Source organism: Fusarium keratoplasticum, chromosome 2, assembly GCF_025433545.1.
Source record: "Fusarium keratoplasticum isolate Fu6.1 chromosome 2, whole genome shotgun sequence".
Taxonomy (NCBI): Eukaryota; Fungi; Ascomycota; class Sordariomycetes; order Hypocreales; family Nectriaceae; genus Fusarium; species Fusarium keratoplasticum.
The window spans coordinates 3,396,945-3,631,445 of NC_070530.1; the positions used below are offsets into that span (position 1 = coordinate 3,396,945).

Below are 234,501 nucleotides of genomic sequence, written 5' to 3' on the forward strand. Positions count from 1 at the left end.
AAACGTTGAGAAATATTGGCGGGTGAGGTCGGCGCAGGACAGCCAAAGAAGAAAGGTGAATGCATGTGAGATGTCACTGTTGGTTGCGACCACAAGCCGTAGTGGGTAAGAGATGATGATCAATTTCATCCCTTAGCATGTGTTTGAGCAACATTCTGTCAAGAGACGAGATGAAAAAGAGTCCGTCGAGATGTTGTCGTGATCTGCGCAATATATCCCCAACGCAGATTCCCTTACAGCTTCGGAAACACCTCAACCTTGTAGTTGCAGGAGACTGAGAGACATTGGGCAAGATGCTTCTGGTGGCAGGCAGGGTTACATTGGAAGCCTGCAGGTGCATGAGCGAAGGAAAAAAAACCTGTCAGCGGGATATTGTCAAGAGGACTGTTTTGTGATGTGTCGGATCCATGTGCACAAAGGGGGGAGAGTCAGAATAATGAGCCCAGTTACGGTACGGATAATTACCTGAAACCACGACAGCTGGATACAACTGACCTTTCAAGCCACTCTCTCAAACACAGGCGATCAAGGGTCCTGCGGTGACGTCGTTGGGGGCCTCCAGGGGCGTGTGCTTGTGCTGTTTGCTGTGTGCTTCTTCGGAGTCCGGGGCCGCGGAGGCTCCTTGCTTTTTCCTAGACAATTGCAACCGCCGCCCATGGAGGCTGAAGTCTAACGATTGCCGACAGGCACTCAAGACACTCACGGGAGGCGGAAGACGGGTTGTGACACCGGGCTCGTTAATTTCGTTGGCTGTCGACCATCGTACGAGACGTCGAGTAGAGGGTATTGACTGTGCCCGTTGGTTCAATAGTCTGGCCTTGCATGAATCGCTAGCAGCAAGGGCCACCGCAAGTGCCTACAAGGCTGGATGGGACCGTTGTCTTTTGAATCAGATCACGTCAGGCGAGAGACCCAGACATTGATTGACAGGCACGGCACGGGGTCAGCATGGCAAGGCGAGGCATGGCAGCCATGGCTGTTTGCGTTTGCGTCTTTGAAGCGAACGGAACGAAGCACGAGGAGCCCAGGATTATTACCCCTGGCCTGGCAGGCGTCATGACGGACGGTGGATATGTAGGGAGGACATGGGGCGAAAACTACGGATACACAACTCACTCGACGGACAAATCCCAGGCCGAAGGATTACCCAGAGCTGCGGGTAGAGGCAGTTCGTGGTGATGATGATATACGAGGGACCGTCTTCACCGCAGATGAAATCTCCGCGATGAGGCCGGGGGGGGGCGAAAGCACTTGAAGAGACGAGTCATGCGCACTCTGGGCAGGGGCACTTTGGGAGCGAAGTTGACGACCATGATGGATGAATTGAACAGACGACGGAACCGAGTTCGCGGGTTCTACCAAGAGCCCGCCGTCTTATTCTAGTCTATTAGCGCTGGCGCTGGTGATAGCGTCGCCGCGTGGCTCTAAGCGGGGATGAACACGAAGCCAAGGAAGGGCGAAGATCGTACTAAAGTCAATGGACAACGTGGGCAGCATGGGATTTGACATGAGGCAAATGAGGATGTGCTGTATTGGATTGGATTGGATGTTGGGTTTATGACTTGCAGAGGGGATCCGATGAGCTTCGGATGATTGCCGCCAAGGATGAGAGTCCAGCAGTTGGGTTGGTGATAGACAGTTGCTCTGCATCTCCGCATCCGCATCCGGGGGGAGCCAACAGAGATGGACCGTGAGGTGGCATCGTGGGAGATCTACAAAAGTTAACAAACACAAACGACTACCTTTTCGGATAGATTGAAAGAGATTGATTATTGATTATCACTCTTTCAAGGTCTACCTGCAATCTTGCAGCGTCTTCAAAACACCCGGCGTGAAAAAGTGAGGCTCTCCGTCCCGTGCCGCGCCATCCAAACGCACGGCGCGCACCCTCGGCCGAGCCCAGCGCTCGCTCGTTGGATGGATGGATCAGGCGAGAGGCGAAGCTGTCCTGTCCTTCTGGAATGGAAACCCATGCGGCCTGTGGAAACGGGTTGGAACATGCAGCTGAAACCAACACAATCGAAGCGTGCACGTGGAGGAAGGGGTTCCCATCTTCCATGTCTTGTCTCGCCCATATCGCCATCAGTTATCACGAATCAATCTGCGGCTGTTCCGCCAGAGCAGGGAAGAGACAAGACTCAACTGACAGCTTGTCATGTCAATCATTCCCCCCTGATGCCCATGCCATGCCATGCCCCCTCGGTAGGGACCCGACCTCGTGCTCTCTTGACATGGAGATCCGGGGGATATGCCATATTGCACCGTGACATCGCCAGTAGCCGAAATGTCCACCAGAGAGGGACTCTCTCTGGCTAGTAGGGCCGGACTAGCCAAGCGCGAAGAGTCCGTCATCTGCATACCATCCGTACCATCCATCTTTGGTGCCATGGGATGGGGAATCTTACTCAGCGCCCCGTGGCCGACGCTCGCTTCTCGTCCTTCCACCGACCGACCGCCTCTCCGTTGTGCTTCAGGTCAAGCACAGGGGGGCAAGCTGGTCGTCTGGGCGTCTGCCTTTCCCACCACGCTGGAATTGGCGTCGAGCCGGTCGAGAGCCAAGCTGGCCACAGAAGCAATTCCATTTCCACCCCCCTGGTTTGTCATTGGCGATCTAGCTGGGATCATGGCGGAGGTGGCAGACCTCTGAGAGGATGCGAGAAGAACAGCGTGACGAAGGAGAGATCGTCGCCAGATCTGAGCAAGAAGCAACGACTGACCGCCACGATCCCTGAATGTCGGTGATTTTGAGTTGCCGAGCAATCTTGTTCCTGGACCTTTCCCCCTGGACACATGGCATCACAGGTCGCCGCCTCGTCCACACGCTCGGACAAGGCGGCAGCTGAATCATTTCCATGCTGTTGCGTGCGCACAACACAGACCTCTTGAGCATCCAAGACCTTCTTCAGTGGGCAAGCCTCGCAGAAGTCTTCAGCAGTCTTCAGCGCCCTGCGTCCAGGGGGCGGGGAGCAGATCCTCTACTGCAGGGGTCCTCCTCTCGGGGCACCCACCAGACCCGCACTGGACTCACCCCGTGTCGTGTCGCCCGCCCATCGTCCATGCCTTGTCGCCGTCTCCGGGCCCCTGGACTGGACATCCATGGCTCACCACCGTCACCATCAACACAATCTAGCCTAAACCGCATCCCTGCTGCGCTGAAGAGAAAGATTGAGGGAGAAGGGGAGAGCATGTTAGGAATGAAGCGAGGGAGCGTGACAGCTGAATTGACACTGATTAAACTCGTATGCGAGAGATCAAGTTCAAGACTCGTCAGATTTGGATTTGGCCGTGATGCGACCCCCGGAGAGATGGAACAGTAATGGAAGGCTTCTCTGCAAGGTACGATACCACGCAAATCCCACGAATGGTTAGACCTCCTGGCACCGCCGTACGACGAAGCAAATTACACCGACCTGCCAGCCCAGGCCTAGACAGGTAACCTGACCTCTGCTTGGACACGCCCCTTGGCAAGCCATGACTCTTTTTGACTTTGGCTTGGCCCCGGACCAGACTCACTGCCATGGAAATGATGGCGGGGGGGGGGACAGCAAGTGGTTTAGCTCTCGACTACCGTGCGCGTGGTGTTCATGCTGCTCATCTTTTGATGTGCGTGTGTGTGTGTGTGATTTGCTCCAATGAATGCCGTGGATGATCCAGCTCCGTCTACCGCCACCACCAAAAGCCATCAAATCGTCTGGACCCGACAAATAGAAGTTACTTTTTCTTTGTTTTTTCTTTTTCTTCTGACATTTTCGCTTCTTTTTCCTGAAGGAAAATCGTCAGGCTGCCGGGACGTTTCTCACTTGCGTCTGCTTGCTTTCTTTCCTGCTTGCTTCCTGCAGAACAACGCTGCTGCAGCTCGCCGTCGACGCATTCCTCAGTCGATGGATGCCTCTGCCAGCCCGTTCAAGTTCGGCTAGATCTCATTTGCCCTCTCTCGCGTGCAGGTGGAGAGGAGCTCTTTTGCTTAGCCTGATCGCTCGGGCGGGATTGGCAGATTGCGGCCGGGATTGATTTGGATGAGGAAAAAACCCATCCATCCATAACAGAGGGAGAGGACGTATCCATCCTTGTCTGTGCCTGCCCGCACCTGCACGCCCTCCGTACCTTCCTTGTCCTCCTAGTGTCTATGCAGCTCACACCCCAGCCCATGCCCATGTCCCTCCCCCAAGCAGAGCAAGCCCACTTCACTTCCATCCTATCCACCTTGCTTGGCTTGGACAATCGTCCCTTTTTATCTCGACGTGCTCGTTCGTCTTGTTCCCCAAGTTCCCCCTCCAATCCTTTGCCCGATCCCGCGGTCCTGGTCGTCGTCGATCGCTCTTGCTGAGGAACAGAGGAGTGTTGGATGAGGCGTGAGGGTACTCTGCTGCATATCAGACACCCGTCCTCGACTTGAACTTGCCCAGGTTATATCGAAATGCCACGCCCATGAGCCGACATTTGAAGGACAAAGACGAACCGACAGTATACGACCGATAATTGCAGCATCTGAGACGAATACCGAATCGATCACTTGGCCACCTAGTCAAGACCTCCGCTTCAGCAACTTCACCATCAACATCGACACCGCTCCTCCGCACATGTTGCTCTCCGTGCCGTCGACTTAGCGCTGACAGTAGAATCCCCGGGGGGAACCTGACGATCCAACCTGGGGACGGAAAAATAAGAGGGCACCCGTGAGAAATCATGGCCAAGTTTACTTTTCACGGCCGCAAGAAGCAGCCGCCAAAGGTGACTGTCACCGCCCCGCCTATGAGCAAGGCCCAAAAGATCCTCGGTGCGACCGCTCTCAATATCGATGCTCCTCACCAGTGGGAAGACTTTTCTGGCTCCAAGGTCAGCGTCGCTGCCACTGATACTTCTGATGCTCCGACATATGCATCGTCGGCGAGGCATCAGCGCGGTGGTGGTCGCGAATGGGGAGATGAGTCGGAGATTGTGCCTCGGCAGTTCAGGAATAACGGAGCGCCCACCGACGATTACGACGATGACGGAGTCTCGGACATGACGAGTATCCTCAGGAAACGGCAGTCGTCTTCCACCCTTCACTCGTGGTACGACAAGTCCAAGCAGCCTTTGTCCATCTCCCAGCAGACGTCGAATTCAGCCATGGCCAAGGGTCTCCCCCCCAAGGCGCAGAGGATGCTGGATATGGACCATGCGCTAGAGAATTCAAAGTCCAGAAGGAAGAAGCCCGCTAAGCTAGACCTGTCTCACCTTATGGGTCGGTCTCGGAACAAGAAGAATGAGAACCAGCCTTGGGAGGGCCCTATTCTTGGACCAGACCAAGTCGTTAGGTCGCCTTCCGTGCTGTCGCCGTTGAGCACGCCCTCATTAAGAGGGAAATTGTCGAAGCGGCCCACAAAGGAGAGTCTGAGGTCATTGCATTCGGAGACGAATCGACCTGAGACAAACCGACCTACGATAAACCGACCTGCGACGGGTGACAGCAACCGCCGAGGACATGGTCATCTAAACGGACTGCCTAATCTGTATGAGCATTATGAGCAAATGTCGTTCCGCCAGGTTATGGATGAAGAGTTGCATGAGATGGAGGAACCCCCGGAGAAGCCGAAGCAGACGGAACCTCAACCCAAGCCGACAACTACCCACACCAAGCAAGGGCATCACCCTGCACCGCCGGCACACCATGATGAGCAAATCGTCTCACAATATGCCAAGCGTCATTTGCCCCAGACGCCCCAGGCCATCCTGGCGAGCAAGCCTGGCCAATCTTCACCAACCGATTGCGCTGCCAGCGTGTCCAGCAGGCACACGCGCACATCAAAGGCATCGAAACGCACCGATAGGAGTTTCCAGGAGTCGGATCTTCAGGAGAAGAGCGTGCTTTCACTTTCATCAGACTCTGAGGAGGACGAGTATATGGACTCATCGAGCAAGGGCGCTGCCTCCGTGCCCGAGTATGCGCACTCTGACGCAGGATCATCTATTGACTATAGGCCAGCTACATCTCGGACATCCGAGAGTGCCGACAACAGCTCAAGACGATTGAGCAGGTCGAGCAGGTCAAGCAAGCGAACCAGCTTTGCGGCCACAAACAACTACTTGACCATCCCGAATGGACACCACCGGCCTCCCGCTGTCAGCCCTCGGTCAAGCTCATTATCAGGAAGCTCTACAAACACCATCCAAGAGGGAACCGCTGGTCAATCACCCTCGCGTGTGTCAAGCATGCAATCCAACTCGTCGGCAAACACGACCATGACATGGCAGAGCAAGCCTGGTTACGGCCTGCAACAGGCCAAGGCTGTCACCATGCACCCTGCCCACGGGCCTTCGGAAAATACAACAGACTCGGAGCCAGAGAAGGAGGTGGAATCTTCAGAAACCGAGCCAGAGGCTGAGGTTGACATTCTCCCTGCGCGGAAGTATGTCCCTCGCGACTCAACAACAACCAACCCCGACCAACCGACGCCTCCTTTGAGCCCCAGCTCAGTCGACTTTTATATCCGCTCTGCTCACTCTTCTATCGATGGTCACGGAAGCCATAACCGTTTCATGGCCGTCACCCGCCAGGAGGAGATGCTTCTGGCTGCTCTCCGTCACAAGAGGCAAATCATGCGTGAGACGTTCCTCAATGAGATGGACGAAGGCGCCCGGAACGAGAAGCTCGCGCCCAAGGGTCACCAGTCAAAGCCTTCCGAGGCCACCATCACTGAGTCTTCTTTTGACTTTGACTTCCCTGCTCCTCCTACTTGTAAGGACAAGACAACCGTTGCTGCAGATGGCACCACCGTCCTCGATCTGAGCCATAGTGCCAACCAGACTCAGCCCACGGCCAAGTCGACAAGCGTAAAAGAGACCCGAGTCCCTCCTGCGGCTCCTCAACTATCCATGAAAAAGTCTACACCTAAGCTTCATAAGGACCACCACCAGCACGAGCGCATTCTCCTCTACCTCGATTCCCCCCTTGCCGCGGAGCACGCGATCGATGAAGCTGAGCCGAGTCCCGACCTGAGCGACTTTTATGAGTATGGGAACGAGTCCGAGGGCTCAGAGATTGTGTCTGAGGTCATTCTGTACGCCAAGCAGCGTCGTCACAGTGACCGAAAGAACAGTCGACCCAGCACCAAGCGCCGACCCAGCCGGACCCAGGAAAGCCCCAACCGACAGGCCGATACTCTCGAGGTCGGCGTGCCTCGCCCCGATAGCCCCATCTCCCCTGATGCTCTCTCGGCTGTTCCCCGTCGGCCAACAGTCAACAAGAAGACGGCTCGGTTGAGCGCAGTTGGCCCTGCGCGATGGGGTTACGAGGACTAATTTCACACGTCCCCAGCGGACGACGATACGTTCTACAACACTTTCCTTTCTTTTCTTGATTCAACGCATTCTAGAAACCGGAGCATTCCTGGATACCTCGATCACAGCCATGATCGCACGCACATACATACAACCTTTCCTTTGTCGGCGATGATTTCTTTAAGATTTGTTTCTTTCAGGATACCTCAACTGGGTTCTTTCCGGAGCAGTAGGCGAACCAACATTGTGGACTGCTCCTTGCTATGGGAGCATCTGGTGGAGGGAGTTTCTCTTGACGACTATGCCCGACTGCGACGAACTATCCCCTGGATACTGAACTGTTCTATTCTAAACCACCTCTACAAAATGCCGACTGCTTCGAGTCGCCTGAAACAACGAGTTCATTGGACGTGGGATTAGTCCTTAAGGACGGAGCGGAGCGGTAGCAATTTCTTTTGACGAACGTGACGAAAAGCGAAACAAGACGGATAGGTACGGGACTGTAATATGACTGAAAGGGGGGCATTCTGGGTGGAAGTTTGTGTATCATATTGTAATTCGCGATAGCCGCATAACGTTCTCGAATACCGCAGAATAGCGAGGAGAGGGGCAGCTGGCTCCTTGTTCTCCAAATGGATAAGATTTATCTTGAAATTTCGACACCTTTGTTACGTGGTGAATGGTTTACGAGTAGGTAGAGCCCTCGGGAGGCTGGGGGATCTTCTTGTTGTGGGAAGAGGCCATGTATCTGGTTCATGTCAGTTATGACTCCCTGGCGCCATGTCTGATCTTCCGTACCGTCGCAGCTCAATGAGGATCGTCTCCATAGTGTTCTCCCGCTTCCACTGGGCAAGGCAGGGCAGCTGGCTAGGATCGACGACACCGTTGGTTGGGTTGACGCAGGGCAGGTTGACCTGGCTGACGAACTGGATCGTGGGGGGGAGGTCAGGGTACTCAGGGCCGCAGTGCATCTTGACGCTGTAGATGCGGTTCTCGTGGACGGACTGCCAGCATATTAGCTGAGCTGCCTCATTATCTGTAAGCGACACGGCGGCCTGTAATAGGGACCTACATGAGGGGGACCGAGGATGGTGCCGTTCCAGTTGCTCATGAGAAGATCCTCGGGATCCTCAAGACCGTAACTGCAGGCCTCGGCGCCGAGACCCTTCTCACCCTTCTCCAGCTCCTCCAGCAGGCGGAAGTTGCGAGGAACCTTGGCGGCCATTGTGACGTATCTCTCTCCTCCGTACACAAACTAACCCTTTTAACAAACCAAAAAGAAAAGGAGGTGGAAGGGGGAGATCGCTTCGTGGGGGTGACGTTGTTGTAGTGGCGGTTGATATTGGGCTATGAACTTTCGGTCCAAGACATGGGAACGCGGGGCAGGGAGCAACAGACAGCGGCGGTGGGTGGTAAAGGGAGGGAATCTCCCCGATAAGAGTGACAAGCCCCGCCATTTGCACAGCCACACATGCCACCTTTCACGCCACGGGAAAGAGCACACGCACCCGGAGCTCCTACCTTGCCTTGCGGAATAACGTCGGAGCTTCCGGAGCGGAGCTAAGAGCTTTTGCTGGAGCTGGGATTTTGGTTTTTCCACTGACCCGACTCGTGGAAGAGGGACGTCATTTCTTTGCCTGGCATCGTTGACTTCTGGGTTGCGATCCTCCCCTCTCCAGCCATTTCTTCCTCCCCAACCGCAATCATGGCCATGTCCGTAACGCGGGCGGTCCTCCGGGCGCCGCAGCCGCGTCTCCTCTTAACAGCAACCGCCGCCGCCGTCACGGCCCGGTCCCTCTCGGCGCGCCGCCGGCCCTTGAGCACCACCTCCCGCGCCCTCCTCCCCGCCGGCTTCGGCTCCCCCGTCCTGCCGTCCTACTTCTCCAAGCCCCGGCTGCCGGCCAACACGATTGTGCGGTTCGTCCCCCAGCAGACGGCGTGGATCGTCGAGCGCATGGGCAAGTTCAACCGAATCCTCGACCCCGGTCTGGCCATCCTCGTGCCCTTTATCGACCGCATCGCCTACGTCAAGAGCCTCAAGGAAGTTGCCATTGAGATTCCTAGCCAGAGTGCCATCACCGCAGACAACGTTACTCTGGAGCTGGATGGTGTTTTGTTTACTCGTGTCTTTGATGCGTATAAGGCGAGGTGAGTTGGTTCTCTTGAGCTCGACGGCTGTCGACTATGACAGCCATTGAGGACGAATTGTACCATGAGAGGCAATAAGCTGACATTCTTTGCCCCTCTGCAGCTACGGTGTCGAAGATGCCGAGTACGCCATCTCTCAGCTCGCCCAGACGACCATGCGATCCGAGATTGGTCAACTGACCCTCGACCACGTCCTCAAGGAGCGAGCTGCCCTCAACACCAACATCACAGCCGCCATCAACGACGCCGCCGAAGCCTGGGGCGTGACCTGTCTGCGTTACGAGATCCGGGACATCCACGCCCCCGCCGCCGTCGTCGAGGCCATGCACCGACAGGTCACCGCCGAGCGTTCCAAGCGCGCCGAGATTCTCGACTCCGAGGGTCAGCGCCAGAGTGCCATCAACATTGCCGAGGGTAAGAAGCAGAGCGTAATTCTGGCGTCCGAGGCTTTGCGGGCGGAGCGCATCAACGAGGCAGATGGTGAGGCCGAGGCTATCCGTCTCAAGGCACATGCCACTGCTCAGGGTATCGACGCTGTCGCGAAGAGCATCCTCAAGGGTGAGGCTGGTGCCCAGGCTGCAGTCAGCCTGAGCGTTGCTGAGAAGTACGTCGACGCCTTTGGCAAGCTTGCTCGCGAGAGCACTGCTGTTGTTGTTCCCGGCAACGTCGGCGATATCGGTGGCATGATCGCCACGGGTCTCAGCGTTTACGGCAAGGTGGGCGATGCTCAGGCACGCTCCATGGCCAAGTCTCTCGTCGGACCCAAGCAGGAGTCCTCAGAGGCGGACGAGTCCGAGACCTCTCACGACGAGAAGCCCGATATCAAGGAGACAGTCCTCGAGGGCTTCAACCAGGCGGCTGGCAAGAAATAAGGCAGCCAGACACCCCAAATCTATCACCACATTCACGGAGGAACCGCATGAAATCACACCCACTCAACTATCAGACACAAACACAACCCACAACAACCATGAATAGCGGCGTTTAGCGGATGTACTTATAGGGATCTCGTGAGGGGGTCTATCATTACTCTAGAGCCAGGGGGGGAAGGGGAAGCGCGCCAACGTGTACTATATGGTTTATTTTTCTTTTTCACTCAAAGCGTATGGCAAAAAAGGAGGGAGTAGGCTCGATAGTAGGCCTGATCCCGGCTGTATCTCACCTGTTGTTGAAACAGGGAGGTCAACAATGAATTGAAATATTCACGACTCACCAATATCTTGGCTCAGAAGTCCATCCGAGTATGATGCGTGGTATCCCGTTGACATGTTCACAGATGCGTGTGAAAGTAGGCTCTAGGGGACTCGACTATGGGGGGTTGGCAACAGCTTCAACTGAGACATGAAGCAATAGATGGTCTCGTAAGGTGTTGATACTGGAGACTTGGCTCCTCACGACAGGTCACATCTTTGAATCCCATGCACACGAGGGGTCGGGTTCGTTGACAAATGGGGTCAAGGTGGCTGAGATACATGTTCGATAGCGCAAGCCAAGGTGCATCACTCGCAGCTTGACGCAGGAACCAAGCCACGAGATAGCCTACATCAAGTCGACCTTCAGCCTCATGTACCTATCCAACTTGTCACGCAGGTAGTTCACTTATACAAGGTTCAGGTGCTCGCTCAAGGGTATTTACTATTCAAAAGACACTGTGATATGTTAAAACACATCGATACTGGCTGGGCTAATACCACGATCCCACGTTATATCGCTTCATTATTTCCATCCATGTTTCTCCCTAGGATATTCCGTCGAGGCCGTTTCATGTTTCCGATAATAATGGCACAAGCCCCCTCAACGCGCCGACTCCGTATTGTATATGTCGTTTACAGCAAAAGGGGAACCAAAGCAACGAGGCCAACGAGGAAGCTGGGCACATTGATGACACCAGCGTTAGCGCCTCCGCCGCTGCTGTTGCTGCTGCTGCTGCCACTATCACCATCATCGTCATCGTCGGGGCCACCAGACATTGGTCCAGTAGGGAGGGGACGAGAGGAAATCGTGGGCTCTTCCCCGATCGTGGGGACGGGGTCCAAAGAGGGCTCGGTGAAGGAGGGAGAAGAAAAGGTAGGCTCGGTCAGAGAAGGTTGGGTGATAGTAGCGTCGTCATCGTCATCGTCACTGCTGCTACCGCTTCCGCTGCCGCTGCCGCTGTTATCGTCATCGTCGTCGTCGGAGCCTCCGCTGCTACCACCGCTGCTACCACCGCTGCTTCCACCACCGCTACCGCCGGAGCTCGAGCCGTATCTGCAAGTACCGTCGCTTAGACAGGTCTCTCCGGAGAAGCAGTACTTTCCACCGCCGCAGCAGACGCTTCCCTTGGGCATGCAGCCATCGTCACACTCCTCCTGGAAGCTGTAGCAGTTGGGGCCGCTAGAGCCACCAGAAGAGCCACCTCCAGAACCTCCAGAGCTCCCACCGGAGCTTCCAGAGCCAGTAGTACACTCTCCTAGGCTGCAGGTCTGGCCTTCGTTACAGTAGCCGGTGCCACAGCAGACCTTTCCTTCGGGCATACAATATTGGCCGCAAAGCTCCTTGCCCTTTGCGCAGCCGCTCGGTGTTCCCGAGCAGATCTCTCCATCAGGACAGCAACCGCTGGCAGTACAGTAGGTCCCGTCTTCACAGTAGGTGCCGAGGCTGGGGCTGCAACACTGGCCCCCCGATTCGATGCAGGCGTCTCCGCATGATTTCTGGCTACCAGTGCAAGTTCCAGTAAGACTGAAAGTGAGCGCTTGGGAACCAGCACCAGGGATGAGAAGGCCCTTTTGGTGGGCTTGGTGAGTGTTGAAGTTGTAGTTGCTGGCTGCAGCTGCGAGGCCAGAAAGGGAGACGAGGAGAGTTGATCGCAACATGGTGAATACAAGAGACAACAGAACCTTGGTGGCGTTCAGAGAAAGGAGCTTAGAGGTTTCTTTGAGCGTAAAGGCCAAGTACCAGCTCAAGTTCGTGGGACAAGTTCACCTCTTATAAGATCCGGGAGCAGGACCCCATGCTAACTCTGCACCTAAACAACTGGGCTTGATGTGCCGTGTCGTGGGCACGACCCGAAAAGCCTTCCGTCGAGTCAGAGGCCGGTTGGCTTCAGCCTAGCCCGGGGTGCTCATGCATCTTGTGGCGCCATGCAATATCTCAAGGGTCAAGGTAGGAGTTGGCTTCGTGATGGCTTCTTGCGGGTACAGTTCCCGCGCTAAGGCAGTAGATCGCCCACCAATTCAAGCTGCATCTTCTCCCATGATTGCCTATTAGGCTGCTATGGTTTCGTTTGCCACGCGAGCTGGCGGGTTCTCCCTAAGCAATTCGTTAGGGCCACAACTTCAAAACAAAAACTTGTTGAACAACAGATGACCAGGATGTGCTGTTCCTGGGTCAAATTGGGCCCCAGATCAAATGTCAGACGGCTTAACCTCACCCCGCTCAAAATAAAACAAGCTCCGGGTCATCGTGCCCCAGCGCTGACGTACGAAACGTCGTTTTGCTCGGGTTGGTCGACTGGGGTTCAGCTGTAGGAATCCCTGCATTGATCTGATATCTCTAGCCTGGGCTATCGACGAGAGAGGAAGGACGAGGATGATCTTCGCGCGTTGGCTCTTGTTGTCGGTCACACGGCACAAGACCCCAGGTCTAGCAGTCTAGAGCCGTCCATCCACAGGTTTGTACCTCGTAGGTGTAGGATTCTCGAGCATTTCGCCACTTGGTGATTGGGCCTCGGTGCAACCATGATGCAGCAAGGCTGGCTTGTTTGCTCAAGAGGCATTTGCGACTTGTTGACCGGGGTATAAGTGCATGAAAAGGCTGAGTGTGAAACCGCCGCCAACAACGTTGAGATTAAACTTCTTAGTGGCAAGGGTCGGGGTTCCAAATTTGGATCTGACCACCAACGACGATGAGAGCTTGAGTGCTTGTCTCCACCAGCCCACCCTTATTCTCTGCCCTACAGCGACGGGCTGATTGTCTGAGCACACCTGAGATTGGATCAAGTGCCCTCTCAGGCTGGGTGCTATCCCAGACTGGAAAGAAGCTCGCGCAGGGCAGAACGGGCTTCATTGGGCCTCGCTGACCAGCCGTCTTCCAATGAGGTTCTGCGTGATATATCGCTAGACAACAGTCTGCAAGGTGCCGGGGTTTTGTTCTGCAGCTAAGTCGGCCGACCTGGCCCAGATGCTCAAGAGTCAAGCGGTCGGGAAACTGTGCTGTGCAGAGGCGATCCCTGGGGCCTCGAGTAGGCTGCCTTGTTGTTAGTTAATCAGTGATGCAGGTGCCTCGACTTGCCTCTCTCGCATTGACGATCCAAATCTGCCTTGCCAAACGTAACGCCGGAGCAGTCTGTATTGTCTTGATGTGGACAATTGTTAATGTTGGACCTGATGTATTAGTGCCTCACTCAGCAATGGCCTTGTGAGAGCTCTCGAGAATGCCGGACTAGATAACAAAGAAAGCAACCTCATGAGAATCCGTTTGCCGTCAACATGTCCTGACATGTTACCATCCATAGATTACTCACTCACACCGCAACATTCATCTGTATCATGGTCCCGACAATCTCCTCACATGCCAACACAATCTTGAGTTCTTCGCCCTTCTCCGCGGCCAGCCCGATAATCATTTCCTTACTCTCCACAAGCCGTTTTGCACTGCCTCGCCAGAACCAGACAAGTCGTCCATCTTTCCCCTCAACGGCTAGCGATAACCATGGTATGCGGCTGTTCCAGATTGGTGTCTCCTTGTTTGTGAAGCCAAGGATGGCTCGAGCAATCCAAAGTGGTTTGTCAGTTTGTTGCTCAGCACAGCCTTGACCAGACTCGCCCGATGATTTTGCTGAAGGGTTGTATTGGCTGACAATTTCAAAGTCCAGCGTAAGGACAGGAAACCCCGCCAGTTGGTGCAGCATTGTGTGGCCAAAGGGCGGATTCCGGCTGAGAAGGCGCTCAATGTGGTAAAACTCGAGCTTGGCCAGCTTTCTGATGGTTTTGATACCAGCCTTCACAAGTCGTTCTTTTTTCACGGCACCAATGCCCTCAACCTGCAACAGCTCGTTGTCGCTCCCTTCCCAGACGTTGGCCTTGACACTCCTCAACACGTCGAGAGCTGTTCGTACCCCCTTTCCGTCGCCACGTTCTCCCAGTATATCCACAAAGCATCTCAGCACGTTGTCAAGAGCTGAGTACATACGGCGAAGTTCCTGGTTGAGCTCTTTCCGAGCTGGTCCAGAGAGCTTGTTGGGCCAGGGTGCTCTTGACATATTCAATTGAACGAGAAGGAAAACTTTGTGCCATGGCTGAGAGATGTTCTCGGAGATCGGGTAGGGAATACCGGTGGTGTCGTTGATGGCTCTACAAAAAGCAGTCTCGCCTCTTTTGATCGGAAACGAACGAAATTCGGTCGCAAAGCAAGCCTTCTTGAGAATGTCTGAGCGAGTGGGGTGGCTCTGGATGGTACAGAGCGTCTTGAATGTCAAGGGTGCCAACTTGTAGCGCAGCTGGATCTCGTGTGACCCTTGCGATGCTGTTGGTTGAAGTTGTTGAGCCTCGGCTGAGGAGGACGGTGTGAGGTTTGGTTGGGCTTGACTCGCCATCGTGAGCCTTGAATGGTGATGGCGATGACGGTGGAAAGTGATGCAGCTTGCAGGAGTCGATGACGCGGATGATGTCCATCTTAATGGTATATGCCTGCCTTGCTCGCTTGGATTGGAGGGAGGGAGATTGTACCTTCCTCCAGATGTGGTAATGAGCAAAAGGTGGGAGATCTGGGCAGGAGCTTCCCATCAACATCAACACCTATCATCGCCAGCTTTTGCCATCATTCGACAGAACAAAGCCTTCATACAGAGGTTCATTGGGGTATTTGATGATTCATTTTCATCATACGCTACGGCTCTGGTCAGGAGCTGCATCACCTTGGGTTGGTCGTTTCCCCTGAATTCCTGTGGTGGTGGGAGTTCGCAGCATGCAAAAGGGCCCCAAGGGCTCCTTCTTTGACGCAACGTGAAAATCAAGGCAGCAGAACGCAAGAGGCTGGTGAGCTTCTGTGGAAGCACGCAACGTTCGAGAAGCGAATGATACACGTAGTGCTAAGATGGTCAGTATCACCACCCGATCATCATAGATCTCGACTCGGACTTCACATCTCGGAGTAAGCGATGCAATCCGTCTTGAAACCCGTTCCAAGGTTCAGCAGAACCAACTGTAACACTGACAAGAGACAAGGCGCTGCTCTTCCCTTGTGACCATGTCTTTCCTCGCCTCGCCATCAACGTCAGGGCCTTCCTCCTCCTTGATACCTTCCCAAGTTGCCTCGATGTTGTCTGAGTGGAAGCGATTAAAAGGATCTCCTAACTCTCTAGACTGATATCTTCTTCTTTATACTCCTCTCCATCTACTTCATTGTTGGATTCTCAGCATCGTCCCTATCTGCATCATTACTACCCCTGGAGATACTAGTTCACTTGCATTATTCTATTCAACTACCGTTTCGCGTCAATCAACTTCACCATGCCTTGCCGTTGCTACATCGTCCCCCCTCATCTTTTGCGTGGCATTGCCGACAGCCAAAGCAACCCAGAACACATTCGCAAAGCGGCTCAGGCCTCGCTCGCAGCTCATGACAGAATCACTAGTCTGCGAAAGGAGCGTCTCGCCGCCTTGACGACTCCTCGTGGCTATCAAAACAGCCGCCCTGTCAACTTTCAGCCTCAGCACATCATCCCTGACGCCTTGCTTCGCCATATTTCCGAGTCAGATCAGGTTGATGAAAGCACTCGCACCCGTGCCAGGCGAGATCTGAACCACCTCCAGCAGATCCTCGGAAGAGTCCAGGCCTCCCAGCAAGGTGATTCAACTCATGATTTTCCATACTTCTTTATTTAACTTCTTGCAGGTGAATCGTCGAATCAGTCTCTCGGTGCTGCAGCAGACGCAGACAAGGACAAGGACAAGGACAAGGACTCTCCCAAAGACGCCCCATACCGCGCCATTCATGACGCCCAGAACAGCAACGACGAGAGTGATCTTCCAGGGAAGCTTGTTCGCTCTGAAGGGCAGGCAAAGACCAAGGATAAGGCTGTCAACGAGGCGTACGACAATGTGGGTATCGTCTTGGAGTTCTACAAGAAGTATTTCAAGTGGCTTTCCATCGACAACAAGAACATGGATATCATCAGCACTGTTCACTTTGGAAAACGCTACGAAAACGCCTGTAAGTGAGATCCACAACTACCCGTTTCCTTGCTAACAGTGCAGTCTGGGATCCCGAGAAGCTGCAGATGGTCTTTGGGGATGGTGACGAATTTCTCAACAACTTCACCGGGTGCATCGATGTCATCGGACACGAGCTGACCCACGCAGTCACGGAACACACCAGTCCTCTTGACTACTACGGTCAGTCTGGTGCTCTGAATGAGCACATTTCTGATGTCTTTGGCATCATGGTCAAGCAAAAGGTTCAAGACGAAAAGTCAGATGCGGCGGACTGGCTCGTTGGTGAAGATTGCATTCTTCCCGGCGTCAAAGGCACAGCCTTGAGGAGCATGAAGGCGCCCGGAACCGCCTACGATGATCCACGTTTTGTAAGTTTACAGACAGCTCCTCCAACCACAGCTAACAGTATGCAGGGCAAAGATCCACAGGTTGCTCACATGAAGCACTTCAAGACCATGTTTGAGGACAATGGTGGAGTCCACATTTTCTCTGGGATTCCCAACAAAGCCTTCCACCTTGCCTCGGTCGCATTTGGCGGATACTCTTGGGAGAAGGCAGGCAAGATCTGGTGGGAGGCGATGAAGTCTGGCAAGGTCCCTTCCAAGTGCACGTTCAAGCAGTTTGCCGATGTTACAGTCGACTGTGCCAAGGATCTTTACGGAGAGTCTGCTGCAAAGAAGGTCAAGAAGGCATGGAATGATGTCGGCGTCACTGGAAAGGACTCAGAGCCAGTGCCAGACAATTGGTGCAACATCGCCTGAAGAGACAATGAACGAGTGGTGGAATAACCAGAGTTGATTAAAGACGGAATTTGATACCATCCCTAGATAGACAGCCTTATCCTACATGCATACAATACATCACGATAACGGAACCATGTTCGGCCAATGCTTTCTATTATGGACAAGTTCAACCAATAAGTTGAGCTATCAAGTAAATATGTACACTACAAAGTGAGACAGGCCTCATCGAAACTATAGCCATTCCATCGGCATGGGCTAATGGTTGGTCGCTTAGAGCTTGAGGGTCTGGCCAGCAGTGCCGTAGACGGCGCTCTTGGCCTTGCCGCTGCCGACAAGAGTGTACTTGTAGGGGATGTCCTTGCTGGACATGGAACCAGCGGGAGCGTTGGAAGCAGCACCACCCAGGGAGACGTCCTTGGCGGTGATCTTGCCAGTGGTCTTGGAGTCGACGGAGGTGAGGGCAGTCTTGGCGTTCTCGAAGGTGGTGGACTCAACAAGGACGTTGGCACCCATGCGAGAGTTGACACCAGTGGCACCAATGTCAAGGTAGTAGTTGTTGAAGATGTGGACGGTGCCGAATCGGACAGAGGGGGCACGCGAGTTGACGTTGTACCAGTAGTTGTTGGCGTAGGTGACGTGGAGCTTGCCAGTGTCCTCCTTGGAGTTGCTGTCAGAGTGGCCGACAAGCGAGGCCTTGTAGTGGTCGTGGAGGAAGGTGTTGGAGACGGTGATGAAGTCGGAGGCGTGGGTGATGTCGAGGAGACCATCGTAGTAGTCCTTGCCGTTGTTCTTGTTGGAGGAGAGATCGCAGTGGTCGACCCAGACGTTCTTGGAGGCCTGGATGCCGATGGCGTCACCGCTGCTGGCCTTGACGTTCTTGATGGCAAGGTTGCGGACAATGACGTTGGACTGCTTGTTGATGTACAGACCGACACCGTCGAGGGTGGCACCGGCAGCACCGACAATGGTCTTGTCAGACTTGACGCGGATCTTGGCAGCGCCAGAGATGGTGCCCTTGACGTAGATGACCTTCTTGCCAGTGGACTCAGCGGCAGCGCTGAACTGGGCAAGGGAGGAGACGGTGGTCACAGAGCCGCCGTTTCCACCAGTGGTGCCGCCGTTCTGAGTGGCGTAACCGATGTTGCAGCTCTCAGTGATGGAGGCACGCTTGGCGAGGACGTTGCCGGCCTCATCCTTGATGGTGGGGGTGGGAACGGCGCTGACGAGCGCGACGAGGTTGAGGAGACCGAGGAACTTCATCTTGACGGTTTATATATACTTGAAATTGGTTGAAAGGTGACGTGTGTTTTTTGGTAGTTTTCAAAGAGTGGAAGTCGGAACCAGTCCAGACAGTAACGAACGAATAACAAACGAGAGAATGAGGTAGAAGAAGCTTGGAATGAGGAACAAAGACAAAAGAAGCTGTTTGTAGATGCAATCCGGTCTTCTTTTATACTTGAAGCCATCACAGGTCTTGGGCCAGATGCCGTTATTGCCGTAAAGACTCCACCTCTAATGAACAAGGACGCCAAGTCGCATGGCAAACAAGGAACAGAAACAAAGTCGCACGAATGGGAGAATTCCCCGATGACGATGGGGAACTGATGTCTGTGTGGAAGCCGGGGGGACATGAAACGGAGGCGCCCCGAGGAAAAGTGGAGTGTCCGGAGCTCCCTTCGGAGGTGTTCTGTCCTAATCGGGGTGCAGGGCCCGGGGACTGACCAGATGTAGGCCTTGCGGTTTCGCCGACGGAAGAGTGGGAGATCTACGGTAGTAGTCGGAAATGGGTGATCGGATCGACAGTTTTTGTTGATTCTGTCGACCACGACGCCTACGATACAGTCTGTCTACAGCCACAAGAGCTAGAATATGAAGGTGTAAGTGAAACGTCAGCTTATCACATCTTACTTGCGAACACTGAAGCCATCATCACGCAACATGTGCCTTCCCTTTAATCTGCCCTATCACGGTCCAGACGGCTCCATCCGGCTTGGCGGACAAGGATGACATGTAGGTACGGTGAGGCGACGGTGAGGCACGATGCCCCTTTTGTGCTGAAATGACAGACACTCGAGCAGTGATTGAGTAGTCGAGCAGGAATCGCCTCGAGATAGAGTAATAAGCTCAAAGATAGAAATGAGCGCCTAGAGAAAAGGTTAAAAGCGTAATGCAGAGAAGCTTAAAGCGGTAGCTGGCCTATCGTGATTGAGGTGTATGATGGCTAGTGAAGTGGTTTGGCTAGCTCACATACTAGTCAGGTCATGACGATAAACATACTTTCTCCTGTGGACTAGAGACCAGTATGGACAATCCTAGGTAGGTCTGTCAAGGAAACTTTAGGCCGATGCAGGCCTCACTCATTGCTCTCTTTTCCGTCTACTCAATTCCAATTGACAGTTACGTGTACTTCAAACCAAGCTATAGAACCCATTCCGAGAGTCCCCCAGTTCCCGTCGTGCGCAGGGATACCACCCGCCATGCCGGGACTGTCAACAACTTCCCCCCTGTCGTAGGTATACCCTGTCATCTGACAAACGCGCAAGCAGTCTCCATTAAAACATGGCACAGCCGCCTTCGAGGCAACGTCAAGACGGCTAAGTCGGATGTCAATTTGAGGGTGCCAAGTAAGTTTGGCTCTTGCCAAGTAAGTTCGACCTCTGCCAAGTGAGGAGGATCATGGTTTCTGGGAGGGTCGGTGTTGACTTGTAAGCGGGTTGACTCTTCCTTTCGGAAATTTGGTTATTGCCTTGGCTTCCATTTGCTGGGTGAACCTCGTATTTCTGTATATTCCAGTGTAATTGATGTTTGGAATACAAAGATTTCATGTTGGGATGGTAGATTACCTTGTATTTGCAATGGGAGATTTGGGTGTCATGCGGTTTGAAGGCTATTGGGAGATACTAGGAGGAAGTAACTGCGTATTTTCTACAGCTACGCAATCAACACTGTTGCTCAAAGCTAGTGGTGACTACAATACAAGCAACACGTGCCTCTAATTCGTTGAATATCTGAAGATTTCTTAACCGCCTTGGTGGCTGTGCCAGGAACGAGTCCATTCCCTACCTAGCCCCTAGACAGCTTCAACGACATCTCAAAGTTGACCCTGACTCAACATGCCGCATGCCAAGGTGATACATGACAAACGCACATGGAGAATTCTCACGTTTCTCCTCCAATCCAACATTCCAGGCCGACAGATCTTTCCATCATTGGATATTATTCAGGGGGTTGTGGATGAAGACGCGCTCACTCTGGATCCTCATGACAAGTCAACATGATATCAAGTGCCGGCCAAGATACACAGCCTCAAACTCAGGTCTTGGAAGTACTACGCCAAGTGTCATGGAGTCCCTGACACCGCTTGTTCAATCCACTCCAGGATCCCTTCCCTTCGTAGTTTCTCCGGAGCCTTCAACAACGTGTCCCTCATCACCTTTGCAGATGAGCCCTCACCGACCTTGGCTACCCTCTCGAATGCAACTCCGAGCTCGTGTTCTCCAGGGCCAAGAACTATATGAAGTCTAATTCCCGCCACCGCCGCTGCAATCCAGAGAACCGCCAGCTTTACCCCTGGGTCGCCTCCGAACGCGCCACAGCCCCAGAGTCCGGTGAAGACAGCATCTCCTTGGTAGGATTCGAAGCCTGTGGTTGCCTTTTTGATCTCTCGGTCGACGTTCTCTGGGTGCAGATCAGGTAAAAATCCTTTAGATGGTGATTCAAGCATGTCCATCTCCAACGCATCCATGAAGACGAGTCGACCGCCCGGCCGCTCGACACCCTCGGCCAGGGACGGCACACCAATACAACTCCATTCAATCTGCCTCTGATGACCCTGGGCACTTAACATGGCTCTTGCACCTGACACAATAATGACGGTGTCATCTGCGAGGTGTGGTGTGACCAGGACGACAGGATAACTCTCCGGGGCGATGCCGACAAATATCTCTTCCTGTGTCGCCGACTGACCGAACCCGATGACCTTGTTTGCAGAGACGACAGCAGCACCTCCTTTCCCCTGGAATTCGGAGTTGTGTATATCGGTTGTGTGGGTGTCAAGATAGCTGACATGAACTGGTGCCAACTTTGCCGCCTCCAAAGCCACTTCGCCCTCTTTCCGATACAGCTCGTATATGACGCAGGTTTCGGTGCTACCCGTAAAACTATCGTGATCCTGAAGCAGATCGGAAGCTTCGGGTAGACGCTCAAAGTAGGTGAAGAGTGCTTCGAGGTACATCTCTACCGCTGCAGGATGTCGTTGCTCAGACGAATACCAGATGCCCAAGTCCTGGTAGCCTTCATCATCTCTCTGAGAGACAGCAGAGCAAAGAAACTGATGTGTGACTAAACAAGCGACCTGGCCACGGCTAAGACGTAGAGGAAGCCCTGGTTGAAGAAGCTCAAGCTGTCCGCTGGGAAAGTATGTCGGAAGGTTGAGGGCGATGTCGCGTAGTTTCGGCCATGTCGTGCTGAATAATTTGGTCTCGCCCCTAGTACTCAAAAATCCTTTCAGTGTTTGAAAATCATTGTCTTGACATGTGCCTGCGTTGGCGGCAATGGTCTGCATCCGGTCTATGAGCTGTGGGACTGATGACACAGGGAGGCGAAGGAGATGCTGCAGCAGAGGCCAGAAGGGGATACAGCCAGATTCATCCTCGTCAACTTCAACATCGTCAGGTAAATCGCTGAACCGATCAAGAACGCGACAGGATGGAGAGTTGGGGAGAAGAAAGCTGGGCGGTCGCGGCGACATAGCTGATGCTTGGAGTTGAAGGGTCGGCGACAGACTCGATAGAACTTCAAATGGCCATATGGATATAATGTTGACCTGATACAATATCTTAACCCTATAACTGTTTAGTTGTCGCCAAATGTGATGGTGTTAATGAGTGTCAAGGATGAGTCTTCACCGAAGGCAGCAAGCCTCTCAAGCCAGCCACTAACCAGTCACGAAGCCATGCCCACATAGGCTGGATTGGATCCATCATCAGAAGTACAAGACGAAACTACCACCAGCGCTCTTAAGCCTCCAAGCAGGTCACGGTGAGGGATCCAGACCAATCAAAGCTCTCGTTCATCACGATGCCTTCAGTTCTACTAGATGCTGCCCAAGGACGAAGTTTACAGATGATAAGGTCTTATCAGCCATGCTCCCCTAAGTCTGCGCTAGCTGTTAATGACACAACACTGGGGCGTGGTACGGCTTGGAGGTCAATGGGCACTTGGGCGGATATATCCCGTGAGTGCCCAAGGACCTCCAAGGAAGTACCAGATGAGCCATAGACCGATCAAAGCTCTCAAAAGGAGAGATACATCATTGTCACCTCACTTCCGCCCTAGGAGCAGGCAGTGCAATCATAAGGCCTTAGCAATAAGACTCCCTATGCCACCTACCAACTGCCAGAGAGACAACACTAGGGCGAGGTCTGCCTTGAAGGTCCTTGGGCACTCTTGGGATCGAAATAGTAGCACCAATTGCGAAAGACAATCACCCCAAGACTTTGACGCTGCTCGGCCAAGGTAACTGACTTGAGGATTGGTTTGCCCTTGAATGAAAACAAGGGCTCTCTCGGTTTATTGACAAAAGTAGACTATGTGTGAGAAGATTGAATATTCATACCAGATACAGTAGCATCATGAGCCTCAAGCCACAAGGGGGTTGATCCCTTGAATGTCAACCCTTGCGATACCACAAAGAAAGATTGAAAATTAAACCCCTTCTCGTCCACGAGTCGAGGCATGCAAGGAGGATCATCCTTAGCGCTGTAAATCGCGTTGCATTGGCAGGCTGACACGCCGCTAGCTGACCTGCGATGATAACGAACAAAGGAGTAATATTGCAACTGATAAGCCAAACATTCACTACGAGGGCACAGCTGTGATAGTGTTCAAGGGCTGTCTCAGAAATTCCTCCCCCGCAGTATCGGATCTCTCCTTCGCCTGTCACGTCATTCAACAGAGAGGGATCCAAGTGACATTCGCGATCCCAAATGCCTGACGATAAGTCGATGCGGTTTCATATGTCAATCATAATCAACCAGGTTGTTGTCTACCCCAGTTAGAGAGACAAGGATGTCAAGACGTGGGGGAGCAAAAAACCACGAGGTCAGTCTTGAAGCATCGTCATTTCCCTCAAGGACCGCTACAGATGAGGCCAAGGCTCGAATACGAACGGCAGATTGATTAGTTTAGCCTTGGGCCAACAGGTGTTGTTGGTGTTGGGCAGGGCCTGCGTACAGACTATGGGCGATTATTGATGTACGGCCAACTCAGTATTATCTCCGGAGTCCGGATACGTAGCAGCGAATTATTGACTCTTGTTCCCCTTCAATAAAGCTCCCCTCACGGCAAAAACGGCCCTTGTATCCCTCAAAGCTCGGTTCCCGGCATCTTCTAGCTCTTCTCTAGCGCCGCCTCATCGCCCAGACTGACGGGCCTTGGCCAGAATGGGAGGGAAATGAGGACCCTCTCTGTGCCTCTATCCGGCCTGCAGAGACGTGGCTCTCGTGGAGTCTGGATGAAATGAGCAGCGCAGGGACTTGGCAGGGACTCGACAGGGTTTGACCAGGGACTCCGGATAAAGGCAATCGCTGTCATGTGTAATTCTATCAAAAGGTATCGTGCGAAAAAAGCATCCGCGATGCATCATTGTGTAAAATCCGACAATTCTAACCCAAATCAAACAACTCAAAAATCAATCGTCCGCATCCGAGATGCCAAATGTATGTAATCATCCAATCCGTGCTCAATCATATCCTCAAACCACCGTGCCAAACATCGTAATCCCCCATGCCTAGCGCCTCGGCACCCCAAAGGCGAGATAAGGCCAAGATTCTTGTCTCTTTGGGATACGACCACTAGGGAGCAGGCCCATTAAAACGCAGCATCTTTGAAAGGTGTTGTGCCTGCCAAGTGCCCTCTTTGAATTGTGTGCGTGCGTGTTGCGCCTCTTTCCATTCCACAACTCTTCGAGCGATAAGGGGGCGTTGCCTTGGCGAGCGTAAGGATCGACTCGAATAAGTTAATTAGAATGGTCTGCTCTCTGCGTGTAGTCTGCAAGCTCTACATGCTTTGCGACCCCAGAACAAGATAGTGTACATCCAGAAGTGAAGGGTTTTAGATGAGGATCTGGGCCATGAAGAGACCAGCAGCAGCGAGAACGCTGCCGGCCAATCGGGCACCAGAGTTGACGGGAACGGTGCTGACCGAGGGAGCAGCGTCGTCTCCAGTCTCGGTAGCAGAGCCGGTCTCCTGGGCACCGCTAGAGCCAGATCCGGCCTCGGTGGTAGTGGCGCCGGCGTCCTTGGAGGTAGCAGCAGCAGTGGTGAAGGTGGTGGCGACCTCAGAGGTCTTGGTCTCCTGCTCAGTGGTTGTCTCCTCCTCCTTGGTCGAGGTCTCCTCCTTGGTGGAAGTCTTGGTCTCCTTCTTGGTCTCGCTGGAGGTGGTCTTGGTCTCCTCCTCGGTGGAAGTGGTCTCGGCGGTCTTGGTCTTGGTGGGCTCGGCAGTGGTGCTAGTCTTGGTGACCTTGGTGGTGGTCTTCTCATCGTCGTCGTCGGTGGAGCTGGTCTTCTTCACCTTGATGCTGGTCCAGTCACCAGAGTTGTCACCATAGACGTACTCCTTGGCACCAGCGTTCTGGCCAGGGGCGTCCTTTCCAGCGTAGTCGACAATGGTGACGCTCTTGTAGTAGGCGTTGAAGGGGGCATCGTCGAAGTCGGTCTACACTTGTTAGCATATTTCGATATCAGGGAAGGATCATGACATACGTAACCGCCAGCCCACTCTCGGGTTCCGGCGTTGCTGTTCTTGCCTCCAGCAACCCAGGTTCCGAGCTTAATCTGCATGGGGGTCTGGGGGAAGGCAGATCCGCCCTTGGCGTCGGCAGCGTTCAGAGTACGGACAACGGCATCGTCAATGAGCCAGTCAATCTTGGTCGAGGTCCACTCAACAGAGTACTTGTGAGTCGAAGTGAGAGGAGCAGAAACGGGGTGGTAGACGGCGCGGTCGTATGTGGTGGTATCACCCTTGCTGAAGTAGTTGGACTGGACCTGGGCGTTGTCACCACCAACCCACTCCCAATCGATCTCGTCGAGGTCGTCGGACTGAAGGACGGCACTGGTGACAACTCCCTGGCCCTGAGCGGCCTGGACAACGACGTCGACTCGGCCAAAGAAGATGTAGTTGTCTGTTCGGATGGTAGGAGCATCGCTCTCCTTGTTGATAACGAACCAAGCACCCTTGCCGTCGTACTTGAGGCTGGTTCCAATCATGCCGTGGAAGGCATCGCATTCACCCTTTGTGAAGTCACAGTCGACCTTGTTGTCGCCAAAGGCAGGGTTGGCAGGGCAGGCTAGGCGCGAGTTAGCAATGATGCGGGTTGAAACACAGATATCCCATAAGAGTCGCAAACATACTCTTCTTGAGGGGGTTGCAGTCGGTATAAGTCTGGGCAGAGACCAGGCCAGCGGCAGCGAGGACCACCGCGGCGGTAGAAAGAGCCTTGGAGAACATTGCGTCGTGCAAAAGCTGTGTCAGGTTTTCAAAGGTAAGGCTGTTTGTTGTCTGTGGTGTATGAAATCAAGGTGCTTTTTCTCAAGGGCTTCGAGAGAGTGTCGCCGCTTGTAGGAGTTGTATATAAGTGATATAGCGAGAGACGAGGAGAATGGGCTCCGTGAGAAACGGGAAGCAGGTTGATTAGTAGGGAATAATATATGGCCACGGCAAATAAGAAAAGAGAGGCAGTCCGAAGAGGAGCTGGAGATGGTGGTGTTTTATTGCAGCAGACGAAGACGGGACAGGGCCCATCTGCTATCGGCGCCTCCAGGACCAGCTTGGGCAGGCGCTTCGGGTCCGGTGGGTCAAGATTGCCCACGGTGGATTCCTTCCATTGTGAGGCAACCCCTGATGGAGCATGGAGCCGTCCGGTCAAGGGCAAGAGCGACCGGGGCGACGCCAAGATGGTCTAGGGGTCTCACCCTGGCGCAGGCTAAGAAAGAGCCCCCTACCGCGGACGAGAGCGGGCAGGAAAGACGGTTCCAGCGGCCTCTCAGTGGACGCTACCACTGAGACGTGTTCCAGCCATGGTCCAGAAGCAGATGATGCTGCAGACAGAGACATCCATTGTATGACGCGGCCACCAGAAGGGGAAAGCCCAGCCACAGTGGCTCGCGCAGAATTGACCTGAACAGGCACATTCAATAGTCACCAATTCAATTGTCTCTGATATCCAATGAATGAATTATCGTATCCTTCAACCAGTCACCATCGTTACACCCAGAGGCGACTGCCACAAAGGTGCTCAAAGGTGCTCGGCACCCGGAACTTTACGAATCCGCACGTGCGCGATAGGCTGATAGCCCGACCGTGATCTGATCTCCCCATGACACTGGTGGGGAGAGGATGCCCATGACGTTCGTACAGGCGACAGGGCTGCTGCACTGCTACCGTACTGTGCTGCCACTGTCCAGCATCTGTCTCTGTAAGCGGCCCTCTCCTGATGACGAAGCTCCTTCGCAGCTCCCTACCTTATCTGTGCTGACGGCGCGTGGTTACAGTACAGTCCCTGAAGATCCACGATATCATCCCGCACGGCCTGTCTACCCAAGAACCACGCCGGAAAAAGTCGTCGTAGAGGCTAGCAGTGCCGAGGCCAATACGAGATGATCAACGACAAAAGGTTCGGGCGTCGTAGCAACCGTGACTGAAAACGAAGCCTTTCGGCCGCCGTTTAGTCTACGAGTCCACATTCGCACGCGCTTTACTGGAAATGGGACCAGGCTGCTTTCGGCAAAGGTCAACATGTGCCAGACGAGAGGCGCAGACAAGGTCCAGCAGACCCCTGAAGGCTCCCCCCTCTGTCAGAGGCTGCCACAAGCTCACACGGCGCCCGTTCATGCAGCACTGTCCTCTCAGGTCCCAGGGGTCTGGTTGGGGGGGGGGGGGCCGGCCGAACCTCGCCGACTCGCTGAAGGATGGAGTCGCTCCGGCAAGGAATCCCGGGTGATCAGATCGTCTGTCACTGAATCTCGTGCCTTTGCTCGTATCGCATCTCTGGCAGCGCAGCAACGTTGGTCGGCAGAGTCACCCATTTCGGTGGAGAAGCATCTGCAAACCCAAGTCACTTGCCCAGAGCAAACACGAGATAAGCAGTCGGTAGCAAGCTTGGCGCATGTCACTAGCAGCTTGGTCATTCAACTGAGATGTCGGTCATTGATTACGGTAGCTCTTCTTTTACGGTGCTTGGCTTGGCTACTGCAAACAAGACTGCCACCGCCATGCGACCTCTCGGCTGACTGCTGTGCAACCAACCAGCCAATACGCAGTGCTCCGTACACAGCATCCAGAGGGAGCACTTGATCTGATGCATGCCCTGCATCATGGAGCGGGCCTGTCATTATGCGGGAGAGGAGACTACAATCCCTGGCCCGGTCAGTGCCGAGTTCAACAATTGACTTGCAAGCAATCGAGTCTCGTCCGTCTTCCCCATCTCTCAGCCGGTTCTCCTCCTTTGTCCTTCTCCATCCTTCCCGCTTCGTCCAAGCGTCCTTGTTGATCCATCGTGTTAACCCATGGCCTTCTTTCACTGTGGTCTCCACAGAACAGAGCCGACGTCACCCTGATCTGACATTCCTGCAGGTTCTCCACGAGGCCATTTCTGTCGGAGGCGAGAAGAGATTCGGAGGCGAGAAAAAAAAGACTATCTGAGGATCTAGAGGGAGAAGCAAACACGAGCCTCTATCACGAGGCATCGCATTCCAGTCATGGACCGGCCGAGCCCACCCGCCACACCCAAGACTTCTTTGTGTGTTTTTTCTAATTTTACTTGTAGTCTTGGCCAAGCTTGGTTAGGTACTTGGCAATGCCGCCGTCTGGCCTGGCGCCTTTCGGGGAAATGCGTGTCAGGGTCTGTGTGAGGGTGTGTCATGGGCATCTCTGAGTCGCTAGGTGAGTCTGGCCTTTCAGGCTGTGGCCAAGGCGCCAGGGCTCTCGAATCAAGAGCCCTCCCGTCCCTCACTCATGCGAGGGGCCGTGGAGAGGCTTGATGGTCCCTGAGCTGAGGCCCTGGCACTTGCGCAAACTCTCCGTCCGGCTATTTCAGGTCTTTGCTGACTGATAGGGACCTAATTATTATTTCTGCTTGGCTATCCCGTATTTCGGCCTCACCTGCTTTCGCTACACTCCGAGTCTGTTGTTACGAGAATCTCTTTCACCGCTTCGCACTATGAGTCTCATGAACCAATCCTGCGTTTCACTCTGTCACACTCAGTCTGAGCCTGGATGTGCATGACGTGATGATATGCTGGAGCTCGTTTGTTTGTTTTGTCGAGATCTTCACAACCTCTCCACCATTCTCTTCTCCGCCAACAACATGACTGCAATCTGCAAATCGCCATGTCAACTCTGCCCTTGGCGCTCAACAGTACATTCAACAGTGACAGACAATGTCTATCGTGCGAGTCTTGGTCGGCCACTGTCTCTCTTCTCGCCCTAGTGTGCGCCGACCCGCCATGGGCCCCTGATCTAAAACCAACCCCGAGTTTCAGAATCCAACAAGGTGGTCGAACCATGGACTCTGAATAGACAGAGTCGAGTCCGCCAAGCAAAAGATCCTACCGCGCGATTTATCTCGAGAAATTAGAGTTGCCTGATTGACACCGCCGAGAAGCCCAAGAGAAGCATCAGTCTCGTCAAACCTCCACAGACACGAGGTGATCGACCGTCTATCTCCTTGCCCTGCTCATCACTGAGCACAATAGTACGTCAACGGTCCACCGGTTTGGTCCACCACAATGTCTGTCAAGTCATGGATCCCCGCGGTTGCTGTCTATCCTACTCGGCCGATTACTACCTCGTTGAGCCGGATGGCGGATAATCGTGATTAGACATGAAGCATGCCCGCACGTCTCGGTTACTCATCAACCCTAGATGCCGATCAAAACACACAATTGTGAGCCCTAACCATGATCGAAAAGAGTTTTCTCAAACAAGGCGTCTGAATCCTTCCACTCTGTCTGTGGCCTGTTGCTCTCCATCACCTAGCAGGATCAAGATCCTGTGCTACAGGCACAATGCTATGGCTTCCAAGACTCTCGCAACTCTATTCTTCGTACTGGCCCCTGACGAAACGGTTTCACTATGCTTTAAAGTTTCGTTTCCGCTAGACGACTATATGGGATGATAATCCGACCAACCAACTGCTGTTGGACAACCCCCCACGGAAGGATGCCCATGTATCTGAAACCGTCATTTAATTATGCGGCACGGTCATTGCAGGAACATCGGCCCTCTTGCTCGGAAATCTCCCCAACACGGGTCGTCGCCCTATAGTTTAGATTATCCAGTTTCATCGAGAGGAGCGCATGAGTCTTGATGTTTCGATCGGGCTCCCTCCAGGCAGACGACGTCTGTCTCACTTTGACGTGATTCACGACGCCTTCAGGATCATGAATCCTTCTTCTTCTTCTTGATCGCATGTGGGCCTGTCCATTCCAGCAGACCGGATGCATCTGTGGGGTAACGCTGTAGTTCAACGCTATGATGTCTCAGTTGTCAGTCGTTGGGCGAGCCTGTGTGATGATGTTCTGAAGCTGAGTTGGCAGAGTCTCCAACCAGACCCAGGCTCGGAAAGGCCGAATATTACAGTAGAAGCTTGTGTTTGACTATATCGGTCTTGCCGTTCTCTCCATGGGTCTGTCCGATCAAGGCGACCGATATGGTTCAACCACCATACCTGCAGACACTCATGAAATGAGTGCCTCACACCAAACAAATGACCCTACAATACAGTTAAGGTTATCAGGTGAGGTAGTGGCATGACTCTTGTGCGTAGCATTGGTGAGAGATAGCCGAGTCATTGTTCTTGGGTGATGTGATTGTCACAAACCCTCACAGGGAATAAAGAGGTTTACCGAGGCAAACCTCTCCAACTGCCCAGCCTTCCTCACTTTAACTAGACAGCAATACCGCCGTGAATCATTCCGTTCATACAGGAATTGACAGCTCGAGCCAATTACATAAATCATTGGTTTCAGCTGCCATCTTTGCTGCTTCTTGTTTGTAGGTGTCGGTGGTGGTCTAGGGTGGGAGAAGGAGGAATCGCTCAAGGAGAAGACCGAATTCGATGCCAGCCATGTCAGGGGCTATTTAAACGGAATGAATGAGATATGAACTACCTACCCAAATCTATATTCTACCCAATTTCCGGCTCCAGTGTCGTGGTACTGTCAATGTTCATACAAGCCTCATTGGCATCATCTTGCTGTATCACTCCATGAATGAAACCACAGCCCCTACTGAATGGACACACACACAGGCCAGTTCACTATCATGAAATCGTAACCAAACTGCATCAAATAATCAACTGGCTTCGTCCTAGATGCCTGGGCTCTGACCGATCAACTTCTTGGCGCCTGATCTAACAATCACATCTTGGCTCTCGATGATGACTTCAGTGGAAACTGACTTCCGACAAATTCATGCTCCGTGAATACCCCAATAGGACATCAGCCCGCAAGAAACACCAAAGGCTCTGTTGTCATTGCCTCGGATGCTCAAGATCCCGCAAGTCTGAGCGAGCGACGTCTCCCATGACTCCGGAGCCCCCGGTCCATCACGACGAGCCACAACAGACTACATGCCCCTGCTGACAGCTGTCTGAATCGTGCAAGGTCCGATCCCCCATCGGAGCTGACAGTGACGTGCATGCGTAGTCCCGATCTCGTCTCGATGCGGGCGACGAAAAGGGTCAGCAGCACACCACGAACTGACAAATTTTCTCAGATGGGGGCATCATGCGATCTGAAGAATAGACGCCCAGTGGAGGCATACTCCAGATAAAGGGAGGGAAACTGCCTTGTTCTGGAACCTTGTGGCGAGCAGCTTTTCCTCCGCCTCGACAAAGAAAGACGGGCTCTCCCTGGTGAAGCACCTCACACCGTAACTTGGAAAAGAAAGAGCCTTATTCCCACGTGGACCCAAGGCTACAGCCCAGGGGGATCGCCCTCAATCGGGTTCGAATCGCTGGCGACGGTTGAGGTTGTTGACGCCATTGTGGACGATTGGTGGCGTCTAGCGATGGCTTCTAGCGTCAGGGGTGGGAAGCCGTTGGGTCCTCCAACGTCAAGCCTCCAACATCCATGGCCGTTAAAGGCCGGATTTGGTCAAGAGTGAAAAAAACGGTGGATATCTTGTTCTAGAAGGTGTTGTAAACGAGCTTGAAGAGATGGTATAAGTACAATAGAAAGTAGACAGAGAGTAGTCAATTGATTCAACTGCATCTTCACCTTCATTCCTTTTTTTTCTGTGCAGGTTCACATTCATTCATTCAAAATGGCCTGGAACAAGTCATTCATTCTTCTTCTCGCTGCTGCTGCAGTATCTGGTGTTAGCGGAGGACCTTGTCGTCCCAGATCACCAACCTATGTTCCGACTTACAGTGTGCCAACTTACATTGCGCCAACTTATACGATCCCTTCCAGATCAAGCACGTCTTCTCTCTCTTCTTCCCATTCTTCGAAAGATTTATCTTCCACTTCTATCTTGGTTTCAGACACCACTACAACATCCAAGTCCATGACTTCAACCAGCACTGAGCAGAGATCAACTTTTATTTCCCAAGAGACCTCAGCCAGCACTGGATCTACCATTTCTTCTTCTTTTACTTCTACTTCCGAGGCTACTCAGCCTACTACTATGAAAACCATTACTTCCAAGACGAGTGAAGCTTCAACAGTTACCAGCGAGACTTCCATCACTACCTATACTGTCGCTTCCGAGACGACTGAGGGTACATCTACTTCAGTCACTCAGACCACAAACTCAGATACTACTGAGACTTTCACCTTCACTACTGAAACGAGCTCTATCAACACATATACTTCAACACTCCCAACGGATACCACAAGCACCTCTATCGCAGAGACTTCAACACTCACTACTGAAAATACATCTTCCAACACGGAAACATCAGAGTCAACGATTTACACCATCACTCACTCTACCCCTGAGGATACATCGGCTACAACTGTTGATGTTACTTCGTCCAAGACAATTGAGTCGAGCTTTACGGCTGAAACTACCACTGCTACTACGACGGGAACCACTAGTGAGACCTCGAGTACTGCCACAAAGTCTGAGACAACTGAGTTGTCGAGCGGCACGAGTGAAACAGCCTCATCAACAGCCACCGCGGAAACCTCAGTTTCAGGTGAGACCACTAAGGAGATTACGACAGCCACTACAACCACTGGAACCACCGAATCTCCTAGTGCCACTTCCGAAACTCACTCTACTACTGAGACAACTTTCACCTCGGAGCACACTACTAGCACCATCGCCGAGGGTTCATCGACAGAGATTTCTACTACCACGGGTGAGACGTCAAGCACGGGTATCTCATCCGTAACTAGTGGAACTGGTACTTCCACCAACATAGAGACGACCTCTACAACAGGAGCCAGTTCTACAAGTTCGTGCGAGACTAGCACTTCTGCTACAACCGAAGACACATCTGCTACGGTGTCTACCACGACCACAGAGGCATCAGCCACTTCAACTGAGGCTACTACATCTACTACGGAAGTCTCTCGCACATCATCCGAGGCACCGACCACCACAGCCGAGCCTTCAACCACCAGTACTACCACTTCGACTTCCACTGCCGAATCCTCAACCTTGACCTCTTTTACAAGTACTACTTCCTCCACTAGCACTAGGACCTCCACTACTTCTGAAGCCGCCACCACCTCGCCATCCTGCTACCGCTACACCCTCTATGACAATCCCCCTGAGGGAGCCGACTGCGGCCACGAAGGTCACCGCAACGGAAAGAAAGCCAAGGTGCTCGGCTATGGAGACAGCGACAGCGTCGAGTCCTGTGGGCAGAGCTGCGCCGAGACAGAAGGCTGTAAGGCGGTCGTGTTTGGATACTGGGACGATGATATAAACAACCCCTTCTGCGAGTTGTTGGATGCTCCTCAGGCTAGGGCGGATAACGATGAGACGTCTTGGTTGTGGTATGATCTCAAGTGCTTCAACCCGGATTGTGTGAGTCCGCCTGGAAATGAGTGTGATTACTAGAGGAGGGGATTGTTCAAGTTGATTTATTGCAGGGGTTTGGCATGGCGTTTAGACTTATACCACTTGAATTATTATATTCGTTTTGACAACGACGGGCAACGTTTCTTTAGTTATATCATGTCTTCCATCTTCAGATAGTTTGGGTTCCAGCCCTTTAGCATTATTACTACATAGTCGCGAACATCAAGCCTAGATTTACGACTTAAAGCTCAAGATAAATGGCTCCCTCGTAAAAAGTTCGCACCATCACGTTTATCTATACATGTCTAGATCATCAATGGAACTCTCCGATTCGAGGACCAAAATACTCCCCCGGTAACAACGACTTTAGCACACACGAACTGGTGCCATCACAGCCCTGGAATGGAACCCTGTTCCCCCACCAGTCAAGGTTGATGTCGTTATACTGAAGAGCAAAGAAGGTGAGGAGGGCCGAGAGGGCAATGCCAACAGAAAAGGCGGCTGCAAGAATGTAGTTGTACTGCCAGAGTTAGATTGACGGTGTGGGAAAGACAGAAGAATACATACCTTGGCCCATAGACCGAGATACCGCTTCTTGATGTACATCCAGGACAACCAGGCGATAGGTACAGCAGGCAAGAGGTAGCCGATGTTGTACGGCGCCCAGACATGCCCACCCTTGAGGAGAACGACTGGGTGTGTGCTCCGGATGATCCTGTTCTTGGGATACTTCTTTCCAAGCCACCAGAAAATCACCACCACGAGCACACCCACCGGGAAGCCCACCAGAGTCTCGACGTACTGTCCTCCAGGCCCAAACAGCTTTCTGGGTCCAATGGTTCCCCAGAGAACGGCGCTCGTGAAGAAGCTGTTGAGACTAGGACAAGTGAAGCGGTATGGCGCATTCGGCGTGCAGATGTTCTCTAGGTGCATCTGATACTGAAGAATACCGACATATACAAAGGTCGAGACAAGAGTTGGGACCATCTGCGCCCAGAATGTAAACCGCGGTGGGAGCTTGAGGTAGTGAGCCATCTTCATGTCAACGCTAAAGTGAATCGCATGAGTACAGGTGGTGTAGCCAAACGCCTTGAAGAGACTTAGCGAGAGAGCGTTTCCCTCAACAAAGGAGCCACCGAGGAACTCGGAGAGGACATTCAGGGGCACCTCGATTCCGGTTGTGGCACTTATAATGCCAATGGGCACGATAAATATGAGAGTAAGGATCACACCGAAGGGTACCACTGCTGGCGAGGTATGGGTAGGCCACTGAGTGATAGCAACTATACCGACGATGAAAGCAAACGCGAGGCAGATCAAGAACCACCACTCTGGGACCTCGCGGTAAGACTTCATGAGGCGGTTATGCACGTCGAGCACCTGGTCAGCCTCGACTTCTTGCTTCTTGGACGGACGAAAGCTATTGATCAGATCTCGGAAGCCCATAGCGATATGCCGATGATGATACAGAATACCGTATGTAATGGCGGCCGCGTAAACTGCAAAAAAGAACAGGTACATGATGTAGTTGCCGGCAGAGAGAAAGGCGGGAGAGTACGCCTCGTACTTTTCGGCGTCGAATAGTCCACGGTGGTCGAGGATGAACGAGACATTGTACAACCCGCCAAAGTGGTCAAAGACGCGGTTCGAGTTGACGGGGAGATAGGCCATGGAGTAGGCATTCCCATAGTACATGCCAACAAGAACGCAGAAGCTTAGCAAGGCTCCGGCAAGGACGTTCATGGTTGTGTGGATAGGAATAACGAGAGGGTTGACCATGGTGGTGGCCACGTTCCAGTCCAAGGTCGAGAACGGATTCAACCCGAGACCTGTGTATCCGCCCGTGATGATGGCCAGGTCGCGGTTGTTGGGGGCAATCCACGTCATCCAGCTGAACCAGGTCAAACCGGCAAAGACGTAGTTGGGAAGCCAAAAGTAGCAGAACATGGCGGCGGAGGCGATGCTGAAGAATTTGAGGCGAGACATGTGCCAGATGCGCTTAAACGGTCCTAGAACGGGGGCGTTGGTCTCGCCGTGGAAGGCAGTGTTCAAGGCGACGATGGCGAGACTTGATGGCCATACACAATATGATGGGTAGACCAGGAAGCGTCTGCAGAGGCCGGCGAGACCATAACCGATAAAGTTGGCAGACAAGCCAAGGAGGATTTGATATCCGATGCTGTTGGCCCAGGGCTGGTTGAAGAAGAAGGGGAGATACTGTATCCAGGCGATGTAATTCGTGTACGGCGCCCCAACAGAGATGCTCGCCATGATGGTTATCAGCATATGCTCCTTTCTATTAAACGGTCCAGGATTAAGGCTATGCCTCACGCCAAAGGCAATAAAGCCAACGTCAGGCAGCGTCTTTTCCAGAAACTTTCCAAACGGGTAAGCAAGTAGCTGTGGTACCATGGCAGACACGCCAATAGGCGGCTGACGCATCTCGAAGAAGCCATTCACGAAAGCGATGGCGGCTGAGAAGATGAGGCCCATGAACCAGGCGCGGATGGTGGAGCATGGCATGGACGGGTCGTCGCGGTTGTCGACGACGGCGCGGACTTCGGCGTAGGGGGAGTTGTTTGTGATGAGGGCCGCCTGGATCTTTATTTCCTGGATTGTTTTTTGGTGTTTTTCTGGGTTGTTGAAGATGTCTTCATTACCTGCTAGGTATGAGTATAGGTTTATGGATGAGAAGGGATGAACGTGCATATGAAGGCTTCAATCTTTTCAATGACGGCCAAGGGGAAGTTTGGATCTCGGCCGTAAATTTTGTAAACTTGATTCATCATCTGAGTTGTGAGCACAATTGACCAGCCAAAACAGAATGAGATGGCCTCACTTTGCGGACGTCTTGGAGAGATAACGTGGCCGCTACCTCTTTGGCTTCGAGCAGGTCATCCTCGGTGACGTTGAGATCTCTCTCAAACACATCCTCAACGTCGCTTGACGTATGAGAGGCAGACAGTAAGCCCTCGCGAGTCTGTAATCGTTAAGAGGTTGATAAGACAATTGGCACGAAACACTAACCTCTTCTCTGAATTCCACGTCTCCAGAGACGGGAGACTCTGCCTTTCGCAACTCTTTCGCCATTGCGAGGACCGATGTGTAGATACAGGAAACGACAGAAACACAAAAGACAAGAGTTATCCTTTTAACTTCCGCGGACCGTCAGGGATATGTGTCGATCGCAGTGTCCACGAAATCTCTCGTCATCCAACAAACCTGAGCTCCCGTAGGGCTAGGAAAGGAATAAGTTTAGAACAAAATCCGAAAGCACATGCAAAGAGAAAGTGACGTTTCAAGAGTTGACCCAACCAGAGAAACAAGAGCATGGACGATCCCTCTTGGCCATGGATCGAGCTGAAAAGATGACCGCATGTGCTGTGCCACCAATGACACCAGCACAGCCCATGCCTTCTGCACATCTCCAAAGCATCATGATGAAACGCGCATATCTCTCAGGACCAGCCCTACGCGGCACAGACCAGGACGGCCCTCGACAGCACATTGAGGCGGTCCACATGGAGCACGAATGCCTTGATTCAAAACTGGCTAGCATGTGGGGATCTACAACTTGAATGACGGCATGAGCCAATGCCATCCCTCGTAGAGTTCAACTCGCCTAACTTGCCTAGTTTGGTCGAGTATCAAAGTCTCTTCCCAGAGAGAACCTTGCAGCGATTAAGGATCTGACAAGGGGGTAAACCGTCAGCTTAGTGCAAGTAAACGTCCAATCAACGGGCTCTATTAAACACAGCCTTAAACAAATTCGTCTGGGCACGATAGTAGCGTTTAATTGGTGCGAGAGCGATGCCGCAGTCGGCCGTAACCTAACTTACGACCGCCGACGCCAAGCCCCCCCAACGCTCTGATATTCGGTCCAACTCAACACATCACACCATTCTCACTCAAATATCACGAAACTTTGGGAACCAAGAAGTATCTTCAGAACTTGATATTGATCGAACTAGAAACTGATTGTAACTGGGATGTGAACCGAATAATAATACCCATTAAAACATAACAAAACAACGGTCCCAGTATCATTGGCAAAGGAGAGAAATTCCACTTTTCAACTATTGCGCACCAGACGCAAGCGCGAGCGACTTCCAGTGGTCACGCTCTGCTTCCAGCCTCGCAATCTTGGCCTCAAGATCCTCCAGTCGCTGAGCCTTGCGCTCACGAGACTTTCGCGCCGCCAGGGTGTTGCGGGCACGCTTCATGGCAACGACATCGTTGGGATCATCCACAACAATGGGAGGAAGGGGCTTGTCACGCTTGCGAGCGTTCACTCCCGCCACCGAAGAGTGGCGAGTCGAGGGAGAAGTACCCGACTTCCGGCGGTCGGAAGACGAGGAACGACCAACCGACTCCAGATCATCCGACTTGGTCGCTGGTGAGTTTTCCACACTGGCCTTCTCAAGAGCAGACACATCTTGAGGGAACAGGGGGTACCAGGGGTCACCAGAGGTGTCAAAGTCGGCGTTGCCAAAGTTGGGAGACACATCATATCCGTCGGTGAAGTCAGGAGACTCGTTGTGGATGGACGGCGAAGTCAGCGCCGTGAGAGCCGACGAGTTAGGCGCGGACATGAATGGCTCTTGGAAGAGCAGATCGTGGGGCGACACAGTCGCCAGGTTGGAGATGGAGCTGGAAGCACTGCCACCCAGGTCAAAGACGCTGGGAACGGCAGGCGAAGAGAAGGCCGTGTTGGCCCCGCCCTCAAAGGCAGTGAACTCTTCGAGTTCGACGTCTAAAGATGGTGAGCTAGAGCAATCAGATGAACAGCTGGGAGACAAACCTGCGGCGTTCATCATCTTGGCGGTTTGTTGGATACTTCCGGTACTCTGGGAAAAAAGAGGAACAGGAGGCCTGGCAGATGTGTTCTGCTGTAGCAAGGTGGTGGACGACGAAGGGGCCGAAGAAGCGTAAAACTGATTCGCGGGGCGGTTGACAGGAGACGAGGTGTTACCGATAGCCTTGAGCAACTGGGCTACTCGTTGATTCTGGACAGCGGAGGAAGCGGGCTGTTGACGACGTTTGTGCAGATAAGACGAGTGACGACGCTGGTTTGACAGCGATGTAGTTGACCGATTAGGGGGCTGATCGAACAAGACAAAGTCCTGATGCTGTGTTTCGGGACTCTGGAACTGGTGCGCGGATAGTGCCGGCAGGCTGGGTTGCGTGGAGGGAAGCCATGATGACTGGGAATCCGTGGTTGAGACTAAAAAGTCTTGGCCTGAAATGTTGGCGGTGTTGAGGGAACTCGAGCTGATGCTATTCAAAGCGGTGCTGAAGTTCAGATCGACCAAAAGGTGAGCTGAACGGGGTGGTTGAGTGGGGATGGATGCGTTTAAGTCCGGGGACGGAATCTTGACGGTTGGACTGGGGACACTGGGGGAAAGGGGTTGTTTAGAACATCTTGACGACCGCCTGAGGCGCTGAGCTGTACTTGGATATGTGTGTGTAGAAATTTTGGGGGTGGAGAGAAGAGGAAAAGAGAGGAAGAAAGTTGCGGACTGGAAAACGGGGAGAATTTGTATTTCTCAGGCAGCAACGCAAAGCGAGGAAAGGAATTGTGCGCCGCCAGAGAGGGTACTTGCAGCACAGGAACGGAGCCAGACCGGACACAGGCAAATAGAGTGCGTTTCCTCCAGCCGAGGATTCGCCGCCCAGGTACCGCCGCGGAGGGCGCCCTTTCGGAGAGACATGGGGCCGGGCAATGACTCACACTTTTTTGGGGCTTAGCCAAAAGAGGACTGGCCGGTCTCGCCGGTGCAACCAAGCCCTGAGACGGCCCCCAACAGGACAAGCAAAGCCTCCACCGGCAAAACACTGAAGGCCAGCCTGTGGTTCAAAGGGCGCACACACGACAACACGACGCACAGGCGCGCCCTCCTGCGTGGGCTTTTTTCGAGGCTGTCAAGACAGCGCCCTGCTTGATGCTGCTGCTTCGCCTGTAAAAGGGTTAGCGAGCGCAGGTGAGGGCCGTAAGCAACTCGGACGGACCCTGCGCCCTCAGCGCCAATTGGCCGAATCTATCTCCCCCAGTCTTTCATCCTGATTGGGGATCACCGTTTGGAGCAGACGAGCCAATGCCGTGCTTACCAATTGCCCTCGGACTCCCATCCCATCGTCGATAGCCAGTCTCATTTCCCGGATTGCTGCGGCTGACGAAGACGCTGATGAAGGAGACGCGAGTCCTGCTCCCACCAAGGAGTGCCTCTTTTGGGACATCGGTCTGCCTGGCAGTCTGCCTCCGGCCCGTCCATCCAACCCCCCGGTAGCGATCGGTCAATACGGTGGAGGCTTTTCCCTCAAGCGTCTGCGATTCCTAAATGCCCACAGTAGACGGGTCGAAAATCCCATTATTTTTCAACTCTGGCGCACTGTGCCTGGAAAACGCTCCCCCTTCCCATGTAAGCCACCACAAGGGCGGCCGACAAGCCTTGCATCTCGCAGGGAGGCAGCCTGGAACAAACCTCGAGCCAACGAATACTCCGAACATGGGCCGTGAGCGCGGCATCGGCCTTTTCGCAGTTGATGCCTTTTCTGGCTGAATTTACCGAATTTATGGCTTCATGATTCTCTCAATGCCTGTCGAGATAAAGCAAAAAAAAAAAAAAAAAAAAAAGTCTATCAGCACAGTTTTCCGAGCCACTCCGAAACGAGTCGTGATGGAGCAACTACCTCGCACTAACTGAGGCGGTTCCCCAGAGCCAAAAGGAAGATGGTGTGGATTGCGATAACGTCCCGCTGCTTGCCGGAAAAGAGAGTCTCGCGGCCAGGAATGCAACAGGCCGAGCGTGCCGTTGTTGCAACGCACTTGAATGTGTACAGATTATCATTATGGTACATCCTGTCTTTGTACAGGCACTTCCGCCTCGCGTTAATTCGTATGCGCGAGACGCAGCCAGATGGAGCTTCGCTGGCTCGGAGCCTCGGAGCCGCCAAACTGGGTTATCGCTTCGTCTAACCCAACGCCAACTTCCAACAGAACATCTTTATTCCGTCGGACGGAATTCTGCTTCTCATGCTCCCAGTTTGTCCAGGAACGAATCAGCCTGCTTCTTGGCTCTCCGCGCCGCCATGTCCTCCCTGCGCTTCTCAATCTCCCTTCTCCTGGCCTCTTTCTGATCCTCGCGGGTCCGGCGTTGCTCCTCCGTCTTGCGCCGTTCTTCCGCGAGCCCCTCCATCTCGGCCGTCCGTGTCTCCTCGTCCTTGCTGAACTTGTAGAATCCCGTGCCCTTTGTCCGAATCTCCCAGTCGGCGTCGTAGTGCTGGTCCGGCGGCGGTGTTGCGCTGCGGTCCCTCTTCCGCGCCAGCTCTTCCATCTTCTCTGGATCCTCTGGGTTGAATGCCATCGACTGCACTGCGTCGCCGTAGATGAGGTTGCTTGGTGCGCTAGGGCGTGCCGACATGCGCTCTAGCTCTTCGGCGCCCAGTAGACCTCGACGTGCTCTTCGCTCCAACCTGTCCCTTTCTGCCTTGGTGACTTGCCGCACGCGACCAAATTCATCCTCATACTCGACCATCTCGCCGCTGTCGTCAGCATCGTCGTCGCTGCTTGTTGCGTAATCCTCCTTTCGTTCTTCCTCTCCCTCGGCCCATTTTCGATCAAAGTCCACCAGTGGAGCAGCCTCGTTTTCCTTGGGGACGTAATCGCCACGCTTCATGGCTGCGTAGAGTCGTGCTTTTTCCTCCATCCTTCGCCTGGCCCTCGCCAACTCCTTCGTCTCCTCCTCGGTCCCTGCCACCTCTTTCAGCTGTAACTTCTTTGACCCATCTGACTCCTTGCTCCGTTTTGAGTTGCTGCCCTTGAATATGTCTTCTTTGCGTTCCTTGGAGGGGCGTGACCGGCCTGACGATGTTGGGCCTGACGCGTTTGACATCAACGATGTCAGTTGAGCCGTGAAATCAAGCGAACTGGACAACGTTGCATCTCGCTTCTGCTTCTTGGGCGCCCTTTGGCCATAGAGATTTGGGTCTTGCGGCATGATGCGTGCTGGGTAACGGTAGGTTTGCGAGTGGTTCTTATGTACTGTAGTTTGCGAGTTGATCGTGGTGAAGGGAAGTTTATGTCATGGAATGGTTACAGAGAGAGCTCAGCCTGAGGCAATCAGAGCACAAACAGCAACACCAGCTCGGCATAGAAAAGCCCGAAGATCCCAACTTGTCAACTCTGTCAAAACACCAACACTTGGATCTATCTCAATTATTTTCAAAATGTTGCATGTCGTCGCACGTGGTGGGCGAGCTCTATTGCTTGCCCAATTGGTCGTCCATCCTCCGGTCGCGTAGGGTAACCCACCGCGGGGTTGGTCTGTCGTGCTCAAATGGCTTTCCTGATGCCCCGCCATCGGACCCCGAGTTTGTTCTTCACAAGCTTCTCGACAGTTAAAGCACAGTAACAGTCATGGCCGCCCCCAAGCAAGTTTACATTGCCATCATTGGTAACTCAATCTTTATCTACATGCACAACCACTAAAGCTAATCAACAACAGGCGCCGGTGGTGTTGGCAAGGTCTTCATTGACCAGCTCCAGACCCTCGCTGCTCGGAGGCCTTCCCCGAAGCTGAGTCTCGCCTACATTGCCACGAGCCGCAAGGCCCTCTACAACGACGACTACTCTGCTATCAACCTCGAAAATGTCATCGATACCCTCGGAGCCTCCTCCAAGGCCCCCCTCGCTCTTCCCCAGGTCGTTGAGTACCTTTCCAAGGCCCCCGCCAAGACCGTCCTCGTCGACAACACAAGCTCCCAAGACGTTGCCGAGCTGTACCCCCTCGCCCTGAGCCAAGGCATCAGCATCGTCACCCCCAACAAGAAGGCTTTCTCTGGCTCCTATAAGCTGTGGCAGGATATCTTCTCGGCCGCCGAGGCTTCTGGAGCTCGTGTCTACCATGAGTCATCTGTTGGTGCTGGCCTTCCCGTCATTTCCACCCTGAAGGATCTAATTGAGACTGGCGACAAGGTCACCAAGATTGAGGGTGTCTTCAGCGGCACCATGTCTTTCCTCTTCAACTCCTTTGCTCCCACCGAGGGCCAGGGCGGCAAGTGGTCGGACGAGGTCAAGAACGCCAAGTCTCTTGGCTACACTGAGCCTGACCCCCGAGACGATCTCAACGGTCTCGACGTTGCTCGCAAGCTGACTATCCTGGCCCGCCTGGCTGGTCTCCCTGTTGAGTCTCCCACCTCCTTCCCCGTGCAGAGCCTCATCCCCAAGGAGCTCGAGTCCTGCACCAGCGGTGACGAGTTCCTCGAGAAGCTCCCTGCCTTTGACCAGCAGATGGAGGAGACTAAGGCCGCTGCCGAGAAGGCCGGCAAGGTTGTCCGATTCGTTGGAAGCATCGACACTGCTTCCCAGCAGGTCAAGGTTGGACTCGAGCAGTTTGACCGCTCTCACCCCATTGCCGCTCTCAAGGGCAGCGATAACATCATCAGCTTCTACACTGAGAGGTATGGAAGCAACCCTCTGATTGTCCAGGGTGCCGGTGCTGGTGGTGCTGTGACTGCCATGGGTGTGACTGCCGACCTGATCAAGGTTCTGTCGCAGATTGCTTAAAATCGAAAGTGCTAGCAAAATAAAAGCGTGCCCAAGAATATAAGTCTATTATCGTATTCTGACCGATCGAGGGTTCGTGACTAGCAGCGTAGTGTCGCTTTGTCTATGCCTGTCGCTATTGCCGTAGTATTTGTGTTCGAAGCGACAGCGGTGGGCTTTGAATCGCGAGGCGAAGCGGGGGAGCTGTTGCTGGCAGTTCTCCATGCCCAAACAACGAGGTCGAAAATGATGAGGAGAACGATCGGGACGAACAAGACCAAACCAACCCCGAACTATCCGCGCGTCAGTCTCCCATCAAGGGGGATGGGCCGAGCTGAGCTGCACTTACACAGACAAGGGAGATCCAGTGGACAACCGAGGAGTACTCAGTCAGCAGAGAACCGAATAGATTCCATGGCGCATCAGGAGAAGACTCAGACATTGTGGTATACGGCACAAACAGCTTGGAAGCAAAAAAGCTCATGACTATTAAGGGGGTGATGTGGTTGTAGGTGGTAGAATCATGGGTTCCGAGGCCACCCAGAGGAGGCCGCAGCTCATCTCCAGCTGACAGGGTACACCTCCCTCCAATTAATTCGCATGTGAGGTGGGCAGATTCTGCCTCACCGCCTTCCCGACTCGGCCGCCCGCCAAGCACGCCCTCACATTTGGATCTGCCTCTGAATTTATCTCCAAATTGCAGGGTATCAAATATCGACATCACAACAAAAACATGACGACAGAGCTTCCAAATAAACAAAAAGGCCGCGAGCTGAGTCGAGCAGCAAGGACCAAGGATGGGGTCACTCAGTTGCCGCGCAAAAAGTTTTACCGCCAGCGGGCGCATGCGAATCCCTTCTCCGACCACATGTTAGAGTAGTATGTACTTGATCTCATGGATAGCGAATTGTTCTGACATGTGAATAGCCCTACATCCCCAGATGACATGGATTGGTCGGTTTATTTTCCGCATTATGTTCAAGATGAGGCCCCGGAGGATGTCACTAAGCCTCGTCCTCTCCGCAAAGACGTAGAGATTGTCGATATTGGCTGTGGATTTGGTGGTCTCTTGGTTGCTTTGGCACCAAAGTTGCCAGACACCCTAGTTCTCGGTAAGTGAGAAAGGTATGCTCTGTGAATTCATACTAACAAGCTTAGGCCTGGAGATCCGTACCCAGGTTGCAGAGTATGTCCAAGAGCGGATAAAGGCACTGCGGTCACAAAACTCGGACAACATGTATCAAAACGTGGGATGTATCCGGGCGAACACGATGAAGTTTCTCCCAAACTTCTTCAAGAAGAGCCAATTGTCCAAAATCTTCATCTGTTTCCCCGACCCTCACTTCAAGGCTAGAAAACACAAGGCGAGAATTGTGTCGACAACACTCAACTCGGAATACGCCTATGCTCTCCGACCCGGAGGCATCGTGTACACCATCACAGACGTCGAAGACTTGCATATGTGGATGGTTCAGCACCTCGATGCTCATCCTGCTTTCGAGAGGATTCCGAAGGAGGAAGAGGAAGCGGATGAGTGTGTGCAGGTCATGTTGACCGAGACGGAAGAGGGCAAGAAAGTAGCCAGGAATAAGGGTCAAAAGTTTGTGGCCTTGTTCCGGAGGCTTGAGGATCCTCCGTGGTAGTTAGGAGTCAGGTTGTGAAACTGAAGATGAACTTTATGAAACTGATATAAATGGAGTCATATTTTGTCTCACGGATTCCATGATGAATGGATTTGGCCTGTAGTGCTACATGCGAGCTATGAGCACTTGGATGGATGCAACTGCTGCGTTAAGAGGTAGAACTGGAGGTGATAATGCGGAATTCCCAGGACTGAATAATTAAGCGATAATCCTCTGTCCAGGACAACCATTCAACGGTTTACATGCTCATGTGTCGCTTTGAGAATCTATTAAGTGTCGTATTAAGGTCCAATGTGGGGGTTCGGCCGTGTACTTCTCTTAGCTGTCCTGCTGTAAGAGCTTCTTGAGTCAGGATACAAGGAGCCACAACCAGGCCATGCCTCATAAAATGAGGCTCCTCCAAAACAATGCATCATGTCATCGAGCTGTTTCATTTAATATAGTTCCGTACCTGCAGTTGCAGTGGCTTCTGTAGGCTCTGTCATGGGTTTCCATGTCCCGCAGGCGTACCGACAGGGGTGGATGCATCAAATTACAGCATCCACCGTAATCGATAATGGAACCTAACCGGCTGATAGCACCACCCGCCCATTTGGAGCCACGACGACACTCCATCTCCAGACAAGAATGTCTTGTTTGAGGTCAACATCCTGGCGATGGCCCTCAAGCGCAGAGATGCTGCCCTCGCAGGACTCGCAGCCTTCATAGCCTGGGGCGTCGTCGCGAGCTGGCTCCCCGTCCTCCGCTGGGCGGGCCAAGCCTTTGTAGCTGGCTCCTTCGTCACCCTCGTCGTCCTCTTGGCTGCTCTTGTCCTCGTCTCGAGACGACCCAGCGACCGCATTTCACGACCGCACGCCGCCGCCTTTCTGGGACCCAAAGCATGGCGATCCGAGGTGCAGGCGCTGCGCCAGCGACAATCCTATACCCCGACCCCCATAGCTCCCGAGTCACCCCGCGTCTCCGAGGCTGTCGATGTCCTACTTGGCATGATAGGCCGCGACTTTGTGAGCAGCTGGTATTCCAACATTAGCCGCAATCCTACCTTCTCGAACCAAGTCGACAAAGCTATACGCCAGGCGCTGCTGAGTCTATGCGATTCCCTTCGTGACAAGGACCTGGCCGAGATCGTCACCAGCCGCCTCGTCCCCATCCTCACCGCCCACTTTCGAGACTTTTACGAGGCGGAGAAATCAGTGCGTGGGAAGAAGCTCAACCGATCTGTCACCGAATCCGAAGAACTCGACTTGGCTATTGCATCCAAATTCCGAGATGGCCGCTTACACCCCGCTGCGTCGTTGTCGTTCCCCGACACCAAGATGGTTCAGCAGGACTACCTTCGGACCCTCGTCTCAAAGGTTGTGCCTCAGATCCTCCCCGAGACCATGCTTTCCAGTCGAGCCGTTTCTATCATTATCCGCGAGATTGTCAGCTGTGCTGTCCTATTCCCAGTGGTCCAACTGCTGTCCGAACCAGACACCTGGAACCAACTCATGGAGAACCTTGGTCGTTCAATGCTTCAGGATAGATCGACGGTGCGCAAGCTTCGAGCAGCCTTGGACCAGCACGCCTCCCCTACTCCAAAGTCCAGCAAGCTAGCTTCTATGCCTCGAGTCGCCCCAGGAGATAGTGAGCGCAAGTTCGAAAAGTTCATTCGCGCCATCCGCAAGGTCAATAACCTATCAGATGCCCGTCGTTTCCGCAGCGAAGTCGCCAGCCAGCTCAAGCGGGATTCCCTCCAGGAAAATCAAGACCCAGTTTACCTTCGACGATTGGAGATGGGGAAGCGACTTCTTGACCAGAGAGTCAACCATCTAGCAGCTGGCGGAGACCGTCATGCCCCTGCACCTGCTCCAGTACCGACTACTTCTTCACATTCGAGATTGGAAAACGCATCCCTGGTTGAGCTCTTGCGAGACTCTGCAGGGCTTTCTTACTTCATGGAATATATGGACCGCCAGCATCTCATGCCTCTGGTGCAATTCTGGCTGGTGGTGGACGGCTTCAGGAACCCTCTGGAGGATGATGGCCAAGACGATGAGCAGTTGCCGTCGACACTGCCCATGTGGACAGACTCGGACCGTCAAGATCTTCAGCAGATTGAACAGGCATATCTGTCAAAGGCCGAGTTGAAGGTCCCGGACTCTTCGAAAAAAGAGGTGAGAGAGTTTATCAAAGCAGGAAAGTCAGCCACACCGGCTCAATATTACAAAGCCCGTCGGGCCATTCTAAGGGCACAGAGTGCCGTTCTCGAAGAGATGCAGTCCCGCTTCTTCCAGAGTTTCAAGAAATCCGACCTATTCTACAAATGTATTGCAGCCCAAGAAGCAGCCAGTGCCAATTCAGTTCGGCCAGTCCATCAGCCAGACCCCCAGTCATCTACGAATACTCGATCCAGCAAGACCTTACCAGCCAAACCGAGGCCGGTGTCACGCCTCGCCCCTCCGCTATCCGGTTCAGGGAAGCGTACAGGCTCTGCGTCAGACCTGAGAGCGCTGACCACTAACGGCAATGGGTCAGATCCTCTGACGAAAGCTAGACGCTCTCTTGATGAGAGTTCTACCAACCCCTTATTTGACGACGATGACATTGAAAACGATGGATTGGTGGATTCTGTACAAAGCCTGGATCAAGACACGAGCAGTCAGCAATTACCGGACACGCAAGTTGTTCAGGCCGTGGAGCAGGCTCTCACCAATATCATGGAAGATAACCGGCCTCAGACTGCCGAGGACCTCCGTGCGTCTCTTTTTGGCGGTGGTGGAAGTATTCTCGGAGGCAGTATTGATGACAATGCCTCGAGCCTTTTCTCGGGAAATGATAACGACTCCCACCGTGGCTCCATGGATATCGGGGTTAAACCCACTGTCTCGAACAAGGAGGGCGAGAAGCCAAGTCTATCATCTCTTGGCCTTGTTAGTGCTGCTTCAAGAATTGGCGTTTTTGTGGACGATGACCTATTTGGTGATGAAGACAAGGTTCCTGACGACGGGGATGCTGATGATGGCCCACCGCCTGATGATGAGGATGAAGTCCATGAAGCAGCCCCGGGAGATCTTGGATTGGCAGAAGCTATCACGGCACTTTCCAACGACATTGATCGTTTAGTGGCTCAGGAGGCGGTTGTGGAATCGCTGACGCGAAAAGCAGAGTTGACCAACAACACTGCTGAGCTGCGCATTCTGAGAAAGTCCAAGGCTAGTCTCCAGAGGGAGATTCGACGAAAAGAGCTTCAGCGGCAGCAATATGTTGTTCAGGAGAGTGACAACAGTCTCTACGGCCGCTCAACGATCAAGATCAAGTCCATCCAAGTGGGCAAGGAGGAGGACGGCAGAGAATTTGCTCTGTACGTCATCGAGGTTCAGAGAAATGCTGGAGAGCAGATGCCCGCAGCATCATGGGTGATTTCGCGGCGATACAGCGAGTTCCACGAACTTCACCAAAAGCTACGGTCCCGATATCCGTCGGTGCGAGATCTCGACTTTCCGCGGCGGCGCATGGTGATGAAGTTTCAGAGCGAGTTCCTACGAAAACGGCGGGCTGCCCTGGAGAAGTACATGCGAGAGCTGCTTCTGCTACCCGAGGTCTGCCGGAGTCGAGATCTCCGGGCTTTCCTCTCGCAGAGCGTAATTGCGCAAGGCCAGGACATCCTAGACCGCGAGGATAAGAAGGATATGATGACGCGTCTATACGACTCAGTGGCGGACGGGATGGATGACATTCTGGGGAATATCCCTGTCTTGGATCAGATCTCAGTTGCTGGCCAGAATCTGATTGCTGCAGCTACGAACCAGCTCAATACTGTGCCGCTCAACGTCAACGAAGATACGTTCCCGGCTGCCGAGGCCGAGGCCGAGCTGAACGCCTTTGAGAATAAAGAGCTCGAGCCGTTCATCAAACCAATCTGCGACATTTTCCTCGAAGTCTTTGAGCTCAACAAGGGGAACAATTGGCTCCGCGGTAGAGCTGTAGTAGTCGTTCTTCAACAACTCCTAGGCGGCACGATTGAGAGAAAGGTGCGAGACAATGTCAAGATGCTCGTGCAAGAAGACTCTCTGCTGCGCTACATTGGCCTGGTACAAGACAGTCTCTGGCCTGGGGGTCAGCTGCAGCGAGACCGCAAGCCGCGCACGTCGATTGAGAAGAAAAAGACACGCACGGAAGCGAGTCTGATGCTGGCCACGCTCGTACCAGATCTTGCCGGAAGCGTTGTAGGAAGAGTCAATGCGCAAGCGGCAAGTCGGCGCATTTTTGCGACATTGAACAACTCGAGGTTAAAGTAGGTTTGCACATCACTTCTGTTTCGAGGCTAGCTAACGAACACAGCGCACACCTGGTATTTACAATGATTGATGAAATTGTTTCAGTCATCTTTGAAGAGCTCTGAAGCATAACAAGGGCCTCTCACCTACAAGGCATCCATGGACATGATACGAGACACACGGCGAAGGCGTTGGGCGTCATTGACAGGGGATTGAGTTGGGCTGGACCAGGCTGTGGTGATTGACGACATGATTTGGCGGTTCAAAATACGACTCCAAGGCCCTGGATGGCTGCCTACGAAGGAAGGTAGAGAGAGCTCCGTTTATCAGGTCCAGTCCATTGACAGATGGCCTGAAATAATATTAATGACACGATTCTCGCGATACTCGGACGATTTGATGTTACCTAGGTCTAAGAGAGCCCTGGAGGTTTGTGGGGTTTCTCCCGCCCTGCCCTGTCGGTATGATGACCTCAATGCAAGCGAGGGTGTTCGCACATGTGACGCTAGTCTAGCCTACAGTAGCTGGAGCTGGGCTGCCCACTAACAACCAGGGCGCCTCGACGCTGGAGCCCGAGATGTTGGTTACCGGGGCTATTTCCCGATCTGGCTTTTTGCCACTGTTCCCCGCCCGGTCACCAGCCCTTCAGTCGAGTCGCAAGAGATAGCACGCGCCCGCGCTGCCCTCTTCTCCTCTCCACCATCCAATCTCATCATCGCCATCAGCGTCGCCATCCCATCGCCATCATTACTGGCAGAGATCCCTCGCCAGCCCTTTCTTGGTCCATCGCGCGACTGGCCCCGGATATCTGGAAACCCCGCATTTGGCTCGAATAACAAACAGTTTGCTCTCCCTGGATTGATTGCTTGCCCTTGACTTGATTCGACCCGACCCTCCTCCCACCGGCAACATGACGACGGAGGTGTCCTCCACCCGGCTTTACTTGGGAAACCTCCCTCGAAATGGTCCAGACTCATCGCCCTGACGCTCCTAGCCATGCCACTGACACGCTGCCGAACAGCTACCAAGTCCGATGTTGAGGCTCACTTTGCGACTCATGGAACCGGAGAAATCACCGAGGTCAAGCTGATGAACGGCTTCGGTTTCATCGAGTACAAGGATCCCATGGACGCTCAAGATGTCGTCCCGGGTTAGTCGACCCCTCTTCCGTCTCTGCGCTGACTGCTGACCGTCATCCTACAGCCTTTCGTACGTCACCACTCCAGCCCTCGTCTCCATCTGCGCCCTCTGGCTAACACACCACCCTCCAAGACGGATCGAACTTTATGGGAGAACGACTCACTGTCCAGTTTGCTCATGGCCCCCGGCACCGAGAGGGTGGCTTCGGCAACCACGAGCGCGCCGCTCCGCGGCCTCGCCGTACCCCTCATCGAATGCAGATCACGGGACTCCCGAACGATACCAGTTGGCAGGTCTGTTCACACTCCCCGTTCCTTGTCGCTGCTGGATTCCATGGACCTTCTTCCCCTTGTGCCTTGCGCGGAGCTCTGGCTTTTCTGGCTTCGACCCATCGGGACTGCGCCGGGACTAGGTTTAGGGGACGACAACCACGGACCCCCTCCGCCCGTTTTGCTTCCTGGTACTTGACTTGACGGACTGCATTCGCGTTTTGTGGATTACATGGACTTCCGGCGTTTTTCCTGCTCCTGGACAACGACTTACGTGGATTCTGGAAATAGGATCTCAAAGACTTTGCGCGTCAGTCCAGCTTGGACGTGGTCTACTCTGAGACTGGACGCGACTCGAACGGCCGAGGGTGAGTTGATTGATAGTTTTTGTTTCGTGACTATGGCTGACACGAGGTAGATTCGTCGAATTCGAGACTGCTGCGGACCTGAGGACCGCTGTAGAGAAGCTCGACGGTCGCGAATTCAAGGGACAGCGCGTCCAATGTGTGGCTGACGTAGAGTATCCCCCGCCCGCCTGCTGAAGCATATACTGACTCGGCCCAGACTCAGCCTGACGTTCCCGCCCGCGACCGCGGTCGATCCCGCTCTCCGGGACGACGCCCGTACCCACCTCCCGTGGATGACTACGACCGCCGTGGTCCTCCTCGCGGCTATAGTCCTCGCCGCGATGGATACGGCTACCGAGACCGAAGCCCACGACGAGACTACTATGATGACCGAGCCCGCTATCGATCACCACCTCGCCGACCAATGGAGGACTATCCTCCTCCCCCTCCTCGCGGTCGCTACGATGACCCGTACCGACGCGACTACCCTCCTCCCCCGGACCCTTATGCCAATGGTCGACCGCCGTACGACCGGCCTCCTCGAGACTTCCCTCCGCGAGAGGGTGGATACCCCAGGGAGGGATATCCCCGTGATTACGATCGTGGTGGACGCTACTGGTAAATCCATCTCCTACAACCGCTTGAGCCGCTTCGTTGGCGGGACTGTCCTTGACCGGCGGTACTAGATTCAACCCTGACCAAAAGCGCCAAGTCTGCGCCACGCAGTCCGGACTGCGAATAGGTAGGGAAGGGCAAGTTTGATACAACCGGCGATAGGCAGGCAGGCAGGCGCAGCGATAATTGACGGACGACCAACGAGTCACTCTTCATGACGGCCAAACAAAAAGGAATGAGGAGGAACACTGGACGGCGCAGGGGACAGGGGGACAGGCTTGATGAAGGACATGACGAGAGTGGACGAAAACTGGGAAAATGCTGCAATGCAATCGCTCGCACACGACTTGAGATTTTTGGTGATTGACTCGGTAGGATCAAAGTGTATGACTAGGCAGGCACCAGGGTGGCTTACTATAGGACTTTGAGGATGTGCGTTTGGTTCAGTTTGTGTTATTCTCTTTGGGGGGATCTTTCTATGTTAGGTTGGGACCTTTTATTTCAATCCAGTATCCAATGTTTCTTTAGTAAGTCCAGAATTGATTCAACGTTGTCGTGTGCCTCTATATTGGTATCGAGAAGGTTTTGTGTAACATGTGTTCCTCTACAAGGCGCGTCTATACATAGACCCCAATCCAACGTCTTTTGAAGCATATCCGAACCAACTCCTCGTCGTCGAGAACAAACCATCTAATCTAATTGACGGACGCCTTTACATGATGGGAATGCCCTCATACTCGGCGTAGCCAAGCGCAAGGTTCATGTTTTCTGGTGAAGCTTGTCAGTAACCCTATGATTATCGTTCTTGGGAGAAAGGTAACTTACGCAAGCACTGAGTGCTAGCTCCCTTGTTCAGGTTATCTATCGTGGCGCAACTTTGCATAGTTAGCATGATTTGGTCTCTTCAGCCAGATGATCCATGACTTACACAATCACGCGCTTGCCGGTCTTGTCAACGGCGAAGCCTCCAATCTCAACTCCATGCTTCTTGGAGATATCCTTCACAAGAGGCGCCTCGCCCACAACCTTGATGAGCTTCTCACCGGCGTAGCGGTCCTGGTAGAGCTGTCGGATGTCGCGTGAAGTCATGGTCTTGTTGAGGGGGATGTTGACGGTGAGATGGATGCCCTGGAACCAAGAGACGACGTGCGGGATAAAGGCAACGGGGGTGCCAAGATGACGGCTGATCTCGCCTTCGTGAATGTGGCCCGTCAGGCTGTAAGGGATGAGGTTGTCTTTGAGGAGGTTGACGTCGTTCTTGGGAGATGGCTTGGTTCCTGCGCCAGAGTAGCCCGACACACCAAAGACGACAGGCTGGCCTTCAATGTGCTCGAGTAGAGGGGCAATGGCAAGCTGAGAGCCGGTAGCAAAACAGCCAGGATTTGAGATTCTGGTAGACTGAGTAATGTTGGACCGCTTTGTGAGCTCAGGCTGGCCATAGGCCCAGGTATCGTCAAAGCGGTAATCGGCCGAGAGATCGACAATGACGCTCTTGCTATCGCCGAGGGCTTCCACGTAGGGCTTGCACACAGAGTTGGGAAGAGCCATGATCCAGCAGTCGACGTCCTTGTCCAGCCGGGCGACATCCTCGGGGGATAGGTTCTCGTAGATGATCTTGCGCTTGGTATATCCCTCAAGCTCCTTGCCATTGAGCTCTCGCGAAGACACATGTCGAAGGTCCATGTAAGGATGGTTGTTGAGCAGATCGATCAGGGCTTGACCAGTGTATCCTCGGGCGCCAATAAGACCGATACGAGAAGGGACGTCGTTGGAGGCATTCTTCTTGCCCAGAGGCGGGTTGGGGTTTGTCGTGGTGGCGTAGCCCCGTAGCTGCTTGCTCGCCACGGCTTGGAAGACTCCTCGGGCGGAGGTGACACGATCACGAGCGGGCGAAGCCACCAGGCTCCTCGAAGACGAGAGGTTTCGAGCGCTGTTGAGGAGGGGAGCAGACGAGCGAACGACTCGGCGGGCGCCGGCGCGCATGGCCACGGAGGTGGCAGAGAGCATGATTTCGGATGCTTCTCAGCGCAATTGACTTTGTGGCGAAGAGGTTAGGGTGGACGTTGTGGTGATGTCGAGAGCGAAAGTGCGCTGTGACTCCATCTTGTGGTGGGTTTTATCCCCTGCATCGGCTTCATGTACTACCTACGGTATTTACTTTAGTGCCTTGGTGGGGAGGGAGGCGCCGAAATCGCTCGAACCAGTCGCGGCACATCCTTGACTTGCCTTTACCTAATTAGTATTCACAAAGTGGCAGGCCAAGGTTCATCACTTGGAAAGAATGGAGCAAGAACCTCTTGTTTGTGAATTTCTTTCGATCCATATCAATCAGTTGATGCTGCATGTTGATAAGCAAAGCAGGATCTATCCGTCCGATGAAGGTACCCCGCGGCCCCGCTGATGCTCCACATGAAAAAAAATCACCCACCCCTGCTTCATCATGACTCTTTGAAAGGAGGCAGTCGGCATTGTTTACTGATCTTTTCATGAGTGTCTTTACTATTACAAAACTGAGCCATTTCAGGTCCGACTGGAGACTGGTCATCGAAGTTATTACAGAGCCAGAATATCTTGATCACTGTATTTCTAAGCTTTGGAATAGAGTCTCGTTTTGAGGAGCATCCCCCCACGGTGTTCGTTGAAGACTGGGGTCTCTAATTTGGATACCTTCTCTTGGGGCGGGATATAGGGCGGGATATAGTGCTTACAACGTGGGGGGCTTTGGTCTAAATAGAATTGGCGTTTTGGGAGCATTGGATGCGTTCTTGTGCAGAGCCGTGGGAAATAGCAAAGAAACAGGTGCTTTGTGGTGGGGGTCAAGTAGAGGGTGCTGGTGAGACTATTAATACCCGTCCCCAAACCGTTTGTTACCGAGATGAACATAGAGTGAGCATACGACTTGGTTTTTGGTACTTTGGTAATGAGCAAACTTGATGTTGTGACCGATGTGGGTAGAGAAGCCTAGTCTTCGTTATCATCCGAGGAAAACAACTGTATCCTGCAGCGGTAAAAGTTGGTATACAAGCTGCTCATGAGTACCGGCTTGCTATCCATTTTTGGTGTCTGATGCTTGAAACGGAGAGAAAGAATGTAATGACAATGCTAGCTGCACTTACACCCTAGGTTGAGTGATACTCTTTCTATACCTCGTCTGCCTCATTGATGTTATTGCCGCTTGGAATCGATTTGCTATTTAAGACGGGACTAACATTACGGATATACCTACTCGGGGTCTTCATCATGGCTTGGCTACCGACCTTTGGATAGGGCATGCAATGAAGGGTGCCCGCAAGGATCAAAGAGAGCGAGTTTTGACTCGCGCGGCTAGAAAGTCGCCCAGAAAGAAAGTAGCACAGAGTGCGTCAACCTCATGTACGGATAGCCCGGATTCAAGGCGCAATGCCGTTCCGGATTTGGCGGCAAGGGACAAGCTCATCGTGAGTCAAAGGAAGCAGTAGCCGGACATAGAATTCACGCCCTCGCCCAAGGAGGAGGCGGACCTCGGCTGATTCAAAGTAAATGAACAAGACCAAACAAGTTTGATTTTATGTTTCCAAAAAGGACCTGGATCTATCGCACAAAGTAGAAAGGATGCTCGAGCTTGGCGCCATCAGTTGCTCCCGTGGTGCCCTTCCCATAGTATACAATTAAAGAAAGAAACTCTGAACTCCCACAATAGGATGGCGATGGCGTGATTCGCGAATTGGTAGTGGCTGATAAGGGGATGGCGGGTGCGGGTATGTGGGTGTATATGGCGATAGCCAATATGGAGGTTGATTAAGGACGGATATGGACGGTAAATTAAGCCGCCGTCTTCTTCCACTGGCCGTAAACACCGATAAGACTGCTAAGGGTACCGGTCAGACCGACGATGCCGTCGTCCAGGAAGCCGACCCAGCCGAGACCGGAGACGGGAACGCAGATATCGCAAAGGTCGCAGAAGAGCTGCTTCTTGGCGGCGGCGCGCTCACTGGCATGTGTCAGTACATGTATCATGATGATGAGGTAACAAGCGCGCATGACCAGATAGGCGAGCGCAAGGGAGTGGATGTCAACTTACATGGAGATGGTCTTGCTCTCGACAACACCCTCGCCCTCCTTCAGATCCACCTTGGATGCTCGCACGCTCAGCTGGCGCAGAGTATACAGCTGACCAACGATGCTGAACATGATACCGATTGCCCAGAATCGGTAGGCCTCCTTCTGGAAGCGCTTGGCGTGATCCCACTTGCGGAAGCCGACAGCGTCAGGAATAGTGGCGGCATCGCAAGTCAGGTAACCGGCATAGCCCAGCTGGCGACCGACCGAGGTGTAGCGCAGGACGGGGTCCATGGACTTGGCGTCGCTTGCGGTGGCAGCGGCCTTGAAGTGCTCAACAAACTTGCCAGCGCGGAAGACCTTGCGCATGAGGCCGAACTGCTTCTTGAGGGTGTTCCAGGGGGCGATCTTGTCCGGGGTGCCGTTGGTGCGGAGGAGGTACCAGGCGTAGAAGCGGGCAAAGTACTGCAGGACGCGCATGAGCTTGTCGCGACCGAGGGTTGTGGCCATGTAGCGCAGGTAGTGCGCGACCGTCGGGTGGTAGATGAGGGCGTCGGCGACCATGGTTGCGGTGATGGAGGATCGATGAGAGTTACAGCAGCACGTGTCGTATCAAGAGTTGATGGTGATGCGAGATGGCGAAAGCTCGGAGGTTATACAGCAGCAGCAGCAATTAATATTCGGCGATGACCAAAGCCGGAGTAAGTACGGGATTCGCTCTTCACCAGTGAGGAGCTAACAATTAGCGATGAAACGGGGCGAGATGGAGATGGATTGGCCGATGGAGAATGGAGATGATGACAGTTCCAAGTCGATGGTATTAAAAAAAAGCTGGGGAAATGGGAATGGATTCAATAAGACGTGCGCGGAGCAAAATCGGAGACTTGACCGAGCCCGGAAAACGGGTTCACATGCCGAGGTCCGCCCCCGTGAGGCTTGAGGGGCAGGAGCGAGCAACACAAGCACAAGCTTGACTCGGCTCTCTCCAACGGCTCCCATCTGTGCTGTGGTGCCAGAATAGGTACTTAATCCAGCTAAGCCCAGGTTCAGCTTTGGTAGCAGAAAAAGGGGGCAGACGACAAAGCTCCTATCGTCATCTTGGTTTCCATTTTCCGTCCCCGCAAAAAAAATCCATAACAGGTCGTTTCGGTCTGGGGAAAAGAGATTGATCGCTACGGCAAGTGCCCGAGGCTCGGTCTGGTTCCTGTTTGAGAAGTAGCATCGATCCAGTGAGAGGAGAGCACAGGATGGGGCCTGGTGCGCTTTTGGCGCCTTGCTCGTGCTCTTCGGACTCTGTCCGTTCCTTGCATTCTGACTGTCGCAAGAACCCCGGCCGTCCGGATAACCTTTAACCCGGTGCCGGTGCCCCGTGAAGGATTTCCCAATTGGGATGAGGAGCGAAGGAAGAAGAAGGGAAGGCTACTGCGGGGGTTGCACGTGATATAAGGAGCTAGGTTAAAGCCTCAGGCAGCAAGTGCTCAATGGCCAGGCATCTACCCCCAAACCTACCTTTGATCTCCACTTCCTGCACCTCGGGATCTTCACCCCGCTCAATCTCGAAATCTGAGCGTGCCACCCCCACCGGGAGGGGAGCAGAAATCATGATGGCGGGAATTGGCCGGATGCTGTGGCGGTGACTTGATCAAAAGTCCTCAGTCACTGGTCAAGACTCAATGCCATGATCACCCTTAGAGACCGAGACCTGAGCAAGCAGCCGAATGCCCCTCCTCTCCACCGACGCGCAGAGGAGGCAGGTATGCCAATTACTCAAGATGTGGGGAGAAACCGGGACCGACGCCAACCTGGAGCGGCTCCCGTAGCGTGCCTTTACGTCTCGAATACTCTCTGATGGAGGGGCATTGGAGGCTGGAGGTTGGAGTGCCCCGGGAAATCCTCTTGCGCCGCTTCCCCTCGGCCGGCAATGACCCAATCGTACCCCAATCGACCCGCGTCTCGGGACTTGGACCTCGCTGACATTCGCCGAGGCCTCGCTGAGAACGCTGAAACTCGCTGGGTGCCACCCGCAGCCGTAGCCCGCAACACTTTGTCCGGGTCACGCAGGGCTGTGAACCCGATACGACGCCCCCATGGAGCCGCGAGAGCTCTGTTTGCTGCCCTGCGGTTGGTGCAATTCCCCACGAGACCTCGTCGCCGCTCGCCGTTGTCAGGGTAGAGCGCCCGTCGATGGCCGGCGTATCATCGTCATCCCGTCGTGAAGTCGCGGACGGACGCGGTTGTTTGCTCATTCTCTTGCTCGGTCTTCGGTTCCGGACTTCCCTCGTCCGACTTGCTTCTTCTACCTCCTCCCTCCGCTTGATCTTCTCCTGATCTTCTTCTTTCATCTCCCTTTTCCGCTTCGCGATACCCTCAGACGACCCTCATAAGCCATTGTCTCTGCTGTTGCTTGACGGCTTAAACCTTGTGTGCTCGGCTTAAGCTCTTGTCTCTTCTTTACTCCAGCTTCCCCTCTCCTTCATTCCACATCCTACACCCCCGAAATCAGACACAATGGCTTCCAACGGTAACAAGATGCACGAGTCCGAGAAGGTCAACACCAACATTGTGACCCTCACTCGCTTCCTCACTGAGGAGCAGGCCAAGCACCCTGAGGCTACTGGTGACTTTACGTATGATGCTGCTTACCTCGGCTTTCATGATACCAAACTGACAACCGCCTGTTCAGCCTGCTTTGCCACGCTCTCCAGTTCTCTTTCAAGTCCATCGCCTACTACATCCGACGCGCCACCCTCGTCAACCTAACTGGTCTGGCTGGTTCCTCCAACATCACCGGCGACGACCAGAAGAAGCTCGACGTCATCTCCAATGACCTCTTCATTGAGGCCATGCGCTCCTCGGGCAAGTGTTCGCTGCTCGTCTCTGAGGAGGAGGACGAGATCATCTACTTCCGCGACGCCAAGGACGCTCACTATGCCGTCGCCTGCGACCCCATTGACGGTTCTTCCAACCTGGACGCTGGTGTCTCTGTCGGCACCATCTTTGGTATTCACAAGCTTCCTCCCGGTTCCAAGGGCTGCAAGGAGGATATCCTGAAGCCCGGAACTGAGCTGCTGGCTGCCGGTTTCACCATGTACGGTGCCTCGGCCCAGCTCGTCATCACCATGCGCGGCGGCACCGTCAACGGTTTCACCCTTGACAACGGTATCGGCGAGTTCATTCTGTCGCACCCCGACATGCGCCTCCCCAAGTCGCGTGCCATCTACTCTGTCAACGAGGGTAACTCCTTGTACTGGGAGGACAAGACGATTGGCTACTTCAACTCGCTCAAGCTGGCCCAGGAGAACGGCAAGCCCTACAGCTCGCGTTACATTGGTTCCATGGTTGCCGACGCTTACCGAACCCTGCTTTACGGAGGTATCTTTGCTTACCCCGCCGACAAGAAGAGCCCCAAGGGCAAGCTCCGTATCCTGTACGAGTGCGCGCCCATGGCTCTTGTGTTTGAGAATGGTTAGTGTCAATTGAATTTGTATGGTTCTGTATGCTAACTTGACTATAGCTGGTGGCCAGGCTGTCGACAGCAACATGAAGCGAATGCTCGAGGTGGTACCCGAGCACATCCACGACCGAGCCGGTATCTTCATGGGCAGCTACGACGAGGTTGAGCGGGTCAAGGCTTTCCACAAGTAAGGTGTGATTTGCTATGCGATGCTATGTAACAAATTGTTTTGTCGGGGGGATCATGGAAGCAGTAAAATACCAAAAGGCGAACATCATGAATGAAATGAGCATTTAATGACCAAGTCATGACACCATTCTTGCCGTGCCATGATACATGATGAATCTCATGATGCATTACCAGAACCGAGGGATGAGCTTGGGCGTGTTTTTCTTCCACTCCTGATAGTCCTTGCGATGACCATATCGCTTGTCGTACTTTTCTTCGCTCAATGGGATGCCGGATACCTTTGTCAACAGCAGCGCTGCAAAGGCAGGGCTCACATATGACAGAGCTGTCGTAGTCAGTATGCTGCCCGCACTGCCAGAGAGGCCGAGAGCCAGCTGAACAGGCTGTCTCGCCAGGATACCAGCGGCGACGGTGGCGATGCCTGTCCAGAGGGTGATTTCACCAAAGTAGTTGGGGAATTGGCTGCGCGTGTTAGTCAATTGCCTACCCAAAGTCACCTGTCAGCATTTCATACCTTCTAGAGAACAACCCTCGAGTCATGAAATCCTCATCATGAAGCTTCTCCTTCTTCTCCTTCATCCAGGCGCTCTTTTGTCTATCAGCGATAACCTCGCACGCAAAGCCGCACGCCCAGATGGTCAGCCCGAGGACGTCTGTAAGTAGGAGCTTAGGCACCGCGGCAGAGAGGACGGCTGGGGGCACCGCGTTGAGAAGGATGACGGGTGAGAGGCAGAGCGAGACCCAGAGGGCCTGGCCGAAGAAGGCGCCGGCGAATTTAGGCGCCGACGTCTTGATTTCGTCGAAGCGTGAGTCGTGGCCGTTTTGGAGGACTCGAGCAAAGAGGTATGATCCCACTACCATGTGTCAGATGTCATCTCAAGTAGTGTCAAGTGGCTTACATCGCGTCGCCCAAATCGCTACGGCACCTGTAAGCACCAGCTGTCTCCAGTCTGCGTGCCTCAGAACCGTCGGTCCTTGGCCGCGCAGGACGGAGATGACGCCGGGGATGACGGGTCCGACGAGGCGGGGCATGTACAGGCTTAAAGCACCGACGGCGAGGAACGTGAGGGAACCGCTGAGGTCGTAGATGCGATCGGATTTGGCGGCGATGGAGGGGAGACCGGCTGCGGCTTGGAGGGCGAGGGCGGTCGTTACCGGGGGGAGGAGGGCACGGAGGAGGGACGGCATTTTGACGATGTTGCAAGGAGATGAAGGAACTCAGCAAAACAGCACGATGCCATACACACTCGTGCCGGGCATGATTCCCTTTATAAGACTTGGGTCGGGTAGTTCTCTTTGTCTTACAAAGTACCTTTGCAAAAAGTCGTGACGCAATAGAGTCGAACCGGACGCTCGATGCCGGCCCGCCCCTCCGATCCCCGCGCCGAACGGACGAGCTCCGGGTCAGGGCGCGCGGAAGGGCCGGGGGCACTAAACGGCCGAATTGAGAAAATGTACAACGTCGACGACTTGAAGATGGCAATCAACTTTTGTTGTTTTTGGAGCAGCTGCTTGGTTTGACCGCTAGAAATATATCTGTTTTTCTGGGACAATGTCTACAACAGCCCGCAGAACAGCAGCTTCCACCAAGGACGCGCCTCCGTCTCATCCCGCTTCGCTGGCTTTCTCAAATCCTCGTCGTCACTCTCATCCCCGTCACAGGTCTTGTTGATAGCCGCGATCGAGTTGACGACGAGCTTGAAATCGCCATCCTGCTGGTCAAAGAAGCTATACCATATCAACACAAGAGCTCGAAGTAACACCCGAGGAAGAAAAACTCACCTTCGCATCATGAGCGAAATCCTCTTGATATCCCCCAAGTCCAAGGGCTTCGGATCATCAAGGTCCCTGCCTCGATACGTAGCCCTAAACTCATCCCACTTCTTGACAATGATTCCTCCCTCAGCAGGCGGCTCAAAGTCCACCTCCCAGCTGACACCGGCCTCATCACGTCCATCCTCCCTCCTCTCAGGAATCGTATCCTTGACGGTGAAAGTGAACGTCTGCTCCGAGTTGCCCGCGCCTAGGTCCAGCTGCAGACCCTCCGTCTGGGAGAGGTCGAGGGAAAGGTCGCCCTTTGTGCGCTGAGAGGCGAAGCCAGCGCCGCCGAGCGTCTTAGTGTCGAGGGTCCCGTAGAAGATGGCCTGCGAAGGGGGTTCGCAGATTGTTAGGTTGGAGATGCTGGAGCCGCCTCGGACACGGTCGTCAGAAGCAGTCCAGAGGTCCTGAGACCAAGGGCTGTAAACTGCATCAGTATATGCTTTTTTCCACGATAGATTCAGTGAGATACTTGCCGGTCACCGCCAAAGAGATATGTCAACTGGTCCGCCATCTCTTCCTACCGTCAATTGAGTCAATTGATGCGTTATGTTTGTTTGTTTACCGGTTGTCGAGAGGAGATGAGAAAAGTTAAAATTCCCCAGACTGTTTAATAACCCTTGTCGATCTAGACTCGTTTTCATGAGATGCCGAGACCCAATGACATAATTGACTCTCAACTCCCGATGCCAAGACGGGAAAGAGAAGAAGGGAAGAAGCTCGGTTTGAGCATAATATCCACTATGTGCATAGTCACTGACGGTCCGTAGTCTAAAGCTCATCAACACATGATATACAAGTTTTGAATTGTGCATTTTGATCAATCTTGATTTCATTTCATCTTGCTTGTGTGCGTTGGGTGGTGTCAACTATAAAATCAAGGTTCACACCTAAGCAGTCTACTACTACGACAATGCAGCATGGATGATAACGACACTCACTCATTCTAGACCCGATCCCTGGACGAGGCAAGCCAATCGACACGTCCTCATGAAAGGCAGCCCCCTTTTACACGACTAAACCGACTAACTACTGCAAGGACAAGGACAGCATGTGTTTCCTCTGCTACAGTACAGTACAGTACCTTTCATTACCCCCCTTTTGTAAGTATCTTTCACAGCCTGATCTTCTCCTCATGACCCCTGTCTCATTGCTCATACGGACGGCGGCCGTCAATTCAACCTCCGCGTCCGCGTCCACATCCGAGCATGCCGGACTACACTACACGTACTGTAGTCGCAATCTCTATTATCCCGAATCCCTTCGGGTCTCTGAACTGCCGAGCCCGATCTCCCATGCAGCTTGTGAAATGGTACCGTCCATAGTACACGTCCACGTCCACTAGAGAAAAAAACAACGACGCCCGTTTATGCCGTAGCCTACTTTCACCCTCCCAAACGCCAGCATCTGGAACCCAACCCCCAGCACGTGGGCCAAGCCCCTGCAAGGAAGAAGAACAGGATGGCGGGCTTTTAGAATTTACCGCCCCAAAAACGATGCCAAACCGTACAACTCGGTTATACGTACACGCAATACGCACGCCAGCAGACTTTCATCCCCCCCCAGCTGAGGACCCGGGACCGAGGAGGAGGGGGGCGGGCGTGTTCTAGACAGTCCTTGTGCATTTGCACATAGCGCAGCCGCCTCAGCCTGGTTTCTGCAAGCCCCCTCTTCCTCTCTCCCACGCCTTGGGCTTTTTTCTCAAGCCATGGGCGGCTCTGCAGAGCGCTATCTGTTTTGAGCTTTTCAGCTGCTTCCAAGGCTCTCAGCTGCTTCTTGGCTCCGTCAAGACAAGGAGATTTGTGTCTTTCATCAGGCCAGGCCAGGCTCGGTCAAGGTCCCTGTCGCACACATAGGACTTGTCTGCCTCATAGGATCAAATCTCCTATGCTAGGTAGGATCGAGGCCCATGACACAAAGGCCCATGGTCATGGCCCACGTTCCAAGTCCTAGATCCTTCAACCGACTCATCCATCCATCCATCAGACAGTCACATTGACACCACTGCTCAGGCCAGGATCTGATTCGTACGTTGTTGCACATTTCTCCTTTCATCTAATTTGTTTGTTTCGATGGCTCGCGGATATCTACTCAACAAAAAGGGACCGGGGTCTCCCGACCCTGCAGCCGCCATCGTCGCCTCCATCCCTCGCTCCCAGCCTGCCTGCCTGCCTAATCCCACCCATTGCGTCCATTCGTAATCCAAAATGTACAATTCATACATTGATTGATTTCCATAAACGCCGCATGTATCTTCTTTTCCATCGCCATCCCAGATAAGTAATCAATAACGTTCGTCCATCTTTGCAGCCGTCACAAGCCAACCAAGTCGAGCCCTTCGATGGTTGGTGCGTAAAAACGAGGGCAGACGATGTGAATCGCCTGAATGATGCCACTGGCTCAGAGCCAAGGCACCCACGGGGAGAAGAAGAAGAGTGTGGAGAGTGAAAGAATCCAAAAATATCAAAACCCGCCATGCTGTAATGCCTTGTGAGGCTCATCCCAACGCCTGAGTAAAGTGCAAATTCATTCGCTTTTGGCTCCCGGTTGATCCGGGTCGCCAGGCCAGTCCCATGACTCCGTCTTTACACTCATTGAGGGTGCATCATACCGGGCGAGCCGGGCATGGACAGAGGAGTGGTGGGATAGTCGAATCCGGCCTCTGAACAGTTGGCCGAATGGTCGAACGTGTGCGAGAGCGGAGGAGTCTGGAACCCCATCAGCAACGTGGATCTCGAGCAGCCCCGCGGGGCATTTGACTGGCGTAACTCACATGAGGGTTGGACTGATCGTAGGGGCTTGGGGCGTTGAAGTCCATGGGAGGCATGTAGCTGTAAGCCATGTAAGGCGCGAGGCCGTCGTCGCTGGAGTACGACTCCCGCTTGATGGCGTCGCTAAAGTGCGTCATCGAGGGGAGCGTCATGGGCACGGTGGAAGCCGTCAGGTAGTTGGGGTAGGCGTCGGCCGTGGTCATGGCAGGGTAGGACTGGGCCGAGCCGTAGGGAGCGAGGAGGATCTCATCGGGAGCTGGGTAGGTCGAGTAGGTGAACTGAGGAGGGCTGTTGGAGCGGGCCCGGTCGTCGTAGGTGCCGGGGAAGAAGAGATCGTCAGTTGGCTCCATGGGAGGAGTGAACTGGCCCTGAGCAACCACGGGCTTGGCCTGGGCGGGCTGCGACTTTTGAGACTTGGAGGGCGATCGCTTCGACTTTGTCGTCTTCTGGGGCTGCTTGTCCGAGTCGGCATCGTCAGAAGAACCGGCGCGGCGCTCGAGGTCTTCGAGACGGCGCTTGAGCTTCTTGCCTGCAGGGTGTTAGTTGAAGCTGTGAGAGCTGTAGACTCGAGACATACGGTAGTTGCGCTGAGCAATGCGGTTCTGAATGCGGCGGCGCTCAGCAAGGTCAGAGATCTTGGTCCAGTCCTCATCGGGGTTGGCAGAGGCGCTGAAGGCACTGCTGGTTCCCGAGTACTGTCTGGGAGGTGGAGGAGCTGCCGCGTAGGCGTAGGCGGGTTGTGACATGAAGACGGACATTGTGTGTGTTGGAGTTGAAGACTGAGGGTTGAAGTAGAGAGACGTCGTGGAGGTGTTGGTCGTCGCTGTGTTCAACGACGAAGCTTTAGACAGTTCCCGAAGCACAATTGGGACGAGCTGTGTAGTTGATGTGTCTGTTCTGTCTGCCGAAGCCTGCTGTCTGCCCTTTCTGTCCGTCCTTGTATGCGAATTGAGTAAGGCTGGGAGGTGGATGGGTATATATAAGAGATGAGTGATGATTGAGTGAGCAAGAGCGAGCAAGAGCAAGCAAGCAACCTTGAAGCTGGTGATGAACTTGGAGATCGATGGAGAATGGGTAGACTGGTGAGGGGAAGAGGCTGTAGATTAAATATACAGGATCCAAGGCCAAGCTGAGAGTGACGAAGGAGCTGCTGGGGCGTGGACGATTGAGGGGGACATGTAGCGCTGGATGGCCCATGTTCCTGTGTACTGCCTGGGTAGAGCAACGCAACTGCACTGCAGCATGGAGGCGTGTGGTCGCAATCCCTGGAGGTGCACGCCCTCACCATTGGAAGCACACCCCCCAGCACGGCCACAGACCAAAAAAGGTCCTGGATGGGAGGGGAGGGGGTGTGTGCGAGTGCGAGAGTGTGTGTGGTGTCTTGGGTGGTGGCCGCCTTTTGGGAGGTGGAGGAGGCAAAGAGAGACCAGACATGGATCCTCTGGCAGGGTAAATGGCCCTGGGCCCTGGGCCTGGCGCTGCCTGCCCCTCTGGCCTCACAGGGCTGCTGCTGTTACTGCTGGGAAGGTGCTACGCATGTGGGTACAGAGTGTACCTTCCCTGCCCATCCCATCACAACCTGGCTGAGCCCCAATGCAGAACAGGGTACGTACCTCCGCCTTTTCCATCCTTCGCATTCGTCTCGCATTTGGGGTCTTTTGGCAGCCCATTGGCCCCTTCGCATCGGATTCCCGAGTACAGTACTGGAGAGGAGAGGCATTGAGCTTCATTTTGCCGTATCCGTCTGCTCCCAAGAGCACTGACAATTACTACGAGCCCTATAATACCACATGAAACTGCCGCTCATTTGCCCTCCCGGCCCGTGCAAAAGACTTGGAGCGGATGGACCTGCACCAACTCCGTGTCCGTGTCCGTTTGCCCACCAAGAAACAAGACCAATCTCGCAAATCAGATATAGCTGTGTCAAAAGGATTCACTATGGAAAAGGCGGTTCAACTAACAATTTGACCCGTCTCAATCTGTGCGACGGGAGGGGAGTGTCGCGGCAGTGGTGTCTGCACAAAAGAGCGGGATTCGAGCTCTCGAGGCAGAGAGTCAAATGCAACTTCGGGATCCATGGGATGGGAAGGGCATACCACCTCGACCGTCATGACTGGAATCCGTTGCTGCACTGCGGTGCACATTGGCTGGAGGTGTACGTACCGGTGCGTATACTTTTGGGCATCACGTTCTCTCATCCTGCTATGCTATGCTCTGGTAGGTATGGATTGCGTATCCGTCTGCCGTCATTCCCGTGAGTCGTTCGTCACGTAACATCAACGGTGGAGAGAGTGTGAACGCCCAGGCGCAGCCGCCGGCAGCAGCGAAAAAGGCGGAAGCAAAATAGAAGCATCAAGTCGAGGCAAGCCTTCAAGCCACCAGCAATGCCATGTCGCCGTTGAAACCTACAGCGTGCTGTGCTGCGCTGTGCTGTGCTGTGCTGTGCTCCAGCAGTAGCAGAAGACCCTTTGAACGGCGACCACTAGGCTCATACTAACTCACGCCCTGTCGGCGAGCCAGGTTCCGGGGTGATCCATTGGACGGGAGCTCCAAGGCAGAATCCAGAGGCGGGCTAATTATGCCATGCCCACAATAGCTCAAGCTCGAGTCGATTGCCGCGTCCGTCTCTAGCGGCAGCGAGCATCGCCTCGCCTTGTTGCTCTCCACTCCCGAGCCTCCCCGGCCCCGACCAACTGAGATGCTCTGAAGGACACAGATAATTCCAAAAAAGGTTTCGCAAAGCCATGGTTGCTTTAGTCACTCACCACCACCTACATCATTTGCGACGTGACGGGCAATTAGTAACAGCCAACCAGAGCATCTCCATCCCAGGCTTCCATCTCGCCTCTAGGACCGCCTTCCCGGTCGAGCAGTAGGAAAGACTTGGCTTAGATATCGAGTTCGACCCAAAGGGACCTTTGGCCGGGCCGATCAGTAGCTCGTCTCGTTCGTAGGGCTGTGTGACGACACCATTCCCTAGCTGCCCTTCAGGCCTGACCAAGAGCCCTGCTGGGCCACGGCGACAGCGAACACAGAGTCATCGGCGACTATCCACACCGTTGGGGTTTAGCTGCCCCCAGACGGATGAACAACAGCAATCCATCACCATCATGCCATGATGCCCCAGTCTGAGTCCCCATTGCCGTCGCGCCTAATCCACCAAGTGTCCCCCCCAATCCTTCCGTCTGGCACCCTCCACACCCAACAGCATGGGACACGACCATGATTCACCCAACCGGCCCCAGTGCCATCCGCGTGGCTCATCTCTGTCGAGACTTGGCTCTCTCCCGTGGCAGCTTACATGCAGCATCCATCCCCAAGGGGGGGAGGGTAGGGGACCCTTTGGAACGACAATGTCACTTGTCATCAACAAGCGTGGCGCCTCTTTCGAAGAAGCGTTGCACTCCAGAACTGGAATTTCGGCCGCTTTCACCACCAAGCTTTTTAACAAGCGCGCCCGCGCGAAGTTGAACGCGACGACAGCGAGGGACCACTGGACTCGAGACGCCGCTTAGCCCTGGCGGCCGACCCCTGCCCCTCCCCCAACTACGACGACCGTTCAGAAACCTTCAGTGGCGACGCGTCGCTCCGTTTGACTCGATCCGCCGGGGACGGGACACGCCAAGGGGAGAAAGAGGGGTTTGCCCGCCGGCCAAACGGTTTAGTTACAATGTGTGCTGTCTCTTGCTGCGGCGGTTGACGGATTGACGTCTCGCCTGCTGTCCATCCATGTGCTGTGCTGTGCTGTGCTGCACCAAAACTACGTAGTAGAAATCCCACCGTTAATCGTGGACCGCGTAATTAACCCTCGAACCGACATGCTCCATTCTTGGCCTCTGCTTGGACGCTTCGCCTAATATCCCCAAGGGCCCTGCTCCCACGGGGCACAGGGCAGGCCAACGGCTTCAGTACCCGTGGACGGAGAAAATACCCTTGCTCCTGTGTTTTTCCTTAATCGGTCTGTTATGAGGTTGCGTTGCGTTGCGTCGTTGAGGAGACATCCATCCATGGGCATGGGGTACGGTACACGCAAGGTGCCCGAGCGACCCGGGGTGTTTGATGACAATTGAAGTGATGGATTCCTCATCGCCCGCTACCAAGCGAGCGGGTGACATTGGCAGCGTCGATCAACCGGCTATTGCGAGGGCTTTGCCTTGCAAATCCAAATCCTTCCCTTCCCTTGACCTTGCCCGAGAGACCCGGTCTTGACAAGACGGAGCTCCACGGAGTTCCAGCGAGCCGTGTGGCTCAACAACCTACCCAACATGCCGCAGCGCGGTAGAGAGAGTAAGCGCTGATTATTTTTTATTTTGGGGTATCGGTTACACTTGGAAGGGCTGCATTGACGCGCTGTTCTTGGTCAGCAGTCTAAAGTCTCTTTTCTCTGTCATTGTGTAAGTCGAGGGAATCACGGATGGAAGCCGTGGAAAAGCCATTGTCCAGCCGGCTCCGTAGACTGGGAGATTCCGGCTCCGCGTTACGGAGGAGGCCAGAGTCGGCCGCCGCCCACTAAACTCCACGGTGGCGTCGCCGGCAACTCCGCAAGAACTTGCTCATTAAGATGAATGACATGCAGTTTATGAGCCATAACGGAACGACATTTTGAGCCCTATGCTAACATGCTGGGGGGCGGCGTCGGTGGACTAAACACCATGATCAAACAGTCCAAACTGCGGACCGTGGGGAGGGTTGCGCCCGTGGCACCTGCGCCTGACGGAGGGAGGAGCGCTTTGTCCTTGGCCTATTCCAAATTGCGACAAATAATCGAACAAGGAGGGGGCGGCTTTTGTCCAAAGTCCGCAGAGAGAGAGGTCGGAGAATGGAACATCAAGATAATGCTCAAGACAAGAACCAGATCCTTGTCAGCTTTGAACTTGACCGATCGCTTCGGGGAACGGTAGGCGGGACGAAACAAGCGCCCAACAATTGTGACAAAACAAACGACACTAGAAGGCCGTTGCGAAGCCTTGTTACAGAGTGCGAGCGAGTCCAGTAACGAGACCATGTCGCGAGGATCCCCCAGTCAATCCCTGGCGCGCCATGTTGCTTTGTAAGGCTTGGTTATTTTTGGATCCACGGGCTCAGGCTCGCATCGGCGATCTCTGATTGGCCATGTCTCCCGCGAACGGTCAAACTCAAGAGTAAAAAGGGGACGACTCGGGTCTCCAATTCGACCGCCAGCCGCACGTCGCAACGTTTCAAGCAACCCTTTCCACCTTTTGTGTTTTTCCTCTTTGGGAGGCTCGGTCTCTAAGTGGCTGGAGCTTTACGGGTGGGGCGTCTGCGGGCGAGGCTTGGGCTTGGCTTGGGGCAGGACGGGAATTGGTGCTTTTTTTGGGTTAAATCTCCGGGGCTAGACAGGGATTGAGATGGAATCTCTTGTGTGAGTGAGTGTGTTGAGAGTGAACCTCTGGTGATGTACAGAAGCATCATGAGTTTGGAGGTCGGGTATAGCCTCATTATGCTGCAGTGACACTTGCCTTGCTGCATTGACATTGACCGTGACAAAGTGCCGATGCAAGAGAATAGGCAACAACCAAAGTTCCCCTCTTTAAGCATTTGCCACAATCTCGTCGTCTTTCGATTTGTCACATAGGACTTCTGGCCAGCCAGCACATGGCATCACAGCGCGGCATAGCACGCAAAACACAGCATCTCGGAACCTTCTCCCGCCGATGCATACCTAATTAAACAAAGTCCGAATAAGGCGATATTCATCGAGTTTTTGTTACTAGTCAGAGTGCACGCCCTGCCACGACCTCGATCCTCCCGCCGTCCGTCTGAACCCATGTCCAAAGCGTTGAAACAAGACAGCCATCAAAAAGAAGAGAGAAAAAACAAGTCAAAAAAAATTGTCTACAGAGTAAAAAAGCCTAGAGGCTTCTAGCACGATCCCTATTCATTTCCCGCAAGCCAATCCCGCCTGCATCCCCCACAATGTGAATGTGGGAAATCAGTCGACATTTGGGTCTCGGTACACGTCGACCTGTGTGCACAGGCCCAAGAGTGCTGCTTGACCCAATTCCATCGGGGATCTAAACTTGCCCTGCTTGTTTGGGTCATATTTTTGCGATTGCTTCGGGCCTGGCGTCTACGCCCTGCGCTACGAGCAGGAAGAAAAAAACCCGCCGCCCGTTGAGCGGGAACTTTTTGTTAGCACGGCATGGGGATGGTATCTTTACTGCTAGCTAGGGGATGCTGGTCAAATGCCGCTGTAGATTATCGCCAGTCGTGGTCGAGACTACGTACAGTACGTGCTTGGGCCATGCGATCTGCGTCGAGCATTACATGGCGTCGTGCAAGATTTATTAGCCAGCAGTAGCTGTAGCAGCAAGCATCAAGCAAGCAAGCAAGCAAGGCTGAGCCCATCTGCTGGTTCCACCATGCGCAGAATGCTTCCCTAAATGTATCCATCTTCACCTCTGCCTCAGCCTTACAGCCGGGACCACCGAGCGTCCCCGGTCGCTGCACGCATATCTCGGTCGTTCTTTGTTCCTATCGTGGTATTCTGTCCGAACAAAATCGCCCTACATCGTTGGTATGCCCTTGAAAAGCACAAGCACAAGCATAGACCCCTCCTCTTCATCTTGTCCAGATTCGTGCCTCAAGTTGCGCTCCTCGCATCCCCAAATCCATCACTTCTCCTATTCATCGCATGTTTCCAAACAACCACCTACATACATTGCGCACAAAGGGTCCCCCCTCGTCGCAGATTGGGACTTTGGTCCTGCCGCTGCCGCGCGACACACGCCTTTCCCCAATGCGGTCATATCTGTCGAGGACTCCTGGGGGCCCGAACCACCGGGTCCAGCTCCGCGCCCTCTGCTTCGCCTTGTCAAACCCTGCGTCTGTCCAATGGGCCGCCGCAATTGCCAGGCTGCTTTCGACGACTTTCGACCCCCTGGGCCTAGCCCGTCAAACTGCATGGGGGGGCCTGGAGCCTGGGCCTGTACGTGGCACCGTCCGTTATCCTTCACTGCTGCTGGCCTTGTCACAGTCTCAACCGGCCCCAGTTTAGCCCGATTCACTCTCGGCCTCTTGTTGTTGATCAACAATCACGGGGTTGCACGTTGGGTTGCATTCCCAAGCCCAGAATGTAACAGCCCTAGGGGGAATGTCCTGTATCCAATCTCTTGCGAATCCCGACATTTTGCGTGCTTATCAAGCGGCGGCCCCAAGGCAGAGGCAAAGGGCACTAGGCATGGATTCACACTGCCAGTCCCGCCCGTCCAGCCCTACGGGGTGAGGGGACCGTTGAGCCGTTGGGATTCGCTGCTTGTGTAAACCCCCCCTTTTGCCCGCCTGTCGTCCTCGTCCTGTTGCGAGGCCACCTGGGCGAATCACACCCGTGCTGGTCCGAACAAAGGATCTTTGGGGGCTGAAAGGGGGTGAGAGAGGGCGGCCGCCGCGCCCTGAGCCAGATCACTGGGACTTGTGTGTGGGCGAGTACCGTACCCGAACCCGTGCCTTTGGGCTGGGCTGGGCTGGGCTGGGCTGGGCTGGGCTGGTTTTGGAGTATTCCAGTTCCAGGGGGAGGGGGAAGAGAGCTAAAATTGGGGTCCAAAAGAATCTGAACAGCCCACCCTACAGGATTAGAATTCTTTCACAGCGTCAACTTCACATACATATATTTCCATAAAATAAATATTTAAAAATATGATTTATATATCAAAATGAACCCCTGATTTTCCTCTTCAATGTTTGGTATACCATCCTTGCGCCCGGATACATGCATCAAGTCGGCGAGGGAGTGAGTCAATCAGTGCATTAATCTGGTCAATAGTAATTGCTGCCCACGCCAACTTGATGCATTTAATCAACTTTGCCGTATCGACTTCGTTATTTTTCAGGAGGTCTAAATGAGGGAACATCTTCCTGATGTTAAGTTTTAATTGCTTCCAGATATGCTCAATTGGATTGAGATCTGGGGAATGTGCCGGCCAGTCAATCCACTCAATTGAGTGGGAAAGTAACCAGTCGGTCGATGACTGAGATGTATGAATTCTCGCATTATCTTGCTGGAATCTTCTTGTGCCGTTATATATAGGAAGTAAACCTTTGGATAAAGCTTCTTGATAACTTAAAGAAGTATATCCTTTCCTCTTTGCGGTTTGATCGCGGATCATAACGATGATATCAGATTTCCCTCCTCTCCAAATTGCTCCCCAAACCATGATCGATAACTTGGACTTCCCATGAACTGTGATATTGACGAATTCTTTCATGAACTTCTCATGAGGCTTCCGGAAGATCCATCCATGTTTATAATTCGGTTGGGATTGAACTGTCGATTCATCAGAGAAAATGGTCTAAAGATGGTATTAGTTAAGTGAAAGCTTCCCGAGTAAATTTGATACCTAGTTTCTAAACCGCCGTACCTCAATCAATTCTTCGATATCTTCCTTCCAAGCTTGACACCATGATAGTCGCTGACGAGCTGTTTCTTTTGATAATGGTATCCTCTGTATTGCTCTCCATTTGCGACCGTAGTGGTAGCGGATAACTCGGCGTATCGTTATCCGAGAGATGTTACCACCTAGATAATTGACAAGCGATTCATATGTGATCCTGCGGTCGCGTTTAAGTGAAACTAATACGTACCGAATCTGCTGAACCGTGAGTTTCTTAGGACGCCCAGATTTTGGCTTTTTATCCAGAGTTCGTTGAGTTTTCCAGCGTTGATAAATGCTGAAGATGGTGGCTGGTGAACACTTTGCCTCGGCGGCGACATCACGGTAGGTCCTTCCTGTCTCTACCTCGCGAACGATAAGGGCTCGGGCCACCTCATTGAAATCCTGATTTGGCGCGCGATTTGCGCAAATAATTGAGAAAATTCCATCGTTATTGGACATCATTTGCTGTTGTTATGGATGGTCAAAGATGGAGAGGGTGTCGAGGGATAATGTGGTGGATTACACGTTGGCGGGGCAGCGTTCAGATTCTTTTGGACCCCAATTTTAGCAGAGCTTCGCCCTACGGCATGTCGATCAATGATGGAGCTTCACTCTGACTGACTCTGATCTTAATCTTTACTCTCTATTCTGTATGAGGCCCGTCTCGGCTACGGATTTTGCGGAGTTTCGAATGCCGTTTGTTCCGGTAACGATCTCTTACTGCTGCAACCCTCCCCGACGCCCGTCTAATTCCCTGGGAGGGATGGTGACACAGGGACAATCATAGTTATCAAACGACGTCAGTTTGGTAAGCAATCGTCAGAGGTCATGGACGGGTGAAGCAACATCATTCATCATGGTCACGTATGTACGGGGATCTGCACGTCAAAAGGACAAGACAGCAAGATGCCTTCGGCGAGCCCGTGGATGCCCCCCCAGCCCATGCAGCACGAGGCAGAACCAACGACCCAACGGCAGCAAAAAGCAAACATCCATCACAGCCCCTCCCCGCCCCCCCAAAGATGCTTCTGACAGGCGGCCGGTGTCTGCAGGTACTTGCTTGGCAACGGCTGCCGGACGGAGGAGAAAAAGAGGACTGACGTGAGAAAGGACCCGGCACACGGAGAAAGAGCTATCGTCGGGGACCATAGCTCCGATGACACTCTTCGGGATTGGGGACAGCTATACTATGCTATCCTTAGCTTGCGGCAAAAGCGGCGAGCGGGATTGCGGCTCAGCCCAATATCCGCTGCCGTGGAGTGGGTGGACCGGGTATGTAGGAAGCGCAGGATAAACCAACGATCAGTACCAGGCAAGGGATTAACCGACCGCAGTGCTCCGTACATTTGGGTTAATTCTTTTGCGAGATTTGGGAAGCCGCGCGCCCACATCCCGGGCGACGGGCGAAGACGCGGAAACAAACAGCAGAGACCCGGAGGCTGGGACATGGCCTCGAGCAAGAAATAGTTGAAGCAGTAGGTAGGTATCCTTGGCCGCAGTGCAGCTCCCGGTCCCCCATCCATCCATCGAGGCTCCTCGACGAGGGTGGGTTTAAGGTTCTCACTCTTCTCCAAGCCACTGGGCGGGCGTCTTTCCTTGGCTGTAGCAGGGTGTATCATCAGTCACTCACTGCCGCCAGCCCAGCCCAGCAGCAAGGGGAAGAGCAAGAAAAGGAGCGGAGACTTCTCTTGGGGACTCGTGTAGACGTAAACCCTCCGGTGGGGGAGATTGGGCCAAAGTCCCCGAAGCGACACAACCTAGGAGGGTCCCCTCCCCATCCACCGTCTTTCTGGCGGGCGTTGGATATCATTGATTCCATCCAAGATGCAGTCGTTGCAGACCACGTTTTTCCCTTCTCATCACTCCCCCTGAACTTTCCCGGCTGGTTGGGCCGTGGGCCACGACAACCGCCCTACGCATCAATGTGGAGTTGTTGCGAAGAAGAGGCGCCTGCGGGTTTCCTTTCACTTCGAGAATTGGCTACCAATTGAGCACTAACGTGTGCTGTAGAAATCACATTAAACCCCTTCTCAATGCCGCTTAATTATTGCAAACAACGGTGTCTGCAACATCGGATGGTTTTTTTCTAATCGTCTATTGCTTAGAAATTAAGCAAGCAAAAGAAAGTGTCCGGGCTTAAGCTCCAAGCTTCTTCTTGGGGATCCGAACCCTGGAGACATCACCTTTTCCCTCTTTCAGAAGGGATCGCTACCTGCTGCCAGAAAGTGAAGGGGACGGGAGGATTCGAAGGGGGGGGTGTACTCAGGGTGAATGTGGTTGCACAGGGGGGGGGCTTGAATTTGGGGTCCAGAATGTGGAGACTCAGATACAACGGTGTAAGTCTAACAAATCTGTACTAAATTCACTGGAAAGGGAACCTTTTTAGCTTCTCCTCATTGCTTCTTGTCTTAACCCCGATCACGTGTGGATTTAACAAACATTCCAAATGTTGATAACTCCGAAACCAATCCAAAGCCGGAAAGGGACATTGTTTCGAGGGATGGGGATGAGAGCTGCTGCATCATCAACATCGTCATTATCAGGAGCGAGCAAAAGGAAAAACAGAGGCGAAGCCCAAAAAGACTGAGCAAGAGAAAGTGTGGTAGTAGGTGTGTGCCAGGGGATGGGACAATCGCCTGCATTGGCTTGATCCACAGCATCGGAGCTGGAATGAGGAAAGAAAAAAAGGTCCCCCTCTAAAAAGCAATATGTGAACCCGACGCAAGGTTGATTCGGGTGGTAATTTGACAGCTGCCCTTTTTTTTCACGCTCAAAACAAACTGCCTTTCTGCTTCTTTTCTGCATATCTTCGGTCCGCCATTTCCAGATCGGTACATCTCCTCCGTGGGCTGAAGATGCATCTCGGACGGTGGATTGGACGCGGCATGCCGTGGGCGCTTGATGCGGGGAGGGCCCCCGGGTGGGAATGGGCTTGTCCGCTGTTTGGTACGGCAGTTTTGCTGGCAAGGAGATAGAATGACGATGATTGATTTGATCATGGTTACCTGCCCGTAGGGCTGCAGCAGATGAGTCCCCCCTCCTCAGATATGATGGGCTGTTGTTGTTCTATCCTGGCGGTGTGCCTAGCAGAGATGTCCATTTCGGCGTGCCCGGGCCAGCGACGCGGTGCATCCATACAGATTGCGAGTTGCAGGTCCCCGATGGGGGTTGCATGCATTGCCTTGCCTTGTACAAGTCGTTGATACCCATGATAATACAAGGTCCCCCTAGAAGCTGTCGTATTCTTGTTGTTGTATTTTATCAGTTGTCGAGTCCGAGGTGGACAGGCCGAAGCTCATCGGCGTGGATCCAATTGAGGGTATTCGAGATGTCAAGTTTCAAGAACCCCAGCCCTGCCATGCCTTGCCTTGCTTGGCGCCTAAAGAGCAGAATTGTCACAGTGGAAGCGGGCGCCAGACGTCCATGCTAGCAAGGGGACGTTGTTCTGGATGGTACTCCGTAGGGCTGAACGGAGAATAGTGGGACCACGCTCTGATTGGTCGAGATTCCGAAGCACCATTTCAAGAGCTCATCCCCGGCCGTTGTTCACTCGACCCAGCCTTTTTCCGCTCGCTCCCCCTGGCTTCCCCCCGTTTTATCTCGCAGAAAGTTGCCTTGGACTGGGGGCTTCGGAACAGCAAATGTTAAGGATACGGATCCATCCCGGTGAAGGTCACGTTGTCCAGGACGAGGATTCTGGGTACCGTAACCAGCTGCGCCGCAGAGCAAGAGAAAAGACCCTAATCTTGATTAATAACAAAGAACAAGTTGGGAATCGAAACGGGCAATCAATGGATGTCTACTGTAGCGCAGGGTGTCACCTGTTAAGGTCTAGCGTCTGCTCGACACTTGGCTGTGACGACACCGGGTGATCTTCAACTGATGAGCAGCAGCAAGGCACAGCCCGCAGCAGAGCTTGTTTGGCGACCAATCCAATGGCGGATTGTTGAGAATCGCATCACAGGTTTCACATGTATGCGACAAGAGAAACAGAAAGCAGCATTTCATGGCTTCGGAGCTGGACTTCTTCTCTGGGGATGTGGCCCCCGATAAGGCAGCCACTTAGTGGGTGGGCTCTGCGGGCGGGAATGGGAATGGGGGATTTTCAAACGGGGGGACGGGAGGAACTCTGATTTCCGGACTGAGACAGCGGGGGAGAGCAGCAGCAGCAGCAAGGCAGCGATGATAGAGATCAGTACAGTACTGTACAGTTGTAGAGTGAAAGGCGTGTGCATCGATATCGTTATGCAGCTCCGCCACGTTTTTCCCGGCCGAGCCACTGGGGATCGTTGCGATTGGAAGAGAGTCACCCCGACTTTCTGGGCTCCCAGCGCTGGATTTCACCCTGTTGCAGCATGTCTCAGTCGCCTGGCACGCTCGCTCGCGCACAACAACAACAAAAGCCAAGACCTCGCACTCCAGCCTCATGCCCCTGCCTCTCTCTCTGCGCCCACCCACACACACACACACCACGACACACACCCTTGTCCAAACGATCATCCCCGCCCGCCGCCGCCCCTCTTCTTGTGGAGCCCCCAGAAGAGAGCCGGGGTCCCGACGTCCGCCAGTTCTTGGTGGGAGAAGGTGGTTTACAGTGGTGAAAAGGCGGAGGACCCAAGAGCTTCTCTCTGGCGGGCGTGCCAAGCGCAGGTGGGGACTGGGGGGCCTTGTTCAGTTGCTTGCCCAATCTGCCATCCACCCAAAAAAACGCGATGCGACGTTGGAGAATTTGGCAGCGAAGCAGAGAAGTAGCAGCAGCCGCATGGGGAATCTCGCCGAGTCGTAGCCGACAGGCTGGTCGACACCCCTTGCTTGTTGGTTGGACTTGTTGGTGTTGCTTGTATAGCATCAAGACACTGTCAACGTCGTGCATCGGAGATGGGCGCTGTGCGTATTCAGGTCGGGCTCAATGACTGTTTTCAACCCTCGGTCAATGGATCCTGTCAAGGAAAGACCTTGCGAGAGGAAGAATGAGCGTGTGATTTTTGTCTCTTGTTGCACTTTTGCTCCTCTCTTCTCTCGCATCCATTCGGCATCAAAACAATATGCCGTGAACAAACGTTCCCCCGTGTCGTCGTATACACTCGCAACACCTCTACATTGCCGAGCCCGTACTTTGCCTGCTTGCGTTTCTCCCGCATTCGCTTCGCATGGATAGCTGGATGGTTGGATTCTGCCTTGTGCCGTGTTGTTGCTGCCCGTCTTCGGGGTTGCCGACGAGGCATCTCGAGACCACATCACGATGTCCCCCGTGCGGTATTCAGCCAGCCGCGAGGCTATCGACGCCTCACATGTGGTGCCGCCGTCCCGTGTCTTGCGGGGAGATGGGCAAGCTGGCTTGACTGACTCAACGCGGTTTCTATCTTTGTCTTTCATCGTCATTGTGGCATCCATCCATCCCTCATATTTTGCTACAGGGTAACTGACTAAAACTGACTGACTGCGCAAAATGACCCCAAGGTTTTAACAGACAGACGCCTTGTCGTCGTCAGTGACTCTCCAGGCTAAGCAAGAGACAGAAAGGGCTGTCCCGATTACCAATCCTCCCGCCTCGAGCAATCCCATCCCCCCTTCGTACGATCCAACGAATCGAATGTCTACAATCTCGAGCCTTTCCTCCCCTCCATTATCCCAAAGATAGCACAACTCTTGGTGCGCAGGCTCGCTCGCCCCCGACGGCGCGGTAGCCTCTGGCTTCGGCCGGAAGGCTAAAGAGGCTCGAACGAGATCTGGTCCCTTCGTCAAAGATGCAAAGCCAAGGGCGCAACGCCGTCGGAGGGGACCGAGCTAGAGGCCGTCGCACCCGCGCCCAGCGCCTCCGCGGACGGATGGTTGCCGACCCTGGAGGGGACTTGTACCTAGGGGACATGTGAAGATCTCTCTCTCGGCCTCCATCAGCGGCGCGAAGAGCTTCTCCTGGGGCTAAATTACGACGACGCGATACGATACGATACGATACGGAATACGGTCCCCCAGGCCCCCAGGTGGGGAAGACAGAGAGAGATGGAGTTTAGATTGGGGCCGGGCGATGGAGTTAACGGCTCTGCGGCAGGAGACGTCACTCCCTCAACTCCGAACCCTGTCGGTTTCTGCTTCTGATCCTCTGTTTAATCTCGTTCCTTGTTTTTTTGCTTTGTCTCTTGTCCCTTTGATCCTCTTCTCGGCCCCCAAAAGGCGTATGCGAATCGAACCGTTTCCTCTTGACGTAGATGTCCTTTGCAACTTGAACGATGATGACGACGACGATGATGCGGGGGAAAGATACACACACTGGCTAAGACGGCAACTCGATCAAGTAGACAAACCTGGCTTGGTTCAAGGGGAGGCGGGCGCTCCGCAGCCGAGTCAGAACCCAATCGCTTGCGAAAGCTGGCACCCCATGCGCCCAGGTCTTTGCCCTCATGATAGTGACGTAGTTCTCTAGGGTAATTGATGGTCGAGACCGGGCTATTTGTGATGCAACATTGCAACTGAGGCGTTTTCTCTTTGTCGTTGAAGAAGTCGTAACCACAGTTTGTATTAGGTCAAAGGGTGAGGCTATCACACGTTGAATCTGTTTCTCTGTAGGCAGTCGTCGTTTAGATTAACTGTTATGGCATGGTCGTTGACGATCATCTTGTCTGCATTGGATGTCCCCTCTCCACAACCAAGTAAACATTAAACCAGACGATCACCGCCAGGGTCACGGAAAATCTTTTTACGCATTGATTATAGGTGCGTGACTCGACTAGACGAATCCTTCGTGCCATGGATATAACATGCACCGCCTCCTTTCATCCCAATCGCTCCATTTATCTGTTTTGAACTGTAGTTACCATACCCTTGCCCACTGAGCCTCAATATACTCATCCAAGGAATGTTAAGCAGTTTCCTTCAAGGAGTGTCCTTAACGATTCATCAAAGGAATCAACCCTCGAATAATAAACATGAAACTCTCGAGGGGGAAATCTCCCGTTCCCGCGTGTTAGTTCCCATCCATCGGATCTAGCCCTGACCCAGTGTTTCAATCATTCCCCTTGCGCCCGCTGGGCTAGTCTGCGTCTGTGATTCTCTATCACATTGATTACCTCATCCAGTTTTCTCCGCGCCCAAAATCTGGCTGAGTAATGGGCAATTTGGAATAACTTCGCTGTACCTATTCCACCGAACCGCGCGCATATTTGGTAATTCAACTTGATCGAAAAAGCCGAAGTATCGGACTTGATTTGTTATACTGCCTGCATCTTATCTGCTCTGTAAGCGTGTTTTTGGAACACAATGGCTTCTTCTATACATCGATACTTGATGAATGCAAACTCTGCAAGTAGGTTTCCAAGTAAATATAAAGCAAACGCCACCAAAGACGTCACTCTCTAATGTCCATCTCCTCTCTCTACCCATCTCTAGCATCAAAGCTTCCACTCAGACACCTCGGAGTTAAACCCTTCATCCTCCGTAGCTACTCTACCATGTCTCGTCCCACTGGCCTCATCGCCTCCAAGGGCATAGAGCTCCTCACTTGGGGCACCCCCAACGGCGTCAAAGCCACCGTCCTCCTTGAGGAGCTGCGGGACGCCTATGGCAAGGACTACACCATGCAGGCCGTCAACATCAGCCAGAACATCCAGAAGGAGCCGTGGTTCACTGCCCTCAACCCCAACGGCCGCATCCCGGTCCTGGTCGACCACGACAACAGCGACCTCGCCGTGTTCGAGGGCAATGCTATTTTGAGCTACCTGACCAGGAAGTACGATCCTGAGCACAAGTTCTCCTTCAAGATTGACGACGATGACTACACCCGTGCCGAGTCGTGGATTGGATGGCAGCATGGCGGACTCGGACCCATGTAAGTCACTTCACTGCCACACGCCAAAAGCATTATATATAGAGTAACCTGCTGACACTGCACCAACAGGATGGGCCAAGCAGGTCACTTCCTCAACGCAAAGGAAGTCATCCCCTACGGAATCCAGCGCTACGTAGGTGAGACGGAGCGCCTCATCGGGATCCTCAACGACCGCCTCTCCTCGCGTGACTACGTCGTAGGACCGGACCGGGGCCGTTACTCCATCGCCGACATTGCCATGGTCGGCTGGGTCAACGGCCTCCCTCGGTCCACCATCTCGTGGGAGCAGTTCCCCCACGTCAGGGAGTGGCTGGCCCGTCTGCTCGAGAGGCCGGCTGTGCGTCGGGGTCTTGCACTGCCGAGCGGGGAGAAGAAGCCCACCGGCTTGGATCCTGTAAGCGACAAGGTACAGAAGGAGAGGGATGAGTTGAAGAAGGTGGTCGACAAGGCCAAGGAGCAGTACGGATACAAGTACTCCTCGCCCTGAGTCAGCAAGACTGAAGTCAGCAAGCCTGAGATGAGAACCATGTAGCAACTTGATATTATTGTACCAAATTATACGTCTTACATGACTACCATAAACCAACATACAACGCTCTTGAGTGATATGAATTGGACGTGACAACTGTCAGCCGTTAGAGGGTTTCAGAATAGCCATGGTATAACTCAAGCCACCACTTTGGCACTCCAGTCTCACACTACACACTACACATTATACACACAATTCATTCATCTTAAATGTCAATTCCATACTATAAGCACTCCTATACCTAACAAACACCGTGACTCTGATGCATGACATGACATCCCATCCAACGCCTAAAACACCCCAAAACCAGGAATGTCAGGACCTCCCATATGCCCCCAACTATCTATCCGTTGCCCCCTTCATAGCCCACTGCCAGCTGACTGACCTGTGCTTCTTTCCAAGGCCACCTCCGCCTCACCTCTCGAGCGAGACCTTCCTTGGTGCCTCCGGGTCAGACCTATCTACTAAGTGTCCACAGATGATACAAACTTGGCCCTCGGCGACCAAGACAACCCGACTAACGAAATAAAAAAGGTAATGCACATGTCCCTGTCGCTATGCAACAGGATAATATAAGGCCCTAGGACCCAGTTCCGAGGTATGTGAAACAGAATGCAAGTCCCGTAACCGTCCGCGGCCACTTGAAAGAGAGTACCAGCTCGGGGGCTATGCTGGTATGCTGGTTCTCTGGCGCATCGAGCTGGAGGGGTTGCGGGTATCAGATGCTTTTGATCCGTCCCCTTTGCTTTTCCTAGAATGTCATGATAAAAACAATCCCATCCGTCCTCCCTATATCGCCGTATCAATGCACAATGGGTATTTCACAGTTGGGAGGCTCTCCCAGGTTTGGCGACTTGGCTTCTGCCTCACATGTTGTTAACGCCACCTGGGCCAGGGTCAACCACGTTGTCCGAGAGGTTGATGAGGAGCTGAGCGAGGCATCTCTTGGTTGCAGCATCGTCACGGAGAACCGACGAGAAGGTCGCATCCCGAAGGGGCTCGGGGAGACACTGGCGAAGAGCTTCACGTGCTCGGGCATTATCGCTGAGTCTGAACGAGGCATCATTAGTAACCACGTACACATCATACAATAACTATCCAACTCACCGCAGGAAGCATCTAACAACGTGCTTCAGCAGTCGCGCCGTCTGTGACTCGACGAGCTGAGCAACCATATTGCTCAACACAGTGCCGACCGCGTAGAATCGTTCATACGTCGCGCAAATGTAGTTGAGACCGTTGTCGTCGAGAAGGATCTTCTGGACGATGAAGATGGCCACGGTCTTGCTAAGCTCCGAGCCTGTCTCCATGATGCGCAGGCACAGAGGAATGATCTCTGTTGTGAGGAGAAAGTTAATCACCTCGGAAGAGTCATTCTTGACCAGCGCACCAATCACGCCGAGACTGGTCAATCGAAGGTATTCGAAGGGGCGTGATTTGGAGGTCGTGTTGAGGAAGGGGTAGAGGAAGAGAGGAATGTGAGCTGCAACGTGTGAGCCAAGACAACAGTATCGAGCTAAATATCGACGCACCATTCAGGAACAGAGTCCTGGTATCGTTGTGCGATGCAACGCACTGGAGAAGGGCGAGCGCGTTGCATACGCGGTTCGACGCAGCTGCGGTGAGCTGGGAGGGGTTGAGGAGGGTGTATACTGAGATGATTTCCTGCAGAAGCGAGGTCATAACACCTGGGACAATCGAAGTTAGCCATCTGTCTGGTATCGAGTCCTCGTGGGAGTTGGATACGAACCGAAGGAGTGCCACAGAATGAGGGCGAGCTCAGGAACCTGCTCACGCTTCTTGCTCAACTCCAGCAGGGCAGCCTCGCGGGTGTTCTCGTTGAGCAAGTCGGCAATAAACCCCATGGTGCGGCGGTTATCCTCTGAGATATTGTCGTGACCACCATCCTGACCGTGGCCGGGCAGCTGACCCGCGCCAGCCAGACGGCTAAAGTGCTGCTGTTGCTGAACAGCGGCGGCGGCGGCAGCGGCAACCTGCTGCTGCTGTTGCTGGGCATGAGGATGATGCGCGCCGGGTTGCTGGTGCATCCAGGACGACTCGGCGCCCTGGGGATTGAACTGGTGATGTCCGTAGACGTGCGCCGCGGGCATCATGTTGGGCGGGACTTTTCTCGCTCAGAGGATTGAAAGGGAAGAGTTGAGTATACGTGGTTGGAGGTGTACGGGCTTCTATGTGCAGCGGGTGTATACGCCTGGTCGGTGCTCGATCGATCGATGGGCGCAGAGAGGAATGGGACACTTCGCGGATAGTCGGTCGAGGGCGCAATGTGCGGGCAGAAGAGGCGTCGTGGAGAGCCGACGGATCGAGTACTCGAGAAAAGCGAGGTAAAGAGGGAATCCAGGAGAAAGGAACGTCGTGTAGAAAGCCTTTGTCGAGGGTTGAGGGGCGTGATATAGATGATGGGAGATGCTGGAGGTTGAAGGCGACTGAGGGGAGGATTATCGTCGAAGGATAAAGCCCAAGGTCGTTGGCGGGTTGGTTTGTGGTGGTGGGTGGTGGTTGCGACTGGGGCAGGAGCGATTGGGAATCGGCACAATGATTGGTTCATTGAGACGCCTGTGGGGCTCAGATTCTGGAAAGAAGAACCGGGACAGCTTGCCTCTGACTTGGAGGACAAAAAGCTTGGACCCTGGAGCGGTACCCCTGTAGCGGCGGATGGCGCAAAGTCTACCTGGTTTTGGAGTGCGGGGAGGTCACTCGAGTCCATGGATGCCATCTTGACTGCCCTGCTTGCGGCCATGCCTCAAGCGAGATGGCCAGCCTTGTCGGACAAGCATCAGCCTCGTCATCCATCATCCTTTGGACTCGACGTCGTGGCTGTCCAACAATAACATAACTTGGTGAGACATAGACAAGATAAAATACTGGCCAACGTAAAACTCCCATTACATTTCTTCCTCTTCTTCATCACTCTCGCCCCTGTCTCTCAGCCACTATAAATCATTAATACTATATGTGCTTCCTGTATGATCGCCCATGCTTGAAACAATGAAAACCGCCATCATGTCCGCCTTCGCACGTCTCTTATGCAACCACCAAGAAACCCATGCCCCGGTCCCAAGTCGCGACTCGATGATACCCAGTCCAACTGTCCAGGTATGGCTTCCGTCTGTCCCGAAACCAGCTACCTCAAAGCCTCAGTTCCCGGAGAATATGATCGGCCATGCTCTTGTACTGCCACGTGTTGCCCGTCACTTGCTTGAACTGAATGCCGTGTAGTGACAGCAGTGGCACCTTGACGATAAAGATCTCAAACTCCAACACCATGCTTCCCCCAAGATCACTCTGCACTTGAGTGCTCGTCTCTCCAGGCACCCGTCTCGACTGGCCGCCGCTTCTCCCGGGAATGCTGTCAAACGATGTCTCAGAGTTGGAGAAGCTGCGGTCTGGGCGGCCAGGTGTTCGAGGCGTTGTGGGAGGTCGCTCCGATTCGCGGAACTCATCTCGCTCACGCTCACGATCGTCTCCCCTCATGAGACCTCCGAAGCTGAATCGCCTCTTGTGTCCTGGTGTCATCCCAGGGCTCATGGGAGGGTCTTGTACCCTGTTGAGGTCAATACTTGGCGAATGGCTGCAGCTGAATCCTCCCTTGATCTCTGTGTAGTCCACATTGAGTTGCCGCAAAACTCGCTTGATATCGGTTCTGATGGCGGGCACTGATTTGCCCGATGTTGTTGATACACTGAACAGCCCCTTGAGGTATACCGGCTTCGCCAACTCGGTGTCATCCAGTCGATCGGTGGAGACACCGCTCTGCTCGAGTTCCTGATCCGTCTCTTCAGGCACGTTGGCTTCTTGGGCTGCTTCTCTCCTCATGCGGCGCTGTTGGATGCTCTCCCTCCGGGCGTGACCGATCGACTTGGCCCGCATGCTAACTGATCGGCTGTGCCCGTGGCTGCGGTGTGTGCTCAGTGAATCCTCGTTTAGAACAGACTGATCGGAGCCACTGGTGGCTGGGGCATCCTTCCTCCGCCTGAGATCGGCCGAGTTGACACTTGTTGATCGACCAAGGCCACCACCACGCCGAGACTCCTTGGTACCGCCAGCAGACATGGGCGGACTGAGAAGCTCGCTGGTCTGGGGCTGGCTGCTGCCAGAACGGAATCGCGCATCCGCTGCCTCGTCCCGCTCGCGTCGTCCACGACGGATACTGAAGCTCTTTCGGGGAGCGAGGGGTGAGGGTTCAGCTGGCGAATGAACCTGCACAACAGGAGGATGGGACCGGTCCTTGTCCAGTCGCTCAGGCTCCTTACGCTTCCGCGTGCTAAACCGACGCAGGAGACCAGCCGCAGTGCCCTCCTTCTTGTGGAATTGCTCAACCTTGGGCTCCGGGGGCGGAGGAGGCTTTGGCACTTCAGGCATGTCGTCCTCACCATGTGTGCGAGCGCGGGGCCTCGTGCGGCCACCGGTGGGCTTCTCGCCAGGCATCTCGTAGGCCGCAGCATTAGTATGGGCCTCCTGCGGTGGTGCGATCTCCGGCATTGACTCTGGTTCCTTCGCTCTCTCTCGTTCGCGCAGTTCGCGCTCCCTCTCCCTTTCTCTCTCACGCTCGCGCTCCTTCTCCCGTTCCCGTTCACGCTCCCTCTCGCGCTCCCTCTCCTTCTCCTTTTCTTTCTCCTTCTCCCGCTCACGGGAGTGCGCTGCTGGCGGATGAGCCATGTCGGCATGATCCCGATCCTGCTTCTCCTTTACCAGATAATAGATAGACACGAGAGGGCTGAAGGCATTCATAGGGTCGGTACCAATCTGGAGCGCCTCAGAGCTGGGGCCCGTCAGAGTATCACGGCTGTTGCCAGAGTTCCTCCGCTTGTAGAAATCAAATCCAAATGGCCTTCTCTTCTCGGCATCCTTGGTTGGCGGGGGAGTGTCCTTTTCTCGTTGATAGAGTTTCACCGCACGCTGGTATTCTTCTCCCTCGATAATCTTGGTGAGCTGTGCGTTGATGCTCTCAGGGGTGCCAAAGTTGAAGCCCTGCATGGCCAGTACGACCTCTGGCTCTAAGGGTGTTGTCAGAGGCTCACGGACAGGGAGGTAATTCTCCGGTGGACCGTTGAAGCCCTTGATCATCCAAGGATGGTTCAGCACCTCTTGCATGGTAGCTCGCTGCTTGGGATCCGTGACAAGCATGCGAGATAGAAGATGCTTGCATTCTGAAGATTGGTCAGCACAAGTCGAGTAAAATGAATAACATGCACCTACCACTTGACAACCACGCCGGGTAATCAACAAGACCTCTCTTGATCTTGGCGTGTAGCGCAGGCATGCTCTGGTCGTCAAAGGGAACTTTGCCACAAACCAGGACGTATAGGACGATACCGAAGCTCCACACGTCCACTTCCGGGCCAGTATACGCCCTGGCCTGCAGGAGTTCAGGGGCGGCAAAGTAAAGGGAGCCACAGAATGTCTTGAGGTGACTGCGAGGCGCAAAGAGGTTGCTCAGACCGAAATCGATGATCTTGATATCGCCCGTCTTGCTGATGAGAATGTTTTCGATTTTGAGGTCTCGATGAACGATGCTGTTCCTGTGCAGATAGTCGAGAGCGCTCGCGATCTGTCGGCTAAACTTTCGGGCTTGCTTCTCCTTGAGCTTGCCATGAGAGATGATGTAATCGAGCATCTGGCCTCCGTTGACATATTCGAACAGCATATACCAGTGATGATTGGTACGAACGACATCGTGGACGGCACAGATGTGGGGATGGTTTAGGAGAGTACCGATGGCCGCCTCACGGGCAGTTCGGATCTCCTTGGACTGATCGGCGCGCTCCTTGTCGGCGCGAGACTGGTGGCCATCATCGGTCGAGCCACGGGGGATGATTTTGCAGGCGACCTAGCACCAGGCAGCGATTAGTATCATTCGCGGGGAGAGCTTGATCAAGATGTTTGCGATTGATACAAGAGGGGCAGGTAGATGGGAATGAAACAAGAATTGAAGGGCGACGGGAACAAAAGACGCCAAAGACACACCTGTTCGCTGCCATCCTCCTTTCGGGCGAGCTTGACCTTGCCCATGCTGCCAGCTCCAATGGTCTTGCCTAGCATCCATTTTCCAGACTGGGTCGGGATGACGGTACGCGATCTCGCGTGCTTGGAAGTTGAGGGACGGGGCGGCGCATCGGCGTGGCCATGCTGCTGGGGTTGGGCTGCATTCTGGGAGCCGGCGCCATTGCTCGTGGTGGCCGAGGGAGCCATTTCGGGATGAGGACTCTGGTGGTTGTTGCTCTTTGATCGAGACGAGCTCCGTCGATGGGCCCGCGAGGGATCGGGGCCCCTGGCCGGGGGTTGTCGGTCTCTGCTGGAGCTTCGTTGAGCGTGGGCGTTGACGGCGGCGACTAGGCGCGAGGCCTCGTAGTCATTTTGCGAAAGGGACTGTGGCTGATAGTTGCGGGCGGAAGAAGAGGTGCGTTGGTGATGGCTGCCGTGAGGGGGGAGATGCGAGTTGGCGGCGTTGGAGTTGGAGTTGGAGCGTGAGTGGGAGCGGGAGGAGTAGGACTGTGAGTGCGAGAGCGTGTGTGAGTGTGAGGGTTGGCGGGTGTGAGCTTGGGCTTGGGGGTGGTGGGCGGCGCCAGGGCCAGCGGCGGTAGTGGGCGTGGCACCTGCTGAGGCTGGCGCTGGGGCAGCAGCTGCTGAAGAGGACGAGGGAAAACCTGGAGCTGGAGCACGACCAGACCGGGCAGAACGGGTCGAAAAGCTCCGGTTCGGGCCTCGAGAGGGATCAGCGAGAGCAGCCGTTCGTGTGCTCATGGCTGTTGCTGTTGCAGCGGAGACGGCTGACGTCGACGCTGCCGGGTTTCGGGCTTAGGGGTGCTGTATAAGGCAGTGAGTCGTTTCGTGTGCTGTGCTCGACCACATGCGCTGCGGGAGGGGGCGAGTTCGCAGCGACGGACAGTCGCAAATCGAGCGTATCCGTACGTAGTCGCAGTCGCAGACCGCCGACAACGTCCTTGTCTCTGCTGACCGGGTGCGACAGTGGGGAGACTCAAGAGAGACAAAGCAAGCGGTGCGCTGCCCTGGATTCCAGTGCTTCCTTGCCTTGGCTGTTGGTGGTGTATGCTCTGTAACTTGTGACGACGAGGGGGTGACACTGGCGGCGTAGACGAGATGGAACCTGGAGCAGGCAGGTCGATCCAATAACGGAGTCAAGGTATCGACACGTCTAAGCAGGCCGGGGCAGATGGGTAAGGTATCGATAGGGGCCAAGGTACTCGGTCTCGAGGGCAACGTTGGGTCGATATCAAAAAGACGGTCACAGCGGCGCCTCTGCCGGGATGGGAGGGAGACAGACAGACAACAACCAGGTTTCCAACAATGCAGAAGTGAAATGGATGGGAAAAGGTAAGGCACGGAGCAGACAGCACAGGCGAGGGATCTAAAAAGTGACAAGCATTGGATCCAACAAGAGTCGATAGGTAAATGTCAGCCAGCCTGTTCCTGTCCCATCCACCTCCAGTATCCTGGAGGTCCAAGTCGGGGGGCGGGTAAAAAAAGAGGCAGCTCTTAGTGGGCTATCTGAACAAGGATGGACCTGCTGGGCCTCCTCTTACAGCTGAAATAGCCCAGTGGGAGGATAAAGGGCGACTTGGTCACCGCGGGCATGTGCAGCGGGATGGCCCATCACGCAAATAAATGAGACACCAGAACATCGACGAGGGTTGAATGAATCATTATAAACATGATAAATTTTTGGAAATAAAATATATCAAAATAATCAAAGAAACACCATAAAAAGGAAATACTTTCGAACTCTTTTATGTATTCTCATTATACTCTTTTGACTACCTTTAGGGGAGCATAAGCTAAGATGTCTGTACTTGTGTCTCGTTTTTTTCTTTGACCGGGATGCCCATGAGGCCCAGGATCTGCCTGAACAGGCCCAAGTCGCCGAGAGCTTGGTGCCAGGGGACATGCTACAGCACCCGCTGAGCTGCTCCCTTGCGGAGCACAGCAGGCCTGGCATTTCACTAGGTCCATCCAGGGGACTTTGTCGCTAGCTCCCACTTTCCCACCAACGGTTATTGCCTCTGGGGTGGAGGCATCTCGCTCCAGCTAAAATTTGGGGCCAAAAGTCTGCGAACAGATAACAGTGCGCCACATAAAACCCACTAATTTGTATAATATAAAAAGATAACTAAGAAAAGATTCTTATATAAATAAAATAAATAAAAAATCTTTTCTTATAAATAAATACTAAATCTAACTTTCTGCTTATTTACTTTTTTTATATATAGTATAATTAAGCCTAGATAAATTATTAAAGATAAAAAGATATATTTTTTTTTAGTGCGAAAATGCCCTAAAAAGAGTTCCGTCGCACTGTATTAAGCCCCCCTATAAGTCACTAAAGTCCTCTATATTTCCCACTATATTATAGAGCCTTAAAATGTATATTATTTCCTCTATTTTCTTACCTTTATATCTTATCTAATAATAATAATAAAATTATTTTAAAACTACTATAAGTATTTTAAGCTATTTATATAATATATATTATAATTTTAATATTCCAACTAATTTATTGAGGCTTTTATCATGGTTTTAAAATGTTAAAAAATAGTGATTTAAGGTGATGCACTGCAGGTTGTTCGTAGACTTTTGGCCCTTAATTTTAGACTTTCATTTCGCGGTCAAGAACGGACCCTAGAGGCTTGGCCCTGACGACGACACTCGGGCTGTTGCTCGACGTCTAGCCGGAACAAGTCTTGGGATGGTTCAGAAGTCGAGGGACCAATTGGGGGATCATCGTCATTGGATCCACGATAGCTCACCGTCCTCGGCCAATTCCCTGTTTCCAGCAACACCAGCGCCAAGCACCTCATCCGACGACGACGTCTGCGACTGTACGTACGCATGTATGTATGCCAGGGCGCTGCGTCACCTGGTGGTACGCATCTCGATTGGAGACCAGGTTGGCTGTGAGAGAAATCAGCTCGCATACAAGGTGGACCTCTCGTTTGACTGGTTCCCTTTGAATGGTCTTGTCCCAAAGGGCAGCAAATTTGGGTGGCTTGCTGGCGAGGGGCTGGAAACGGGGGTCAAGCCTGGAAACCGGGTACAGATCTCATCCCCTCTGGATGTCGACAGCCCGGTCTGGGAGTCTTGGGCTGCCAGAGGGAGCAGCCGGTGAGCCCAAAGACGGGAATCGTACTACCCACGTTGACCCCGTTGGTGCGATCTAATGTGATGCGATGCCATGTCTCGGGTTACCGCCAACGGCGACAATCGCAGGTCCTGTACGCAGTGCAGTGAACTCTGCTCGGTGGATGGTACCCATCTCATACTGTACCCGGGCGGATTGCCAAGACTTGACACCACTCGGCCCTCTCTGAATGGCGTCTCAGGCACCGAGTACGCCTCACTTGGACACGCACATCCCCGCTATCCATATCTCCTTGCTGCGTTGTCGTCCCATTTTACCAGAAGCCCTTTGCAGGTAGATCTGAGAAATCGTCACACAACGCTGCCCTGAGCGTCTATTAGGGCTTTCTCAGGGAGATCAAGTCGCCCTGCATACTGCACGGATGCATTCAAAGCACAGGCTCATCTGGATACTGGAAAGTGGAGGCATGGATGGATAAAAATGTCACAGTTCCAGACAAAGACCCGTCAAGTGACGGAGATGAGACGGGCAAGGGCGAAGTAGAGTGGGACAACGTGTCGGCAGATGTGATGAGACGAATTATTTGGAAGAAGCCGAGATATTTACAACATTTCGACCCCGTATCCGTGACTATTATTATCCGGGTACCTACCAACCCACGGAGGAGAGACCTCCGTTACCAGTCATCATGTTCGTAGCAGGGGTACAGTAGAAGCAGGGGCAGCTATTGAATCGTCATTGGCGACGACAGTTCACACGTCCTTTGGAGCTGCGTGCCGTCGTCATGCCACGATGAATCCCCTTCAAAGTCTCGTCTCACACACGTGCACTTGCATACACGGCGTTGAATAAACTCGGAGGCGGCATATGAGAAGCTGCTTCTTTGGGTTCCATCATGGAGCTTCCCTGTCGCTTCCGTGTCAGGGGCCGCTTGTCATCGGGAAGTGACCTTGAACTTTGTTCCTTATCGATAAGGCATGTTTCGACGTCGCAGCTCCAGATGGATTGGATGCCTTTGCGCCAGCTCCATCATCAGTTGAAACACATTGAATGACGCCCTGTCCTGCATTTGCGCAGCCTTCGCTATCGACAGCCAACGAAATTCCTCTTTCAATGCCCTGATAATATTCGCGCTATTATACCGATATCCGGTCCCATGTCCTATAAACGCTCTCGCGCGACCTACGAGGCTGACCTTCACGCACCCTTTGCGACTTTTGGAACGCCGCTGCCTGACGACCCCGAAGCCCGAGATGATGGCTCCTTTGTGCCAATTTGGAAGCAGGAGGTGAGGGATGAGAGGGGTAGGAAACGACTTCACGGCGCATTTACTGGAGGATGGAGCGCAGGGTTAGTACCACCCATCCACGTACGATTGACCTTGCGCTGACCTCATGATAGATACTTCAACACGGTCGGGTCTAAAGAGGGTTGGACCCCTTCAACCTTTGTTTCCAGTCGCAGTAACCGCCGCAAAGATGACGCTGCTCCCGCGCAACAGCGACCCGAAGATTACATGGACGAGGAGGATCTTGCTGATGCCGCCGAAGCTCAGAAGCTCCAGACCTCACAGGCCTTTGCTGGTCTTGGATCTTCCGGGCAAGAAGCTGGCAGTGGAGGCTTGATGGGACTACTCAGAGCTGATGGCGATACCATGGGCTTGAAGCTGCTTCGGAAGATGGGCTGGAGGGATGGCCAAGGCATTGGCCCCAAGATTCGAAGAAGCGCCCGGCTCGACCTTGGCGGAAGCTCCGAAGCTGGCGAAACACATTTATTCGCCCCCGACAACACAAAGATGATTCAGTTTATACGCAAAACCGACCGAAAGGGCCTGGGCCATGAGGGGGAAGCCAAATTGACGGGCCTCAGCAAAATTACAGCTGCAGCAGACGATGACGATGACGACGAGGAACCCCAAAGCGGCGATTTACGAAGTACATATCTAATTTCTACGGGTAGACAAAAACCCAAGCCTGGACGCGGCGGTATCGGGGTGGGCATTCTAAACGATAATGGCTCTGATGAAGAGGATCCATATGAAATTGGACCCAAGATTCGGTACAACCGCGTCATTGGAGGCGACAAGAAGAAGAAAAAGGCCAAAAAGGTGGCAGCTCCTGTCAATCCAGCCTTGAAGAATGCGCCGGTGTTTGTCTCCAGGACTGCCCGAGCCGGCAATGGCCTTCGTCGTTGTCACGATGGGCGTTTACCTCTGGATGGTTTTGTTCTCGCCAAGATTACCGAGGATCTGGCTGACCTCTTGTTGGAATATGCACCGCCTCCTGTTCCAGAGGGATGGGTATCTTCCAAGGCGCCGACAAACCAAGCAACATCTACAACATACACGTCAACGGCGGACGCAGCCAAAGCATCTACACACGATGCCAAGTCAAGAGCAGCGCTTCTCGGGGAGAAGGCTCTTCCTGGAAAATCCGTGTTTGACTTCATCTCTAGTTCGGCGCGCGACAAACTGGCTGCTGCGTCAGGAAGAAAAGATCTCCCTCCCGGGCTTGGCGAGGTGCCAGAAGGTTTCGCCATGACGGAGGAGGAAAAGCAACAGGCGCTGTGGGACGAAGCACCCAAGCTGGATCGTGAAACAGCCGTTGCAGCAATATCAAGAGGCTCAGCTGGGCCATACGCAGACGACGAGGCGAAAAAGGCACGTTATCGAACATATTTGGAACACTTTGCAACCGGGAACCAGCCGTTGCCGTACAAGCCCAAAGGAATGGCGGACGATGATTTCGCGCGGGAACTAGCCGAGTTTTATAACTGCGCTAGGATTTTCAAGCCCATGACGGGGTTCATGGCATCTCGCTTCACAACAGCGAAGAAACCATCAGTCACTTCAACAGACGGGTCAACAGGGGCTGAGCTTCTGTCAAAGCCCGAGCCAAAAGCGGCTGACCCGGCAGAGGAGGCGGCCAAGGTTGGCATGTATGGTAAGCTGACTCGAACAGTCGAGGACTTTTACCCAACGAGACTGCTGTGTAAGCGGTTCAACGTCAAGGCACCGGCGAACTCTCGACTAGACAAGGAAGCGGAGACAAGTAACTCAAGAGGCCCAGGGCTGATGGAAGATACGGGAGGCATGGCGGCCCCTGTTGGAGAGACCAAATACATCGAGAGCGCTCCATCAACGACAGGAACAACGCCAACTCCCAAACCGGAGCCGGTTATCAATCCAGACAAGAATGAGGCTTTGGAGGGAAAGACGGCTCATGATGAGGTGCTTCGGGCGATCTTTGGGGACAGCGATAGCGAATGATATCCAGTAATAGAGCATAAAGAAGGCATTGGGGACTTGAATATATATGCCTGATGATACATAGATAAAATGCCATGTCGATCCTAACTACACAGGGTCAGGGTGATTGATTGTTGACAATGGAAACCATCCATCACGACCCCTTCATTCATCCCAAGCCCAGCGCATGCAACTCCAACGCCCCTAGCGCCTCCACCTCCTAAAGCTGGGCGGCTAAGGACCCTGCTAGCGAGCAGGAGAGCGCTATGATTGGCTGAATCCGTGCACCGCGGGGCTCCAATTTAGGTTCCACAGCCTAGAGCCCGCTGGATAGCGAGCCTCTCTCCGCTCAAGCTCAGGCTCAGGGGAGCAGCCGTCGAATGAGGGATCGCGCCGAGTGTGTTTGTGCCTTGAGGTTGTGCTGCCCATCCCGTCCCGTGGGTTGAGGTGCTGGAATCCATGCTCCATCTCGCCAACCAACCTCAATCACGCATCACATCACAATCGCCATTCAGCTTCACAGCGCGACTGAGAAGCTACTGACTGGGAAACGAGGCCCCATTCGACTGTTCTAACTACCGACGCTTCACCCTGCTTTGTCTAGCACTCTCGCATTTAATGTTGCAACCCCGACACTAGGTTATTCGCCTCCTCAACCTCGAATCGGTGAACCAAGTCCTCTCGACCATCCTCTCTCTCCCCCCCATCCATCTGCCCGCGCGCTCTCCCATCGTACGCCGATCTGGCGTTAGGTACAAGCCGCCACACTGTCTGAACCGCAGGAAGCTGGTATCGGACCATCTGTGTCCTTGGAGTTTGAGAAGAAGACGCCGTCGATCGCCTCATCGACGACGCCCAGCACGCGCACATCGTCAATCCATCATCGCGAGCCGACACCCGAAGACCTCAAGACCCCCGAACAACCCGAGTCGCACATTCTATTGAGTCGCGAGCAGTCTCCGCCGCCGCAGTATCCCGCCTCCGAGGCTTCTTCCTCGCGCCCTCCCCCCTTCTCGTCGCTCTTTACCTCACCACCGGACCACGCCCACCAGCGTCCCAGCAAGTTCACCACCTTCGTTGTCACTTCTCACTGCGAAGGAGAAGCTTCAGGTTCTGCCGCGCCAGCATACGAGTCTTTTACCGCCCCGCGAGCAGCGCAGCCTTTTGACCCGGACCAGACCGCCAGTGCCTTTCGCGATCCAGTCGCAGAGACCAAGCGCGCACTTCCCCAGGATACCAAGGGGGATTCCAGTCGCAAAGACGACGACGCAGAACCGCCGCCGGCTTATTCGGAGGGAGACAGTCCCCTCCTCACATTCTCGTACCTGATGGCTGCCGCAGGAGGAGCTTCGAGTATTATTACTCAGGTGCAGCAGGGCGGGCCGCCTGTGAACACCATTGGAGATGTCGGTGCCGATGAGACGATTGCTATGGACCTCAGGTGAGGCTTGCGATGTGAAGCAGCAAACTCGAGCGGCAGAGACTAACTGAAAATAGGGGCACCAGGTTCTACCTCTCTAGAGATGAGTTGCTCACTTTGCCCGAGTTTGTATTGCTATCCTTGTTCCCCAACGGACTCTTCCCTGAAGGACACATGGGTGGTTTCTCGGATGGTGATGCCGTGCAAGTAGACGTAAGCCCATGCTCTCTCATCACCGTAAAGTTTACCTTACCAACATGTGCTACAGTACGACCCTGCTTCTCTGCAGTATATGCTTGACTTCTTCCGGGATGTGGCACAATCGATCCCCACAGACCCGTCACCAAGCGTGTCGCAGGATGAAGATGCGCCTTCTCTGGGGGCCTCGCGCGACGACTCTAAGCGAGCCGGCATCATTGTGCTCCGCGAGGACCTGGACTTTTACGCCATCCCTCCGCGACCAGACATTGGCCAGCTGGACATGATTGCGGTGAAGCGGGCCGCTGCAGAGGCTCTGCAGAAGCAGGACGGCATCTTTTCCGGTTTGAAGCGAAGTGACGAGCCTGGTACCACCGAGGCCCATCTTATTGAGATGTTGACGGCAGGGTGAGTTTGCTCCAACGGGTCCAAGCAGGTGTACCATACTGACTTCACCTTTTAGCGGCTTCAACCACGACGACCGATGGGGTCACCGCGCAGGCGAGCCCAACAAGGCCGTCATCTGCAGTCTGGCGCTCGCCCGGCTGCGCAGCGACATTCGCGGCAACGAGATGGGCAACAACGCCGTAGGCATGGCGCAAAAGCTCCTCCTCTTCTGGCGCAAGCCCGCACGACGATGCTGGTGGGAAGGCGTCGAGCTCGAAAACGTCGAAGGTGTCGAAGGCAAGCTCAAGGTCTGGATCCGAAGAGTATGGACCCTCGAGATGAGCGTTATTGGCCTACGTTAGACGGGTCGTCCTCCTGTTCCCCCTAGAGTCAAGAACGCGTTATAGTCCTCCTCCCCGATTCTCTTTTGTCTATTCTATGTTGATTTCCACCACCCTTTTTCTTTACACCTTCTTACTAGGCTATTCACATTCTTCTTTCTTCACTTATCTCGAGACCTGAGCTGTTGGAGGGTGGAGGACCACTAGGGAAAAAAAGAGAACATGTGTTGAAGGACAGGTCAAGTCGAGATTGCACGGGCTGGGCGTCAGGGTGCCATTGGAATGGTTTTTTTTTTTGTTCTCTCTACTAAACTCTTTCTCTTGTTTTCTTTTCTTTGCTATGCTTTTTATACAGCGCAGAGACGTTTGTACTACACAAAGACTGTATGTAGCCTTCTCTCTCTCTCGGGTCGCTGGCTAAAGGTTGGGTGGGGGATGCGGCTGTGGTGGATGAGTTGTGTGAGGAGACAGAGTTGGATGGTTTTATTGCATGTCAGAGATACAGCGTTTGAAGAGCATGAAGCGAGGAAAGAAATAGGATATCATCATCTCTGTGTCTAGTGAGTGATGTGACTTGGCTTCTCTGAAGGATGGTGTCATGTTGACCTGAGTACAAAGGCACAGGGGCTCGACCGCATGCCTCTGCCACCTCCATTTCCGTTTCAACCTTGATTGGATCTATTCTTGGATGACAGTTTCCATCCATCACAATTCTATTTAGTAGCTGTATGCACATGGGCGGATGGGTGTTTTGTCCAGTTTCTCATGATCACTCACCTACGGTTATCAACCGACTGCTCCTTCCTCTTCGCTCGTGTGGTTATCTCGGGCTACCACACCTGGTTAGAGAAAGAGAAAGAGCCATGGAATTGGCTGCCCTGAGCCTGCCTTGTGAGTTCTATGCCCAGGAACCCATCTCTGTCGAGTCCTAAGGAGGCCAGATTCTCCTTCTAGCATCCACAACTTCCTGTCTTGGTGCAACCTTCATCTTGCAAACTCTATCCTTTTCATCATTCCAGCATCTCAAATTCATACCTTTTCATATTTCAAGCATGGCGAGACCCGAAAGTTTGACGGTGGCAGTCCACAAACTGGAAGCAATTCTCGACCCAGGCCTACGACGAGAAGTTTCGCCCTGCACAGCAAGCGATATTGAAGATACGATATCGAAGATGAACCTCGCGGATGCTAATCTCCCCATGAAGCAGTCATTGGCAGAGCTCAAGGCGCTTGTTCAGAAATTGGAGAAGTGGTGTCATACAGAGGAACCATTGTTAAGCAGGGACGAGTTTTCTTGCCTCATCTGGGTGAGCCAGATCCCAGCTCAGTTCCATACGAAAGCTCACATTTTTAGGGTCCGATGAAGTTTCTGCTTGAAGTGAGCTACCTGTGTACATCGCCCAAGCGTTATGGGAGAGACAGCTGATGGTCATAGGCTGCGCAGAATGAGGAGATATTCGACAGACTGCTTGGCGCCTATTCCAAGATTGGGCAGGAGATTGCAGAGTCTGTGGAATTTGCTCAATTCACTCAATTGTGGGATGAAAGCTTCTCCAAGGTGCTGGATTTCCATTGTGAAGCTCTGGAGCTTTTGAGAAACCCTGGTACGAGATGCTGAGAGCGATTCTGACCATCTCGACTAATAAATGCCAGGATTGGATGCACTCTTCAGATCAGAACCAAAGGAGAGCCACGAAAACCTTCAAGAAGTGCCAGAGGACGAAACAAGCGATATCAGGGACCCGAAAAGATGTAAAATCACCACGGATAGCGATAACGAAACACAAAAGGCCGAGGAGAACCACAAGTTGGCCATGAGCGAGCTGAAGGTCAAACTTCAGGGCCCAGACTATCGGAGAGATCGTGAGAGGTTCACCCGACACAGGATTGAGTTCAATTCAGGGACTTGGATCTTCTCCGAGGAAAAATTTCAGTCTTGGTACCGCAGTACTGATAACACGATTCTGTGCATCAGTGGTCTACTTGGCATGGGTAAGAGGCAACCTGCCTCTCACAAGAGGAGGAGATTATTGAAGCTGACAGCAAAAACAGGCAAGACAGTGTTGATGTCAACAGTGGCCAACAAGCTCCTGGCCGAGAAGCAGTATCTCGGCAGTGAAACTTTCGTTGGCTACTTTTATTTCAGCCATAGCTTGCAAGAACCGCACAACAGCCTTCTACGTGCTCTCTTAGAGCAATTCATGGACCAGAATGCGGTCTTGTTGAGCGAACTACTCGACAAGCATATTCATGCTTACGCTGATGGAATAAGGGAGACAGAAATGCTACAGAAACTTGTCAAACGAGCCATTGAGACGCGCCGCACCACCTTCTTGGTCCTGGATGGCCTGGACGAATACACCCACAAGGAACTAGACCGGACGGTAGAATGGTTACTCTCCACGGCCAAAAGCCTACCCGATGAGTCGATCTTGCGAATTATCATCTCAACTCGACGTGATAGTACTGGCTTGCATTAGCGTTTCGACTCGTACCCGTCGATATCGTTGGAGATATCTGCCCACACCGAGGATGTGCGGCGGTACTGTGGCAAGTGTTGCTTAGAGATACAGGAAAAGTTCGGCCTGTTGAAAGACGAGCGGGAAGAGATTTCTGAAAGGGTGGCACAATTATCAAACGGCAACTTCCTCCACGCTCGGGTCCTCCTTCGCCATATACTCAGCTATCCAGCAACTAGCAACCCGGGGATTGCGTTGCGGCCGAGTATATTTCCCGAGACAATGATTGGTGTGTGAGTGTTCCTTGACTAAACCTGACTCTTTCTTCCCTGGCAGCTGACAATACCTCACCGCGTAGATGCCAGTGGATCATGTCTCGGTTGCATTACTCCGAGGATGGACCAAAACTGCTGGGTTTGCTCATGGTGGCGGAACGACCCCTTCGATGGCGGGAAGCCCAAGCATTTCTTTGCATAGACGCAGAAAAATCAAGGGTTGATGGCAGCAGTCGTGGCCGGAGCCTTCAAGCCAGGGAGCTCTGTGGAGGTGTGGTGGACGTTTACCGCGTTACGGGCGATGATTCGTGCTCCGAGGAAATGATTCGGATCCTCCATCCCAAGATCAGAGAGTCTGTACCACGTTGATGCCGAGAAGACAGTGACTGACGGATTTTGTAGGTCCTTGTCGGCGCGAGAACCAGACATGATCAACATTGGCCTTGAGCATGCCAAGCTATCCCGTTTCTGTTCCGAATACCTGACATCGCAACGATTCAGAGCTGGTGTCTTTGCTGAGAAAGTCATGACCTGGGAAGACATTGAATTTTATGAGCCCCTGGATTACACAGTCCAACACTGGTATCACCACGCCAAGGCCACTATCAAGGCTTACAGAGTTCATACCGAGTATGACGAGGCTATCAAATCGCTTGGAACTTTCCTCTGGGCGCACATGAGGTACCGGAACGGAAAGCCCCCAAAAAGTATCCAAGATGTGCAAGACTTGTTCAAACACATACGCGAGGATGCGCATGAGCGTAACTTGCAGTTGCAACTTGAGGGCCGAGTTAGTTTCATTCGGAGACAGATTGAGAACCTATACTGGGACAAGGTACACTCTTGGGAGGGAGTACCTAATGGCCTGGACGGATCTGAACAGAAACTCATTCTCAAGTGCCCAAAACCATGGTGTTCCTTCTTCACTGGGAGTTTTGCAACCATCAAGGATCGAGATTTTCATCTGGAGCGTCACCAGAGACCCTTTTATTGCGCTGTTCAAAAATGTTTTGCGCATGAGCTTGGCTTTGAATCTCTACAAGGCCTGTACTGTCACCACTGGAGGTCGCACCAGCCTACATTCCTACTACAGAGCCCTCAGTCTTCACAAGATCTGTCACAGACCCTCGAAGAAGCATCCAGTTCGGGAAACCCTGTCCTTGTGGAGGAGGCACTAAGTTTAGGCAAGTTCACAGAAAGCACTCTCACAGCCAAATTATGCATGGCGGCTGGCCAGGGCTTCCTGGCTGTCTGCAAGCTCCTCATTTCCAAGGGGGCAGATGTCAATGGACCTGGGGACGAGTCTGTGAAAAGCCCACTGGAGGCGGCTGCTTCGCGAGGAGATGCAGACATGGTAAAGCTGTTCCTGGATCGGGACGTCCATCCTAAAAATCCCCCTGAAATTTGCCCTGAAATTCCCAGCGAAGCTTTGGGCAGAACATGCAAGAATGGTCATTATCGTGCTGCTAGGCCGCTTTTCGAGGCGCAAGGCTTTTCAATTGAAGGCCCAGGGGACTTATTACTATATTCTATTCAGGGCGGCAGCCTGCCCTTGACTGAATACCTCTTGAGCCAGGGACTGGGGTATTCCATCAACGAAAACTTGGTCAACTCGATCATGGACGCGTTTGAAGAGATTCAACATGGCCCCGAGGTTCTTGACATGATGTTGAGTATGGGCAATGGCATTCTCAACGGGAAGTCGATCGAGAGTGCCATCAAACGCGGGCTCATCCAAGAGGTGGAACTGCTGTTGCGTTGCCCAAGGTTACGGCTCACCTACACAGAATCAGATCGAATTTTCCGGGTGGCGGTAGATTCCAATTCGACGGAACTCGTGCGCCTCTTGGGAAAGGTCAAGACTGTTCATGCACTGTCTTGAGCATCGATACAAGGAGGACATAGAATGGTATGATCTGGCGTTTCTGGTACCACAAGAGATGGACAATAACATTGACAACGTCATTGATGACAACGCTATTCGTGAATGGACTGGGCAATTAACTCCTTTCTTTGGGTTAGGCGAGCTGGTGGCCGCTAAAAGCAAGTAGAGTATCAGAATTCACTCAATCTCTTTAACCAGGTCTTTGACTACGCTGCCCTTGTCCTCTTTGCGAGCTGGACCATGGGCCCGTCTCTAATTCCGACAAAAATGTCGTACAGTTGATACTGGTCGACAGTCCGACGACCCTCGATGGCTTCCGGACTGCCACCTCCTAGGTTGCTAGTCGGGTCACGACGAACCTCAAAGTTATAGATAATCTTGGCCACAACCAGGTTCATCTCGAGGTATGCCAGGTTCTTGCCGACACAGCCTCGGGGTCCAGCAGAAAAGGGCATGAATGCGCTTTGAGCCAGGGCAAGTCTCTCAGCCGACGCACCCGTCGTGTCATTCTTGTCCACAATCCAGCGCTCAGGCTGGAACTTGAAGGGCTCCGGGAAGTATTCTGGGTTGTGGTGCATGCAGTACGAGACTGTGCTCACCTTGATGCCCTCGGGGATGTACTCTCCGTCCACGACAATACCGCCCTTTTGGACTTCTCGGGATAGATCGGCAGGGACAGGGGGGCTCATCCTAAGAGTTTCTTCGATAAAGGCTCGGAGATACTTGCAAGAGTGAAGAGTTGGGCCGCTCTTGATCTCATTGAGGCTTGAAAAGGTGGATGTAATCTCGTCTGCCAACTTTTGCTGAACTTCAGGGTTTCGAGACAGGTAAAAGAATGCAGCAGCAGTAGAAATAGCCGTAGTATCAGAACCAGCAATGATGAGAGACTCGCTCTCGCCAAAGAGTTCATCCTCGCTGTACCCCTTGCCTGTCTCGGGGTCCACGGCCTTGAACAGGTAGTGGAAAAAGTCCGTTCGGCCGCCACCCTCTGACTTTTCAGCAGAGTGCTCGACGCGAGCCCGCTCAGCGAAGCACTTTTCGACAAACGTCTGCCAGTTCTTGAGGGCCGGTGGAGCGGCGACTGCGAGGAGCTGGTTTAGGCCTCGGGGCTTGAGCCAGACCCAGAGGGCTGTGAAGGGGGAGTATCCGATCTGGCATGGTTAGCGATGACATGGGTTGACTATTATGGTATGTCTTACAGGATGGAGCATCCCCAAAAAGTCAGCCATGAGTCCAGGGACATAGCGAAGCTCACTTCCAGGCTCCTTCAAACCAAATGACTTGCCAAAGCATAGATCACCCAAGATATCAAAGATGAGGTGATCAGCCCATCGAGCCATGTTCAACGACCTAGACCACTTCTCCCCGTCTCCAATCTCGTTGATGATGAGCTCGCACCAGCGGTCGACGTTTTCGTGGATGAAAGGCTCGCAGGAGCGAAGGGCCTTGTCGGAAAAGGCATTGTTCATGACGCGCCTCTTGCGGGCGTGGACGTTCTTGTCGATGGTGTTCCACGTCGTCATGGCGTGGACGTTGCGTGGGTACGCCTTGTAGTACTTGGCCTTCTTGACATTGGCCTTGTTGTTGAAGATTGTCTTGAGGCCGGTTGGGGTGTTGACCAGGACGCTGTTAGGGGTGGTGCGGAAGCTAGGGCCTTGACCGCGTCAACAGGTTGCGTCTAAGGTGGGTGAGGTTTACTTACCATATTGCTGCTGCAACTGCCAGAACCAAATGTGTCGGTCCTTCTTTTGCGTGTGGATATATGCTGGGAACGCCGATATACGAGCCCAGAAGGGACCCGGGTACTTGGCCAGGGGGTGGAAGTAGAGCCTGTAGATGACGACAGAGACGACATAGCTCAGTGCCAGTGAAGACGCCAGCAAGAGGACTTGAAGAGGAGTAATCCTCTCGACCACGAGTTGAAGAGACATTTTCGTTTGCCTTATCTTCACCAACTTACACAGCAAGCAACGAGCAAGAAGAAGAATCAAGAGAGAGTCGGTGGGTATTAAAGAGTGAGTGGCCAAGACACTTCTTTAACCGCCCACTCACGACGAACTGATTATGCATCCAGCTGTACCCGACCCGATTCACTCGCAAAGATAATACATGCTCCTCCTGAATCATGCAGTGCAGCCCGGTCGGTGGATGAAACCATTTCCAGCCGCACACGTCAAGCGCAGGCACCTAGTTAATAGTATTATGTATCTGTCGGCAGCGCAGCGAATCTCCTAGTTTGGGTGTGTCCACCGGCGGTGCGGTTACAGTGGTGGCTTGGTAAAAAGACGGGACCCATCGTCAGCATTATCCCTGAAGCTGAAGAAAGAAGGCTAGGTAAACAAGTTCTGGGAGTTTTGCGAGCTGCTGCAGCTGCTGCACGTCATGGTTGAAGTGAGAAAATGGTTGGTTCTGAGGAGGACCGTGGAGTTGGCAACGCATGTCCAAAAGGATAGCACCATCCTCTCTCGATCGACACGTGGCGACCCAGAGATTATGGAAATGAGATCCTCCTCCAACTTCAGCCTTGGTCATGCGTGGTTTTCTATTCGCGCGGGTTTTGCGAGTTCTCCCAAGTCTTGGTAGTTGGTCAACTACTAAGGCCCCGTCTCTGAATCTGCATCTACAACAACGCCAAGAGACTAGGATTGCGGACTGCGATCTAAAACTCTCCGTCCCGGTCCCCCCGGCCAATCAGACCCCGAGAAAAGGGTGACTGGAAATGGCACGGGCAGGACTTGGCGGGAAGATCTTAGTGCCTTGTCAACTCTTTTCTCCACGCCCCGTCCCCCTGCTCTCTGGAGATGTCCGTATCGACGGCGGATCTAAGACCGGGCGGACGATCCTGGCAAGCGCGGCACAGCATCAGCCGTGTGGATTGAATCCTTCACTTTCTCCTGCATGTCTTGGGTTTCCGAGTCAGGAACCGGTATCGAATCTGGAATGGCCGAGTCAAGATTGGCTTCTGCGGCTGATCATGAAAGTGTCCTCCTAGTTCCGTGGACCATGGGGAACGCCACCTCGCAGTGTAACTGGGTTAAGGTCAAGGTTAAGGAGCCGTCTCTTGCATCCTGCCGGGTCACATTAAATGCAAAGACTTTGACCCTCCCAGTTCCCTGTCCTTGGGAATGCATTGATTGTTGTTGTTGTTGGTAACCTGTCAGATCGGATCGTCAGATCTTCAAAAGCAGTGGCTGAAAGCCTTGACAGCTATCGAGCCCGCCTGGATGGCGCGGCGATAGCGACCTATGTCATGGTCATGCTGATCGTTCCCTTGAAGATCTGGTGCAGGAAAAAGACGGGAGGGTTGGCACGGTTGGGGCTCGACGATGCCCTCTCAGTCGTGACTTTGGTGTTTGCCAATGTGTTTTTCTACATCACCATGATTGGCAAGTGTCCTCTCAAGCCTTCAGGGCAACTCATTGACCTTTGATGGGATTACGGCCATATCTTGGTCGTCATGTTGGTACCGATGTCCCGATGGAACAAGTTGTCGACTTTCTTCGATATCTCTTTGCGGCATCCTTGACCTACGTCTTCGCCATCGCCTTTATCAAGTTGACGATCCTCGCTCTGTACTGGAAGCTGTTCTCCATCACGGCACGCGTGCCAATCGCGATTCTCTTTAGTTCAGTCGTCATCTGGATGGTGGTACTGGTAAGATATTCATCCCCCCTGACTGTCTTCAGCTGTTAACCAGTCAGGTCTTTGTCGCGACGTTTTCGTGTAACCCCGTCGAGAAGCAGTGGAACATCCTGATCGAGCATGGAAAATGCATGGAACAAAAGCCCGTCTACCTTGGAGGCTCCCTCCCCAACGTCATCATCGACTTTGTCCTCGTGGGCATGCCTCTCCCCTCGGTCTTTCGACTCAACATCCCCCTTGGACGACGGCTGATCCTGGCGGGCATGTTTACACTCGGCTTCTTCATCTGCATCGCGTCCATCATTCGACTGACCATTGTCATGTCGATCCGAACCGACGACAGAAATGTCACGTACAATCTGAGGGACTTTATGCTGTGGTCGACTGTTGAGATCAACATTGGACTCGTCTGCGCCTGTCTGCCGAGCATGCGTCCACTGCTCCAAGTCATTGGACTGAGTCGACTGTTCTCGACAGGACGTGGAACGAGTGAACCTAGCGGACCAACTGGAAACAGCAGCAGTTACCCGCTGTCTCGAACAGAGGAATCACGACCTCGCAAGAAGGGAGGCATCTTTTCCACACTAACCAGTCTATCAAAGATTGACAGTGACGAAGACGAGTTCCAGATGATTGACGACATCTCTGGACGTCAGGGCAAAAACAAGGTCGAGATTGGCGCCTCACGAACAAGCAACGAGACGGACAGTGAGTCGAGAGCTACCGCTGCCATCTCGGTGCAAAAGGACTGGAGTGTCCTGGTGGTAGGCGAGAACTCGAAGCAGCGCAACGAGTCATGAAGCCGGGAATAGCAACATTAAAAATAAGCCGTGTCTTGGAAAAACGATACGATAGATAGTTTAATACGACGGTCAGGGTCCATCCCCCATTGATGTCAGTGGCTGACGTGCATTTTGAAAGCAGGGGCCGTATGGTGATCGTGTTGGTTGGTATGTGTGCCAAGGAAAGTGGCTCTTATGAGTGCCGATGAGGTATTTGATGAATGAAGAAGAGTAATTGATTCCTTGGAGTTTTTGTTGAAGCTATTCACTTCCTTCCCAAACAATAGCAACAATGGCTTATGCAATATTCGATACCCCGGATCTTCGGCCGGCAACGGCACGGCACACGGCATCTGTGAGTTTGACTTGCGGGGAAGGAGCAAAGCCGTCATCTGACAACGTCTTTATTAAACATGCAATATGTAAGACAACAGGAACAAACTAGCGAATACGTCGTCGGTCTCGTATAGCAAAATACCAGGAAACTCCCGTGGCGGCCGTGCACTGCCTCGTTCAACAAGGTGAAAAAAAAAGCCAAGGAAATCATGGGCATGTGATCAAATTGCCCGTTCTAGTGATGCGTTGGCTGGGGAGGAGGGTCTTGGCGTGCACAAGAGACAGACCTCAAAGAGGGTGAATCTCGCGCTTGCAGTGACATGCATCCTGTTTCTGTTTCATATACTCGACATCTTTTCATGATGAGATTCTAGTACAGTATTCAATCTATACTCTACATTTCCCTTTATTACTTTCATAGCCCCTACTTCGCAGCATCATTGTTCCCCTCACCGTCATGATGCTCTCCCTCCCCCGCATCCTGACATCACTCCTCTGCATCTCCCTTGCCTCTGCTCAATCCTCGGACCAATGCAAGATCAATAGCCTCAAGACCTCGTACGCGGCTCCTGTCGCCGCCGACGGCTGGTCTTATCGTCTCGTCGCCACTGAACTCTCCCGTCCGCGCGGTATCCTCTTTGATACCGAGGGCGCCCTAATTGTCGTCGACACCGGTGTAGGTCTGGTGCATCTGGAACTTGAAGACCAAGGGAGGACTTGTCTACGGGTTCGCAAGAAGACGGTGTTACTCGAGAATGAAGATGTAAACCACTTACACGCAATCCTAACTTTCAATACATTTACTGACAACATCCAAGCTCAACCATGGCATCGCCATCTCTAAAGATGGCCGCACCCTCTACGCCTCAACTGACGACGAGGTTTATTCGTGGTCCTACGACCCTTCGGCCGTCCGCCTCAGCGAGTCGTCCGAACGTACCCTTGTCACGAACATGACAAACAGTGGCCACACCTCGCGCACTCTCCTCCTCTCAGAGAAGCACCCGGGTGTACTCGTCGTATCCCGCGGGAGTCAAGGTAACGACGACGTGGAAGCCGAGGACCGATCCACAGGCCACTCGCAACTACGAGCCTTCAACGTCTCGGCTCTGGGGGGAAATTCCAAGCCGTATGATTACCTCGACGGCGACCTGCTCGGCTGGGGTCTTCGCAACTCTGTCGGCGTAGCGGAGCATCCGGAGACGGGAGGCGTGTACTCGGTCGAGAACTCGGTCGACAACCTGCGCCGCAGAGGCCGTGACATTCACCGCGACAACCCGGCCGAGGAGCTCAACTTTCACGGCTTCCTCAACGGATCCCGTGAGGACCAGGGCGGCAACTACGGATATCCCCTGTGCTACACCATCTGGTCCACCGAGGACTTTCCCAGCCTTGGGGATCTCGAAACGGGCGATCAGTTTCCGGCTGATCGAACAGGGGGACAGTCTGCGCCTAGTGATGAAGAGTGCAACACTGAATATGTCCCTCCGGTGCTTGCTTTCCAGGCTCACACGGCACCTCTTGACATTAAGTTTGACGGAAACGGTACAAAGGCTTATATATCGTTCCACGGCAGCTGTAAGTCCAATCTCTCACCATCTATAGCCTTCAACTCACACAATCCTAGGGAACCGTGAGGAACCCGTAGGCTACGAAATCTCCTCCGTAGCCTTCAAAGACGGCCGCCCAACATCACCCTCCAACAGCACAAACGCCACAACGACCATCATCAGCAACCCAGACCTTTCCAACTGTCCGAGCGAATGCTTCCGCCCAGTGGGTCTTGCCTGGGACTCGGAGGGTCGTCTGTGGTTCAGCTCCGACAGCACCGGCGAGATCTTTGTTCTAGCACAGGATGACAGCGAGAACAGTGGCAACGACAACGATGATGATGACCGTGGGGAGAGCGGTGGTGATGACGACGATAGCGCTGCTTCCCAGTTCATGCACCCTAGCTCCTGGACTGTGGTAGTGACGCTCGTGGCTGTTATCATGGGTTTCTTTCTTGCATGATTGACGATTGATGATTGATGGTATGAATTGGGTTCATTCGTTAAACACGATTTAACGCAGGTTTAAGCGTGCGTGCAATATCTTTGCCAGGAGTTACGGCGTATAAAGCAGAACCAAGTTAGTTCAAGCGCACATATACCACGGGACAAATACATTATTCAAGTTTCCAGCTCTATTACTATAGTCATGGCATGCTTTCCCTGCTAAAAAAGGGGCGATATGATATATATCACCTCGCAGTGTTTCCCCCCATACAAATCAGGGAACACGTCGTTGTCTTAAACACTCGTAAAGGCACACATGGTCACTTGGCGTTCCGTCAAAGAGATGATAGCAAGATAGTCACCCTTTTTTTGCCTTGAACGCCTTGCTCTCCCCTATTCATATCTCGTCCTGTCTCTCTATTCCTCGATCGACTTGACACACTCCCACTCTCCTCGGAGGTTCTCCTTCCACAGCGACACCTTGTTGTCCTGACCGCTGACGGCCAGCACGTTGCCGCTCAGGGACCAGCTGACGCGCCACACGGCCGCCTCAAAGTTGAGCACCTTGGAGTCCCACTGCGTTGGGTTCGAGGGGTCCGAGGTCCAGATCCGGACCGTCTTGTCCTGCGAGGCTGAGGCGATGTACGACTTTTGCAGCACCGTGGGAGACCAGGCCACGTCGCGGACCCAGTCGTTGTGTCCGACCAGCGGCTCGGTCTCCTGCTTGTAGGACTGCGAGGCGGGGTCAAAGGCCCAGATCTTGAGGACGTTGTCGCAGCCGCCCGTGACGAATCGTCGGTTGCCGGTGGCGGCGGGTCCAGGAGCGCTGCTGACGATGCTGCCGGGGGTAGTGGCGGGGGCCCAAGAGACAGAGTTGACTCCGAGGCCGTGGGCGGCGAAAGTGGTGTGGTCGATGCTGTTGTCCTTGAACTCGAGGACGCTCACGTTGCCGTCGGAGGAAGCGCAGGCCAGAAGGCAACCCGCCTCGTGGGGGGACCACGACACGATGTTGACCGAGGCCTTGTGTAGGGGAAAGTCGTAGATGCGCTGCCACGAGCTGTTCTGTCCGCCCTGCTCCTTCCAGATAAACACCTTGCCGTCGTAGCCAGCCGACGCCAGGATGTTGCCATACTTGGGATGCGCCCAAGCGACGCACCAGACGGCGCCCTCATGTCTATCCCTCCAGGTCAGCTCCTCTTATCCTTACACCTTCCCGCCAAGCCTCTCGCACTCACCCCTTGAGGGTCTCCAGTAGGCGCTGGGTCTCGCCCTCGATTTCAAAGATCTTGATGGTCTTGTCGCTCGAACAGGTTGCTAGCTTGCGGCCGTAGTAGTCGAGGACAGCATCATGCTGGAGAAGCTGTCAGCGTGGTTCGTGGGTTTTTTTTGAGTGTATTGTATGATCGGTAGGAGGTCCAGCGATGCATTGCACAGCTGTTGGTTGATCAAGGAACGTACAATCATGTCCTCATGACCAGAGTTGGAGATTACTTGCGCCGCCTAAAGGGGTCAACAGTTAGCTTGTTGCGATTCGTTCGCGTGCTAATGAGAACATGGAAGGCTTCATGAAGCTATAAACATACCATGTTGCTAAGGTTTGCGCCAGAAATTGCAGCGCAAGGGGAATGAATGGAGGATGAATTAAGGGAGTTTGGCTAACAGAGGACACGATACCGCCCATGACCTAGAGCTAGGTACCTGCTCGCGGCGTGGCGGTGGTGACAGGTTGGCCGAGCCGCTCGACGTCACGTGAGTCGAGGCATGACTGGCTGAGCTGTGGAACCCCACCTGCCGCATTAGTCTCCGGTACCTCACGGAGCCAGCGGCGGTTCTGGGAAGTACGTACCGAGCCTAGGGGTGCCTCGGCGCAGGCTTCCCCGGACGGCAGAGCGGAGCGATCACGAGCCACCGGCCATCGGATTCGATCTGTTCTTTTGCATTATTCATCTACAGTGTCTCTACATCCTTGTTTCTATATACCATACTTGGAGCGTCTCTCCTGTACTGTTTATTCTCTGTACAGCCTGTTGCTATCTCTACATCCAAGACTCAACCTACTCTACCCCCGCCATCGCCTCCTTCGCCGAGGTACGTCGGCACTGACATCACCCACTGTACAACTTCTTCATCCCATAAACCACAACCATGGCGGACGCTTCATGTAGCGGGGGTACTCCCTTTAAGCGCCTCGTCGATCATCAAGCCCGAGATGTCAGCCATCATCAAGACCGGCTCGTCAACAGTGGTCCTCAGGGTTCCAATGTAAGCCCAGACGTCTTCCGTCCCGTCTCATCGCTTAACCGTCTCTAGGCCTTCAGATCTACACCACAGCCTATGCAAGGGCCAGATGGCTTCAGCGCATTCATGGATGGTCCTTCTACTCTACCCGGAGTCCCTCACCATCATGCCGCCGGGAGGTTAGCGGCGCAAGCTGCCATGTTGGAGCAGGCGCATCCCCAAGGGTTCCACCCAGCACAACCCTCACATTTTCAATCTCCTGGTGTAGACACAAGTAACTGGGCTGCCGACTTCAGCCGCTTCGCAAACCAACACCAGCAGCAACCTCTTCAGAACGGCTTCCCCCAGGCTGCGCCTCAGATGGCCATCCACCAACCCACTCCTCAAATGAACTTCCAGGCAGCCTTTGCGCGACCGAATGCTGGTTTCGCGCCGCTCTATGGCCAGGCCAATGGCGCATTCATGGGTGCCAACGCAGCGACAGCCCAACGACCTGCCGCGGAAGCCGACTTTGACGACGAGGTGTCCAAGTGGATGGCAAGCAACGCAGGAGGTAACATGGAGCAGGTGGACGCCATGATGGACCAGATGGCTCGCGAGCTTGAACTCAACGACGCAGCTCTAGCTGAGGCCGAAGCAGCATCAAAGCAGGAATCAGGTGCCGCGGAGACTAGGGAAGAGACACCAGTCCTAGAACCCCCAAACATCGCCAACCTATCCCTGGAGACCCAGGAGCCTGTGGTGGAAGAGCCCGTTACAGAAGAGCCCGTGGAAGCTGCCAAGACAAAGTCGGATGTGGCTGACGCCGCCGAGCGACTTCTCGAATCGGTCCAGCATGAGGACGGCGAGAAGTGGAAGAACTCAGTCTTCCTCTCTCTGATGCGTGATTTCCGCGACGGGAGAAAGGATATTGTCGACAACGAGATCCGTGAGACACCCGAAAACGAGACAGAAGCGCCCAAAGCCACGCAGTGACGGCTTCGTCCTCATACCCGTGAAGCAACATCTTCACATGGCGCTCTACTGCAGCAGGACATGTCCCAGGACGTGATGACGAGTTTGAGCAACCCATATCAAGACGAGGTCACGTCGCGTTGGGAGGTTACGACGTCGTCGATGGGATCGTTGTGGGACTCTGTTCCAACTCCTGAAAAGTCTTGTGCTCAGCACCTTAGTCGGACATCGTACTAGGGCACTTTGACTCCGGTCTACATGAGTGAGCACGTTGAGAGGACGATGCAGGTCGCGCCAGATCTCGCAAGGATGGAAGAGGGGGAGTAGGACCAAACACAGATGGTGCAATGTACATATATATCCCCTCCTTGATCTTCGGGCATGAGCCTCGTTAGCATTTAATTCCCCGTGTGGTATTCTTCATCCCGTTATTGGCGAGTACAAGACAAGACATGGTTTCACTCCTATTCGAGTTTGTCATGATAGATCTGGTATTCAAACACTATACAGAAGAAGCTGTGACAAGCCGTCATTATTCACAACTAGCCAAATTGAATATGATAACTAGATAACATTTCTTTTCGCACGCGTGCAGTCACTCCTATAACTCCTTATATCCGTATCCCATATCCAGTCCAGATTCCAAGCCAAGATGCGTTGCACAATATAGGTAATTCCCGCTCCTCCTCCCCCGATGCGCTCTCAAAGTAATGTAATGACAGAAATTCCGGCGACCAAAACGCAATTGCCGTATAAGATCGCGTCGACGCCAACCAAACCACCTGTGTACCGCCTTGCCATTCAACGAGGAATAGGGGATCGTTATCCATAACTCATGGTCCCCTCCGGCAAGGCTACCCATAAACCTTGCCCCAATGGCCCAAACCCAATTTGTACATATCGGACCAGCTTCTTAATTTGACCATAGACAACTGCAATCGGCAAGTTCGAGCGATCCGCGTTCAGTGAGTCCTCCAAAAATCTCTCGTTTCGACTCGCTATCCGACCGTGGCGAAAACAATTTAATCGAGTCGTCCGAGTCAACCTCTTCAAGAATGACGGTGTGGCTGCCCTCGAGCGTTTTACACTCGCCATCCTCATACACCTCAACCTGTTGACAGCTCGCTACCGACTTTTCGGTCACGGGAAGTCGACGCTCTAGCATCTTGAAGACTTTGGGGTAGTAGGGTACGGCCTTGCCAAACTCTGTCGAGTAGGGGTCGTAAGAGGTAGCTGTTGTAGTAGCAGAGCCATAGGTGGTGGTGGGAGACGGGGTGTATGATGGGACTTTGGCCCCCTCATTGGGATAGATGAAAACTTCGAGAACGGTGTTGGGCCAAGTACAGACCCACGGCTTCTCCCCTACCATAGCGTGGATAGGCTGCTTCTTGAACCGATTCGGATACGGGCGATAGACGTACTTGTAATTGTCGTCGTCGTCGTCGTCATCTCCATCATCGTCATCGTCCCATCCTCTCTTCCGTTTGCTAATTGAGGGAAAGTCCTTCTCGGGAACAATGACAGTCTTGTTGTATGTCGTCTTGACCCACCACGCAGGACCGGAGTCGCTTTGGGATGTGTCGTTGACCAAGACCATGAGTTGCGGCGGAAGATTATCAGGAGGCTGAATGCCCCAGGGGAGGTCCGGGGAACCCTCCTTCGGTGTCAGTATTAGCTTGTAGGACGTCTGGGAGTCAGGCGTTGAGATCTCCTTGACCTCGATCGACCATAGGGGGAAGTAGGTCTTGCATGTCCAGGCTTTAGCCTGGTCGGAGTTGTTGAGACAGGACGTGGTCGTCCGCTTTGGCTCGACATTTGGGAGCGCATAGCGGCCCGTGGCCATAGGAGGTAGATCAGTTGGAATGGCTGTGAGAGTTTCAGGCTCATACGACGTCGTTGATGGCGATGAGGTTTGCGCACTAAGACCAATGTCAGGGTTAATTCGGCAAGACGTTCAAGATTCACTTACTCTTCAGGGGGCGGATGGCCGCCAGGAGGCCCATCTCGAGAGAAAATTGTCCCAATAACAGCACCCATAATGATGCCCATCACGACCAGGCCCACGGTCATCAAGCAAATAGCCCAGTACGGCACAATCCCCCAAAGCTTCTTCTTGGCACGTCGTTGCCATTTGTTGACTGCAGGTTTCTCAGCAACCTCAACAGCAGCAGTGTTGATGTCGTGATGGCTAGTCTCGGATGTATTACTCCTGACCGAGGGACGTGTCCTTGGTAGAGCCAGATCGTCGTCGGTTGAAGAAAATTCAGGGTCCCGAGTCGCCATGCCAATCCCACCCGCTCCAGGAATGTTTCTGTCTGGGGAGGAAGGTTCGGTGCTAGGCGTCTCGGTCGTGGGCTTAGGGACGTAAGCAGTGTCCGGATATCTCGTGTATGGCGGCAGTTCTTCCATATGTCCCAGTGGGCCAATCAAATCACCCGCCTCCTCTCCATCAGGACCAAGTTGCCGCTGATATCCTGCTCCCATGCCATTGAATCCCACAGGAATTGATGGGGTGGTCGTTTCAGTCGAAGTTGTGTTCTGAGTGTACAGAGCATAGGGATGCGTCGGACCACGAGGACCCCCGTAAGAACGGTCTTCCGGAATAACCGCGGCGGCAGTGGTCGAAGTAGTAGCTACGCTTAGGGTTCGTTGGGGATACATTTGGTAAGGGTGTGATGGACCAGATGGGCCTGTGTAGGGGCTTTCCGCGCGTATAACGGGGGAGTCGGAAGACACGCTCGGAACATTGCGCATATGAGGCCGGCCAGCGGCCGACGAGCCTTCATTTCGAAGAGCAAGCGAGTCGTGTGCCCGAGGCGGCTTTGAGATACTGGAAGGACGGTTTCGGATGGCGGGTGTTATCTCAGGAGACGAGGCTGTAGCATCCGGTGGCTGAGGAGACTCTATAGGGGGCGTTGATTGGGAGGAAGCCTCGGATGGTAGTGACGGATCGGTACGAGGATTCGAAGTAGTAGGCTGAGTAGAGGAGGCGGCATTCTCGGAGGGCCGGAAGCCATCGGCCACCATCATGGCGCTGAGGTCGTAGTCATCGTCGGTAGCACCACTGCCAGTGGACAACCTCAACGAACGCGAGCGCCTGGCGGAAGACGGACGCGAGGTGCTGGAGCCCTTGCCGTTGGGGGAATCCATGGCGTGGTGGAAAGGGAGGCCACGGCTGAAGGCCAGAGACGCCGACGAGGGCGTACCCTAGGAATGGTCCGTCGTCGGGCGTTGAAGTCGACGTTCGGTCGTGTTGCAAGGGGGTCAAGGGAGTCGACGGTCGGGCGGCGGGTCAATGGCGAAGGGAGACGGTCGAGGAGAGCGAGAGCGACGTGTCGGCGACGGTGCTCTTCGAGTTCGATGTCGATGATGAGCGTTGACGATGGTGATGATGACTGTCGGGCTGCCCAGTTGGAGTTGAGATGGATTGGATGGATCGATGGGATGGACAGACTGCAAAAAGCCAAGAAAGCGAAGCGGGTTTCGAGAGGGAGAGACGGAGCGACTGAGTGGCCAGCCGAAGGAGCCCAGCGGGACACAGGAGGCCAACAGGAGATGGGCAGGAGCCACACCACAACACTGGGTACTGGGCCACTGGCCCCAGCACGCTCCAGCGCGACTCTGCCCCAGTTAAACGCCCAGTCAGGCCAGGTTCGTGAAAGGGGAAAGGGCCCTAAAAGGGGACTAGACTGAACAAGGCCTAGGGCTGGCTCCAAGGTTTTTTCTATTCTTGCTTGGACCTGAGTTTGAGGGAAGCAAGGGGGGCCGCTACAAAAGTATGAGAGAGGGAGATGATTAACCATTTCTTTGCCAAATTTCGGTAATGAAAGAAGGTTATACAGGGCATCGTGCGACAATTCAACAAGAATATAACATGACATCCTTCACCAGCAATTGAATGCCATGCCAGCCAACTCGCGCGAGTCGGGACATCCGAGGGGAGTCGATGCACTGCACGGATTTCCAGGTTTGGCCCTGCGGAGCATGCGGCCCCCGACGACGTGATTGGCGGGGACTCGATTTTACCTGGCTGTTTCCATGGAAGCACCAGCTTGCTGCTGCTCCCTCTCAGCCAGAGGTTTCAGCGCCGACCGGCGGTATTTTTTCTTTCTCAGCGGACAGATGCACAGAACCTTGAGCGGGACCGGCGAGGTTTCATTCCTGCGTCATTGCGATGGAGACTTTATGACAAAGGCTCTATTTTCAGTTTGTGTGTGTGTGTGTGGTTTGTTTTTCCTGACTGTTCCGTTTCAATACGGGAGAGAGAGGGGATGCGCATCAATAAATACGGCCCTCGGCTTCGTATTTTTTGTATGGATGAATGCGCTGTTCGCTGCACCATCCATCTCTTGACAATCGGATGTCGGCAAACATCAACCAAGCCTTTTTTCACCATCCATCAATCACCAATCTCAGCGTCATGTCATGCCTTCGCCTTCAGCTTGGCAACCAAACCCTACCCGTCAAGTCGCCCCAGGGCCGAGAACAAGCTTGGCTCTGCCGGGTTTTCCACGGGTGAAAGAGGGAGAAGCGTTACGATTTGCCCTCTTGATTCTCTTGTCGCGTGCTGCTTTGGCAATGGCCTCATCGGCAGATTGAAGCTGAGCGATGAGAATTCACGTCGCAGAAAGGCAGCGTGTAGAGTGGTTTTTTCTCGTCTGAAACTACGGGACAGCGCCCGACTTGACCTCGCGGCGTTTTGTATGACTCAGGATATTTCCTCCAGTGACGGACACATCTCACAGGCTCCATCTTGTTTCACGCTGCGCGCTGCCCACTTGCCGATCAACTCCTGTGAACTCATGAACCATTCCTCCCTTCCATCACATTCCTTGATGCGGTCATCCTCTTCGGACCGGGAGGGTTTGCAGTGGGAGATGACGATCCCGACCGACCGGGCCTGACGATCAATGGGCCGGGCCACGGCGTGCTCCAGCAAACGCCGTCCTTCGGATCATCACTCGGGGGATGAGGATATTCACTCACCCAAGAGACAGACGGGATAGAGGCCGGGTCCGCATCTGGTCCACATGTTACCCAGCATTCCGACTCTTCCAAGTTTTTCCCCAGATCCGAGCGTGCTCGTCCAGAGTTCCAATCACCGTCTGAAGGGATCAAGGGTAGGACTTCATGACAACATCAGTTTTTTTATGGACGTGTCACTCACATGGCTCCCTGAGCCGACTGTCCTCTCCGATTAGCCGGACGTTATGCAGTGAACTCACCTTCTCTCCCTTCCAGTCTCTGGTGCAACCACTTGCTCAGGTCCAGGCGTCGGAGACGTCGGACGCGGGTAGCCAGGACACGGGAAGGGGAACACGGGCGCAAAAGATGGGTAACTAGTCAAATCGTCTGGGGGTGCCGTCCCTTGAGAGACGGAACATCCAAGCAGAATTGCAGCCTTGGTTTGACCAAGATGCAGACGGCGTTGGACGACTTGTATGCATGTGTTGTCAATGAAAGATGGTGTAGAGGTCCTCCACGCAGCGAATACCTTTGGTTGTCATTCCATTGCAGGTCTGGCCATCTTATAATCGACCACACCAGGAGATTGAAAAAGTGAAGCTGCCGTAATTAAAACGTTCGCCCTGCTTTTCGAATGGGCCATGTGCTGGTCGTTTCAACTGCCGGCCTGCAGCCAGCTGGCCAACCACGGGGCAACCCTAATATTCGGGTTGACCTCGTGCCTGAGGGCATATGTGAGAAATACTCGAGCACTCGCATTTGCTGGTAAGACACTTGAGTCGAGGCCCAGCTTTTGGAATCGAGGGACGAGTGAGAATCGGCTTGAAAGAGACTGGTCAACTACGAGTTGGTGGACATACCAAGATTCATCACTTGGCGATGGAGAACAACTACCTACCCTGAACTTTCAATAGTAGTCAACCCTTGGCAAGGTTCACACCTATACAGGAGGCCGCCAGCTGCACCTCTCGAGCCTTCATCCCTGACCCGTCAGCCCTATCTTGGAGGACCTTCTGTCTTTTCCATCAACCCTTCTTACACTTTGACCTCTTCAGCCGTTGTTGCAGCGCAGGTCAAGTCAACCGCGCTTATTCTTGCAACAGATCCATCAGTCCACGACCACCACCGGGTAACCTGAAGGGAGAAGAAAAAGCCCATCACCTCATAGTCCACTTCTGTCAGCGAACCAAAGTCCTCTTCGGACGCCTGCAGCTGAGCAACCCTGGCACCTCTTGTCCAATCGTCTATCGCTACGGTACTCTGACCGAAACGACGCCCGCATTCTCAGCCAGGCCACGCGGGGGGAGAGAGAGACCAGATGTATTTCTTACTGTGTGACAGCTCGTGCAGCCTCATTTATCATGTATTCTGCATAGAAGGCAAGCCAGCTACGTGGACCCGGGCGGCGACCCCAGTCCCCCGGGCGCTCTCCCCGGGCGTAGCTTGGCCCTTTGCCTGGTTCGCATGCCGTTCCTCTCTCACCTGCATTTCGTCTCTAGTCATGTTCTTCTCCACTGAGCGAGCTAAAAAGTGATTCCCGCTTGTGCTTATCTCGGGCCGTCCTGGTGGTTTGTCTCTGACGGCCTTGTATCGACCAGGTTTCACTGCCCCGTTGCTCCTGTCCACTCCTCTACCTCAGGTCTAGAGTTTTCGAATTCGAGTTTCATAGCCAATTGAGTTAACGTCAAAGTTTTGTACGTTCTAGTTCCTGGGCTGCGTACCAAATTATCTCGATGCAATGCCGGCGAACCATGTTCATCACATCTCATCACCACATTGCGTCCGCTTCACCCCAAACCACTCGTCCTCGAGATTTGCATCTCTCACACCCTCAAGCATCTTTCGAGCCGCCATCATCTATCACCTCTCACGTTTACCCCTCTCTTTCCCAAAGGCGAGGCGGACTGTGGCGCACGATCGCCCCCCAGCTCGCACGGCATCGGACGCACCCCCCCTTTGACCATCTCCCATTCGCAGAGCCTCGCCATACGTTTCTCCATCTCACCGACACCGAGATCCATTGGTAGCTGAGCCCGTGGGGATACCGGCGAGGTACATGATATGCCTCCTTCTGGGGGGCCGTGTCGTATTGTCCCGCCGGGCTCTCTTGTACGCCCAGAGCCTGCCTGCAGGACGGCTCAACACACCCACTTGCTTCCAACCCTTGTCTCCCCTTCTCCTTTTTTTCTTCTTTTAGCCTCTCCTGTAAGAGAGAGCCTGCAGTCAATGTGCAACATCAAAGACAATAACGCAGCTGCCTCTTTTCTCGTCGCCCGCAGCATATGGACGCTTTCACTCCTGGCAGCCGCGGGCTCGCTTCGCCCGGCTGAGCTTTCGTAGGAGGGACCCCGTGGACTATAAACTTCGCCCCGTATCCTCGTGCTTCCAACTTTTTGTATGCCTCACCTTTCTTCTTCAGCCTTTGCCTGTCGATCATTGTGCCCTCTAACAAGGGAACCCCATCCATTATAGTCATTTGTTGCCACTGCCTTTCTGGGATCTGCCTTTCACAACTCCATTGGCACGAACCCTCCAGTTCGTGAACTGCACATCATCAACTGCATATCCAAGGAATCTCCATCGCCACCCCGCCTCATTCTGATCTTGAACTGAATTGCCCGGTTGCTCTACTCAGCCATGTCGCCCAAGTCCTATTCTGGTGGCTCGTCCGTTTACTCGGATGACCGCTTCAGCTCCACCTCTTCCTCTTACAGCATCACTTATACCAAGCTTCCCAAGAAGCAACCCATGTCTATCCGGTTCCTCTCCTGGGCCGCTGGCGCACCGTCCGGGGCTACCGCTGTCAAGAGAAAGACGCGGGAGCGGGACATCCGTGACGACAGGTCTACCCGCTCCGGAGGCTCTTCCTATTCCTACTGGAGCCAGCCCGACACCCAGCTCTACTGGGTTGCCAGCCCCCACAGCGGCAATTACTACGGAAGTAGCGGCAGCAGCACCAGCGGCCGTAGCAGCCGGAGCGGACGAAGCCGCAAGAGCGGTAGTTCCGGCTCCCGCAAGCACTTTGAGGGTGCCGTTCCCCGGCCGCAGCCCCCACCCCCGGTCCCGGCCAACGGTCACTTTGTCCCGCCCCAGCCCCCGATGAACCCACCACCACCACACATGGGCGGAGGTTTTGGACCCGGCCCTGGCGGCTTCGTCCCTCCACCACCCCCCATGAACATGCCTCACCCTCCTCCTCCACATGGCATGGCCCCCCCTGCGATGCCAGGTGGTGCGCCCTTCATCGACCTGACGGGCCAGAACCACCAAGGAGGCTACTCGCCGGATTCGGAGAGTTACTACACGTCGGATGAAGAAGAATGAATGATTCACGAGAATGACACTTGTATGAATGGGTTAATGAGCGGACCCGGGCCTTCCAGGATGAAGACCCCCTTTTGTTTTCTTGACACGATACTATTTTTGAAAGTCCTGTATAGTTAATGAGTTTACTTGGATGGCGCACCGGGCGTTGACGAAGGATTATGAACACCGACTGTCGACGGACAGTTTTATGACAAGGCATGAGTTTGGATCATGTGTGTATGAAATGAGATACCTGAACTTTGATCAATGCTTGCTTTTGCTGTTTGCAAGTCTCGAGTCCTGATTGGATACTTGAACCAAAACCCATGTGTAGATCAGGACCCATTGCCTCTCGGCAAGTGACATCATTCCTTTGTTTACTTTGAGCTTGGGTTGCTAGCTCTAGAGTGTGAGAATGGTTGGCAGAAGAGGAGAGAAATCCATTGTGCGCTTCTATTAGCGTTTAAAGACTATCATCTTTTACAAGCTTTATCCTTTTAAAATCGTGAAATAGTGTAGACAATAATGCAACACCCAACAATGCAGGTAATACACCAAAGAACCTCTCCAAAGATACGTAATACAACAATAATGCGCCAACAAGGGTATTCTCTAACAACCGCCTCTGCTTGGTCTTGTCTCTTTTCGCTTTCTCATGAAATATGACGCTTCATCTCTTAAAACTCTCTGCTCTCACCAATGTCGCAAATGTCAAAGACACCAACCTCGGGGATATTCTTCTTGCGCAACGCCTCCTTGAGCATCTTGGGCGGCTCGAGCACCTCCTCCATGGTCAGCGCCCACGTGCCCCAGTGGATGCCCATGGCGCGGGTGCACTTTGTGTCGCAAAAGATCTCGACCGAGTCGTACGGGTTGGCGTGCATAGCCGAGAAGGCCACTCGAGGGTAGTATGCGCCAATGGGGATCAAGCCGAGATCGAAAGGTCCGCGGAGCTCGCCAATCTGCTTGAACTGTGGGCACCTGGGGAGAGCCTCGTAGTCGGCACCGTAGTCGTCGATTCCGGCAGGGATGGCTGGAACAGCACGGTATCCAGTGTCGCCACCGAACCAGACCGACTTTTCGTCGGCGCGAACAGCCCATGAGCACCAGAGGGTCGTGTCCTTATCCCAGAGGGTACGAGCTGATGTGTGCTGGCAGGGCAGGCACGAGATGCGGGCTGTCATCTCGCGGGTATGGTCGCCGTCTCGAACGGTCACGCTGAGATCGGCATCCTCCCACCAGTCGAGCTCAGTAACGTGGTGGATGCCCGTCTTGCGGAACCACGTCTCCAGGCCGAGGCCGACAAAGAACTGGGCTTCTGGGTGGTGCTTCTGGACCTCGAGAATGGAGGAGTGGGAAAGGTGGTCGTAATGAGAGTGGCTGATAACAACGGCATCGACGATGGGGATGTCCTTGATATCGCAGGGTCGTGGGGTGTATCGCTTGGGGCCCATGAAGGTAAAGGGAGAGCAGCGGTCCTCGAAGACGGGATCGAAGAGCACCCGCAGACCTGAGGGGAACTCGACGTAGTAGCAGGCATGGCCTAGCCAGGTTGCGCGAAGCTTGTCGGAGCTATCACGATCAGGGAGCCATTGGGGCTTGACGACGGGAACGGTAGGAGGGCTGGTATCGGGCATCTTGAGATCGCCGGTGATGGAAGGCCTTGAGGTGTTGTTAGCTTGGTCGTCGCGGGATCTCTAGCTTTGGGACAGTTTCTACATACCAGACGACCCGTCGGAGCATGGTGCCGAAACCTGGGGCACCACTCCATGAAGGATAAGGGTTCTTGAATCCTACTACAGTACCGCGCTTGATCTCATGATGGGGGTTCGAGGCGGCTTCTGCAGGAATGGTAGACCGGCCGGGGATCTTGGAGACGATCGAGGTAGTAGAGATGGTGGTCTTGGGAGCGGACGCGTCCTGGGAGCCGGACTCGGTGGAGGTGAGCTTGGCGGAAGCTGAGTTGGCGACGGAAGCCATGGTGGTCGAAGCTACCGATGAGCTGGTAGAGTACGAGTAGGTCTGCTGCTGCTGTACGGCTGCTGTATTTGTCTGTTGAAGTTGATGCCAGAGTTGACGGGTCGGTGGACGGAGCAGGCGCGGCATATGGTGGACGGGAAGGGCGTCGGAGGCTTCGGGGCCGATGGGAAGTTTAAAAGAGGGTAGATAGGGGGGGGGGAGGAGGGATGGCCGGGGGTGGTAAGGTGCCGTCCGGGGGTTGGTTGAGGCGGGAGGGATGGTATGGATGGGAAGAGAGGCGAGATAAGTACAAGTAGGTAGGTAGCGAGAGGGTGTGCGTATGTGTATGTGGCTTATAGTGCAGTAAAGAACCGAGCTTAGAAATGTATGACGGTGCTTGTACTGTACGAAAAGGGAAAACAATCTGATTTTTTCTCCTCTTGCTGACGCCAGCAGTAATGGGGGTTTTCGTCTGGTATGGCTGAAGGCGGAGTGATTGAGATGTCCGCCTCGTCTCTCCCGCGTATACAGCCAATGGAGGTCAATGGGTACCCAACCAACGCAACGAGTCAGTGACAAACAATGTAGCCTTGGCACAAGACGCAGCACGGACAACAAAGAGGCTTGAGATCGAGGTCTATGCTTTTGAGGATCTTCTAGAAAAAAAATGAAGCAAAGAGAGAGGTACGAAAAAGGGGACACACACACACCATCACCGTAGCAGCAAGCAGCAGCACAGCTCTTGGTTGCCCCGTAGGGCTTTAGCGGAGTTAATAGACCCGCATGTCCCCGTGTGTCCGACGCCGACCGCGTGGGCGGAGCCATTTCCCGAGCTATCCGGGGAGACGAGACGAGAGAGGAGCATTGCCTTGAAGAGGACGCGAGTGCGAGCGGGACAATCCGAGGCCGTCGTCGTAACTTTTTTCTTGCCTGTGATTGATTGCCCTCGCTTCCTTTTCTCTCCATTGTTTATCTTCCTTTTCTCAACAGTTCCAGGTAGACGCCGCTCCGTGTTGACCGGAGTGCGGAGTTCAAGTCCGGTGTATCCATGCATGAGACATACATCATCCATCCATGCATATTGCATCCATGGACACAGACAATCAACAAAAAAACAAACTTGATAAACCTTGATTATACCTCGGCTTTATCTCTCTTCTCGCTTTGAATACGAAATACCTAAAATGCACCTCCCTCCATCATCACGCGTTGCATCTGCCGCCCATACCCCCTCGCATAATCCCTGTCATCGCCATGTGGTTCCCCTGTGGCGCCTCAATAGCGCAGGTGTCTCAACGTGGAAGCCAAGCGAAGCCCCCTGCACCGGGGCACGGTTTGTCTGTTACGCTTTGATAGCTGCGGCTTCATGTCCGAATAGAAAACTGCCGCCCGTTGAGACTCGCTGCAAGTATCGAACCAGGTCAGGTCAAAATCAGGCCCGTGGGTGGTATCCTTCAAACCAAAAACTACCAGGTATCTAGCGCATTATTGATGCAAGTTCGCTCTCCACCCCTATATCAACAAGAACCAAAACAGTACAGTACACAACATCAACATAGACAAGGTCGACAAGACAAGACAAGGACCAGCCTAGACTGTATTCCAACCAGCTCGTCAATTACTCCGCCAAACGCCCGAAACAAGCCAGAAAGCCGCCGGAAAACAATTCGTCATCTCATAAGCGTCTTGAAAGATTGGTTCATGCGTCAGCGTCATCACATATCGACTTGTCGAGTGTCCTCGCCCATTTCCTCGCTGCCGAGCTCCTTTTCTAGCTCGTCCGCTACGAAGCCTTCGTAGTCATCTAGGTTCTTTTGAACGTGAATCTTGAACTTGATGACGTCGTTGAGCATCCGATCAATCTCGGTGTGCAGCTCCTCACGGAGTGCGTTGGCCCGGAGTACAAGCTGCTCGTATCTGTCATCTGGTCAGCTTCTTATCGTCTTATAACCCATATTAAGTGGACTTACTCAATTGTTGTGTTGATCTCGCGCTGCTCCAGAACCTGCACCGAATCGGACAGACCAGCTCGCATGCGTGACAACTCCTTCTCCATCTTCTCGATTTGCGCATCAGACGCCAGCTTCTGCGCTGTTGTAATCTCCTTGGTCTTCTCATACTCCTCCTCTGCTGCGCGTACGCGGTGGTTGAGTGCTTCCACAGCGCTTCGCCTGTCTTCAATGGCTTCCTTGATTCCATCCAGCAAGTCGTGGTCTTTCATCATCTCGTCCATTGCGGCACTTCGACGCTCTGAAATCTCCTTGCGCAGCGACAAGAAGCTCTTGCGGATCTTGCCTCGTAGGTCTAGGTTAAGAATGTGTCCTGGTTGGTATCCAGTCGCGTGGTCAGCCAGCAGCCGGTCTGACGAAGCCGCCCCTGTAGACCCCTTGAAGTTGGAAGACGTGAGGTCCGAGCTGTCATTGACCATAACCTGAAGTTCAAACTCTTCTCCCTTGGCATTGGCTGCTGTCGATGGGATCAAGGCGATCTGGTATGCAACGGTGTTGTACCGATCGACCATCCGTTCGAGCTCGTCTAGCTTCCGGCTTGCGTCAATCTCCTTCTCCGACACCTTCTTCTTCACTTCCTCTAGTCGCTGGCCTGCTGACTCGATGCCTTTTTGCAGCCGCTCTCGCTCCGCAGTCATGCGGTCAATATCCTGCATGCTGATCCCCTGAGCGTCGACAGCCTTTTGCAGACCACGTCGCTCGTCTTCAGCCTCTTGGAGCTCCTCCAGCAGTTTGTCGAGCTCCTCCTGTAGAACCTGTGATCGGCTCTCGTACTTCTCTGACCGTTGCATGGCCAGCGCATTGTACTCCTCAAACTTGATCTTGTCCTCCTCCATGATCTTGAAGTGGTTGTCCAGGACTGCTGGATCGGGTGTCGACTTTTCTAGGTCTTCAATCTCCTTCAACAATCGCGCGTTTTCCGCCTCGAGCATCTCAAGTTGTGACGTGTACTTCGAGTTTGACCGCTCAAATGCGGCGGCCATGGACTGCACATGAGGTGCCAAAACCCGTTCCGCCTCCTCGTCACCCATATCATCGTCCATGGCCAGCCAGTCCCGGTATCCGTTGCTGAGAAAGTCAAAGATGATGCGGTCGCCGCTAACGTCGACCCCGCTCTCCATACAAGCTTCATCGTAGCTGCAGTTTGCGTAGCCATCCAGCATCTGGGCCAACTGCATCATCCAGTGAAGAAGGCCAAGAAATGTGCTCCAGTTTTGTCCTCCCACGGCAGAGATCTGGCTCTTGGTGATGCTTCTCTCAAAAGGGTACCTCATCTGCTTCAGGAGAGGTGGCACTTCCTGGTCGATGCTCTTTTGGAATCTGTAGCTGGGGTCGATGCGGTGGTAGAGCCATTGGAACATGTAGTTGAAGTCCTTCTGCGTTGGCGACTTTAGGACATTCTGCGAAAGCACATGCTTCATCTCCATCTCGAAATTGTAGTTCACCATATACTCCAGAATCTCTTGTCCAATGCGAGCCTGAAAGGCGCGATCCTTCAGAGGTCGGGGGTCGCGGGGAACACCGGCAGGTTGGGGAGTAGCCTGGAAGAAGCTCTGGTGGGTCATGGGAGCCGCCGTCGACTGGCGAGGCCGGTATACGCTGCTACGTCGGTCGCCATCGGTAGAGGCTCGCGTCGTCGTCGCTCCGGGGGTAAAAGTCGGCTTCGGTTGGAACGAGGAACGTTTGACTGAGGACAGACCAAGGTCGGCGAGGTTGGTTCCGGACGACGAACGCTTGAAAAGAGGTTGACTTGGGCGCGGCAGGGCGAGGGATTGCCTAGATCCCGACATGGACCGGACATGACTGCCCGGGTAATTGGCGCCACTGTTGGAGCCGGATCGCTTCATAGTCGAACCAGGCTGTGGAATGGCGCTGTTTGCGCTGATACCTCCAAGGGTCTATGCAGAGAGTTAGGAAAATGTTGAAAGTCAAGGCGCGCGTGTGTTGTAAAAGGCGGGGAGCGGTCGCACCTCTCTGGGTCTTCTGACACTCCACAGGCCCGTATCTTGGGACATATCCAGTGTGACAGGCAGCACGCGACTGCGATGGAATGAACGCGCGATGTCGGCGAGTACTGTGGGTTTTGTTTTTCGTGAGTAACTTGTCGGTGATGATGTTGACGAGGGGTGGGATGTGAGGGTACGGAATAGGCGTCAGGGCAAGATGAGAAAGATTGGCATTGGAAGTGTGTTGCCTGGCGGGAAAGTAAACAAATGATCTGATCTAGCTTTTGATTGGCTAGAAGAAGACATCGTGGTTTCGAGTGGAGCACGGTTGAGCTGGCAGAGTGGGGCATCAATCAACGTCGGCACGTGACTCAATGCTCATCACAACTTCCCAAGACAGTCTGGCGTTGAGCCGTTCGTTTCGCTGGAGAGGTACGTACCGCCTGCCTCGGCTCGACCACGCATTTCCCCGGGCCAGCTTCCGGCTCCAGACTCCGTCCCCACGCCTTCAACTTCGAGCCTCCGCAAGAAGCACATGCATTTGTCATTTTCCATTCTATCATCACCCGGATCTGTTCGGCCATCACTCCTTCAACTCTCTGCGACTCGGATGCTGTGGTGAGAGCCGTCTAACGGCTACAAGTCAATCATGGCTATTCGCGAAGACCTCGTGGCCTCTGCGGTAAGTTGATCGCGTCTCCCAGCCACCGCGACCGTAAATGCCGGACTTGAATACTGACTCCTGAGTAGGCGCAATGTCGGTTTCTTCCTACACGATAATAACAACCCCGAATACCAATGCTAACTGATCGCAGTCCTGCAGGATCCTAGCGTCGCATCGTCTTCCGTCGAGAACCGCATCTCGTTCCTGCGAAGCAAGAACCTGACCCAGGAGGAAATCGATGTCGCCCTGGCCCGAACAGGAGGCAATGCGCCGCCTACACCGACACCTTCATATGCCGGTGCCCCCGCCGGTCCTCCTCCTCCTCAGCAATACTACCCGCCCTATCCACAGCATGCCTGGCAGCCGCCACCTCCCCCAAGAAGGGACTGGAGGGACTGGTTCATCATGGCGACTGTAGTTAGCGGAGTTTCCTACGGAGTGTACTCTCTGGGCAAGGTTTGTAACCTCTGACAACATTGCTTCGTGATGGTGGACTAACAAGGAGGCAGCGCTACATTTACCCCCTGGTGGCCCCCCCGACACCGGAGAAGCTCGAGCAAGATAAGAAATCGATCGAAGAACAGTTTGACCGAGCTTTTACTCTTGTTGAGCAGCTCGCGAAGGACACCGAAAGCCTTAAAACGGCTGAAAAAGAGCGAACAGAAAAGTTGGATGCTGCGATTGCGGATCTTGAGACCGTCATGACAGACCTCAAGGCGGCCAATCGACGACGGGAGGACGACGCGAACCGAATCCGAGATGAGGTCCAGTCCCTCAAGGACGCGATCCCCAAGGCGCTCGAGAACCAGAAGGGGCTGACCGATGGCCGACTGCGCGAGATCAACACTGAGCTTACCAGCCTCAAGACGCTGGTCTCGCAGCGCATGTCCAGCAGCGCTTCGACTCCTACAAGCTCAAGCTTCTTGCGAGGTGCCAGCGGTAGTGTCAGTGGTGCTGCCAGCGGCGTCGGCAGCACGAGCACCCCGGCGGCTTCTAGCTCGGCCCCCAAGACCAACGGAGAACAGACCGGAGCCGAGTCCAGCACGACTACTCCCGCTGCTGAGGTTCCCAAGCCTTCCTTCCCCTCGACTACCTTTTCCTCGGCTCCCCTGGTCAACCGATCCTCGTCGCCTCTTGCCAACATGACTGGCAAGAAGGCCATCCCTGCCTGGCAGATGGCCATGGCCAACCAGAACGACACCTCGTCGACTCAGGTCAAGGCGGACGAGCCCAAGGAGGCGGCTGCTAGCAGCTCCAGCTCTTAGGAGATGTCCTGATATTTAGTCTTTTTTCTTCTCGCTTGTACAGTATCCTATGCATCTACAACTTTGGACAAATGGAGACTCTGGGATAATAGGGTCGGCTGATAGGAGTGTTTATGGGGTAGTGTTGTAGCGTTAATCCGTCTTGTCAAATATCAATGTTGACCATCACCAGACTTGAGTATCCTTCGCAGGTAATGATATTGACATATGGATGTGTGGTTACTGTAATTGGTCTTTCGCTGTCCCTCTGAAGCCACATCTCGAAGCCAATCAGATATGCCAAACCTGTATGCGCCACCAGCTTTCAGATGCAAGTATGCAATGTAGAGCTCGCTGTTCGTTCTGCAGCGCATTTGCATGCATCTCCTTGATGCTTGTATATCCTTGATCACGCAGTTCCCGCAAAAATTACCACTTTGAGCAGCGTTGTGAGGCATCACCTACACCGCTCAACACACATACACATCCTCTCTCTGATATAACTTTTAGCAAGCAAGGATTAAGACGAGTCATGATAGAGAATATCCTTCATGTGCGCCAGATTCTCAGAAGCTGTCTCGGTAAATCAGGGACCGCGGACGCCGATGATCGGCACATCCATACCCCAGCAGCTGAAAACCGCTAGCCTGAACATCCGTGCCGAGGCTCGCTTCAAAGCTCATGATCTCTGCCCGCTTCCATCAACCGTCTCCTGGATAAACTATTCCTAGTTGATGACATGTCACTTTCTCATCGAGTTTCCCCGAGTGTGTCTATGCCGTGACGGGAGAGATAACCCGGCTGCCAGACCACCACTAGTGGCGAGAGTTTCGTGGTTCACCTTGTCATGGACTGACAGGAGCCGTCATTGGCTTTGGCGCAATTCGGGTCTCAATATTTGCTTGGTATTGGGCTCTCGTGCCAATAAGAGGTGCTACGGTGGCTGGCTGGGCGGTGGACAAGTCTCATCTTGATCTCAGCCATCCTCCCTTGCGACACCTCTCATCGCGACGCCTCACTCCGACCGCTTTCGTGTCTGTCCTCGGTTTCTAGATGAGGGTTTTTACAGCGTGCTTGTTCTATGAATTAACAAGGATAAATCCAATAGCATACACTTGACAGAAGAAGAGTTGGACGTTGGCCTTTTACTCCACCGTCTCATCTGGATCACTTACATCACCACTCAAACCCACAACACCATCACTTCCTCTTCACTATCGCTACAGATCCAAGCCCCGCTTCACCTTCAAGATGAACTCAGAAACCATCGAGACCATTCGGGCGGTCATCCCCTTACTCCCTCTCATCCTCCGTCACTCTCTCCTCCACATCCTGCGCATCTCAGATACGGCCAAGTATCTCGACCTTCATAGCTCCCTCGTGGTCGCCTGCCTCCGCGAGCTGCTCGTCCCCCCAAACCCCCACAGCATCTCTTCCACGCAGAAGCTCACTCTTCGAGACCCCGGAATAAGGGGCCACATATGGGTCAGCAAGTATGCCAGCCCAAGGCCACCAGAGACTTCCATCCGCGACACCCTCATCAGCGCCCTCGAGCGCCTCGCGGGAACCACCACATGCCGGGTCCCGGTGCCCGACCTGGTCGACGTCGAGGCCGAGTGGACCGGCCACCGGGGCGGTGTGGCCCGCGGCGCTCCGCTGCCTGACGTGTCGGAGCGGGAGCGGTACCACGGCATGATGCGCGAGTGCCGCCGTCCGACGACGGTCCTGTACTTGCACGGCGGCGCCTACTACCTCTGCGACCCCTCGACGCACCGCCCCACGACCAAGAAGCTGGCCGAGCTGACGGGTGGTCGGTGCTACTCGGTGCGCTATCGCCTCGCACCGCAGCATCCATTCCCTGCTGCGTTGCTTGATGCGTTGGTGTCTTATTTCACGCTGCTGTACCCTCCTCCGGATGCGTACCACGACCCTGTGCAGCCGGAGCACATTGTGATTGCCGGTGATAGGTATGATTCTATTCTCGGTGCCCCGGATAGCCACATGTTAATATGAACTTGATAGTGCTGGCGGCAATCTTGCGCTCTCGCTGCTCCAACTTATTCTTGAGCTTCGTCAGCAAGACTCTCGGATTCTATGGCACGGCGAGCTGCGTGAGGTCCCCATGCCAGCTGGCATTGCAGTGAACTCTCCCTGGGTAGACGTCACACAGAGCTCGCCGACATGGGAGATGGCCACGCCGACGCCGTACGACTACCTCCCCAAGCCCGAGACTATGGACAAACTAGACATTCCGCCATGCGATGCCTGGCCCTCAAATCCTCCTCGGCGCAACATGTACGTCGCCGATGACCTAGCAGCTCACCCACTAGCATCACTCGTTATGGCTCGCAGCTGGAAGGGCGCGCCGCCCGTCTATATCTGCACAGGATGGGAGATCCTCGCCTACGAAGACAAGTACCTCGCGCGCAAGCTCGAGGCTGATGGCGTGCGGGTCGTGTTTGAGGAGTACGAGGCCATGCCGCACTGCTTCGCGCTGCTGCTGCGCGACGTACCCGCCACGCGCCGGTGCTACGACGGCTGGGCGGCTTTCATCCGCGCCGCTGTAGAAGACCCCGCGGCGATCGAGACCAGAGCTATGACAGTCAAGGCGAGAACTCTGGAGGAGGTTCCATTGCGGTTTGAAGAGCTCAGCGATGTGTCAGAGAAAGAGATACAAGAGAGGGTGCTGCAAAAGGCAGGGTTAGAGGAGAGGTTGCTAGAGGCGCCAATTGCGAAGTTATAGGTGACGCATTGGTATCTTGACTTTTGCACATATGTTAGAATACATATTTGGATACCTATGTGAATGATTGATATGCAAGATACTTTTTTATATATACAACTTACAAGCCTTCTATAATCTCCGTTATCAATCATATCGGCATCGTCATCACCCCCATCGGCTCCGCCCCCACAGCCTCCGGCTTCCGAACCCGACACCGGCCGGACCCACCAAAATTCTCCAACTTGCCTGATCCGCAAGCTCCAAGCTCCCTCCAGCATCATTCAACCACCATCCCCGAGGGGTCCCCACGATACCAATGGAGCGCCACAAGCAGGCCGTCGCCTCCATCGCCTCGGCCGTCCGCGGCTTCTTCGAGCGCCGCGAGCCATACCGCATCTTCCATGGCTCCACGAACAGCACTCGTCCTCAGCTGACCGGCAAGCCCGTCGTCGACATCAGCGCTCTTCGCAATGTTCTCCAGGTCGACCGCGCCGCTCGCACCGCCCTCGTCGAGCCCAATGTCCCCATGGATAAGCTTGTCGAGTCGACCCTTAAGCACGGTCTCGTTCCCCCCGTCGTCATGGAGTTCCCCGGCATCACAGCCGGAGGCGGCTTCGCAGGCACGGCGGGCGAGAGCTCGTCGTTCAAGTACGGATTCTTCAACGATACGGTCAATTGGGCCGAGATTGTGCTCGGAAACGGAGAGGTTGTTCGTGCGTCGCGAGAGGAGCGTGCTGACCTCTTCCGCGGCGCCGCTGGTGCCGTCGGCTCCCTCGGCGTAACCACGCTGCTCGAGCTGCAGCTCAAGGAGGCCAAGAAGTTTGTTCGCACTACATATCATCGCACTAGCAGCGTCGCCGAGGCCGTTGCCCGTATCCGCGCCGAGACCGAAAACCCCGCCAACGACTATGTCGACGGTATCCTCTTCTCCAAGGACCATGGCGTAGTAGTCACTGGTACTCTGACCGATGACAAGCCCGCCGATACCAAGATCCAGACCTTCAGTGGTGCCTGGGATCCCTGGTACTACCTCCACGTCCAAGACCGCACTCGCAACGTTCCCTCCGCTGGTCCTATCGTTGACTCCGCCGCCTCGTCCTCCTCTCCCGTCGATTACATCCCTCTCGCCGAATACTTCTTCCGCTATGACCGCGGCGGCTTCTGGGTAGGCGCCGCTGCCTTCGACTACTTCAAGGGCGTGCCCTTCAACCGATTCTTCCGCTGGTTCCTCGACGACTTCCTCCATACTCGCATGCTCTACCGTGCCCTCCACGGTAGCGGTGAATCCGCCCGCTTCATCGTTCAGGACCTCGGCCTGCCCTACCGCACTGCCGAGGCCTTTGTCGACTACACGGCTGAGAACTTCAATATTTGGCCCCTTTGGTTGTGTCCCCTGAAACAGACTCCTCCTCCCACCTTCCACCCGCACACTGGTGAGGCCGAGACTGCTGCTGACGGCACTGTGTCGACCCCTCCGTCTCTGAACATTGGCCTATGGGGCTGGGGCCCCACTGACCCGGATGAATTTGTTACCAAGAACCGCGCTCTCGAGGACAAGCTTGTCGAGCTAGGCGGTCTTAAGTGGCTTTATGCGCACACCTACTACAACGAGGAGGAGTTCTGGAAGCTCTATGACAGACCCTGGTATGAGGCCCTTAGGAAGAAGTACCACGCCGATACGCTACCGACCGTCCACGACAAGGTCAAGGTTGATGTCGAGGCCCGCAAGGAGCAGCGTCAGAAGTGGAAGCGCTCCCTCAAGAGCAAGCCGCCGTTGGGTGGTCTGTATGGTATCTGGAAGGGTATCCAGAGCAAGGATTACATGCTGCACCGCCACGCCGAGTGGAAGTTCAAGGAGAAGAAATAGAGGATACCCTGTATGAGTATTGAGTGTTAGAGTTGATAGAGCCAAGGCTTTTAGTCTTGCTGCCGAGAGGCCTGTATGCAAGGTTTTGGGTATATAGAAAAGTCTTGGTTGTACACAAGCGAGGTCAAATACCAAAGGATACCAATTTACTTGGAAATAGATGTCTTGTATTCAAATGCCGACATCTTCTGTGCGCCAAATGGTCGCATCTATGGGCCTTGACAGCTTCCAGCATAAATCAGCTTCTCAGGAGAGACAATATCCCCAATATTTACACAAGCCTCCGTGTCCACCATCGTAGGCTCAATTAGGGGGAATCCGCGTCAATCTCCTTTGCGCCCAAGGCGCAAGTCTATCATCAAGCGCTGTAGTTCGCCTCCCAATGCGTCTAGTTTCCTCCCCTCTCAAGTCGTCATGTTCATGATATGCTCTCGGTCCAGGGTCGCGACTCTTGTGGGCTAGGCCAGCAAGTAGAAAAAAACCCAGGTCAAAAATGAACGAGAAGCAGAAGGGTCATAAAGCTGAACGGGTGCGGGTCCTCTATTCCTTGATAGCGTACTCGCGCTTGAACATGTCGTCGACCTTGGTAAGGTAGTAAGTTCCAGGGACAATGCCGGAGATCTCACCCTTGGGGGTGTAGTCCTTCTGGAGATGAGCCTGCTTTCGGAGATCGCACATCTGTACAAAGTTAGCGACTGCTTGAACTGTAACTGTCTCATCCTTCACTCACCTTGTCGTAGTTCTCAGGGGGCACAGCGCGGCGGGCAGCGAGGCGGGTGGGGATGTCGAGAACGTCAGAGATGCGCTCGACGTTGCCGTTGATGCGGAAAGACATGAAGCTGGCAGCGAGACCGGAACCGTAGCTGAAGAGACCAATTCGCTTGCCCTCGAGAGCCTTGTTGTCGACGACGCTGATCAAGCTGGCCAGACCACCCCAGACACTGCCGCAGTACATGTTACCAACGTTGGTGGCAACCTGGATAGAGGGGTTAACGCGCTCCTGGAAGCGCTTCTTGGTGAGACCCATGAAGGTCTTCTCAACGACCTTGTCGGTCAGAGACTTCTCGTAGTCCATGTCGCGGAGCTCAGGGGCGACCTCGGCGAAAGCCGGCGAGTCGGCGTTGGCAAGGTAGTCGTGGTAGAGGAGTCGGGCATAAGACTTCTGGACGAGCTTGCAAGTAGGGGAGTGGAAGGCAAGGTAATCGAAGCGGTCGAGGTTGGTTCGGTTAGGGTCACTGCCGTTGGTGACACCGTTGGTGGACTGCTTGGCCTCACGCTTGCAGTAGTCACGGTAAGCGGCATCGAGAGCCTTGGTGTAGCAGTTGATGGAGTAGTGGCCGTCGACGTAGGGGTACTCGCTGGTCAGGTCGGGCTTGTAGAAGTCGTAGGCGTGCTGCATGTAGGTACCGCGCAGGCCAGGCTCAGCAACAATAGGAGCGTTGGGGCCAATGAGCAGAGCAACGGCGCCAGCACCGCCAGTGGGACGGGCGTTACCCTTGGCGTAGAGGGCAATGTCACCAGCCACAACAATACCATCACGGCCGTCCCAAGCAGAGGACTCAATCCAGTTGATGGTGTTGAAGACGGCGTTGGTACCACCGTAGCAGGCGTTGATGGTGTCGACACCCTCGATGTTGGTGTTGTCGCCAAAGAGCTGCATGAGAACAGTCTTGACCGACTTGGACTTGTCGAGGAGGGTCTCAGTGCCGACCTCGAGACGACCAATTGAGTTGGGGTCAACGTTGTAGTTCTTGAGGAGGTTCTTGGTGGCGGTCAGGGCGAAGGAGTAGATGTCTATCATGAAAGAAGAGCAGAATCATGTTAGCAACGTGTTGCAGAGCGTGTGAAGCCAGGCGCGTCGCCATGGATCATTTGCTGAGCTCGGGACCAAACTTACCCTCGCGATCATCGCAGAAGGACATCTTGGTCTGGCCAAGACCAATGGTGTACTTTCCAGTGCTGACGCCATCGAACTTCTCGAGCTCAGTCTGCTCAACATACTAGAGTGAGGCGGATTGTGGTTAGCTGAGGGCGTCATCGAGGGCTTGCGATGGAGGGGCAGGCGTTGGAATGGAGGGGCACACGACCCAGGAACCCGAACACGAGAATAACGCAGGGACCTTTTTTTTAATTGAAAAAGTTTTGGTGAGGGGCAGCGGCCAACAACAATCCATTCCCCAATGCTCAGAGAGCAATTGAGGCACGAGAGCACGGGGCAGAGGGAGGACCCTGACTTACCTGGCTGGGGAAGTAGATCTCAATGGCCTTGATGCCAATGTTTTGAGGACGGGCGGCCATGGTGAAAGATTTGGGAGGTGTTTGTCTTTCGTTGAGAGGTGACGGTGGAGGAAGATGAAGACAAGAAGAAGAGGTAGAGGAAGAGGAAGAGGATGTGGAGATGGAGGAGAGACGAGATATAATAACCACCAGGAAGGAGGGAAGGGAAGGGGGGGAGGGACCCGGAAGAAGGCGCGAGATTGCGGGTTTGTTAACTGAGATTGAGATTGGATCTCGAAACGAAATCTAGACGGAGCCCAAGCCTCTGGGGGGTGATGGATGTTCAGGCGGCGCGGCGGGGGGGCAAGCTTCGGGGCTTGGAGGGGTGAAGGGAGTGACCTATGATTGTTGGGCAAATTAGTTAGATCCAGAGGTATCAGGTTTTTCACCGCCCTTTGGCTTTGCCGCTGGACGATTGGCAATTGTGCTTGCTATCGAGGTATTTTGGGGGGCTGGGTGCAGTAATTGGGCTAGGCAAATGTCTTCATCCTCGGCCGTGACCATGATGCATGGGATCCGACCTGGGAGACGGCACGGTGGGAGGGATGCTAAGACCAGACCGCCAGGACAACGACAATCACTTGTCCTGGTTGAGTCGAATGCATTGAACACCTGGATTAGATCCGTAGGTGTGTGTTACGCGAGATGTTGTGCTCCGTGTTTATCATGGAAGCACAACCTGCCCTCGCTAGACACTCGACTCTTTGCCTGCTCCATGACCACTGCAACTGCACTTCATGCAGCCCGCAGACAGAGTCTCTTGCCTCCTCCCTCCCGTCTCCTGTCAGGGGCACGCCTCAACCGGTGGGCGCCGAAGGGGAAAAAAACGTGGTGGGCTTGACGTTTCGTTGTCTGTGGTGGGAGTGGGCTTGGGTGCTGTTGGTGGGACTTACACGGGGATAGCGAGAAGGCTGTTTGGAAACACGAACACGACAACTGGTTGGTTGGTCGATCAAACTTGGGGAAGGTGTTGGTTCTAGCCAGCAAGATGCTCTAGATGCAGCTGGTATCTGGTAAAAGTATGGGGAGGGATGGGAATCCTTTATATAGACGTCAATCTCTTGTGCTAGATGGGTGTAAGTGCGGGTTTGGCCAAGATTGTACCTGTGTCGTCTGATTAGGTTGTGCAAATGTTGAGGTGCTTGTTTGCTCCGAGGTGTTTCCAGATACCCGATCTGCCGGCCCAAGCCCTGCCTCACATGCCCAGTCGCCACTCAAGAGGTACTTCTTTCAGAGAGGTACAAAGACTGCCTCGAGCTGTACCTGTTCTAATTCGGCGCAAAATTCTCTGCTTGGTGATCCAACCCACTCTGAGTTTTCATTATCTGATCCCACGCTGCACTCTCACAGGCAGCTTAGCAGCCCACACTCCACCGAGACCGGCTCCAGCTGTCGCCATCCATCCATCACAGAGTGGATGGGATGGGACAGAAGAGACCGGAGCTCAGGGCCAGAGCCAGTCCCATTTCAGGGGACCACCCGCTAACGCTACTGTCGGGTGGTACCCAGGGGCTAGATGTTGTAGCGGGGGCCACAGCGTATCATCGCCCAGCATTACCTACAGTCGCACTTGCCCTGTCTGGCATTGTCCTTCCAGAGGTGGTCACCACACCCGTTTCCATTCTTCCACGACTCCACCATTCCATCTTCTTCATCAACCTCACCCTTGCGTACTTAGCCGCACATCAACGGTAGCCATTCGCGTTCACCAGGAAACACCCTCGTCGTGAACTGTACCCGAGAACAATCTTGACGCCATCTTGTTCCCTTTCGCTTTGGCTGCATGCATTGACCTTTCTGAGGGCGCCGTTCCGCACTCATGTGTGATGGGCACCACTCAGCAAGCGTCCCACTCCCTCAGCACTTGTGCTTCGTTTGCTCCATGTGCCGTCGGCATTCTCCTTCTTTAGGATATCCCTACCAGATCCAGATCTAGGTATTCCCGGGTTCAATCTCGGAGTCGGATCATGGTTTCTGTCACAGATGATCTCGAAACCCTATCGAGGCGAGCATCATGACATGCCTCGACCAGTTCTATCTTGCTGGGCCTGACATGTCAGAAGAACCCTCAACCATGCTCTCAACTCCATGGCCCTTCTTCAGTCAGTTCACGGCCGAGGTTCTCGTAGCCCCCATGCTCCATTACCTTCTCGCCACGTCCATGAGGAATTTATTGTCCTGCGTCCCACGCCATGACCACATCTCTAGCGTCATCTTCCCGGTTTGTCCCTCGTCGATGCGACCTTTGGACCATTTCCTGACTTGTGACGACGTCAACTTGCCCACCATTATCAATCGCTAAACTCGAGGACCGCCGCATTCCGTTCTTCGGCGTGGGTCGACAAGGACCCTTCTAAGTCTGATGCAGCTAGCCTCACGTCTTTTGCCTCAACCGTCCCGAGACTTGAGACACTTGGGCGTCTTAGTCCCCGGCTATATCCCACCTAAGATAATCAACGTGCAGGATCCTGCATCCCAGGCACCACCATCAGGCTTGATTATCGCTCGACGACTCCGGCCGGCTCGCCTGGGGCTTGGGTGGGCAGGGCACGTTGCGTACATAAGCCGCGGGGGTGTTGCGAACTATCACGTACCCGTACCCAGTTGCTTCGCGTCGAGCGGCATGAAAAGAGACCAAAGGATCTTTGCAATTTGAGAATCCATGAAAAGCTGAGAATACGCAAGACACTACGTATGTCTCTAGTGTCGTTATTCGGTCTCTTATTCGATTTTCGCTCTCTTATTCGACTCTTCGCTCTCTTATTCGGTCCCTCTTATTCGGGTTGAGGCTCCTCCAAGCCGCATTGCTTCTTTGTACCATGGTCGCAAGCCCAACTTCATCACCCACGCAGGTCCCTTGTCCGCTTCGGCACGTCATTAGTCTCATCCCACGGCTCCCACGGCGGCTTGCGTCCGGCCATTCATGGCTGGTCTTGCTGCGTGGGTTCTTTTCGATCCCGACTTGGCTGCTCCGGTCGAATGCCGAATATCCCTCTTACTCTCCGCTGTTGCGTGGAGCCGCGCATCTAGTCGAAGCAAATCTGCACTGACCTTGCCGGCCTAGGTTGTGCCCTGGGGCTCATTGGCTTGATCACTTCGATCTCCCAGGGGCCAATCCTTCCGCATCTCTCTGCCGAGACTAGGGATGCCCGTTGCCCCTCGTGTTCTCTGGCCGGCGGCTTTACTGCCAGTGGAGGCCTTGACAGTACCGGTACCTCATGTCTTGGGGGACTTTGCACGATTGATTCCTAACCGCATCAATGCAAGGTAAGTTTTGATTCAAAATACTTGACTATTACAACTTGCACCCTGTTGGTGTAATGAAAGGTACATGTCGAGTTGCAGGTGCTATTCTAACTATTGACTGATGTACTTGGTGCGAAAATGACAAACCCCAACGCCTATGATGCTCTACCACATGGGTGGCCATTTTTGTTCTCGTTTATGTCTCGTACAGTTGCGTTTCCGCGATATGCTGGTCGTTAGGTTGTTCATGAGGTTTGGTCTGGGGTGTCATAACCAGAATCAGAGGTGCCCTTGGGTCTCTTGGCTGCAGCATCCTCCTTGTCATCCTTCTTAGCCTCCTCCTTGGTCTCCTCTGTGGTCTCATTCTTGGTCTCTTCCTTGGTCTCTTCCTTGGCCTCGCTCTTGGGCTCTTCCTTGGGCTCACCCTTGGGCTTCTCAGCCTCTGGCTTCTTCTCTTCATCCTTTTCGGCCTTGTCATCCTTGTCCTTCTTGGCTTCGTCCTTCTTGGTCTCGTTCTCCTTCTCAGACTCGGAATCAGAATCAGAATCGGAAGAATCAGAACCAGAGCTCTCGCCGTTGCTGCGACGCTTGGCCTTGGCCTTCTTCTTGCGAGCCTTGCGACGCTCTTCCTTGCGGACCCTCTTGGCCTCGGCCTTGCGGGCCTTCTCTTCCTCCTTGCGCTTCTTCTCGGCATCATCAATCTCCTTCTGCTTCTTCTCCTTGCGGGTCTCGACTATCCACTCATCCACAGCCGCGATGGCAGCCTCGGGATCCCGCTTGTGCTTGAGGAGTAAGCCCTGGATCTCAGCGGGACTGAACTCATGCTCGGGAAGCGCGGCAGCAAACTTTTCGGCGAGGGCCTCAATTCTCTCCGTGAGTTCAAGACGTTCCTTCTCTTCCAAGGCAGCCTTCTTTTGAGCGGCTTCGGGATCGAGTTCATCAGACTTGGACTGAGGAGAGTTCTCTCCTTCGTAAGGGGCATAGATGGCGCGGAAGATGGAAGAAATCATGCCAGAGTCGGCGAGGCCAAACTTGACAATCATGTCGACACGGCCAGGACGAATAAGAGCCTTGTCCAACTTCTCGAGGTGGTTGGTGGTCATGATGAGGACGCGGCCCTCCTGAGAGGCCACACCATCGAGGATGTTGAGTAGACCAGAGAGGGAGAGTCTACCAGGGAGGAGAGGGACAGCGGCGCCCTTTCCAGGGACAACCGGAGCGGCAGGGGCTGCAACAGTTTCCTGTGTAGCGCCCTCCTTGCCCTCTTCGCGAGTGTGGGTAAGACCGGCGGTATCGATATCCTCGAGCAGGACAACGCATCGTCGAGGAAGTTCGGCGAAAAGAGAGGCCAGGTTCTCCTCATTTGCCATGGCGGAACTCAGGCTGACCATGTAGATGCGCATTCGGAAAAAGCCAGCGAGGGCGAGACTGAGAGAACTCTTTCCAGTACCAGGGGGACCATAAAGGAGATAGCCACGACGGTAGGGGATACCACGGTTCGAGTACCAACGGCGAGTGCTTGGGTTAAGGTAGTCGGTAACGTCGTCAAGGAGGTCCTTCTTTACCTTCTCGTTGAGGATGACGGTGGAAACGGGACGACTGGCACGGGTCATGCAGCGCTGCCAGGTAGGATCACCGCCGTTGCTGCCAGAGGCACCGCGGTAGATCAAAGTCTTGCTCTCATCCTTCTTCAGGTACTGCGCACGGGCATCGATGAGGAGCTCCTTGAGGATGCGGGGGTTGCGGCCGAAGCAAGAGATGGAGATTTCCTCACGCTCGCTCACGACAAGGAAGCCAGACTGTTCGCGGTTCTCGTGGCGCTCGAACAGCAGAAGGTGACCTTGATACCAGAAGAAGTGGGTGCCAAATGATGGAGTGTACTGGAGAGGCTTCTTGCGGGGGGCAGAGCCGTGAGAACCGTCACCGTCCCCATCCTCATACTGGTCCTCATCCTCGTCCCAGCGCCAGAGGAACCAACTTCGAGAGTTAATATTGGTGTTGACGATGAAGCGGCGAGAGCTTCGGGCGAATTTCTGGCTTGCAACCCAGGACATGATGATGTTGTAGATCTCGTCGTCAGTGCGAATGCGCACGACAGACATGAGATACTTTTCAATCATGCCCCAGGCATAGTCGCTGATGTAGGTCCAGGCGAAGGTGATTCCAGAGATGACGAGGAGGAGGGGAATGTAGATGTTGAGGTCGATGCCAAGGTATGTCTGGATGGCAGAAGAAAAGACACTAAAGCCGGGGATGAGAAAGTCGAGAAGAGCGAAAGGGACTTGAGGCTTGAAAGCTACGTCAGGGACTCCCAGGCCGGGACCCGAGGCGTTGATGTTATCCATGATGAACGAAGCTGACGCAAAACGCAGCGAGAGTGGTGATATCACGGTGTGTTGTTTTGTCGAAGATATCCGCCACTGGAGGGAGTGGGTTGCCCAGGATAGTCTACGGCAGAGACTAGAGGACTAGATGGGGAAAGAACCAAGACTGCAGAAGCAGATGTCGTGATGTGAGGAGAAGAGAGAGAGAAAAGTGCAAGTCGAAGCAAGCGAGGAATTTATACCTCTTGTCCACGTAGGCGATGTAGGTACATGATCGCATCTAATGCATATAAGACGATGCGGCCTGCAGTCCGCCCGCCAGAATGGATACACCCAGGCCCGGAGGAGGCATCCGTCTCCAGCCTTACAAGGCGGGGAGGAGACAGGGAGGGATGCATCTTACGAGGGGGAGGCTCTGATTGGGCACAAGGGTAAGACGGCGACCTGAGTCACAGCCCGTATCTCGAGACCCAGACCTCTTTTGGGTCTTATTGCGTCCCGCGAAACTAGGCATCCACGGCCTTGGGGATTGAAAATGTACAATGGGCCAAGTCTAGGCAGCGCTTACGGGGTCGTGGTGAGCGCAGAATGGGCCTTTACTGGTCAATGGCACATATGCATCAATTGCCTGAAAGATGGGGGCTTTCTCTCTGTGCGTGTTCAATAAAGTCTCCGTAGTGGATGCAATGGATGTCTGCGTTGGACAAGGAGAGCGCACATGATGACCGCATCTAGCCGATCACGCGACAATGAAGCCTAGGACAAGAAAAAAAAAAAACATGGTTCCAAAGTCCCCTTTGATGATTGCCTTGGCTTGCCAATGAATCCAGGGTATCAAGCAGTATGGAGCAGAAAAAAAATATGCGTCGTGGTGTTCCCGCAGCGGGGAACCAAAGCCACAATCAAAGCCTCCCGCCTCGCCGCAGAGTCACAGCGGAGATGCCGTTCCCCCCGCTAAACCACCCGGGAGTGGCTGTGCCATCTGCTCGAATGAGGTCATCACGGCATGTGTCGTTCAAAGGGCCTCCAGTGAGTTTGTTTGGCCAATTGCGAATAGTTTGTGGTTAGGCAAACTCCAAGGCTTTTCATGTTTGTGCATGTTGACGCCATGCTATTGAACAATGGATCCATTATCGCTTGCTGGTGCTTTTCTCGTTGTCGTCATAGGTGGTCTAGAACATCTCTGCTGAGACGAAATTAAGAAATCAGGGTACCTTCTTAACCAACCCTTCAGGAGTAATAAGGCGATATCATCATGTTGCAGACAAGGCCGGTTAGCAAATCACGTTGTTCGCAGCCACTGCCGTGCTGGATACTGTAGTCTCGACAGAACCTTGTTTCATATTGGTTGCCTCTTACAAGACGAAAAACACTGCATCATCTTCCAAGTGAATGTCTACAGTTTAACGGACCTTGGATCAAGCAAGTGGCAAATGTCAACTCGGAGCAAAGCTACCTGGCAGCTCCAGCCACACTTGGGTTAGGTGACGTACCCTCACTCGCCACAGAACCTCGGCTTTGCCACATTGAGGTATAAGAGGAGAAGTCCTCACAACGGCGCTTGAACAGCAACTCTACTTTCCATCAACAAAGCGCCCTTTTTTAATCGAATTCTATCTCGAAAACCAGTCAAAACACGCCAAACACCACAAAACCAGTTACTCAATAATCATGGGTCTCCCCACCTTCTCCGAGTCCACAACCAAGGACCAGACCCCGCAGCAAGAGACTCAGACCGAGCAGGTCGCTACCGGCGCGGGAGCCAACACGGGCGCTGGCGTGACAAGGCCCAAGACTGAAGAGGAGAAGGAAGCTGATCGCCTTTACGAGGAGGCTATGGAGGAGGAATATGCTAAGCGTGAGGGTGGTTCTTAGATGGGATGAGTTTGTGTCATGAACTTGATGATGGGACGACATATATGTTAGTAAGAAACTCTACTCGATAATTAAACAAAAATTTGGTGGTTACGTTATCTAAATGAATTAATGTCAATGTGATTGAAGAACACAGAAGACTACCTGTCATTCAAACTGGATGGCCCCATTTGCCGTCAGTATTGCAAAGGTAACATAGTTGCTGGGGGATCTAAGTGTTTCCACTTGTTTTATTTGCTACAACGTTGCTTAGTTCTTTGTCCATGTGAGACGAGCCTTGTCCTCTTCAATAAGGTGCTGGATAGCTAGGCTATCTAAGCCGCAGACGATTTCACTACAAATATGGGATGAACCAAACATAAATTGGCGAAACGATTTGGTGGATTCTCTTCCACGCCCGTCATAGATAGTTATCATGTGTTACTAGTTCTGTCTATGTCCCCAAACAACGGCCTTGGCCTACTCTTTAGACACCTTTTACATAAAGAGAACAACTTTGAACTCTGGATGTCTAAACTAAAACAATAAAACATTAAAACTGCACCCAAAACCACAAAAAATCCTATCAAAAAGGTGTCACTCAACCCTCATGCTCCGTGCCTTGATAGCCACCTGTAACCTTGAGATCAACCTCATCCCAGTCCGGCAACCACGGATGCCTCCTGTGCCCAAAGGCGTCCAGGCTCCTCCACAGGGGCTTCTGGATCAGATGGCCGCCGTGCGAAAAGACAAACGCCCCGTCGCCGTCCCACTGCAGCTGCCAGGGCCCGTTGGGCGCGAACGTGAGGTACAGGTACTTGAGCGTCCGCGACATCCACTCGCCCTCCATCTTGTTGATCCACTGGTCCTTATCCTGGACTGGGGCACCTTGTAGGTCGTATCCGTCTTTCACTGTTACGTCGTTTATGCCTACGAAGCCGTTTGAGACGTGGCATGTTGAGTTGATGTTCACAAACATGTCCCATGCGCGGTCTTGCCACTTGATATCCCCCGTCATGCGGTACGCGTAGTACATGGTCTCAAAGAGGTCTGAATCGAGAGTGTAGGAGCGTTGCGTCGGCCAGAAACCCGTTTCGTTGGCGAATGCCTCAAAGTGAACCGGCGGGAGGGGGTTGCGCCTCGTGCCGGCTGTGAGCTCGGCGTCGATCCATTTGAACGCGCGAGGGGGAAGACCTGAGGGCATGCTGCTGGCCACAGTCCAGCACGTCTCGGCGATTCTGAGGCCAAAGTCGATGTAGCGCTGCCTCCTGAGGGTGGCACCGCCGAGGATGAACATGGCGCCGGCAGAGCAGCTTGCTATCGTTCCTGTCAGCTTGATCGGAGGAAGAGTGTTATCGGGGAGTTTCGTACTCAACTCTGCCCTGGGTATATGCTGTGCATCCTGGAAGCCAGCCAAAAAGGTCAAATTCCGATGGTTCATGGGATGTGAAGTGAGATGCTTCATAATATCCTCGACCGACTCGACCCACAGCTCCGCCGTCCGGTTATACCGCCTCGAGTCCATGTTGCGCAGCTTTATCATACCGTGGTAAAAGGGGGCCGTGTTCTTCGTGTAACCTCCTTGTTTGCTGAAGAACCCACCCTGCTTGGTGTTGACCATGTCCGGGAACAAGCCCGGGATAGTCTTGTCGTGTAGGATGGGCTGCCCGATGAGTGCCTTGAAGCCGTTGACAAAGTTCTTCCAGAGCTTCTTGAGACCGGATCGGTGGTGGATGCCATCCAGCTCTACGCCCATACCGCCAGCTGCTCCCAGGGTCGTCTCTAGACGCCCTGACCTCTGTACCATGGGCGTCAAGAGGACACCCCCGGCAGGGATTCTTGTGTCCGAGCCAAATGCGACCTTTAAAACATCTGTTAGGATGACTGCCTGGTCCAAGAGGGCGTTCAGGCTAGACTTTGTTGAGGCATGTTTTCGATAGGGGCCGTTTAGGAGGTCGTAAGCTATGCCAACATGTAAGCGGACATCGTATTAGGAAGCAAAGTTGCGGTGGACGAACCCGAGACCATTGAGCCAATAAGTCGAATAGTCGCCTCGTAGACGTTGACTTCCTCGGCAACCAGCTTGGTGACGGTAAAAGTTGCACTGCCGATGAACCACATGATGCGATCCATGATGGTCTTTTCGCCCATGATGATGGCTGTGGTTAGCGACTCGATAGCCGTACTACCAAATCCACTCCTATCAAGCAGTATTAGCTTTTATCAGCATTATGGGTCGCGCTACTCACAAATCATTCTCAAATGTACCACTCAACGGGTTCAAGGTATCCTTTGGAAAGGCGTAGGTGTAGTAACCGCGCCATGAGTGTCGGAAGGCCTCGGCGATGGCATCAGTTTTCTCGGAGTCGTCTCTGTACTGAGGCTCCTCCAAGATCTTTAGCGGCGGCTGGTAAGTCAAATCATAATTATAATTCTCCCCCTCGTAGTTAGGGGGTTTGGGAATGAGGGCGTAGGCGCAGTCCGCGAGGCCCAGAATGGCGGGGAGCACTCGAAAGAGGAGCATATTGAACACTTCGATGGTGGGTGGATGGGAGGCAACGAAGGGGAGAGAAGACCAAAGGTGCACGAGGAGGAGCCCAAGACGGATGGTAAGGACAGATTTTATGTCAAGGCTGCAAATGCACAAAGTGTGTTTGATCGTGGTCACCCTTCTCTTACACCTGCTGGTTGCCATATGGTTTGAGTTGAGAAGTCTCTGGAAATCGGCCCTTCCCATGGGTCGGCCATTGATGGGAATACCTTCATTGACTTGCGCTTTACATGGAATCCTATCGACGGAGAGAATAATCATTAAATGAAGATATGAGCTAAATGTTCTTCTGAATTTATATATGATTAGTTAATTTCATCTCCCTCAGCCCTTGAAACGATCATATACCTATCACCTATTCTGGCCAAGTTGTTCACTGTTTTCACACAAGTGACACTTCCTCCCTCCAACTGTGCATTATTTGGAGTTTCGGGGCGAGTTCTGTCTTGTCAGGAACGGCCAGTTGTGTACCACCCATTACGTACAGAGCCTAGATGGCCTCGCTTTGCAACAAGTATTGTGCAAGTACCCGCGTGAATGATGGTAGACTTTCGGTTCAACAATGTGGTCACTTGACAGGGCTCAACCCTCCAAGACCTTGACCAGCAAGGTTTTGGCACGGTCATCTGTGTGTACAATGACCGTTGAGACATACGTCCCCTCTGTAGTCTCCATGGCTTTGAAAAGACCATTATTCGGGGGGCATTGTTTTGGAAATTCCATGCCCATGACAGCAGGCTGGAATAGGATATGCCCATAATCAGGCCCTGCTGCATCAGGCAAAAATGAGCAGCCCAGCAAGTGGTGGATGGAAATTCCGTTAAGACCACTGTCACGCCCAAGTTTTAAAACGGACGAAAGGAGCTGCGTCATCAGCCGCTCTCCCGTAGCCTTGCCAATGCAGCGGCAACACCCCCATCAAGCTGGTCTTCCTTATCTGCTTGGCTCGTCCGCTTAGCCTCATCCGCCTGGGCTGTCTTCTTAGACGCCTCAATGGCAGCTGCAAGCATCGCCTCCTCCTCATCCTCATCGTCTGTATTATCCATAAACTGAAACTGTTTTACTGCTGGCTCTGCCAAAGTCGGCGTGTCCTTTGCTGTTGACGGTCCGGCCGAAGACATTTCTCGAAGAGGCACACGTGAAAGCGGAACGGCCTGATCTAGCTTGGAGGAGCGCTGTGTAGCTTTCGCACCCCTTTTAGCTGCCTTCTTGACTCTGAAGGGATCTCCGACTGCTGATGTCCACCTCTTGACCTTAATACCGCCCCAGCCGTTGAGCATGCCGAGCTGCTCGGCATCCGCGTTGACAGCGTTCTTCAGACTACCAAAGTTGCTCACGAGGGCGACCGCATCAGATTTGTTCAGACTCCTCGGGACGGTGACAAACTCGACAAGCTTTTCGCCATAGCTCGAGGGTTGCTGACCACGGATGGCGCCAAAGGAGGCGTTCTCGTAGCTCTTGTATAATTCGAGGTAGCGTGCGGCCTCGGCGGCGGACCAGCATAGAATAAGGGTGACGTTGTTGACGAGAGATGTCTTGGAGAGCTCCTTTAGCGATGCTTCGTGGTTTGGAATGTCGACCATGGTGAGGAGGACGCGGAGGTTGTATTTGCCCTGGAGGTTGCGGATTCGGGTGTAGATGTACTCGGGATGGAGGCGATGGTATTTAAGACTGTCGCGCAATGGCCTGTTAGCATGATCCCACTCGCAAACGATCAAAGACTCACCTCAGAAATAGAGCACAAGTGCCCAGCCCCAAGACAAAGTCGGCCGGGATATCGCTGTACTCCCACGGCATCGATCGAACGCTGGTCAAGACGGGATTCCCCCTTTGGCGCGGAGACACGAGGATGGTCGAGCCGGACTGCTTCTGCGGTAGAGCCTGCGGTGTAGGCTGGACGACCTTTCCAGCACCTGAAGCAGACGGAGGCGCCTTGTCGAGGCGCTGCGGCGTAGGCTGCTGGATCTTGCTCGGCGTGGGCTGCTGGATGGGCCTGCGCGGGATGGGGGTTGGATCTGCGGCGGCCATGGCGGCCAGAAGCTCCTCGTCTGCTCCATAGTCGTCATCCATGGCTATCGATCCTCTACAGTTTTTGCGACAAGGCTGGTGAGCTGGTGGTGCCTTGCATTCGCGCTTGAGGTGCCTTGTTGACTCTACGAAATTCACGGAGTTGAAGGGTCGAGGTTGAGCTAGAGTGGGGCGTCCAGGATGACCATTAAACAATGGACAAGGCAATGGATGTGTTACAAGATATTCAACCTAAACTACTCTAGATAATATTCATAAATCATATCTGACCATCATCATAATCTGTGGAAATCTTGAAATCTACACAAGAAGCAGTATTGGCTCTCAACTCGACTTCAACACGCGCAACCAACTGTTCGCCAACAACACCTCTACGTCATGGCAAAACGAGACATGGGTCAACAAACAAGGGGACCATGATAAGATCAAGGCGAAGAAAAAACATCAGATCTAGACCCGCCCCAAGGCTTTCAAGCATCAAAGCGCGGCCCAAACCATGCAGGGTCACATTCATCTGCAGTTAAAGCCCTCATCTACATGGAACGACAATCGTTCTTTTTTTTGACATCGGATGCAGCCGATCTCTTTGAGACTGGATGATCACGATAGCCCTATTTTTATCCCTCATTCTTGTGTGTCTCATCGTCCGATAAATCGAAGGATGTGGCAGTGCCCAGCGTCCTCTCTTCTCCACCGTAACGGCACCACTGATCTCGAGGACAGGACGATACGATCGGCAGATGCGTGTAAATGTCAAATATCAAATTGCTCGAGAAAGAAATTCCCTCTAGGTATCTAAACTAGGTATCCAGTATCCAATCCGATCCGATCCCATATGCAGCCGTTTCCGTCCAGACCGCTTCATGTTCCCCCGCCAGTTCCCAACCCATTGACCACACCCAAAACACAGAAACGCCAACCCCGTCTTTCCAAAATACGCCAAGCACGTTAATCCATCAAGGCACCGCATCACATGAGCCCAATGTCTCAAGACCTAATCCACCTCCTCCTCTAGCCCTGCATACTCTTGCGGGTTCGGCAGTGTCCCGCCCGTCAGTGAGGAATGGATCGAGTACAGAGCAGCCAACCAACAGTCAAACATGGCCCCGACCTTCTCGCACCGTCCGTTTGGTGATTCGATTCTCGTGACCTGATCTCGTAGCCTCTCGTACGCTTCGATCATGACCCAGACCTGCAGCGCTGCCGTGTCGCGGCCATTGTGCTGCGGCCGACCTGCGACAACGGAGGAGAGCTCTCTGGTGAGCAGATCGAGAGCGATCTGCAGGCTGACATTCTCCTGGAATGAGTGACCCGAGGGGGTTGCTGATCGGTACTGGGGAGTCTGGTCGGGAGAAGGCGGGGGAGAGAACGAGTAAGGCTTGAAGTAAATAGTATCCCCCTCAAATGCCGCCAGGTTGGTGTCTCGAGTGGCGGCAGATGGAGTCCGTAGTTTCGACTGGCGAAGGGGGGCTATCGGAGCAGGCGAGTTGGTGCGTGAAGATGATGGGCTTAATCTCCACGGATCGCTGCGAGGTACTTGAAGAGTATCGTGCGGCATTAGACCGGGCTCTTCAAAGTGATGGTCGAATGAGTGGTTGTCGAAGGAAGAGTGGCCGAATGAATGCTCGGAGTAGCCGTCCCTCGATTCAAGGAGCTCCCGATACTGATCAGCGATGAGGTCGACACTGGTTGTCTTTTCCGGCACATCCAATCCCTTCCGTGCCAGGGCATGTTGCTCCAGCTGTCCAATCTTGAAGACGGGCGTCTTGGCTTGTCGTCGCATGGTGGATGTAGTTGAGGCTGATGATGCTGGCGAAGAAATCGACGAATTATCAAGCGAGGGCCGCCTCTCTGGGTCCTGGATTGTGAGGTGCGAAAATTCGGGGATTTGGCGCTGAGAGGAAGCCCGCGATACTCTCGGCTCTCTGAAGAATCCCCGCGGCTCGGGCGGCATTTCCGGCTCTGAGAACCATGGGTCAACCACGGTCTCGGGGCGAAGGTAGTGATTCCACTTGGCATCGCTCAGGTCGGGAGCGCCGTTCGAAACACGGCGATGCGTTGGCGAGTACAAGGAACCGTCGAGGCTGTGGCCGGACTCTGTAGAGCCACGCTTCGACTTGAGTCTGGGATCCGATTTTTGAAGCTTGCGCCTCGGGGGCTTCAAGCTCTGGCTCCTGGTGAGAGTGTTCTCCATGGTTGTTGTGTGTAATTCTAAAATTCGCTGACAGTTCGGTTTCAGCTATATCGCATTGGGTGTGAGGCGAGGTGATAGCAATGGATCGTGGTTGAGGAGGTCCTTGGTGGGTAAGAGTTGTTGTGTGTTGGTTGTGGCCGAGTAGATGAATCGACGTTGATCAAGTTGACGAGACACTCGGGTATTGCAGCCATGAGAATCAAACAGGAACTGAGGACCAAGGAGTTTATGACGGGAGGGAAAAAGCAAGGTGCAGCAAAAACAAGAACGGGTCGCTTGCGACTGTTATGTATCCATGCCGTACAGTGCAGGACAGACAAGCCAGGGCACCACAGCGTCCCGCAGGGCAGGGCCGAGTGTTGAGTACTCGGTAATTGCAGAGCCCTTACCGCTTCCATCCTCCATCGATGGGCCCGTCACCCGAGAAGCGGGCACCAGCTGGATAGTGGCTTTGGCCTGCAGGTAGAGGCGCGTCGGTGCCGTGGGAAGCCCAATCGACGCAACCACGAGGAGGACGAAATACCCACGTCATGGGTCAAGGGCTACGAGAGCCCCAGTGGTTTCCCACCATCTTGGTGGCTGGAGAAGCGTTGACGGACAGGGATGCGTCGCCAAGTTGCAACTTTCAAGACCTAGCAAGACCGGGGTGCCCAAGTGCGCTCTGCCCGATCGAGCACTAGATCGGCGGTGCTGAACTTGATGTTGGTCTGTTGAGAAAATCAAGAATCAATCAAGAATCGGCGGGTAACGCGACGCTCAAGTCCGGGTAAGAGTCAGAGTCTGAGCATCACGAAAGGTAGTGAGGGGTGGTCCTTGTTCCAGAATTTGATGAAAAGGCACAGAATGACACCCTGCCTTGGCGGTGAGGACTAGTCCATCAGTCCGAGGCCGATGCACTCTAGCCCGTCCACACTAAAGATTGTTTAGTTTCCTGACTTGATCCCTCCTCGGCCTGGCCAGGCTCTTTTTTTTTGTGCGCGTCGCGTGGGTTGGGTTGGTGGACGTGTCTGTAGGTCGGGTTGGGTTGGCTGATGTCATGTGCAACAGCGGGACCTGGGAGGACCCTTGAGATGAACAGTTAAAAAGCAAGCAAGCAGCCCACCAAACGTCACCCACCCTCAGCCGACGTGTCCGCGAGGCGAGGGAAGGGATCCATTCCTTTCCTTCCATCGTCTCGTCTCTTTCTCTTTCGAGATTTGACGCGTCGGTGTTGGCCGGCCTCTGGTGTGGTGGTCAGGTCTTTTGTGTGGTCTCTGATGAGGAGGCGTCCATGTCGAGGTTGAGTTGGAGGGTTAGATGTCAGGTCCCGATCAAAGCTTTCATCGGCACGTGCATTCTTCGACGTCTTGATTTCTTCAACGCTTTATTGTCAATAAATAAACAACTGTTACAGCAACAAAATCATGAAAAAGCAATGTTTGGAGTCATCAATTCCCTGCTGAGAAACCTTGGCCATGTTACTGGTCGACGGACGAAAGCCACTGGCTGATACCTCGGCTCAAGAAAGACGCAGCTACAGTGCTGGTTAACTGTGCGGCACTCTAATTCAACACTGTTCTGCCCCTCCTCAGGGCCAGATGAAATGAGGGGCAACTCCTCCCAATTCTTGGTGGGGTTACAGTACCATGCATCAAATGCGCAAGACGGCAACAGACGGGTTCTCGACGCAACCACATTCTTCAAACTCAGCCTTGCCTTTGGTCCAATCACTTTTCCGAACCTGGGCTCTCTGGATATCCGATTGCGGATCTAACTCCTCCCGCGGGGGGAACGTGATGCTACCAAATGGGGACAGCATCTATGCGCGGGGGCGGCGGGACAGCTGCGGGGGTTTGAGGCATTGCGCCGTCATCTCAGATACTTGCACCGTCGGGTCATTGCGCCTAATTGGCGCAGTTCTCAGTCATTTTCCAAGTTCCTTCCGTTACAACACTAACATCATCCCCCAAAGCCACCCCCAACCCCGGCATCTCAGTGCCGCTCTCCAAGCCTCACCAGCCAACCCTGAGGTCCTTTGCCTCTCCGAACAGCGAGAGCTTGCCGGTAACCGCCCCATCTCTACTCATGACAGACTGATCTTAGCAGCTCATCCCATGGGGGTTCAATGGGCGGAAACTGATTTATCCATCAATCAGAGGCCAGAAAACACTCCGTCATGGCATCTAGATGCTGCCCTTCTCCACATGTAGACGATGCGCCGTCTCATGAGCTCTGGGGATGAAGACGGAGGGGAGGGTATAAAGCATGACGCGCCCAGCTTTGGGGTCTACCTGGCTCAATTGAACATATTATCGTCTCTCAGCTCTCATCTCGACCTTTCTATCGTGATACTTGGTCCAATATCTTGCTGCTGCAGCTCTCTGACCACAGCTCAACCCCTCCCCCGCGTTCGGAGCTCACCCCACCTTAGCTCATGCTTCGTCACTGAGCTTCACCTCGACCTCTTTACCTTCGTAACAAATACAACTACGACTCGAGAGAATAGCAATCATGGCTGAGATCACCATTACCGGCTGGAAGACCCGCGATGTTCGGTTTCCCACGTCCCTCGACGGAACTGGCTCAGATGCCATGAACGCCGCTGGCAACTACTCATCCGCCTACTGCATTCTCGAGACCGACTCACAATACACCGGTCATGGAATGGTCAGTAACTGATGGACTCTCAGCCATACTTGGCATAGCTGACTCTCCCAGACCTTCACCATCGGCCGCGGAAACGACATTGTCTGCGCAGCCATCAACCACGTCGCCGAGCGCCTCAAGGGCAAGACCCTCTCCTCCCTCGTGTCAAACTGGGGCAAGACATGGCGCTACCTCGTCAACGACAGCCAGCTTCGATGGATCGGTCCTGAGAAGGGTGTCATCCACCTCGCCCTCGGCGCCGTCGTCAACGCCGTCTGGGATCTGTGGGCCAAGACCCTCAACAAGCCCGTCTGGCGCATCGTGGCCGACATGAGCCCCGAGGAGTTTGTCAGCTGCATCGACTTCCGTTACATAACCGATGCTATCACCCCTGAGGAGGCCGTGGCGATGCTCAAGGAGCAGGAGGCCACCAAGCCTCAGCGTCTGGAGGAGGCGCTCAACAGCAGAGCTGTGCCTGCCTACACGACCAGTGCTGGCTGGCTGGGTTACGGCGAGGACAAGATGAAGTCTCTTCTCCAGGAGACTCTCAACGCGGGATACCGTCACTTCAAGGTCAAGGTCGGTGGTGACATTGAGCGAGACCGCAAGCGTCTGGGCATTGCTCGTGAGGTCATTGGTTATGACAAGGGCAACGTGCTCATGACCGACGCCAACCAGGTGTGGTCTGTCCCCGAGGCTATCGACTACATGAAGCAGCTCGCCGACTTCAAGCCGTGGTTCATCGAGGAGCCTACTTCTCCTGATGATGTCCTCGGCCACAAGGCTGTGCGGGAGGCACTCAAGCCTTACGGCATTGGTGTCGCCACAGGAGAGATGTGCCAGAACCGTGTCATCTTCAAACAGCTTCTCCAGACTGGTGCCATTGACGTGTGCCAGATCGACGCCTGCCGCATGGGTGGTGTCAACGAGGTGTTGGCCGTGCTTCTCATGGCCAAGAAGTTCGGAGTGCCCATCGTGCCTCACTCTGGCGGTGTCGGTCTTCCCGAGTACACTCAGCACCTGAGCACCATCGACTACGTCGTCGTCTCTGGCAAGCTGTCTGTGCTCGAGTACGTGGACCACCTTCACGAGCACTTCCTCCATCCTTCGGTGATCAAGGACGGATACTACACCACCCCCACGGAACCGGGTTACAGTGTCGAGATGAAGCCCGAGAGCATGGATCGGTATCTCTACCCTGGTGAGAAGGGTGTGAGTTGGTGGACTTCTGAGGAAGCTAGGGTTATCCTCGATGGTGAGAAGATTTAAGTGTGGTTGAAAAATGCGGGATGCCGCTTGTGATTTAGAATACTCCATAGGAGAAAATGACATGATGTTATGAGTTATTAAAGATTCCTGCTTTTTAATTGCCCTGAAAGTATGCGCACATTTACAGTCCCAAGTGCTTATCGAGAAACTGGACTATATCCTGCAACATGTCTGAGTTGTACCAATGAGCCAGACCTTGGTAGGTATTGAACTCGACAGGTACTCCCATTCGCTCCAGAAGCTCTACAGCTCGTCGACCATGCTGGCATTCCACGTCTTGATCCTTTTGACCATGGCCCATGAATACAGGGGTAGACAAGAAGGGGTAAGAATTTGCTGGTGGTGCAGGATCAAGTTCAGCTTCTTGTCGTAGCTCGTCAATGGCACGCTGTATCGGCGTCGTTTCTTCTTCCTCGGTGTCTCTTTCGAATAAATCATCTTCTGATCCCTCAGACTTGGTGTCCTCGTCCAATATGTCCATCATGGCATCAGCCAATGGCATAAAGCCGCTCATGACCACAACAGCACCCAACGGGGCTCCGTCCCAGAGCAACGAACTTACCAAGGTCATGGCGCCGCCCTGACTAAACCCCATTAACGCGACTTTTCGAGAGTCACCCCCCAGCTTCTCGATCTCATCTCTTAGCATCCCATGGATATGCTCCACGCTGGGACGCATCTCGCCGCGCGCCTCAGGCTCCCAATCGCCGGTGCCCTCGTACCACTGATGGATGAGAGACCGACGGTACTTTGTCGCTCGTGCGAGTGGCGCTGTAGGGAAGACGAGGCGGGCGTGGGGGAGGGAGTCTCGGAGGGTGGTTGAGGGTGCTGTCGAGATGGAGGAGAGGAGGGGACCGTGGAACTTTTGGGCGTTGAAGCCTCGGCCATGGAGGATAATGATTGTGAGGTTGTGGGATGAGACCGGTTGGAGGACTATTGGAAATGGGAATTGGCCTGGCTGAAGACGCGAGGGGTTGATTTGTGGTGTGTCGCCGCTCGATGACATGGCTGATCAAGGCGATATGGGCCAAAGTGAAGCCTCTAGTGATGCATTAGCATACATTTTCGATGTAATTTTGGAACAAGAGTAACTATTATATACTTTATCTTATCCTGTTAAGATTCTTGCTACGGTATGATGCCTGCTCGTGGAATTTGTATGTTGAAGCAATTCGTGATGAAAGTTTGTATGAGCCAGGTTGGATAATGAGAGGTCCAGCGCTTATAGGTCAGCACCACGAACCTACTATGAGAGGACTAATGCAGCAAAACCACGACATGTAACGATTGTTACACAAGAAAACACCAAATACGCACAAATAACTGTAATTGCAATTTATTACAAATTTCTACATGTACATCGACTTATTCATGGTTGACCAGTCACTGCCGAGACAAACCACCATCTCACCCGCGACGTGTCAAAAACCCCACGTAAACCCTCCAACCTCATCAACACGCTCAAAATGAACCTCCTCGACCATGCCACGCACCCGATTCTCACCCTAACAGCCGCCTTCACCGGCTGGAAGGCCCTCCTCCTCTCCATAGCCGTCGGCGCGTCCGTCGGCCCAGACTACGACACGTCGACGTCGCTGTTTTTCGAGGCTGTGCACAACGACACGCCTAGGCACGCCTCCCTCGCTGCGCGGCTGACGAGGTGGGATGCTTTGTATTTTATGCATGATGCACATGTTGGAAAGGTTTATGAGCAGGAGTGGGCTTTTGGTGTTGGGTTGCCGGTCGTTGTGCGTGGTGTGAGGCATCTTTTGGGCGTTGATGCCTTGGAGGCTACCATCGCCGTTGCCGTCTCTCACGTCTCGCATCTCGTCGCTGTGTTGGCGCTGTATCAACTCACCGTCATTCTCTTTGGGAACCGGAGGCTTGCGTTCTTGGCGGCTGCTGTGCACATCTTCTCCCCAGCGGGACTGTTCTTGTCAGCTCCGTACGCCGAGAGCACGTTTTCATGTCTTTCGTTTGTTGGAAACCTTCTCTTTGCCATTGGCTTCAAGAACGGTCCCGACTCTCTCCAGCGAAACGCCGCCGTTGTGGGAGCCGGCCTGGCGTACGGCATCGCGGCAACGTTTCGCAGCAACGGGCTCTTTGGCGGCATCCTGTTTGCCGTTGAGGCTATCAGGAACCTTTTGGCGCTCACCAACGGCTTCAGCATCTCAAAGGTTTTGAGATTAGTTGCGCCTGTGATTGGAGGTCTGCTCGTCGCGGTCGGGTTTGTTGCGCCGCAGGTGATTGCATGGATGAGATATTGCAACGTGCAAGGGGAGCTGCGACCTTGGTGTGTGCGTCTTATGCCGAGCATTTACACATTTGTTCAAGAAGAATACTGGTACGTTTCTCATACTCTTATTGTTGTTTAGCTTTCTAATTGTTGGGCAGGGACGTTGGCTTCCTCAAGTACTGGACTCCCAACCAGATTCCCCTTTTCCTCCTCGCAGCCCCGATGCTCACACTGCTCGTCAAGTCTGGCACCGAGTTAATGAGCGAGTCGAACCTAAATCTCAGAGCTACAGACTCGCAGGGCCGAGTTCTAGTTCGCACGCTGGCGGGCATGCAGACTCTCCTCGCGGTCCTAGCCATCACCAACTACCACGTCCAGATCATCAGCCGTCTATCTTCCGGCTACCCAGCATGGTACTGGTGGGTAGCCTCATGCCTGATGGACAAGAAGAGATCAAGTCTGGGCTACGGTGTCGTCGTCTTCATCACCATGTACGCAGCGATCCAGGGGGGTTTGTTTGCGTCGTTTCTGCCTCCTGCTTAGATGATGTGCATACAAACGAGAGCTCTACATATTTTATTTCTATTTAGTCTTTTTATTCAAGCTTCTGTACTTGGCAGTTCCTGTCAAGTTAAAATTGCACTGTGTTGGTAGTGACGGTCGCTGCCTACGTCCCAAACGGGTAAATTTGAGTTGAATGTGAGGCTATGAATCACGGTCAAAAAAAGGTACAATCAGGATAAACCTCACTTTTCCTTCAGTTTGTTTACAATAACAACCTCAGCAGAACAATAAGGCACTGTTTAGCCTTTCGTTCGGTCTCTTTCGTCCATATAAACCAACCTTCTCTCTCCCCTTCTTCCCTTCTTCTCTCCTCCTCTGCATCATCGTCTCATCAACACACGAGAACAACAACCAAGACACAGGCCTTAGCTTCTTGCTACCGTTTCCACTCATACTTCAGCTTGCCGCATCTTCTCCTCCTCATCCAAACAAACAACCATGTCGACCGAAGGACGCCCCGAGATGAGCACTGCTCAGCCGCTCCAGGAGCAGCAACAACAACGACAACAGCACCAGAATGCAGCTTCGGCATACGGGTCTGACGAAGAGGTTCTGATCAAACTCAAGAATCTCGGTCTCGAGGACCGACTTTCCTTGTCGCTCCTCGCCAAGTTCAAGGAGCTAAGGCTTCAAGACCGTCCCTACTTCTCGCCTCCTGTAAGACCCCCTCTACCAACTCAACACTTGATCCTAATAGCAGACAGCCAACCATCCACTCGACCATCGCAGAGAGGGTAAAGGCTTGGAGCTCGGAGTACTGCGGGTACTGGAGTCCCAGCTGGGATGACAGTATCCATCCGTACGCTCGGCCCCTGCCGTCCACCATCCCTTCCGGGACAGAGTGTCCCAGCCAACGACCGACCACTGCTTCCACCTGAGGTATGGGGCGCCTAGTCATGGCCGGTATGGCTGGACAATGCAAGCCAAAGATTATGAATTGAAGCGGTAGAAGATTAAATGGGAGTATGGGATGATACCACTGGCATGGATGCAGGCATGGGCATAGGGATTAGGGAGTTCTGGTCATCACTTGATCCTTTTTTAAATCAGACATGGTTTTTTTGAGGTCTTTTACATATTCTTCAAGTGACTCATAGCCCTGGTTGATGGGCGAACTTGACACATGAACTTGCCTGCTGATACGACAAATATGAAGCCATTCACCACACCTGGATAAAACTGAAGGAACTCCAGAGAGATCGGCACCTGTGCATCGAGTCCAAGGACGACGCGCTCACGAGTGACGCCATCATGAAGCAAATGGAAGAGCACTGCGATCAATGCGAGCAACGCGAGGACATAGGCTGCTGAACCTGCATCGGTTTCCTCTCTCACTCCATTCTGGCTTCTATTCCACCAGTGAACCGCCGTGTAATCACCCGACAGTGGGAGCAGAAGCCGTCCAGATATCGCCGCCTCCAAAAGCAGCAGCACTGTCATCTTCAGTAGTTTGCAGGTCAGGGTCGACCGTGGGATCGCCCTAGAGATCAATCATCATCTTTTTCTCTCAGGACCACTGAAATACCTTAGCCATCACGCGTAGATTGGCTTTCCCTGGCGCTCACAGGACTGGCGTTGATATGGTTTCAGCGGAGAAACAGCTGTCACTCAACTTATGCTCCATCTCTTCCCTTACCCCCCGTACCTGCTACCTGTTCTGGTGGGCAGTCTTCTTAGCAGTCTGCTAGAGCGACTTGAGGTCCTCTGGACTGGTTCGCCAAAAGTCGTCCATGTTCAGGATCGCGATGCTCTTCTCAGTCAACTCTCGCCAACCAAAGGGCCACTTCCCCCTACAGATCTCTGATACAGGCATGGCTAGGATGCCTGTCGATTCCTATTCTTCCGACGTCAAGATATTCGCTCCGAGCCTACGTATTTTCGTCTCTCGAAACTAGAGTTTGAATGTACCGTCCGTGACAGTCTCCTAACTTCTGGAGCCGCACAAGGTGGTGGCTTAGACGGAGTGTTTCCCAGGCAACATTGAAACTTTGTTCACTCATATCTCAACATTGCTCCCTGAACAACCAGTATCACAGCTCAACACCGAGAAGCCCAGTAATAAAACACCTTGATATTCGCTATCAAAGAAAATTACAAAGCTTGTCGCTTCCGTCGCTGTCTAATATTGAAAAAAAACTCCCATCTCCCAACCAAAGCGCCATACTTGAAACCATACTAACTCATCATCTCCAACACACATCATTGCCACACCAATCTGTCCCGTCATGCCTTCAATACAAAATGTTGGCTTCAAGATGCAGCTCCTTCGATCCTGTTGGTCGAAGCTCCGCCCCCAGTGTGAATGCCCACAGACTTTGTCTCTTGAGGCTCAACACCAGCTTGAAGGCCCATCACCAACGCGGTCAAATTTCGGCTCCGCGCATATGAGAGCAGTTCCGAGTCTGACTTTCTCCTGACGAGGAACCTATGTTTGAGCACCAGAGCATGATGTTCAACGAGAGCTCTGTGGTAATCTTGCAGAGTTACCTGGGCGCCTAGCCTTCTCTTCCCAAAGCCGATGCCGTGTAGACCTTTGAATGTTCCTTGAGGCGGGCCGAACCGTTGATTCACAAAGGGCGCCAAGTAGCCATCCAGGCTCTTGCTCATTTCGCAGGGCGGGAGTAGTGAAATCTTCATTGTGCCGTAGTTTCGCGCATCACCCTTCGATCCAGAGGGCTCCAGTAAAGGAGTCCCCTCCGTAACGACAGGTTCCGGTGTGATCCTCGCTGACGCTGTTGATGCTTCCGCCTGATGTCTTCTTCCCTCCCTGTTATCTTGATCTCCTCCTGACTCTTCTTCCAATATCGTGGATAATGCGCTGTTTGAATTTGAGCCCTCTTCCTCGTCGTCACGCGTTGGCCTTTCTGCTCCCCCAGGTGCGAACAACCTGAGTACGGACCATCGCCGGTAGTTCTAATACTCATCATCTGAGTCACTATTGTCGTTAATCCTAATAGCTCGCCATCTTCTATCCGTCAAGTCTTGGGCTGCCGTTCCCTCGCTTTCAGGGTCAACGTATCCCTTACCACCAGCGATACTGAGGGCGACTGGAAGGAAGACCAAGGCGTGAAGAGCAGCGAAGACGACGAGAGCAAGCCAGACTCGGAAGTAGTAGATCTCAAAGATCTTTGACCGGGTAAAGGCAAGAACACACACACCCAGGAGCTTGGTGACAGTGATGCCCGAAAAGACAGAGCCACCAACATTAACAAGGGCCGTCCAGGCTCGGGCGTCACGCCCGCGGAACGAATTGCTGTTGCCCTCCATCACCGTTCGTGAGGGGAACATGAACGCCCTAGCAATGTGCGCGCAGAACTCAACCGAGATTCCAACGCAGATGATGAGGTTCACCAGCGAAACAGCATTGAGAGACACGCCAAAGACGGCCATGGCGCCCATAATGTCCACGACGCTCATCACAACTGTGAGAGAGACCACTAGCGCCGTGAGCAGCGAGCCCAGGAGTACAGATGCGACGACAAAGATAATGCCGACCGCAGCACACAAGAGACCCGCTGTCAAGGACACAATGCTGAGGTACTGGTCGAAGAAGATGTAAAAGACGCTGTACGGGAACACGTCGGCGCCAGTTCTCTCTCCAATCTCCGAAGCGATGCGGCGTGCCGAAGTGTAGGCACTAATAAAGTCATTCTGACTTCTCAGAGGGGTGTGAGCCGTTCTGAAGTGGCTGGCCGTCACCGCTCCCGCCTCGTTGATGACCACAGCCTGACCGTATGGTGCCTGTCCAGCAAGTGGGCAGTCGTCGTTGGTCGGGCTCGACAGGAACTTCTTGAGATAATGAACAAACTCTTCGTCTTCGGGCATTCCATAGAGCGTGGTGTTCCATGCTGGCTTGCGATCAGCGAAGCATGTCTGACCATGCTCCACGCAGCACTTCTCATACATTGGGTTCAGCCAACGGAAGAAGTCATCGATCCAGCTCGCAGTTGGCGCAGAGATGTAAGAAATGTCGGATCTCTGTCGTTCAAGCTCGAGGGTGTTGGTGAGAGAGAGACTCTGGCAGGTAGTGAACCTCGAGCAGACCTCTTGTTGCTGCTCACGCTTGGTGATATCCACTCCACGCGTCACAAAGTACACAGGAGGACCTGTCTCGAGGTAGTCATAGAGGTCATTGAAATAGGGGATCAGATAAGAACCGTCAGGAATGGCGACTCGCTGGTCAAGGCCAAGCTGGATCTGTGGCAAAAGAGCCAGTCCAGCCGCGAACAGACCAAGGAAGATGGTAACAACAACAAGCTTGACCTTCTTTCCGAGAAGTCGAGGGGCATATGTGTTCTTGATGAAGACCTGGAGCAAACTCTCCTCGGCCATATCAGAACCACGGCTAGCCCCTTGCGCAAAGCCGTTACCACCATTGAGATGGATCCTAGCCTTAGTGATCTGCCAACATGGCCACAACTCGCAACGGTGGTCCTCAACCCGCATCTGGTTAAGTGACAGGAACGAGACAAACATGGTCATCTGAAGCAGAGCGTTGACCAAAACTGCACCAGCAGCGTATGCGGCAAAGTTTCTGACCGCCGGCATGCCCACGGCTGTTCCAAGCGCGAAGGCCACTGTTTCGGTGAGAGCAGAGAACAGAATAGAAGGACCCATGCGACCGAGAGCTCTGGCGACTCGTTCCTCCACCATCTGATCAGGGAAGCTGACGTTGACTCTCTCGAGCTCATGAACAATCAGGAAGATGTTGTCAACTCCCACAGCAAGGACGATGAAGGGGATGACCTCAACGATAATGAGGGTCGCCTTGAGGCCGACCCACGAAAAGAATCCAATAGATGCTGCAATCGACATGAGGACAATGATAATGCCAACAAGACCAAGCGTGATCTTGGACTCGACCAGGAGGACAGCGGGGTTTCTAAAGACGTGCTTGAGAGGAGTGCCCAGCGCCATGCAAGCGTAGACAAACATGACAATGTAACTGATGACGACGATCTTGGCGTCTGTGTTGGTTGACTTGTTAAGCTCCTGCTCCAAGCTGATCTCGGTGTTGAAGGACAGACGGAGGCCTCGCTCGTTGGCCTCCTCCTGAACTTCAAGAAGTCGGTCACGCAGGGCATTCTCCCAGTCCACGGCGCGTGCGAGAGCATCGGTTCCTTCTTGAGCGTTGTTGACCACCCAAGTAACGGTGATGGCTCGGGCGTCCAACACGTCATCGTCGTAGCCACCAAAGATCATGTCGGGTTCAATGGGCTGTCCAAACTCTGGTCGGCAATCCACAGGAGTCTTGGCACATGATCGAAGATCATCCTCCCAGTGCTTCTGGTCAAATCCACCCTTGGAATACCAGTAGGCTGTAGGAGATTGAACAACGCAGGCATTTCCAGTGGGCTTGTAGCACAGGTCCTTCAGGAACTTGCCATATGTAGGGCTTTCGAGCTTCTCGATGCTCTTTTCAACATCCATCCACCACTTGAGAGTCTCATAGCTGAGGACAGGGCCGGGTCCGGAGGGTTTGGTATCGTTGACCAGGAACACCTTTTCGGCCCGATAGAAGGGGCCAAAGTTGGAATCGAAGTAGGCCTTCTCCTGAGCGGCAGCAGACGATGGGCTGACCCAGAGTCGAGCAGGCTCCCTCTCGAGATCGAAGCGGAATAACCCAGCACTAAGGATGGCCACAACGAGCAGGCTGAGTCCAATACTAAGGCCTGGGAAGCGAGCCGCAGCGTGACCAAGCTGGTAAAATGCCTTGTCGCATTTGTCATTAACCCAGTAACGCTTAGTCGGACGGTCGCGCATAGCCTCCGTCTGAACCGGACCGCCCTCATCCTCGTCGTCGCTATGCGAGGATTCATGCAACAAACGCGTCCTCTCAACTTGCCGTTGCGCATACCTCTTCCAAGCGACATGGCCAAAGACCGACGCAATCAGAGCAAACAAAAGGACGCTGTAGATAAAGATGGATGCGAATGATAGACAAGGCAGGAGGCCCACGTGACAAGACTTGGAGTCCTTAACAGCTGGGAGCTCTGGGCACACCTCGGGGCAGTCAACGCAGACGCAGCGATAGGCGGGGTCTTCGTCGTTGCACTTCTTTGGCTTCATATCCAAAGGGTGCATTTCTGGGTCGCTGTACTCTGTGGGGTAGTTGATCTGGAAGGGAGAGCCAACAAAAGGCTTCTTGTCACCAAGGAACTTGAGCATCTGGGTATAGTTCTTGGCACCACCGCCAATCAAGTCCATGGCCCTACTGTTGGCGCCGCCAAACTTGACCTCCTTGCAGCTGTCATAGAAGCCAGAGCCATATTCCTCGGACACGAGCTGGTCGAGCTCCGTCACGAGATGTTTGCCGTTCTTTTCGGCCGAGTCGGTAACATTGATGAACAATGATTGATCGGGAGAGCAGGTAAAGGTACAGAATAGGTTGAAGAAGTTTTCTTTGCACGCGGGACAGGATCCGACGATGGTGGCTGGTGTGCCGAGTTCGGACTTGAGTGATTGGACCTAAGTGCGATGTTAGCATGACGACTCGGTATCGAGATGAGGTTGTGCTCACTTGTTCCAGGCTACAGCATACAGGTCCAGTCCTCCATTTCTCGCCGCAGAGCTCAACAAGCTCATTGCGAAGCTCTTCTTCGGGGTCTTTAGCTACATCGTTGTCGACGCATGGGAGCTCTTTGCCAAAGAGACTCTGCTTGCCGCAATGGCCGCGGAACGCGCAACGTCCAGCTTCGTGTTTCGGAGTATATGGCTCAGCGAGGCCCAGCCCAACCAAGAGGCCGGTGGCAGCTCCGAGCTGGGGGAGGATGCGTTGATGCATCTCGAGATGACGGGGCCGCGCGCGGCGGTGACCGAGCGGAAGATGGGGTCGGTCGGCCTGGTCGGTCGCGATCGGGTATCGATGTGGATATCTCTTGATCGACTAGATGATGCAACGAGAGTGCGACGACAGGGTATAAGATGCTGCAGAAGCAATCGTAGGCATGCGGTTGAAGAAGTAGGAAGTGAAAGACGAGGTCGGTCTAAACAAACTCCGAAGACGCGCGCCGAGCGGAGAGAGACAAAGCTAAATGACGGTAATAAACGTAAGGTATGGTGATGTCGTCGTAACGACTCAGGCGGCGGCGGGAGCTCGGAGGACGGTTACGGTACCTACCTCCAGTACTGCACAAGCTTGGTGGCGGGCGTTCCAGGTCACCTGCGTCATTAGTTCCTGGGGCAGGAGCGGCCCGTGATTCGCCAGATGAGGCATGACTCGGTGGCTGATGCGCTCTAAAGGCTGGGGTTGCTGGGGATCGCGTGAGCCTTCCGTCATGAATCATCAAATGAAGAGTGAGAGCTGCCTACCTGGGTAATTAGTTACCCTATTGAATCGCCGAGGTATGATATTGGGAGTCGGTGTGAAAAGAGCTTCCATTATTGTGCGCTTGGCAACTGTAACTGTACGATTTGGTTAAGCTTTCGGTTTGTTGGGTGGCTTCTCCAACCAATTCCCGCCCTGGATAACCTCCAATGTAGCATGAGCGCCCAAATTAACGTTAGACATTCTTCCATGCGTGGCTTTCGACTGACAAGCCTTCAAGGTGATTCACGCATAGACGTTGGAAGCATGACCAGCAAGACACAATTTTTTCGCAATAAACCCTCAACAATTCACGCTCTGCTTCCTATTATTTCTACTCATATCACCATGCTTGGGCTAGCAGCACAGCAAAAAGCGCGCGTTCCTTAAGCATGTCTCAGACCTCACGGCCTATTCCAGCCAAGTGCATCTGCTTGGGGGCCATGATTTATAACAATCAGCAATCAGCTATTGTGAGCATACATGTATATGCGTGCGTATAGCATCACAGTTGGCCACCTACCTATCCGGGTAAATAAGCATCTGCCTTATACAAGCATTGTTCTCAACACGTGATCTGACTGGCTCAGCATCTTGATACGCGCTCCACCAACTGGGCTTCGAGTTGGAAAAAGACCATGACTCTGGGCTATGCGTCATTCAACCAACCCAACTCTTCTTCTTCCTTCAACATCCCACGAGCGAAGAGACGAGAACTAGTGTCGACGGCACGAACAACATTTCCTGTGAAAAGCTTTACGTGTATCATGCTCTATTCTGGAACTGTTTATCTTCAACCCCACTCTATCCCTCCCCCATGCCCAACGAAACTTCAGAAGAACTTGTCCAGAAGCTGGTGGTATGTGGTTTACAGTCTTGATTATTTTTATGATGTGTATTGCGATCCAGCGCGAGGCAACCGTCAAGTGAGGTGCAGGATACAGAGTCGCCTGTCGTAGCAAGAATCGTCTGTGACTCACTGAGCGCGTCGCCAGTGCCAGACACATTCCTTAAGCCATGATACTCAGCAGTGACCGAGCTTGGTGATGTATACTAACCCTTGGGTCAACAGGAATCTTTCCGCTCGCTTCTGGATGAGGCCCTCGTAGTCGCTATTGCGAGCGATCACGATCTCAAGCAACAAACCCAATATGAAGCGGCCAAGGCTATCCTTGATGGCCTCGCTCAAGATGTCACTGCCGAGGAAGCAACTGGATTTAACCCCAGCGGTATCTCTGGTGTGGCCGAAGACCCAAATGAAGAAACAAGCACCACCGAGACAGGCAGCCAGCAAGCCTCTCGCGCAAGAGATACCGACACTTCTGTCAGCGACATTACTTCGTCAACTGCAAGCACGGCGTACTCCATCCCGCGGCTCACGTCTTTTAATGACGACAGCGAAGAGAGCAAGGTGCTCCTCCTTCAGGGCATGTTCTCCGAGCTCAAGGAATTCGACATCAAGCATTCCTTGAAAAAGGCAAATGGAGACTTCCAGACCGCACTTGACGATCTCCTCAACATTCAGTACCTCAAGTCAACAGGCCAAGAGCAGAAAGGAGTCGATGGCTTCTTCCAGCCTGAGGCGAGTGTCGGGAAGAAGAAGAAGAACAGAAAGAAGGGAAAGAAACCTTCGGTCGACGATACGCCGTCGTCTAGCAGTGGAACTAGCACACCTGGAGACTTGAAGGAGATGAAACGTAAGCATTTTCTCCGATCATACCGTCTTGAAATAGTAACTCACGACCGCGACAGGCCAAGATGAGATTGCGTATCTTGCAGATAGGCTCGATCTGCCATTCGGCTTCGTCTCTGGCATCTTCTACAACAAGCGCTGTGCCAGCGGCGCAACAGCAGTTGAGATCCTGGATCAGTACATCGCTCAAGGTATCGAGACCCAGGACGAAGCGGCAAAGAAGTACGCCCAGGAACTCGCTCAAAAATACCGCAACGTTCCTGAAAAGTACATGTCGACCATCGTTCAGGTTACTGGTTCCATCTCGCAGGAGTCGGACGACATTGCCGCCCTGCTGAGCAAGCACTTTACAAAGAACCCTTGGACGCAGAAGCTCGATCTGAACTACCCCCTCACGCCACTCCCGCAAGAGGAAATCGATGGTTTCGAAACTGTTACATCTGGAAAGGCCAAAGTGACGAAGCCATTGGCCCCCAGACTAGGCAGCCCTTTTGACCCCTCCGCGTACACGCAAGCTGCGGAGAAGGCTAGCCAGTATAATCGGGCCAAGCGTGAGGCAGCAGCTTCTGCTGCACAGCTCAGCAGGCGAGGCGCCTCGAATCCTCTCTACCGACAAGCCGCTGGCTACTACGCAGAGGTTGCAAGGGAGCAGGGCCGCTATGCAGCGCAGGCCACCTCGACTGCCGCCGATCTCCTGGTTGAGAAGCAGAGCACAGCCAGCTCGATCGACTTGCACGGCGTCTACGTGCAGGATGGTGTGCGCATCGCCCGCCAGAGGACGCAGGCCTGGTGGTCTGCTCTAGGCGAGTTTAGGTCTGAAAAGGCGCGGCAGCAGCCATTTACTGTCATCACTGGACTCGGTCGCCATAGTGCTGGTGGTGTGTCACAGTTGAGACAGGCTGTGGCTGCAGCTCTGCTTCAGGACGGATGGAAGATGCAGGTCGAGACCGGGCGCTTCGTGATCAAGGGTCGACGATAACGCATGTGCAATCCGCGATATTGTCCAGGCCGGGGTGTGTTTATCAAGGCTCAGCTTTGTTATTCAGCCCTGTGAGAGGCACTGCAACTGGCCAGATCATCAAGATCTACCCTTCTTGCCGATCGGATGAGTCGATGCACCGGTTGCTGGGTCTTTCGGACTCAATTCATCGCCTTCTGAGTGGACAGGTCTGGGTTTGGAAACCTTCGCGAGACTTACGCAAGCTCACCCAAAACAAGGCCAAAGCTCCAATAACCCTTGTTTTCTTGGTTCCTACTGGTCAGAAAGACCTGTCAATCGTTTGTGGGCCAATGGATGACCCAGCTCTCCGGTTACTGCGCGAAGGATTCAATCCTGGAGGCTATGCTAGGCATGCACAAAACGAGAGGCTCCAAGGCGTCCTCTCGTAACTTTGTTGTTGTGGTGCAATGCAATCTCGCACTGGCGGCGCCTCGGCCGCTTCCCAGAAGGGAAATGTGTGAACCATCGGGGGGTCGTATAAGTATTTGGGCGCTGGCATTTGAAGCTGGCTGGAATATCTCGGCATCAAATCTCAACTTACACACAAACTAAACTCGACGAAACGAAACCCATCTCATCAGAATCTTGAATCATGGCGGCAAAGGGCCAGACTACCGAGGTAGCTTACCAGAGCCTTCCGAGGGACGACCCTTCGGCGGCTCTGCTGCACCCTGAGGAGCGAGAGGAGGAGGAAAGAAAGCCGTCCGTCTCCATCACCTTTTCGCCCGTCCTCCTCCTCCGATTTATCGTCATCGCTCTAGGAATCACGGCCACCGTCTTCATCTGCATGCCCTGGTACCACGACGGCCTGGCCGCCTTCTTCGGCATCTGGTCCATCATGCTCATCCTTTGGAACTCGTACCACCTCATCAGCGGCCTCATCTACTGTGCCTGCTGCGGAAAGAAGGGTGGCAACAACGTGGTTGACATTACGCTTGGGAGCTTTTTCTGTTCCTTTGGCTTCGTGTCTGCCATCCAGCTTGGCTCTCCCCAGACGAGGAGCATTTTGGTCAAGTTGAGGCCTTATCTCATCAACTTGGTGGACCTTGGCTTCGGTGGCTTCTTCATCATCCCCGGTGTCTTGGCCTTGACGAGTGGCCTTTGGTACTATGATGACAATGTTGGCGGGCTGTGCATCACCTTGTCGTGAGTATTTCCCATCTTTTCCGCTTTTCATCTCGGCATCGAGCTAACTTCAACATAGGACGCTGGAGTTCATCATTGCGTTCGTGTCTCTGTTCAGCATCTTCCGCAAGGTCAAGCTCGTCTTGTACAAGGCCGAGGAGCACGACAAGCCTGCCTATACTATTCCTGAGCTGTACCGAGACGACACGTCGGAGCCCCGAGCCTCGACTTCCTCCGAGGTTTAGGAAGCTTCTGTGAAACACGGCATCCGAGGTCAATTTGTTCATCAGGGCGGTTCGGTGGTGATTTTCCTGGTGAAAGGATGCCAAAGTCGTGAAGGAATAAACGACAAGGTCACGACGTCTACGTTTGACGATACTGGGGGACTCCATGATAAGTTAGAGGGAAAACATCATGGTTTTGGTCTAAGTTGTTGCTATATCTGCCTCATGTCAGGCAACCATATCCGAACCTTTCGTTCCCTATGCTGCTTGCAACTATGCTCGCTACTAGGATAGCATGAACAATACACAAGAAAGTAAACCACTTCATATCCGCTTTTTTTGGTGTCATCTACGCCTTCTTTTGGAGACGCCGGCCAACATTCTCCCACACAGCCATGCCCGTGGAGAGGGTAGTCAGGAACATAACCAGACTAACCACACCAGGCTCAACCTTGACCCAGCCGACGGTGGTGGTGGGAAGAAGCATGTCGAGCGTGTCAGAGAAGATGCTGCGTGCCAGGACGAATCCCTCCCTGCTGAGGTTTTGCAGCCAGGCTCGTCGCTCGGCCTTGCGCTTAGTGACGATGGTCTTGAGGCGCTCGCGCTCCTTGTCGAGGTCATCCTTGGACTTTTTCTCATCGTCCTTTGTGGCGTCTGACTTTTCGGAGAGCTCCTTTTCAGCGGAGATGATCTCGTCTGCGTTCTCGGTGGGGATCCTGCTGACGCTCTCGGCGGGCACAACGGCAGGTCGTGTAGAGAACAGACGGAACACTCTGATGAACGAGACGATGATGGAGGTGTACAGTCCAGCGAACCAGAACAGCTGAGACTGGTAATCAATCTCATCATACTTCTCCTTGGAAAAGATGCGCAAGTTCTCAATGCCGCAGAGATCCAGAAGGGTCATGGTCTCCATCATGCCAAAGATGCCAAAGCAAGTCTTGCTCACGACATCGAGCCATCCATCGAGGCCCTTGTCACCAGCGGCGACGTAGAGGTTCCAGCCGGCACGGAAAGTGTCGAGGAAGCGGAAGAAACGGATGAAGCGCCGAGAGACGTTGAGCTGCCCGCGGAGCACGCCTAGTCCTGTCGCCTTGGAGGCCTGGACGATCTCGGAGGCGCCGGGGAGGAAGAGGGCCAGCAGGGCTGGGTAGCAGATGAGGATGGAGCATGTGGCCTGGAAGAGACGCAGGATGCGCTCAATACCGACTGGAAAGACTGTTAGTTGCTGCTGTATGTACAACTGAGACAGTGAGTGAGAGATACATACCGAGGTCGGTGCCAAAGGCAACAAAGTGCTCATACGTGTCAACCATCTCGATGAGCCAGCTGATATTGAAGTAGAAGAAAATCAACAACTCTAACAAAACCATCAACGTTGCAATCTATAGTCTATCACGATAAAAAGGACGCTCGAGAAAATGCAAACAGAGGCAGAAAAATGCAGAATATTGACTAGACACAGTTAAGCGGTTTGAATAGGCGGTGTTGGGCTTGGACCCCCCAGACCATTTTATTTAGCTCCATAAGATAGGGAGCGAGTCAGCCGGTTGATGCATGAATTTGCCGCGGGGGATCCCCACGGCCACGTCTGTTTGGCTTGACGTGGACGTTTTGGAAATGGCATCATTGGGCGTTTATTCTCTTGGTATTGGCGAATAATACAAGACGTGAATACAAGCAGGCGTTTACACGTTCAATATCAACAGTCACGACTTGCGGTGACTAGAAACAATGTGTAACCAGCTTTCGTTACTCCCATTGAACACAAGTAAATATAACACAGGGCGTCTACGTAAATCTTGTAGCTATGCACAGGTACACACACGTATGCCCCCTCTAACATCCTCTCCTCTCAACTGTCCTTTTCTAACTAGTCGAGACTCCAATTATTGACCAGGAGACACCAGCTTTCCCTGAGCCCTTGAGTCGTGACTCCATCCACCAGCCAGAGGAGCACCGCCAGACTCCTGCGCAAACTTCTGCATCCGGGCCTCCAACTCGGGTCGGAAGTGACGGATAAGACCCTGGATGGGCCAGGCAAAAGCCTCTCCCAGAGCTGAGACAATATTAGCATAGTTCATTCACTTTGACGAGTGCAACATACCGCAGATAGTGTGACCCTCAACCTGCTTGGTGAGCTCCTGGAGCATGTCAATCTCCCGCTCGCGAGCCTGGCCCTTCTCGAATCGGCTCATGATCTGCTCCGTCCACTTGCTGCCCTCTCGGCAGGGTGTGCACTGGCCGCAACTCTCGTGGCGGTAGAAGTGGCTGAGACGGCTGATGGCTCGGACAATATCGGTGCTCTTGTCCATGACGATAACGGCAGCAGTACCGAGACCAGACTGGCTGTCCTTGAGGGCGTCAAAGTCCATCAGCTGGTCATCGCAGACGTGCTTGGGCAGGACAGGAGTGGAAGAACCACCGGGGATGACGGCCAAGAGGTTATCCCATCCACCTCGAACACCACCGCAGTGCTTGTCAATCAGCTCACGCAGGGGAATCGACATCTCCTCCTCAACAGTGACGGGGTTGTTGACGTGACCAGAGATACAGTAGAGCTTGGTGCCCTGGTTTCGCTCACGGCCAAAGCCGGCGAACCAGCTTCCTCCTCGGCGGCAGATGGTAGGGGCGACAGCGACAGTCTCGACGTTGGTGACGGTGGAGGGGCATCCGAAAAGACCGACGGCGGCGGGGAACGGGGGCTTGAGACGGGGCTTGCCGGGCTTGCCCTCGAGGGACTCGATGAGCGAAGTCTCCTCGCCACAGACGTAGGCTCCGGCACCTCGGTGAATGTAAACATCGAAATCGTAGCCGGATCCGCAGGCGTTCTTGCCAATGAGGCCGTCGGCGTAGGCCTCGTTGATGGCTCGCTGGAGGACGGCGGCCTCCTCGACGAATTCACCTCGGATGTAGATGTAGGCAGCGGTCGCGTTCATGGCTCGGCCGGCAATGAGGCATCCCTCGACGAGCTTGTGTGGGTCCTTTCGCATGATCTCGCGGTCCTTGCAAGTTCCGGGCTCACCCTCATCGGCGTTGACGACGAGGTAACGGGGCTTGTTGTCCTTGTCCCAGTCCTTGAAGTTCATGAAAGACTACCGAGCGTTAGGCAATTGGTGTCTCCCCGGCTGGTGCGGATGAGGAATCCGCTTCTCCAAAACCTACCCATTTCAGACCCGAGGGGAAACCAGCACCACCTCGTCCTCGCAGACCAGAGGCCTTGACCTCGCCAATGATCCAATCGTGACCCTTGAGGATGATCTCCTTGGTCTTGTGCCAGTCGCCCATCCGCTTCGCGCTCTTGAGGTCGACGGGGTATCGTCCGTACAGATTCTGAAAGATGCGATCTTGGTCTCGGAGACCGCCGTACGTTCGCTTCGGGGCGCCGTCCTGGACAGTTGCCAGGCCTCTCACGGCGGTCCGTGAGAGGCCGACGGCCTTCTTGGGCGCCGCTCTCGTGGACAGCATTGTGCTCGTTGTCGGATGGCGGATTGGAGATGGTTGACAAGACGGACGTCAGGATGCGGCACTTCGAGTTTCCGGGCGAGATTCGTGACCGGTTCAGAAATGGGGAATCAGTGATTGGTCAATGCGGACTATGGATTATTCAGCCGCAAGAGTTAGCCGCTACTTATCCCCACACGTATGATAGGTTAGAGGCAAAGTCTTTTTCATCAGAAATGTTAAGCGCTTCCGGTACCTTTTGCCTTCGGCCGACTCTTTGAAGTCATCGATCCGAGCTGCTCGGTGGTAACGTAAGCACGCAGCTGAGCTCTCTCATTTGACGATGCTAATCTGCGACATCGCAACACCAGCTCCTACCTATCACCGCCAATAAACGCCAACCTCGAGTTGGCTTTATATGCCATCTTGGCAAACAATGACGGCGTCAAGGCCGTGTGAACTCATACCTTGAAAGCTGGAGTCGCCATCGCCATGTCTAGTAAAAGGCACTCGATTCTCCCTGCCATCGACCGCAGCGGTCCCAGGCCACCCGTCAACTTCTCGTCCTCCCTCACCATCTCCAACAATGCGATGCTGCAAGGCACACACTCGATCACGATGCAGTCAGAGACCGTGGTTCATCCGCGATCGAAGTTCGAGTCCAACCTAGGATCCATCTTGATCGGACGACGATGTCTTATCCACGAACGGACGCATATCGGAGCTCGCCCTGCCGACATCGAGAGTGCGAAGCCCGGTGGTATAGCTCTAGGAGACTACGTGACGATTGAGGCCGGTTCAATCATTGAGGCTGGAGGCACTGAGATTGGCGAAGGTTCAACGATCCAAGCTGGAGCCAACATTGGTTGTGGTTCCAAGATTGGCAAGGTAGATGCCATCCACAGAGCTTCAAGAGTATCGACTGACTGTTCAAGAACTGCACCATCACTCAATTGTCCAAGTTGGCACCAGGAACCATTCTGCCAGACAACACAGTGGTCTTCTCCAACGGCACAAGACGCATCGATAAGCGTGATATTTCCGATCACAAGAAGATTGCTTTGATCAAGCAACTTGCTATTTTGCGAAAAATGATACCCAGCGACCCCGACAAATTCAAATAAAGATACCCCTCAATAGACTCCTGTAACCATTGAAAACGGATGCCTCCCGGTTATATTACGCCTGACTTGCAAAGGTGCTGTTACAACTAAACATGAGATTATCCTGTCACCAGCTCTTGTCTATCTAACCCTCACGGTATTATCATTGCCAAGACAACGGCGCAAACAGCAACTACCGAGACACTACCGACTTGACGCACTGCCGAGTTGTCTTCGTCCTCCTCTACTACCTCCTCCGTTGGGGCTGAAATCTCTGGCAGCGTGACCGACGCAACAACTCCGTACACGGTGGTGGTATACGCCTCGTGGCTGTTGGTTGTATAACTTCGATCAATCGATATCGTGCTTGACGCTGGCATGGATGGGACCTCGGCCGTTTTGTTGTACTGCTTCTGCTGGGAGATGATGCTTGAAGGGATTGGCGCAATATCAAAGCCCTCTTCTTTGCAGACCGATTGGTCTCTTTCCAGTTGACTGAACATGAACTCGCCAAACATTCTTCTGCAATTATAACAGCTGCGATGCAGAGTTAGCGGGATTGGTCTATATCAGTTAGGTTCAGGTCGCTTCACTTACGCTTCCTTCAAAGGAACCCATCCTGTCTCGCAAGTACATTTTGTGTATGCAGCACCGGTTTTGTCTCTGCACTCTCTGTCGATCTTGTTGAACGCCTCGCAGATGGAGCCGTCTCCTGTGCAGTACTCGCGACCCTCTGGGGAAATCAATGCCACAGACACTTGGGCGAGAAAGAGGCCGAGGAGCACTCTCTGGATAGCACTCATTCGCATCATCTTGGACAGTTGCGACGGCATGAAAGAGAGGGTTCAGCAACACTCCCAGTTTCAATCAGTTATGTGAACTGGCGGCCCAACCTGAACATCCAACGGCCTCACCGAGCATCTAAAGATCACCCGAGCTTATGGCAAGATCAGCTGGCATCGCGCGGGCTAACATTGAGACTTTATTACTCCGCGGGGATGTTGTCCCTGGATTATCCACCAGCGTCGTAGCGTTAAGCTTGTGGCGTTGACTCTAAACGACCATCTTTATTTTCCGACTTCAGCTCATTCGCGACTCGTTGGTGTTGATAGGTTGGCCGCGGTGCCTGGGGACTAGACTGGGTCTTGGCATGGTGTAATTTCAGCCCGTCTTACAACGGCTCCTGCATACACTCGCGCCCTCAACCATGCTGTGCTTGCTTCTAGCGGCGTTCTCTCTCAGGGGCAAGCAGAACTGCATCGTTGGTGGCTGTCGAAAACCCGCCATGATTGGAGACGGCTAAAGTTCTTCAAGGCTGGCGGCCTGACCATCGGACCCTCTACCGAGGGATACGACCGAGCGAGACTGTCATGGTTTAACTAAATTGGACGCGGCAGATGAGCTCTGGAGCCAAGTCTGCCCCGTAAGGCGTGTTGCACATGTTCCTGGATTGAGCCCGGGTGGGTTGTCTTGTTTGTCTTGTAGCCCGAGGAGGAAAGGCGGCCGGTTAGAGGAGACATATGGGCAGCCACTTTCTCCCTGTCCGTCGTGAAGCTTGAGACTTCTTCTGTACAGACTCAAGATAACAGAATTAACCAGGTGCCGTGGGAAGGCTCATAGACAAGATGCCTGAGTTGACGGTTGGTTATGTTGCTGGTATCATTGCCTTTGGCATTGTGATAGGTGAGCTCTACTACCTCGACTCGCAAAGTGCTTCTTGTGCGGCACGCGACAGGGCAAAAACGAGATTCTAACTTGGACGATAGCCCAACTATGGTGTCCGACTGCCATGACCTTTATTCTCGCTGGTCAGCTACGTGATCGCGAGACAGCGGCCACATGGTGAGTTATAACTTCAGCCTTGGCACTTGGCAAGATTCAACTAATCGTCATAGGACAAACGCTGGTCGATTCCTTCAGAGCTCTCTATGGCCTCCTCTACTTCAGGCAGACTCTGCCAAGCGCCATGGTGTCCGCGGAACCATCTCCATGATGACCTTGGCTGTCCCATTACTTGCCTTGCTCGTCTCCCTTGCTGGTGTTATTACTCCTCTGGGATTATACGAGCAAGATGAACTCGACAGCCAGTCCACCGTGGCATCATTCCAATATGCCAAGGACTCGAGTGCGTTCCTCATGGGAACCTCGCCGCGCGACAGCAACAACTCCTTCACACGAACGTGCTCATTAACCCCATCGTGCTATGCGCCTTGTCCTTACACCTCGGATGTCACCATCTTTTCATCCGACGGGCTGTCCTTCAACTGCACGACGCTTTACGAAATCAACGCAACCGTGCCCAGTATCCTCCATGATATCTACATGAGCGGCACCAAGAAGCGCAGGACAACCATCTCGAACTACTTCGATATTGAGTGGCGGCAGTTGACCAAGCAGTACAACCGAATCTACAACAACGGCACACCCATCGCAGTTGGCATCTTCCGCGCTCTCGAGTCATTTGCACTCAGGGAAGAAATTAAACCTGTGGAGGGCCTGATTGTCGACAACAAGAACGGCGGTATCGGCTTGAGGAACCATACCCTGCCTGTTGGACATACCCGAGGCGCGACTTGGTCTGAAGACTTGCTCTTTTTGGAGCCAGAGATTGAGTGTGTAAACCTCAACGTCACCGTCGACTTTGAGATTAGCACCAGCTCCAAGCAAACCTCTGGCCTCGCCGTCACAAACCTGTACATGACTGACCGCGGCGGCTTCGTCCACCTCAACACAACCAACCCGGAGCATGACCAGCGCAACGGCGTGAACAAGCCCGACCTCAAGACGCGGGCGTACCAGGCGGCCTGGTACACCAACGGCGTCACCATGCTCTTCATGAACATGTCGGACCCGACCGACAAGGTCAAGGGGACAAAGGCGTTTGACCGCATCGACTCCAAGGTCGGCAAGAAGTGGAAGCTACCCATCGCAGAGATCGATCACACGATGTATCAGTCGCTGCAGTTTATGACAGAGTTTGGAAGGGTCGCTGGTATGACCAAGTCACTTGACGGAAAGGGGGAGGAGATTTACAAGAATCCGCATAATATCACTTCTGATTATTGGAATGCTGCGAGTAAGTTGTACTCTACCCATCCCCTATATTCATCGCTGACTTTTTTCCTTCTTAAAGAGTTGATTTGCCAAGGAACTTCATTGAATGCCCCAGCCTTGCTAAACAACACCTACGTCGCTTGCAACTTGCTCCGTGGAGTTCCCAAGCGAGTAGGCGGCGGCTCACCAAACCTATTCGAAGACGGCAGCGAATGGAGTTCACCCCTATACACCTGCGCCTCGGCAGTCAAGGCCACCGTCAAGAGAGCCACCTTCTTCCACAACGGCACCAGCGACAGCATCGACAACCTGGTCGTCAAGGAGGTCAAGGAGAAGCAGTACAAGAGCAAGGACGACATGCCTCTCTGGGGCGTCGAGGACTGGTCCCTCACCCTCGCTCAGTTCGAGCCCATCTGGGGTATCGTCGACCCAGCTTTCAAGGGCTTTCAAAATGTCAGCACCACCCAGGCTCCAGAGCTGTACCTCCTTGGGTCCGCGATGGATGAGATCTTCGGTCCTGCAGCCCTCAACCCGTCTTCGTCCACCATGAACCTCCCCGGTTCTATCGTGCCCATCTCAGCGCTTCACACTATCTTCAAGAGCGGCAGCGACACAGACCCCATCATCGACTTTACCGCCCGGCAGAGCATGAGTCTCTGGCTCAAGTGGAAGGAACTGTCTGCCTCTGCAGAAACGGCCCCCAAGATCTACAAGCTCCTCTGGAACGACCTCGCTGCCTCGGCTCTCGTGGGTACCAAAGGCGCCCTGGGCGCTCTCAACGAGGAGCCCGACCAAGCCGCCAGGCTACGAGTGATTCCAACAGTCCACAGGGTCAAGTACAGGTGGATGTTTGGCATCCCGGCTTTCGTCGTCATCGTCTTCATGGGCCTCATCTTCCTAGCCGTAGCGGGCAGCGCCGTTACGGGCAAGTCCAGTTTCGGCCTCGTGAGGCACAGACTCAAGCAGGTTGCCGTTGGCCGTGTCTTGACTACTATCTTCCACCCCGACTCGAGCAGCTTCATCATGTCTCCCAGTGACTGGAGCAGGGCGAACGGCGAGAAGCAGATCGACATGGCTGGTGGACGTCCTGCTCCTGCTGCTCCAGGAGGTCCTCCTCCGACCGTTGTCAATACTGTGCCGGCTCAATTCAACGTGCCTCCTCAGTTCAGCGCGCCTCAGCAATATCAGCCGATACAGCCCTACTCGCCACAGCCATATCCTCCTCAACAGCCGCCTCCACCGCAATGGAGAGGGAGTCCTGCTACCCCTGACGAAGTTCACGAATTGACGTACTTTCCCGAGCGTAAAGCTTAGCTAACGTTGGAAAGGATTCGGGTTTAATGTGTTTTATTGTTTCATGTTTCATAGGTCGATGAACGATAGTATCTATCTGTAGGGTATCATCAAGAAAAAGAAGTCCATCCAAACTGATGTACTTGGCCATCCCTCCTCTCCCATGACCATGTAGGGTTCCAGTCTGCCATTGCCTATCCACTCTTTCTCTGGAATATAGACGCGATGGCTCTTTGGGCGATGGCTCGATCTTGCTCCAGTAGAGCCAGCGCTGTGATAATAGCCATGATGGCCCATTTGTCCCCGAGAGCCCCCGTCACTCCAGTGCCCAGGAACCGGAAATGCCCAATCTCTGTCGAATTCCGCTTGGCCTCGGTCCAGACTGCAACGATCTCCTTCCCATAGCTGTCCCTGATATTCCCAGGTAAAAAGTCCATATCTGCGCCGCCAGGAGGTCCTCGGGCGAGCCTCATGAGCTTCCAACCACGACGTTGACCCCCTAGGCCCGTTACCGCATCACACTTTGAAGGCCGCCACTCAAACTCTTCTTTCACTTCATTCCCACTGGCCCCAGATTCAATGGTGAAGTGTTGTCCACCGCGGAAGAATTTCTCTTTCACCTCCTGATCCGGGTATAGAGTCAGTGCACCTGACCAAGCTGCCAACCCGACCGAGACAGTGCAACTCCATCCTGATATCTTTATGTATGCCAGCGGGGGGTCCTCATCGGTAGGCCCCGAGTATATGACCATTGGCGACGAGAGTAGTCCGAGAAAACGTCTGTCTGCCTTGCAGAGGTAGAGTGGTTGGCTTTCACGTTCGCCCAGAGTGTAGGTGCCTACTGGCATGTCGCTGCCCTTGTACCGGTAGAGATTTAATGTGTGTGGGAGCTTGCGAGGAACAGGCTCTGGCTCTGGGGTGGGAGCCATGCGAGGAGGAAGTGGGGGAGGTTGCGCCTGTGATGCCAGGGTTTCTGCCTCTGGGATGGGCGGCTGCGTTGCCAGGGACTCTACCTGCGGTAGTAGAGAATGTGTCAGTGGCGACGGAGAGTCATCCCTGTCGGGAAGGGGAAGCTGTATAGGTGGCGCCAGAGGCTCGTTTGCTGGTAGAGTGGTTCGCTCATCTTGAGTTTCGGCTTTTATCACTAGCTCTGGCGTTGGTGAAGGGGTATTTGGTTGAGCTGCATCTGCCGGAATACTCATGATCACAGAACCAGTTAAGAAATAGGAGGGGGGAGATAGCAACAGTAGGTTGGGCGTAGGGAGGGTGTAAGTGGACGGGTAGAGGGATGAGTGGGAGGGATGGAGATGGAAGAGATGGATCACGGCTTCAGAAGGGACGAGATCGAGTTAAATCGAAATGAGGGATTGTTCCTTCTCAATCTAATTATCTAGCTACATACTATAGACGAATTATATTCTAGTGTAGTTCCTTCCATCTATATGAGGGTTGTGGAAGTAGCTGGGTCCTTTACTCACCCTATACCTGCACAACCAATTATACCATCACCATTATCCACTGCCTAGCCTTATGCACACGCACATATCCATGCATAATAAACGGTAGTCACACCGTCAAAAACGTGGATCGGCATGTGGGAGATACGCGTAATCGTCAACAAAAAGCCAAGCCTAGCCAAGCCGTTGGTGATTGACACCGTGGCAGGGGTCTAGTTTGCAAAAGCTGGGGCTACCCGGAATGAAGGGTGGGAACATTGATCCATCAACCGATTCATCGACGCCGGTGCCGTCCCGGCAATCCCGACGGGCATCATCCTGTCCCCGGTGAGCCGATGGATACATCATTGTATGTAGGGCTTGCCTCATTGCTGCATGACGTATTGAATGTCACTGCCAAGGTGAGAGTGAGTAGAAAAGAGAGCTTCAAATTGTTAACTCATGAGGCCATAGTCGACACCTCAAACTTGCTGTCTAGATACTCGCTCGTCTTTAAATCCGACCTTGTCGTTCGTTCATTCATGATGTGGATGAAAAACATGAAAACAATCTCAATGCCAAGACCTATCCAATCTCATAAACACCAAATGCAAAGCGTCTGTGACGCAACTGATTTTTGTCCCCTGCCCCCATGTAACCGCTGTTTTCGTTGTGTAATAGCTGCCTCTCTTAAAATACATCCGTTGTATGCAATACAAAAACCTCGCAATGCTGGTAACGCCGTGAAAATGAGAATCAGAAACTGAACAAACCGCTTCGTCGCTTGCCCAGAGGGTAGATGATTAGAGCACTCATAAAGAGTCCGACAGCAATTCCAATGGCAATCTGAATCATCGAAGCCGCCACATTGAACACCAAGTTGTCGAGATTGCCTCCCTTCTCAACCTGGACAGAAGCTGTTCCATTGATTGTCCCGTTGTTGTTGGTGAGCTCATTGGCCACGCTGAGGCCGCTGAGTAAACCTCCGGTCGATGCCAGGCCTCCCGGCACCTGACAGAAGACAGCGGGGATGAGAATGGCTGCCGCAACGCCGTGCCGGAGTCGTGAGTACAGGTTCGCAAGCACACCGACGGCCAGGGCGCCAAGTGTGCTGGAGATTTGTGGGCTGGACTTGAATCGTTGTCCACTCCAGAAGTTGACCATGTATCCGGCAAAGGCGATGATAACCATGATGGGGACCTGGCGCCACTTGGCCTGGTAGATCATGCTAATGCAGACCACAAAGGGGGGGACGAAGATGAAGCCGTAGTAGGGGTCCATGGGGTTCTCGCAAGTCGCTTGGTTGGATGGCGTATCATCGAAGAGTCCATATAGAGCTGAGCCAACTGTGATACCGAATCCAAGTAGAAGACAATAAATGATGGCGTAAACGATACGAATTGAACCCGGGACAATGGCCCTGGACTGAAGTTCAAGAGAAGAGCACACTACATTGTTGGTATCAGCATTGGCTCACCACAAGATGGTGCGGAAAAGAGATTCAACTTACAAACCATGTAACCAGGAAGAAGCATGACGATACCGCCCTGAGCGAGAGCACCAAAGCAAAAAAGGTTCGAGTTGTTGATGCTGCCGAACAATCTGGCCAAGAAGCTGACGACGACTGTTGCGGTAACCTCAAAGACGTTGCTGTACAGGGCAGAGTTGGGAGCCACAATGAGCTGCAGGACTCCAACAAGACAGCCGAAAGCAAAGATGAGTGGGAGATCGATCAGACGGGCTCCGAAAGAGAAGGGCGCGGCTGTAACGCTGGTGAGTCCAAAGATGATGACTCGCAGCCAAGCGTGGAACTTGTCCTTGCGCTTCATCAAGACATCCAGCTTGTCGGTAGCTTCCTCAACGCCGATACAGTCATGCATGACCTCCTTGTAAATCAGATGAACGTCCTTCAGCTTTCCCAGATCAATGCCCTGAGCCGAACGGACGATTCTGACTTCTGTCGTGTGCGTCGACCTGTCGTCAAATGAGATGATCATGCATCCCGGCAGGTAGAGGAACTGCCCGTCGATCTCGAGAACTCTGGCAGTCATACTCAGATACTCTTCCAGTCGATGAGTTGGAGCTCCGTATAACATCAAGGCGCGGCAGAGCTTGATGATGTAGTCTTGTCGCGACAGTGTCTCTGCGATATGAACCGTAATCCGAGCTTCCTGTTGTTGCCAGAAACCACTGAGCCGGTTGGCGCTGTGAGCTCGCTTGTGCATCGGAGGTCGTCCATGCTTCTTCCCGCCATTCTTGCTGTCACCAGCCTGCTCTCCTTCGTTGGGGTTGGCAAGCCGTGCTGATGCCTCGACAAGGTTGGCAAGCGTGTCTTGCGAGCGGTTCTGGTTATACCACTTCTTGCGGGTTGGCGTTGAGGCCCCGGAGGGAGTGCCCTGGACAGTAGGGCTGTTCGTTCCACCGATCGATGAAGTTGTGGAGGCGTTTCGGTTGTGTCCTCCCTTGAACGGCGGCTCAGGAGGCTTGTAGAGCTTCAATAGCTGAGACAGGACGCTGCCGCGGTACTGCTCGGGCTCAGGCACATCATATACCACTCCATCATAATTGCCATCATTCAGCTCGGTCAAAGTCTCTCGGCGTTGGCGAGGAGCTTCCTTGGCAGTTGGCGAGTTCTGGGCAGTGTTGGTTTCGAAGCGGTTAGTGTGGGATCGGACCAGCTTGAATGCCTCTTCTTTGAGTGTCGGGTGTTCATGCTCCCCGGACGGGATCTTCTGGAAGCCGTCTCGGTTGTGCGCCGAGTGGCTTAGGTCTTGAAGGGGGATGTTAGAGCCTGCAGTAGACTCGCGGTCGTCGTAAGCGGTGCCCACGCTAGATTCGAGTGAGTCTCTGGAAATGGCCGATGAATCTCGGTGAAGGTTAGCCGCGATTAACCTGGCACGTTCCTGTGCAGCGGCCATTGCCTCCTTCGACTCGGGATCCAATCCATCGTCAATGTCCTTGCCAGTCACAGAGTTTGAAGAGTTGCCTCGTAGTAGCGAAGGCCTCGGCTTTGCAATGGGAGTTGTTCGGGTTTCGGGCGGTGGGCTAGACGGAATCACCGGAGGACTGGTAACCGCGGCATTGCTGTTGAATCTTACTCGGCCCTTCTCTTTCCTGATGGCAGCAGCCGTCTTGGGGCTTGGGGGAGTCTCGCTGCCGCTGGCAGGCTTGGATGAATCGGGACCGAGTTCAAGGTCCGGTTCATCTCTGTAGTCTTTGGAAGAACCCTCCATCGGATCTGGTAGCAACTAGTAACGAGCGTGTAAAGATAAAAAAAGATGGAACTTGGATGCAACTTGAGCAAGGATGCCCACAACAGATTTGACGGCCTTACAGAAGCTCAGTCGTGGGGAAGCTCCGGATCCCATGAAAGGGACCGGCCTTGTTAATATAAGGCAGGAAAGGATCCATCGTCTGGTCCTGTCTGGTGCAATGCTCTAACGGACTCCGTACATATCCGGCAAGGGCAGCGATCGACTCGTGCACTTGGGGTCTCGTACAATGCCAACAGTGGAGTGACGTCAATGTGGATATTGCTCCCGCTTGGTGAAGTGGCACAGGGAGAAATTCAGATGAGGTCTTGGTCTTCGTGCGAAACCTCCGCTTGGAAATTTCGTTAGGTAAAGATCAGGATCACGACCGACGTTGCGGCCATCGGGACGTCTTCCGAGAGGCGATCCCCGCTATCGGCCCACTCGTGGAAAAAAAAGAATAAAATAAAAAAACCTGCTGAGCTCATGACTCTTGGAACATTCTATTTTGATACTTGGCTGATCAAGAAAAAAAAAGGAGGCAAACATTGGTTCACTCTAGAACTTCAAGGCTGACGAATTCCTTCACGTCTCTCTTCGCCTAGTTTCTTGCCTCCACGGACTGCCCTTCCCTCGTTCGTCCTGGTGAAGCCCCAAGAAATTGTAGGGGCTTGCCGAGGTCGGAAAGGTGTCTCAGTAGCCATGCACGATTTGTAGTTGGATTTCCTATTGGGGCAATAGCCAGTGACACCGCGTACCTGCAGGGACTCTTGGTTTCCGTCCAATGGCGTCTGGTTCCCAAGCTGTCATCCAATCCTCTTTGCGGGGAACGGAGCAAATTCCGTGCGACGGTTCGCGAAATGGGCAAACGGTTTGGGACTTTGCGGCGAGGTGCATGCTGTGAAAACGCTAGGGTTGCACCAAACGGCATAGTACGGGCACAAGGTTGCACAAAGTAAGGGGGACATGTGTTAGATCTGGTGGCACAACTTTACCCCGGTATCCCATTGGGTATGCGTCAACCCAGAGCCGCATTGTCGTCAGACTTTAGCTTTCTTCGATCGGATGCTACTGCTACTATAAACGGTAACACTGCAGCTTCAGATCCGGCAAGGGGTGGGAGTGGGAGCAGATGCTAAATTTGCATCCATGTCTTATTATTTGGATATACACCCACATCACGGCATCTTCAGGCATTCTGCTCTACCCTTAATTCCTAATGCGTCATGGCATCCTCAAACAATCTCCGGAGCTGATCCTTCTCAGCCTCGAGTTGGCTGGACAAACCAGGGGCTAAGCTCAGCACACGTGCCTGAGGGATCGTCCCCTCTACAAGAGCCTCGATGTGCTCCGTGCCGAACCCGAGCTCCTTGAGGCCCTTGGGCTGGTCTCCTAGTTCTGCCAGGAACTTGGTGATGGCCTCGGCGAGAACCTCGCCTGCACTCTCGCGCTTGACGTTGGTGATGTCGACTCCGAATGCCTCGGCCGCGGCAAGATGTCGGTCTGGGTTAGAGGCGGCTGTGAAACGGAAGACGGCCGGGGCGGAGACGGCGACCGACACACCGTGAGGGATGATTGGCGATGCTACTTGGTATCCAGCGTGCTTGTAGCCTGGGTTCTGACCCGAGATAGGGTACGACATGCCTGGAACTCATTAGTCGCGGGAGTTGACTCAAGTCACACGCAAACTTACCGTGGCAGAGATGAACACCAGCGTTTCCGAAACCAACACCAGCCAGAGTGGCGGCTAGAAGCATCTCACTCTGAGCCTCGAGATCATCAGGATCCCTTACAGATCGTGGAAGGTACTTGACAGTAGCACGGAGAGCGTGGAACGAAAACACATCAGAGATGGGGTTGGCTCCCTGATACGCTGGACGCAGGATGGGATTGGTAGGCCTCGGTGTTCGCTCATTGAAAGGAATGGCCGTCCAGGACTCGAGCGAGTGGCAGAGCACGTCGAGACCTGAGGCGGCCTTGACTGCTGCAGGCATAGTCCTCGTGTTGAGGGGATCACAAATTCCGAGCGTAGGCTTGAGGTTCCGGTGGGCGACACCCGTCTTTGCTCGCTTGGACACGAGGTCGAAGATGGCGGTTCCCGTTGTCTCGCTGCCCGTGCCGGCTGTGGTCGGGACGGCGATGAGGGGCTTTAGGGGCTTGTCGACGGGACGGCCCTTGCCGAGTGGCGCGTTGACAAAGTCGAGGAAGTCGGCGTCTGGGTACGCCGTATACAAGTTCATGAGCTTGGCTGTGTCGATGACTGAGCCGCCTCCGACAGCCAGGAAGGCATCGGGCTCATAAGGACGAGCCCAAGCGATGGCGTCCTTGATACTACAATATTGTCAGAAAGAGCCGATACCGGGGTCTTTGAGAAACCTACGAGCTATCCTTTGGCTCAATTCGGACGTTGGAGTAAACCTCAAAAGGAACACCCTCTCGAGTGAGAGCCTCACGAACCTGTCGCATAGCATCTAGCTTGTCGACGTTCTCATCCGTCACGACACAAACTCGCTTCGCGCCCAGGTTCTTCAAGTCCATACCAACCTCCTGCGTCACGCCGGGACCGAAACGAATTGACGAGGCAGCCATCTCAAAAGCGTACTCCTTCTGGCCCGGGTGCGTGGTCGGCGTGGCATACTTGCGCTGATGAGCATGTCTGGAGGGGGTGAGAACCGGCGGCGACTGGTGATAGCCGGGATTCGAGTGGCAGGGACATGAGGGCGGGTGAGTAAACTGAACGGTGCGGAGCAGGTTCGTAGCTCGCTTGGCGGCCTAGATTGACTGTTGTGAGCGTTGCTTGAACGAATTGGCTCAGGGTGAGTGAGAGGCGATACTCAATGCCTCAAACCTTTGCGGGGTTGTTACGTACGTTGGGGATAGCTCTCACGGCGGGCACCATGGTGGATATGATGTCACCAAGCGATGTCACAGAAGCAGTGCGGCGAGAGGAGTAGAGGGATGAAGTGTTAGTGAGTAACAGAAACAGCAAGATGCCCCAGAGTTGAGAGGTTGAAAGAAGGCTTCAATGTGCCAATTGAAGTTGAGGCGGCGGCTAACATGCACGACACATTGTGTAAGCAGAACCTCGGATGGCGGACGACCAAGACCGCGATTGCGGGGTGAGAGCCGCGCCGATCTGGGGCCCGATGTTGCTTAAGTTGTGAGGGGAAAGCGGGTAGAACGGCGTGAACGGATAGCGGATCTCTCTGAATCCTGCGTGCTGTATCACGAGGGCGTTCGCCCCGGCTATGGTGAATCTAGGGGCTGTTTTGGTGACGGCACTTTCATTCTGATTGGTTCCTTGTATCCGAGTACAGTATCGCAGGCCCAATGTCTCTCCTCTCAAATGACGTTGTTATTCAAAGGTGAGAGGAGAGGAGTTGAGGGGAAGTCTGGGGAGATAATTTCCTAATCTGGCAACTCAAGTCAACAAAACCGAAAGGGAAGCTTTGCCGACGGTCTCGGCCGAGACAATGTCTGGTGCATGTCAAAGCGATTGACTTTCATCTTGACAATTCGTATTTTCGTTTGTTAGACCCGAGGCTAATTTTAGTTTCTTCACCAGCTCGATGATTCACGAGGTCTCGTCTTCTTGTGTTATTCACTTCTCAACTCGCCTGAAGCGAAGATAGACAAGGTTGTTAGACAAACCGACGACTCTCAACCAATACGAACATCTCGCAATTGCATGCCTGACTCAGCAGCGACACAATCCAGGCTCATCACCTGATATCAGCAGATATAAGGCGTCGTGGACGTCAAAGTGAGGGCTTAAGAGTCCTCAAACACCATGGGCAGAGACCTTAGCTCTTCCAAATCAGCAGTGCAAACCGCAATGTCTACCTCAACTTCATCTGGCAGAGCTCGTCTTCGTGATATCTTGCCCCAACTTCAACTGGGCAAGTGGCCAACGGGCGAGCTCAACTCCATCACTGACGTCCCCGGTGTGCTCGTTCATACTCAGTCCATCAGACCCGACGCCGACGTCAACACGGGTGTCACGACTATTCTTCCTCGTCCCGACTGGTTCAAGTACTCGTCACATGCCGGGATCTTCAGGTTCAATGGCTGTGGTGAACTGACAGGTTCCCACTGGATCGAGGAAACAGGGTTGCTCACATCGCCCATCGTCCTCACCACCACGTCCGCCATCGGCGATGGCCACCGCGGCATCTTGGAATATGCATTCCGCTACCACGCCGATGACGAAGGCGAGATGGGCCTGTTTATATTTCCAGTCGTCGCAGAGACGTTTGACGGTTTTCTGAGCGACCAGAGCCGTTTCGCAGTGACACCGGAGCACATTGTGACCGGGATTCTGAATGCGAGCTCTGAGCGTGTTCCAGAGGGAAACACAGGCGGCGGCACCGGGATGATCTGTCACCGGTTTAAGGGCGGCACAGGGTCAAGCAGTCGAGTCGTGCAGGGATTTGACGCAGCCGGGGATCCCAAGGCGTATACTGTAGGCGTGCTTGTCCAGGCCAACTATGGCTCGCAGGAGAATCTGCACATTGGGGGAGTTCCAATCGGTCAAATCATCAAGTCAAAAAAGGCACCTGGCGCGGTGTCGCCCGACGACACCACGGTCAAGGAGCCTCGAAAAGACGGCAGCATCATCGTTGTCATCGCAACGGACGTCCCCTTGCTTCCCATCCAGCTTCAGCGTGTGGCTAGACGGGCCACTGTCGGGCTCGGCAAGGTGGGTGGCTATGGCAACAACACATCGGGCGACATATTCCTGGCCTTCTCAACCGCATCCAAAATACCGTTCCAGGAGGTGTCCATGGCACCCGGAACATCACTCGTCAAGGACCCATACCGACCCAGGCCCAGGGCGATAGAAATGCTCGATGACGACTCAATCAACGGGGTTTTTGAGGCTGCAGCAGACGCCACAGAGGAAGCCATCTACAATGCACTGTGCATGGCAGAGTCGACGACGGGGTTCAAAGGGAGGACTGTGGAAGCTTTGGACCTTGATATGGTCAAGGACATTGTAGGAAGGCGTCTTGACGTGTTGTAAACAGTCACCAAGCTGAATCAGAGCTCTCCGCAGGCTTGCAAACTTTGGACATTGAAAGAAACTCGAAAATTTCATCTGCATGAGACATAAATCCCAATAATAGGTTCCTGTCGGATGACTGCAGGTTCAAAGAATCACGCAGCGCAATAAAGATGGAAGACAAACATAACTAAAGACACACGTGTTAGCGGAGCCTGACCTCATTCTGTGGCTTGCCATAGGCCGACAGCCACAGCAGCCTTCCAAGATCCGGAGCTGCAGTGGAGCAACAAAGGCAGGTACAGCCCAAAGCTCCAGCGCCCAGCGCCCAGGCCAAGGCAGGTGCCCACCCGAAACCTCCACATCGAAATAGGGAACCTCCAGCCACATTACCTACATTGACCTCGCCTCGACGACCAAGTTGCCCTCGAAACGAATCCACGTCACCGAGCGCCGAGAAGCGTCACCTCATCACGTCGACAACTGCGCCGTCGCACTGCGCGCTCACCTGTTCGAATAGCCCGCTTCTTGTCGCGGGAACCGCTCGTTTCCTCCCCTGCCCGACCGAACATGCTTCCGCGCTCACCATTCGTCGCCCCTGCGTGATCCCGTTCCTCGCCGTTTGCTCATGGACCGCGCAAATGGGGGCGGCCCCGGCGCGGCTGCGGCTGCTAGTAGGGCAGAGCGCTTTGAGGATGAGAAGCGCCGCATCATAGAAAGCTGCTTCAACAAGAAGGATGTGGACGGCTCCCGTAAGTCTTGTGGTTGTTGTCCTCGCCAAGCTTAGCTCTCGACTCCATAATCTCCGCGTCTGGTCCGCGAGTCCATCAACTTTTGGCCGTGGGGCTGTCGCCAGGAGACAGAGATCAAGAAAACACATGATGGCGAGTGTATCATTCGACTGACGAGCTTCGCTAGTTCATGAGACGTACATCACCCACATTCGAATCACCGAATTCTCCTCCTACCCAACGACCCCTCCTCCGCCCCAGGCCCGGACACCTGATGTCCAGAAGCCTCGAATCATTATCGTAGCCGTTCGCAAGTCCGGCCGAGTCCGCATGCACAAGTCCAAAGAGAATGCCAACGGTTCTTTTTCTATCGGCAAGACATGGAATCTCGACGACTTGTCACGCATCGAGTCCTACACCGGGCCCGAAGCCAACGCCAACCATCGCGACTGGGCCGGCGACACTGGGTTCCAGGTCACTCTCGGCAAGCCTTACTTCTGGCAGGCCCAGACAGATAAGGAAAAGAAGTTCTTTATTGCCAGTCTCATCAAGATCTACGGAAAATACACTGGCGGTAGGACTCCAGAGCTTTTCGGATTCGAGCAGAGAGAATATGAGCAAGTAATGGGAGCTACGAGACGACCGCCTGGCCCCGCAAGACCTTCTCTGCCGCAACAGCCGTCGCAGCCGCCATCACAGCCTGAACAACTGCCGAGCCAACCTATAAACAGTTCACCAGCTCAGCGACCTGCACATCCTGTGCAACCAACGCACCCTTCGCTTCCGGGACATCCAGCCGCGGCCGCCCAAGAGATCCCGCGTTTCAGGACGCCGCCAGTTCGCCCACCTCCAAACATCACCAACTCGCCTGTTGGAAGTTTTGATTCGAGCGCTTCGAGAGGGGGCCCGCCGCCTCCTCGATGGATGGCTCATGGAAACAAGAGTCAGGACTCAGTTGCCAATTCTTTAGCCGCCAGGAGCGATGATGCTTCTAGCTTACCACCACGCTCTCGCAATGGTATGACAGGGCCGGGGGCTTATGGGAGGTTTGGGGAACCTCCGGATGCACGAACACCAACAACCCTTACACCTCCGCAGCCACCAACCTCTCAATCCTCACCTTCGCCAAAAGCGCAGCCAGCTATGCAACCCCATCAACCTGTTCCCTCACCTCTCCAACTTGATAGGCCGCCTCCGGAGAGAAGAAGACCCCCTATGGATCCCACTCGACCGCTTGACCGAGACCTGGTACCTCCGCCTTTGATTAGCCCTGGGAAAAAGGAGCCAATGGCACCTCCACCACGTAGCAGCGAACGGACTTTGCCAAGAAAGGATACTTCGAGTATGAAGTCGGCGAATAGCTCCCTTACCGGAAGTCTTCAGGATCGAGAGATTCCGACGTCCGCAGGACGGATGGCGGAATTGCCAAGGCATGAACAGACATCAGCACCTCCAGTACCCCCAGCTCTCAGACCAGGTTCTTCGAATTCGGCAGCGAGTGCCGCCCCTTCGCCGGCGCCAGCCTTCCAAACTGCCCCTAATTCGCCCCCTGAGCCGCCCGTTTCGGCCCCAGATGATCTTCCTATCTCACCACCTCGTAAAGAACCCAGCCCATCAGCAGGCGACTCAGACGAGTCGAGACCTGGTCTGGGCCCTATGATCAGGGTGAAGAAGTCAAGAAATGAGATCGCAGGTGCTCTATGGAAGGCTGCCGCTACTGCATCTGCGGCAACTGCCTTTAAGCCTCGACCTGGTGGTGCGGGAGAGCGTCTGCGTCAAGCTCAAGCCAAGGGTGACGAAGGACCCGACGGTATCACGGGCGTTGTTCCTGCGCCGCCTCGCCCGCCTTCCAGGGAGAAGGAAACGACCCCCGAGCAACCCTACGAGCAGGCGAAACCTACAGAAGAACCCAAGGTGCTAGAAAAACCCAAGGCTACAGAGCGTCCCAAGTCTGCAGATCGTAGCTCTCTGGTTCCTGAAGTTAAAATCAGTCTTCCTAGCAGCAGGCCATCGAGTTCGCATGGGCCGCCCCAAGAAGCCAAGAAGTCAAAGGAACCTGAGAAGAAGGAGCCTCGCCGGTCTATTGCTGCAGGCAATGACGTGAAGTACCTCCAAACACTAGGTGTCAACCCATCAATCTTAGATGAGAGGAGTGAAGAATTTTCCCAGTGGCTCGATTACTTCGGATGGATTCCTGGAGAGCAGATGCGAACACGCAACGTCGAAGAGATGAAGGCTGATCTTGAGCGTGAACTCAACAAGGCGCAGGCCGGAGGTTGGCTTGCTCGCTTCCGCGAGGAAGATGAGCGCGTCGATGCGATCAAGTTGGGACTTGATGTTGCTATGGCCGAGTGTGAGGAGCTAGACAACTTGCTCACACTCTATTCCGTTGAACTTTCGGTAAGTTGTTGACTAAACTTGCAAGGCAATTCTAACAAGTTATAGACCTTGTCGGAGGATATTGCATATATTGAGGCCCAGGGCCAGGGTCTCCAAGTGCAGACGGCAAACCAGAAGCTACTCAAGAAGGAGCTCGAGTCTCTGCTTGAGACATGCGCCATCACATCGAACGAACTCGAAGTACTCCGAATGGCACCTCTGGACAATCTCCGTGGCTTGGAAGACGTCGAAAAGTCTCTGGTCGTCCTTTACAAGGCTATGATCAAGATCGATCCCACTCGCAGCGGTGGCGACAAGGTGGATGTGACGGGAGAATCGGACCAAGCCCATGGCCTCAACCCTGACTTCAAGCAAATGCGCATCGTCCAAGAGAAGAAGCAGATCTACGACCAGGAGAGTGCATCGTTTATGCGCAGATTCGTCGACTTCATGTCCCGGCAGTTTGACGAGGCCTTTACAGAAACCAAGCTTGCCATGGAAGGAGCCTTGTCTCGCAAGGTGGACTCTACGCATCATGACCTTGGCCGAGACGTCTTGTGGAAGTACAGCCCCCTGATGCTATATGCCCGTGACATGGACACGGAGCAATGGAACCGTCTCATCCAACTTTACCAGGATAAGAGTCAGCCTGTGTATCGGGTCGAGTTCCAGGCTGTGGTTGCGGTTTGGCGTAAGAATGCCAGGAAGTTGACCGGCGATGAGGCCGAATTGCTATTCACAACTCCTGTTGAGAAGCATCAGGAGGGAAGTGTGGCCACCACTGCCAGGAAGTTGACAGTGAAGCGTAGTCAAACACTTGCTCGTGCCCTTCGATCACAGCGAGAGGATGGCGGCAGCAAGCAAAAGGCAGAGAAGAGAGGAGGTGCCGAGGGCAGGGACCTGCCATACGAAGTTTTTGCAGGCGTTCTCGATGACCTGCTTCCTCTTATGCAGATGGAGCAGAACTTTATCATCGACTTCTTCCACGCCACAACCCTCGAACAGGTCGACTTCCCAGACTCTGTTGCTGCTAGGGCACCTCGAGACCGACGAGGTGGCGATCTGAGACGGCCTCGTCTTATGGAGCCTGACCGAGAGTTGGCTAAGCGTATCTTGCGCTCGATGGAGGTTGTGTTTGCATTCCTCGAGTCAGAGCTGCTTCGGCTCATGGAATGGGTGGTTGGACAGGATCCTCTGTAAGTTGAATGTGTTCATTTTTCTTGTCGATATGCTAATGATTACCAGACAAGGAATTGGAGTCCTGGCTACTCTAGAGAAGAAGATGGCCGAGATTAGCCAGTCTAACCAAGAGTACCTTAACACTCTGCTGCAGAAGCTCCACGGGCATCTAGAAGTGCGGTTTAAGAAATTTGTCGATGAGCAGATTCGAGCTATCGAGGAGACCAAGGTCAAGATCAGCAAGCGAAAGGGCGTCATCTCATTCATCCGCGTCTTCCCTGCCTTCTCAGCTGCCGTCGAGAACATGCTTGCCGGGGTGGATGCCAACCTTGCATCTCGAGGCACCATTGACCGCGAGTATGACCGACTACTCAAGACAATGTTTGACTCGCTCATGGTCATTGCCCGAGAGAACCCTGGAGTTAGTGTGACGAGCGGCTCTGCAGATCCCGAGGACAAGGAGGCTCTCAACTTCCACATCCTCCTGATTGAGAACATGAACCACTTCACAGAAGAGACGGACACTCGGGGATTGGATGTGCTTGAGGAGTGGAAGGACCAGGCGAACGCAACGTACGACGAGCACATGAACCTCTATCTGAACGCGGTGATGCGACGACCGCTGGGCAAGGTACTGGAACACCTCGAGAACATGGAGGCGCAGCTTCAGTCAGGAAAGTCGGCGTCAACAATCGCGGCGCAGCCATCCAACAGCAAGATGGTGTTCAACAAGGTGCTTGGCAATTACGACTCCAAGGAGGTGCGCAAGGGCATCGAAGCGCTGCGCAAGCGTGTGGAGAAGCACTTTGGCGACGCAGACGACCCGGCGCTGAGCCGAGGCCTGGTGGCCAAGGTGCTATCAGAGTGTGAAAGGTTCTATGAAAACGTGGAGAGGCGAATTGGTGATGTGACGACCAATGTGTATGGTGGCGACGTCCTTTTCGAGTGGCCCCGTGCCGATGTCAAGGCTGCTTTCCGATGAAGCTATTGATATAGGAGTCAAGTCTCGGGTATCGAGGAGGGTGGATGGAAGGAGGATATGATGGGATGAATCTGTACCAGTAACTGCTATACTACCAGTCAGCATGTTTGACCAGCCATGGAAATGCATGAGGCGTGATGGTTCGTGGTATATAGGAAGATGCGTATGGCGTGGCGCCTGGAGGTTGGCCTTTTTAGTATATCTCGATATATCTATTTGCCATGAACTATCAACCTGTTGACGAGACATCTTTTTCATCTGCGTAGAAGTCGAGATGAGTGCTGTCCCTCGAGATAGAACTAGAAGCGACGTCATAGTCCAATTGTTGGTGACAATGACACGCTAAGAATAGCTTTCAATTAAAATCGGACGCGTTCGCGGGCAGGAAGGTGGGAATGCGCAGACCCTGGCGCTTTCCTGCTCTTTAAGACGCGTCGCGTCGCCGCGTTTCACGCCAAGGCCACGCCACTTTACGCCCTTTCCCTTTCCTTTGGCGCCGAAGCTCCACCCATCATCCATCGACCCTGGACGAACAATTCATTGATTGTTTGCCAGCGTTTAAGCCTTTTCAACCACAAGCAAACGACATGTCGAGTTTAGACTATTCCGAGTCTTGAACTTGAACGATCTAAACCTTTTCACAAGCTCCGAGCCAGCCCGGATCGCCTCGACAATGCCGCCTAAGACCCGCTCAGGCGGCGTCCCCGCCCCGAGTCGAGTCTACCACTCGACACCAGCACAGCAGCAGGCGCATTTTCCTGCCCGTCGAAAGGTCGTGCGGACGTACGGGAAGCAGAATCGCAAGAAGCAGGCCGAGACGAGCTCCAAAATGTTGAGGCAGCAGACCCTGACCCAGATCGACTTTGTGTCGTCAAGCTTTGATGAGGAGGATCCGATCGTGCTGAGCGATAGTGAGGATGATGAAAAGGACGATGATGGGGATGAAGAAAGGCAAGCGCCGGATTCGGATCAGGAAGAGCAGAGGAATGATGAGGATGAAGAGCCCGTGTCGACTGGGAGAAAGCGACGAGGAACCTCCAAGAAGGCTTCTGCCAAGAAGCAGAGAACGAAACGACGCCGGACGATGGGCGACGACGACGATGACGAGGATTCGGGCGAGGAGAAACCCAGGGCTGCCAAGACGAAGACGAAGAGATCGAACCGACGAAAGACGATGGGGGATGTACCCAGCTCAAGCTACCACACGCAAACATTGACTCAGTTCATCGGTCGCAATGGTCAGGCCCAGTATATCAAGGACTCCGAAGACGAGGAAGAGGACGATGGGTTCCAGCAGTGGCTTGGCGATCCCACTAGCCCAAGCCCACGGCGGGTTCAGCGCCTCAAGTCTGTTACCCCTGTAAAGAGAAAACGCCCTGATTCTGCCTCCAAGGCCCGGCATCAGCCAGAGGAACCGATCGCCACCCGTGAGGACTCCATAGTCCCGCAGACACCACGGAAGCGCACCAAGTCAGCGGAGATTCCTTCATCAAGCCAGCTCTCTGCACCGCCAAGCATATCGTCCATGGCTAGCCTCATGATGGATCGCTACGGCGCCCCTGACCAGGTGGATGTCACTCCAGTCAAAGGAAAGGGGTCTTCGCCGGCTGCCACATCACCGCTTAAGGAGTTTACTGGAAAGCCGCGTGTTGCAACTACCCCTCGACGTCACGAGCGCATCATCCAGGACTCTTATGCCACCGAGAGCTGGGGCTCGCTTGCTCGTACTCCTCTCCGGGAACTGCCCGTTGACTCGCCAAACAAGACTCCAAAGTCGGTAATTGAGCCGCTCGAGTCCTCCTCGGTCTTGAGCGAGATGGAGACACCCACAAAGCCAAGGCGCAGAGGCGAGAGCACCGAGCTGGGTGGAAGCCAGAGAAGGGACAGGGACGGCAGCCCCACGCCTAGAAGGAAAATGAAGTTGGTGTCTCCAGGTCAAGGGAAGAAAAGGGTCCTTCTCGAGATTCCCGACTCGGAAGATGAGGATGACGACGACTTTGGAGAGAACGACGAGAACTTTGACGGTGGCGACGAAAACGACGAAAACAACGAAAACACTTTCGTTGCTGGACCTGAAACTCAGTTTGTCATGAACGAGATTGCCTCATCTGAGGAAGCATTGTCCAGGACACCTACTCAAGCAGATCCCTCTGGTAGTGGCATCCGTCGAAGGGTCCTTGGCGAAGTCTCAACTGGGGAGTCTTCAAGTTCACGGCTTGAAGCCTCGACATCATCACCACCACTTCCGCCTCTCAGCTCACGACCAACCACACTTCCTGCCCTCTCACCAACGCCCAAACCTTCGCGTCGCCCAGCGAAGCGTCTTCGGAAACCTATTCATCGCCCTGCCCCTCCGACTCAAACTCAACCCCTTGAATCTCAGCGTGTACCCCTCGCGACTCTACAGTCTCTCCCACCCGCTTCTGCTCGCACCGATGTCCTCCTCCCGCTCTCTCAAGATATGCTGGACGATGTCATCGAGGGATTCCGGGTTGCCCTTGTGCTCCCTTTCAAGATCCCTGCCCAAGTCGTCCGCTTCTGGCTGTATGATGGAGAGCTGCTCCGTTTCCTCGCCTGCGCAGAGCCTGGCCGTGTGACCGAGGGCCCAGCATGGCGTTATCACCTAACTCAGGTGTATGAGCTCAACAACCCCGTTGAAGGCGACGACATGCGCGAAGAGGGTTGGGTCGAGGGTGATATCGGTCGTTACATCTATATCCCGCCTGCTGTTGTCGGTCAGTTGCTCTGGAACCTCCGACACGCCATCTTCGATGAGAACGACAACGGAGACGGCGCCACTCAGTCCCAGGCCCCGACGCAAGATGATGACGAGAGTGGAAGAGTCGACCTCTTTGCCAACTCGTCACAGGCTCACGCGAGGGATAAGAACCCTGCGCCTACACCGAGCATGAGCGTCTCTCAGCAGGTTGAAGCTCAACTCAAGAGCGACATTGCCCACTCTACCCAGTTTCCTACCTCGGACGACATCCTCGTTCCCTCTACACCCGAGGAGGAAAACAGCAATAAGCAGGATGCGACTCCTCCAACTACCCACGTCCCGTCGTCTCCTGCAACTATCAAACCTCCTCCTCCACGAACCCCTTTTGCGGCATCCTCCTACCGTGCCTCCCGGCCTCCTCTCAGCAGTACGGTTAAACCTTCGACTGTCCGCCCCTCCCAGGCGACGACTGTCTCACAGGCCTCGACCCCAGAGAAGAACTCGTCGGCGTCACTTCACCGTCCAGACCTACACTCGTCTAGCAGCATTGGCTTCCCTGAAGGCCTACTGGACGACGATGGCCCTTCCTCACCACCTCTGCGTCTACCACCTGGCTACGCTGCGGGCTCGTCGCAGCTTCTGACAAAGAGTCAGATGCTGCCTGATAGCCTTGTCCGCGACGATGCGAGAGTTCCTCCCGAGATTTGGGACTCTGACGAAGATGATGAGCGACTATAGTACTTGATAGAGAGAGATGGGAGGTTTACTGTCTGTCTCGTTGCAAGATTTGTGATTTTTGTATTGATGAGCATGGCGTATCATTGACGTCTAAACATGTATGAACGGCAAGCCTTGGCGTTGGGAGTATGTATCTATCCGATAGGAATTGAGGACTGGTTCCCTCAACATGGATCAACAGGGTTGGATCGGAAATGGAATGGAAAGGAATGGTTTACAGTACCAAGATAATTACCATAAATGAATCAAATCGTGTCAAAAAAAAGCCCAAACTCACTCAATTTCAGATAAAGTCTATAACTACTGCGCTTGATTGAGGCGTTACTTGTTCACAACCCATCTTCCCTTTTCCCCTAGGAGCCTCTCTCCCATCCTCCAATCCATCCCAGAGATGGGAGGAAGACGTATGAAATTCTGTCGTACCGTCTGTTCCCTCAGTTCTCATCAAAATTCCCTGCGCCTGGATTCCACCTAAGCCATGAATGCAATGTTTGTGTTGTTTCTGTGGGCACGCGGCAAACAAAACCCGCCCTTTCTATTTCCTTCCTTCATTCATTCATCCCAGCGCGCCATCATCGAGATAGGTAATGTCGTGTCGTGACGGCATCAAGCGAGTATGAGAACTTTTCTTGCCAATTCGTCCAAAAAAGGAATTACCGGTATCATTTGCTCTGTAATGCATGGGGCGTCCATTGACATGCCCCTGATCAGCTCCAACGCCGCGTCACCTTCCTCGGTATTACATCTTTCGCCCCTTCAGGACTGATAGACCAATTTAAGACAGATGGAACGCCCCTTGGCCTTCCTTGACTGCCGTGAAAAGCTGCTTCTTCATGATATCAATGGTGGAGTAGTCGGGGAGCTTCAAGTAGTTCACACAAGTCATGACACTGGGAAGGTAGTCATCAGACGTGTAGGGGTGCTCGCTGGGCTTGCACACCACCGTGAACATGGGTGTCAAAGACTTGAATCCTAAAAGAATATCAGAAACAGCTCGAAAAGACAGACATGTCATGCTCACCTCCAATCGGAAGTTTGGGGCTTCCAGTTGTGAACTGCAAGAAATCGCGACGCTGTGCAGCATCAAAATCGCTCATTGTATGGAGCAAGTTCTTGACGCTCTTGCTGTCCATGTTGTAGCCGTGATCCGCCTTGATAGAGTCGAGGAGAGCTAGTGATGTGTTAGCAATTGCCGAACAATTAACCTGAAGGAATCATACTCTCAAGAGACCAGTCTTCATCGACTCGGCCAAACAAAGTCACAAGCTCGTCTGGGGTAAAGGCACTCAACGCCGAGTAAGGGAACACCTGCGAGAATCCGGTGCGGAAGGCATCAACCTGCCGGCGAACACCAGAGCCAAGAGTCATGTCGATGACCTTCTCGAGGTACGAGTCCACGTTGTCAATGGTGACTCGTTTTTGGGAGCCGTTGCTCTCCAGATCGATGCTGGGATAGCCGGGCAAGGTAAAGTCAAGACACAGGTCATCGATCTTGACTCCGTCAATGACAATGTTCTCGGTGTCGGTCACCTTTTGCGCCGCCGTTCGAGCAGGATCCTCGTCAATTTCCTTCTTGGCAAGGGCGAACCTCTTGATCGCCTTCAGTGAGCGCGCCAGACCGGGATCAACGATCTTGACAGCTCCCAGTGATGGCTTCACTCCACTCAAAGTCGCGTCTCCGATCCGGAAGAAGATTGGGTTGAAGTGAAGATCAATGATGCGAGAGTCGATCATGGATCGTGCAACAAACTTTCCAAGCATCTTGAACAGATGCAGAATACGCTCGCCGTTGGGTGTTCCGGCTTCCTCGTCACTCTGAGGTCGTGGGAAAAGACCAGTAGCGCCAGAAACGAATTCGTCCGAGCCGTTTGAATCCATCTCGCGCCAGAGCTTAAGCTTCCTCTTCGAAAATTCCTTCGAGACCGTCGAGTAGAATTCAAGCGTGGGACCAAGACCCGTGCCCACCTCCTCAAAGTACTCAACCTCCAGGATGCTCTGAGAGGCACCGTATAGCTCCATCACCTTCAACGCAGATTCCAGAATCTTTTGGCGAGATATCCGAACCTTCTGTCGCTGAAGTCGGCCCAAGAACGGCCGCTCATTGTTCCGGTCTCGTCTGTTGTCCTCCCCTGACTGTGTATTCTGCCACCTGGTCATCGATCGAGCATATCCGAAAGATGTGGACTGGAGGAAGAGATGCCGAGTCTCGAATGGGAAGAGGAAGGGGTACAGTCGTGCCAGGTCTTCGGACCAACTGGGCAGACAGTTGCTGGCCACGATCAGGGGCTCCTCCAGTTGGCGGTTGAGCTTAGCGGTGAGCTTGGTGTTCACAAATTGAGACAGCGGCTCAACGTTGAGACCGATGATGCTGGTCTTATGCTCGACTAGAACATCCTCAATATTGGAATTGAGATCATGGAGGATGTTTAACAGACGCAGGATCGATGCTGTGGTCGGATGCTTCGCAAGCGATGCAGGAATGCCGTGCTCGTCCTCTCCATCAGCCTCAACATTGGACGTGAAGGAAAGGGTTTCAGCTGGGGGAGGTCCAGGCACGCGCTTAAACTTGATGGGGTGCACAGTCGACCAGATGCTTCGGCTAAGGTGCTCATCTGAGTTGGATGCCGAGGTATGAACGGCCCGGTATATGGTAGTCTCGTTGGGGATCAGCTTGCTATCGAGACTAAACTCGATATGCCAGTCCTGGGGTACAGACTGGAGAGCTGAGGAATAAGACAAGGGTCGTGACGACGCTGAAGGTGTCGGTGTACCATGGCCTCCGGAAGGCCCGCCGGCACGGCTAGGTGCACCGGATCCAGTGGGAGTTGCGATTCTCGTGCCATCCTCCTTGCGTGCCGTCACATGTCCACCAGTAGCAACCTCCATGTTGACAGCGGAGGTGTCATCCGGTGTCGATTCCTCCTCCATATCTTCTTCCAATTCGCCAACAATGGCATCCAGGGCACTGCTCTCACCAGCATCCTCATCGTCGGTCAGCTGCTTCTCATCAGCGCACTCTAGTGTGTCTTGCATCTCATCAGAGTCTGCTGGCGGAGGACGGGGAGGCGGAGGTGTACTTGTGGCGGCATGTCGTCGTGCAGATCGCCGAAGAACGCCCTTGTCCCGAGACGGTCCAGCAGATTGATCTGGGGTCGCGGGGGCAGGCTGAGACTTGAGCTTTCGCAGTGGCCGAGAGCTGGATGGGGTTGGGGCGGCGGGAGGTGGCGGAATAGGAGGTCCTCCGGAGAATGGACTTGTTCGCTCCGCAGCGGCCAGACGGGCAGCAGCCGCGCTACTAAGCGGGAGGCCTGCACTACTAGCCATGGCGGCAAGCGCTCGAGCAACACCATCTCTGCGAGCGGAGCCACGGGGGCGCTCAGTAAGACTAATCCGTGGGCGTAGGTAATCATCGAGAGACTTGAAGGTCGCGATAGCGTGGATCGACACCATGATATTTCGGTACGGGCGAGGGATATCCGACTCCTCATCAGCAACAAGGCGGAGGCGAATCTGCTTTCCGAGCATCGAAGCCGGGCTGCTGTGGTTGCCATCAAAGGTGTTGTGGTGCACAGTTATGACTTCGAAATGCTCTGACCTACTGAGCAAATCCTGAAGCTTGTGGATCATGACACTGAAAGGTGTCGCCGGAGACTCAGCAGTTGCCGTCTTGGGCCTCGACTTGACAGTGTATGCCATGAAGACTTCGAGGAATGTCGACTGGGCTGAGCGGGCCAGCTCTTCATCAGGGTTACTAAAGATTTCGAGCAGAACCCGAACGAGGCCGGATGCCAGAAGCTCCGCGCTAGTAACACTCTCCAAAACATCCGTGTCGAAGTAAGACGCAAGCTTCGTGAACAGCTCCTTTCCTTTGTCGGGCGTGACATTCGAAGAAGAGCGCTTGAGATAATAGGTTTCAAGTTCACCCGCCAACTCTGACAGCGCATCCAGGATCATCGTTGCCTTGGTCTTCATGGCCTGGCCATGGCCTTCGGTCTCGTGGGTCTCCAGGAACTTCTTGGCCACTTCGCGGATGCGGGACTTCATGGACCGCACGTCGGACACAAAGCGATGGAGGGGAATTTCGAGGGACATGGTCGATCCCCGGGAGCTAACAGGGGACATGTCGTCGTTGTGAGCCTCGTCGTTCTCGTTCTCGTGCTCTTCGTCTTCATCCTCATCCGACGACTCATGTTCTTCATCGTCTTCTTCGTCGTGATCAGAGTCCTGGTCTGAGGAGTGTTCGTTTTCTCTCCGTTCCGCCGCCTGTTCACCCTCGCCATTTTGCTTGTCCGTCTCCTCCGGATGTGTCTCGGCAGGTTCCTCCTCGTTTGCGATCTTTGTGATTTCCAGGAAGACGCCTTCGCGGTAGAATTGGTAACGATAGATCTTGTCGAGTCGACTGAGTAGGAGTTCGGCTGCTTGAAGGCCCAACATCACAAGAGATGCGTGGTCCTGTTGTGACAAGATCGAAGCCAGGAAAGATGCGTAGGGGACGGGAGTCAGTGCCTCAACCAAGATATCCTCATCGAGATTAGAGAGCATCTTCAGCTGTGCTGTCAGAACCTTTTGACGAACGCTCAGGTTGACAGTGCTGGAAAAAGCATCGGTCAAGGTAGGGAAGATGATGAGGGCGAAGCGGCGAACTTCATCTTTGCAGCTCTCCAGAAGCTCGATGCGCTTCTCGTTGGCAGTTCTTCGGTTTCTACCACCTCCGTCGATGGATTCGGTCGATGCCTGAAGCTCGACAAAGTCACCGAAGGATGGATCAGCGTTCCTAGGCAGGTTAGGCAGAAGCTCGCAAATGACATTTAGTGTCTCGATAATCTGCTCTCGAGGTCGGTGAATCAGGGCCTGCATGATAACAACGCTGTCCAGCTTGGATGCCACATCTTCAGTTCCGCTTGGTGGTGATACTCCTGTGAGAATCTGATACAAAGTCTCAACCACATTGAGTTTGAAGAGCTCTGCAGAGAGACGAGGACTTGCTCTCGCGGTGAATGCCAGGACTCGCAGGAACTGGGTGTGAATGCTGGATCCAATCATGTTGGTCGTGCCAGGGACGAGAAGACGCAGCACACCCCGGAGTAGATCCACGCTGACCAACTCCTCAAGCTTAGACGGATGATATTTAAAGCTCTCAACGATGCCCGAAACGCAGAGAGATGCTTGCTCCACAACACGCTGGTCGTTGCTATTGAGGACGTTGAGGAGTGTGGGCATGACATCGCGAACCACTGGAAAAGAATCCTCAGGGATATTACGGCAGCAGTTTGCCGCGGTGGTAACGGCGGTCCTCTGCGTTCCCGTTGCAAAGAAGTCGAGATATGATAAGCAGGCGGTTAGGCCACCCTCGCGGACGATGCTTGTGGGATATTCGACAGATATCTTCTCCAAGGTGCTGAGAGCTTGTTCTGCCAAGTCGATAAAGGAGATCTCGAGGAGCTTCTGGCATAGGACTGGGACGGCGTTCCCATAGACGACGTTCGCCACGCTGGCAGGCAAAGCCTCCATTAGGTTTGCCAGACAGCGGCACGCCAGAAGCATGATCTCGGGGCTGTCTTCCTTGTTCATCAAGGTTACCAATTCCTTGACAAAAGCATCGGGAGAGAAGTGGCCCGAAAGATTATCCTCGTTGGAAACCAAAAGGATCTCCGACAGCTCTTGAAGAGCTATCAGTTGGACTGAAAGGTCGTCCGACCGAAGGCTGCTGAGCAATTCCCGTAACCTATGGCTGAGACCCGACATCATCCCAGTCAGTGCTCGCAAAGTGCTCGAAAGAGAACCTGGAGGTCCGCTGAATCCGCCAAAAGGATCTTCGTCCTCATCGTCGTCATCATCGTATCTTCGTGTCTCATCCTCGTCTTCGTCATCCTCGTTGTCTTCACTATCGTCATCGTCATGGTGATCGATCGGAGGGGGCGGTGGGGGCGGCGGCCCAGGATCCCTATTCTCGTCGGTTCCCGTCATGACCGTATCCTGATCGGTGGCATTGTCGAGATTTCGCTTCGACCTCCGCGTTGAGAGAGTCGCGCCGGATGCTGGCTCTATATAATGGTAAGTTCCTAAACCTAAAAATAGCCACCAAATCTTCTCGGGCGATGCAAACCTTGCGAGGTGCCTGTTGGCTTCTTGGATCGGCTCGACTTTCTACTAGATGAGCCGGACGGGATAGAGGGTTCAGTGGGATTCGCAGGACCAGAACGCTCGTTGCTAGAGAAAGGTTAGATTTTATGCTGCATATACTGCCTAATGCTGCCCAGACTCACTCTGGACTATCCATATCTGCAGCTGTCTTCCCCCTTCTCCGAGTCCTGGATGGGGGTGGGTGATTGTTGGTGGTGGCGGGGGAAGAAACGGCTTCGGGGATCTTCTGTCTCTTGGACCGTCGACCTGAAGACCCAGATGGCAAAGGTGGGCTCTTGTCGGTAGTAGTAGGCCCTTTTCGCTTGCGAGAGGATGGGGTGGCAGTTGGTATGGTCGGAACGTCAGCAGCGGCAGCTGTGGCAGCAGCAGGAGCAGAAGCAGAGGATTGGGCTGCCTGGCTCGCTGCTTGACGGGCCGAAGATCTGGTGATTCTAGAAGACATGATTGGCATGAGCTTTGTACTGACGATGCATCTGGAAGAAAACGCAAATATGGAGAAAGTGTGAGTCGATGAAGGTTACACGAAAAAGGTGGAGGGAAGCGAAGGAAGGAGAAGCACAAGCACGAGCCGTCCCCGCAGAACAACCGTTTTCAGTGATGGCGATTCGGGTCTGCAGCTGCCTCTCTCAGCCTGGGCCAAGGATTGGAGATTATTGTCGGCTTGGGAGGGACCAGCAACCCGATCACGGTAGCAGGATGATAAATCAGGCCAACAGGCGAGAAGTAGACTCGAGCTGGGCAAGTAGTCCGGGGGGGTTGAAGACGGCGACCGGCTACAGGCCCGCGGCGTGCGTGCGTGCGTGCAAACTGCGGTGGTGAACGTCCTGTGCGTGCCTTGTGCGTGCGTGAATCAGCGAGCTACTGGGCGAACACGGGTCCGACGACGGCATCCCTCTGGGTCGGCACGGGTGGGTGACGACGGAGCCCCGTCTCGACTATCCGGCACAGGCGACGCAAGGAGCGGGAGGAGGCGGCGGCGTGCGGCTGATGGCGGTTGTGCGAGCTTTGCTTTGCCGGGGGATGAATGGCTGGCTGGTTGGCTGGCTGGAAGGCAGGCAGGCAGGCAGAGAGTGGTGAATGGTGAAGCGGCGCTGGGGGATGAGGATGGAAGACGGAAGAAGAATAAAGGGCTGGCCCTACCTCTGGGGACCTAGAGAAGCGGCGGCGGTGGAGGAGAGTTTGGCAGTTGAGGTCGATGAGGTCGAGGGAAGTCGCACTTCGTTGTCACCTGCCGATTTTCGTTCTGCCATGCCCAGACGACCTACGCCATCAGGAAGGCAGCGGGCAGGCGCGGGCGCGGCGGGGTGGTCGTGGTCGTGGTCGTGGTTTCTCTCCGGTGTTGAGAGGGCGATGGGGTCGGGATGACGAGAGCGGGCGAAGAGATAGCGATACCCGTCAACTTACGGCGCGGAGAGATGGGCAGACGGCTTGTTAGCAAGTGGGTAGAGGCAAGCCTAGAAAGTCCGAGGGAGCAGGACAAGTCTCGGTCAACGAGAGCGAGGGTTGTGAGAAGAGGGAAGGAGGCGGAGGTTTAGGAGGGAGGATTATTTTTGGGTTTATGGCATGCAGTCTTGGGGGGAGGAGAAGGGAAATGCTCGTTGTTTCGGCGGGCTGGCGGATGCGGATGGCAGATGGCGGTTTATGGTTGACGTGTGTGGTCCACTAGGAGGAGAGGGACTCCATCCACCTAGGTATCCATCCATGGGGGTGAGAGGCTCTGGGCAGGCCACACGGCAGCAAACGACGTGCTCTGATGGTGCTACGTTTGCGAAAAAGTTGGGGTCGGCCATGTGCCAGGGAGCTAGAGCACTGTACAGGACCTCTGTAGGTGAGCCAGCCTTATCAACTGCAAACAAGCACTGTGCCGGGGGCTGTTGGCCGCATCATCCATGGCTGAGTACTTCTACTGTAAGGGAACGCATCCGTATCCCGCCGTGCTCTGCGGACAGAGAAGCAAAGCACCTCATCTCACAACCGACCCATTCACAACCCACGGGGACTCACTCTCGCTTGCAAAGTCCCTTCTTTGTCGCATCATGCCACCCTCGAGAGTATTTGCTGCGGCAGCACCAAAGGCCATATCCAGAAGCAATGGATGGATGTGCCGGGGACAAGGCCAGCGCATCACCACCACCTGGGCTGTCGGGCCTCTCTTCTTTATCAAGCAAGACATCCACCATCCATGGAGACAAGACGCGGGCTGGGTTGAGAGATCCCGCTTTGTGGAGAGGCCCGCTTTGCTTCATAGTGGCGTCCATCACGCAGCACCCCTCCGGGTAGGGCTACCCGCTGGAACCCACTAGAAAAGTCGCACTAAACCACCGTGACCGCCAACAAGGTATAGGCCGTGGATGTTTTAGCCAAGCCTCGTCCATGACGGTTCTTTACACCGATCATAGGTAATTATTCATCGTGATCTCACCTACTGCTATTCAATATCCTTGAGCTATTTTATGGATATCGCCATTATCAGTGTCCCTCCAATCTGATGGGTGTCAGAGTGCCGTTCTTCATTATGCACTCCACTAACAAATCGGCAACGGGCATTCACGCACCCCCAACCCCATCATGCAAAAAGAGAGCCACGAGATGGAGAATGCCTGACTGCGGCACGTTGCCAGACGCATTGCCAACTGGCATTTTCCTCGTCGGGAACCATCCAGTCCGCATAAAGGACACAAAAAAGTAAACAAAAACCGCCCGATGGTCGCCTTGTCTGGGTAGCGGAACCCAACACCAGGGTCCCATGAGCACGCACGCGCTTCATTGTGTGATTGGGTCATGGGTGTCTCCATCTACGAGCTATGACCTGGTATGGAGTACAGAGGAGTCATGATAGTGAAATGTGCTGTTAAACCGAGATACTCTCCTTTTTTGTTATTTCGTTTGGTGCTTTGTTGGGTAATTATCTACTTACACAGGCTTTATGGCTTCAGGCTATCCTTGCCTCCTTCAAACTCAGCAACGTCATACTCCTCGGGATACTTGTCCAACATCTCCTTCAGCTCTGCCATCTGCGCCTTCAGATCCTCTGTGAGCTCCTCATAGACGTCTTCAAACATGGCTCGGATCGGGGGCTTCTTCTCCCTCTCAGCCTCGCTAAACGCCTTCAGGATCTCCTTGCGCAGACTATCACGGGCCTCCTTCTCCTTGGCCTCGTCCCAAATACCCTTGGCCTCCATCCACTTGCGGAGTCGGGTAATAGGGTTATCACGTCGCTTCCAGTCCTCGACCTCTACCCGCGCGCGGTATGCGAACGAATCGTCTGATGTGCTGTGATGCGAGACACGATAGGTCATAGCTTCGATGAGAACGGGTTTTCCACCGTCTTGGAGAGCCATCTCACGGGCCTTCTTGGTGGCTTCCCGGACAGCCCAGATATCGTTACCATCGATGCGAATAGTATCGATACCATAACCAATACCTCTGCTGGCAATACCGTCACCACGGTACTGGTCCAGCGTGGGTGTCGAGATGGCGTAGCCGTTGTTTCGGCAGATAAAGATCACGGGGCAAGATCTTGTGGCCGCAATGTTCAATGCAGCGTGAAAGTCTCCTTCACTTGCTGCGCCCTCGCCAAAGAAGGCAGCAACCACTCTAGGTTTGACATTGGGGTCCTGAAGCCGTTGCATCTTCAGAGCGTAGGCAGCTCCAGAGGCCTGGGGAAGTTGTGTTGCCAGCGGCGACGAGATCGAATGCTTCATCCTCATTGTTAGCTTCAATATCTTGCTTCAGTTCACAGAACACTCACAATATTCAACTCCTTGCTTCCGTAGTGCACAGGCATACTCCGCCCTCGGCCAGGGTCCCGCTTATTAGCAAAGAGTTGTCCCATAAACTCCTTTGCCGTCCACCCTCGCTCCTTGAACACGCCCTGCTCTCGATATTGACAGAACATGACGTCCTCCCGATCCAAGACACTTGAGCTGCCAATGCTGACAGCCTCCTCACCAGCACTGACCATGTAGAAGCTCAGTCGACCTTGCCGTTGCGCATCAAACATGATCAGATCCATGATGGAAATGAAGACCATGTCCTTGTATAGTCGAATCACCTCCTCGTCCGAAATATCGGGCTTGAAGGACTCGTCTACCACCGCGCCATGTTGGTCGACAACGCGGTACGTCGGCAGGGCAGGATACGACTCGGGAGCCTCAAACTTGAGCGTGGTCGTGAAGGCACTCTTGAGGGCACCGGGGAAGGAGACAAAGTCGGAATTGGGTCGTTGCGAGAGACTGCTGGCTGATCGAAGAGCAAAAGGCACGGCCTGCGGTCTGGCGAGGGCAGCCCTTCGCAGGGCGACGTGTCGCAAAGCTCGAGACTTCATAGTAGCTGTGATCCCGTTCGAAAGGCAATCTCAATGCGTAGACTTCTCCCTTCTTCAATCTACTTCCAATTTGCGGTAAACGACAAGACGAGGAGGAGAAATAACATTACCGAGGGGGCTGTTCTCGGTCTGTATACTTGAAGCGACGTCATTTGAGCCGACTCCAACCGTATGAGCCGAGACTGAGATAAGCCGTTGCTGGACGAGGTTCGGCATACCCAGCCTCAAACAAACCCCGAAGCCATCCATTATCAGTCGGTAATTGCGCTGAACTAGGTTTCGATACCCTTGCCGAGATGCCCTGTCAATCATCTGGCGATGCTGAAGCCAGGAACAGTCCATGAGGCCCTGTGCTTGCTATCCCCCACACGAGTCTTATCGATGTACCCCACATTCCGATAGACTCCAGATTTCCGTGAACCCCAACTAGTGCAGTGCATAGCAGCTGTCTGTCACTGTCAGGATGGCATCGTTAAAGAGTAAACAATGGGTTTAACAGCCAATTGGTTTTGCAGGAAGTAGCATGCATCAGTGCATAGATTTGGAGACGAGGAAAATAAACAACTTTCAAAACACCACCCATCTCCCAGTTCATCGTCCAACTCATAACAAAGCAACCGCAATTCCCATCCATCTTTAATCTACAACTACAACACCAATCACGCAATGACCAACCCAGCTGTTAGCATCGCTCTTCTCATTCTTACTCTGTTTGCAATCTTTGGCCTCGTTGCCTGGTTCATGAAGGACAAGGTGCACACCTTTGTTCGGGCTCTCAGCGTTCACCGTGAGCGGAAGCGGGAGGGAGATTCAGCTGCTACAACAGCTGGAGACATTGCCTAGGCGTGAGTTATTCGTCTTCTGACAAAAAGATGTATCTTGTTGTTGGTTCGGTTCATCCTCTTCTGCTTATCGCACCGAGACAAGGGTGAAGCAGCCACTATGGCTGGTACAAGGCTGAACAAGCGCCACACTGCCCCCACTCACCCATCAGCAAATTTCCATCTCTCAGCCTCGTATGATTCCAAACTGACCTCCGTTAGAGACCATCCCTCATACCCCCGAGGCCCAATTCTCGCCCACAATGGCCTCCCGCACAGCTCTCCGGAGCTTCTCCCGCTCGTTGAACCCCTCAAGACGCCCTGCCGCTTTTGTCCGCCCCTTCTCTTCCTCCAATGCCCTGCGCAACACCACTCCCACCTCCGATCGCCCTACCCACTTTGGCTATGAGACCGTCACCGAGGGCGAGAAGCAGCAGCGTGTCGCTGGTGTCTTTACCAGTGTCGCCGAGTCCTATGATAAGATGAATGACTTGATGTCCCTAGGCATTCATCGCCTGTGGAAGTAGGCATATACCGGCTCCCCCGAACTTCTGGTTGCTCAACAGACTAACACGCAATTATTCAGGGACTACTTTATCTCTTCGCTCAACCCTGGTGCTACCAACCCTCCTGGCCAGCCCCAGCGCATCCTCGACGTCGCCGGCGGTACCGGTGACATTGCCTTCCGTCACCTACAGCACGCCCACGAGTTCAATCGCAATCCCAACGTGACAGTTACCATCTCCGACATCAACCCCGACATGCTAGCCGTGGGTCGCCAGCGTTCCCTCGCCCTCCCCGCATCCCACCAGTCCGCCCTTTCTTTCCTCGAGGCCAATGCTGAGGTCCTCCCCGCTCAGCTCGAGGACAACTCTCTCGACCTCTATACCGTTGCCTTTGGCATCCGCAACTTCTCCAACATCCCTGCTGCCCTGAAGGAGGCTCACCGAGTTCTCAAGCCTGGCGGTGTCTTTGCCTGCCTCGAGTTCTCCAAGGTCGACAAGTATCCCCTGTTCAACGCCGTCTACAAGCAGTGGTCGTTCAGTGCCATTCCCTTGATCGGCCAGCTGGTCGCCGGAGACCGAGACAGCTACCAGTACCTAGTTGAGAGTATCGAGAGGTTCCCTAGCCAAGTGGAATTTAGGGACATGATCAAGGATGCTGGCTTTGTTGTCGCTGGTGAGGGTTACGAGGACCTGACCGGCGGTATCGCCGCCATCCACAAGGGCATGAAGCCCCTATAAAGTGCTCAAGAATATACGCATTATGTAGTCTACTTTCAACCCAGTCTCGGAAGCAATGTTTTCAGGTTGGGCATGACAGAAAATAGCCAGTCAATTGTGGCAGTGTACAAATAGAAAGTCATTCACTCCAAAGCACCCTCGATCCTACCCCCTAATCCTCCCCCCAAGAAATGCCATCACCACATTCACGTCCCCGAGATGCAATCAGGGCCCGGAATGATGTTTTTTTAAGATTCTCTTCGCAACTGAACTCCATACAGGTCAAAACTAAAGAAGCCAAACCCTCGATGCCGAAGCTCGACGACTCCGAGATCTCATTAGGTACACAATACATGAAAACGCAGGTTGAGGGATGCCCCTCAGTTTTCCTGTCCCTTGAGCCCCCAGCAAGAATCGGGTAGAGGCGAGACAAAAAGGAGGTGCCACAAGGGCCAAAGCTAGGTATTGAGAATATGGGGGTAAACCATAATCTCATGAGAGCTGTGTATCAATACTTAGATGTTGATCGTGATAATTATTCGGCGGGGGTAGAGGGGGCCGGCGACGAGGTACCAGTCTCGCCCTTGAGACCTCCACGGCCGCGGCCACCTCGACCACGATCTCCGCCACGGCCACGGCCGCCGCGACCACCACGTCGGTTCGATTCCGAGTCACTGGCGCCTCCAGCGCTTCGGTAGCCGCTCGTGCTGGTCGCTCCGCCACGTCCGCTGGCACCCCAGTTACCGGCACCACCTCGGTTGCCATACGACTTGCCCTCGCGATGTTGGAAGATCTTCACAAGGGGCTTGGATCGATCCTCTTGAGTTCGAGTTTTGACCTCCTCGGGCAATCGGGCCATAGCGGCATCACGATCCTCGGTCGTCTTGAATTGGACGACCTTGTTAGAGTTGCCCCATTTCTCAACCTTAAGGATCTTGGCCTTGTCCTCCTCATCAAAGAGCTCTCTGCATTGGTCCTCGGTGCTAACGTTCATAATGAAGAGACCAATGATGTCGGAAGCAGGAGTCTTGGGAGCGGGGGAAGAAACGGGCTCAGGGACGTGGGCGGAGCCGTTAGCTGCAGCCGGGACGGGAGCCTTGTCAGCTTCCTTGCTAGGAGGGGGAGGGGCGGGACTGCTCGAGCTCGGGGCTGGCTGGGGGGTGGCGGGCTTCGGGGGACCAGGTAGGGGCGTGGCTACGGTAGGCTTAGCAGGCTGCACTGCAGATGGCTGTCGGCTTGTAGGCGGCGGGACGCTGGATTGAGTAGAGGGAGGGGCGGGCGAAGGAATTCCGGCGGTAGGAGCTGGTGCTGTCGCAGGGGGGATACCGGGTTGCTGCTTGGCTCCTCGGTGGGAGAAGTTGAAACCCTGGGCGCGCATCTCTGTACCAATTCGGCCGTCTTGGATCTCCAGGACGAGATAGCCGAAGGCGGCATCAGCAAGGTTGAAGTTCCACATGTTCTTGAATGCACTCTCGTCGACTTGGCCGAGAGCTGCCTGACCAGCGACAGGGCCGCCGAAGGGGTTGCCGCCTGCAGCAGTCGTGGGCATCTTCTCGACAAGTTGTAGTGCATTCTTAAGGAGGTTCTGTTGGGCCTCATTCTGCTGAATGGCGGGCTCAACCTCACCCTTGACCGTCTCCCAGACGTCGTTGAAGGAAGCCTTGGAGGCGGCAAGCTTGCCTCGGTAGTGGTCGAGAGTCGGGTTGACGCTGAACTCGTTGTAGGAGCTACCGTATCGGAAGTGAAGGCCGGCAGAGATGGAGAAGTCGGCCTTGAGCGTCACCGAGAGCTGGTTCAGGATACCCTCTCGCGCAGGAGAGGCGTGTGTGACAAAGATACGGGTCTCAGTAGGATCGTAGACTCTGTGAGCAGTATCAACGAGCTCTCCCATCTGCAGAAGAGTCGTCCACATGGTTCCCTGTCCACCAGCAATAGTGGTGCGGCCCTCACCGTTGTCGAAGAGCTTGTGCATGACAACAGCACCACCAAGGCCGAGTAGCCTCAGCTTGACGCCACCAACCTCCAAGAGCATCGATCGAGCCTCATCGATAATGTGCAGGTTGGGAACCTTGTACTCGCCGGTTCGGAACTTCTCTAGTACTCGGACATCCTCACAAGCACCCCAGACGGTGTAGACGGGAACATCCAGCTTGAGCTCTCCGCTGATGAGGAGAGGGAGTTCTGAGAGAGGTAGCTCGCTAGGGGGGAATCGAGTCTTGACGGGGCCGGGGCCGCCTTGTTGGATGGCCTTCTTGACGGGCTCGGAGATCAGGGGCGAATATTGGGCGACATGCTTAAGCGTCTTCTCGGCGATTCGTTCCAAGGAAGTGTCGTCGTAAAAGCCAAAATCACCAGTGTGGATGATGTGGTCAGCCCGGGCTTGTTTCGCAAGGTCGTTGAGCGATCTCAGGTTTCCTAACACACAGCTCAGCAATGCTCCAGTCCTTTTCGTCGTAGAAACGCACCTCGCACATCGGCAATGCAGAGAACTCTTATGGGACCTGTTTGGACAACACGGCCCTGGTTTGGCAGAAGAGGCGCGGCACCGTGGGGAGGGAGGCCGCCGCTCGCACCGTTCTGGAGGTAGCTCGAGCCTGGGTTATTGTATGGTCGCGGCTGTCTTTGGTCAGCGATCGAGTTCGTCCGGCAGTATCTCGAATGTCTGCCTGGGAAACTCTGGGAACTCGACGAGCGCCTCATCGCGAAAATGGGTGTAGAGCCTCGCGGTCGAGACCATCAAACAGGGCGCAACAGTGGGACAACACGCGAGCGGGGGAGGGAGATGAGGGAGGGAGAGGCAGCGCCCGAAAAAGGGCAGAAGAGTAGATAGGCCGCGAGTGGTCATCTATCTCCAGGCTCTTGACGATAGGAAGCTGCGATCTCGTTGAAGAGGACACTTGGGAAGGTGCGAGGGAGATGGATAGGCAAGGTCATGGAAGGAACCATCTGAGGCACTCACAGCAGCCATTCTATCAATCAACTGATTCTTTGCGCTCGAAGCCGGTCGGGGGATCGCGTGGTCGACGTATCGCGCAGGTCAGGGTAAGCTCGGGGGAGAAGGGAGCTCCGGGGGAGGGATATGGATGGGTATCAAAAGAAGGTGACGATGAGGAATGGAGGATGGGGAGGCAATCACGGGGAGGTGGATTTTCGCAGCTCCAGCAAGGCTCTAGAGGTAGAGATAATTTCTAGAGGTGGCCCCAAGAATCGGGAGAAGACGCCGTTGCCTGTTTGGGTTTAGCCCCTCAGCTTTCACCTGTGACGATGTACCTGTCCGCTGGCACAGTCACCTTTGGGTTAGGCCAGGGGAGAGAGCTCAGTGGCGGTTAATGTTCGGCGGTGTTGACGTTGCTGGTGCTGGCCGTGGGAGTCAGTCTCAAAACTGAGGATACACCTACCCGGGAGCTTCGACGACACTTGCAGGTGTTGTGCGTTTGCCTTGTCCGTTTTCTAAGAGTTGCATTTACTTCTGGTGTGGAAAGATAGCTGTGCTTGTTGCCAAGACTAAGTTTTCTTTCAAGGTATTTTAATTAGGTGCTCATGCTCTTTAAATGCATGCTAGCAGGTGGCTCTTGTGCTGTGATTCACGCCGCTCTCACCCCAAATCTTTTGTTAGACGGCTGCGATTCTGTATGATGTCCGTCTAACTGGATGCATGCCGATTCTCCCTCTTGCCAGTGCCACCGAGACCCAGCATCCCAGGTTTTACCAAATTTTCAAATCAAAGAAATGCTAGAGCATTTGTTGCTTCGCTCCATAGCAAGTGCTTGTGTGTGATAAATATCATTGTGTGACGTTGTAGCCTCCCTGTTCTGAAGTCGCAGTTGCGCATTCCCAACTTGCAGAGTAGGACATATATGATCTGCGCAAACGCAGCACTTAGGCCCAGACGGCGAAGAAAGACCTTGCCCCATGACCAGGTACAGTTCTGCCATCAACCAGGGAAAACTTACAGGTGGCTGAATGCAGCTCAATGTCCAATGTTCTATAGAAGCCTGCTCAACTTACACGGACAAGAAGCATGGGAACACAATGGACCGAGCAAACTCGACTGTGATCAGGCAGAACGCATATATCTGCTATAGTCACGCATTTGACAAAGAGCTGTGAGAATGGATCAGGGAGTCATGAATGATGAGCAGGTACTGAGAACCAACCAGCGCCAACGAGTGGTCCCATAGCCGCCCAGGAGCTGCGATAGCCCGAGTTGACGATGACAGCAACGACATCACTGACCACAAAAGATCAGACCCATGGGGAGAAAAGCCCATGATAGGTGGAGCTCGACCGCCCAAAGAAATGACGAGGGCGCTTGGAAGGGAGGCTATCGCCAGGACAGGCAAGGAGGCAGATGCGGAGTGGTGCGACTTTAGTTAAGCCACCGGGTTGTTGGGCATCTTGTGGCGGGGTTGCCGACCAGGTTGTCCCACGTCTCTTTGCCTTACATTGAGGCGCCGGATTCAACAAGACGGGGCTGCATGAAACGCCTTGATACAATTGACAAGAAGGAAAGGGAAATACGATCCGACACAGGGGATCATTGTTCCAGAAGGATCAAGGTAAGCAGCAAGCTCTGATGTTCGGTAAATTTCTAGTTCTTAGGTGAGGCTGTTTAAGGTCCACCCTGGTAACGCAGATCCATGTCAGTTCGATTTGCAATGGAGAACTCCTTGTTTGTTACAAGGGCCTCGCCATGGAATGGGTGATCGAGAACTGTATCACAAGTTGGTGATCAGGCAGTGAAATAACCTGCGGCACTAATTGCTGCAAATGTCGTCCACCTTGAGCGTGGCCCCGAGATCCCTCTGTTGGTAGCTGGTGTGTTGTCAGTATCCATGCATGAATATCACCTACGCTTGTCATGCCTACGTATGTTTCCTAATGTCAGGTCCAGTGTCAGGTCTAGCGAAGTAGTCATGCTCAGACGGAGCTATTAATGGTATTGATGTCCAACAAGCACTAAATCAAGAATGGCTGCAATGTCAAATGCAGGTCTTGCTTGAGAAAACAAAGCAGCTGGCACGGAACCTGAAGCCAACACATCGTATAAGTGAGTCCCTTGTGATTACAATCCGCGGCCTTGTCTCTGAGTGGAACAATTATAGCTCCTGGATGTGATAGAGCTCAGCCTCCCCAGGTCACCCAGCTTCCATCTTGCGCGAGTGTCTACCCTTTTCTACTGTAGAACTTGTCTGGGGACTAAAACAAGACATTCATCACGAGACGAGGCCTAGAATGTTCGCGACGCACACCTGGGGCTGTTTCCATGGCCACCACCAACCACGGTTTTTGTACCCGATGTATTTACCCAGTTCACCTGACAGCCAAATTGACCATCATTCGACCATTCCACATAGTAGACTGGATGCCACACCTGACGTTGAATTCGTCGATTGTATCGTATGCCGGAAGTCGGAGACATTCATGTGGCCGAGCTGCGGCCTAACCAAGCAGCTTGGACCCTTTTTCAGGGTTCTTTCATTTGAGCTCGTGGTGACATGGCCGCGCATGGCGGTACTCAGAGATCAATCAAGTCAGGAAGAAAGAGAGTACCTGCTCTTTCAAAGTCATTCACCGCCTCTGCGACCATGTCCATACGCATTTGGAACTTATATGGCCCTTAAATCTGCCGCAGTGGAGTTAACGCACCTTGTCTCCATCCTGGATATTGACAGCCAGTTCTCGGTCTAAAAGAACCTTGGAACGCCCGCCCAGGAACCTGGCGCTCGGCTGGTCCATTGATTACTGCCAGAAAGCTCCAACTCGCTGTACCGCCCCGACGGACGCCAGCTTTAGCGCCAGATAGCGCTGTGATGCAGTGGAACAGCCCGCTGGCAACCGCTGGAGGCGCCACGTGACACGTCTCATGCCCTTGTCAAGCGTCCTTTGATTGCGGAACACTACCCTTTCCAGGGCCATCCGACAGTATCTCGCCTTTGGTGCTCGACGAACTAGGCTCGACTGTCTCCCTTGAACGACCCTTTGTCTATTTCCAAGTGTAGCCGTATCTCCTCCAAGACGCCCCGACGATCACGACCCTTTCGAAGACGCCCACATCGACTCTGGCAGCCCGTCATTTGATGCCAAGGGACCCTTGACGGACAGCGTCCAGACCAGCGGCTCCTCCCTTGGCCACCTCCCATGCGACAACAGACTTCGCGAGAACACCGACTCAGGAGGTGACTGCACCTCTCTTATCCTCGACTCAATACCGACCCTCCGTCCTCCTGCGCCGCCCGAACCGTGGTGCTCGTACGCCCATGATAGCGCAGCACAAGCCTTGAGTATCGCCTTGACAGCCAAGCCAGGAAACCGCGGAGGCTATCGAGGGTGTCTAGGCCTCCGTTGAGGCCCCCCCAGCCGTCGATGATGGTACGTCTCATCATCCCCAGTCGCCAGTCTCGTCGTGCCGTGAAAACTCTTGACTCTGGTCCTCGACATCTCATATCTCAACTGGATCTTGTCATGATCCTTTCATCGCTCGTCCTCATCATCACATGGTTTTGTCATCGCCACCCTTGCTGATCCCAAGCCTACAGACCTCATCTCGACCCCGCGGCGATGTTGGCGACAGCTTTGCCCGTAGACGCGGTCATCTCTCTATTTCCGACCCAAGCCATCATGTCACCGAGGCTATCGGCACCCTTTACGGCGATGAAGACGACTCGGGGTCCGAAGGTGGTCGACCACTGAGCGACGGCCGACCGCTGAGCTTCGTCGGAGGTCCATCGGCCTACCAAGAGCAGCTTCCACGGCCTCCCCCAGAGAATCAGCTTTTGTCTGTCGACACTCGAAGGGGACTCCCGCGCTCCGAAGCCGATGCACCCGTTCTCGACACTACCTCCATTAACGGTGGCTCAGGCAAAAAACCTCAACCGCTTTCGCCGACCCAACGAAGCAACTCGTTTGAACAATCGCCTAAATCGCCCCTCTCCCCAACTCTGTCGCTCCGCGATGTCCAGGCCGACTCTCAGTTTTCCTTAACCAACATCGACAATCCGAATGACATTGCCCAGGAACTGAGCAACCTGCAAGCCCTGAGACGGTTATCCATGGACGTTGGAAACAACAAGGATCCAGATTTGCCGCCCATGTCCTTGATGGCTATGCCAGCGATCGCACCAACCGGAGATGATGACGAAAATGACCCTTCGAGACTGCTTTGGGTTCCAGCAAGAGTGCACCCCGAGCTCGCACCGACCGAGTTCAAGTCATTCCTCGAGAACCGAGTGCATTCGATCCGACGAAGATCCGGTGATTCCTTCCTCTCCGCCGATAGCGAGACAAGCCAGACTGACTCGACATCTGGGGGCTTGAGGCGGAAAAAGTCGATGCTATCACGTCAGATCGACAACTCTGGAGGGTACGTCGACGGCGCTGATCGGCTGGAGAGGAAACGTTCCCGCGGCCATAGCCATGAGCTTAGCCTAGAGGAGCTTGTCAAGGATCCCACAAAGGCTGTACAGAAGTTTGCACAAGAGTCTCAAGTTCCACCAACAGGCCCCGAGAGTAGCGCAGACGACATGCCGATCTTGCCCGCGGTCCCGGGAATGGGCCTTCGCAGATCGACACGCACACAATACCGCAAGGGTGGAAGTTTACGTTCGGGTGGCCCCCTCTCTAGGCGTGCTGGACATCGGCATCAGCCTAGTCAATCAACCGAATCACTCTCGTCCACCTTGGACGCCCCCAAGGGTCTTGGGCTCACACGAGTTCAGTCAGAGCCCCTGTCAGACAACCATTCGCGTCCAAATCGCTCAATCAAGCGAACACACAAGTTCTCACAAGAGTCACTAGGGGATTATGATCCGTATGAAGGGACCACGCAGGACGCAGAAGATAAGGCTGCAGCAGCAACTGGTGAGACGTTTCAAGATCAGCTCCCTATTCGGCCATCTTCGAATATGCCTACTATCGAAACATCAAACCATGATGAGGCTTCACCTTTCCCCAAGCGATCATCGTCTCAGAAAACGGGCTCTCAGGCTGTTTCAAAAGGGGCCTCTGAACCAGAACCACCTGTGGAGGAGTCTCCTCGCTCAAGCCGACGGTCTGTGAGTCGACAGACCGTACCACAGTCGTCACAACCACAGTATACTTCTCGCTCTTCATACCCTCAAGGCCAATCCTTGAGCGATAACTTGGCGGCAAATCCTGCACCTCTCCCTGGCGGCGGCGCGACCCGGACAGATAGCCTAACATTTATTCCCACATTGCCCCAGGAGGAACGGAAACCAGAAAAGAAGTCAAAGAAGGACCGAGATGATGACTCTAGCTCCACCAAGTCCTCTGGAAGCGCCTGGAAATGGTTCAAGAGCGGGACCGATGACAAGGACAAGAAGAAGGAGGAGAGCAGAAAGTCCAAGACCAAGTCAGTTGGTGACAAGGGCCAAGATAACGTGCGGCTGGACGTGATCCAGACTTCTATCGACAAGAATTCGTCAAAGGGCCGTGAGAGCCTGGTTCTTGATCGTGACAATGTTGAAAGTAAGCTGCAAGAGGAACGCAAGAAGGAAAGCCACCGCAAGAGCGACTCAAAGAGGGACAAGGATGGCCTCTTCGCCTCCTTCTTTGGTGGAAGCAAGAAGAAGGAGGAGAAAGAGAAAGAGAAGAACGCCAAGAAGAGCCAACATCTCAAGGTCCCCGAGGAGCCGGTATACAAGCCATTGGTCCCTGATATGGACTACCATTGGACTCGATTCCCTCTCCTCGAGGAGAGGGCGATCTACCGAATGGCCCACATCAAGTTGGCCAACCCCCGACGGTCACTCCTCAGCCAAGTGCTGCTGAGTAACTTTATGTACAGTTATTTGGCTATCGTACAAGCCATGCATCCTCAAATGAATGTGCCGATTTCACCCCAACAGAAGCGGCTGGAAGAGGAAGCTCGGCGGAAACAACAAGAAGAGGAGTACCTGGCCCAGCAGAGGATGCAGGAGGAGCAAGATGCCCAGGATTCCATCGACCAATACAACTTCGATTATCACCGGGTAAGTACTTAATACCTCGGCATCTTTCCAGCATTACTGACTCTTTCTAGGCGGCAGTGCAATATGCTGACTCTGGCAACGGAGAGGTGGATTATGTCGATGATGCTCAGATCTACGAAGATGAGCACGGCAACGACCACCATGATGACTACGACTACGATGGATCCGATGGTTATGGCCAGGGGGTCAAGGAGTACTACCAGTACCACGACACAGGGGACGATCGAGATCGTCGGCATGACAGGCGGGAGGACATGTGGTGACGGCCGGGGTAGTCGGGCACGACTTTGGCAGCAGACTCCATCCTTTATATATGTCATTTTTTTTTGTTGTTTTGACCATCACTGGCTATCGAGGCAAGTGCCTGATGGCAGTGTGTAGCGTTTTCAGTCCCCTACTTAGCATATGATGGAGTTTTTGGGAGATGAGCGCACGAGGGCGTCACAGGCTTGCAAAGGTGCATTCACAATTCTGTCTTTTGGGATGGGAGTTGGTGATGAGGCTGGCGCGGACTGCACAATCATGGATGAGCCATCTCGTGTTCCTTCTCTGATTTTCTTTGGGTTCTCGCTCGGAATCGCGTCTGCAAGAAGTGTTTTTGGTTGGGATTTACTTGATCGATGGAGCAAAGGGATAAGCGTATATATTTTGCGAGGAAGCGGTGTCAATGGATGGCTCAGGTTCATGGAGGGTAGGCTCATCTCTGCTGGAGGCCACTGCTTGAGGTGTGGAGGACGTTGGAGCCACCATGAGCTGCGTGGCTGACTGGTTCATAGAGCAGTGTGCTTGATGATGAGCAGCCTGCGATAGCGGATGAGGAACGAAGCTGTAGGATATGAACTAATAGAGATAAAATGGCAGGGTCGAATCCTTTGAGACAGCGAGTTCTGATAGACATAATACGAAGCTTTATTGCAGACAGCCTTTGGTCTCCAAGCCATGGCAAGGCGGATAGCTACCTAACCGCATACCTGTCTACCTATTCTACTTGACTGGCCATGCTTGTCAGCCCACGTCAATCCTTCCGAAGGATGCATCCATTCTCAGCATCAGCCCCTGAATATGAGGCGACTCGACAGAACAACTAGCACATACGACCACAGGCGCTAGAGAATACGGGATCCCGTCCGCTCTCCCATAGTCAAACTGGCGACCGCTGGAGTAGTAGTCGGGTCGGTGACGACCGGCGAATGCCCGGTGTTGTATGTTTCTTTTTTTGCCATTCTATCCTCCTTGTCCCCGTCCAGAAGCGGCTGAATGAAGCTGGTTGGTGGTGGTGCTGCAGCGAATACGAGGCTGAAGCCACTGCAGGACAACGATTTCGTCATGGCTGTCGTCAGCTTCCCACCGGCTTTTCCTGGGGCCGTTGACGTCGTTGAGAAAGAGGGTAAATCGTTTTCCACATGTAGTAATGTGAGGAATGCTCTGTTGCGATAGTTGCAAAGTTGTGGCTTTCTCAGCCAAGTCTAACGAGCGGTATGCCTCTGCCCCGAGAGCTAAACCCGTTTAAAAGTAAGAAATTGAACATGATGGCGGCATGTTCACCCTGTTTTTTGTTTGTGTCCGCGTTTCTCGACGCGCCTTCTCGTTCTCTCATCAAACTCATTCCTTAGGATTCCCCAGCTCCGTGTCCCGGTAGCAGAGTTAGGTTCTTCCCTTCGTACATGCATGTGGCCGTGAACTCAGAATACAATGTCCCGTGATGAATAGGACCGCCACAATTCTCATGACACCTCACTTTCAAGCTGGTTCTTCTGCCGATCCTGACGTCTTGTCTTTGTCTTTGCGCATCTTGAACCCACTCAAGATGCGGCCAAACGACGTTCTCCTCTCTGCCTTCGGAGTGTGCTCGGTGACGAGTGTGTCGACACGGTCCAGCGCATCGATAAAGATGTGAAACTCAGCGTCGTCTTCGTAGCTCAGGTGCTCGTCCCGGAGAGCTAGGTATTCTGTTTCTAGGTCGCGGAGTGAGGACTCGCTGGATGCGGTTGATGAGCATCGTCTCGTCTTGATGGGACTGCTGATGGGACTGCTGTTGGCGCTGCTGTCCGACATGGTTGTGGAAAAAGGAGATTAAAGGTGATAAAGAAGTGAAGTGAAGAAGTGTGAGTTGAAAAGTAGAATCGAGTTATCGGGGGTCCACCCGAACCGAAAGGAGATGTGGTGTTCCTGGATGGATGGAAAGAAGATGAGGGAAGATGGGTGGCAAGGGTGGATATATGTATCGGTAGACCAGACCATTAAGCTCGGGAGGTGCAGGGAGGGGTAGCGCGACATGAATCCATCCATCGAAAGAATCGTCTAGTCAAATATGATGAGAGCTGACATGTTGTGCTACTCGGCGTGTGCAATTGCGAATACTGCATCATGATTGTCAGCATTGCCTCCCGATGTAGTACCAATCATGGCCTTGCCCGCACCCAGGTGCGTGGCGGAATCCTCGGCCCATGTGCGCTACTTGCACCTTCCTCTAGCCTGCTTTGTTAGCGAGGACCGAAGAGGTCATATCTTGTCCCCGGTCGTTTAATACCGGACCCTGCCCGCTAAGTCAGTTCTTGTCGAGGGTCGGTGGACGGTCGACGGTGGACACTTCACTTGGCGGACCAAGAAAAGAGTGGTCTGATCTGATGCAAATCCAGGTAATATTTCTAACAAGTGACATCTTATACAGCTTGGGATATGGATACCCGTTTTATTTCTTCGGCTCCTCCTTCTTCTCCTCCGGCTTGGGTGTTGGCAGCTTGAACGACTCGGGTGTGCGGTCCTGTCCGGCTCCGACAGGCTCCCAGGCGCTGGATCCACCCTCAAAGTTGCGGAAGGCTTGGGTAAGCTCAAGGGGCTCGGTCACGATACGCTTCTTCTCCTCGTCGTATCGGATCTCGGTGTAACCAGTCAAGGGGAAGTCCTTGCGCAGAGGGTGACCCTCAAAACCGTAGTCGGTCATGATTCGTCGGAGATCGGGATGGCCGGCAAAGAAGACTCCGTAAAGATCGTAGACCTCTCGCTCGTACCAGTTGGCACCGTCAAAGAGACCGGTGATGCTGGGCACGGGGGAAGCCTCGTCGGCGTAGGTCTTGACACGGATGCGGGAGTTGTGACGGACCGAGAGAAGGTTGTAGACAATCTCGAATCGGTTCTCGCGCGTGGGGTAGTCGGCGGCAGTGACGGTGCTGACCTGGGTGAACTCGGCAGCGGTGTTGTCTGGACGGTTTTAGTAGATTCCCTGTTATCAATTGACGGGATACCAACACTTCAGGAAGCTGAAGACGGGATAAACACCCGAGGGCGAGATGTAGATGGTGAGCTCGTCCTTCCAGACAGAGAACTGCTGGATGTACTTGGGCAGGCAACCCATCAGCCAGGCACCGTATCGGTGCATGTTGTCAGCCTTGCTCTGGTACTTGTCGGCAGGGTTGACAATGGGCGCCTTGAGGGTGCCGATGTGGTCTCGGGGGGCCATTCGCATGTTGGGCGACTCCTTCGGCATTGCGACATATTGACGAGCCGAGCTGGACAAGCAGCGGATTGCTTGGTCGTTGAAGGCCTGAACGGAAGGCTTCGCGGGCCGCAGAGCTGAGGCCAGGGCCCTGCTTCGAGAGATCGTGGTCGCCATGGCCGGTGATGTGACGGTTCGAGGCCAATTGACGATGGGAGAGGTCCTCGAGACGAAATGCCTTGTGGTGTTGGTAATGATGCTGCAAGTATTGGCTCGAGAATCCTAGCGGCTGAGCCTTGACGTGAATCTTCCGGTGTTCTGCCGGACATATACAGGTACCTCGATGACAGGCGGGGTTGCCCGGAGCCTGAAGGTAGCCGCCTATTGCACGTCCCCAAACTCCTTGCTGCTCTGACAGAGATCCTTTCACGTGATTTTCCGTCGCCACTAGGCCGAGATTGGCTTAGAGCGCTTTTGGATCTTTCTCTTCCCGCAGCCTCGATGCATACCGAACATCGTTCCTCTCCTCGTCCTCACAATTCCAGCATCGTATTTTGAATCCTCCCCACATCAACCTTTCACCCCTAATCTCAGACTGTCACCATGGCGCCCCAAGATTCTTTCATAGAAGAGGAGGAGGATACCTGGTGAGTTTCAACGCGTGCACCGGGCGCGCTTGACTGCTGGCACCGCTGGGCCTGCGCCCTCGGGCAATGTTGGGTACCTGAGCTGACACCCTTGACAGCCCTCTTTGTATCGAGGAGTTTGATCTCTCCGATCGGAATTTTCGACCATGTCCTTGCGGCTACCAGGTGCGATCGAATCCTACCCGTCATCTATCGTCCCTCGTCGAGTGGCCACATGGCTAACCTTATTCGCAGGTCTGCCAGTTCTGCTTCAACAACATCAAGAATAATATGAATGGGCTATGTCCCGCATGTCGACGACCTTACGACGAGAAGACCATACAGTGGAAAGTCGTGACGCAGGAAGAGTACGTCGCTGCCCGCCTCTCGGGCCTCGCCACGCTGACGTGTGATTACAGAGTCGCCGAGTTCCGTGCCAACATACAAAAGAACCAAAAGAAGCGAGCCCAAGAGCAACGACAAAAGGAAGTCCAGAAACGCGAGGCCGAGAAGGAGAACCGTAAGAATCTCATCGGAGTGCGTGTCGTGCAGAAGAACTTGGTCTATATCACAGGCCTCGCCCCTACCGTGCGCGAAGACGAACTACTCAAGACGTTGCGAAAGCCCGAATTCTTCGGCCAGTACGGCAACATCCAGAAGATTTCGATTAGTAACCGGAAGAGCTCGGATGGCCAACACCAGTCGCTCGGCATTTACGTGACGTTTGAGCGCCCCGAAGAAGCGACACGTTGCATTCAGGCCGTCCACGGTTCCCAGAACGGTGACCGGATTCTCAAGGCCCAGCATGGCACGACCAAATACTGCTCTGCTTGGCTCAAGAACGAGAAATGCGGCAACCCTGGATGCATGTTCTTGCACGAACAAGGTGACGAGGAGGATAGCTATTCGAGACAAGACCTGTCGTCCATGAACAGCATCCACACTCAGCGGCCTTTACCTGGCGGTGGGTCCTCGCGGTCTGCCTCTCGACAGCAGGCCCCTCAACCCACGCCGCCACCCGTCGTATCCCATCCCATGACTCGCTCTGTTAGTAAGGAAGGGTCGGAGAATGGCGTCGATGGATCGGCACTCCCGTCATCTGCCAACTGGGCGCGGAATCCTCAGCGAAGCCGTAGGGGTAGTCACGCTACTAGTGGTGCTGCGTCCAGCCCTGCTGTTTCGATGTCGTTGCCTGTTACCGCAGAGGCCGTTCCGGAGGAAGCAGTGGAGGATACCCAGGAGCCGGAAGCTGGCCCATCGACAGCCAACAAGCCGAAGGAGCCAGAGCCTACGCCTGAACCAATCAAGGAAACCAAGGGACTCCCCGAGAGCTCTCTCAAGGCTCTTTTGAAGGCGCTGCAGGGCTGCTCTCTTCCTCGCGTTGTTGACCCCGATTCAGACGATCTCGGCCCACCTTTGTTCGACGTCCGTGGCGGTGAGAAGCGCAAGGCTATGCGCGAGGAGGAAGACTCCCGTTTAAGCGGAGAGCAGGAGGAGGCCGCCGAGGCTCGCGAGCCTTCAGAGGGAGAACCGGAGACAGGTGGAAGCTTGGCCCTTGGAGGTGAACCGGAGGATCGCGACACAACTGGTGACAGCCGAGGCTTTGATCGTCGACCCAGCACTCAGCCTCCTATCCAACGAAGCACGACCGATGGTATATTTGGACCTGCCCTGACTGGACCTAATTTTAACCAAAGTTCAGGCAATCCAGGCTCGCGGTCCATGACACCTCAACAACTCTTCCTCCGATCCCAGAGCGGGTTCAACGATGTCCCTCCTGGCATCTCCAACCAAGGACAAGGCAGCACCTTCCAGGGACAAGGTCACAACCGCCAATCTTCCCGATTCAGCTTTGCCAACGACAACGCGAGCTCGGCTACCAATGTCAAGCTGGCTGCCAACCCGCGCATCATGGCTCAGCAGTCTTCCATGATGCCCAACTCGTTCCAGTCCCAGGGCAACAACCAGTTCTATGGCACCTCTATGCCAGGACCTCCCCCTGGCCTCAAGTCAACTGGCACCCCTCCTAGCATGTTTGGCCAGTTTGGTGGTGGATTTGGAGGTGCACCTAAGGACAACTCGACTGAGCTTCTTCAAAGTTTGATCAACCGCAGGGGGGCAGGCAATAACCAGGCCCATGATGCGGGAAAGCGTGAGTACCTGATCTCTTCTTTTTCAAACCAGTACCCACCATCCTCTACCTCCACCCCAGCTCCTGCTTCCGGCCATCCGGCGTCGCTCTACGGTAACCAGCCCGGAGCATTCCAAGACATGGGTTCCAAGCAGAAGAAGAAGGGGAAGAAGCACAGACATGCTAACACTTCCTCCTCTGGGGGGAGTGGTTTAGTAGATCTTGCAGACCCGAGTATCCTGCAGGCGCGAATGCAGCACCAGTCTCAGGGCAACGCCGGAGTTGGACAGGGCTTGTTTGGTGGTCAGAGTCAAGGTGGGTACAACATGATGTATAACGCCGGCTTCACGAGGTGGTAATGTTATTGTTTGCTTTTTGGAGCCATCACGATTCAGGGAGGCTGGGTGACGGGCCACGTCTTATTGTTTCTGGCCCTTTTTCTTCATGTACAGGGGGAGGCGTTCTTGGGCATTTCAGGGATGAGGCCAAAAGGTTGCCTTACATCTTCCTCGGGGGGGACACAAGTCAGTCACAAGCGCATTTTGATTCAGCAGGCATTTTGCGAGATCAACGCTGCGCAGAAGGGCCAGCTTTGCATCAGGCGTCATCTTCGTTCTTTGGGGGAAAAGGAGGACACATCGAGAGCACCCCATGGGGTCTCTACCCTCCGAGTTTTTCAGCAGGTCCATCAACGACCACGCGCGCATGGGGGTTCAGGTCAGGCAAGCCATCATCGTCTTCCACAAGCCCTTATGTATGTTAACAATGTCGAATCCGCCCGCCTAGGTTTGGCGGTTACCTTTGGTCAGAAATAGCATATACCCTCTATTCTCTCCAAGCTGCCCTTTATACTCGTTGTCCCCCCGTGGAAGACGATGGTGGATGCCGTAGCATGAATCTTGCTCCCCTAATATCCTGTACATAAGAAGCTGTGGTGTCGTAGTCTTGGTGTCTTGTTTTCTTGGTTCATCTCGAGCGATTAGTTGGGCGTCATGCTAACAGTCGTTTGAATAGATGACGAGCTACCCTCTCTCGACGAGGCCAGGAATTCAGTTGATGCGCTGGTCGCAGATGATCCCATCACGGATTTAGATGGACGCCGTTCAGTACCCCCAGGCCTAGCCCTTCCGCCAGGTCTACCTACGAACATCTCCAGGCCGCCGTCCACCCCTGGCTCCTCGAGACTTCACCACGTTGTCCCTGCGCTGCCCAAGGTTCCACCTCCAGGATTCCCACAGGGTGCTTTGACTCCGGAACACTCGCCCCGAAAGCCAGTCACGCCAATCTCGGAAGCCAAGAAGAACCTCAAGTCTCTTGCAGCCGAGAGTGGCTTGTCAAAGGAGATCACGGCACAGTCGCAAACTAAGCAGATAAAGGGAACCGCCTTGCAAGACGAGGACTTCCCGGCTTTGGATGCACTGAAGAACAAGGACCGGCCTAGCACACCGACACCAAAAGCAACCCCCAAGGCTAAGAGACAAGCAGAGAAGATTGTCGACAAGCTTCTGGCAAAGGCCGGGCCCAGCCTGGAGACCAAGAGTCAGGATGTGAAGCCGGCGATGACCACAACGGCCGAGAAGAAGCCTGTTTCCATTGATACCCGGGCCGCAGGAGGTTCGCCCTCCAAGACTGGAGAGTCATCGGCAACAACTGAGAAGTCGACGACAGAGCTCTCTGCTGCTTTCCCACCTCTCCCTACCCCTTCCGCCGCCGGTATTTCATCCCCTATTACTCGCACTGCACCCAAGACGTTGCGTGTGGTTCCTACGCAAAGAGTAGAGGCGCCCCCGCCAGCTTCCCCTGCCTTGACGATGGCCTCAGTTGCATTGTCGGCGACATCTAGAGTCATCTCGGCTTCTTACAGACCCGAAACACCCGCCAGCGAGATGGTTAGTGACACCGCCTCGGTGATTTCGGCCTCTGTGACCCATTCCCGCGCAAGCTCTCCACCTCCAAACAGGATTGGATCTGCGGCGGTGAGAACAACGACCAAGAGCCAGCAACGAAAGCAGCGCAAGGATGCCTTGAAGCAGGAGACTAAGCTGATTGCTGAAGCCCCGAAGGAGCCAGAGGAGCATGCACCGGTCCTTGGGCGAAAGAAGAAGCAAAAGAAGGAGAAGCCTGCCAAGGCACCCCAGCCTCGTCCTGCGACACCTGTCCAGGAGCCAGTCAAGGCCGAGCCCACTCCTGCAGAGCCTGCTGTGCCAGAGCAACCCAAGGAGAAAGAGATAGAACAGAAACCCGTCAAGAGCAAGGCTGCCCAGAAGAAGGCTGCCAAGGGCAAAGGCAAGGCAAAGGAGGTTGAGCCAGAGGTGGCTCCTACGCCGCAGTCACCTCCCCAGGAGCCTGCTGTGACCGAGCCTGAGACCCCTGAAGTGCCAGAGAAGCCACAGCCAGGCCCATCCTCTGTGTTTACCGAGATTAAGAACGCCTTGTGGTCCTCGAGCATCGACAAGTTGCACCTACTCAAGCCTATCTCAGGCAGCTCATCCCGCACTGACCCCAACTCTGCCAACAGCAACGCCAATAAGGCTGGCCATTGCAAGGACTGCTCTTGCAAGTGTGGTGAGATTCAGGATGAAGATCTGGCAGCTCTGCGCGCTGGAAAGCCTGTCCGCAAGCAGTTCCACGTGGATGGCAGCCGGATGCTCATCACCCCCAACGGAGACTGCATTCGTGGTCTTACCCCTGAAGAGGAGGATGCTTTCCTTGAGCTCCAGGCTGCTATCGCGGCTACAGCAGAGAACCCAGGAGCCTTCATCGCCCCTCGACACCAGCCAGGAAGCGGCGCCTTTTCTCTGATCAAGGGCCGAGCCGTTCCTAACGGTCGACCCAACATCTTCCCTGCCACCGCTCAACCTCAGTCGCAGGATCCTATTGGGAAGCTTCAACGTGAGGATGCGCTCAGCTACATCAACCAGTACGTCCTCCCTCGCCTCAACCTGGGGGCCACCAACATGGGATTCCCTAAGGGGGCATCTCCTACCAAGGACGCGGCTGCTGCGAGCCTCAACTCTCTGGCACCCTACTTCTACGGGCCTGATGCTGCTGCTGGCGTTGGTATCTACACGCCACCTGATGGAGCCCGAGCGATGCAGGACTTTAGCTCGGCCGGCATGTCGAGCGAGGAGCGTGGCAAGAACTTTGGCATGGGCGTTAGTGGCATGCCCCTTATGAGCGTTGAGGATGCCGAGGGTGCCCTTGCGGCTGCTCGTCGCGAGACGGAGAAGCTGGAGAAGGGGCTGAACCAGGTCATTCGACGCAACAGACGGCTGCTTCTTGGAAACGGCAACTGAGCAGCTGTTATGAATAGTGAGCTTTTGGAGCATGACATTACGAGCTGAGGATGGGCGGTACTCTTTATCGCCGTTGTACGAATTCTACGGAACAAGCAGGGATTAATACTCGCGGTGACGATGTGTCGTTATTTATGTTGTACGAGTATCCATGTATGAATACGGAATAGTGACAGAAGGGTTAGATCTGTTACTTGGAAGCCTAGAGCTATGAGGAATGAATACGACACGTTGTGTGCTTTGAGGCTCTGACCTCGAAGTTGTACACTATCAACAGCAACTTACAAACTCGTATCCCGTGAACCTGCCCAAACTTACACCGGCTATATGCAAACATCTACAATAAATCAACGCCGCAATCATCAAATAATCATTATAGCCAGCCTGTGTTCGCCTCACCTGAGTATCAGTGTCCCTTTTCCTTTTCCTTGTCCTCGTGGCTGTGTCCGTTATGGTGCGAACCATTGACTGGACGATGATGACCAGCTCCCAAAGCTCTAGTTTCAGCTCTCAACTGTCGTCTTCCCTCTGCAGACAAGGACTCGCGCAGTCTGTCCATGAGTCTTTCGAGAATCCACTCGGTTTCTTCCTGGCTTCCCATGAGCGGACTGCGGTTGCCCACCCAGGACCAAGCCATGGCCTCGTCCGACTCCGGGCTCTCCTCGTCGTTTCTATCCGGTGAGCCGTAACCACCTCGTTGCGGGCTCCTGCCGCGGCCATGATGATGGTGGTGGTGGTGATGTCTATGCCCGCTCTTTGGCTGCGCTTTGCGGTGCGTCTCGGCGTTGCCTTCGTCCTCGCCCATGAGCTTGAGATACCATGCCCACTGCTCGAAGCTGTAGTGATGGGGCTTGCGGGATTTTAGATGGCCAGCGAGAACCTGGATCTCGGAGATGAGGAGGAAGTGAAAGTCTGTGCCGATGGGAAGTTCATCCTTGGCGTCTCGCAGACGGGAGAGGGACCGACGGACTTGGGAGGTAAATGTTGAGTTGTTGCGGTGGTAACCTATCCGTCGGGGAGAAGAGTCTCGGTCGAGGTTTGAGTGGCGAGAGCGGCCGCGTGCGTCTTGTCCATGGTTTCCTTCTTCTGTTTTGATTATAGTGCCGGTTATGTGCTGAGTGGTATTACTTTGTGTTGACTGGTGTTTCTTGAGGTCCTGAGGTGCTGGGGGGCTCTTGTGATCTGGGAATATCCTTCCAAACGTGGCCTTGTGGATGATGTACTTGAGATCACCAGAAAAGTTGCCCTCGCCGGGGAGGATGGTGACGTTTCCGAGTCGCAGCGTGCTATCACGGACGAGCTTGACAACAGTATCTCCGGCGTTTGAGATGAGAACTGTCATAGTCGGCAATGCGAGGAGAGACCAAAATACAAAGAATGACTTGCCCGCGTTGGATTTAACCGTCCTGTCGCCGTATCCAATTGTGGTGAGAGAGATGAAGCAAAAGTAGAAGCCGTCAAAGTACACCCAGCCCTGGTACGGCTTCTCGCACTTGACAAAGATGAAGGCCCCCAGGAGCCACAGGATGAGCCACGAGCCTGTGGATATGGCCATGGCCATCCAGCGACGACGGGACGACGTCTGGGCCTGGATCTTGCGCATGAGATCGAACTCGACCTTGCGACGCTCATACTCTGTTGCTGGTAGCTTGCTGGAGAATTCGGAGTCGGCGCGGTGTGGTTCCCGGATGGGCTCGAGGATATCGTCGTCACCTTTCTTAGTCATGCTGCGGACCATTCTCCGCCGCTTCTTCTCTTCCATCCGGGCATCAACCTGACGCTTTCCACGTTCGAGAACAAGGCTTCGAATAGAGCCGATGACCAGACCGAGACTGATGACGCCGATGAGGGCGTAGGGAATCATGAGGGCACAGCCTAGGGTCGTATCTGGCGCGAAGTCGCCAAAACCGACGGTGAAGAGGGTCACGTCGGCCCAGTAGACGCCGTCGAGATAGTTCCAGCCTTCGATGTTGGAGAAGACTAGGGCGCCAATGAGAAGGTACATGAGGAACATGATGGTTTGGAGCATGAGGGTGCGCTGGCTGGGCGTCAGGTTAAAGTCCTTGCCATAATGACGAGTCCAGGCACCATAGAACGTCACCATCATGAGCGTGGCGTCGACAAAGTAGAGGATGGCTGCCCACATGCCGTAGTAAAAGGCCTGTGACCAGATGAGCTCGTCTTTGTTAAACTTGAGGCCATCAGTGAGTGGCCCCGAGGCCGTGGCTAAGAGCGAGATGAGGAGAATCGCCGAGATGTACCAGCCGATGATGGTAACGGGCTGAGCGATGGTGAAGCGGACGCGTCTGGCCATGTTGAGGAGGAGAAACATGTTTGAGATGATGGCCATGAAGAGCTGAATGGCATTGATGATGGTCAACCATGGGGGGTCAGTAACATAGACCGCGTCGTCGATATCCTCGCCGGGCACGAGCTGCTGTCTCCATGGCCGAACGAGGGCGCAGATACTGAAGGCTGAGGCGACGGGGCCAAGGGTGCCGGCGATCATGGGGAATGCCGACGAGGCAAACCACCAGCGACTGGCGATGTGAGTATAGGTACGTGAAGTGACTGTGAACTGATGGGCTCACCTTGGAGCTAGATGGGCATCATCATTTTCCATACGCATCTCATACGCAACAGACTCTTCAATGACCTCGGCCTCATCTTGGATGGTGTCTCCCAAGTTGCCGTCGTCCATGGGGCCCGTTGTGAGGCTACTTGGTGGTGTGAGGTGAGCTTGTCTCGATCAGATGATACATATGCGGCAGGATGCATCCATCGATTTCAGATGTAAAAATGGAATGCGAGTACACAGATGATGCGAAAGATTCTCGTGTACTTCAAAGAGTTGCAATTGGGATCTTGAAAGGTCTTGGCGATGGATCAAGGGTCAAGGGTCCAAGTGAACGGTTGGGATGGAAATCTTGGCATGGGAAAACACGCGGACGATGACGTCTTGTGTGTCTTTCAAAAGCGGTCGTCTCATTAGACGGTTTGCTAGCTTCGCTTGATGATGTGCGGCTTTTCCGAATTTAGTTGCCCTGCCATTGAGCTACTCTCGAGGTAGTCATTGTTTACCAAGACCTTGCAAAGGCTGACCAAGGGATTCGTAAAAGGGAGACGGCGGTAACGGCGGATAAGAGGGAAAAGGCGGCATCACGAGTTTGAATCAAGCCGGTACTTGAGAGATACTTTGATCCCAGGTGCTGGAATCATTGAATTTAGCGGATGGAATTCAAGCTTTTTGGCACTGACGCCCTGCTGACCCTAGAGCTTTGTCGATCGAGATAGGGTGATTATGGGTACTTTCAAGAAACTTGGCTGCCCCATATTTTGGCTGTCCAATGGAATTAATTCTCCCCACTCACCTCAAGTTTGTTCCTACATCGGCTCCTCGCCCTATCATTACTCTTTCATGATCAAAGCAACTTGGCTGTACGGCTGATTGCTTCCATTAATCCCATTGTGTATTTTCCTATGAAAACTCCCTTATAACTCTAACCTCGAGGGACCTTGGAAGGGTTGCCGAGTCAACCTTATGCATAACTGTTCTCTCTGCCATCTCTCAGATTGAGCGTGTAAGTCGCGTCCTTACCAAGACCCCTTTTCACCTGGCTAATTCCGTTCCATATAGAAACTCTAGATCTCACACTAGAAACGCGTTTCCGTGCCGCCAGTGCCTCGGGTATGCGGTTGCAGTATGCCAGCATGCCTTCTCCGTGTCTTCCGTGCTACCCGTAACCGCCCCATCAACGTTTGTGTTGGGCCGTCGCGGAGGCCGTTTAGCTCTCAGAGCCATGAGCGGGTTAGTGTCAGAACAGGCTCAGCGGGCCATGTCAACATAGAGTGAGAAGCCTCCCTGATCGGTGTAAACCACGGAACTGACTGATCCGCGATAGCCTCATCAATGTTGCTGAGCATCATCCACAATCTCCCCTCTTCATTCATCTCCCCCCATTTCCTACCAGCAATGGGCAATATACTTCATTGCCTAGTTTCCTCCAGGGGAAACCGGTTGCTAGCATCAACTACCGTTGGAACTCGTTTGATCCTGGATTGACGCAGATGCCTTCTACAGAGGGTCTCTGGCCCACGCCAGTTCACGACACTGCGTTTGCCTACTCCTGGCTCATCGAGAACCTCGCACCCGAAGGCATTCAGCGGCGCGACATTTATGTCTACGGATCTCACCTGGGCGCGAGCCTGGCTACCTCGCTCGCCCTAACGGAGTCGCAGCCGCACAAGCCTTTCGGGGTTCGAGGCGTTGTGTCGTACAACGGCATCTACAACTGGACCATGTTCCTCCCAGATCACCCGGTGAACCGAACCACTTGGAAATCCAAGGGCACGGGGTTCATCTACAAGCCGCAGGGGAGCGCATATATGCACTACCTCCAGGAGCATCTGCCGGTCTTCTTCCAGTCAACCAACGACCTGTTCGACCCCTTTGCCAGCCCGAGCCTGTTCTTCCACAACCCGGGCTTGAATATCCCCTCGTCCTACAACATGTCGGAAGACGACGCTGCGTGGATCGAGGCCCTGACAAACCCAGACGCCGCGCCAGCTGTCCCGGAAAAGGCGCCGCGCAAGTCTCGGCTGGTGTTCCCACCCCGCAAGTCGACGCTCAAAATCCCCGAGACCCTGCTGCTGTACGACTCCCCGCCTCTGCCGCAGCGCTCCAACAAGCCAGGGCGGCCCAAGGGGGCGAGGCCCTGGGGGAACTGCCTGGAGGTGCAGGCTCGGGAGCTGGCTGAGATGATGCACCGGAGCATCGAGAGGGTCGAGCTCAAGGAGAGGGGTCTTTGGGATGACGAGATTCACATGTGGGAGGATGAAGGGGAGCGGCGAGTCAAGGTTGAGGAAGCTGGGGAGGAGAGGGGGACGTTGGAGATGGACGAGAAGGGGGAGGAGGTTGTGGAGGAGTGGTTGGCGGAGAGGATACAGGCGTGATCTAGAATATTTTGGCTCTTCTAGAGCGACCTGTAAAACCTGATATTCACCATGTAAGATAAGCAATGGAAGTTTCCGTCGGTTGGCATTCGATGGCTTGTAGACTACGTTCCGTTGTTTAGCATCGGGCGGGTAGGTTTTTTTTCGTGGGGGCGGCATCCATTGGTGACGGCACTAAAAAAGCAGCCCGACAAGAAAAGCTTGGGAAAGCTTAACTGGTGGGGAAGGGTCTGATAGGCTGTGACTTGGTGACCCTGGGAATGAGTCTAGAACAGGTAAAGAGCACGAAAAAGGAATCAGAGGAGGACTTTGTTGCTTGGCGAAGAGGGGAAAAGTGTCGATGCTTTGTATCACTGGCGATATTTTGATACGGGCATTGGCATTGACATGGCACATCCTTCTCATGTCCCTCCTGCACGGCATCCTCGTTGCGCGTCAAAGGTGGTGGGTCGTTGAGAGATGCACGCTGTCGTCAGCGACAAGTGTTAGCGACGGTGGTATCTCGAGCCGGCAGAGCACTAACGAGTCACAAGACGGGGGTGTACCAGGTGTTTACAGTCCCCCATCCCTTTGATTCACCATCTGCCGCAGTCCTGGTTTCGGCTGTCAATCCCATCCCTTGATTCATTTCGAGCCTTGACAATCAAGAGTGATAGCAAGGACACGTTGGCTCGCAAGATTACGGATGAGCAAGTCTTCATCTATCCCTGGACACTTTGTGAATCATGATCCTTTCCTCAGGGGTCCTTGCTGCTATAATTATTTCCAGTCGTCACGGAGAGACAGAGCTGCAGGGCGATGTGGAACCCCCTGGCGTCGACCGTCTCGAACTTGGCACCACCCCTGGAAAAGGCTTAATTTATCAGTGGCCCAGAGCTTCCCGCCTCAGATTAGACCACCCGCGCTGCGTGCTTCAGTCGAGATTGCATGTCACTCACTGCCCAGGGAGGGAACCCTTCTGTATTTTGTTGTGCTGTGCTCTGTTTGCACGAGTTTCATCTCCCGCCTGCTGGGGGTAGGGACCCCGTAACACGACCCAGAAACGGCAAAAGCCCAGGCGTTAACCAGGACTCGGATTCATCTCCACCCCCCCCATCTCGACCTCTTCTTCCCCTCCCCAACTTTCATCCTCTCCATCTTTCACACAGCTTCGTTCTGTTGCCAAAGTCATCGCCTGCTACATCTGTCAGGTTCGCTTTTCTGAGCTCTATCTGGTACGTACGCAAAGTGGCACAGCATTCACCTTGAGCTTGTGCTTCATGGGCTCTGTTAGTCGGTGCTTGGGCAAGCTTGTCAAGCTGCTGGAGCTAACCTGACATCCGTATGTGAAGACCTCGGTCGGTAGCTGACGATTACCTATCTGCAGAATCTCACCTTTGAATCCATCTCCGCCTCGAAATCCCTCATCATGCCCGGAATCCGTGAGTTTTCCTCTTGCGCGCACCTCCGATAGCGCACCTCCCAAGACACCACAAGGCAGCTCTACTGACAACACTCTCAACAGCTCTCCACGCCCTCGACAACCTCAAGGCCAAGCTCAAGGCTGCCTTCAAGAAGAAGGGTGAGAAGGAGCCTGCTGCTGAGAACAAGCCCGCCGAGAGCAAGCCTACCGAGACCACCACCGAGCCCACCAAGACTGAGGCCGCTGCTCCCCCAGCCCCAGCCAGTACGTTTGATAATCTGAGATACTTCTAGATGCAGCTCTCGTCCTAGTTGCTTCTTTTCCTAACCCTTCTGCGTTACAGCTGAGCCCGCCGCCCCCGTTACTGAGCCTCCCAAGGAGGAGGCCAAGCCTGAGGCCGAGACAAAGCCGGAGGCTCCTGCTGCTGCTACCGACGCTGCCAAGACAGAGGAGGCTGCTCCTGGTACGTTTACCTGCGAAACGGCAATATTTTACGTTGTCATGGATGATTTACTGATGATTTTTCAGCACCTGCCACTGAACCTGCTGCTCCGGCCGCTGCCCCGACCACCGAAGCCGCTCCCGCTGCCGAGCCCGCCAAGACGGAGCCCGCCCCAGTCGCTGCCCCCGCCGCTGCTCCGGCCGTTGAGACTCCCGCTCCCGCTCCCGCTGCCGTCCCCGCTCCTGCTCCTGCTCCTACCGAGCCTGCTCCCGCTGAGGCCCCCAAGGAGGAGAAGAAGGATGCCGACCCCCCAGCTCCCGCTCCCGCTCCTGCTGCCGCCTCTTAAATGCCCCCTTATGATTGCTCTTTTTAATGCTGCCAGATGGAGACATCTATCTTGCTTTTACCTCAACGACAGCGGCCATGCTGAATCGGACGGGGCGTACTCGTGTGTCTAGTCGATGGCGGCTGCCTTAGAGACGGATTTCCTAGTTGCTTAGCAGCCTCGGCCTGCTTAGATGTTTCCTTTTTGTTCTAGCAGCTGGCTGGATACCCCGGAGGGAGAAGTGTCGCGACATGTTTTTTCAAATCTATACCCTGCTTTTTATATCTAATGCACAAACACTCTCCATGCTCTCCAAGCCCGTTGACTCCATAATGTGCGCCTAAATGACCATGTGTCTAAACCATGTTGAAGCTCCTATGAGCTGGCTACTCATCCCTTGCCCACGGCGCTTTGGTCATGGTGATTTGCCCGCCTGTAGATTCTGACTTGGGTGCTCCGCCCTGATGAGGTCTTGCAAGGGAGCCAGAGCTAGGTCCCGGTGGTGGCATTCGGGAGTACGGAATACCTGGGCCTGTTGGAGCTGGCATTCTTGTAGCCTGAGCCCACGGTGCAGCTGTTCCAACTCCCGATGGTGGTCCATGTGGCATTTGTGTAGGTTGGTTCGCCATGTGGACGCTCTGGGTTGGGGTCGCCGCCTCTGGATCGATCTCCCACGAGAAGAGCGAGCCAAAGGGGAAGTGCTGGACAACAGGAAACTTAGACAGCACCTCGGCGTTGAACATCTTGATCATGCCCTTGTTGATCTTGCCCCAGCCGTCGCGGATGCCAGAAATGTCGAACAAGATGGGACTGTGCTCCCAGAACGGACCCTTCTTGACATCGTTGATGAAGCCGATGGCGGAAAAGTACATGTTGACCTGGCGCTGGTCCTCGACCACGGTGGCCTTGGTGACATCGCTAGGCTTCGGGGCGCCCTTGACTGAACCCTCGGTGGGCATGGGCTCGGTATCGTTTATGGGCCGCGCGAGTTGCGCAGAACCAAAGATGTAGGGCATGAAGGAGTGATCGTCGAGGCCCCAGACGCCATGAGAACCAGCAGGTTCGAGGGTATATGTCAAGATGAGCTTCCTTACCACCCTCAGATATCTGTTTGTGTTAGCACGAACCAAGACAGACTCGGGAAGGGGCCATACGGTTCGATAACGTTGAGAACGATCTCCCGTTCGATCTCGCCTCCTGTATTTCCATCCTTGAAGTAGCCCAGTTTCCATAGACACCCAAGAAAGGCGACGAAACTGAGTTCATGTCCCGTTCCGTAGTCTAGTCGTTGTACGCTTCCAAATCCGCCAAGAAGGTAGCTGGAAACCTCCTCCAACGCTGCGCCATCCCCAACCTTTAGTGTTTCGCCGAGTAGTCCTTCTCCAAGCAGTTCGTTCAAGTGTTTCTCGAGAATCGCGTACCACTTGCGAAAGCTCACGTTTCCGAATCTTCGAGGGCCCGGGTCTGGAGGAGCATCGTCGATGAAGCGTTCGATCTTGGATAGTAGACTCTGGAGAGCTTGGATGGACGGCGATGTCGGCGGCTTGGAGGTGAGGGGGAATGTGCGGGGGCGGGGTGAGGAGGGCTGGTTGCGGGGACAGAGGGCGTGGTTGAGCTGGAGGATGAAGATGCCAATGTCGCGGTAGGCGAGGCTGGTGAGGAAGCGGGCGACGTCGGGGCCCTCGTGGATGCGCTTCGAGGGCTTGGTGAAGGATGGCGGGGAGCTGAGATCTAGGACCTCTAGAGTGGGGGGTTTTGGAGGGGAAGCGGACGTCATGTTGAGCGGATGTGTTGTGACGGAGGCCTGACGTCAAGAAGCCTGCTGTGTGTTGGTGAAAGAAAAGGACGAGTCCTCGGGGTTTTAGTCGTCTTGATGGTGCGATGGAAGCCGAAAGGTGGATATGTGTAAGTGCTAGGTTGGAGACCAAGAGCTGGTGATGGTGGATGCCCGAATTTAGTCAGCTATGCGACCTTGAGAGCTCAGAGTTAGGGCAGAAGCAGCTTTGTCATGGTAACTTGCGAAATAGAGTAGAATATGTAAATTCGACTAAATCAACGACAGTATTTTTTCTAGAGGTTGTCATTATCCCAAGTTCTGCTGCTATTTCTTGCTTCTTTGGGAGCTCATCAAGTTGATGTCATCTGTTGCACCCTGAGCTTCATGCTTGCCCCACCTTTTAACGCGCTTAGACGCGACTGGTCCTCGGTCATTCACTACCAAGCGACTCTCCCCAGACAATTCACGGCAAAGATGCTCTGACAACGACAAACTCCGACTCGTCGCCCATATTCGATCCGACTTTCATTGGACAGACATCCATTAGCTAGCGCAGCGAACTTACAGCGGTGTCCCGGCTTGTCGCCAACGTTGTGCGACCTGGTCGTCGCAAACTTGCACCCAGCCTCCAGAATAACAAACCACCATCATGGCTCTCCTGCGATCTCAGGGCAAGGCAGCAGCCCCCGTCTCTATGCCTGAGCCAAAAAGACGGGGCAGGTCTCGTGCTTCTACGACTACTATGACGCCAATAAGAAGCGATGCCTCTGAATCCAGCACACGCCCACGTGGACGACCACGAAAATCGAAAACCTCTGAGGAGCCCTCTTCGAGCCAACGCCGCCAGACACGGTCGCATACAGACAACCAAACCTTCGAGAAATTGAGCACGCCAAGGAGGAAGCGCCGGCGCACTATTGGCGAATCCGAGGATCAACCTGCGAAACGCCAGCATAGTGATGATGCTGAAGGGGCTGAGGAGGAAGAACAACCCTTGCAGAACCATGATCGAGTGGAGGACGATGATGACGACGAATCGGCTCCCCCAGGACAAGACTTTTTTCAGAACATCAATAAGACCATCCTCCCAGATACCGAGCAGATCCACAAGTTGCCCAAGCTTCGACCTGATGACAGCGCTGAGTACCATTCAGAGAACGACGGCCGGGCTGGAATCGTTGTGCAGTTATCACAAGACGACAATGGGGATGTGATCGGAGTTGAGACCGAGGCTGCAGATGATGTTGAGGCTGAGAATGACGACGTGATCGAGGTTGGGGCTGAAATTGAAGACTCGCAGGCTGATAAAGGTGGTGAGATTATGGATGAGGCTCCAGCGCAGGCCGAGGATCAGGAGGAACTACGTACACCAGAAGAACAGCCTACCTCTGTGGAACAACCCGAGCCTGTGGAGCAAGACAACCCTGAGTCGAGACCAGACCCTTCGCAACCGGAACCTTCCCAGCCAGGTAAACGAAAAAAGCGACGGCAGAGTCGAAAAGCAACCTTTGGCGAACCCGATTATCAAGTACATAGGGCTGCATCACCGGTTCTAGGCTCAGATCCTCCGAGGTCCCAAGTTAGGAGGCACTCTAAGTCGAAACAACCCCTACTTAGCCAGGCCCAGGAGAATGCTTTGTATGAAATTGTGGGCAACGATGAGGAGAACCACCAAGAACAGCAGCAAAGAGAGGAACAGGGACATACGTCTACAGCGGCAGCTCAAGCGGCGAGGAAAAGAGGAAGGACTCAATCTCAAGCAACGCGGTCACCTAGAGGAAGAAGGAGGGATGTTGCAGAGAATACCGCTGCTGAAGAGCAAGACGGTTCATACAATGATGGTGATTCCGAGGCCGATGAGGAGCCATCAGAGCTGCCTCCGGCAGAGGATGCACCGGGGGATGACGTTGAGTCAGAGGATGAGCCCGAGCCGGAAAATGATGCGAGCTACATTGAAGACTCTCTGCTGATCGAGTTACCTAAGGAAAACGAGACAGCCGTGACAGCCAAGATCCAGGGCAAGGTGGTGCAAAAGCTTGTCGCCATCATGTCCTCGTCAGGGTGGATGGGCAAAAGGAAATGGGACAGGGACGCAAAGTTGGACGCAGCATCTGCCAAGAGAGACTTTAAAGAAGCTCTCAAGAAGGGCTCGAGGCCCCTTCCACGATCCAAGGTTATTCTTACTCACGTCTATGGCCTATGGCAACTATGCCACAAAGTCCCCCGATCGCCGCGACTTGATGAACAGAACAAGTACTTCCGCGAGCACGAGGCTCGATTCAATCGGCTAATCACCAAGACCGGTGGCCTCATCGAGCAATACGTTAAGACTATTGTGCAGCAGCCGGGACCTGATCACGATGCTCCAGCCAACCAAATCAACAATCGTCGGATCATTTCCAAGTTGCACAGGTGCATCATCCCAATGCTCGTGTGGTTGCTGAGAGACGCATTCCTTGCTGGGTGTGATATCCCGGATGTCATGATGGAGCAAGCTGTTAATCATACTGGCGAGTTTACACTATTGACCCTGCAGTTGCTGTTACGGATCTCAGCCTGGATTCGAAGGATTTGCGCGGTTCTGCTGGACTGGTCTGAACTCAA

General features: G+C 53.9%; 74 protein-coding genes and 3 pseudogenes across 77 annotated transcripts, besides 3 other annotated features; 35 read left to right on the plus strand and 42 right to left on the minus strand.

Annotated features, from left to right (window-relative positions):
- Nucleotides 1-4,686: 4,686 nt before the first annotated feature.
- Nucleotides 4,687-7,281, plus strand: NCS57_00295800 (uncharacterized protein; the record flags this gene model as incomplete). Its single annotated transcript, XM_053052976.1, has 1 exon — nucleotides 4,687-7,281. The coding sequence occupies one exon, from the start codon at nucleotides 4,687-4,689 to the stop codon at nucleotides 7,279-7,281; it is 2,595 nt and encodes an 864-aa protein (XP_052918222.1).
- Nucleotides 7,282-7,944: 663 nt separating this feature from the next.
- On the minus strand, nucleotides 7,945-8,485 carry NCS57_00295900 (UBC core domain-containing protein; the record flags this gene model as incomplete). The annotated part of the gene is made up of 3 exons (XM_053052977.1): nucleotides 7,945-8,008; nucleotides 8,059-8,264; nucleotides 8,333-8,485. The coding sequence occupies 3 exons, from the start codon at nucleotides 8,483-8,485 to the stop codon at nucleotides 7,945-7,947; spliced, it is 423 nt and encodes a 140-aa protein (XP_052918223.1).
- Nucleotides 8,486-8,965: 480 nt separating this feature from the next.
- On the plus strand, nucleotides 8,966-10,280 carry NCS57_00296000 (uncharacterized protein; the record flags this gene model as incomplete). Its single annotated transcript, XM_053052978.1, has 2 exons — nucleotides 8,966-9,408; nucleotides 9,512-10,280. 2 exons carry the CDS (start codon nucleotides 8,966-8,968, stop codon nucleotides 10,278-10,280), a joined length of 1,212 nt encoding a protein of 403 aa, XP_052918224.1.
- A 954-nt stretch (nucleotides 10,281-11,234) lies between these two features.
- NCS57_00296100 (uncharacterized protein) lies at nucleotides 11,235-12,260 on the minus strand (the record flags this gene model as incomplete). Its single annotated transcript, XM_053052979.1, has 1 exon — nucleotides 11,235-12,260. One exon carries the CDS (start codon nucleotides 12,258-12,260, stop codon nucleotides 11,235-11,237), a length of 1,026 nt encoding a protein of 341 aa, XP_052918225.1.
- Nucleotides 12,261-13,909: 1,649 nt separating this feature from the next.
- NCS57_00296200 (SEC63 domain-containing protein) lies at nucleotides 13,910-14,980 on the minus strand (the record flags this gene model as incomplete). The annotated part of the gene is made up of 1 exon (XM_053052980.1): nucleotides 13,910-14,980. The coding sequence occupies one exon, from the start codon at nucleotides 14,978-14,980 to the stop codon at nucleotides 13,910-13,912; it is 1,071 nt and encodes a 356-aa protein (XP_052918226.1).
- Nucleotides 14,981-15,896: 916 nt separating this feature from the next.
- NCS57_00296300 (uncharacterized protein) lies at nucleotides 15,897-17,362 on the plus strand (the record flags this gene model as incomplete). The annotated part of the gene is made up of 4 exons (XM_053052981.1): nucleotides 15,897-16,233; nucleotides 16,282-16,599; nucleotides 16,644-16,969; nucleotides 17,015-17,362. The coding sequence occupies 4 exons, from the start codon at nucleotides 15,897-15,899 to the stop codon at nucleotides 17,360-17,362; spliced, it is 1,329 nt and encodes a 442-aa protein (XP_052918227.1).
- Nucleotides 17,363-17,614: 252 nt separating this feature from the next.
- On the minus strand, nucleotides 17,615-18,604 carry NCS57_00296400 (Pectate lyase B; the record flags this gene model as incomplete). Its single annotated transcript, XM_053052982.1, has 1 exon — nucleotides 17,615-18,604. The coding sequence occupies one exon, from the start codon at nucleotides 18,602-18,604 to the stop codon at nucleotides 17,615-17,617; it is 990 nt and encodes a 329-aa protein (XP_052918228.1).
- A 2,080-nt stretch (nucleotides 18,605-20,684) lies between these two features.
- Nucleotides 20,685-22,094, minus strand: NCS57_00296500 (Poly(ADP-ribose) glycohydrolase; the record flags this gene model as incomplete). The annotated part of the gene is made up of 1 exon (XM_053052983.1): nucleotides 20,685-22,094. One exon carries the CDS (start codon nucleotides 22,092-22,094, stop codon nucleotides 20,685-20,687), a length of 1,410 nt encoding a protein of 469 aa, XP_052918229.1.
- Nucleotides 22,095-24,457: 2,363 nt separating this feature from the next.
- On the minus strand, nucleotides 24,458-25,852 carry NCS57_00296600 (Glycosidase; the record flags this gene model as incomplete). The annotated part of the gene is made up of 3 exons (XM_053052984.1): nucleotides 24,458-25,060; nucleotides 25,108-25,691; nucleotides 25,756-25,852. The coding sequence occupies 3 exons, from the start codon at nucleotides 25,850-25,852 to the stop codon at nucleotides 24,458-24,460; spliced, it is 1,284 nt and encodes a 427-aa protein (XP_052918230.1).
- Nucleotides 25,853-31,669: 5,817 nt separating this feature from the next.
- On the plus strand, nucleotides 31,670-33,418 carry NCS57_00296700 (uncharacterized protein; the record flags this gene model as incomplete). Its single annotated transcript, XM_053052985.1, has 1 exon — nucleotides 31,670-33,418. The coding sequence occupies one exon, from the start codon at nucleotides 31,670-31,672 to the stop codon at nucleotides 33,416-33,418; it is 1,749 nt and encodes a 582-aa protein (XP_052918231.1).
- A 274-nt stretch (nucleotides 33,419-33,692) lies between these two features.
- On the minus strand, nucleotides 33,693-36,469 carry NCS57_00296800 (uncharacterized protein; the record flags this gene model as incomplete). Its single annotated transcript, XM_053052986.1, has 5 exons — nucleotides 33,693-33,899; nucleotides 33,947-36,039; nucleotides 36,087-36,168; nucleotides 36,219-36,359; nucleotides 36,407-36,469. 5 exons carry the CDS (start codon nucleotides 36,467-36,469, stop codon nucleotides 33,693-33,695), a joined length of 2,586 nt encoding a protein of 861 aa, XP_052918232.1.
- A 986-nt stretch (nucleotides 36,470-37,455) lies between these two features.
- On the minus strand, nucleotides 37,456-38,862 carry NCS57_00296900 (BZIP domain-containing protein; the record flags this gene model as incomplete). Its single annotated transcript, XM_053052987.1, has 2 exons — nucleotides 38,181-38,862; nucleotides 37,456-38,132 (listed from the first exon to the last, which is right to left on the minus strand). Exons 1-2 carry the CDS (start codon nucleotides 38,194-38,196, stop codon nucleotides 37,456-37,458), a joined length of 693 nt encoding a protein of 230 aa, XP_052918233.1. The 5' UTR covers nucleotides 38,197-38,862.
- Nucleotides 38,863-40,410: 1,548 nt separating this feature from the next.
- Nucleotides 40,411-41,376, minus strand: NCS57_00297000 (uncharacterized protein; the record flags this gene model as incomplete). Its single annotated transcript, XM_053052988.1, has 1 exon — nucleotides 40,411-41,376. The coding sequence occupies one exon, from the start codon at nucleotides 41,374-41,376 to the stop codon at nucleotides 40,411-40,413; it is 966 nt and encodes a 321-aa protein (XP_052918234.1).
- A 419-nt stretch (nucleotides 41,377-41,795) lies between these two features.
- On the plus strand, nucleotides 41,796-42,944 carry NCS57_00297100 (Homoserine dehydrogenase; the record flags this gene model as incomplete). The annotated part of the gene is made up of 2 exons (XM_053052989.1): nucleotides 41,796-41,832; nucleotides 41,884-42,944. 2 exons carry the CDS (start codon nucleotides 41,796-41,798, stop codon nucleotides 42,942-42,944), a joined length of 1,098 nt encoding a protein of 365 aa, XP_052918235.1.
- Nucleotides 42,945-43,024: 80 nt separating this feature from the next.
- NCS57_00297200 lies at nucleotides 43,025-43,488 on the minus strand (annotated as a pseudogene). The gene is made up of 2 exons: nucleotides 43,273-43,488; nucleotides 43,025-43,216 (listed from the first exon to the last, which is right to left on the minus strand).
- Nucleotides 43,025-43,488: a sequence feature.
- Nucleotides 43,489-43,587: 99 nt separating this feature from the next.
- On the plus strand, nucleotides 43,588-44,566 carry NCS57_00297300 (TRNA (guanine-N(7)-)-methyltransferase; the record flags this gene model as incomplete). The annotated part of the gene is made up of 3 exons (XM_053052990.1): nucleotides 43,588-43,802; nucleotides 43,851-44,035; nucleotides 44,082-44,566. Exons 1-3 carry the CDS (start codon nucleotides 43,657-43,659, stop codon nucleotides 44,564-44,566), a joined length of 816 nt encoding a protein of 271 aa, XP_052918236.1. The 5' UTR covers nucleotides 43,588-43,656.
- Nucleotides 44,567-45,186: 620 nt separating this feature from the next.
- On the plus strand, nucleotides 45,187-48,950 carry NCS57_00297400 (TRNA (guanine-N(7)-)-methyltransferase; the record flags this gene model as incomplete). Its single annotated transcript, XM_053052991.1, has 2 exons — nucleotides 45,187-48,842; nucleotides 48,890-48,950. The coding sequence occupies exons 1-2, from the start codon at nucleotides 45,223-45,225 to the stop codon at nucleotides 48,948-48,950; spliced, it is 3,681 nt and encodes a 1,226-aa protein (XP_052918237.1). The 5' UTR covers nucleotides 45,187-45,222.
- A 785-nt stretch (nucleotides 48,951-49,735) lies between these two features.
- Nucleotides 49,736-51,323, plus strand: NCS57_00297500 (uncharacterized protein; the record flags this gene model as incomplete). Its single annotated transcript, XM_053052992.1, has 8 exons — nucleotides 49,736-49,790; nucleotides 49,847-49,975; nucleotides 50,029-50,034; nucleotides 50,098-50,258; nucleotides 50,526-50,602; nucleotides 50,653-50,754; nucleotides 50,799-51,199; nucleotides 51,268-51,323. The coding sequence occupies 8 exons, from the start codon at nucleotides 49,736-49,738 to the stop codon at nucleotides 51,321-51,323; spliced, it is 987 nt and encodes a 328-aa protein (XP_052918238.1).
- Nucleotides 51,324-51,908: 585 nt separating this feature from the next.
- NCS57_00297600 (Semialdhyde-dh domain-containing protein) lies at nucleotides 51,909-53,203 on the minus strand (the record flags this gene model as incomplete). Its single annotated transcript, XM_053052993.1, has 3 exons — nucleotides 51,909-51,964; nucleotides 52,022-52,071; nucleotides 52,125-53,203. 3 exons carry the CDS (start codon nucleotides 53,201-53,203, stop codon nucleotides 51,909-51,911), a joined length of 1,185 nt encoding a protein of 394 aa, XP_052918239.1.
- Nucleotides 53,204-54,997: 1,794 nt separating this feature from the next.
- Nucleotides 54,998-55,798, minus strand: NCS57_00297700 (uncharacterized protein; the record flags this gene model as incomplete). The annotated part of the gene is made up of 2 exons (XM_053052994.1): nucleotides 54,998-55,166; nucleotides 55,257-55,798. 2 exons carry the CDS (start codon nucleotides 55,796-55,798, stop codon nucleotides 54,998-55,000), a joined length of 711 nt encoding a protein of 236 aa, XP_052918240.1.
- A 1,944-nt stretch (nucleotides 55,799-57,742) lies between these two features.
- NCS57_00297800 (Fructose-bisphosphatase) lies at nucleotides 57,743-58,879 on the plus strand (the record flags this gene model as incomplete). Its single annotated transcript, XM_053052995.1, has 3 exons — nucleotides 57,743-57,861; nucleotides 57,918-58,699; nucleotides 58,749-58,879. 3 exons carry the CDS (start codon nucleotides 57,743-57,745, stop codon nucleotides 58,877-58,879), a joined length of 1,032 nt encoding a protein of 343 aa, XP_052918241.1.
- Nucleotides 58,880-59,044: 165 nt separating this feature from the next.
- Nucleotides 59,045-60,065, minus strand: NCS57_00297900 (S5A-REDUCTASE domain-containing protein; the record flags this gene model as incomplete). The annotated part of the gene is made up of 3 exons (XM_053052996.1): nucleotides 59,045-59,339; nucleotides 59,392-59,731; nucleotides 59,777-60,065. The coding sequence occupies 3 exons, from the start codon at nucleotides 60,063-60,065 to the stop codon at nucleotides 59,045-59,047; spliced, it is 924 nt and encodes a 307-aa protein (XP_052918242.1).
- A 368-nt stretch (nucleotides 60,066-60,433) lies between these two features.
- Nucleotides 60,434-61,209, minus strand: NCS57_00298000 (CIA30 domain-containing protein; the record flags this gene model as incomplete). Its single annotated transcript, XM_053052997.1, has 3 exons — nucleotides 60,434-60,605; nucleotides 60,660-61,122; nucleotides 61,179-61,209. 3 exons carry the CDS (start codon nucleotides 61,207-61,209, stop codon nucleotides 60,434-60,436), a joined length of 666 nt encoding a protein of 221 aa, XP_052918243.1.
- A 2,077-nt stretch (nucleotides 61,210-63,286) lies between these two features.
- Nucleotides 63,287-64,530, minus strand: NCS57_00298100 (BZIP domain-containing protein; the record flags this gene model as incomplete). The annotated part of the gene is made up of 3 exons (XM_053052998.1): nucleotides 64,044-64,530; nucleotides 63,469-63,995; nucleotides 63,287-63,403 (listed from the first exon to the last, which is right to left on the minus strand). Exons 1-3 carry the CDS (start codon nucleotides 64,222-64,224, stop codon nucleotides 63,287-63,289), a joined length of 825 nt encoding a protein of 274 aa, XP_052918244.1. The 5' UTR covers nucleotides 64,225-64,530.
- A 14,586-nt stretch (nucleotides 64,531-79,116) lies between these two features.
- Nucleotides 79,117-80,171, plus strand: NCS57_00298200 (uncharacterized protein; the record flags this gene model as incomplete). The annotated part of the gene is made up of 3 exons (XM_053052999.1): nucleotides 79,117-79,162; nucleotides 79,246-79,684; nucleotides 79,754-80,171. 3 exons carry the CDS (start codon nucleotides 79,117-79,119, stop codon nucleotides 80,169-80,171), a joined length of 903 nt encoding a protein of 300 aa, XP_052918245.1.
- Nucleotides 80,172-81,079: 908 nt separating this feature from the next.
- Nucleotides 81,080-82,327, minus strand: NCS57_00298300 (Cell differentiation protein rcd1; the record flags this gene model as incomplete). The annotated part of the gene is made up of 4 exons (XM_053053000.1): nucleotides 81,080-81,263; nucleotides 81,321-81,696; nucleotides 81,746-81,901; nucleotides 81,964-82,327. The coding sequence occupies 4 exons, from the start codon at nucleotides 82,325-82,327 to the stop codon at nucleotides 81,080-81,082; spliced, it is 1,080 nt and encodes a 359-aa protein (XP_052918246.1).
- A 1,036-nt stretch (nucleotides 82,328-83,363) lies between these two features.
- NCS57_00298400 (Non-specific serine/threonine protein kinase) lies at nucleotides 83,364-86,978 on the minus strand (the record flags this gene model as incomplete). Its single annotated transcript, XM_053053001.1, has 3 exons — nucleotides 83,364-85,384; nucleotides 85,434-86,064; nucleotides 86,202-86,978. 3 exons carry the CDS (start codon nucleotides 86,976-86,978, stop codon nucleotides 83,364-83,366), a joined length of 3,429 nt encoding a protein of 1,142 aa, XP_052918247.1.
- A 3,509-nt stretch (nucleotides 86,979-90,487) lies between these two features.
- Nucleotides 90,488-94,945, plus strand: NCS57_00298500 (G-patch domain-containing protein; the record flags this gene model as incomplete). The annotated part of the gene is made up of 6 exons (XM_053053002.1): nucleotides 90,488-90,681; nucleotides 90,733-92,560; nucleotides 93,361-94,019; nucleotides 94,076-94,211; nucleotides 94,267-94,604; nucleotides 94,660-94,945. The coding sequence occupies 6 exons, from the start codon at nucleotides 90,488-90,490 to the stop codon at nucleotides 94,943-94,945; spliced, it is 3,441 nt and encodes a 1,146-aa protein (XP_052918248.1).
- A 1,031-nt stretch (nucleotides 94,946-95,976) lies between these two features.
- NCS57_00298600 (NACHT domain-containing protein) lies at nucleotides 95,977-99,540 on the plus strand (the record flags this gene model as incomplete). The annotated part of the gene is made up of 8 exons (XM_053053003.1): nucleotides 95,977-96,231; nucleotides 96,279-96,302; nucleotides 96,360-96,528; nucleotides 96,578-96,916; nucleotides 96,977-97,308; nucleotides 97,405-97,676; nucleotides 97,742-98,011; nucleotides 98,061-99,540. The coding sequence occupies 8 exons, from the start codon at nucleotides 95,977-95,979 to the stop codon at nucleotides 99,538-99,540; spliced, it is 3,141 nt and encodes a 1,046-aa protein (XP_052918249.1).
- A 209-nt stretch (nucleotides 99,541-99,749) lies between these two features.
- NCS57_00298700 (uncharacterized protein) lies at nucleotides 99,750-101,474 on the minus strand (the record flags this gene model as incomplete). The annotated part of the gene is made up of 3 exons (XM_053053004.1): nucleotides 99,750-100,694; nucleotides 100,743-101,197; nucleotides 101,246-101,474. 3 exons carry the CDS (start codon nucleotides 101,472-101,474, stop codon nucleotides 99,750-99,752), a joined length of 1,629 nt encoding a protein of 542 aa, XP_052918250.1.
- A 1,498-nt stretch (nucleotides 101,475-102,972) lies between these two features.
- Nucleotides 102,973-103,985, plus strand: NCS57_00298800 (uncharacterized protein; the record flags this gene model as incomplete). Its single annotated transcript, XM_053053005.1, has 2 exons — nucleotides 102,973-103,197; nucleotides 103,245-103,985. 2 exons carry the CDS (start codon nucleotides 102,973-102,975, stop codon nucleotides 103,983-103,985), a joined length of 966 nt encoding a protein of 321 aa, XP_052918251.1.
- Nucleotides 103,986-104,760: 775 nt separating this feature from the next.
- Nucleotides 104,761-106,316, plus strand: NCS57_00298900 (uncharacterized protein; the record flags this gene model as incomplete). Its single annotated transcript, XM_053053006.1, has 3 exons — nucleotides 104,761-105,066; nucleotides 105,122-105,881; nucleotides 105,931-106,316. The coding sequence occupies 3 exons, from the start codon at nucleotides 104,761-104,763 to the stop codon at nucleotides 106,314-106,316; spliced, it is 1,452 nt and encodes a 483-aa protein (XP_052918252.1).
- A 401-nt stretch (nucleotides 106,317-106,717) lies between these two features.
- Nucleotides 106,718-107,886, minus strand: NCS57_00299000 (Protein transport protein SEC13; the record flags this gene model as incomplete). Its single annotated transcript, XM_053053007.1, has 4 exons — nucleotides 106,718-107,474; nucleotides 107,536-107,651; nucleotides 107,759-107,800; nucleotides 107,884-107,886. 4 exons carry the CDS (start codon nucleotides 107,884-107,886, stop codon nucleotides 106,718-106,720), a joined length of 918 nt encoding a protein of 305 aa, XP_052918253.1.
- Nucleotides 107,887-108,445: 559 nt separating this feature from the next.
- NCS57_00299100 (uncharacterized protein) lies at nucleotides 108,446-109,513 on the plus strand (the record flags this gene model as incomplete). The annotated part of the gene is made up of 2 exons (XM_053053008.1): nucleotides 108,446-108,562; nucleotides 108,611-109,513. 2 exons carry the CDS (start codon nucleotides 108,446-108,448, stop codon nucleotides 109,511-109,513), a joined length of 1,020 nt encoding a protein of 339 aa, XP_052918254.1.
- An 892-nt stretch (nucleotides 109,514-110,405) lies between these two features.
- On the minus strand, nucleotides 110,406-112,642 carry NCS57_00299200 (uncharacterized protein; the record flags this gene model as incomplete). Its single annotated transcript, XM_053053009.1, has 2 exons — nucleotides 110,406-111,411; nucleotides 111,462-112,642. The coding sequence occupies 2 exons, from the start codon at nucleotides 112,640-112,642 to the stop codon at nucleotides 110,406-110,408; spliced, it is 2,187 nt and encodes a 728-aa protein (XP_052918255.1).
- A 4,452-nt stretch (nucleotides 112,643-117,094) lies between these two features.
- NCS57_00299300 (uncharacterized protein) lies at nucleotides 117,095-117,781 on the plus strand (the record flags this gene model as incomplete). The annotated part of the gene is made up of 1 exon (XM_053053010.1): nucleotides 117,095-117,781. The coding sequence occupies one exon, from the start codon at nucleotides 117,095-117,097 to the stop codon at nucleotides 117,779-117,781; it is 687 nt and encodes a 228-aa protein (XP_052918256.1).
- Nucleotides 117,782-118,440: 659 nt separating this feature from the next.
- On the minus strand, nucleotides 118,441-119,968 carry NCS57_00299400 (Lactamase-B domain-containing protein; the record flags this gene model as incomplete). The annotated part of the gene is made up of 2 exons (XM_053053011.1): nucleotides 119,487-119,968; nucleotides 118,441-119,425 (listed from the first exon to the last, which is right to left on the minus strand). The coding sequence occupies exons 1-2, from the start codon at nucleotides 119,867-119,869 to the stop codon at nucleotides 118,441-118,443; spliced, it is 1,368 nt and encodes a 455-aa protein (XP_052918257.1). The 5' UTR covers nucleotides 119,870-119,968.
- A 1,469-nt stretch (nucleotides 119,969-121,437) lies between these two features.
- NCS57_00299500 (Kinetochore protein NDC80) lies at nucleotides 121,438-123,881 on the minus strand (the record flags this gene model as incomplete). Its single annotated transcript, XM_053053012.1, has 3 exons — nucleotides 123,702-123,881; nucleotides 121,693-123,629; nucleotides 121,438-121,639 (listed from the first exon to the last, which is right to left on the minus strand). The coding sequence occupies exons 1-3, from the start codon at nucleotides 123,744-123,746 to the stop codon at nucleotides 121,438-121,440; spliced, it is 2,184 nt and encodes a 727-aa protein (XP_052918258.1). The 5' UTR covers nucleotides 123,747-123,881.
- A 445-nt stretch (nucleotides 123,882-124,326) lies between these two features.
- On the plus strand, nucleotides 124,327-125,606 carry NCS57_00299600 (Peroxisomal membrane protein PEX14; the record flags this gene model as incomplete). Its single annotated transcript, XM_053053013.1, has 4 exons — nucleotides 124,327-124,359; nucleotides 124,428-124,434; nucleotides 124,493-124,797; nucleotides 124,851-125,606. 4 exons carry the CDS (start codon nucleotides 124,327-124,329, stop codon nucleotides 125,604-125,606), a joined length of 1,101 nt encoding a protein of 366 aa, XP_052918259.1.
- Nucleotides 125,607-126,836: 1,230 nt separating this feature from the next.
- NCS57_00299700 (Abhydrolase-3 domain-containing protein) lies at nucleotides 126,837-128,328 on the plus strand (the record flags this gene model as incomplete). Its single annotated transcript, XM_053053014.1, has 2 exons — nucleotides 126,837-127,552; nucleotides 127,608-128,328. 2 exons carry the CDS (start codon nucleotides 126,837-126,839, stop codon nucleotides 128,326-128,328), a joined length of 1,437 nt encoding a protein of 478 aa, XP_052918260.1.
- Nucleotides 128,329-128,587: 259 nt separating this feature from the next.
- On the plus strand, nucleotides 128,588-130,177 carry NCS57_00299800 (uncharacterized protein; the record flags this gene model as incomplete). Its single annotated transcript, XM_053053015.1, has 1 exon — nucleotides 128,588-130,177. The coding sequence occupies exon 1, from the start codon at nucleotides 128,627-128,629 to the stop codon at nucleotides 130,175-130,177; it is 1,551 nt and encodes a 516-aa protein (XP_052918261.1). The 5' UTR covers nucleotides 128,588-128,626.
- Nucleotides 130,178-130,717: 540 nt separating this feature from the next.
- On the minus strand, nucleotides 130,718-132,475 carry NCS57_00299900 (Hydroxymethylglutaryl-CoA synthase; the record flags this gene model as incomplete). Its single annotated transcript, XM_053053016.1, has 4 exons — nucleotides 130,718-130,855; nucleotides 130,908-131,971; nucleotides 132,075-132,177; nucleotides 132,416-132,475. 4 exons carry the CDS (start codon nucleotides 132,473-132,475, stop codon nucleotides 130,718-130,720), a joined length of 1,365 nt encoding a protein of 454 aa, XP_052918262.1.
- A 3,470-nt stretch (nucleotides 132,476-135,945) lies between these two features.
- On the minus strand, nucleotides 135,946-138,045 carry NCS57_00300000 (uncharacterized protein; the record flags this gene model as incomplete). Its single annotated transcript, XM_053053017.1, has 1 exon — nucleotides 135,946-138,045. The coding sequence occupies one exon, from the start codon at nucleotides 138,043-138,045 to the stop codon at nucleotides 135,946-135,948; it is 2,100 nt and encodes a 699-aa protein (XP_052918263.1).
- Nucleotides 138,046-139,695: 1,650 nt separating this feature from the next.
- Nucleotides 139,696-139,899, plus strand: NCS57_00300100 (uncharacterized protein; the record flags this gene model as incomplete). Its single annotated transcript, XM_053053018.1, has 1 exon — nucleotides 139,696-139,899. The coding sequence occupies one exon, from the start codon at nucleotides 139,696-139,698 to the stop codon at nucleotides 139,897-139,899; it is 204 nt and encodes a 67-aa protein (XP_052918264.1).
- Nucleotides 139,900-140,479: 580 nt separating this feature from the next.
- Nucleotides 140,480-142,402, minus strand: NCS57_00300200 (Alpha-1,2-Mannosidase; the record flags this gene model as incomplete). Its single annotated transcript, XM_053053019.1, has 3 exons — nucleotides 140,480-141,840; nucleotides 141,897-142,078; nucleotides 142,128-142,402. 3 exons carry the CDS (start codon nucleotides 142,400-142,402, stop codon nucleotides 140,480-140,482), a joined length of 1,818 nt encoding a protein of 605 aa, XP_052918265.1.
- Nucleotides 142,403-143,301: 899 nt separating this feature from the next.
- On the minus strand, nucleotides 143,302-144,499 carry NCS57_00300300 (uncharacterized protein; the record flags this gene model as incomplete). The annotated part of the gene is made up of 2 exons (XM_053053020.1): nucleotides 143,302-144,100; nucleotides 144,156-144,499. The coding sequence occupies 2 exons, from the start codon at nucleotides 144,497-144,499 to the stop codon at nucleotides 143,302-143,304; spliced, it is 1,143 nt and encodes a 380-aa protein (XP_052918266.1).
- A 952-nt stretch (nucleotides 144,500-145,451) lies between these two features.
- On the minus strand, nucleotides 145,452-146,651 carry NCS57_00300400 (uncharacterized protein; the record flags this gene model as incomplete). The annotated part of the gene is made up of 1 exon (XM_053053021.1): nucleotides 145,452-146,651. One exon carries the CDS (start codon nucleotides 146,649-146,651, stop codon nucleotides 145,452-145,454), a length of 1,200 nt encoding a protein of 399 aa, XP_052918267.1.
- A 2,490-nt stretch (nucleotides 146,652-149,141) lies between these two features.
- NCS57_00300500 (L-galactonate dehydratase) lies at nucleotides 149,142-150,545 on the plus strand (the record flags this gene model as incomplete). The annotated part of the gene is made up of 2 exons (XM_053053022.1): nucleotides 149,142-149,297; nucleotides 149,349-150,545. 2 exons carry the CDS (start codon nucleotides 149,142-149,144, stop codon nucleotides 150,543-150,545), a joined length of 1,353 nt encoding a protein of 450 aa, XP_052918268.1.
- Nucleotides 150,546-150,666: 121 nt separating this feature from the next.
- On the minus strand, nucleotides 150,667-151,551 carry NCS57_00300600 (uncharacterized protein; the record flags this gene model as incomplete). Its single annotated transcript, XM_053053023.1, has 1 exon — nucleotides 150,667-151,551. One exon carries the CDS (start codon nucleotides 151,549-151,551, stop codon nucleotides 150,667-150,669), a length of 885 nt encoding a protein of 294 aa, XP_052918269.1.
- Nucleotides 151,552-152,011: 460 nt separating this feature from the next.
- Nucleotides 152,012-153,324, plus strand: NCS57_00300700 (GPI mannosyltransferase 2; the record flags this gene model as incomplete). The annotated part of the gene is made up of 2 exons (XM_053053024.1): nucleotides 152,012-152,889; nucleotides 152,940-153,324. The coding sequence occupies 2 exons, from the start codon at nucleotides 152,012-152,014 to the stop codon at nucleotides 153,322-153,324; spliced, it is 1,263 nt and encodes a 420-aa protein (XP_052918270.1).
- Nucleotides 153,325-153,783: 459 nt separating this feature from the next.
- NCS57_00300800 (uncharacterized protein) lies at nucleotides 153,784-154,223 on the plus strand (the record flags this gene model as incomplete). The annotated part of the gene is made up of 2 exons (XM_053053025.1): nucleotides 153,784-154,002; nucleotides 154,050-154,223. The coding sequence occupies 2 exons, from the start codon at nucleotides 153,784-153,786 to the stop codon at nucleotides 154,221-154,223; spliced, it is 393 nt and encodes a 130-aa protein (XP_052918271.1).
- A 2,035-nt stretch (nucleotides 154,224-156,258) lies between these two features.
- NCS57_00300900 lies at nucleotides 156,259-160,231 on the minus strand (annotated as a pseudogene). The gene is made up of 2 exons: nucleotides 159,866-160,231; nucleotides 156,259-159,813 (listed from the first exon to the last, which is right to left on the minus strand).
- Nucleotides 156,259-160,231: a sequence feature.
- A 1,237-nt stretch (nucleotides 160,232-161,468) lies between these two features.
- Nucleotides 161,469-163,323, plus strand: NCS57_00301000 (Smr domain-containing protein; the record flags this gene model as incomplete). The annotated part of the gene is made up of 3 exons (XM_053053026.1): nucleotides 161,469-161,510; nucleotides 161,724-162,348; nucleotides 162,404-163,323. The coding sequence occupies 3 exons, from the start codon at nucleotides 161,469-161,471 to the stop codon at nucleotides 163,321-163,323; spliced, it is 1,587 nt and encodes a 528-aa protein (XP_052918272.1).
- Nucleotides 163,324-163,936: 613 nt separating this feature from the next.
- Nucleotides 163,937-164,714, plus strand: NCS57_00301100 (uncharacterized protein; the record flags this gene model as incomplete). The annotated part of the gene is made up of 2 exons (XM_053053027.1): nucleotides 163,937-164,490; nucleotides 164,549-164,714. 2 exons carry the CDS (start codon nucleotides 163,937-163,939, stop codon nucleotides 164,712-164,714), a joined length of 720 nt encoding a protein of 239 aa, XP_052918273.1.
- A 328-nt stretch (nucleotides 164,715-165,042) lies between these two features.
- NCS57_00301200 (uncharacterized protein) lies at nucleotides 165,043-166,066 on the minus strand (the record flags this gene model as incomplete). Its single annotated transcript, XM_053053028.1, has 2 exons — nucleotides 165,043-165,902; nucleotides 165,964-166,066. 2 exons carry the CDS (start codon nucleotides 166,064-166,066, stop codon nucleotides 165,043-165,045), a joined length of 963 nt encoding a protein of 320 aa, XP_052918274.1.
- Nucleotides 166,067-166,582: 516 nt separating this feature from the next.
- On the minus strand, nucleotides 166,583-168,161 carry NCS57_00301300 (NADH dehydrogenase [ubiquinone] flavoprotein 1, mitochondrial; the record flags this gene model as incomplete). Its single annotated transcript, XM_053053029.1, has 3 exons — nucleotides 166,583-166,752; nucleotides 166,801-167,788; nucleotides 167,859-168,161. 3 exons carry the CDS (start codon nucleotides 168,159-168,161, stop codon nucleotides 166,583-166,585), a joined length of 1,461 nt encoding a protein of 486 aa, XP_052918275.1.
- A 468-nt stretch (nucleotides 168,162-168,629) lies between these two features.
- On the plus strand, nucleotides 168,630-169,261 carry NCS57_00301400 (Dynactin subunit 6; the record flags this gene model as incomplete). The annotated part of the gene is made up of 2 exons (XM_053053030.1): nucleotides 168,630-169,025; nucleotides 169,073-169,261. The coding sequence occupies 2 exons, from the start codon at nucleotides 168,630-168,632 to the stop codon at nucleotides 169,259-169,261; spliced, it is 585 nt and encodes a 194-aa protein (XP_052918276.1).
- Nucleotides 169,262-169,392: 131 nt separating this feature from the next.
- Nucleotides 169,393-170,073, minus strand: NCS57_00301500 (uncharacterized protein; the record flags this gene model as incomplete). The annotated part of the gene is made up of 2 exons (XM_053053031.1): nucleotides 169,393-169,777; nucleotides 169,838-170,073. The coding sequence occupies 2 exons, from the start codon at nucleotides 170,071-170,073 to the stop codon at nucleotides 169,393-169,395; spliced, it is 621 nt and encodes a 206-aa protein (XP_052918277.1).
- A 792-nt stretch (nucleotides 170,074-170,865) lies between these two features.
- Nucleotides 170,866-173,608, plus strand: NCS57_00301600 (uncharacterized protein; the record flags this gene model as incomplete). Its single annotated transcript, XM_053053032.1, has 4 exons — nucleotides 170,866-170,950; nucleotides 171,007-171,082; nucleotides 171,136-172,316; nucleotides 172,374-173,608. 4 exons carry the CDS (start codon nucleotides 170,866-170,868, stop codon nucleotides 173,606-173,608), a joined length of 2,577 nt encoding a protein of 858 aa, XP_052918278.1.
- Nucleotides 173,609-173,781: 173 nt separating this feature from the next.
- NCS57_00301700 (uncharacterized protein) lies at nucleotides 173,782-174,789 on the minus strand (the record flags this gene model as incomplete). Its single annotated transcript, XM_053053033.1, has 1 exon — nucleotides 173,782-174,789. The coding sequence occupies one exon, from the start codon at nucleotides 174,787-174,789 to the stop codon at nucleotides 173,782-173,784; it is 1,008 nt and encodes a 335-aa protein (XP_052918279.1).
- Nucleotides 174,790-175,779: 990 nt separating this feature from the next.
- On the minus strand, nucleotides 175,780-178,256 carry NCS57_00301800 (uncharacterized protein; the record flags this gene model as incomplete). The annotated part of the gene is made up of 2 exons (XM_053053034.1): nucleotides 175,780-176,471; nucleotides 176,534-178,256. 2 exons carry the CDS (start codon nucleotides 178,254-178,256, stop codon nucleotides 175,780-175,782), a joined length of 2,415 nt encoding a protein of 804 aa, XP_052918280.1.
- A 1,234-nt stretch (nucleotides 178,257-179,490) lies between these two features.
- Nucleotides 179,491-181,173, minus strand: NCS57_00301900 (Hydroxyacid-oxoacid transhydrogenase; the record flags this gene model as incomplete). The annotated part of the gene is made up of 4 exons (XM_053053035.1): nucleotides 179,491-179,918; nucleotides 179,968-180,605; nucleotides 180,655-181,046; nucleotides 181,144-181,173. 4 exons carry the CDS (start codon nucleotides 181,171-181,173, stop codon nucleotides 179,491-179,493), a joined length of 1,488 nt encoding a protein of 495 aa, XP_052918281.1.
- Nucleotides 181,174-182,064: 891 nt separating this feature from the next.
- NCS57_00302000 (uncharacterized protein) lies at nucleotides 182,065-183,297 on the plus strand (the record flags this gene model as incomplete). Its single annotated transcript, XM_053053036.1, has 1 exon — nucleotides 182,065-183,297. One exon carries the CDS (start codon nucleotides 182,065-182,067, stop codon nucleotides 183,295-183,297), a length of 1,233 nt encoding a protein of 410 aa, XP_052918282.1.
- A 607-nt stretch (nucleotides 183,298-183,904) lies between these two features.
- NCS57_00302100 (Sec3-PIP2-bind domain-containing protein) lies at nucleotides 183,905-188,547 on the plus strand (the record flags this gene model as incomplete). Its single annotated transcript, XM_053053037.1, has 4 exons — nucleotides 183,905-184,028; nucleotides 184,195-186,407; nucleotides 186,453-187,582; nucleotides 187,632-188,547. The coding sequence occupies 4 exons, from the start codon at nucleotides 183,905-183,907 to the stop codon at nucleotides 188,545-188,547; spliced, it is 4,383 nt and encodes a 1,460-aa protein (XP_052918283.1).
- Nucleotides 188,548-189,220: 673 nt separating this feature from the next.
- On the plus strand, nucleotides 189,221-192,004 carry NCS57_00302200 (uncharacterized protein; the record flags this gene model as incomplete). The annotated part of the gene is made up of 1 exon (XM_053053038.1): nucleotides 189,221-192,004. The coding sequence occupies one exon, from the start codon at nucleotides 189,221-189,223 to the stop codon at nucleotides 192,002-192,004; it is 2,784 nt and encodes a 927-aa protein (XP_052918284.1).
- A 775-nt stretch (nucleotides 192,005-192,779) lies between these two features.
- NCS57_00302300 (HECT-type E3 ubiquitin transferase) lies at nucleotides 192,780-199,398 on the minus strand (the record flags this gene model as incomplete). Its single annotated transcript, XM_053053039.1, has 6 exons — nucleotides 192,780-192,976; nucleotides 193,026-193,175; nucleotides 193,225-198,048; nucleotides 198,111-198,214; nucleotides 198,271-198,579; nucleotides 199,289-199,398. 6 exons carry the CDS (start codon nucleotides 199,396-199,398, stop codon nucleotides 192,780-192,782), a joined length of 5,694 nt encoding a protein of 1,897 aa, XP_052918285.1.
- Nucleotides 199,399-201,072: 1,674 nt separating this feature from the next.
- On the minus strand, nucleotides 201,073-202,475 carry NCS57_00302400 (2-oxoisovalerate dehydrogenase subunit alpha; the record flags this gene model as incomplete). Its single annotated transcript, XM_053053040.1, has 2 exons — nucleotides 201,073-201,846; nucleotides 201,900-202,475. 2 exons carry the CDS (start codon nucleotides 202,473-202,475, stop codon nucleotides 201,073-201,075), a joined length of 1,350 nt encoding a protein of 449 aa, XP_052918286.1.
- Nucleotides 202,476-203,141: 666 nt separating this feature from the next.
- Nucleotides 203,142-204,540, plus strand: NCS57_00302500 (2-methoxy-6-polyprenyl-1,4-benzoquinol methylase, mitochondrial; the record flags this gene model as incomplete). The annotated part of the gene is made up of 3 exons (XM_053053041.1): nucleotides 203,142-203,262; nucleotides 203,519-203,819; nucleotides 203,883-204,540. 3 exons carry the CDS (start codon nucleotides 203,142-203,144, stop codon nucleotides 204,538-204,540), a joined length of 1,080 nt encoding a protein of 359 aa, XP_052918287.1.
- Nucleotides 204,541-205,054: 514 nt separating this feature from the next.
- Nucleotides 205,055-207,219, minus strand: NCS57_00302600 (DUF2433 domain-containing protein; the record flags this gene model as incomplete). Its single annotated transcript, XM_053053042.1, has 2 exons — nucleotides 205,055-206,934; nucleotides 206,985-207,219. The coding sequence occupies 2 exons, from the start codon at nucleotides 207,217-207,219 to the stop codon at nucleotides 205,055-205,057; spliced, it is 2,115 nt and encodes a 704-aa protein (XP_052918288.1).
- A 3,666-nt stretch (nucleotides 207,220-210,885) lies between these two features.
- On the plus strand, nucleotides 210,886-213,772 carry NCS57_00302700 (Zds-C domain-containing protein; the record flags this gene model as incomplete). Its single annotated transcript, XM_053053043.1, has 3 exons — nucleotides 210,886-210,891; nucleotides 211,059-213,509; nucleotides 213,560-213,772. 3 exons carry the CDS (start codon nucleotides 210,886-210,888, stop codon nucleotides 213,770-213,772), a joined length of 2,670 nt encoding a protein of 889 aa, XP_052918289.1.
- A 1,477-nt stretch (nucleotides 213,773-215,249) lies between these two features.
- Nucleotides 215,250-215,564, minus strand: NCS57_00302800 (uncharacterized protein; the record flags this gene model as incomplete). Its single annotated transcript, XM_053053044.1, has 1 exon — nucleotides 215,250-215,564. The coding sequence occupies one exon, from the start codon at nucleotides 215,562-215,564 to the stop codon at nucleotides 215,250-215,252; it is 315 nt and encodes a 104-aa protein (XP_052918290.1).
- A 637-nt stretch (nucleotides 215,565-216,201) lies between these two features.
- Nucleotides 216,202-217,122, minus strand: NCS57_00302900 (NADH-ubiquinone oxidoreductase 30.4 kDa subunit, mitochondrial; the record flags this gene model as incomplete). The annotated part of the gene is made up of 2 exons (XM_053053045.1): nucleotides 216,202-216,710; nucleotides 216,759-217,122. The coding sequence occupies 2 exons, from the start codon at nucleotides 217,120-217,122 to the stop codon at nucleotides 216,202-216,204; spliced, it is 873 nt and encodes a 290-aa protein (XP_052918291.1).
- A 426-nt stretch (nucleotides 217,123-217,548) lies between these two features.
- Nucleotides 217,549-222,998, plus strand: NCS57_00303000 (RRM domain-containing protein; the record flags this gene model as incomplete). Its single annotated transcript, XM_053053046.1, has 6 exons — nucleotides 217,549-217,592; nucleotides 217,691-217,757; nucleotides 217,827-217,939; nucleotides 217,991-219,225; nucleotides 219,274-220,017; nucleotides 220,717-222,998. The coding sequence occupies 6 exons, from the start codon at nucleotides 217,549-217,551 to the stop codon at nucleotides 222,996-222,998; spliced, it is 4,485 nt and encodes a 1,494-aa protein (XP_052918292.1).
- Nucleotides 222,999-223,404: 406 nt separating this feature from the next.
- NCS57_00303100 (uncharacterized protein) lies at nucleotides 223,405-225,699 on the minus strand (the record flags this gene model as incomplete). The annotated part of the gene is made up of 2 exons (XM_053053047.1): nucleotides 223,405-225,538; nucleotides 225,590-225,699. 2 exons carry the CDS (start codon nucleotides 225,697-225,699, stop codon nucleotides 223,405-223,407), a joined length of 2,244 nt encoding a protein of 747 aa, XP_052918293.1.
- Nucleotides 225,700-226,680: 981 nt separating this feature from the next.
- Nucleotides 226,681-227,951, plus strand: NCS57_00303200 (annotated as a pseudogene). Its single transcript has 2 exons — nucleotides 226,681-226,847; nucleotides 226,901-227,951.
- Nucleotides 226,681-227,951: a sequence feature.
- Nucleotides 227,952-229,359: 1,408 nt separating this feature from the next.
- Nucleotides 229,360-230,141, plus strand: NCS57_00303300 (uncharacterized protein; the record flags this gene model as incomplete). Its single annotated transcript, XM_053053048.1, has 4 exons — nucleotides 229,360-229,372; nucleotides 229,456-229,617; nucleotides 229,697-229,816; nucleotides 229,882-230,141. The coding sequence occupies 4 exons, from the start codon at nucleotides 229,360-229,362 to the stop codon at nucleotides 230,139-230,141; spliced, it is 555 nt and encodes a 184-aa protein (XP_052918294.1).
- A 365-nt stretch (nucleotides 230,142-230,506) lies between these two features.
- On the minus strand, nucleotides 230,507-231,897 carry NCS57_00303400 (Serine/threonine-protein phosphatase 2A activator; the record flags this gene model as incomplete). The annotated part of the gene is made up of 2 exons (XM_053053049.1): nucleotides 230,507-231,227; nucleotides 231,275-231,897. 2 exons carry the CDS (start codon nucleotides 231,895-231,897, stop codon nucleotides 230,507-230,509), a joined length of 1,344 nt encoding a protein of 447 aa, XP_052918295.1.
- Nucleotides 231,898-234,501: the final 2,604 nt, after the last annotated feature.